Source organism: Solanum lycopersicum, chromosome 6, assembly GCF_036512215.1.
Source record: "Solanum lycopersicum chromosome 6, SLM_r2.1".
NCBI lineage: Eukaryota > Viridiplantae > Streptophyta > Magnoliopsida > Solanales > Solanaceae > Solanum > Solanum lycopersicum.
The window spans coordinates 51,443,409-51,710,753 of NC_090805.1; the positions used below are offsets into that span (position 1 = coordinate 51,443,409).

The following is a 267,345-nucleotide window of genomic DNA, read 5'->3' on the forward strand; positions in this document are numbered from 1 at the left end:
AAATTTATTATTTTATCCTTATTGAATATGAAGAATGAACTAAAAATTTAAGATTATCAAAAAGTTTTACCTTTTTCTAGAATTAATTAATTGAGGATATAATATTTAAAAAAATTATTATTTTTTAATTCGTAAAAATTAATAAGTACAAAGAGACAAATAAAAAAAAATTGGACAAATAATTAAGAACCGAAAGAGTATGAACTATTTAGCAATAAATTTTATAGTTAGTTTCTTGTTTTTTAGTGATATATGAATGTATTTTCGTGCACTAAGATAGGATAATGATGACATTTTTGAAGAATAGAGTTGTTTGGTGAATCACATGGTAGAGAACGTGAATTAATCCATTAATTAATGATAACTATGATATAAGAGGTGGGTAAATTAATTAATTAGTGGTAGTACTACTTATACAAATTAAGTAGGTCAACAATAAAAATTAATGGAGGGGAATAGCATTAATAATTCATAGAAGTTGAATGTTGGAAGGGCACCTTTATTTCATTCATTTATTTACTATAGATTAAAAATTTAACTTACATTAATCAATAGTGTAACAAATAATTATTGGGTTATATAGTTAAATACGTACCATTTTTCGAAGCAATATTGCATCATGGCAGAACACTAGCCATAAATGTAGCACTAGTGTTTATTAAACTACTTATTAATCAATGTAAGTATTATTTAACGCATAATTAGGTGATAGATAAAACCAACTAACTCATTAATTAACTAATTAACCATGCCTTCTCTTTAACCTAGGTGCCACCCCCTTTATCGACTAATTAGAAGTTTGTCGAAGACTAAAATATTGGTAGAAAGTAATGAAATGTCAAAATCCCTTATATATCATTCGTTCAATAATTCAATTGATTTTTAATTTTTTATATTAAATTTTGAATTTTAGATTTTTGTTGGGCAACTTTCACATATAGCAATCAAAAAATTCATATTTGTATGCTATAACAAAGTTTGCATAAGTGCGCTCCATAGCAAACATAAAACTGTATAATTCGCTATACATATACAATTGTATAATTTGCTAGCCTAAATTGTATAATTCGCTATCCTATTTCACTGCAATTGTATAATGCACAATTGTATAATTCACTGCCTATTTCGCTGCAATATTTTTATAAAATTTGTTTTACATACAATTGAATCGAATTAAAATGTATGTATATTGCATAATTATAAGTGTATAGCAAGAAGATATATGTTTTTCTCTTGCTTTGTACAAAAATAGAAACACAATATATAACACTTCTGTTGTATAAAGCTAGAGAAAATTGTATTCCACTGCAATTGTATAATTCGCAATTGTATAATTCGTTGGCCTTTTTCTCTGCAATATTTGAATAAAATTTGCATTTGTCTACAATTGAATTGAATTAAAATGTTAAATTGTATAATTAAGTGTATAACACGAAGATATATATTTTTGCATGTGTATATAGAATTTTCTCTCGCTTTATTACAAAACAGAAACAGAATTATACACTTCTGTGTATAAAGCGAGAGAGGCGAGCAGAGGGAGAGAGGCGAGCGAGAATGGAAGAGTGGCGAGCGAGATTTTTGGGAGAGAGGTTTAAATCAAACCCTACCTACTCCATTTATTTTAGATTATTAATTTGCTATTATATACAATTTTCTTTATTTTTTTTCAATATTCTCCCCCTAAAAACACAAGCATGTTTCAGTTACTCATTTCAAGTGAAGTTTACGAAAATAGTTATGGTAAGTTTTGTTCTATGTAAAATTACATTATATATACTGTTCAATTAAGATCATTTTTAATGTATTATCACAATGTAGATAATGGAAGGTAAAATCCAGAAGTAAAAGAGTTTGAAACCAACAAAAATCAATATTGATTATTTTTATTGGTCTATCTCATAAAAGTGTTGAAAACCTTTCTAAATTTAATTTTTTATAAGAGTTTTATGTTTATACAAGAGTTTGAAAGTATTTACTATGTCATTTGTAAATCTTGTATGTACAATGTGTCAAGGGTGCATCTGAATTTAGTTAGAAAAACATAAGGGTATTATAAATGCTATTATGGATTACAAAGAATAATATATATATATTTTTTAAAAATATTGTAGGAATTATTATTTTATTAAAAAGGGTAAGTATTTGAAAACATCAGTAAATTTAATGTAAATTTTTTATCTCTGAACTTTTTTAAAAAAAATAAATAAATAAATTAGATTATATTTCAATTTACTTGTTTTATGGGATGTCGTTAGTTTTTCACTTACAACTGATAAAATATTTTGTTTAAATTGTGTTATGGCATTTATATTTTTGAATATCAACTCTTTGTCAAATAATCAGTCCATTTTGTTCTCGCGAAATGTACTTTTTAAATATATATATATATATATATATATATATACATATATATATATATATATATATATTCTAATAATATTAATTTAAAATATATTTATTATTTCATATATTCTCAAGAGATAATAATTGAAAATATTTATTTCTTCCACAAACACAAAATCCCAAATTGTTAGGTTCATGCTAGTGATTTACCAAGCAAGTATAAATTCTCATAAAGAGAATTAATTGTGTTTAATTTATATCAAGTCAGTTTACTTGCTAACCACATGGCATGCAGTGGCCGGTCACAACGTTACTTTGCTCATATAATAAATTACTTACTTTTAATTATAATATAATGACTCATGTTCTTTATTTGATTAGGAAGTATGATTAATTAATATTTTCACCGTCCATAAGTTTTCTTTATTCGATACAATTATTCTAACTTATAACTCGACATAGTCCCTTCCACCAAGTAAATAAGACAAATACCGTAGTAAAAAAAATAGGGGTTTATTGTATAACAAATTAAAAATTAAAAATCTCGATAATCCATCTCCACTTCCTAATATGCACGTAAATCAAGCATATGCATATATTTAGCTTAATGTCAATTAGCTCAATCAATAATCATTAGAGGTATTTAAATTAAAGTGTTTGAACGTAAATTTTGTAAAGTAAAAAAAATTCATATAAGTATGAGTGTTCAATTGACTTATTGGTTACTACTTTAAAGGGGAAAGTTGTTCCCTTCTCTAGGAATTTGTACTAAACTTAAGAGAAACAATAATTTAAGCATAAGTAAGATAGTAATTAAATAGATAATTAAACCGACTACAAAGATCTTCTTAGGTTCCAAAATCTCCATTTGATTTGACCAAATTTTTTTTTTCAAGACAAGAGATTCCAAAAAGTAGTTTTTAATTTTGGGTTGATCCCATTATAGAGGATAAGAAGCAAGATTTTTATTTATATAATAACATACTAACTACCTCATAATCATAATAAAATAAAATATGTTTTTTTTTTTAAATACCTCATGCATTATATTCCACAATAAGTGGATTCAAAGTAGTTAAAAACAGTCAAACCTTCATCAATTAGCAACCCTAATTTTTTAATTTTTTTGCTTGTTATTAAAATGTATGAAATTATGTCGGATTGTAATTAAAATTTTACCTTCGTCTCCATAATAGTTAATATATTTAGCACTTTTAAGTGTAACAAATATTTAATTGTACTTTATTTTTCAAATAGCTAGTTCAACATAGACTTGCAAGAAGATCTAAATATGTAATTATTATTTTTTAACACAATAAAAAAAAAATTGGAACATGAAGGGGAGTGTATGAGAAAAGATTACATTGAGAAAGAATAATTAATAAAAATAGAAATAAATATAAAATACCACATGAGACCACATGGAGATAATTTTAGAAACAACACAGAATATTTAGACTTCACTAAGACCAATATTTGAAGTAATAATATGGTTTTTGATAAACCAGGTAACATGTTATAGGAAAGATATAATGATCTTATATGAATTAATCATATAATTATTAATTAATCTATAAGTAGTTACTACTCTATTCAAACTTGTAAATCATGTTCTCTTGACCAACCTCTTTTTTTATTTTATTTTATTATTATTATAAAAAAATCAATCATCATGGAATAATAGGGAACTTGTATAATTATCTACTTATATTCTCCTTCTATAGTTAATTATGTTGTTAATCACAAGATTATTATATTAATTTGTTCATCCTGATTTTGACCAAAAAGTGTTGTTTGGACTGTTGCACCGAATAGGATGCTTATATATATTTCTAAATATTAGTACTATTAATTATGTGTTACTGTGACTAATTAATTTATATTTCAATTTTTTGGAGTTGTTGGCACTTAGCAACCACACAAACTCATAATTAAGCACATATATTAAACAGAATAGAAGAATTCTATAATTAAAAAAAAATGGATCTCATCATAATTAATTTATGATTAGTTGTGTATTTTGCAATCAATTTTTTAACAACTAACCTAACTAACAAATAAATACACACCTATATTAAACAAATTTTCGGAAAATTTGACTATTCATTATGATTTATGACCGATTCTTTCACGATCACCATAACTTGTCATTAAGACATATATATCTTTCTTAATATCAAATAAGAACTCTAGTGACTCAACACAATTTGCGGGATTCCAAAAAAAAAACAATTTTTTTTTACATATTCACTTTTAACAAGACAAATTTTAAATCGCAATACGAAAAAATCATATTTGTGCAAATCACCCTATCTACAATGTGCAATGGTCCATCTCGAAGATTTTAGAGAGAAAAAACACGGTATATATGGTTACACACGAGTGTAATAGTTTTGTATTTATGTGATGATCATGACTGGTTGATTTTATTCATTTTCTTGAATAATTTAGATTTATTAAGCGATAAAATAAAATTGACTGACCTTGGCTTTTTGTATAAAAATCTTAGTGTCATTTTCATCACTCATCCATCAACAATAGTCTCATAGACTTGTATATAAATTGTGAAAAAAATATTATACAATTATCATATTTATATATGAATATTAGCTAATGATTGTAATTATTTTAGGGCAACTTTCACATGTAGCAAACAAAAAAAATTCATATTTGTATGCTATAGCAAACTTTGCATAATTGAGCTCCATAGCAAACATAAAACTATATAATTTGCTATACATATACAATTGTATAATTCGCTGGCCTAAATTGTATAATTCGCTGGCCTGTTTCGCTGTAATTGTATAATTTGTTTTGCATACAGTTGAATCGAATTAAAATGTATGTACATTGCATAATTATAAGTGTATAGCAAGAAGATATATGTTTTTCTCGCTTTATACTAAAACAGAAACACAATATATACACTTCTGTTGTATAAAGCTAGAGAAAATTGTATTTCACTGCAATTGTATAGTTTGCAATTGTATAATTTGTTGGCCTTTTTCTCTGCAATATTTGAACTAAAATGTTTGTAAATTATATAATTAAGTGCATAACACGAAGATATACATTTTTGCATGTGTATATATAATTTTCTCTCGCTTTATACAAAATAGAAACAGAATTATACACTTCTGTGTATAATGCGAGAGAGGCGAGCGAGAATGGAAAGTGGCAAGCGAGATTTTTGGGAGAGAGACGCTGGTAAATTTTAGCTAATATTTGCTATGGAGCACAATTAAATCAAACGCTAGCTATTCCATTTAATTTAGGTTATTAGTTTTGCTATTATATACAATTTTCCCTTATTTTATTTACGATAAGCCGAAAATTTTATTTATAATATATTTGGATTCCTAGACTATAAATTCTCAAGAAGCCCATTTTAACAGTTCAACACCCCAAGCCCATCCTACAGTATCCAAATTACATTCCAAGCCCATTTAGGTTTGTTCTTCATATCTCGCTTATTTACCCGTTTAAGTTTTGTGCATCAATAATTTTCACATTATCAAATGTTACGTTTTTAATCTGAAAAATGAAGTAGATAGTTATTTATGTTCGTAATATTAAAACGTTATATTGTCTACGCTCCATTTTATCATCAATTCTGAAAGGGATGGTACTATTAGATTGGAAAAAGACTGAATGTGTGAACATTGACTCAATATTATACGTGTGTGTGAATAATTTACTGTCACATATCATAAGGAAGAAATTTAGGGTGTGAATATAAGTTTGAGTGAATAGAGTAGGGGACCTTTTTTGCAAATGAAAAGGCAGGACCAGTTAACAGGTGAAATTCACAAGCCTAGCCTATTTCTTGCTCATGAACAAATTCAAATATGGTCCCTCAATTTATCAAATTGGAATATATATATATATATATATATATATATATATATACAAAATTATAATTGGATTCATTTATGGATTGGACTAATTTGTTCAAGCAAATTGCAAAAAAAGAGAAACTGACTTAGAGTTTTTCAAAATGAATTTATTGTCGACTTGAAAAGTTCAAACTTGTAAGCAGAAACGTTTCTTAACATAGTTGTAGAACTTTAGTATGGACTTGAAAAGTTCAAACTTGTAAGCAGAAACGTTTCTTAACATAGTTGTAGAACTTTAGTATGGAGAATTATAATCCGATCCATTTATGGATTGAGACTAATTTGTTATAGTAATTGCAATATTCTTTCTTTGACTAGAGTTTGTCAATATGAACTTATTGCCGACTTGAAAAGTTCAAATTTGTAAGTAAAAAATGTATTGCAACATAATTATTGAATTTCAGTGTAGATTGTTGAAATTTCACCTTTAAGAGTTTTAAACTCAGCATGTGTGTTGAAGTTGTATTTATAGTGGATTTTCAAAATTTAAAATAATGTATTAAATTTTACTTGCAGAGAAAATGAAGTTCATTAGTCATTCCTGAAGTTCTTCCAATTTTTTAATACGAATATTTTCTTTGTTTTAAAAAAAAATTGAATCATAAAAGTTGCTTAAGTGTTACTCTCTCGTGCATTCAGACATATAAAATCCAAACCTTTTGAAAACAAAATAAAAGGTTGAAATAAAATAAAATTTGTTTGACTGTCGAAATTCAAGCAAATTTACATAAATTAATTCCTTAATTAGTTCACCTTTACTTGATCCACCATATTGAAAATATATTTTCACTTTAGCTTATCGAGAGAAATCCCCCCCCCCCCTCACGCAATATTTTTACCATCATCATTAATTACTTATTCTTCACATCATTTTATAAGACCTAAAACTAAATATCAATTACGTATATTATGGTAAAATACTCTAATCGTTATTTTCTAAGGGATGCACAAAGTTCAAATTTTATTGGTAATATTTGATGAACAACTTTTATATACAGCAAGCACAAAAATCATATTTGTATGTTAAAAATATAGTTTGCATAATTGCGCTCCATTGCAAAACATAAATATGTATATTTTGCTATACATATACAAAAGAAATCAGTTGTATAAGTTTTGGTATATAAATACAAAAGATCAACTGCATAATATGTGTTTGTATAAAGCGAGAAGTACAAAAGAAATTTTGGTAGGGGAAGATCGTGTTTGTATAATCATAAGTGTATAGGACGAAAATATTTGTATTTATATTTGTATATACAATCTTCTATCGATTTATACAAATACACTGTGTACATTTGCGTTTGTATAAAGTGAGAGAGGCGAGTTAGTGAGCGAGATCTATGAGAGTGGCGAGCGAGATCCGGAGAGGGGAACAAAAATATATGTATATATACAATTTTCTCTCGCTTTATACAAACACAAACACGTTTTATACATTTGTGTTTTTGTATAAAGTGAGAGACGCGAGTGAGAGAGCGAGATCTGAGAGAGTGACGAGCGAGATCTGGAAGAGGGGAACGAATATATATGTATATATATAATTTTGTCTCATTTTATACAAACACAAACGTATTTTATACATTTGCATTTTTATAAAACGCGAGAGAGAAAATGAGAGCATCAAACAAGATTCACCAAGAGAGAGGAGAAATAACAACAATTTGTTATAGGATATAATTAAATTAAATTATATTATAATATTTAATTTAAATTAATAATTTGCTATTATATACAATTCTTCCATATTCAATTGGCGGGTGTGATATCTATATGGGCTGGCCCAAATCATTGAGACAGCAAGTTATAGCATTCATTGACACTGTAATGTTAGGAGTTGGGCTTGTTCTTCTCTATCTTGGCCCATTTTCATTTTCATTGCCAATTCTATTATCGTAACTCGTAAGCATAAATTACAGAATCTTCTGGATATGATGTTGAGTTTTAAACGAATAAAAAGTGGAGGTTGTGTTTTTTCCGAAGGTTGAACTTTTTTCAAAGTATTATTATATTTTTGAAAGGTTATTTATTTTTTAAAGAGTTGTGACTTATCTGATAGGACACATTAACACATTTTCATACAATCCTTTTGTTAGTTATAAATAGATAGACTTTTCTCTTATTTTTGTGCATCGAGTTCTTCCCTTCTTCTGCATACATTTCTTATAAACAAAAATTGATTGATCGTGTCTGAATGTGTGATTTCGTTGCTAACTTTTTTAGTTGGTTGAAATTATCAAAGTTTGAGGCATCATTATTTCTTTATGGTTAATTCGTTTTATCTTGAGAGTAATTAATTTACAATCTCGTATCTGAGAATTAAATTTCTTAAGAATACACAATAAATTATGTGAACTCAAATAGTTCTTTTCTCTTTCTTTTTTATCTTTTATTTTTTATAAATTGTTAATTTGAATATATGGTGCAATGAATTAGCTATTAGTTAATTTGGAGGAAATGTGAAGAGTAGTTGAAAATAAGAAAGAAAATGTGAAATGCGTTATATAATTTATTATTATTTTTTTAAGTGCAAAAAGTTTATCACTTACGATATTTAACAAAATATTTATCCAAACTCTATCTATTAAAATTTCTGAAAACTACTAAAAAAAAGATTAAACTATAACATCAAGAAAGTTATATTCAATTTTATTTAAACTATGCAACACAAAAAATTATACTAGACCCTCAAATAATATTTAAAAAATCAATAAAAATCTCAAAAAACTATATCAAACTTTATAAATAAATTAGAAACAATAGAAACTTAAAAATAAATCATTATTAAATACAGAAAAAATATAACAGACAAAATTGAAAGTCATTATTTCATTATTAAATAATTAATGATATTTTTAATTTTATTATTTCGTAAATCACCAGATTAATATTCAGTTATTTTCTATCAAAAATATATATTGTTCTCCAATCTTAAAACGTACTTAAAACAACTACATCAATCAATCTGAAACACTATTTTTTAGACATCATAAAATTTGTTATCTTTTTTTTGATTTTGCCCCATTATCAAGAAACTTCCATAGATTGTATCCCATATTATTTGACCCTTTGGAATTGCTTTAAATGTGATGTTTCATTTTTTTTTCACAATCAGTCAAATTTAACCTATAGAATTCGATAAATATTTTATTATTGACTAAAAATATTGTTTTGATTATATTTGATCCTACCTCAAATAGAAACAACCATTTTCATCATCTCCTCACCGGATAATACAACATAGGTTAATACAGTATTAAATCTAACTTATCTCAATTTATGTAATATATATATATATTTTCAATTCGTTTCAATTAAAATATCACTTTCTATAATTAAAAAAAAATTAAATAATAATTCTATTTAATTTCACAAAATACAGAAATCTATATAAATCTTTTACAAAAACAATTCATAAAGCAAACATTATCCAAATAAGATGCAAATAGCAAAATCCCAAACACAAGCAAGCACCCCAAAAACGATTGACTTGTTTTATTGAGGAAACAAATCATTAATCAGTAGCCTTATTTGACGGAAATCTTAACACCTTGCACATTATTATATTTTGGCTTACCATTAATTTATTAAATATTTCTTGATAACTGTTTCACTTTTTTTTTTTTAGTAATATAATATTGGATAAAAATATAAAGAATGGTACAAAACAATTATGAGGCATATTTTCTTCAAAATTTCAACTGTTCAATACACACTTATAAACGTGGAAAAACGACTGCACTAAATGGTAATCGCAATATAACAAAATTAAGAAGTGTTTAAATTATGTATTAAAAATAGAGTTAAAAGAATTATAATAAAACTTCTAACTTTTTTAATTCTTTTTATAAGTCATAAACTAGGAATCTGCTGAAACATGCTCTAATAAGTTTTGTGAAGTACTTGTGCCCTTTCTATGAGCAAAATAATATAATAATAATACAACATACAAGTGTATCCTATGATTTAATTTGTTCTCAATTGTTTTATTCCCTCTTAAATATTTCATTTCGGACTGTTTTTTTTTAAATTGAAAGAATAGGTATGTGAACAACTTGTTGAAGAGTTCATATCGTTATTTATTGTCAGAGTTTTTAAATTTAAAGTTAAATTAAATTATAAAATTATTTTTAATCAAGTGTGTTTTAGTTTTTGGTGTAAAATCTTTTTATATAGTTTTGAATTTAGTTGATTTTCAATATAAATAATATTTTAAATATTGAGTGAAGTCGAAAGAAATAACAATCAAAAATACATTTTAAATATTATTTTTTACGAACTTTGTATTTGAACTATTAAACATTTGCAATTTTTCATATGAACTATCATCAATAATTTATCAAAACATGCTTCGAAGCTTATTAAACTAGGTCCTTAAGTTATTAATAGTTCAAGTAAAAAAAATAACTTGATAAAAAAAAAAAACACAAACATTTCGTAGTTTAATAGATACTCACAAAAAACAATATTTTAAATGTGTTTTTACTTTTATCTGAAAAAAAAAATACAAAATTTTACCATGGTAAAAATTAGTGGTCAGGAATTAGCAAAACAGTTCTCCTGAATAATAACGGTGATCTTCAAAATGAGAAAAACAATGCTCATTCTGCATGCTCCACCCCCTCCACCGCTATTCTCGGCAACTTGCCTCTCATCTCTCCTTTCTACTCCGGCGCCGGCAGCAACCGTTCTCCTCCCCACACCGGCACGACGTAGATAAATCCGGTGACTTCGAGAAACCACATCATACAAACGCAAGAACCAACCACGATCAAATTAATTTCTTCTATACGGGTAATTAATAATCACATTTTTTCTCTTTCTTTTCCGACATGTTTTCCGGAACCCGAGATTATTGCACTAAGTTATTATGATTCAGCCCTCTCAGCGTACTTTGCATTCTCTAATCTTTTTCATTTTCGCCGTTTCGTGTTTTTCCCCTACATTGTATCTGATTTGGGTGTTTTTTCAGATTTTCTATTCGATTAAGTGGCTGTTGTTTTATGAGAAAACAAAAAAGAATTATTTTTGCTGCAGCAATTTGGAGTATAAATTACATGTATATGCGATTCTGAATTTTTCTACTTATTTACCCCTATTATGTATCACAGGGTGCTTCGTAGTTTGCTTAAAGTGGAAGAACTAGTTTTTTAGTCATATTGTAATGTTCATTAAGTGAGTAAAGATTCAAAATTTCTTCAAATTGAGGAAATATATTGTTTGGGTGTATTTTCAAGTATGCATTGGAAATGTTGTGACAGAAGAAGGGTATCATCATGCTCTTGAATAACAAACAGAAGTAATGAGTTTTGAAGAAAAAAAAGGAGATGTAAATTGAAAAATTGTTGTATTGTTATTAAGGAATATGAAAGAAGGCAACGGGCAAGAGGAATTGCCATCATCACCATACAGGGTATTACAGCAAATATCCGAGGAAGCAGTAAGAGTGGCTGGTGAGGCACTGCAAAATGTTTACTCTAGTAGCAGTTCAAAATTTTCCACAACTGGGGTTGGACATAGAAGAAGTCGTAGTGAAACAGTGACTTCTTCTGTTCAAAGAAGTGGCAGTAACTTCACGAAATGGAAGTCTCAAATGCAAAAGACTTTGCGAAATTGGGGTTCTACTTCACAGGAAGACAGCTCGTTTTTATCCTTTAATCCTGAGGTTTTGGCTAACCAAAAGAGACAGTGGTATCAGCTTCATTCCAAAACCTCGGTATGCTTCCTTCATTTTGGAATCTGAACTGCTTGTAGTTTTGTGTATGGCATTTTTTGAAAAGAATATTCTGAAATGAATCATATATCCTGCTTTTTTTCTTGCCTGTGATTTAGCTTTCCAGACATCTTGTTTTTTACCCTTGTCTTCTTTTAGAAGTAAGTTGCTTTTTAAAACTCTTTGAGGCAACATGGAGAATAATTTGTTGAATTTTCACATATACAGTTCTATGTTCCTTTTTCCCTTCAGTTCCTTTTTTTGGTCATCAAGTTCATAATTTTCATAATTATAACACGAATTGAGTATGTTTATACTCGCATATTTGAGAATTTGGTTGTTAGTTTAGGGTGGAAAATCATGAGAGGGTAATACATAAATTACGCTTGCTTGGATATGTAGTTTTTAACATAGGGACAGGCTCCTGTGACACCCCGATGTCCTATCATACAAATTAAAATGATTAAGAGAGAAGAGGTAAAGACTAAAATCATGTTGAGTTTATTAAACACGATAATGAAAAAATTAGACAAGAGATATGAGAGAAAGAAGAGATGCACCATTTTGATAAATCAACTCAAATCACGAAGATAACTTTACTAAATTTCCATATATTTTGATACAAAAACATGAAGTACATATGAACAGCTTATATGTCCTGCACATATTACTTATGGTCATTCCCCTCTAGGGAGTAGTAATAGTTGGATTGAAACTAGCCTTCAGCTCTGACATATTAGATTGCTCATGAAATTTGTAGAATCATATTTTACAAACACACAAAAATTCTGTGCAGGATTATAAGAAATATAAGGAGCTCGACTCGATTTTTGAGCACTTTGTTATCATCGGTCTTCATCCAGATGCTAATCTTGAGGATGTCGAGGATGCATTTGCCAGGAGAAAGAAATGGGAAGTACAGTTAGAAACATCTGACATGGTGGATTTCAGAATGCTTTCAAATTGTGGCCCTTCAGTTCCATCTCTAGAGCCTCAGGTTTGTCTACTTGCATAATTTTGCATATTTATGGTTTAGAAGTCAAATTCTGCTTATTAAACGTGGGGCAGTTATGTGACAAGGGATAGCATAGCAGTAAGGACCCTCAAGCTTCAACCTTAAGGCTGTGGATTCAAGTCATCATGGGAATAAAGTAGTAACTTTTGAGTTTTCTTGGGGGTGGGTGGTGCGGCTACTAGTATCCTGAAAGATGCTCGAATGATTAATATGTTCGGAAAAAAGATAGCTTACTCATAATTAATAAAATTATTCAAATTCAACTTTATTTCACATCCCAAATTGATTCAGTTTTAGACATCGGTGCAGTCCTTCAGCTTGTTAATCATATAATTTTTTTTGTTGAATAAATGGATTTTTCTCTCAAAATATGGTCAAACCTATTTTGTGGTACACATTTATTTTAGATATGATTTCAGATTGCTACCAAGCAAAAATGTTCATGGTTGTTGATTCTCCCTTTTCAAGCTTGTATTTGTGAGTTGCAATTCATAATTTATATTAGTATAAGTTGGTATTTTGCTCAATAGGTTTCCATAGTTTTACGTCATGGGCTTGGGCATTGACATTCCAGTTATACTTTTTATTTCCTCAAATATTATATTGAAGATCAGATTTTTATTTTCTCTTTAAGTTGGCAAGATGCATTTTTCCTTTCATTGCTATTAGGTTAACAGTTGATGCTGTTATTCTGGTAAAAGTGGCACACTTTTCTTTGATTGACTACTACGTTTTGTTTCCAAGTGCACTGTTTTCTTATTTTCTTCTTATTATTCAGTGTCCATTGTATTTTCTTCTTATTATACTTTTCTTCCTCTTAGCTGTGGAATGTAACTCTAAGTAATCCTCAAGATGTTGTGTGTTATTGATCAAGAAGAGTATCATCATGATGTATGATGGATGAAATTTATTGGTCGTACATTCTCACTGTGTATATATATGTAAATTATCCATTTTTGCTTCAATAATTTACTCATATCTAAGTTATATGGTATGATACATTTTCTTGCCTTAGAATTATCCCCCTTTTACTTTCCTCTCTCTCCCAGGTTCTATTTAAGTATCCTCCTGGAAAGAAGCTCGCTATGCGTTTGAAGGATTTGGCAGCATTTTGCTTTCCTGGAGGTGTCAAGGTGTAACTTGAGGCATTCTACTTCTCAACATTATTCCTTATAGTCGAATTAGTTATCTATCTTGCATGCCTGTTCTCTTGTTTACTTGTATCAAATGTATCAGTCAGTAATATTGTGACAGACAGTTGCAAATAGAAAACGTCTTGAGCTAGCGTGAAAACTAACTATAAGCATGCAGGGAACTTAGCATTACATCAATAAAATTGTTATCCCTAAAAGGGTCATAACCAATTTAAAGCCTCCTATCTAGACTTTATACTTGATGATGCCCTTTGGGGTTGTAAATCCCACCCCATCTGCTTTTGCTTGATGGGTTTTCTGGTGTGAATACACAGTTTCTATTATTTTAAAAAAAGGAATGGTATATGTACAAGGAAGGAGATTCCTATATTTGGAGATAAGAAGATAAAATGAAGTCTGAGGGTACATATCTGCTGACTTTGTGTTACAAATTCTAGTGGAAGTATATTGAGTACAGGGCTAAGTTGTTATTTTAGAGTAATGATCTGTATGGTGACAATTCAGCATTTACTTCACCTATATTTGTATGAGATTTACATTGTTTAGGGTCCAGCAAAAAGAGTTCTCTCTCATCACGTGTTTTCTTTGTAATACAGGCACATGTGATGGAAAGGACACCGTCATTTAGTGAATTAAATGAACTGGTCTACGGGCAGGTCCAGTCCAACAATATTTTAGGATCCTTTCTGAAATTATAATGCTTTTTGCTCCATTTTATTTAATTAAGGAGTAAACATGAGTTCTCTTCGTAGAAATAACTTATTTTTCCTTTATCTCAGGAGCATTTAGGCAGAGATGACTCGTCGTTCGTATTTTCTCTTAAGGTAAGCTCAAGTAATTTTCTAAATACACGACCTTTGGATAAACACCTAATTGGTTCAGAACTCTGGTTTTGTGCTCTTCGGTGCTTTATAAGTACATTAATTCTTCATTTTCATTCCTAATGACAGCAATTTTATTCATTTGGTAGTGTCTTTATTGAGTACTTGACATGTATTTTCTTCTGTACTGTACGATTTTCCCGTAGATCATTGTGGAACTTCTACTTTTGGGGTTTTCAATTAATGAGACATAATTTTTTCCCCCTTTCACATGTGATTAAATTCTACCCTCCTAACAGAGCTCTTCAATTCACTTGCTCCCTGAAATCCACTATTGTTATTTTTATCTCCTCCTCCCCCTCAATGACTACCCACCCATTTCCAATGGCTCTATGAAAGTTTCTCCACCTATAAGCCACTGTTATCAGATAAAAGAATGAAGATTTCAAGAAGAAGAAAAGACGTCTTTGTATTTCTTGATGATTTTGCATCCGATGAGAATGAGTACTTACAATAAGTCATATGTCTAAATAAGGGAAGAAAACATTACATAATCAATTACAATCGATATATATTAATCTACTCCTACAATTAAGCTAGGAATCAATCTGTTAACACTCTCCCCTCAAGTTGGTGCAAAGATGTCCCAACATGCCAAACTTTTAATTTAGTGTTTGGGAAGTTCATTTGTTGAGACCTTTGCTAAACACATCAGCTAATTGCTTTTCTGATGATACATGGAACAAACTTAAGACACCACTCATAACTTTTTCTTTGATGAAGTGTCAATCAATTCCAATGTGCTTTGTTTGGTCATGCTGGACTGGATTATGAGTTATACTGATTGACTACTCTAAGTGAAGGGCACGTGACCTGTTTCTTCTACTGTTTGTATTTATTGCTCATCTTGTTTTCTTGAAGATGATTTTCTCAATTTGCTATATGTGGTCAACCTTAGGTTTTTTGCTAGCTTTTGATTTTTGCCTTTATTTCCCTTGTGTTTTATGTTCGGTTGTCTATCTGCCTGTGAGTTCAAATTAGTTCTTGTAAAATATTGAAGTTACAGTACGTCCTTTTCATCAGGTGGCAGACAATGCTACCCTTTATGGTGTATGTTTACATGTACCAGAAATTGTTCAGAGACCACCAGCTATCTATGTTTCTTCATCACCCCCTTCCCAGTCATCAATTGGTCGCAGTCGGTTTTTGGTTTCTGCACCTCGCTGTTATTGTCTTTTGACTAGATTTCCTTTATTTGAATTGCACTACGAGATGCTGAACAGGTTAGCGCTGAATTCTTTTCATCAGCTGTTCACTGGTATGGATAAAGATGAATATTGAATATTCTATGTCATTGACTATATTATATTCATTTGAATGCAGCGTAATTGCACAAGAGCGCCTGAATAGGATAACACATTTTGTTAGTGAAATAAATCTCACCGATTTTATCCCCTCTGCATCGAAAATGAATGATGCATCAAATGCAAGCGTTAATTCCTCTTATAGGGATGATGAAGCAGATTGGACATCTTCTGCAATACCAGTTGACAGTGCAATTGCTCTTACTGCTGCTGCAGCTGGGATAATCTCAGACGATGAGGTTCCCTCATCATCATCAAAGTGGGAAGTTTCTTCACCTGTAAGTGTCACTGCCAGTGAGGCATCAGATCATAGTCAAACAAGAGGATTTGGTAAGGATGGGGGAAGGAACATCCTTTACGTTGATGATTGTGGCTCTGAAGCTTCAGAAATTCGATCTGATACCACTGAAAGGGTTTATGGAATTCAAGACAATTACCGAACCCCTGAGAGTGGGCCTTTTGTCTTCTCAAAAGTCCATTCATTGGAGCGTTTTGGAAGCTTTGAATCCTTATTTAGGTGGTCAAACATTTAATATTCTTTCTTCTATTACAAGGATAGTCGAGTTGACTAAGAGCTTGTTTGGATTGGCTTATTTTAGATGCTTTTAAGCACTTTTGTAGTGTTTGGGTAAAATAAAAAGTGCTTTTAAGTCAAAATAACAAAAATAAGCCCTAATTTATGGCTTGTTGCTTATAAACCATAAGCTATAAGCCCATCCGAACCGGACCTAAATTTCTGGTATGAGGTGCTCCTTATTTCTTTCCTGAATAGTCATATCTTTTATTTTTTTTCTCTTTTCTTGTTGAATGGAGCATTATTGTATACTTCTTGTTTCATCTTTGTATGTTATCCAGCATATATGAACCATAAATAAACATTTCTCCTCATATTGTACCACTCTATTTAAATTAGTCAATAAGCTGTTTTCTTTTGGCAGTTCAGCACGAAGTATGGCATCCGAGGAGGAAGATGATGACTTATTTTTCAGCAATGACAAGGATGCTGGGTGTGAGATGATACTGGAGTGGGCTAGAGTCTGTAGTCTTCTTTTCCACCCACAGATATTCATGTTAGTGTTTTACTCACCTATGAGTTCCCACCTCCTCTAATTACTTAATTGGTCTCTTTTGTAGGAGAATAAGAATGATTTGCTGCAAATAGTTTGTAGTTATCATTCCTTGTCTCTTCCACCACGAGGAAGTAAGATCACTTTTCAGCCACTTGAACATCTGCCGGCTATTCAATACGAGAGAATTTCAGTTTGTGAACTCGGAATTTGTGAGAAACATCTGGGTACAAGTACGAATGATTCAGATGATATTGCAAAGGTTAGATCATTTCTTATTCGTTTCTTGGAATTGAAATTTCTTTCTTTATAAATGATGGCAGCTATTATTTTCTTAGGTAAATTTCCATTTAGCCGCTGCTGAGGAAGCTGTTGGACTATCTCTATGGACAACCGCAACAATATGTCGTTCACTTTCAATTGAGACTGTAAGATTTTCCTGTCTCAGTAGTTCTTAACTGTCGACTACGTGGCTTGCCAATTCCCAACATACTCCCATGACCATCTTCAAGCAAAGTGTTTCTATTTCTTTGAACTTATTTTAACCTGGGTGGTTAAACAGGAAGTGGTGCAACCCTATTTTAAGCTGACCTGACACATCATTTACTAGGCCAACTAAATTCTGTTTCCATCAATTAACTTTAATCAGTTATCAAGCATCACAATCAGTTTTAGTTATGATTTTATTCAACTATTATTTTTCTTAGGAGTGGATGGTTGAAAGCAAGTTTTTAGTGTAAACTCAAGTATCATTAAGTTTTTTTTAGCTAGTAGTATATTTTTCGTTCTATAGTTTAGTTACACTAGATATTATAAGTATCATGTCATGTTTCAGTTGCAGTTGACTCAGCTGTATGACCTTTGAGGACGTCTTCATCTTCTTTTTGGTTTATTACCAGTCTCTTTTTTGCATTAGTAACCATTACTACAAGTTTTTGTTGAACCATGGAGAGTTGTTAATTATTATTCGACAAATATAATCCCCAAGAAAGATTAAATGAAGTAATTGATCCTGCTTTAGTTTCTAAGCTTTATCAATGAAAACACGAACATTCTCTGGTCAAAATATGAGGTAGACACTTCTCTAAAAAATTGCCTACATAAATATGCTTACTTGAACAAACTATGCCTGTATACACAAAAGTGCATGTTTACATACAACCGCAGTATGTATTTATCTATTCATACATGTATTATGTATGTAGATAGGTGTTTGTGTATTATGTCGTATGCACATGGATTCCCATCTTCAATGTACCCAAAAGAGGACACAAGAACGTTTCATTTCCTTGAGGGTGGAAGTTGGAACCTTCGAAAATTGTTTGCTTGGATCTTCAACTGTTATTACGGAAAAAAGCACAATCAAGAAAAGAGAAAAAGGGAGTTGCCTCTTTTAACATCTCCATCTTATAATAAAGAATTCCATATCATATATTCTACATTCCAGTTTGATATATTCTACATGTTTATGATACCATTTCAGTTTAATATCAATTAAAAACTTTGTAATTTGTCTAAACAGAAGTTCCATCTTTTGACAAGTTTGAGACACGATTAGGACATGTGCATGTCTATCATTGCCATGTAGTTAAATAACTAAAACAATTTGGTCACATCTGACTCGTGTGTGTCCTCTATGTGCTCAGCATGGATGCTTGGCCATTTAGAAGTGTCTGCACTTCATAACTTTCATTGCATTTGATTGTGAACTTCAAATGACATTCATTATTCCGTTTAACAAGTAATTCCTCTTTCAGATATTGGCCTTAATCACTGGTGTGCTTCTCGAAAAACAAGTGGTTATTGTGTGCCCCAATTTGGTAATTTGTGATTTATCCATATCCATATGCGTTTGGTATTTCTTGAGTTTCCTGAACATGCAAAATCTGTCCTACGTCAGGGCCTCATTCATTTTCTTATTTTGCAACGAGACAGGGTGTTCTATCTGCTGTGGTGCTGTCTCTGATTCCCATTATTCGCCCATTTCAATGGCAGAGTTTATTCTTACCTGTACGTTCTGTATCATAGCTATTACTTCAGTCTATATTTAATGTCGGTAATCTTTGTTGATATTTACCGTGATGTACCACCATTGTTTCTATTTTAAATGTTCAATATGTTAATCGACGTTTGAATGAGTACCTGTAGTTGTCATTTAATTTTCACTCTGTACAGGAGTGTTGCTTGTTCACAACTATTTGTCTTCCCCTTGGTGATATTGAATTCTTGATTGCATGTTTTTCCTTACGTTATGGAATTCTAGTTGAATAAACTCTTTAAGTTTATATGTATAAAAACCTGCCGGGACTTGTTGACAAGATTATGAGTTGCATTTCTTATTATGGGATTCGCCGGAGTATAAATGAATTAAGTAAATGTGCAGGGAAATGCAAACTTTAGCATATGAAATATGGATTTTGATAGACTAGCTTTTAGAGAGGAGCACTGTAGTCCTACTTGTGAAATTTTAAGCTACTCATTCATGAACTTATGGTAACCCATGCAATACAATAAGAAATTCATCCTCATAGTACATCACTTTTGATTTCTTCTCAACATTATCTGAAATGGAATTGAGTTATGAATTCAAGGGGTAACATGGTTGTCAAAAAAAAAAAAAAGGGATAACATGAAGAACCTGAAAATGAATAAAGAACTTAGGTATGAATCTGAATTTTCTTTAATAGGAAAGTGAATTTTATTGATAAGGAATACAAAGATAAGAGGATGAGTAATTGCCAAAATTAAAGTGGGAACTCTGTAATTAATGAAGCATTCCTACCGTGTTTATTATTTGTTAATGAGATATGATGTCCTAAAATTCAACAGCACATTGAAGATAGGAAGACAACTATATTCCTTAACCTTCAATCATAGAGTTGCCGGTTCCTCTGGCTCTTTTTTGCTACAGCTTTGTACGAAGCTAAAATTTATTCTTAAATCATTAATGATCACGTAAAGAGTTGTCTACCTCTGTTTAGTCATGAGGTTGCATATTTTCACATGCCTCTTTTTCTTTCATGGATGATGTCTTTTTTGTATGTTTGCTCCAACTCTATGCTTTCACGAAAAGATTTTACTGTCTTTAATATGAAGAGAAATATATTGTCATAAAAAAAAATATGAAGAGAAATATATCAAATTTAAAATCTCTCTTGTATGAAACAAGGGACAAGTTTCCAAAATTTATTATGGTAGTAGGTTTCAGCAAGTCAATATGTTTGATTGTACAGAGTAGATCTACTAAAATTTTGTTCAAATATTGGTATTCAAAGAAAACCTCGTAAAGATGTCGTTATCAGGTATGATAATTACTAATATTGGAATTGTTAATACTTTACTTCCATTTCTGATCATTGGAGAACATTATATGTACATGTCTGTGTGTGTGCATGTGCGTGTCTTTACAAATCTGTACTCACATTCAATATGAAAGAAATGCATCTTGGACCTAACTCAACCCAGTAACTTAGCTCATGAGGGGAGAATTGTCCAAGACCATGTAAGGAGACCAAATTTTCCTAGGCCACCAATCTAGGACTCAACAGTCAACACATTACTTGGAAGTTGGAACTCAAATGTGCAATATTTGTATTTGTAGATCTATTAGGATATTTTAAATCTAATTGATCAAGTACACAATATTACCCCTTGAATTTCACACGGCCCTTCAATGATGTGACCATAATAACTTTGATGCAAAACATACATTGAACCATAAACTATTTTTTTTTTTGGAGATTGGTAATGTTGTGTTCTCAGCAGGAGACTGAATCATAAGCCATTTGTGATAGAAAGCTTCTCATGGTAGATTGGTACTGAATTGCACAAGAACTTAGCTATGCAGCAATTTATGTGTTTAGCTATCTTTTTTCATGATTTTAATGGTCATGATACTGAATGCTGTGCTCTCCATATTTCTTCGTCTCCTCAAGTTACAATCATCAATTGACTTTGTTTTTTATCAGATTTTGCCTGGGAAGATGATGGATTTTCTTGATGCTCCCGTACCTTTCATTGTGAGTTTCTTACATGTTTTCTCATGCTTCTTAAGATTGTAAAATATAACTTATGCTATATATTCGGTTTATTGTACTAGACGAGTCAATTAAGTGCCTGAATCAGTCAAATGAATATGCCTGCTCTTTCTCTTCTGATTTTAGTATCTGTTTGACGTATGCGATAATGTTCTTTCACCTGCTTAAAGTGGGAAGTTTAAGAATAGTTTTGTGTTGCCTGACTATTGTCCATGTAAGATAATGTAAGATCTTTCAATTTTAGGTGTACTAGCTGATATATCCTTCCAAATCACATGTGGTTGAAAAAAGGAAAAATTGAGCCTTAGGATTTCTGGTTTGTACTCGGAGGAGAAACTGCAAATCATATTCTAATTCCATCGTCTTCTTTGTGACCAATGATTGACAGGTTGGGCTGCAGCACAAACCAACTGACTTGAAGATGAGAAGTGCTAATCTTGTCCGTGTTAATGTAACCAAAGATCAGGTTGGTTCATAATAGTTATAGTTCATGGAAGTATTTAGTTTATCTGGTAAGTAGATTCAGCAAATTTTCTCTCTAGAACTTCGCAACCCCCCCCCCCCCTCCCCACAATATGTTTCTTCTTTCTCCTTTTTATTAGTCTTTACTACTTTGGTTTCGTCTTTAGTTTAATGATTTCTAAATGATTATATTAAGTGAAGTTCATCAGTTGATCATTTCCATACTATTGTTGTCGGAAACGAAGATACTTTGTATTTTTCTTGTGCTTTCCGAGGGCATACAAGTTATTCTCTATATTTCTGATGTTGTTTAATGTAATTTTTCTCAATATTGCTAAAACTTGGTTGTCTTAGATTTCAAATTTTTCATCTTGTTATTTTTTTGATGGGGCTGCAGATAAAATCTTGTTACTTGCCTCTACTTCCTCGACGTAAGCAGCTTCTATCAGAACTACGGCCAATCCATGCCAGATTGTTACATGAAGAATCTGTTGCTCAACGGCGCCCTATATACAGATGCAATGAAGTACAGGTATCTGTCATTCAACTTTTTTTAATGTAGTGCTTTGCCTGAGATTTGAATACCCTGGAATTTTTTCCTGTTATGTCACTGTGAAGTCATTTAACTTTTTTTCCGATGGTCCAAATCTGAGTATACTTTATAGTGGATCACTTTTCCCATAATTTGTAATAGATTGTTTTTACCTCTGCTAACTCCTTTTTAAAAGATAAGAAATAGCACAAAGTTAGTACTGGAATTTCTGTACAGTGAGCAAAATATGGCCCTCTTCTAATCCTAGAGAGCCTCTATCAAACCAGAATCTGGAACAGAGATTGAATGAAGAATTGCTTTTTCTTTAGCGGGAATGGCGCCAGAGTTCTAGCAAAGATTCTGCCTCATTTACATATTACTTATTACATTAAAAGTGAAATAACATAATACACTCTAACCTGTTCACTCCTTCTTCAACTAGGTGTTAAGCTGCTAATAATCTACTGAAAGGATTCAAATGGCGTGGGAATCAGTTGTCTGTCTTCTGCCTGAATTATAAAAAATGTAGTCAATGAAACACATGCTCGATGTTTACTTATGGTTCCCGGTAGTTCTTCAAGTTCAAAATATTTTGTAGAATGGCCGAGGACTTTTGAAAAGCTGATGCAGTTGAAAAGATTTGAAAGTTATCCCTCAAACATTGTTTAAATCTGCTAAAAGAAATGTCACTTTTTCGAAATCTTATTTTGAATAAATGGAGCTTAACTAGCCAGTCACATATTTAGTTTTGTCTTCTATCTTCACTTGCACCTTTACAAGCCTAAGTCTGAATTAAGATGTGGCAAGCAGCGGTAGAACCAGCATTTTCACCAAGAGGTTCAAAATATGAAGGATTGAACACACCGAGAAGCCAAAGGGGATTCAATAGCGCTACTATATATACATAAAAAATAATTTTTATCACATATAAACAGTGAGATTTTCTGGCCTTTCCTGGCTCTGCCCCTGATGAGAAGGATGAGGAATTTTGAGACCATATGAAGAGTTCAGTCTATTTCAAGCGAGGACAAAAACGGGCAGTGTAACTTAAGTTTTGTAAACATATCAATTTGAACTATATTGGAAGTGTTGCATGTTATATCACTATAATATCGTGATGATTGCTATCCTTTCGCCATGTACAGCCCAAATTATTTCCTTTTTCTTTGGTCGGTTGAAGTAAAAAGTCCTTTATTCACCCTCAAAAAATGTGTTATGATCAGGTCAAAAAATATAATGAGAAAATTGTTTTATGTACGGGCTAGTTGATTGTAAAAATGGTGCATGTGTGACAGCTGCCCTTTCTGAATTGTTTTAATTCTCCCCCTATGCTTTTCTTCTTTTATGTTTTTGGTGTTAAAGTATGACTAATCTCCAGGCTGAAGCTGCAGCACAATTCTTGACTGTTATGCGGCTCTATTTGGAGTCTCTTTGTTCAGATTTGAGGTCTCATACAATAACTAGTGTACAGTCAAACAGTGACCGGGTATGACGGGTTTCCATTTGACCCTCACAATATTTTGGTATGTTGATCTAGAAATGAGTAGTCTGAGTCCATTAAGCTTCTCTTATTATTTTGTAGGTTTCAATACTTCTAAAAGATAGCTTTATTGATTCTTTTCCTGGTAGAGATCAACCTTTTGTGAAGGTAAATATATTTCTCCGTTATCTGTAAGTGTTAGTTATTTAATTGGCTTTTCAGTTACACTTGGCCTGCTTAATATTACATATCACTCCTTTTGAAGTCATTTTGATGTATTCTTAAGTGGCATCAAAAGCTGAATTCTGCTGAATAGCGCAGCCTAATTTTATGTGGCAGTCAAAATCGATGCTCAGCACAGTGTACAGTGTATTGTGGTGTTGGATTGGAACTTTGCTTTTCTGTTTCCACTGACTAATTATTTTAAACAACATACCCAGTAAAATTTCACCAGTGGGGTCTGGGAAGGATACAACACAGACCTTACCACTACCTTGTGGAGGTAGAGATGTTGATTTTGAAAGATCCTCAGCTCAAATGATTTTCACGCAATCAAATTGGATTAACATGTCTCGTTCATAGTTAACATTTCATTTTCTCATGACTGGGGATGTCTCCTTTTTCATTTTTTTTGGCATTATATGGGTTTTCGTTAAATTACCAATAGGAGCTCGTTTCTGCCCCCTTTAGCTATATTGCCTCCAGGATGAGCTTCTACTCTTTAATCTTGACCACGACGCCATCAAAAACCTTCATATATGGTGTTCAAAAGCATGACAGCAGAGCACCCAATTTTTTATATGTAGTTAAGTGTGAGAATTAAGCTATGGTAAATATGGATGACTTTGGCTAGGCTAAATTTTTGCAAGAGACCAACATCACTTCAGTTGGGTGTATATTATAAGTTGATAAAGAATACTAGAAAACAACTCAGATAAGATGCCAGCGATCTCTCTGTAAAAAACAAGAATATCTTTTTTACCTATGCCTTGCATATCAAATTCCACACATGAGGAGTGACTTAATCTAGTTTCAGTTTGGTCCATGTATGTGATGCTTTTTATTCATAAAAGCTTTGAATAGTCAATAACCTAGCAAGTCCTATTTGAGTCGAGATTATTAGTTCATCAATGCGATGTCGCTGATGGCTGTACTTGTCAATCCGTTTCTGCTCATCGACTCCCAAGATTTATTCTCTTCCTTGTTTTTGCAGCATTTTGTGGATACACAACTTTTCACTGTTTTGTCAGATGCTCGTCTTTCAAGCTATGAGAACGAGTAGTACATTTTGAAGAAAAGACGTGCTTGAACTATTTGTTATTTCAGATAAGAAGCGCAAGAGGACATGGCTCATTACTGTCAATATACCAAATGTTGTAGCATAGGAAGGCGCTGTGCTCAGGCGGCAAGGAGCAACTTTATTCAGGCATGATTATGATTACATTGACAGTTCTTTCTTCCAAATGTTGAATGTACCAATAGATACTATCATAGGAAAAGAACTGGCAGTCTGAATAGATCGATGGAGCGAGTTCTTCTGTAGCATGATCGGAGAAGTGAGAAAATAGCCTAAAATCCCCACCTTTTTTGTGGGATTGGCAGTCTTAAGGCTGATAACTTATATGACTTAAATATGCAATTGTAATTAGTGTCATGATTTAGTATGAATCCTTTTTGGTACTATTTGTTTTTCAAACTCAGATTCTTCTAATAGTCTACTAAAGGTTTCTCACTTACTTTACTGTGTGACAGTCGAACTTTTGAAACTCAATCATTCTCACTCTCCCTTTGCTTATCTAATCCCTCATTTTCTGGGAAAGATGGCATGATTTATCAGTGTATTTTAACACGAGATAGCAGATTACTGTATTTCGTTTTTTATGTTAGTTAATTATGCATGTCATGAATAGTTAAATGTAGTAATTTTGGTTACAAAAGGAGCCTCAAATGATGTGCCAATATCTTACATAGAAGCTGGACGTGACTCAATTCAATGCTCAAATGCAGTAACAATTTATAAAAAGCAACGGCAAAGTGGAGCGTTTGACATGAAAAAAAACATTGTAAACAAATAAAATTATTAAATGAACTAAATCTTCACGTTCGAAAAATTTCTTTCCTGTATACTACAAGTTTATTACCAACAAGGCTGATCGTAGTGGATTACTTAGTATTTATACATCTTTAATCAATCAGTAGTGTCGGGAGTTACTCCACGTATTGCTTGACGTAAAACGGATAGTGGATTTGTTTCTGGATGATAAAAGCACCCTATACGAATTTGATAAATTTTTACTCTATGTGAATTTGACAATCTTTACCAGCGTATTCAAATTTGGTTAGACTCTAAACGTGGTATCATTGAAGTTGGAAAACCAGATTATTTTTTAAGAAAAAGAAGTTTGGTATGTTTCTTGACTTTTTGAAATCTTGATCAGCACCTCGTGAAGAGGAGCTCTTAAATTTCACGAGTTTCTTCTTTTGTTTCACAAACATGTCTTAAAATTCTAATTTTGAATTCTCTTCAACCCCTTTAAATACCTCATCAAATTATTTCAACAAACATTCCATTATTCTACTTCAAATATAATTCTATGGAACTCAAATTCCAATTCTATTTTCTCTGTTTTCTACTCTGTTTTATTCCCCTGCTACAAGCTCAAAATTTTCGAACTTATATAGTACAATTACATCCACAACATGCATCAACAAGAACCCCTTTTAGTTCTAAACTTCAATGGCACCTTTCATTTCTTGAAAATTTCATTTCCTCAGGCGAAAACTCGAGTTCTCGCCTTTTATACTCTTACCATTCTGCATTCGAAGGTTTTGCAGCTCTTCTATCTGAAAATGAGCTAAAGGCACTGAAGAAATCGAATGACGTGTTATCGATATATCCGGAGAGGAAGCTTGAGGTTCAAACAACATATTCTTATAAGTTCTTAGGACTTAGTCCTACGAAGGAAGGTATGTACATAGTTTGTAATATATATAAAGTTGAGGAAACAATGAGTCGTAAGGCTTTATTTATTGAAAGACTAGTGTGACGGAGCCAGAAATTTATATAACGAGATTTGAAAAAGAACACTCGAGTGTCACACGTAGGATTTAAACATGTGAATTAAGGCAAATTCTTAAACCCCCTTACAACTGCTCTAGAGTCATTTCTTCTTACTTACTTTTATACTGTCTTTGTATTTTTATTTTTTTTCGAATAAGGTACTTGGTTGAAGTCTGGATTTGGTCGAGGCGCGATCATTGGAGTTCTTGATACTGGAATTTGGCCAGAAAGTCCAAGTTTTGTTGATCATGGAATGTCTCCTATTCCAAAGAAATGGAAAGGTATCTGTCAAGAAGGGAAAAACTTCAATTCTTCAAGTTGCAATCGCAAGCTTATTGGTGCAAGGTTCTTCCAGATAGGACACATGATGGCATCAAAGATATCAAAATCGATAGATTTTGTGGAGGATTATGTATCTCCTAGAGATTCTGAAGGTCATGGTACACATACAGCATCTACTGCAGGGGGAGCTCCCGTTCCAATGGCGAGTGTGCTTGGAAATGGAGCAGGGGAAGCTCGAGGGATGGCCCCTGGTGCTCATATCGCGATATACAAAGTTTGTTGGTCCAGTGGTTGTTATAGTTCTGATATACTTGCAGCTATGGATGTAGCTATCAGAGATGGAGTAGACATATTGTCACTTTCAATTGGTGGTTTCCCTGTTCCGCTTTTTGAGGATACTATTGCTATTGGCAGTTTTAGAGCTATGGAGCGTGGAATTTCAGTTATATGTGCTGCAGGAAATAATGGTCCAATTCGAAGTTCAGTAGCAAATGAGGCTCCTTGGATTGCCACTATTGGTGCTAGCACACTTGACAGGAAATTTCCAGCAATAATTCAGCTAGGTATGTTGCATTTTGTTTTTTAAAATGATATTTCGCCTGTTTCCAGCCTAAATTATATGTGTCCTCCATTCATATTTTCCTACAGGTAATGGCAAGTATGTGTATGGAGAATCCTTGTACCCAGGGAAACAAGTTCATAATTCTCAGAAAGTTCTTGAGATTGTTTATCTCAGCGATGGAGATAATGGAAGTGAATTTTGCTTAAGAGGCTCTCTTCCAAGAGCAAAAGTCCGTGGAAAAATCGTTGTATGTGATCGTGGAGTTAATGGAAGAGCAGAGAAAGGTCAAGTTGTTAAAGAATCAGGTGGTGTTGCCATGATCCTAGCAAATACAGCAGTAAATATGGAGGAAGATTCTGTCGACGTACATGTCCTACCTGCAACATTGATTGGTTTCGACGAATCAATTCAGTTGCAAAGCTATATGAACTCAACACGAAAACCAACAGCTCGAATCATATTTGGAGGAACAGTTATAGGAAAATCCAGTGCACCTGCTGTAGCACAGTTTTCTTCAAGGGGTCCAAGTTTTACTGATCCTTCAATTCTCAAACCTGATATGATTGCTCCAGGTTAGTTTTGATTGAACCTACAATTCTCTATTTAGATCATATATTAAAATGTGAGCTCAGATTAGGGGTTCGAGCTGTGGAGTCGGTCACTGAAGCTTGCATCAGGGTAGACTGCCTACATTCGCACCCTTTGGGGTGCAGCCCTTCACCACACCATGCATGGAACATGGGCTGCTCCTTTTATATACATGTGAAGAAACTTTAATAAATAGTGTAATGTTATGTTTTGAACCTATATCTTTGTAGAACTTAGATTCTTGAATCCGCCTCTGCTCCAGGTGTCAACATTATCGCTGCTTGGCCGCAAAATCTAGGCCCTAGTGGCCTGGCTGAGGATTCAAGAAGAGTAAACTTCACCGTCTTATCAGGAACTTCAATGGCTTGTCCTCATGTTAGTGGCATTGCTGCACTACTCCATTCAATTCATCCTAAATGGTCACCAGCTGCAATCAAATCCGCGCTAATGACAACTGCAGACACAACAAACCATCAAGGAAAATCAATCATGGATGGTGACACACCAGCTGGACTTTTCGCTATAGGAGCTGGACATGTAAATCCTGGAAGATCCGATGATCCCGGATTAATATATGACATTATTGCAAAAGACTATATCACTCACCTTTGCACTATTGGTTACAAAAACTCAGAAATCTTTAGCATTACTCACAAGAACGTTAGCTGCCACGACGTTTTGCAGAAAAAGAGGGGTTTTAGCCTCAATTACCCCTCTATATCCGTAATCTTTAAGGCAGGAAAAACAAGAAAAATGATCACAAGGAGAGTGACAAATGTGGGGAGTCCTAATTCAACCTACTCAGTTGAAATTGTGGAACCAGAAGGAGTTAAAGTGAGAGTTAAACCGCGACGTCTGGTATTTAAACGTGTAAATCAAAGTTTAAGTTACAGAGTTTGGTTTATATCAAGGAAGAGAATTGGGACTCAAAAGAGAAGCTTTGCAGAAGGACAATTGATGTGGATCAACTCCAGAGATAAATACCAGAAAGTTAGAAGTCCTATTTCAGTTGCATGGGCATCAAAGAAGTGAAGGCTGTGCCTATTTCATGAACACGGGAAATAGGCAGGTTACCTGCTATAACATGTTAACATATACTGATAGTATAAAAATTCTTTATACTGTTAAGTATAGAGAGTAAGTTGAATCTATTAGTATATATTTTAGCAGCACCAAAGTTTCATTGTCTTAGTTTCAAACATTTAATTAAAATTCTATTACTATATTATATTAACACCAACGTTTCATTGTCTTAGTTCATTTAATTAGGATTCTATTATTATATTGTATTAGCACCAAAGTTTCATTGCCTTAGTTCTCGAACATTTAATTAGAATTCTATTACTATATATTGCATTAGCACCAAACTTTCATTGTCTTAGTTCTCGAACATTTGATTAAATATGGTTTGATGTACGAAAAAAAAATCTCAGATTTAAATCCTCTTCATTATTTATTTTTTTTATTTCTCCAAGAATCGAATACTTGCGATAATATCGACCAACGGACGGTTCTTAAAATTATGAATACCCAAAAAATAAATATTATTTTTTATGAATTTATTTTCTCATTGATAATATTGAAATTTGTCAAGAAAATAAATGAATTACTAACTAATGGAATAAAAAAGTGAAAAGAAGGAAGAATGTTGACTTACCTTTTAACAACAGAAATTGTTCTAGAACTTTAAGTTAAATTGTTTAAAATTTTATATTAATAATAATGTCTTTTACAATATAATTCGAGGTAATATATTATAAACACACAGTATATCGTATTAACTTGAACTAATTATTGTTAATATAAATATTATATTACTGTATGATATGCTTTGTCTCTCTTCGTATTAACTTGAACTAATTATTATTAATATAAATATTATATTACTGTATGATATGCTTTGTCTCTCTTGAAAAAAGTTAGTACTATAAACAACAAATATGAAATTTTCAACCTTTTTGTCAACTCTTTGAGCTACTAATTTTAATGAGTTTGGCTGGTTGTCAATATTAAAGATTTAAATAAATACGATAAAATAATATGATATATAAAATCTTGATCTCAATATTAAAAGAAAAAAAATGTTATGTTGATATAATATTAAATTTTAAAAGTAAGTTATGATTTTCAATAAAAACAATATTTAGAAAAAAACTCATTTATGATAAAATTATTTGTGGATTGAATCACTAATGAGAAGTGGGTTGGGTAAGAGTATCAAATATATTTTAGGTCAAGATTTTCATAATTAAAAACTTTTTGTGCTTTTATTAGTTCTTACTCATCACATGGGATGTAAACTATCAGCTTTTCAATATATTTTTTAATTAAATTTAAATTTGTGCTATCTAAAAATAAATTAAATTATTATATAAGTGTATATAAATTTTTTATAATTATATATCAACTTCTCTAAACAAATCTTCATATATATATAAAGATTTGTTGTATATTATTGTATTTCGAACACATTATTTACTGGATTGTGTTTTGCACTAAAGATTTGCAGTATAAATTCTTTGAGCTATACTTTTGCAATGGGAATTAGGAAATTATACTCTTCTATTTTTTTCCCAAAAGAAAAATAATCTATCTTACTTGTATAGATAATAACAAAAGAAGTATTAAAAATATCTTGACTTGATGCAAATTATTAATTATATTCTTAAATTGTTAATAGTTTTAAAAACACCTCTATCTTGATAACTAAACTTATATATACATTCAATTTATCACACGACATAACAAGTAATTTCAAATTTTCGTAGAATTATGAAACTCTTAATAAAATTCGCAACAAATGTTAAAAACACCTAACTTGACGAAAATTTAGAAATGTATTTCGCTCATATTACAAAATCAAAAGTGTATTAAATTTATTTATTCAAGGTAAAGAAATAATTTTTAAAGACAGATTATAAATTAAGATGTAACTAATAATTTACTGACAATTTTGAAATGTTGGAAAAAAAAAAGGAATGTTAAATTGAGTAAAATAAACTAGAATGACACAAATGCCACTGATTCATCACTCCGACAAATTTGCTAACTCTCCGTAGATCTATCATACGCTCCTCCATTATTCACTCCCTGTCTCTTCGATTCTTAGAATCTCTTAAACCTTCCGAATCCCTCTTTCCTTTTTTTTTTCCCCAGTTCAATCCTCTGTAACAATTCTACTATTTAATAAAGGAGATTCGGTACTCCTACTCCTATTGTATAAATATATATAATATAAGTTACCTTTATCTAAGAATTGGAACAGTAATTTGCCCCTTCTTTTGTGAACCCCAAAGTTACTGATCTAGGGTTTCTCAGTGTGTACAATAATGGCGAGCTCATACTCTACTCCAATCGGTGCCACTCAGGTTTTTAATTTATGCTTTTTTTTTCTGATTATATGCGATTTAGTTTCTGAGTTCATTTTCTATTGATGTTAAATGGGTATTGTTTTGTGTGTGTGTGTGTTTTTGCAGGTTGGTTCCTACTTTGTTCAACAGTACTATCAGGTTCTTCAGCAGCAACCGGACTATGTTCATCAGTTTTATACTGATGCCAGCTCTATTGTTCGAGTTGATGGTGATTCCAACGAATCGGCTTCTGCCCTTGTGGTCAGAGTCTCCTCTTTGGTTTTTGGTTGCTAAAATGTTTGGATTTTGGATTATGTTTCCAGATATGATCTAATGTAGTTATCTATGACAAATTTAAAACATACCAAAAGTCTATGTGTTCTTTGAATAATTGGATTATGAAGATACTAATCTTTTAGGAAAACACTTGGTGTTTTGCTTTGGCCATTTGTCAAAATCAGAGAAGATCTATCAATAAATGTCGATCACTAAAAAATCAATTAACTATGCATCAATTCTAAACTAGTTAGGGTTGGTTACTATATCGCCAATCCTTAAAAGGGAAGGCTGATGTAGGAAGGGACGTGCTAGTGAGAAGCAGAGCACTTTCATAGATTGTTAATTTTTTACATGGAAAGCCAGGGGAAGGGGGAAGAATGGAAAGCCCTCACATTATTGATGGGAAATAATTATCCTTTCACTCTCATCCTCCATCAGTTTTGGTTCAGGAGAGCGTCAATTCGCAGATCTTGTTTTGATTTATTGTTTGAGGTCATACTATTCCATGGGCACGACCAGTAAATTACTTGTCTGCTTAAGGAAAATTAGGAGCTTTCGGAAACTAGTGGATCTCTAAAACTCACAGAAAATAACGGCTAATATACTTGATCTGGTTTCCAGTTATCTCTGCATTTGCTTGGTTTCTGGTTTGTCATTCAATATATTCTCTACTCTGTATAATTCTATTGACAACTCTTAACTGCACACAAGGCGTAGTGAAGAACGACATGCATTTTGTAGATTGCCAATGATGAAATGATGCACTTCATCTGATTTCCCACCTTGATGTCTAAATCTTGCTTGCTTGAAGGCTTTTATGTTTAAGTTGATGCCTTTTTCAATGGTTGGCTGCCAATGATAAGCAAGAAGAAAGGGAACGAGAGGTCCTATGTTTCAGGATCAATTGAATGAAGTGTTCAAACATTTAGATTTTATCTGATAGCTACCTTTTATCATAGGTGTCTGAAAATGTGTGAACCATTTTCATTGAATACCTCTAGAGAGTGCCACCATCTTATGTATTCTTTATTACTGACATTGTGATGTTGTCTAATTCGATCAATCAACTATGCCTGATCCTGCACTAGTTGGCATCATCTATCTGAAGCCCCTCTCTCCATGACTCTATTGGAGTTTCTCTCTCCAATACAAAATAATTTGTCTTTTAGAGCAAATCAGGGGGTTCTCTAGATCCTTTTACTTACACACACTAACGGCATAAATGTGATTGAATAATAACTTAATAATCTACAGTTCTCCTAATCAATATAGAACTGTCTACAAGCTTTTTTACACCATTCCTTTTGTTTGATGAAGTTTTTTTTACACCATTCTTCTGCTTTAGAAGTTGGAGTATCACTGACAGGTGGATCTCCGGTTTTTTTCCCTAAGAATGCTTGTAGTTTTTACAGAGTTTTACTGTGCATCATCTGTTTTGGTTGAATGCCTTCAAGGATCTGACACAACAAGCCTAATGGGCTGCAGTAGAATTATACATATTTCCTATGAGATTTACTTACTAGAATTGTGAAGAAAGCCATGAGGATTCTGATTCTCTGTATGACAGAGAGCTGCTGCCCTATTTAATTTTATTGTTGAAAGTACCTAATTGTTGCTTATGAGTATTACTCTGTTCTTTTTAGTTAACCTTATTTCCTTGTTTGGAAAAGTGCAACTGGTGTTTTTGTTATTGTGTCTTATCATGTGTATGTATTCGCTGCAGCAAATCCATACTCTAATCATGTCAATGAGTTTCTCTGGAATTAAGATCAAGACGATAAATTCTCTTGAATCTTGGAATGGTGGTGTTCTTGTTGTGGCCTCTGGTTCTGTCAAGTTGAGGGATATCAATGGGTGGAGGGACTTTGTGCAAACATTTTTACTTGCACCTCAGGAGAAGGGTTACTTTGTTCTGAATGATGTCTTTCATTTTGTTAATGAGGAGCAGAGTGAAGTAATTCAAGCACCAGTAGGTTCACAGAACAATCTTGATGCTCAACCAACTTCTTCCAATCCTCTTGCAGAGCCACCAGGTATTGTTACATCCATCTGGCGTGTATAGAATGTTAAACTTGCAAGACTTTTCTGTGACCTTAGTTTCGTATCTGTTGTATTGATAATTGAAGTTGAGGATGGAAAGAGCTTCTTGCTCTTAGTAATGCCCCATTATTGATCCCTTACACTTTACCAAGAGATATATGGAGCCAGCATTACATTCTTTTTCATTGGAAAATGTGGTGCTCTCTTTTCTTTCCCTTTTCTGTATGGTGTGTTAGGGGAGAACTGCATCCTCTATGCTGCTTTAGTTGCATGTCCTTTGTGCATAATTTTCTCTCTCAGATATTTTGCAAAACTTTCTCAAAAGCATATTTGATACATGATGATTTAAGTGTATGACTCATCTCATTATATCTATTTTAGCAGCCCATGACTATGCCTTAGAAGTGGAGGCGACTGAATATGTAAATTCAGTTAATATACAAGGAAGTGATGCTGTTGAAGAGTACAGTTATCCAGAACATGATCAGGAAAACCTATATGAGGCTGAGGCTGAGTATGAGTCTGATGAGTATGAGCATGACGAGGCAGAGCTTGAGGCTGATGTACCAGAGGAGACTCATTTGGGGGAAGAAACTACTCAAGTAAGGTCATTCGAAGAAGAGACTTCTTTTCCAAGTAATGTGGTTGAGGTCGTGCCAGAGCCTGAGCCTGCTGCAGAAGAACCTGTTGGAGAGCCTTCAAAGCTTAGTTATGCTTCTATTGTAAGTACATCCATATTCTGTGCACCTTACGACGTGATGAAGATTCATCCTGTTATGCATGGGTAATAGATGCTGTTATGGTCATTTAACCCTACTAGATAAGTGTGTCATATTAGATGTTAGGAGCTTTAATACATTAGTTTGGACAACAACATGAGGTCTCGGGTTCAAATCCAAGTATAGACAAAACACTAGGTGATTTCTTCCCATTTGTTATAGCCTAGTTACCTGGTACAAGTTGCTGGTAGGAGGTGACATGTATCCCGTGGAATTAGTTGAGTTGTGCACAATCTGGCCCGGACACAAACCTACTACTAATGTATGTAGACCAAGGACTTTCCATTTCAACGGGATTCTCGCCGCAAGGGCATTTCCACCAATCACTTCAACAGTGCCAAAATGTCCTATTCCTTGAGTCACTGGAACCGCTGACCCCACTTACAAGAACCCCCGTACTTCTTATGAGCCGGGATTGATCATATTCGCATTTCCACCATGTATCAGCAGCCATCGAAAGCAAAGAGATCAGGTCGTTATATTCTACCAAATAGATGCCGATGCTCCCGACGGCTATAAAAAATACATGAGTTTGAACAGCAACTTGTCTATTATATGCCCTCTGGATCAGTTTGAAGTATTGGTGTGTCGTGCGTATATTGGCACACATCTTTAGATGAGAACTTCCTTGCATGGACAACAGATGAAGAAAAGTAGATTATGCTTGGTGAAAGAAAAATGTGGTAATAAAGAATAAAGAGTAATATTAGTAGAAGTATTTTGTTCGAACTTTTTCAATTTTGTTTTGTTTTTTGGCCCTTGTCAATTGCTAGAATTTAACTGTAGGCCTCGTATATGTGAGGTGCTTGCAATGATCTTCAGGTTTTGATTTTTATTCATTAAGTTCTTGATTGGCCATGGCTTTACTCTTATCTTTCTTCCTGAACATGGTAGTTAATTGATTGATATGTATTTATAAGCAACTCTCCTGTCCCTTTCCACAACACAACATACCCAGTGAAAATAATAAAGTCACACTTGAAAAAAAAAAGGAAACAGTTTCATAAACAAAACAAGTGAGATCATGTCTTGTCACATCTTCTTTTGTTCACTTGGGAAATGCTGCAACATTGTCCGACTTTGGTTTATGATTTGGAAAATAACTCGTTGCAATTTATAGTTAAGAGCTCCAAAAGGACCTGCACCATCAGTTCGCATCCAGCCATCTTATACCAAGAGCGCACCACCTGTCTCGGAGTGGCAAGCTCCTGTTGAGCAGCCAATCTCCATGCCCCCAGCTGCGCCAGAAGCCAGCCTTGACCTAGCAGATGAAGGATTTTCTCAAGAAGGTAATACATATTAGGGCATCATTATTCTTAATAATTGCTATATCTGAGTTCCAGCAGTGAGAATGTGCTTTAGCATTTATCTTGATTTTGACTTTCTGTCTTTCCCAGGGGAATCAAAGTCTGTCTACGTGAGGAATTTGCCATCTACTGTATCTTCGCTCGATATTTTGCAAGAGTTTAAGAACTTCGGGAAGATCAAGCAAGATGGAGTATTCTTAAGAAACCGCAAGGTCAGTATACTTAATGATCTCCTTATCTTGTTCCTTGTTGTGTATGCATGCTAATGTTTGGATTTCAATGGAGTAGCAGGATGTTGGCATTTGCTATGCCTTTGTTGAGTTTGAAGAAGTCCAAGGTGTCCAAAATGCGATCAAGGTTTGAACCTCATTAAGTTTGAAACAATGATTTGGTCAATTTGTTATTTAAAGTAATTCGGTCAACTTTTTAAATTGCTCGATATGACTTATTTAGTTTTACCTTATTCCTTGATGCGACTCTTCATAATTATTCGCTTTATCTTTTATGTTGGCTTTTATTTAAGCATAAAATTACAGCATGTATCCAATTCATATTTGAAATGTTTTAGGTCATCATGTTTGTTTATATAATGTTCTTGTTTTTCATCGATATGAATTTTGCTGTGAGCCATTAGTTGATTTGGCAAATAATGTGGTAGATGTTCAGTTGAGACATATTGAAGCTGTAGTTTGTTGTCCCAATTTATTGCATCTTCATCTCATTGCATTTGACATGCTTACTATCTGAAGAATTAAAGACACTCTTTTTTCCTCGAACTGCCTTTTGTTATTTGTGAACCGATATTTGTTCCAGATTGTTGCCATAAGTTCACATTCAGGGATTGTTTTACATGTCATGTGAACCTTCTTTATGTCTGCTAGATCATATAATTTTTTGTTTTGCTACTTGCGTAGGCATCACCAATACACTTAGCTGGAAGGCAAGTCTACATTGAGGAAAGGAGACCAACCAGCAGTAGCATTTCTCGTGGAGGAAGTATGTGCCTAAAAACTGATTTCAATTTTAAACGTCTTGATCTTATTCTTATGTTTATAATTTTGTGTTTGGTCCTTCTGATCAAAATCAATGACTATTATTCTTGACAATTTGACATATTTCCTTGCCTCGACATTCAACCTTCATTTGTTTGTCTTTTTTTTGAAGTGAGCCTGGATAAAAATATTTCTACTAATTTTTACTTTTGGATTGGGAGGCCGATTTTTGAACTCTAAAAATGACTGGTCAGTTCTCATTGAGTGGGAATCATGTGAAGGTTAGAATTTCTCATTTGCTTGACATAGGTGTATCTATGTCAAGAAGGACGACGAGTGTGGCTTAGTAGTCCATGAAGTTGCAAACCTTTTTGAGCTGGATTCAAGTTCCAGCACAGACAGAATAGACTAGGTGATTAATTCTCATCTGCGTAACTTCTCCGGACACTATTATTAAAGATAGTATATGTGCTACAAGGAAAACAACGGGTATTATAGGTGAATGTTTGAAAATTGTGGTAGACCCAGAATGGACATAATGGTGTAGAATTGGTGACGGAATATTGTGGATAATATGTTTCAAGAAAGAAACTCGCTCAGTGAAGAGTCAAATAGTATATACAGAGGTGCCCCTCATTGAATATCTTGTTTAAGCCTCCAAAAATAACACAATTTTCTTAGCTTCTTCAAGGTGAAAAGCACTTGCTTACTCTCTTTCGGTAGTGGGAGGAAAATAACACACTGGTCCCAACCAGTGTTACAGATAGTGGTTAGATTGTTAAGGTGTTAAACAAGAGGCGAGCCCACTGAAGGGACAGATTAGGATAGAATTAAACAGGAAGGAACACAAAATTGGCATGCACTATTACTTTGGATTCACTAGTGGAGTGTCCTTGGCCAAATTCCAATATAAGATATGGTGTATTTGACTTGCACCAACCTCAATTATCAGACGGCTTGGTTCTTTTTGTGTCCATACCCCTGTGCTTGGCTGAGTAGTGCGGACTCTTCATTTTTGCTACTGCACCTGTGTCGACATGACACGAATGTGAGTGAAAGAAACATGTGTGGGATTCGATCAACCCACATTTTATACTTTGACCAGAGTCCATGGACAAATTTGGGCCGAATTGAGATTTGCATTTCTCAAAATAAACGATAAAAATAAATGTATGACATGGAAAATGTACCTTCAATATTATGGTCCTTTTGTCTCCTTTTTGTTTTTCCTCTTGGTCAATATTTGTTGCTTCATGTTTCAAGCCTAAGTCCAAAACTATAGAAACTAAGAATTGAAGACTTTCCTTTTCTTTTTTGAGGGGAGAACGAGAGAGCTTGAAAGAAGATTTTGGGGTCTGAGGAAAGACGATCTAGGAGATTTTTCAAAATTCAGAAATATCTTTATAGCTCCTTTTTATATTTTGAATTATGTTAGCTGAATCCCAGCACGTCGTAATACCCGGATCCGTACCCACAAATCTTAAAATTTAGATTTTGCGCACCCATGTCCCATCAACTTATGTCCTTGGTATGAATTTTTATGTATGGTATAGTATAGGGTGCACATCTTATGTGTAGTTTCTGTTGCCGTTTCTTTTTGCTTAATTTACCTACTTTTCGCTAACAGTCTTCTCTGAATGCCTTGTTCAGGATCAGGAAGGGGAAGAGGCAGAGGAGGTCGTTCTGCTGGGCGAACTTTTGGCAGGGGAAGCACTCCTGATGATAGAGTGAAGAGCAATGGCTACCGTGGTATATGATGATACTAGAGTATCAAAGGCCAAACTTGCAAAGTATGTGATTCTGCAGATGAGGATCAATAAGAAGCATGGTTACTAGATAGCCTTTATATTTTTGATGGTATTGTCTTCTTATGGAAGGGATTATAATTGCTGGTTTTATTCCCCCCCCCCCCCCAACCCCTACCCCCGAGTGTTTTCTGAGAGAGATTTTCCCCATCTTTCTCCTGTAGTTAAAGGTGTGTTAGTATGCTGCTTTTACTTCCTTTTTGCCCTGCAATTCTAGAGGCAGTACTTGTAACTTCGGAGAGTGATGCCAAGGGTGAGAATATAGTGATATTTTGCACTCACCTTCTTAAAATCTTACAACTGTCTGACCACTATACAGTGCAATCAACAGCATCAACCTCAGCAACCCCAAGGCCTCGGATGAGGTACATCTCTCCTATATCCTCTGCCACTTTTAACATTAGCTCAACTCCTATATCACTGTGTTATTGTGCAGTGTTATCCTCCTCTTCTTCTTGCTCATTGTTGGGCGTTGAGCTATCAAATGCCATTTGTCTAGTGAAGCGCCTGGACAGTTATAGAGCTTACAGATATTAGATTTAAGTGAAATGCGGAGAGAAGAAATGTATGGGTTAACAGTCGATAAAGAGAGTGAAAATCATGAGAGATCAGGGTTTACTGTTAAAAGAAAATTTTGTAGAACGGAAAAATGTGAATCAAAAGTAGGAAAGAAAGATGCGCTTGGGCGGGAAGAATTAAGTTTGATGAGATGGGAATCAGGACTCATATTATAGATATATGGAGGTGAATATTAATTTGGAAACTAAAATATTTAAATCCAAAATTGCAACAAGGTGCTCTTCGTATCTCATTATTATAAGTTTTGTAGGGATATACGAATTTACATTTGACAAGTTTTGGACTTATGGTTGTATCTCTTCATTTCTTGCTGGTCCTGCTTCCGTGTACTTTTTTTTTTCCTCTTTGGTTCTCCATAAGTTGTTATTTGTTTTGGGGTTTTATTAATCTAAATTTGTTCCTCTTTGGGGATTAAAGGGCTTTCCATCAAAGATGTTGAACTCGAAATTTGATTAAGAATTAAAAAGTGCTGTTACAGATAAGGTGCACTTATTTATTAACGCTCTCTCTCTTTTCTTTTTCCTACGGCCAATATGAACTCCAACTTTTCAGTTTTTATGGCCTTCGGAGTACTCTTCTAGAGCAAGGGAATAAATAATAATAGATCGTTTGCCATTTCAAGGAATAAAAACATTTTAAATATTTCTCAACGCTCGACTATAAATAACACTTAATTAATGCTTTAACAAATGATGAACTTTATCATATTTAAACGTTTTTTTCCTAACTTCATTAAGATATTGTCCAAGCGCGTCTAAATTTGACTCACCGATGCCTCATTATAGTTGAAAGATACTATAATTCTTCAACTTGTATAATACATAAATTAAACTGGTCATCTTCTCTTTACTTAGTTGTGAAGGCAAATAGGTATAAGAAAAAATTCTCTCTTTTGTGGGAAAAGAAGAAAAAGGTTAATCAAAGAGTCACCAATTTAACCCCCCACCCCACCCCCGCACACACACAATCAAACATCTTCACTTTACTCTTAATTTAAAAAAAGACACAACTTACTTGTTTTTTTCCTAATATTTCCTTTTTGTGAAGTCATCACTTTGGTACAAAAAGCTATGGATGCTTACACGTTAATGGAAGCGGTGTCACGGAACACCATTAGTCGAAAAAATAGTAATCAGATTTAGCCTGGACCCAACATCTTCAAGAGGTTTGCAAATCAAGCCCCCAATGTATCCTAATTTTGTAATTTCTTAATCATGACTCAATATTATAAAGAATATAAATGTATGTAGGGATTGAATCCACAATCTTATATGAAGTGACAGATGGTAAACCAATGGACCATAGCTAATTTCTTTTTTAATTATTGTTGTAATTATTTAATCTTATTTTTAAAGTGAAAAAATGTCGAGAAAAGATGTAGGGTTGAATTGTGTTTTATTCAAATAAGATATTGTTAAGTTGATTTGGTCTTTTCTTCGTTTCTATAAATAATAAAACTATCCACTTACAAAAAAAAAAAAATACATCTGACAAAAACAATTGCACTATCCATAACTTTTTTCATAATTCCATTCATATATGGATGTACATTCATAAGATTTCAGGAAAAGAAAAGAAACATTACTACAATGAATGCCTAGTGCTTAGTCTAATAGAGACAAGAGCTCTTTTGAGTTTAATTTACCACTATTACTTCTACTTGCATTCAAAAGTTTAAAGAGAAAAATAGGACCAAAACTTGGTTAAGAAGGAAAATAGTGGGAAACTGGAGCCAAAATAAAGCATAAAAAGCAGATTTTCCTTTCCTTCATCACCACACCTCCTTTACAATATATATATATAAGGCCAATCATTCACCTAACTTTACACTTTTGTCTTTTCTACAAAGCCACCTCAAAATCTCTGCCCATTTTGTCATTCCTTTTAGCTATATGTGACCTACATACATTGCAATAACAAGTCTTGTCAAAATAAACATATTATTAAGTATATCAAACACAAATCTTTCTACTAATGCACATCCAAGGATATAATATAGTGGTCAATGAAATAGGACGAAAGTCGTGTGAAGTTTCCGGATTCAAAATGAAGTTGGGAAAAACAAACTGAGTTCGTTTACAAGGAAATTTGCTTGTTCTGATAGTAAGTCTAACTGATGACATGTAACCAGTAAAATAGTCTAGGTGTGCACAATTGGCTCGAACACCGCCATAAATCATTATCAATAAAAACATAAAACTTTCTAGTATCAACAACTACTATAATTTTGAACATTGAAGTTGAACCATTCTTGGGAACTCAAACAACACTTGAAAATAATCAAATGCAGTGGAATACTAACCTTATCCTCCATACTTAGAATAACCCTTTTTCTTGAATGCTGATCTTGTAAATAGCAAACAAGCAACTCCTAACCCCACACCAACCAGTCCACCCAAGACTATAGCAACAGTCTTTTGAGTATTCTGTCTTGTTCCTACACCATCAAACACAACATATATTTCAAAGATTAAAAATTCGATCAGTTCAAAGAATCTACTATGTCCTACTTCAAAAATGATCTCAGAAACCCATTAAAGAAAAATCTATATATATATATGAATGCTACTTGGTAGCACTAGTCTTAATAGAAGAATGAACATGTATGCAGTATGCAGCCTTCCTTTTGCATTTTCAACTATCTTGTTCGGACTCTAAAATAAAGGTGGGATGCGTGTCGATCCTTTAACACTAGTTTATTCTTGGAGGTTGGGACACTAGTACGACAACATTTTAAAGAGTCCAAACAACATAGATTTTCTCACTATTTTTTACAATAACTTGAATCACTACAACTTTAATCCCACAAAAAAGGGCAGCTGATGTACTAAGCTCCCGCTATGCACCAGTACGGGAAAAGGCCGGATCACAAGGGTCGACTGTATAAAGCCTTATCATGCATTTCTGCAAGAGGTTGTTCATAATGCTCTAACCCGTGAGATCGTGGTAACATGAAAACAACTTTACCAGTTACGACTGTAACCCCAAACTAGTGACTATATGAATCATCTAATTCAAGTTACCAATTGAACTTAATACAGTCCATTATTGATTGCTAATATTAAATTTACCTGAGGGAGATAGTGATTTACTTGGCACACCATTAGGATAATAGGTGTAGCTAATGTAGCACTGTTGCAGATAAATTTGTGCAGAAATCGAGTTCCCACACTCACTTTTAGCTCTGCCAGCACCATTTTTCACACAGTTCACACAGTCCCCACTTCCCAAATCACCTTCACACTGACCCAAAACATACACCGACTGATATCCACCTGCGTAAAACCCATTATTCCCACTCGAAACCCCTTTAGCTATTTCTCCTAGAGCTGTATCAAGCCTATCACCAAACCCAGCTCCACTCGCCTGATTTTCTCCACATACCTTGAACAGCAACTCATTAGCTCCAACCGTCTGAAATCCCACCATTTCATACCTCAAATAACACCCATTAAGCTGAATCCTAGCAGCAATAGATTGACCACACAGCTTCCTAGACATATCGGGGATTTTCTTAACACAATGGTTACAGTCATCGCTTGTAAGATCGCCTCTGCATTGAAAAAGACCGGAAATTGCTGACTGTCCATTACCAGCGGTGGTTTTGTAGAACTTATTGGAAGAAGATTGAGAAACCAAGTTTTCAAAAAGGGTGTTTAGTGTTTGTGAGTAAATCCCAGATGGGTCTTGGAATTTCTGGTTAGCACAACCTTTATACACAAAGTTTGTGAGTTCATTTGATGATAATCCAAGAATGGGGAATGAAGAAACTAGAAATAGGAAAAAGATAGAGAATGTTTTGGGAATTTGAGATGGACCCATTTTCATGATTTGAATGTTGGAATAACCATGAGATATGAGATACTTTCTTGGAAGAATTTTTCAAGTATGGTGGGTAGATTTGTTTTTTTATGGTGGTTTCTAGAGGTAGTATTTATTAGGCTAAGAACAAAGAAGAAAGTTATAAAAAAAAATGGTGACTTTTTTTCTCTTTTTTTTTGGGAATGAAAGGGAAATTTCACATAGCTTTCCTTGTTAAGTATTTTTATTTGGCTAAATAAAATAGTTGGCAATATGTTTAATGCTAATGAATGTTATGACAGGTAAAAAATCATTTTTTTCATAAATATCAGCATTCGAATCAATTTAAATATATCTCAATTACTTTATCAAGCACATCTAATTATTATTTTCAGTATTCAAGTTATTTTGTCTAACATCATAATGCTTGTATTACTTTCTCATAATCATTTTGATTATTGACGATTTAGATTGTTCCCAGTAAAACTGATTGTTGATATAAAGACTGTTTCTTCTTCTTTTTTTTTGTGTGTAGTGAAGGATTCTCAACAATATCTATGTTACATAAGATGGTTTTTTTATTCGATAAAATTAAAAGAAACTTTTTTTAATGGGGATGATTAATTAGGCTTTTAGTCAGTAGTATTAGTTGTCAATAGAGTATTGTGAAAACTTATTTTTCTTTATTTACTCAAAAGTAATCATACTTTGCAAAACTTAAATGATAGACAAGTATTAAACTAAAGCCAATTTTTAATTGGAGTGTTGTATAGTTTGCAAATGAACAAACAGAAGGTTTACATATAAAATAGTGATGATGAGATTGTCTGCTTGTGAGCAGTGAGGGGGGAAAATGTGATTTGAAACTCTCATGTCTGCCTTCTGTTATATAAAAAGTTGTATTAGATCATCTCTGTCTCAACATTAAATTTTATACTTCATTCGTCGTCGGATATCGAATTTAATAAATAAATGAAGACTTTGAAATATTTATTTTTCAAAAGTAAAGTTATTTTCTCTCTCCTCATAAATATGTTTGATTTGAGTACTATTTTTAAAACTAAATAGGACTAACAAGGGTAAAAAAATAATTATAATTTTTATATTTGGTATAAAATTTAATGTTCTGATTTCACAATTCACATCAATTTTCACACCAAATTTGGTGTGTGAATAGTGTTACACCAAATAACTTTTGAATATTATAATATTATTTCATCATATCAAATTTTAATTCAATATTATATAAATGATATGTTTTACTTAAATCTCTTGTATATTTAATTATTTTTATGAATATTTTTATAATATTAATTTTAGATTTAAAATTTAGTTTAAAAATAAATTAATTTTTCTATATATGATTTTTTTTTAAAAATTGAATTTACGATAATTCTACTATAAATTATATAAATTACAATCAGCCTTCACAAAAATTAAAATGCAAACGTATATATCTTTAAACAAATAATACAATGATTTCACTTCGATTATGCAATGTTTAGTTAATTGTATTTTATTAGTGATTTCACTTTTATTTGTATTATTCACTATTATGTATAATATTTGCAACCAATTTATAATATTTAAAAAATTATGGCATAAAATAATTTTATATTAACCGATTATAAAAGGAAATAATATAAATTATATATGATTATTGTTTTAGAAATCATTTATTTTATGACATAAAAAATAATAATATAATAATAAAAAAATTAATGTAAAATTTGATGATTTGGGTTAAAGTTGACTACATGAAATTTAATATTGTTGGAGTTGCCCTTATAAAAAAATAGTAATTTTATTATATTCCAAAAAATAAAAATAATTTTATATACAATTCTTAAAACTTGACTGACCATCTCAAGAATTCACTCTCAGTGTGTGTGTTTCTTTTTTTGTCTAGGCTTAATATTGATAATCTTTTGAACTTATTAATAAATTAGGTAATTCATCCATATTTCGCATGGTCATAAGTAATAATTGTATTGAACTTGTAAATAATATTTTACTAATTTTAATAAAAACATGTCTATAAAAAATATTAATAATATTTCAACATGAATTTGATTATTTGATTCATAATTCAAGAACCTCTAGTGAATGAATTATTCAAAAAAAATTAAATAATAAATAATTGATTCTTTAATCAAATATTTAAACGAAAATAAAGAAAAAAATAAAAATATACATACAAAGACATTTCACAGGTAAAAAAAAAACACATTTAAGTTGTATAGATTATACAATTGTGATATATGTATAGGAAAAAAATCAAAAATTTGTTAATAGATTCAAAAAAGAAATTACACTTGAACATGAAAGCAATTATAACTTTTGAACTTGCCTAATGAATTTTTTCAATTAATAAGTGAGAAATTTCATATATATGTAAAAATTGATAATATGTAAGCTTATATAGTACTTTTAAGTTATAGAATTTTATATAGATTATCCAAACATGATTTCTTGAAACCGATTACAATAATTATTTTCTGCATAAATAATATACGTACTATATGTGTATATGTTCAATATAACCGGAGAAAATAACTTTGCATAAACATAAACAACATAGTTCAAAAATGTACTCAAAAATAACAATTAATGTCATACGCATATCATATATTATTATAAGTGAGAAACTCAAATATTCAAAGTTGGATTACCATTTTGCCCTTTCAGTAAATAAAAATAAAATTAATTAATTTATTAAATACTAATATTTTAATTACATAATGATGGAATATGAAGTTCAACAACTTCACTTTAATAATAAATGACTCTTTGAATTTTGAAGCTAAAACAAATTTTATGTATTATGATTCGATGTGCTCTATTAGTTTGGTATGTGAAAAAACAACTAAATATCAGTAAATTATTTCTGATATCATCATATTCATGTATTTTCCATCATCTAATGGTCTCTTTTCTTCTTCCTAGATAATGATATAGATACATATCGTCAAAAACTAACCAAAAAAAAATAACAGATAGCTTCATTATAAAATTAAAGGGAGAAATTATCTTACAATATAGTTCAAGTGTAAGTTTAGAAGTATAAGATATGACATATATATTTCTTTAGATCTTTTTCATGTTAGCTTATGATTTAAGTTTTTCTTTTTCATTTTGGAGTTGAGGTATGATTGTTCAAAATAAACTTAGTATGCAACTCATCTTTTATATAATTATGTATCGTTTGACATTGTTCTAAAATTTATTTCATCGATTTTTTGGAGTTAAGGTATGGTTATACAAAATAAATTTGGTAGGCCAGGATTATTGTATGTTGTCTTTTCCTTCTATGTTTGTTTTTTATATTTTCTCTCTATCATTCTTCTTTAATTTAATTTTCTATGAAAAGATTATATTATCGTAACATTTTTTTGAGATTGTTGCATTTTTGTACTAATCATTATACACGTCTTCATAAAATTTCAATCATTCTAACGAATTTATTAAAAAAAGATGGAATACACGTGCAAGGCACGTGTCCTAAAACTAGTAAATTAATAAGTGTAAGAGCACATACCAGAATATGTAAAGATCACATATTTTCATGAAAGAGGAATGCTACTTTTGGAAATAAATAAATTTAAAAGGAATTTTTGCTTGTGATGACGTTACATAGACGGGTCTAATATTTTCTTATATATATATATATATATATATATATTAATCATTTAGATTCGAACGTCTCAATATTGATGAAAAGTAAATGAGGCTTAAGAATGTTAACAATGACATAAAGCGAAACCAACAATTTTGCCTATTTCATAGTCACATTATAGTTAAAGATGAAAAAATCTTATATTTGGTCGCGTCCTTCGATAATATAATATTATATGAGACTATACTAATTGGTACATATGATTCGATTAAGGTCTGAATCATTAGAAATTCTATCTTCTTTTTTATCATAAAAAATCGATCTAAACAATGCCTGCCTCGCCTGATCATTGGTTATGCTTATTGAGAGATTAGAAGTATATCTTGGCTTATCCAAAAGAGAATGCACATTCATACTCTCTTTAGTCCGATTTGTGTGGTGGCTTTTCCTTTTTAGTTTATCGTAAAAGTATGTTACCTTTCCATAATTAAAAACAGTTTAATCTTTTTGTCTTCTCTAAAGTATTTTTAGTCGGAAGCATGTCATGTGAATCAGTTTAATTTTTTTTGTCTTCTCTAAAGTATTTTTTGTCGGAAGCATGTCATGTGAATCAGTTTAATCTTTTTGTCTTCTCTAAAATATTTTTTTCCCGAAGCATATCACATAAATTAGTTTAATCTTTTTATCTTCTCTTAAGTATATCTTGGCTTATCAGAAAGAGAATGCATGAGAATGCACATTCATACTCTCTTTAGTCCGATTTGTGTGGTGGCTTTTCCTTTTTAATTTATCGTAAAAGAATGTTACCTTTCAATAATTAAAAACAATTTAATCTTTTTGTCTTTTTTAAAGTATTTTTTGTCGGAAGCATGTCACGTGAATCAGTTTAATCTTTTTGTCTTCTCTAAAGTATTTTTTGTCGGAAGCATGTCACGTGAATCAGTTTAATATTTTTGTCTTCTCTAAAATATTTTTTGTCAGAAGCATATCACATGAATTAGTTTAATCTTTTTATCTTCTCTAAAGTATATCTTTGCTTATCAGAAAGAGAATGGACGAGAATGCACATTCATTCTCCCTTTAGTCGGATTTGTGTGGTAGCTTTTCCTTTTTAATTTATCGTAAAAGAATATTACCTTTCAATAATTAAAAACAGTTTAATCTTTTTGTCTTCTCTAAAATATTTTTTGTCGGAAGCATGTCACGTGAATCAGTTTAATCTTTTCGTCTTCTCTAAAGTATTTTTTGTTGGAAGCATGTCACGTGAATTAGTTTAATCTTTTTGTCTTCTCTAAAATATTTTTTGTCAGAAACATATTACATGAATTAGTTTAATCTTTTTATCTTCTCTAAAGTATTTTTTGTCGAAAGCATGTCACATGAATTGAGACGGACACGGACAGAGTAACCAGTTCTTTCATGTATTTGACAAAACTCTTACGATTTTCAGGTACATTTGAAAAGGCCCAAATCCTTCCTAGCAGGCCCAAATTTATCATGCTCTTTTAGCCTCATTCTCCCCCAATGCTCCTCCTCCTCCTCTCTCGGACTAAAACTGTTCTTCTCCAGTTCTCTCTCTCTGCACAAAATTCACCCTTTTTTTTCTCAAATTCTCAGAAGGAATCGATTTGTAAGTTTCTCTTTTATTTATCTCGCGTTGTTCATCTCATCATTCTTCTTTTCATTCTTTCTTTGATTTTACAAAAATCCCTTTAGTTTTTGCAATGATTTTTATACGGTAGGTAAAACACTAATTTTCGTGTACAGAAATACAATGCCGTGTTTGATACCTACTTTCTGTAAGAGAATTTCAACTTTGATATCCTGTTTTTTTTTTAAATTTTTTTTTACGAGTTAACATTTGGTTTTGAAAATGGCTCTCTCGTAGTTATGGTGTACTAATTTGGGCGTTGCAGTAAAACTCAAAATTTTCTTTTGAAACTGTAGATGATTAGTTACTAAATCTTCATGGGTCATGGGGTCCAGGTGGACCCGTTACGGTGATTAGTTGCATGGCACCTGAAGTTTAATTAATTAGGAATGTTAGTTTGTTAAATTTATTTCTCAAGTTTCTTGATTTTCATGTGTTAAATGTTTTTTAAGCACTCTAAATGCTTTGAATTTATTATATGTTTTTGATTCAGTAACAAGCACTTAAGTATAATTGTTCTTGGTTGATATGACAAATTTAGGATCCTGAAGGTAGGAACATTTACTGTTTTCTGTGGTTCATCTGTATGACTGAGCTGTTGCAGTTCTTCCTTAAATCTTCATCTTGATAGTTTTACACACTCACCACCCCCCACCCCCCACCCCCCCAAAAAAAAGAAAAAAACATTTTCAGGCGAAAAAAGATGACTCTTTGAACAAGTGTGCCTTCACATATTGGTCTAGTTTTATCATTTGAATAAAGAAAGAAAGAAATAAAAAATCATGGCGTATTGCTAGAAAATTTCATAGAGTTATTTGTGTCAATCTTGCAAAATCTAATAATTGGTTGCTGGTGGTGCAGTATATTTAAGAAGTTCTGTGTAAGGCTTGTTTGAAGTGTGCCGAAGCCCTGAAGTTATATACAACACGAAGTGGAGGACGCATTGTTTAGCTAACGCCTAAATGCCAAGCGTTAAGGTGTGTGTTTCAGTGCAATGATTAAATCTTCATGACGTTTTGTCACTTGGTCCAACGTTATGCAGAAAAGGTTTTGTTTTGTTAGTGTTTCTTTCTCATGGAATCCGTCTTGATGAGATAATAAATGTAGCTGGCAAAGTGCCAAATTGATTATTTTGGAGACGTTATGGGTGAATATTTTAGTGATTAGGATTAGGAAATTAGACATCTACTTTAAGAAAGCTAGTCACTTATGTAAATGAAAATTTTAAAGATGCATATTGCTTTTGAATAAGGGATATAGTATGCCTGTTGGACTTGATTGTCATTGTTTTTACTGCATATATTTCACTTTTATTAGAGTTTATTGATGTCTTGGTTCATATAATTCATGAAACTTCCGAGTTGTGCCGTTTCTACAGTTCTCACATATAATAACACTCTGTTTGAATGTAGTCTGGTGGTTCTAGACATGACCCACTACAACCAGAGATAGTAATAACTCTAATTTAGTGGGGTTTAACTTCAGTGCAAAGCAATAACTCTAATTTAGTTGTGACTCAATTTTCTCCATCATAAGTTTTCCTTGATGGTCTCACATTCATTCAAGAAACACCTTTTGCCATTTCCAAGTGAGATTGAACTTTGATTTCGATTTCCAGTTATTTTGATGTGGACCAGGGGAAGAAATACAGAAGTAACGGGACAATCAACTTTCCCCTGTAAAAAAATATACTATTTTGTACCTGGGTGAAGAGAACATGAAATAGGCTTGGAAGAGTCGATACTTTGCTCATCTTCTTCATTCTTTAAGGTGGTCCTTACATCACTCAGATAGGTGAAATATCCTCATTCTCATCGTACGAAATCAATAATCTCAGTAGAAAAGGTTGATGGCACCCAGTAGAGACATGTTTTCTTTCTTTCAGTTGGTTGCAACTAAGGGTTCTCAATCACTACATCAGTCGCAATGATTTGCACCTTTCTTTGGTTTTATCTTTTGTTATCATCTATTGTTTCACACTAACACACTTTGAATTGTTCATTTTGTGTAGTTCGGTGAAGAAGTCACATATTTAATTCCATAATCTATGTTTGGGATATAAAAACAATTTGTTCTAAATGTTCTCTTCAGATAAACAATGTTTCTCTTTTTGGCAAAGCTTCTGCTATACCCACTGTGATTCTCCCAAGTGATATATAAGCAATAAATATTCAGATGTTAAAGCTAATGAGGTTCATAATAGAATTCTAGGATTTTCCTCTTTTATTTATTCTGAGATGGAAGGGTGGTCTTTTGTTGGTTGATTGACTGGTTGATGCTACAACCAGAAAGTGTGTATTCCTTCTTTCCATTGTAACCTAATTGCAGCATTGAAGACTCAATGCACAGGTGTAGTTTATTTCCCTTCCCGTGTTGTATGTATTACCTCCACTTTTATATCCCTGTCTCTGAGTCATGTTTCCTTAGGACCTTTCAAAATAATACTCATTGTTGAGTCATAAACATAAAACAAGAGAGTTTGGGTCTATGTAACTCATATTCTACTCTAATGACAAAGATAAACAAAAAATCTAAACACTATAGAGTAAATTAAGTCTGAGCAGTTATCCTCATCTTTTTGTTTGTACACCAGCCTAGATTATACTTTGAGTTTGAATGCCTTTGTTAGAATTTTGTTAATTTTCTGCTCACATGTAGTCTGGTATGATGTAGGTTCACTGATCGATTTGGCAGTTACTCTTAAATCCACACGCACACTAAAAAACAATGCCGAGCAATCCAAAAGTTGCGAAAGCATTTCGTGCTATGAAAAATATTGGAATCTCCCAAGAAAAGGTGAAACCAGTCTTAAAGGACCTTCTTAAATTGTACGACAAGAACTGGGAGCTTATTGAAGAAGAGAATTACAGAGTACTTGCAGATGCTATATTCGAGAAAGAGGAGGCAGAAGTTCAATTTATCCTCTTTTTCTTATTCCTTTTCTAGACAAAGCAGTTTATTTGGTTGATACGAATTGAAATTTTTTGTTGTTTGCATCATTTTTGCAGGCAACAGAAAGTCAGAAGCCTGAGAATATTGATGTACAAGTTCTATTTTGGTTCCTTGTGGTTTATGTATGTATTCTATCTTACTGGTGTTTTTTCTCATTTCCCTTTACCTTGTCGTGTTTCTAGCAAGAGGAGGTTTTGGAGGAAGAAGCAGCAGATGAGGAGCCTGAAAGACCCTTAAAGAGATTGCGATCAAGGCACCAGGAAGTTCATTCTAGTTCTATTTCAGCTGGGACTTCATTCAAGAAAGTGGAGGAGCAAGCTGAACTACCTGGAACTAATTCCCAGGGTTGCTCACTAGGCCCTGAGCTAAATAATAGAAATGCAGCAGCTGAGTCTCAGTCTGTTCCATGTCTGACATATGTTAGAAAGGAAGGAAAACAACCAGTCTCACCTAATAGTGCTGACAGATTGGAAAATAATGCTAATTCTCGGAAGAATCGTCTCAAGGGGAAGGAAACTCAAACACCTCAAATCATATCCAAGGAGAAAGGTTTAGTCCTTGGGAAAGCTTCTCGTGCTTCAATCCTCAAAAAGCCGAAGACTGAACCTGATGAACCACATACTGTTGATATGCCACAGCTTGAGGTTCCTCTTGCTGTTATTCACCCTGGTATGTAGTATATGAAATAGATGGGCATGGTCCTTATCATATCATAGTTTAAATTTTTCATACTAGTTAAATTTTCTGCAGCAAGTAGAGCTAGTGATTTTTCTCTGTTGAGGAGCTAGGATCATTACATGACATCTCTAGAATGGTTTAGTAATTTATGTTCTGGAATGCTGCTGTTATATTTGGCAAGTTCTCACTATATCAGCTAATGTTTCAGCTCTAGAAGACCACACAGCTCTATATAAGAGAACTCTCAGTCCCAATTTGTTTGGCACCATTTTTTTTTTATAATCAGTCTAAAAATTTTGACACCTTCGTGTATTCTAAAACTCCTTATTCTTATCTTCCTATTTGCTCTTAATGCTCGTAGATGTTGATGCTTGGGACCCTAATACTTGGGTACTTTTGTACTTCATACATATTAAGATTTTGTGTCAAAGGTCCTATATTTCTTAAAACTCCATTTCAGTCAAATTGTAGCAAACAAATTGAAACAGAGGGAATATGGCCTTATATTTGTCTGAAGAAGATGTCTCTAGGGATGTTTCCTGGTAACATCTTAGCTACAGTTCTCCTTTCTAAAGATCATTGTTTGGATTATGTAGAGCCATCAAATGACAAAGGTTCTTCAAATGGTAATGCCTCAAGAAAGCAGCCAGACACTTCTGAAACCTCAGCAGCAGAGCTGAGAGGCGGAAGAGAAGCAGATAAGGACATTCCAACTTTTTCAAATGGACTGGTAACAAGTCATGAACTAGTAAAGCCGCAGAATCAGTGTTATTCTAACATAGATGTTGCCTCCTCAACTTTTGGAGAGGTTAAACTCTCTATAAATTGTGACGCGGCTCTTGGTAGATCAGACTTCCATTTGCCTAGTCTAGAGGCTGTTGTGAAGTTGGTGGAGGATAAATGCCTTAAACCATTCAAAACCCTGGACCCTAACTTTTCTGTGCCGAAGCTAATGAAAGACATGTGTGAGTGCTTTCTGGAACTGGGAACTCAGTACAATCATGAATTGCAAGAGACTGCAAAGGTGGATGCAGAAAATGATATTGGTTATAGAAGTATGGCCCTAGTTTCTTCAAATGGATCTATAAATTTAGAACTTGATTCTGGGGAGGATCAACCAGAGAAATCACAGCTACCCCTTCCTTGTAATGGTCACACCAATAGCGCCCAAACTGATCAAACAACGTCAGTGAGGAATTGTGGCAGTGTTCCAGAGATCGATCAGAATATACTTGAACATCTTATGTCTGAGAGTCCAGTGGCTCTGTGCGGATCTAAAAATTTAGAACTTGATGCAGGGGAGGCTCAACCCGAGAAACCACAGCTCCATCCTTGTAATAGTCACAACAACAGCGCCTCAACTGATCAAATAGCATCTGTGGAGAACTGTGGTAGTGCTCCAGAGATTGATCAGAATATTCTTGACCATGTTACTTTTCAAAGTCCAGTACCTCTGTGTGAATCAACTCAAGATGAAACAGGTTCGTGTGTTGTTACAGATATAACCAGGGGGCAAGAGGAGGTTATGATTTCATTGGTGAATGAAGTTAATGACAAAATTCCTCCATCCTTCAACTACATTGCTCATAATGTGGTTTTCCAGAATGCCTATCTGAACTTCTCTCTGGCACGTATTGGAGATGACAACAGTTGTTCAACTTGCTCTGGTGATTGTTTGTCACTGTCCACACCTTGTGCATGCGCATATGAAACTGGTGGTAATTTTGCATATACAAAAGAAGGTCTTGTTATAGAGGAGCTTCTTAAAGAGAGTATTTCTATGAATCGCGATCCCAAGAAACACTGCCAATTCTTTTGCAAAGAATGCCCATTGGAAAGATCGAAAAATGAGGATATTATTGAACCTTGTAAAGGTCATCTAGTGAGGAACTTCATCAAAGAGTGTTGGTGGAAATGTCGCTGTGATAAACAGTGTGGGAACCGTGTGGTACAGCGAGGTATTAGCCGCAAGTTACAGGTAAGTATATTTGATTGCGGTTGCAATGCCCTTTGGCAATGTGGCTGATGCAGTAGTAACTCATCCATTACTTTTGAGGCTCACTTTTACTTTATTTGCTTTCTTTTTGAGCTTCTTAGGAATCACTTTCTTTTCGTAGCGATTACTTCTACAACAATTCTTGATATCTGGTATTAACTTCATCTAGCTTCTTTTGTTGGTTTACTTATTTCAGGTGTTTATGACTCCTGATGGGAAAGGGTGGGGATTGCGTACCCTTGAGGATCTTCCAAGAGGTGCTTTTATTTGCGAGTATGTTGGTGAAGTTCTTACCAATGCGGAACTCTTTGATCGTGTTTCACAGAGCCACAATAGAGAGGAACATTCTTATCCCGTGCTGCTTGATGCTGACTGGGGTTCAGAGGGTGTCTTAAAGGATGAAGATGCGCTTTGTTTGGATGCGACATTTTTTGGGAATGTAGCCAGGTTTATCAATCACAGGTATGTTTACTTGGTAGGATCACATGTTTTAACTGTTTTTTTGCTGATTTTCTCCCCCAATCTCTTCTTCCTTTTGGGTGTCAGTTTTGCACCAATTTGTATTTATTTACTGGTATTCTTAGGAGCTATAAGAGGTATACTTTGACTAGTGGTTCAGCTTTCAGGTGGTACATACTTAAATTACATTGAATCTTCTATGCATTTTAACTTCTCAACTCCTATGAAGAGCTTTTTTTCTTTTCTTGGTTATTTGATGATTCATATTGCAAGTGGGGCAAAACCCTACTTGAATATCTCGTGTTCAGTAGGCATAAAACATTCACATCATTTGTGATAAATTCTACTCATGTTTTCTTTTTCATATTGCTGCATCTAGTCACTTTTAGCTACTCTGTTTCTAAAGCACTCCTTACATTTTTGTGTGACGAGAAATTTGCATATTAATACAATGTCAGGATCCACTTTGTTTCAATTCCCTGTTGTAAAGTAAAAAAAGAAATTGAGGGAAAAATAAAAGGAAAAAATAGCCAAAAGAAAGCTATGCATTCTATATTAGTATATCTTGCATCATGCATCAATATGTTATTAACCTGAGTCGGTTTAATTTATTTAATTGTTATTCCGGTCCAGATGTTTTGATTCAAATATGGTTGAAATACCAGTTGAAATAGAGACTCCAGATCACCACTACTATCATGTAAGGAACATTGTGCTTCTGAATCTTTATTTCACTTTGTCCTAAATATTCAGTGTTCCTAGCTCTTTATTCTAATGTTTATATCTCTTCTCATGTGTTTCTTCATGCAGCTTGCTTTTTTCACTACAAGGAAGGTTAAGGCATTGGAAGAGCTCACTTGGGTGAGTAGGCTTGATCTGGTTCACACATGCTCCTTGTATTGTGTTGCCTTCTATTTTTTGCTTTAAAGAAATTTGTCTATTCAATACTATCTATATAAAAATTCTCTCTTTATACACACACATACAGAGAGAGAGAGAGAGAGAGAGAGAGAGATGCATAGAAGTTCAATTTGTATGTGGACATGGTTGTTTCTGGAGAATTAATGCTTGCTAATTTCACAAAAATAAAAATGCAATCTCGTGCAAGTTCAATGGATTTCAGCTACATTCTTATGCTGCATTTGGGTGATGAGGTTCTCCATTGTGGGCACCTTACTTACCTAAATAAAAAGTTGTTTGGAAGAACTTGTCATGGTTTGTATTAGAAATAACAAAATGCCTTAGCCAGAACTATGCCCCCCCCAACTCCGCAAGAGAAAACAGAAAATGGAGAATGAAAATCCATATTTTCTTATTAAGAAAAAGCTTGGAAGGTGGATGGATGCTACTCAACTCTTAAGTACTTTTAGTCTAAATAATGTGATTAATCTGTATAGTGCGTCTTCATATAAATAAAATCACCAAAGATTATAGAAAAGAAGGGATATCTGTCAGTTAGGTATTTGGAAGTTTATTAGATTAGTTATAAAGGATCTTCCTTCTTAATTTAAAAAAAACAGAGTTTTGTCCATTAGTAGTACTACAACAAGTACCCCTCAATCCCAAACTGATTGGGGTCTGCTTTATGAATCTTCTCTATTGGACCTTTTATTCTGATACTCTTACCTTCATCACTAAACTGGTAATTTGAGTGTTGGTGCTGAAAGTTGATTATTAATTAGTTTCTTGGATATTGTCTTTCTGTTTTATGTCTTTTTTATTTTAAGAAAATCCCTAATTACTCAACTCTTAAACGAGTCAAGTAATATGAAAGATGGTCAATAGTAATGCTCCTAGCTTGTTTATCAAGATGTTCAATGGATCATACCAATTCAATGAAGTTCAACAGAGAGAAGATGGTAGTAAAGAGGTTGACTCTGTCAAACTCTGCTGATGTGACTTGAAAGATGAACAAGTAATGGTGTCTCAATGTTTATAACATATCTAGTTTTAGAAGGATGATTATGCCTTTATATTCCACAGCTTCTTTTAGATATTTGACAGTATATTTTTTGGACAAACATTGGATTGGTTCTTGCAGGATTATGGTATTGATTTCGATGACCATGAACATCCAGTGAAAGCATTTAAATGCCAGTGTGGTAGCAAGTTCTGCCGAAATATGAAACGTCCAAGAAGTAAGTGCTATTCCAGAGCATAAGGTTATATAGTTGTTTTAACAGTTGGGATTTGTAAATCAAAGTTTCCTTCCATCTTGCTTTGCTAGTAAAAGTTGTTAGCAACTGCTGCATGGATTTGGACATAACTTGGCTGAATTTTCAAAAAGAATATATGCTTTTATATATTCCAATTATTGTTCTCAAATAAAACAAGAAAAAGAGCTTTTAGCATTGATGATTTTCAAATAGGATATTGGTAGTCTTGGCTGGAATTGGTGTAATGACATGTCCAAAGCATGACTGATCATTTAATTCTGACACCATATTTATTTGGCATTTTCATAATTGACTATAACTCAACCAAAAGGTATGATGTTTGATGAAAAAAGTCTGTATAACTTTAGGGAAAACTGTTTGTAAGATGAAACAATGACTAAAATGTAGGGTAGACAGGTAATATTTGCATTTTACATTGAATCCTTAGCACCCCCTGTTGTGTCCCCTGATTCTTCAATAAAGACTTAGCTTTTGTATCACACACTCAATTTATCTTCAATTAGGCACCCAAGGATGCTGCTAATGGTCAATGAAGTGGGTGTAAACTTTGGAGATTAGGGTCCATTCAAATCTTAAGTTATTTTTCCCCTTTGTCTAAGCCTTGGTGGAGTTACCTGGTATCTAAACCAGTGAGAGATAGTAGGTATCCGGTTGTTGAAGTGTGCACTAGCTTCCCCGACATCATTGTTATAAATAAATATTTATCTTCAATCAGCCTAAACTATTATTTTCAATATTCGACCAACTAAGTGGCCATGCATGATAATCATAGTTGAGTTTCATGCTGTTAATCACTCAAGTGTCATGCTATCCTGTAGGAAACAGAGCAAGGAAAGGATGGTGATTATTTCCAAACAACTTGTGGCTGATTACTAGCCTTGGTTGATCAAGATAGCTGCTATGACTGGAAGTTTGAAGACTCCGTGATTATCTAGAATTTTTGTAGGGTTCTGGTGAACTTGGCTTATGTTGTATTTGCAGATCCTATGGCAAATAAGCTTCAGATTTGCGCCCTTATTGTATATAAGAATCTTTTGGTACATTTCACTGGATATACCTTCCCGCACATTGCTAATGTTGTCCCGCACATTGATACCATAGCATAATGTGGTTTAGACCATGCGTTTAGCTTGAAGACTCAGTCCTTAGTTTTTGCTGTCTGATTCTCGTGCCTACATTATTGCACCCTGTCTTGTTATTTCCATTTTGAACTACTATTTCTGCATCTCCCCGACCAAATCCACCTATATTAGGTTACTTGTTGGTGGTTTATCAAAATTCACCCTCGGAAACAAGTTTTGGTCCAGGAGTCACTTTCTCTGTGTTATTTGTCTCTCTATATTGAAATTCATCATGTTACATTTTCATTCTGCTCACCAACAAAACTTCCATACAAAATGGCAACACAAGAACTTCGCTGGGGTTCATCATCCAATAGAAAAGGGCAACATACCTGTATGCAAAGAAAATAAACCTGATTCTTGAATTCTCAACACTTCTGCTACTGGAGCACAAGATACATCTTTCGTAGGAGAAGATACGTATAAACAATTTTGATTTAACGAATAAGCAATTCCTCGGTATATTATTCAGTTAGTACAGAATATTTTCTTTGTGCATCAATAGAAAAGAATTGTATCAATATTTTCGTAGGATTGCCGATTGATGTAGGAGTTACATGCCTCCAGGGCACCTAGTGGAAGATGTAGAATGTTGACAACAAAATGCACTCTAACTCTATATATACAATTGTTGTACATACAAATAAGTATATACACAACACAAAGACAACAAAAAGTTGGACTTGACGATGCCAGAATGTGTGATGTCCTTGCATTTGAATTCAAGAAACAGAGTGTTGCACGACTTTTGTCTCCAATGACAAGCAGTCTCTATTATGAGGTTTAGAGAGCACTTCATCCTCACAACCACTAGGCATAATGGGATTAATGCCCCCTGGATTCAATGGGAACAGAATCTTGTAGTAACCTTCCATTATTTGCCCCATATTGCAAGTTTCTGCAACCTTTGGTATCTGTTCAACAGTAAAACACTTTCTTAAGCATGCATGTGACTTGTCATGGTTAGTTCAAATGATCAAGTACTATCTTTTGATAAATAGTTTTATAGCAAAACAGTGACAATGTTTGGAGCGGCTTGCAAACAACAATTTTAACGGATACCTACCATCTCTCTCCAAGATAAGTACTGAGACTGAATAAATTCGCATACAAGTTACAATGACTTAAAGTCTGATGAAAAAAATCAACTTGCACTTTTTTGTCTTTGTTGGGACCTGAGCCTCTATTCTCCTATCATTGTTATTTACTTCATTGATCATAGGCTACACCCTTGGTTTATCTGGGGTTTTGCTTAAGCCAAATAGTTAAAGGGATAAAGCATTTCAGTAGCGAATATATCACCAAACCATCTGATTGTTTATCACAAACATGTGGCATTTATTTAGATAAAATGTAAAAATTTACTATAAATGGAATACTCCAATTTGTTTAGTCTCTTTCTCTGTCCTATTCTGCTAGTTGATCGAGACACCACGTTCAAAGGGCCCTTTTTCCTATCGGACATATGCAAGAATGGAATTTAAGTACCTGATAAATGTCTCTGAGATATCCATGGAGGTTGGTGAATTCAATGAGCTTCTTCTTGGTACATTTGAAGAGGACATTATAGACCACATCAAACCGAATCAAAGTAGTGAACAAACACACATCTGCAAGTGTCAAAACATCCCCACACAAATACCTCGATCCCGCCAAATGATCCTCCAACATTTCCAGTGTTCTAAACAACCCTTCTGCTGCTTTATTGTATGCTTCTTGACTTTGTGCAAATCCACACCTACCAGAACATAAGAAAGGCACACAAATTACTTTTTGTTCTTCTGAACTTGTACATCAAATTGCGAGTAAATGGCATTGCTTTGATGAGAAAACTATACAACACAGCCGAGTATACTCAGCATTCAATGTGAGTTCATTCAACCAATCTTGGCAGGCAAAGTCAGACACAGAACTTGTACTGAGTAGAATAGTACTCTATATAGATTGATCGAAGTGCATGTAAGCTGACTAAAAACAACTTTTTTTTATCTCTCTATGTCAAACCACATGATGTTCACTCGTCCTAGACTTCCCAAAGTGTGACACCATTTCATTTTTACACCAATTCTATAGTTTGTAATAACACAAAATCATTACATTATTATTTTTAAAAAAACTTTGATATAGTGTCTTGCTCTCTAATTAACATTTAGTAGCTATTATGTTTATAATATTTTTATACTGTCAAAATAAAATCTTCAAATTTACTCCCCGATCACATAAAATGAAACGAAATGACTAACTACAAGGAAAAAAGAAGATCCAAGTATGCTCCTCCTTCCAAAACTACACACTGAACTAACTTCTTATCCATTACACCTCTATTTTGGCCACTATCATTAACATAATATGTAAGCAAGTACATAGACACTATCACAGAAATTGAAAGAAGCAAGTAAAATGGGAAAAATAGTCCAAGTATACTCCTTTCTACAGAATTACACAAAAAACAAAAGGGGATTTACCTGTACACGCCATTATTAACGTTTGGATAAATTATATCGTTCCATTTTCGAATGTCAACTTTCAATGCAGGTGGTGAAAGATCCAATTCAGGATTCCCTGAAATTTCATTCAAACCCGAATTGAAAAACTCAATAATATCATAACTCTCATTACAAAGCACTTCCTTCTTCCCCATGTCCCACAACATTGGAACAGTTGATCGACCACTATAACCACCGCGTCTCAGCTTATAAACTTCTCTTAAGGTTTTACACCCGTTAGCTTTATCCAAACCCGGAACAAGCTTATCCTTATCCGGGTCAGAAAAAACCCGGAATTCCCAAGACCCATCAATACCCGGAGAAGCAATTGAAACGGGTACAGAATCTTCTAGACCCTTAAGAGCTCGAACAATAAGTGTTCTGTGTGCCCACGGACATGGAAGGCCCACGTAAAGGTGGAGGTCTTTCGGGGAGAATTTCAATTCGGGATTGGAGTATAGCCGAAACTGCGACGTGGGTCGGGTGTAGGATCCGGTTGGGTCTGATGGAGCGAGTTGGGACATCATGAGCTGCCACGTGGCGGACCAAGTTGAACGGACGGTGGAGATGAGGAGCTGTGGGGGAAGTGATGGACCCCATAGAAGCTTAGTGATGGTGTTTATGAGGTTAGTGTTTGAGTTTTGGTTAAGTGACATTTTTGGAGTTGAGTTGCATAGCTTAGTGTGAAGAATTTTAGGATATTTTAGTTTGTGAGTTTTTGATTTTGATGGAGGAAATGGAATGGAGATAAAAGAGGAGACCTGAGCAGAGTACATTTTTTTTTTTGGTTTTGCAGAACGTTTTAGGAAATTCGTTGGGGATGAAGACTGAAGAGGAGGAGTATTGGGCTGGGCTGACTATGTTGCATACTTCAAAACATACTCATAATTTTCAATTTTTTTTAAGGGAAAATTACGCATATAAACACAGTTAATACATAACATATTTATAGATAATTATTTAATTCAATTTTTTTAGTTTTGTATAACTTGCATAGTTGTATAATTTGAAATTTGTATAATATAAATTATATAACTTTTTGTAATTCAAAATTTGTATAAATTGTATAACTATTTACACTTCTGATATTGTACACTAAATAATACAAACCTGCGAATCATATAAATGTATCCCAAATAATATAAACTTACAAATTATATTAATCCGTAAATTATACAAATAAGACAGTTTAAACTATTGTTACAATTCGTAAATATACAAACTATAGATATGGAGCAAATTTAAATTTATTATAATGACTCTTTACAAAATTACTCAATATATTTTTCTTTTGTTTACGTAATATAATAGTAAATGGCACGTAAATATTTCACTTTATTCGAAGTACTTAAGGTGTATCAGTTTCATAATTGTTTTCTAATCACGTGGATAGTAAATGGTCAAAGAAGAACCGAAAAAAAATAAAAAATGTTCCTACATTGGGCCAAACAAGCCTGAATTTCAATTAACTAGTGGGCCTAAAAAGCTTAAAACAGCAATGGACCAGAGCCCAGTAAGTTAAGCTGCATATAAAACCCTAACGCATTCGGCTGCCATTCCTCTCATTGTTAGGGTTTTGGAGGTAGAGAGAGAGCAGCTGAGCAAGACCGGCAACAATGTCGAAGAGAGGTATCGCAACGATCGTTTTACTATTATAGCTTCACTTAATCTTAATTTACTTATCTCACTTGTGATTCGATTACTGAAAAATGTATGTTAAGGTCGCGGAGGTTCCGCGGGGAACAAGTTTAGGATGTCGCTGGGTTTGCCCGTGGCAGCCACCGTCAATTGTGCTGATAACACCGGAGCAAAGAACTTGTACATCATTTCGGTGAAGGGTATCAAGGGAAGGCTTAACAGGTTGCCATCAGCTTGTGTGGGTGATATGGTCATGGCTACCGTGAAGAAGGGTAAGCCCGATCTCAGGAAGAAAGTCATGCCTGCCGTCATTGTTCGTCAGCGCAAGCCATGGCGCCGAAAGGACGGTGTCTTCATGTACTTTGAAGGTATATTTGCAAATCATTGATTGATTTTTGTTGTCTATCACTAGAATTTGTATTCTTTTACCCAGTTATGCATCTTTCAATTAAAAAAGAAATTGATATTTTAAAGCAATACTCTACTATGGTGTGTTCCCTATGCGTTTTTTTTTTGTTGAAAATACTTACCATACATGAAGAATGATTATTTAGGAGCATAGTGTTTTGTATTGTATTTCTTAGTGTTGAACCATCAGAACAATGTCTAGCTCTAGGTGGTATTTGAAGCAAATGATGTATAGCAAGAGTTGGTACATTCGCGAGGAAATAATCATTTTGCAGGAAAATATATTCCAGATCATTAACAAATGAAAACAGAGTTGTGTACGGCTTATGAACCTTAAGGATTCGTTTGGTAGGATGTATTATAGAACCTAATACATTTTCTTTACACGGTAGAATTAGCCTTTGTATAACTATTAACTATTCAGCTTTATAGGATGTATAACTATTACATTAAAACCATGGTTATCTTACAACTTACATAAAAAAATAAAAAATAAAACATTTTTTCTGATCCTTTGATTTTTTTTCTTATGCAGATAATGCTGGTGTAATTGTGAACCCCAAGGGAGAAATGAAAGGTAACATATATTACTTAGTCCTTCCTAGACCAGATTACCTTGAATAACTTTCTTTTTGTTTAGCCACTTGCTTTACTTGAACGCCTTGAGCTATTTCTGTTTATGTGCTTGAGCCATTTGTCTTTCACTTCGATAAGTCCTTGTTATCTTTACATAGCTTGCTAGTTGATGGGGTTCGGGGATGGCAAGTTATGGTATGACAATTAGTTCTACCAGAAACAGATTCAGCAAGCTGCTTGAGCCATTTGTTTTCACTTCCACAAGTCCTTTGTTATCTTTACATAGTTTGCTAGTTGATGGGGTTCGGGGATGGTAAGTTTATGGTGTGACAATTAGTTCTACCAGAAACAGATTTAGCAAGCTGCTTGAGCCATTTGTTTTCACTTCCACAAGTCCTTTGGTTATCTTTACATAGTTTGCTAGTTGATTTACCAAGCTGTTGATATTATGCTAATCGTGTGCACTGTTTGTTTTGTAGGATCTGCAATTACAGGGCCAATTGGGAAAGAGTGTGCTGATCTTTGGCCAAGAATTGCAAGTGCTGCTAATGCTATTGTGTAGAAGAGTTCCCTTGAGTAGTTTGAAATTCTTGTTTTTAACAGTTAAATTTATGTTTTTGGATATCAGATTGTTTTCTTATTAAGAGATCAGTTTTTGCCGGTTTGAGAATTTTATATCTAGAATACATGTCTATCGCCTGTTTCTTCTATATTGTGATTTTGCCTTTTCAGACAAATGCTATAATCATTTCTTAATCGTAAAATTTGTACTTGTACAATTCAGCCTGAGCTAATAAACTTAGGCCCGTTTGACCATAAATTTTGCAAGTAAAACTTGACAAATTTTGTTTGTCCATACACTTTTTTATTATTTGGCAAATTTTTTTGACAAATTTTTCAAATTCTCAAATACTAGAAAAAACTAGTATTTGGGTCAAATTTCATTATTTGGAAAGTTTTAGAAATTCAATTTTTACCCTTAACTTTTTATTTTACAAAAATAACATATTTATTGACACCAACCAATAATTTTTTACGTATGAATATGAAAATGATGATATGGTTGTTGGTGAAAGTGACGAACTATTGGTTCAGGGTAACAACATCGCCTTATCTTCTCGATCATCTGATTCGGAAATGCAAGCTCATCGAGAAGAGATTGTTTATAAAATGTGGGAAGATTATATTAAAGAATAGGTTGAACTCTTTCAGATGAGAAAGCATAGGTTCTTCAGTGATTGCAATATTTATTTCCTTTTGTTTTCTTCTTTTTTTTTTCCTCGAATTTATATTAGTTATATTTTCATTATCATGATTTGTACCAAGACCTTTTCACTATACAAATATTTACTTAATGATTCTTGTTGATTTGTTGCGGAAGTCATAAGTCTTGTTACGTGAGATTTCTATTGTGCTATGTAATACAAATTTATGGTTAGTTTGATAGTTTTAAAAACTTATGGGTATAAATCATATTTCTTAAAAAAATGAAATATGTTTCTCAAATTCTATGGTCAAACACATGGTAAAATTTCACCCAAATAATATTTGCCAAAAATATTTGAATATCTATGGCCAAACGCTAGCTTAGTTTTCATTGTATTGCACGTATTCAAGCGTTCCTTTGTTCAAATTTTATCTCAGGTAGTTTTATTGGTGCACTAAATCCACTATATGCATTTTTCATTATGTTTCCTTTTTGATTGGAGAGAATCGAGTATACGACAAAAATTCTTAGAGCAAAATAATCGCCCAGCGTATTTTTTTTCCTCGTCTAAGTCTTTGTTTAAGTAATATGGATTTGCATTGAAATTAAAAACAAGTTGAGCGCTCATTCATGTATCATCTTATTGATATGATTATATTATTTTTTTGAACAAGGGGCACAAATATGAACTTGTTCTCCTTGAAGATATTGCTTGTCGTTGCAAGTTTCGCATATTTACTTACCAAACGTAATTTAACTAGTGAAATTAAATTAAAAGAATTTTTTAACAGAAAGAAGTATATATTCAAAAATTAAGCTTTCATTTTGTAAGAGAGCCACTAATACATAATATTAAATGTATTTTTAGTATTGACACATTTGAGGTTTTTTTAAATACAATCTCATAAAAAGATAGGCGTAATTTTTTAGTTCACACTCTTAATTTGTTTGTTAAGAAAACCATATATTTATAATATACTGGGTACCCGATAGTTGATGTAAATTCCATTTATTTTGGAGGAATACAATATAGAGGGGGAAGAAAGGGAAAAATACAAGTTGGTCAGAAAAAGTAAGCTACGACTTTTATTTTATTTTTTGGTTTCAGACGTTTATTAGGGTTTCAATTTTATTGGATTTCGATCGCAGTTGAGAGGATCTGACAGAAAATGGTGAGAGGAATGCTGCGTAAACTTGCCAATCAGTCTCTTTCAGTCGCCGGAAAATGGCAGCAGCAACAGCTCCGCCGCCTCAACATCCACGAATATCAGGTCGCTCATCGCTTCCCATATCAGTAAAATGAGATGTTTCTGAATCTGTAAATCTTATCAAACTTGTTGATCCTGCTTTGTTTGTACACATCTCATCCTAATTCGTAATAACTTTGATCTTGTAGTACTTTTTTTTTTTTGGATTCGAGATACTGTAGGATAAAAAATTGGTGAAACTTGTTGCTTTTATGGATCATTTCTATCTGAGATCTCTCCCGTACCTTGATAGTTGAGGAGATGCTTGTGAAAATTTGAGTTAGTGGATATTGTGTAATATTGCACTCAATATTGTTTTTAGAGGCGAAGATGGAGATTTAGTACAAATACATTATTTTCTTATAATTGTTCAAACCTAACCAAAGAGTCCCACTAGAACACACTAATCTTTGCTGTACTTCTTAAAATGCTGTGCGTGAAACTTTCTCGTATCAAATAATACTTCAGATTTTTTTCATTATATATTGTTTTGAAGTTTTGTTTGTTATGAAATTAGGGAGCTGAATTGATGAGTAAATATGGAATCAATGTACCGAAAGGTGTTGCTGTTGCTTCCCTTGATGAAGTGAAAAAAGCAATTCAAGACGTGTTCCCTAACCAAAGCGAGGTAGTTTGAGGAAGTAGTATGCTTTGCAGAAGTCTGATATCTTTGCTACAGCTAATGACAGAGTAAATGTTTTCTGCTTTGCTCGTTTGGTGATACAGGTTGTTGTTAAGTCACAAGTCCTTGCTGGTGGTCGTGGCCTTGGAACGTTTAAAAATGGATTTCAGGGTGGAGTTCATATTGTCAAGGCTGATCAGGCTGAAGACATTGCCAGTACTGAACATTCTCCTCTACTAGATTTTTCTAAAAAATTTACTTCATTGTTACAGGGCAAACCTATGCTGTTATCTGCTTTTATGGAAAAGATCTTTTGTTGCCAATGGATATTTTCTTCAACGGGAATAAAATGAAGTTTCTTCTGTGAGTTGTAGGTGTCTTATTAGGTTTCAGCAACTGTCAGAAGAGATATCTAGCTTAGTATTTCTTACTCGAAATGAAAGCACAATTTGCTTGACTTGATAAGATTTTTTACCCAAGAAACCAGCTAGGGACGCTACTTTGGTGATCTAAGAGGTTTTACCTCAGGGCATAAAATTATTTTTCTTTTAGTGGTCAGTTGTATGTCTTAAAACTTTTTTGGTGGCATTTAGTGCTTCAGGTTTTCGTTTATCCTTACATTTGAATATGCTTTTTTGAGTGTGTAGTTCTATCATTGCTGCTCATGTTTCTTCGTGTTTCTAAAATTGTCTCGTGCTTCTTCTTTTTTTATGGTTTTGTGTATATTTTTATAATGAACAACATTGTCAAATGCATTTGGTCTCAGGTAAAATGCTTGGACAGATACTTGTTACTAAACAAACTGGAGCTCAAGGAAAAGTTGTCAGCAAGGTTTGTATTTTATTATTTACATCTGTATTCTTCATCCATAATCAATATTTAGTAGCAATCTTGATTTATCATCCAAAAGATTTAAGATTTTAAAGAGAAAGTTATTTACCTCAAATATTGTGTTTCATGAGATGTCATCCCCATTTTTTAAAAGTATGAAGTGGTTCATAAAGGCCTGTTTGTGAGGCGCTTAAGCCCTGAAGCTCAGTACAGTGATTTTATGCTTTGCCTCGCTTTGGGGGTGCTTTAGTGCTACAAAGGTGATAATGTGCACCTCAGTGTGAGCAGGCTATGCTTCAAATAGGGTAGTGCTAAATGGTATTGATGGATATAGATGGTAGACGATATATCATTGTATCAATTGTGTAAAACATGTTATGGATGAAAAGTTAGTGTGTAGGAAATGAGTTCACTAATCTGTATTAGAACTTCATAAAAAAACTAATCTGTATTAGAAATTAAAAGATCATTGCACTTGTAGCACAGAACTTAATTTGATTTTTTAATTGACACTTTATTTCACGTATTTAGTGTAATTGCTGCTGCTAATTAATTTCTTGGTAAGTATAGTTTCATTTTTGCAGTTACACTCATTTGCGCCTTTTTGGATTAAAGAACATGCCTAATTATTTTCTGTCTTCGATAAAATGGTTATAATGTGAAGTCAACATCCATAGTTAAAACCGTTATAAACTTCTTATTGATTTCATTGGTTGGTGATGATAATAACAAGATCAAACTGTTCATTTAATCAGATTTACTAATTTTGATCAAAAGATGATACTAAAATTCAACTATCAGCATCTTGTTCTCCAAAAAAAAAAAAAAACTACCATCAGTACCTAGTATAATATGCAGATTTTCTGATACACTTAATCTAATTGATTGCAGGTTTATCTATGTGAAAAGATGTCCCTGGTTAATGAAATGTACTTTTCAATTATACTTGATCGTGCAACTGCTGGCCCTGTAAGTTCCATGACTTGCTGTTTCTTAAACTTGCTGAGTCCTTTGTGTCCACTTTATTGTTTTTAATGTATATTCAGAATTTATATCCCAGTCAAATGACTGTTACCAATCAATAAAACAATTAAATCTCTGTTCAATGTCTCTCCAGCTTTCACTTCTTAGTCCTTACTATTATACTTTCTAACACCACTGAGTACCTCCACATGAGATTATAGGGGAAACAGGGAAAATTTAGTGTGAATAGAAGAGGATAATGAAGGAATTTCTCTGTCTAGCTATTTGTTCTGACTGCATGGGTATCTTTCCGGATGTACAGATCAAGTAAAAAGAGAATCTGCATATATTTTTTATTCTATTGAATGAAACCCAATTTAGAAACATGTGCTTCATTGTGTAGCTTCTGTCCTATGAGTGGATAGCTCAATGGTGCTTGAAACTGATGCATGCAGCTAAACATCAGTCATGCTTGTGTCCTAACTTAATGCTGGATTTAGTTACCTTTATGTCTAGAAATGAATGAGTTTGGTTCCATCAAAAAAATTTATTCTTATTTCTGATTGAAGAACAATAAGGTATATTTGCTATCACCTCAGCTATCTGGGTGATCTTCTGAATGTATCTGATTATTAATGAGAGAGCCCAAGTTCTTTCATAATTTTTTATGTCCTACGAAGGTCAGGCAAAAAGTTTGAAGTACTAGGATTTCCTTCAACTTTCAAGAGTAATTTTAATATAGATATTTGAAAATTCAGAAAACAATATTATTCAATTTGAGTTTTCCTATTAATTAAATGTTTGGGAACGGGGGATGTTGGGCCCTTAAACCCTAGCCGTCAATCTTTTGTTTTTAAGTTTTGCTGTTAACTCCTAGTGCAAAATCTTTTTACTTTATTAGAAATCTTGGTCATATAGAGGATGCTTATTATCATTTTTTTTTTGTCGTTGATCTATCGATATGAAGCTGCTTGCTGTTGTCTTTTCTATTGCAGCTCATTATTGCTTGTCGAAAGGGTGGAACCAGCATAGAAGACCTAGCAGAAAAATTCCCCGACATGATTATAAAGGTTACTTTTCTTTCAATTCATCCAAGATTTAGCTGTTTTGTTTTGTTGCTATTGTTGCCAACTAATAAGCTTTCTCTGCACCTGTATTTTCCAGGTTCCAATTGATGTTTTCAAAGGAATCAGTGATGCAGATGCTGCAAAGGTTGTTGATGGTTTGGCTCCAAAAGTAGCTGACAGAAACGATTCAATTGAACAAGTGAAAAAGTTGTATAAACTTTTCTGTGAAACTGACTGCACAATGTTAGAGGTAAATCATTTTCATCATTTCCACAGGTTAAGAAGTTGTAGCAAGAATGCCATTAGGAAAAGGAACCCTATTTATATCTAATTCTAGACATTTGTCTGGGCAGATCAACCCCCTTGCAGAAACTTCTGACAACAAGCTGGTAGCTGCAGATGCAAAGCTCAATTTTGACGATAATGCTGCTTACCGCCAAAAGGAAATATTTTCTCTTCGCGATTCATCACAAGAAGATCCTCGTGAGGTAACTCCTTATGCCGTCTTTATTTGGATATCACTGAAGGCGCTGACTTTTCATCCTTGATGCAACTATATACGAGCTCCCATTTATTTTGTTTACTATGGTTAACTCCTTAGGTTGCTGCTGCAAAAGCCGATTTGAATTATATTGGCTTGGATGGAGAAATTGGTTGCATGGTAAATGGTGCTGGATTGGCAATGGCTACCATGGATATTATTAAGCTTCATGGGGGAACTCCAGCCAATTTTCTAGATGTTGGTGGAAATGCTACTGAAGGCCAGGTATGTGTGTTTTCTGGATGATGCAATGTGAAGAACAGTTGTCTAATGCTCATTTGCATGTTTGCTCTACTTTTTGTGATATTTGAACAAGAGTATTATTATATTGAAGTCTATTATTTGGCTTAATGAGTGGTAAATGTTGAAAAGATAACTTCAGAATCCACAAATGGTTGAATTTCTTTCTTGTGCTTTGGAGTAGGTTGTCGAGGCCTTCAAAATTTTGACTGCAGATGAGAAGGTGAAAGCTATTTTGGTGAACATCTTTGGCGGAATAATGAAGTGTGATGTGATAGCCAGTGGTATTGTTAATGCAGCCAAGCAGGTTAGTTTTGTGTTTTTTGTGATCACGCGTCTGTTGGTTTGTCCAACAATGTTGTCCATTTTAGGATCAATTTTTTGTGCCTGTTTTGTCCCACTTAGCCACACATCAATATTTACACCTGATCTCTGTTGCAATTAAGCTCCATGCATGATGTGCTGATTCTTGTGGGTTTGTGATTTAAGGTTCAACTGAAAGTACCTGTGATTGTTCGTCTGGAAGGAACCAACGTCGAACAAGGGAAGAGAATTCTCAAGGTAAATCTTCAACTTTGGCATCTGGGCATGAACTTTGCCTTGCCATAACAGTTGCTAATTTTGCTGTGCATAGGAAAAGTCAGTTTCAAGTAGTAAATCACCTTGTCTGGTTTTTCATGTGCAGGAAAGTGGCATGAAACTGATTACCGCTGAGGATTTAGATGACGCAGCTGAAAAGGCAGTCAAGGCCTTAGCTTAGTTGAAAGAACAAAAAAGAGAACAAAATTTGTTATAATTTTAATTTGTGTAAGCCTTTTGATTGGCTCCCTTTTTGTCTGGGATAATCTGAATGTGCAATTCTTGATTTTACAATAAAACAATGAGCTACACTTTTTTGTCAACACTTGGAGCAAGCTTGGTGGTGCTTTTTAATCATCATTCATTTATAACATTGTATGTACGCACCTCGGCTGATGCATCTGTGTTAAGAAAGCTTGTTTTGGCTATAACCTAACCTTCTGACTGATGTTTCCCTGCTGTGTGGCTGTGTTTGTGGTCGTGATTCACTGTGCTTACAGCAATAACAAATCTAGTGTAATTCAACGTGTTGAGTTCGAGTAATATGTGTGAAACTATGTTTATAATAGATCTATTAGTGGAAGAATATAAGATTTTGGGTGTTTTTAATTAAAAAAAGATACTTAAGCGGTCATTTTGTTTACTACCTAGTTATCTCGGGATTTTTATAAATTAATCTTATTGGTGAATTTTACGTGTCTTAATCTTGTGTTTAGGGAGGGGATATAAGATTTTGGGTGTTTTTAATTAAAAAAGATACTTAAGAGGTCATTTTGTTTAAGGCTTAGTTATCTCGGGATTTTATAAATTAATTTTATTGGTGAATTTTACGTGTCTTAATCTTGTGTTTAGTGAGGGGGACTACCCAACATATAGGTCATCCGTGAGTGATGAACACAGGAAAAGAAAGTCGTATAAGGATGAGGCGGACTATGCCATCTCTTTCTATTTGCTTCCAGAGGTGCTTAAGTGGTCATTATCCGGATGAAGGGATGGACTGGGGTAGGTAAAGGATTGTGAAAGTTTAATTTTATTTAAACAAACAAATTGACACGGAGGCCGTTCTGAGAATTCATATATTTTCTTTTTTCCCTATTCAGTAAGAAATTTTAAACTAAAAATAAAATTCTGTGTAATGAACAAGGTGTTAAGGTTAAATTTTACATAAAATTCTATAAACATAATATAAAACTTTGGGGGATTTCCAAACATGTATGGAATTTACTAAACTATCAAAAAAAAAAAAGGATAAAATGCATTTGAATACATTTTTATTGTTATTTTTCCTTGTTTTTGTTATGAAACGATGCTTTCACTGTTTATCGAACTCTGTGCTGCACCTTCAGATCCTGGATCCGATGCTGGTGCTGCAGCTGTACTAGAAGAAGTGCCTTTTGACTTGGACGATCGGGATCCGGGGATGGTACCGCTGGGGTCGGCTTCCTTGGACTTCTTCCGCCGTGATTTTTTGGGGATATCCGGCAGGTCTCTTGCCGGAGATTCTGAGCCAGCGGCTGAGTCTAGCGGGATCCTGCCGTGTTTGGAACCGTCAGCAGAGTCCTTCCTGTGGTGTCGCCGGGAACTCCTGGATTTCTTTGGAGAATCAGTCCCTCCGTTTTCCTTAGAAGAAGAATGACGCCTGGTTGACTTTGTTTGTTCTGGTTGATCTCCGGCGGCAGAAGAATCTGCATTTCTGGACCTTCGGTTTGAATCTGAAATGGCATTGCATTCATTTCTGGTATAATTTTTTAAAAATAGGAGCATACAATTAATGCACAGTACTTGTCCTTGATTTCTTGTTATGTTTACCTCTTTTATATTCTGAACCATCTGGCTTCGTTTATGTTGCCTCTGTTGTGAATTTAGAATACACATATAATGCATGCATTCTTTATCGGAAAAAACTTAGTAGGGATTTTCGTGTTTCAAATGAATTTTCATGCTATATGGTGAATTCACAATTCGCTGCTTTGATCTTCTTGGCTAAATATCTTAGTCCATTTCTTACATTAGAAAATGAATCATTCAGGTTTGAAAAGTGAGCAAGCAAACAAACCTTCAGAAACCCATTTAATTTCAGGATTATCTGCTGCTGGTGGAACCAAAGGTGCTGACTGAAATTGTCCAGGTCCATTGAAATCTTTCATCTATAGATATTACCATAATAACAAACATATAGCCATAATGAGGAAAAAAGAAAAGATCAATAAAAATCATCTAAGATAAAAAATAAATAATAATTTTTTACCCAGCTTGGATTATTATCTGTTGATGGTCCATCCCATCCTATATGTGCAACATGCTTTACGTCTGTGGGAAAACCAATCTGTATATCTTTTTCTTTCTCCTCATCTGCATCAACATACATATAATTAAACCTAAATGTATGTGTATGTATAGTTGCTTGACCCGGTTAATTCAATACGGAAGTATATCTATAGAAACTTGAACTTTCATTGAATTAGCCAACTAGAAAAATAAAACGTGATCCCTGTAACATAAATTAGTTTGGATTCCGCTCTATTCATTAAAATATTTTCATAATCAACCCTCCAAACCAAATCGTTTTCTTAAACTCCCACAAAAAAAATAAATGATCATTCCCTCACCAAATATTTGAGAAATGTAACGAAGGCCTTTGAGAAGGCCTTTCACCTTGGTGGCCATCTTCAACTTTCTTTTAGGTCTAGATTTGCAAACCTTTCTTCAGTAGAAAGGAAGAAGATAAATTAAACTCATAAATAAATGAGAATAGTTTTGGTATCAATCTTCCAACTTCGGACACAGAAACTCCAAAGACATAAAAATAGTTTCACCAAATGGACTCAAACCCTCAAAACTTTTAGGTTCGACTCCTCTCTAATTATCACAAAACAAAATGCTGTTAAAGCATTCCTTTCGTCCATTTAATGGCAATGAATTGCTGAACAATACTAACCAGACATATGTCATAAATTTAGGGATGGGAAATTAACTGTTGTTAATTATATTTAAGGAAACTCCTTCGCAAATAATTACATCTGCAAAGCTATTCCTATCCGCTTGTAATAATAAAGCACATAGCTAAAGTAAATAATTAATAAAATAACTTGAACGGAAATATTTTTCTTTGGGCATACAAATTGCTAGGACATCAAAAACTCTACTTAACTAACACGACCTAATATACTAATTATATAATATTCCTTGCTGAAGAATACATTCACTTAAAATTTAAATTCACAAGAGGTTATCATGAGCTATAATGAAATAAAATATTGAGTTACAATCATTAGTCTCCAGAATTACTTATTGACCTCAAACCCAGTCCCTTTCATTATAAGTTACAAACCAGTAGACGAAATAATTCATTGTCTAGTACAGCTACTCATCGTACAACAGGAAAAAGCAGGAAGTATTGTTGTTTCAAAAGTTTCTCACAGTGTCGATGGATCTGAAAAGAGTAGCAAAACTTCCTTTCAGCTTAAGATGCTTTCAGTTCATCCATTCCAACGCTGGCCTGCAATAGCAAACAACCTTTTAACTTCTGCCGTTAATATTCCTGGAATTGAAATGCAAGAAAACATGATCCTAGTGGTCCTTCAGCTATTCCTCTAGTTTCAACTAATCCTTCACCACTGAAATCTTACAAACAGCCAATTAACTTAAAAAAAGGTGTATTCGAGGTACCCAAAATACCAGTTTAATCAGTCATGCAGTAGAAGTGAAGACACATTTGACAAGCAGATCTCCAAAGAACATCTACAAATTCAAGGTGTTGGAAAGGGGACCTAGTAGTTCTTTTTTTCCTTTTGTTCTTTGGGTGGTGGTTGGGACAGAACAACTACAATAGTGTAACCCCAGAAGAAATCCAAACATCTATTTGATAGATATATTCTTTATGAGATATCTTACCAAGAACTTGTGGTTCTCTTCAAGAAGCGGTGAGAAAGTAGTACAGAATTTTTCAATGTCGCTATTTATATCACCAGTCCCACATATTACATCCATAAATTTCTTCCTGTCTGGAGCGAGCTTCATAGCCACCTGTGATTACAATCCACAGTGAAGGAGTTAAGAGAGAAAATTGGACTTCAGAAATAGCAATGCCAGATGTTTGGCTGGTTGGTCCTACCTTCAGTATAAATTTTAACATGGTAGCAAAGGCAACAAAATACACTGCAACTACCTCTCAATTAAAAAATACGAATATTGCTCAAGTTGACGACAAAAAGCATATAAAAAGATATTGAATAAGTAATACCACATGAATATGAGAGAAAAATGGGGGTGGGGATGGCAGAAAAATAACATGAAGTCTTATCCCCTATATATCAATGAACTGGAGATCAAACATTGTTTGTTTCTACAAGGTAATGGTAAAGAACCAAATTCAAACATTCTTGTCAGCAGCAGCATATCAAGTCACAGGACTTAGACTAACAGTCATGTTATAGGAGGCAAAAACGAAACTAAATGAACAGTTAACTGTCTGAGACATTATCTCAACAGAAGGAAATACTACACCAGTTAGGTAGATAATATGGGTCCTAGAAAACCAAAACAAGTCAACAAGGATTCTCTTATTGAAACATCAATAGTAGCGCACACGTTCCAGGACCAAAACTAGGAAGGATCTCTCATACTTTGCATGATGTAAGAATGGGGAAAGATGCAACTGTCCGGATAAATAACATTAAAAGCTAAATTTTCAGGGTATATGAAACAGTTACCGTAAAACTTGAACTCGCTAGCCATCCATGCCACTTTTTCAATGTCTTGCTGTAGGAATCAGAGCAAGCTTGTGACATAGCCCAGTCCTGATGCTCCAGTAAATTTCTAAACAGTGCCACCAGAAAATCCATCGCCCTAAAGACATAATGACAGAATTTTCAAATTATAGTTCAGTTGACCAGAATTCAAATGCATCATAGAGTAACATGCTTTTGGGAATTGCATGCTGCTGAGTGATTTGTATGAGTGAGATCGGGGCATGGGTTAAGACATCGCCTAGAAGATTAACGGTTACCACAAAAAAGATAAAGTAAGAAGAGATGGAGAATAATTTCCAACCTTGTCAACCAAAGAAGACCATTTGTGCAACTGGAAGAGCCTTTTGCTGTCTTTGCCTCAACCTCTTCTTGCACCATACTGTACAAATTTGTATATTTTGTTGGGTTCGACAAGTACTTGTTTTCTAACCTCTGCAGCATCAATATTTATAATAGATTTAGCAAGGAAGCATCCACAAAATTTTGAAAATCGAAAGATCAGACCGTGTTTGCTAGCTGTATGCAGCAACATAAATCAAAAGAAAACATCTGCATGGTGGTTCAAGGAACGAAGTGCCTAAGAATATCTAGCTCCATAACATAGAAAATACTCAACCAGGGTCAGAATAATTCTGTTGCCTGGCTGAATAAACTCAATTTTCTCAATATAATTACTCTATAAACTGTGATAAAGCCCATTTATTTAGATATTCTAGATTACTGGAAACAATTGCTTAACAGGGCTTTTGTGCTCATTCAGGAAAGGTAATTGGTAGAGAAGGCCAGAAGAGAATATTATCCTGTACCCACGAAATTAAATAAATGATGAATTAATTAATGGGAGAGAATGAAATGATAAATCAAATAATTAATGAGGACAAATGAGAGGAAGAAAAGGGACTTTAATAGAACAAATGTTGTGTAATTCCAAAATTTAAAGCATTATTACTGAGTGATAGAAGGTAGAATTTAAGCAATAGAAAATTAAGCAAGCAAAAACCTGAAAAAATTCAGAAAAAAGGCAAAAATGGAAGATTGACCATTATATTTCCACCAATGTCAGACTTGACCAGTGCCATGGCAGCTCCAAACTTTTCTAGATTGGGAAAAAACAAAAAGATAATCAGTTTAAAGTTAACGTGGATCCAGCTTGCTCTTGAGATGTCCAACTTTCTAAAGAGGTAAGGAACATTCCCTTAGAAGCTTTATGCAACATAAGTGAAAATAATTTGACAAATTACTAGAGTACATCCGTATGTAAGAAAGAGCCCTTTGCATAAATTTCTATTTGCAAGACTAAATAGCAACTTTTGTTGCTAGGACTCTATAAAAAATGTTGCCGCCCATGTTGGATTCTTTCAAAATACACTACTTTTGGAGTACACTCACATTTTAGAGTAAAAATGAAGTTTCAAGGCACGTGTTTGCTTCAAAATTCTGGAAAAAAACTTGTTGGCATTTTCAACCATACACCAAAAAAATGAATGTTCTGTTTTCGTAAAAGTTATTCTTTAAAATTCACATTTTTTGGCAAAAACTGAAAATCTAATCTATATTGAAACCAAACACACAGAATTTAACAATTCAGCCTCTTCTCTAAACTTCACTTCGAAAATAAAATTATTATGAATGTGTTTTAAATTAGTTTCTTTTAAAATGATGTAAGTATTAGATTATTTTTTGTCTTTTAAGTGGTATCTACCCAAGAGGATTGCTACCCACAGGACAAACTACGATATTTTTGGAGATTCCGAGCTACATAGGTTTTAAAGGTCAATATTAATCAATTTCATAACTCAATTTGATTAGGAAAATTAAGATCAACCAGCTAAAAAGAGAATAGCTAGAGTGTCTGCACCTTGAGACAGCAACTACTAAGAAGCTTAAGAGAAATTCTTGATAGAAATAAAATAACAGAATAATTTTATTGAAAAAAGTTTTTAACCACTCAAAAAGTAGTCAAAGCAAGGAGGAGACCTAGTTATAGATCCCAAACTAAAACACAAGATATAGTACCTATAATAGGTAAGATGTGTTTGCAGACATCTAAGAAAGGTGTGGTAAGCATTACTCCTTCCTCAGACTTGACATGCTTGATTCCTTCTAAAGCAGGGGCAAAGACAGTGCCTTCCATTCTTGTGCTTTACTGCAGTGCATAGCATAATAAAATTAAAATCATTTCGGAAGTACATTTAAATGACAATGAAAACCTTAATTCACTAACTTAACTCTAGTAGAAAGCTTTGCAAATAATGAAGCTCAAAGACAGAGAGACATAAAATTTGTCTTATTGGTGAAAGTAAAGATGCTTAATATCAACATATAGTCAAAAGTATCTGCAGAAGTTATTACAAACTACACACTTAGGTGTCAAGCCAACCAATCGGGAAAATGACCAATATGTTAAGGTATCTGGATTTCATATGATAAAGGCAACACTGAATTCAATGAATTGCCGTAAAGAACAACCACAATGTACAAAGAATCAAATGCTGATGATCAACTTTTTACTCAAAGTGCTAATGTATATTTTCTAAATATATTCAACGATAGATATAGAGGCCAAGGTGAAAATAGTTGATGCACATATTTATTAACAAATCAAACAAAAAAGGGCTAAGATCAGGTAGATCCCTATCATCAATTTGATTATCTATTATACTTAGCTACTATATGTTGTTGGTCAAATGCAATTGAACTTCAGCATCAGTCTATTCTTAACAGATTTAAACAAAGATATCTGACTATTCAATCCACCGTCAGACAATCATAAACTTCAAATGTACTTCGAACAAAGAATCAGATCGCTAGTTTGCTTACTATTAATAGCTTATAGAGGCGGATCCAACATCAAAAAAGCAGTGAACACAAACAAGTATGAGCCAGTAAATCTCTACACATGCATCCAATTCTTATATGCTGGATCGACCTATCTACACGCAATCAAAGTAAATTTCTAAGCAAACTATCGTCCAATTCAAGGAAAACAGTTTCTTCAGTAAAATAATCAAACTAGATCTTCAAAAAAAATTGAATGATACAGGTAAATCGAAGGAATTGAAGTATAAGATCGCGTATAATCGAGAACTGATATTTGATACTTACAAAAAGATATACCTTATCAATGTGCGCTCTCTAGATTTTTGAGCTTCCGACGAACGCTACTGCCAAGTGTGAGGAACAAATGAAGAAGCTTTTGATATTTATATACAGGCTAAGGACTGTGATCGATTCGGCGGTTACTAAACGCAACCCACGGTATCGTTTTGCCAAGTTTGGACTATGAAGTTACGAGAGTCCATTTATTTATTTTTTGAATTTTAATTAATATATCAAAACTTCTAGATTTTTAAAATAATTACATACTTGCATATACCGTAAATTATAATTTAAGTTTTTTTACGGATAATAGATCGAAAGAGTTAAACAATTTGTGAAAAGAAATTTAGGTGATTCATATAATTTAATTTAAAATTTAAATATCTATCTTAAATAAATTATTTTACAAATTAAATAGTAAAAATGAAGAAATTGGAACCAATAAAGAGGGTAGATAAGACAAGGAGAAAAGGGGAACAAAACAAAAACAACTATGAAAAAAAAATTCAAGATCAAAGCTTCTGTCAATTTTTTCTCTTTAAAAGTTTGGACTTTCAAAAAAAATATCAAGAAAATGAAATGGTTATCTACATAAAACTATTTTATAAGGTGTGATATAAACTTTCGAATAATTGGTAGTTGATTTAAATTAATGTTAGACCTAAAGAATATATGTCCATACATTATACACACAATTTGGTAATATATAAAAATTTATGAATAATTTATAAAAGTTTATATGATCGTGATCATATATGATAGAAATAATGTGTCCATTATTAAAAAACTTGTAGTGCTATATTGGGACTCGAAAATAATTTATACCAAGAACTTGATGGTCGTGACAATGTTTTAAAAGGCGGGGGCATGAGGCGAAACGTTTGATATAATGGAGCGGGGCGTAAATCTCATAAATTTACAGGACGTAATCATATATTCAATTTTATTAATAATAGATTAAGCAAAAGTAAACCTTCAATGATTTTACAAATATTTTTTAATAAATAAGCTATAATATATATAAATTATATTATGATTTTTATTTGAGACAAGTACTTATAACTAAAAATGAAGCAAAAAGTTAATTAAACCAATAATAAAAAAAATATGATTTAAATAAAAAAAGTTTTTAAAAAGAGTTAAAAACGTCCGGCCTAGTTTTTACACCCAGGACTTATGTTATTACGCTCAAGTCTTACACCTCAAATTTTAAAACTTACGTCTTATGAATCTACGTCTTTAATTTACGCTCCAAAGCGTTTTTGACACGCCTCTCTGGGACTTGTCACAAAGAACGTTTTTGAAAACATTGATTGTGACAAAATGGAGGAAATTATATCTTTGTGCATCCACCCTAAAATTATTGTATATTGTTAAAATTTGTGAACGATAAAAATTTCAATATAATTTTATACTAGATTCTTGATGATCTGTTATGACTTGCGGTAAAATTTATCTAGTCATCTAAATTTCAGACAATTCATTAAGACTTTGTGCTAAGTATTGATAAACAAGGTCCAAGTTATGATGCATAATTATATTTTTGTTCAACTTTTTTTTTTTAAATCAGGTTAATATCTAAATTGTAATTATCATTTTGTTGTTGATATTGTTTTCTATATTAATTTGTTTATAATATATTTTACTTGAGTCGACAGTTTATTCAAAATAAAATTTCTACTTTTTTAAGTCTGAAATAATCTGTATACACGCTATTTTTCCTAAACTCGTCATATGAGATGCATTAGATATCGTATTTTCACATCTTGTTGGGTAAGGTCATAATTTAAAGGGAAAATTTCATATATGGCAAACTTATTAGATTAAATAACATTATATGTGTATAGTTTACCTAATTACATAATATGGGTATAGTTAAGTTATTAAAGGTGTCTTTAATTTTGTATATAATTTTTTTTTTATTATTTATACAATTCTATTTTAAAAAGTTGTTTGTAACTGAAGCATTAAATATGGTAACAATAAATCAAGATAATGCCACAATTTTAGGGAAACGTCCCTATTTTCAAGCCATACGTTCAAATTCAAAAAAAAAATCTGTTTATAATAAGTCATGTACAAATTAATTTCTGTATATACATACCTACCTATATATACAAAAAAAAAAAAAAAAAAAAGTCATTCACAGATTATTTTCTGTTTATATATGAACTTACCTTTTTTGTATATAGTATATACCAGCACGTATTCAATGTCTTTTATTGTATATGCACATCCAATTAGATTGCAATAAATATACATATACAATCTTATTGAATAAATATATACATGTACAAAAATGCATTTTACGAATTTGTATAACAAGAGATATATGTTATTCAGGTTTTTAATTGTATACTTATTCAATGTTTTTATTAATTGTATATGCATATTCAATACATTATATTCGATAATTTATATATAACTACTACAATATACAAAATTATAATCACATATGATATTTTCCCATCTATATACAATCCCTACTACCAGCTATTAAAACAGACATGTACATATCAATTTTTGTATATGTATGTAAACTTAATATATACTAACTTCAAAAATTTGTATATAACTAATAGAATATACAAATTCTAATCATATATTCAAATTTTCGATCTGTATAACTAAGTCCAATTACTATTTTGTATATATATACAAAAACCAAAAATAACATAAACATGCAATATACTATATACAATTACTCACATGGAATATACTATGTACAATACTTAACTTAATGGTTTTTGTATATTGACAACTAATTAACAAAAAAAATTCCATGGTTTGTTTTTGTATAAGTTGTTTTGATTTTCCCAAAGACCCTACATTAACCCCAAATTTTTGAGTTAGCCCCATTGAAAAAGATGGTAAAATGTCAACAACATTGACATGCAAAGGACTACCTCTGGTAATCCTCAAAGATGTAGACAATTCGTTCATTGTTTGACGAATTTTAGATCTATCAAGAACAAAAAAACGATTATTTCATCAAAATATATGAAGAAAAAAAAACAGAACACATATACAATTTTTAGATAAGTTAGAAAAAAAGGTAAACAACTAAAATTAAGGATAACTTACGAAATTGACTTCAACTTAGGGAGGGGACTTCAACTTCAGGAGGGATTACTGAAATTTTGGACAAAAATTCGAAATTCAAATCTGATATTGGAGTATTAAATGTAGGAGAAGACGTTAGAATGAGGAAAGGAGAGAGAAAATTAATTGTGAATAGGAGAGAGAAAATTAGATTGTATATAATTAGATACAAAATTAAAAAATAAGGTTTTTATACAATTGGTTACATAATAGGTTGTGGGCCCCCATTAATTATAGCAAAATAAAATAAACTATAATTATATAATGTAAATAAATTAAACTATACCCCTAATATATAATTAGTTATGAATGTTTGCCATTTCATATAATTTTCCCTAATTTAAATAGCTGTGCAGAATGATTTATATCTGTATCCCAGTCCCAAACCATATCAATTCGTAGTGGGCCTAAGCCCATATAAATTTAAAGCAGCGAGTCCAGATCCAGACAGAATAACCTAACACTATATCATCTCCTCGAAAACCCTAGTACTCACTTGACAATCCACACCAGTAGCCTCACTCTTCGCGCCTGATAGCATCACCATCAGATCGCCGAAAATGGTAAGCTTTAACGCAGTTTACGCATTTCCGAGCACTGAGATTTAATGTTGAGATTTGAAGAAATGTGTTGGATTGTTTTCTGCAGCCGTTCAAGAGGTTTGTAGAGATCGGAAGAGTTGCCCTCGTCAACTACGGGAAGGATTACGGGAAACTTGTTGTCATCGTCGATGTCATTGACCAAAATAGGGTACTTTTTCTTCGCTTTTTTTGCTTTCCTGAGCTGCTTTTATACTTTACGTATCAATTTGTTTGTAACTGAGCAACTCCGATAATAGGGCGTTTCAAACGCTCGGCATTATTCCCTGGATAGTATTAGTTTACCGCTTCTTATACACCTCATCCATGCTATCTATGTTTGGATTTATGAATGCTGTGGTTTGGTTTCATTGTCAGTCTATTATTTTCTGATTAAACGAACTTATATGTTGAGTGCCGTGTTGCTTGTGGAACTGCTTAGCCATGTCTTTTGGCAAGAAAGGACGTGTATATAATATGCATCATTTTTCTTAGTTCATGAATGAAAAGTTCAAGGCCTATGATGGATTATGATAACATGCCTACATTGTCTGATCATACAAGTTTGATTGAGCAATATGAACTGAGGCCTTGTTTTAATGATTGACGAATAATAGTTTTCATAATGGTCAAATTTTAAATTAAGCAGCTATGAAAATCATTTGCAATTATTAAGTACTTGCTTGATTGGAAATCTGTTTTTAAAACCATCCCCATTTTCAATGGACTATAATCTTCTATGGTGTGTAGTATAGTACACAAATTATCTCTGTAAAGCCTGGTGAGTTATTTAGTCTGTCTCTATTTGTCCTAGCATCCTCAAATGTGTTGGTACAGAAACCTTTGCAAAATAGACTACATTATAGCTTGAAAGGATACATTACGTTCCCCTAGGATCTGTTGCACATTCTGTCAAGACCTTTACCAATCTGTAATACAGAAGGCAATAAATTAGAGTCTCTGGTGCGCTTTGTCAATAGCGTATTCAGCGCTGTACGTTGCCAAGAATGAAATGGGGCAGAGATTCTAGCACAAGGACTATCTTGAAATTGTCCTTGTGCATTCCGACGCCTCTTCATTGTTTGATAACTTCTTCGAACTTGGGTCATACAAGAAGTACCTAATATCTTTTTTCTAACATATCAAACAACATAATGTCTTGTATAATATTTTGACAAGATCTTTCACGGGTTGAGCAAATAAATAGGCCAGTTGGCGGGATCATGCTTTCATGGGCTAATATTGCCTTTCCTACTTGATAATTTCCTAGTTCAGTTCAGTTTAAGCTAGATAATGGCTAGTTGTTAATTGACTGTTAAATTACTTGTACAAGATGGAGAAATTATAAACTGCTTTAATGAAATACATATCCATCTCGATAATTGACAGGCTCTTGTTGATGCCCCAGACATGGTGAGGAGCCAGATGAACTTTAAGAGACTTTCGCTCACAGATATCAAAATTGACATTAGTAGAATCCCGAAGAAGAAGACCCTCATTGCTGCTATGGAGGCTGCTGGTGAGTATAGTGCTTTGAATTTTTTCCTTTCCTTCTAGAAGATATAGATTACTAATTACTTTAGCAGCTCCCTATGCATTCTACTTTGGTTGAAAGTTTTATGTAGTTTGATCACTCTTTTGATTTGTGCTCCCAGATGTGAAGAACAAATGGGAGAGCAGTTCGTGGGGAAGAAAGTTGATAGTTCAGAAGAGGAGGGCCTCACTTAATGATTTTGACAGGTTCAAGCTTATGTTGGCAAAGATAAAGGTGTGATTTATGTTTTATATTAAAGTTAACTTCATTTTTTGCTGGACTGCTTCAATCTACCCTTGCGCTTCAACTTTATTATGGACCAATTTTTCCTTCCAAACTAAACTTCACAAGTGTTGGGTCCTGAAAATGTAGTTTGTTTGGATCCAGTCAAACATTGTGATTTCTGTGGTATCTGTCTTCTGTCACAAGCTGATACAATTATATTGATTTTGCAGAGGGCTGGAGTCGTGAGACAGGAGCTTGCTAAGCTCAAGAAGGAAGTCGCTTGAGAACTTTTTGATTAGTCAAATTGGAATATTAGATTTTCAAAAGTTGTACTTGTTTAGAGCTTTGAGATTTTGTTGCATTAAGGGAAGAAAAAACATATTTTTGTTTTTACTTCCAACGTCTTTTAATAGTTTTTCTGATCTATGATGATGAATGGTCTCTTTCAAGAATTATCTGCTGTCATTTATATTGTAATGGCTTAATATCTTTTGGTTGTGTGCAATGACTCCCTCTGTTGAAAGTTGGCAAAGGTTGAAGTAGTGGTTTCTAGTTGGGGAAATCAAATCTTTCCTGAGTTTTGAAGGCTGCTAAGGATGTTCTTCCTCCTCCCAAAGTGGTTTCAGTTGAGTTGAATTTTTCGGTTATAAACATGTAGGGCTACCTCAATATCATTTCTGCTGGTTTGGTACTATTAGTATAGATCATTTTAAGCACTTAGGTCTCTACTCAGTAGAAGAGAAATGATGTGACAAGTGTATGAAGTAAAATCAAAATGGAAGGAGAACTAAAACAGAATCCCATAATCAAATACTCTAAAGTAGAGCTAAACAGACGCATTCAGATCGACCCCTAGAACTCCTTTCACTAGGCACTCCAGCAACATCAATTTCGTAGCACAATATATTTATCCATATATAATTAATAAAAAAACTCTCGCACTTTACTCAATATTTCTTTGGATGAGTCTAAGTGCACTATGGTCTAATCTAGAAACAAAAACAAGGAATATGATGAGTTGGATAAGCATCAATTGTCACATATAGAAGGTACAGCACATCAACTAATTTACAGCACTTGGAGACATCCTCCGTAAATCAATCGGGAAATTCCCTCTTTATATGCGCATTCTCTTACTTTCTGATTGAAAGAAATTCAAAGCTCCGAAGAGGGTTATCATGGTTGCCCTTTGTGAGTGAACTTCGCGAGAATGATGATGGTTTTGTTTCAATTCCCTGCTGAATTCTCTGTGTGGTAGATAGACGGCCAGTGCTTGACACTAATCTGCTTGAGCGACTATCCGTTGGTTCAGCAGAAGAGGTCGGTTTGCTGCTTGACATGATAGCTCTTTTAGAAGAGCTTCCATTTCTCGAGCTACGGCCTCTCTCTGAATCAGCTTGCTGCAAAATAGAGAATAAGCTTTACTTACCTAGTAGCTCAATGCGACAAAATTCAGAATAAATATATCTAGAATTCAGATTTCTACCACATAAAATATGTATAACTAAACAGTACATAAATTTTTCTTATGCTGCTTCCAGCTAATATACGAATAGTATATTATTATAAACTGTTGGTTCACTAAATATCCAGTTAGTGCCTTGACCAAAAGCAAGTAAATAGATTACAAAACAAACAGTCCGAGCCGATTGAAAGGGATTGTCTGTTATTTCTCTTCTTTTTTTTTAGAGAAAAAGGAGAGATCAATACCACATCTTTGGATGAAGGAATATCCTCTGAAGTCCTCTGTCTGGAGTGTTCCCCATGCCTACCAGCTGCAGAAGTATTCCTTCTGGAAAATGCTTCAACAGCACCAGTAAATCTATCCCGAATATCTTGCCCCACTAGATTAAAGAATAAACACGCAAGCGTCAACCAGTGATAATTGTCAAACACTGCAATTTCACTAATAAGCAGACACAAGTAGATGCTGGCACACAAATTACCCTTACCACATCTGGAAATTAGAAGGTCAAGAGCGGATACTCATAATCCAGGAATTTAAAGGCACACATTTTTACAAATTATCTGTTACTGAAAATAAAACTCATAGACAAGACGTGATTTTGACGTGTCTTGCTTGAAGAAATTACTAAATGCCTAATGAAACTAGTCACCCCAGCCGAATGAACCCTATAAGGAGCTACTAAAAATAGACATCACACCTTATTTGAGAATATGCACAACTTTTTTTTGGGAGAATATCTACATCTTCAACAAAAAAAATAATACCTGATGCCCTTCCTGGCCTTTCTGCAGATGGCCCAGCATTTAGTCCGGCATTCCCACTAGGATTCTGGAAGAAATACAACGCATACACTTTTGCTCATAAGCAAGTGGAGCAGCAATTTTCAATGATAACATCCAAAACAAGGTTTTCAAATACTAACTCGTCCTCTAGAACTGGCACCAATCTGAGGATACTTCAAAATTGTCCAATCAAATACATAGTCAAATTGATAACCTGCACCAATAAAAGGTCGTGATTCAAATCTTGAAAAGCCAATCAAAGACTAAAAGTGAGATTGCTAACAGCTGGGAAATTTTCGGACCGAAAAAGTAGGCATCAGAAGATCATAAAAAAGAAGAGAAAGTACCTTCACGAATAAACAAGTCTCTAAAAAGCCTCTTCAAATATGAATAGTCAGGTTTATCTTCAAATCTTAATGATCGACAGTAGTGGAAGTATGATATGAACTCAGACGGATAAGATTTGCACAGCACCTGTTATGGACAAAAAAGGGAATCTTCTCTGAGTTACCTCATGCACTACAAATCAGAGGCAAGATGGCCCAAACAAAAGCCAGACTACTTTATTAACCACAACGAGCTCATTTTACATTACATGATCCATACTTGACTCAAAGCAGGGTAAAAGTTTTGTGTTACTATCATACTTCAACAAAAGATTGAGACGAGGTGACTTCCTTGCACATGTACTCATCATTCACAAAAGGTGATGTAGGTTGTACCAAGATGTATTCATACAAGTAATAAGTACCTCTACTGGTGTTAACATCTTTTTCTCACTGATTTTATCGTATTTCTGCTTCTTAGTACCACCTTTCAGTCCCTGCCATGGAAGGCTAAGCCAAAAAGAAACCGTCCCAAGTCAGGAAACAGGAAAACACTCAGAATTTACAATAAGAAGAAACACAACAAAGTCAGAAATATGGTTGCAAACAAAACAAAAGCGCATAAAATTCAACCTTCCTCTAAGAAAATACATAAGCACATAACCAAGAGATTCCAAATCGTCTCTTCTGCTTTGCTCTGCCATAAAAACGAAAAAGGACAACAATTGATCAGTTATAAATGGTACTGAAACTAGCTATGCCCCAAGTAGTTCAAGAATCTAAACAAGATACACCTACCAACTCCAAGATGTGTGTTGACACTCGCATACCGAGCAGTTCCTGTCAGATTCTTGTTTTCCCTGGGGAAGATAATAATAAAGAAGACCATATAGAGGCAATCCAAAATCAAAATACAAATTTGTTAAAACTGAGGAGAAAAGTAATATTCCTCCTTTCTTTCTTTTTTTTCTTTATTAATTTCCTTGTATTTACTAACATAGACTTTTTTGTTTACATTATCAAAAATGAATGAGAGGGATTTAAATAATGAAATAAAATTTTTACCAGCACACTTCCTGGAACTACACTTCCCTTGCATTCTCTTAAAAAACACCTAACTACCTATCCCCCCAAAAATAAAATGACCAGCACAGAGTCATCATCCTTTTTCTTTTGCTGTTCTTTCATGGACGATGAATGAAGTCACGAGGAAGGATAAAAGGAAAAGCTACTCAGTTTCATAATGAAGCAGATTTTGATACTTTATTGAAAAATAATCTAATAATACTAGTCAAGTCAAGCAAATTGATATAATTTTTCACTAGAGAAAAAACGAAGGCCACTGTAAATGGTGATCATGCGCCTTTCTTGCCACTCTCTTACTTAAAACATAGAAAAGAGTTCTAGAAGAAAAAAAAACAAAAGAACAGAAAAAGTGCAAAAAAAAATAGAACCCAGCATACAACGTTCCTGATGATGAAGATTTTCTAAGGATGTGAAAGAGAATCTGAATTCTGCTCTTTTTTTCCATTAATAAAACGATTCTTGAGCATACCGATGTGTGAGCATACACATATTTATCAAGGACCAGATCAAGTCAAGATTGCTGTTACCTGTATGGTATATGCTTGTGAGTCTGGAGATCCCTATACTTTTTGGCAAGCCCAAAGTCAATTGCGTAAACCTGTTATCAGTATTTAGAAATCATTGCATCAGCTACCAACACTTTATTTTCCTTAGAGCTCTTACTTCAACACTAGTATCCGGTAAGCATAAACATCCAATTACATACCTAGAGAACCATAATAGTGGATCGAACAGATAAGTATATCCACTAAAGCTTAAAGAGAAAAGAAACATTAACTTTGACACGAACACCATATGAGAACATCAGGAGCTCAATTTAAGTCATTCCTACACACCCGCAAGACATCACTCTCCATAACAGGATCTAGGGGCTGGCGGTAGTCCGCACGGCCATCCAGATCTAGCTTTGTTCATGACCAAGTTATATTTGAAACGTATTACAGCTTTGTTAAATGTTTTATCCTAAGTTTCGGCTGTATGGTAAACTTTTACTCAAGCATGGAGCTTGCCTTAATATTAATGGATAGCAGTTCTAACAAGGGTTTCAGGCTGCCCCTTTCTTCATCTTTCACGGGGACTTACAATACCACATGCTCGCTATCATTAATATTAGACTTACCACCATCTTGAAACCAAGTCAAAACTTGTGGTAAAAGATTTAAGAACTATAATAAGAGTTCATTATAACTTGATTAGATCCAGATATTAGACAAGAACATCATACAGAGATTATAAAGCTAGCATAGATATGAAAATTACCTTAGCCGGCCATGGAGGCGGCAATCATAAGAGAAAAATAATAAAAGGAATAAAAGAAAATACCTTGAAGAATAATCTTCGAACCAAAGTGATTCTTTATTGCTCACAAGAGAGTTTTTACAAGAGAGACGAGAGAAAACTTAAAACTTAATTCAAGCTTATTGTCTGAACTTATCTATGCCTCTGAATGAGGCTCCTTATATAGAAAAAATAAAAACAAAGTGGGGTCCTCATATGGGCCCTACATACTATTTTAAACACTATTATTGTTCAAAATAAGATTTCTGATAAGATTTCGAATCTTGAATACTGTTTAAGATAAGATTTCTGATAAGATTTTAAATCTTATCCTTTCCTTTCAGATTTTTCATTATTGTGCCATCTTTTTCTTTCATGGATACCAGGAATCTTCCACTTTCTGTAGTTGTCCTTCTGATAGCTCAATATTTTGGTCTACCGATTGTCCATCAGCTGTATCACTCTGTCCTCATAGAAGTGTCTGATTTATCAAACTCTGCGATATTTGTTAATAATTTTTTTTTAGTTTCAGCCAGATAATTGTTTATCATTTCTTCCTTATTTTCATCTTGAATGGAAATTCTTCTGGCGATATTCTTGATTGAACTTCTAGTAGAGATGTCCCTTTGAGTGAAGTCCTGATATATTTTAATAGTGCTGGTGATTTGATCTAGTAGTTCTTGTCCATATAACTGACCTGTTGTTGGATCTTTTCTGTTTAATTTATCCCAAAAATTTGTAAAATATTTTCGGTATAAACAAGGAATATTTTCAATTGGTGTATAACCCACTTCTGGAGTCCACTTATGGATCCAAGGAATAGAAAATTCTATAAAAAAAATACATTTGATCAATTTTCTCAATGCTTGAGACATGATCCTGTAAAAATAGATTTGTTATAAACGGGGAGACTTTTGCCCATTCTTTGTATAAAATAAGAAAATTATTAGGTAAAATTTTTACTGTTGGTCCATGCATAGACCACCAAATTAAAAACCAATTTGGCAAGTTTTTTGCAAAGACTTTAGCACAAATTTTTATAAACCAAAAGTGACTTATAAAACCCTCTAAATCTCCATGGTCTTGTACTGCATTTTATGTTAATAAAGCTGCAGAACAAGAGAGAGGTGTTCCCAGGTTAGTAATAAATTACAAACCTTTGAACAAAGTTTTAAAATGGATAAGGTATCCCATTTCTAATAAGAAAGATCTTCTTTACAAATTATATGATGCCAATATATTTTCAAAATTTGATTTAAAATCAGGTTATTGGCAGATTCAAATTTTTAAAGAACATACTTATAAAACTGCGTTTAATGTTCCTTTTGGTCAATATGAATGGAATGTTATGCCTTTTGGTTTGAAAAACGCACTTCTGAATTTCAAAAAATTATGAATGATATTTTTAATCCTTATATGGATTTCATTATTGTTTATATCGATGATATTCTTGTTTATTCTAAAACATTAGAATCTCATATAAAGCATCTTAATATTTTCAAGAATATTGTTATTCAAAATGGTTTGGTTATATCTAAAACCAAAATGAGTCTCTTTCAAACAGATGTGAGATTTTTGGGTCATCAAATTTGTCGGGGAAAAATTACCCCTATTCAGCGATCCATAGATTTTGCATCAAAATTTCCTGATGAAATAATTGATAAAACTATGCTTCAAAGATTTTTGGGCAGTTTAAATTATATTTCTCCTTTTTATAAAAATCTATCTAAGGATCTTGCTCCTTTGACAAACAGGTTGAAGAAAGGTAGAATGTTACCTTGGAATGATGATCTTACTAATTTGGTCAAATCCATTAAACAAAGAGTTAAATATTTACCTTGTCTTACTCTTGCTAATCCAAATTGGATTAAGATTATTGAGACTGATGCTTCAAATATTGGTTATGGTGGAATCTTAAAGCAATTTAATCCCCATGACAAAATTGAATATCTTGTTCAATTTCATTCAGGCAAATGGTCTGAGTCTCAACGCAAATATGCGACTGTTGCGCATGAAATGCTTTGTATTGTTAAATGCGTTTTAAAATTTCAAGATGATTTATATAATCAGAAATTTATTATTAGAACTGATGCTCAATCAGTCAAATACATGTTTGATAAAGTTTTAAACATGATATTTCGAAGCTAATGTTTGCCAGGTGGCAAGCACAATTAGCTCCTTTCGACTTCGAAATCCATTATAAAAGGGGAACTGATAATTCTCTTCCTGATTTCCTATCAAGAGAATTCTTGAATTGTTAATTTCTTTGTATAAAATGTCCTCTTATCAGTATTTCCTTGGAGAAAAAACTCTTATTACTATTCTAAAGATTCTACCTTTAGATAAAGACTCAAAAGAAAGGATCTTAGACATAATTGTCGACGATCTTGCTATGGATTTCTTTATATTAGGGTCTCGATATTCTGACCTTTCCCTGGCTGATAATGACTGGGAACTTGATATTGAGGGATATTTCTCAGATTTATACTAATCTATTTGTTCTACCTTGGCAGTATGGCAGGCAATGAGCCTCCGCCATGGTCACATGTACGTGGTCGTGGGGGAAGAAGTCGAGGAAGGGGAAGATCATCCTCTTCACACTCTACAAGGTCATCATACGACTCTTTTTTTCCAGTTATACAACATGGGAACAAAACTTTGATTAAATCAAAGATTGAAGAAGCTTCTTCATCAGCTTCATCTTCAATAAATCTTAAGGATATTCCTAAAGATAGTTCATTATATGAACAAATACAAGCATATTTGCAGACAAAAGAGCAAAGTTATACTTATGCTTCTTTAGCCAAAGAAACTGACCCAGTCAGTGTTCCAGAAAAAACGGCGAAAAAAGAAATTATATTTCTTTTAGAAAACTCTAATATTCAGAGAAGTAATGAACCTTGAAATATACTCCAAAGGTATCTTACAAAAGGATTATATTTCCCTGGCGAGGCTTATAAAACTCGGACCTATTATGAATCCATTCTAAGTTATACTGGAAGTGCAGAATTTCAACACTTCTCCGATTTTGATAAGAGTGTTTATAACTTCTCCAAAATCACAATTAATCAGATTATATCTGCTGAAGACTGGGGAATCTCCACTATGCAGGAGAGACATGTTTCAGTGAATGGTGTAAATATGAATTTTACATATTGGGATTATATCCAAGTCTTTCACAAAAATTTTTATTATAATAACAACAAATTAAAGCACACTTGGTTTATAAAAATTTGTGCTAAAGTCTTTGCAAAAAACTTGCCAAATTGGTTTTTAAATTGGTGGTCTATGCATGGACCAACAGTAAAAATTTTACCTAATAATGTTCTTATTTTATACAAATAATGGGCAAAAGTCTCCCCGTTTATAACAAATCTATCTTTACAGGATCATGTCTCAAGCATTGAGAAAATTGATCAAATGTATTTTTTTATAGAATTTTCTATTCCTTGGATCCATAAGTGGACTTCAGAAGTGGGTTATACACCAATTGAAAATATTCCTTGTTTATACCGAAAATATTTTACAAATTTTTGGGATAAATTAAACAGAAAAGATCCAGCAACAGGTCATTTATATGGACAAGAACTACTGGATCAAATCACCAGCACTATTAAAATATATCAGGACTTCCCTCAAAGGGACATCTCTACCGGAAGTTCAATCAAGAATATTGCTAGAAGAATTTCCATTCAAGATGAAAATAAGGAAGAAATGATAAACAATTATCTGGCTGAAACTAAAAAAAAATTATTAACAAATATCGCAGAGTTTGATAAATCAGACACTTCTATGAGGACAGAGTGATACAGCTGATGGACAATCGGTAGACCAAAATATTGAGCTATCAGAAGGACAACTACAGAAAGTGGAAGATTCCTGGTATCCATGAAAGAAAAAGATGGCACAATAATGAAAAATCTGAAAGGAAAGGATAAGATTTAAAATCTTATCAGAAATCTTATCTTAAACAGTATTCAAGATTCGAAATCTTATCAGAAATCTTATTTTGAACAATAATAGTGTTTAAAACAGTATGTAGGGCCCATATAAGGACCCCACTTTGTTTTTATTTTTTCTATATAAGGAGCCTCATTCAGAGGCATAGACAAGTTCAGACAATAAGTTTGAATTAAGTTTTAAGTTTTCTCTCGTCTCTCTTCTGTAAAAACTCTCTTGTGAGCAATAAAGAATCACTTTGGTTCGAAAATTATTCTTCAAGGTATTTTCTTTTATTCCTTTTATTATTTTTCTCTTATGATTGCCGCCTCCATGGCCGGCTAAGGTAATTTTCATATCTATGCTAGCTTCATAATCTCTGTATGATGTTCTTGTCTAATATCTGGATCTAATCAAGTTATAATGAACTTTTATTATAGTTCTTAAATCTTTTATCACAAGTTTTGACTTGGTTTCAAGATGGTGGTCAGTCTGATATTAATGATAGCGAACATGTGGTATTGTAAGTCCCCGTGAAAGGTGAAGAAAGAGGCAGCCTGAAACCCTTGTTAGAACTGCAATCTTTTCAGCAACAATACATGAGGTATCTTACAGTTAAAGTGTAGAACCCATTCATGAAGAAAGCTGGATATAAATGTAGACTTTGTAAGCTGCAACAAGCATTGCTGTATGACATGATTTACACCTAGTAGCTTACAAATTACAAGCCAGTAGTTGGGCAATCAACCATCAACATGCACAGCCTCTAACTTAAGCAAAAGTTGCGCTGCCAATTTAAGCATAGAGATGGCATGCACAGTTAAAAAGAAGCAACTTGCAAGAATAAAAAATCACACTTCAAAAATTGTTTCCTCAACCAAATCTCAGTTATAGACTTTAGCCAACCTGAAGGCTGAACTCAGTAAACCACCAATTATCCAAAACTATGTTATTCTTTTCTTTTACACGGTAAAGATAATAATGATCCCAACTTATAAGGAAGAAAGAGCTGCTGGAAAACAGACATCGACAAGCAACAATTGGCCAGAGCCATGACGGAATACTTAGGATTTCAATTTGATTATGCCAAAATAAGTTTGTACAAGCAGGGCATGAACGCTTACCTGATTTGCCTTCCGACCTAATCCCATTAAAAAGTTGTCTGGCTTTATGTCACGGTGAAGAAATCCTCTGGAGTGCATGTATTCAACTCTATTAATCTAAGAATGGCACAAGATAAGTTATTATTAGCTCAAGTACATAAAAACATGTTAGAATGTTACTCTCTAAAAAGAAATGGCATGTTGATACGTACGAGTTGATCTGCTAGCATTAACACTGTTTTCAAAGTAAACAACCTGTTGCAATAGTTGAAAAGGTCTTCCAAACTTGGTCCAAGAAGGTCAATGACCATTACATTGTATTCGCCCTCCACTCCAAACCATTTGAGGTTAGGAATCCCGGCTTCATTCAAAATGGCAAAGAACAAGAAGATTAATTCACTATTCATAAGAGTGTTACTGGCAAATTTACTTGCTATAACATAAACGACAAAAACATCATATTCAATAGTTAAAAAAAAATGTTACAAGAATTTTGTATTTTGGCATAGGAAAAAAGCATGGTATATGCCTTGACGGAATGCTTTGAGTTTTTGGAATTTCTAGGGATGAAACTATAACAGCTATGCTGCAATGATTTGGAGGTATTCTGCAGTACTTCATTGGTAATTCTTTTAATTATAGTGGTGCTCAGACCAGTTTGTGTAAATCTTGATTGTTCCACCCAATACACGCTACCTCCTACCAACACATGACTGAATAACTCTGTTTATCAAGGCTTAGGCAGATGGGAAAAGATAACCTTGTGGTTTTCTCTTCTTTTTTCTTTTATTACCTTGCTGAGTTTTGAAACTAAGATCTCGTGGTTCTCCTCCCATTTATTGACCACTACGCCACACTCTAGGGTGCTACTTCCATGGTACTTAATTAATGAATCAACCTTGCCAAATAAAGGAGAATTCAAACAAGCCCATACAAAGTAAGTTTCCTTTTCCATTAATATAATAACTTGCCATATGTAAAATAGAAGTTGCATAAAAATGAAAAGCAAAATCTCCAAACAAACAGCTAGATAGATCCATTATTTGAAAATTAAAACAAGGGGCCAGCAAGTGCAACGTTCTGAAAAGCAGACCATATTAATACTTTAGTGGCACTCCACTGTTCTTCTCTCTTTGTTTCATTTTAAGAGCTTTTTTGGAGTTGTTTTTAAGAGTTACTATCCAAGAATAAAAATCACATTTTCAACATATGGTGTAAAGAGATGATATCAAATATCAGTGGGTGGAAGTGAGACATACTTCCTCCTTGGAGTAGCATATAAATTTTCGATTCATAGTGCAGTTGAGGGTGCCTCGTCTTCACAGATTCCTGAAAGTTAAAATTACAAGAGAAAAACCCTAAGAACGGTCCTATCACATCAAACATTAAGAGTCTTGAGACCCATAATACACAACAGATTAAAACATATACTTGTGAAATAAGCATGCCAAACATATTCAGAAAACTAGTCTTGATTCCATAAGCAGCATGATATTAAAAGACCGTAGAAGCCTGTGGAATGAGAAAACATGGCTGCTTTGTAATTAATTTTGACAATTCATATTCTTTTTTTTTTACCAACAAGAAATCATCTAGATCCAACCCTTTAGGCCAACCGCAACCTTCGAAAATCAGGGACAATGGGCCCACCACTCTACCCTTTTCCACATCTTATTTCTTTTCTTCTTCTTTTTTTTTTTTTTGGTGGTAACACTCAGATAAAAAAAATAGATTTAAGTTGCTTTCTATAACTACCTAGTGCAGTTCTACTTAAATTAGGAACCTCTTCCGGAAAATGAAGTATTACAGCAAGTTAGATGCTACTTCAATATCTTAGATGCACATTCGTCCTGTGTTCCACCAACTTACAAAGCTTCTATTGGATACACACCTTAAATTTCAGAATAAACAATCATGCTAAAAAAAGTTTCATCATTTCTTGTTGTTCCTCAGCTGAATAAACCAAGCTAAGCCTGTAAGCGTGATCCTCTATCCTCCCTCTTTCTATCATCAGAGAATCAATCCGTAGATAGGTAAAAAAACTCAAACCACCAGAATAAATATACTGAACAAAAGTTACTAGAGATCTCATAAGATTAATTCAACATGATAATGCCCCACAACTCTTCTGATATTAAATATAATGGCAAAATGGCATGATAGCAAGAGATCAAAGGACAAGAGAAGCAAATGATCTGCCTAAGCCATTAATTATGATCAAACTAATTACCTGTGTATGGATAAGTGTGACATTGTATTACCTTAATTTTCCTTAAAGGTAAATATTGGACTGAAATGTACTGAATAAAGCAGAAATAGACATACAAGATTCACATAGCTGATCCAACCTGATTTCGGATAAGCTAAACTAGATAAATTTAATGTCACAATAACAACATTAGGCATTACACAGAGAAAAATAAATCCAAACAAGCAAACTCCCCCTATGCAGAAAAAATCAGATAAGATTGATGATTGATGGTTAGAGATGAGCTCATACCAGCTTAATAGCAACTTCTTCTCCATTTTGTAAATTCACACCTGAATCAACAAAGACATAAACAGGTAAAAAAAAAATACTAAAAATACAAATGCAGAATGAGGCTAATCCCCAATCATATAATATCAAACAGAATCAATGAACAAAAGTAATAACAGAACATACCTAAATAAAGCTCGCCAAAAGACCCACTTCCAATCTTCCTTCCCAGCTTAAACTTCCCACCCACGACATGATCCATGGTGATTCAATCACCCTCTTCAAATTCACCAAAAACAATACTTCCACAGCAATAATCACCTTTTTCGCCAAGAACAATACTTTCACACCAAAATATCGTTAAACAATTCAATTTTCAATCGAAACCCCACAATGAGGCAAGACCCAACAACAACAACAAATATCTAAAAATTATGCAGCAAACAACTGTCTTATTCAGCTACATCCTTCAACAAAAAACAAAAAAAATCCCGGGTCGATCTTCCAATACCCATAAAGAATTAGAACCCTAAATCACAAATTAAGTCATCGATCCCCATTGATCAATTAAAAACAAAAAAAAAAAAGGCAATGAATGTAGGATACAAAGTAGTAACAAAAACCGCGTATATTTTCTATATAAATGGAAAAGTTTCGGTTTGTTTCGACAGAGGAATCAGAAAAAAGGGGACAAAGAAGCGAAGATCGAGGGGCAAAGTGAGAAATAGAAAGGAAAAAAAAGAGTTTTTTAGAAAAAGAAAGCAAATGATTTTGATGCTGTATGCTGTGAAAAAAGCTATCAAGAGAGAGAGAAAAATGAATATACGTGTGGGGATGGAGATATTGAAGAAAAAGGACAAGGACAAAAAGAAAAGATAAGGAAAATAATATTTTTCTCCAAATTAAATAGATATTTGTATTACTTATATATATAATATAAGTAATACAAATTTTAATGGACTTAGAATTATCTTATTAAGGCTGAAAGAGAAGGTTAGAATATTATTACTAACTATAGAAAAAAATCACTTTTGAAATTTATCCAAAAAAATAAAAAAGTATCACACAATTTAAGACATATAAATAACTAGTAATTAAATTGAGTGCATAAACCATCATTTATTTAATTTATTCAAAGTTTGGTGATATGTATCATTCAAAGTACAAGGTTAATTTTATAAATAAAAATAGTTGTATGCCTAAATTCGTGTGCGATTAATTTTTGCTATATATAAATTGAAATATTGGAAATATATATTCACATTCAACACAGTTATTCAAACACAGTTCAAATATTAGATCAATCATTCTTAAATAATAATCAAATTTTGAATGTATAAAAAAAGATTTCTAGTAAGTAAAAAATTAAAAATATCTTTATAGAAAAGCTATAAAATAGAGAGTAAATTACTCATAAAAGATGGAGAGATCTTAATTCCTCGTTATATTATATTTGGCCCCCATCAAGCTGTAAACTTTCTTTAAAAAAAGAGGAACAAAAAAGTAGATGAAAGGATCAAAATAGTTTATCTATTTTGGATTAAGGTTCAAAGTGATTTTTGAGTTTTCACATAAAGCACTAATAGTTTTTTATCTTGGCAATATTGGGACACTTTTGGTCCTCCGTCAAAATTTTATCTATCTTTTTACATTGATTTATCTATAACCTATGTATAGAATATTCAATCATCATTTTATATATTTAGTAGAAATAACAAATCAATATCAAAAAATGTTAGAAGAAAAATAATTTGTTTTGTTTAGTAGAAATCGTATTGCAGGTAAAGTCGAGAGGTTCATCACGATAATTTCACGTGCAATAATATAATTTTTTCTTTTCCTACAAAATCATATGTTAAGATGTTCTTAGTTTAGCTGCAGTAATATTTTTAGTGAACAAAACAAAGTGTTTTTCTTATCACCTTCTCTCGGATAGAGTTATTATTTCTATTAAATATATAAAAAGATGATTGGACATCCCTCAAATAAAATTTTGGACAAAATTAATATTAAAAATAGGCAAAAAAATTTAGGATATAGGACCAAAAGGGCATCAATATTGCGAACATCAGAAATTATTAGTGCTTCACGTAAAAACTCAAGAATCACTTTGAACCTTAACCTAAAGATGAGGAATTATTTTGAGTCTTTTCTCAAAAAAAAGTATATTGTAGGTGTCGAAAGGAATTAGGAAACATGGAAAGAACAGCTGACCAACCATTTTTATTAACACATTGACTCAATGAAGGATGACCCCTACCTATTCTCATAACTTGTAATGGTTTAATCTGCGTCGTCCCACGTGCATGAATTTAAAAAATAATAATATATTTTTTGATTTTGAATGTTCGATTTTGAATTATTTTTTTTAGAATAAAAGAATCTCGTCTATCTCAGTAGTAATAGGACGGTAGGAATATAATTATTTATGCTACTTCTTTGTTAGTTACAACCTCCTTTGTTATGTTGTAGGCTACAAATGAAGAAGTATCAATCCATTTTAATTACAATATTATATGAAAAGTGTTTACCTTTGTTATGGGTTTAGATAAAATTTGAGTTATAATGTCAAACTTGATTTTTGTAAATAACAGATCAAGTTGTCGTCTTTAGTTAAATAAATTGTAAAAGTCAAAAAAATTATGAATTAAAATCCAGTCAATATCTATTTAGAAGTGTTTCTGTTGATCATTGTAATTTTATATATTCCTAATATATACGAGCTCAGAAGTATGACGTGTGTTTCATCACTGTTTAGAAGAGAACAAACCAAAGTTGTGAAACTGAACTGCATTTGATTCCAAGTGCATTCATATCATGTTCGTGCTAATAATAAATACACACGCGATTAGATTAGATATCTGCTAAAGTATTTACCCGCAATAGTTAATTATATCATTGAATTCTGTAGGTAGCTATTAGTTTTAAAGATAGTTAGAAAAAATGTTAATTGCCTCAAAAACACATATTTAGCAATAATATTAAGCTATTGTCAGTATAAAATATTTTGAAGCTCTTGTTTACGTCTTTTATTGCTGGATTACTGCATATACATAATGAATCTAAGCTAACTCCATAATTATGCTAATCCTTATAACGACCTGCTAAACATCTAGTAAAACTGTACAAATTAGCACTAAATCAATTGTAGTAATAACTACCAGTAACTAATGACTAGCTAATTGATACAACATGCATTTATATATATATATATATATATATATATATATATATATATATAAATATAAATGTTGTGTGTATTCATCTTTAATATAGTTTGTCCATATAGTTCTTTGGGATAATTTTCACATTGAACTTGCATTTCTTGTTTATGTGACTTAGAAAACATTGTTATTTTGAGCCACTTGTTGGTCAATTTGATTGGTAAATAAATCTAATAAAAAATAGTAATTAATTTGGTAAATATAAGTGGTAAAGTAGAAATTGATTTAAAGTAATAATAAACTCTATGCTAGTGAGAATAATCAATTAGAAAGTAATGATATAATTATAAATTTATTTATTTATGAAAAAAATGGTTAGTAGATATAAATTTAATTTTCTTTTTTATAAAATATAAACTTTTAGATCAATTTTTATATTTAAAAAATCTCAAATCATGATTTATTGAGATTTAATTTGATAAAATCAGTTTGATATCGCACGTCCGAATGATGAGTTCATCTTATAATTTCGTATTACGATTTCATATAGCATAAACGCCTATTAAGAAAAAATAATGTTTTTATTATATATATTTACGGTTGAATTTCTTCGATATACAAGATAACTATAAATCTTAGATTTACAGCTAGATTAAAATGTACATACATTATGAAATTGTATAAATAGACGGACACTTCTTATACAAAGTATTACGTAGATTCCTTCCAATGGCAGCTAGTTCAACAGCTTATTTGGAAAAATTCAAAAAAAAGAAAAGAAGTGAAGTATACAACCATAAATATTATTAAACAGCATATAATAATGCATGAATTAAACCAAATAATCCACGTAATGCACTATGCATGTACTACTCTCTCTCTTCAAGCTGTATTATATATATGGAAGAAGGAATAATATTTAATGTTGTAGACTTTGTAGTATATAATTTGTACGTGTTGAAATATATAATGCAACAATATATCTCATTATTACTCTAATAGAGATGTAACAATTATTTTGTTTATTTTATTGTGGTTTTTATAAGTTTTTATTATTTTCAGTTTGATTTGTTTATTTTTTTTATATTGTGACTCCTTTTGTATGAATTAATGTTGACTCCTAGAGGCCGTGAGACTCGAATATTAGACAATTTTTTTATTTGAGTATAATATTAAAACGTGTGATATCATCTTATCTAAAAGATTAAAATTTATTTATTCTTGATAATGTCTATGGACAAGAACGGAAGTAAACTTTAATACAAAAGAAAATTTTGGTCCAAATTGCAAAAAAAAAAGAAAATTAAAAAAAATAAAATATATATATATATATATATATATATATATATATATATATAAAAATTAAGAATCCAAATTGCATGTTTAAACGTAACTGTAACTTCATCTAAAATAATTTCATATAATTATTTTCTCTCAAATGCCCAAGTCTCTTAGTACATAAACACAAATAATTAAATTCTTCAATTAAATAACGGATCAATGATGATTCTATTTTGATTATTTTTTCTCTTACATGTGGTATCTAGCAGACGCCAGTTGTGATAAACAAAAAATTAAGATTGGGTCATTTCTATAAAGATTGATGAGACAAATGAAATAAATTGATCATATGATTATAAGATCTGTCGAGAATAATAGCTGGATTAAATAGCAAGGTCATGTATTTTATCATAATGAAGTTGGTAGATATAAATTATTTTAAATTATAGATTTTCTTTAATGCAATAAATACATGAAAGAGTCTAAACTTTATATATTGAAGATATAATGCATATTTATTTATTGAATTAACTTAAATTGTAATTGAAGATGACTGTATTTTTTCTAAAAGAAAGGCAAAAAGTAAAAGAAAAAAGCAGATAATTTAGTAATATTAGCATTATTTGGTAATGGTAAATTATTTTGTTAATTTAATAACCGAATTAAGATTTTAAATTTACGAATATAAGATTTCAGAAAAGAAAAATGACCATTTTTTAATAAATTATTTATATAATTTAACTGTATTTCTAAACACAAATACAAAATCCAAATCAAATCAAAGTTGCGGAAACTTTATTTAGACAAACTTGTAGCTCCGCTACTATTTGTTATAGCAGATTAAATTAAATAATTGATTTTTTTAAAATAATTATTATAATAAATTTAATTATGCTCTATAATTATAATTCGTGAATATATTTGAATAATTGAGTTATATTTGCATAAATTTGAAAGAACGAATTTATCCAAACACAAACATTTGAACTTTAAATAGTTATACAAATTATATTATACAAATTAAATCATACAAAATTATATTATATAAAAGTTATACAAAATTATATTATACAAATTTCGGATTATACAAACGTGTAAATTATATAAATTCAAAACCTCAACCCATATAATTATCATTAAATATTGATTGTGAATGATAATTAACAAAAACTATAGCAATATAATAATTAATTAACTAATATACTTACTTAACCACGTAATTTCTAGTGATACGAAAAATATATCTCTAAGTAAAAAAAAAAAAGATTTATGTATTTTTCATATTGAGACAAAGCCAACCTTTTTATTACTACTTTCAAATCATGTGATAAAATAAAACAAAACTGCAATAATAACCCTAATGCGAACACAATTTATCCCAACAACAAAACATTATAAATAATCACTTTATTATTATTGAAGTCATTTTTCTTCATTTTCTTTTTTCCCTTTTCCTTATTATTAAAGTCACTATATATTCGTGCAAAGTGAAATTTTCAGGTCCATATATTCTTTGAAATCTTTTAACAAAGACAAGTATGATTAGGGTCCACTAATGTCATCTTCTAATCTTAATTTTTGTGTACATACAAACAATCTTAATTATTTATGATGTGGGATGATTCCATGTAATTACACTTGATAGTTTGTCGTTATTTTTGTAATTATTGATGCTACCTTAACCAACAAGACATTCTTTCATTTAAAATGAAAAATGATGTTTGAGAAAATTCTCCCAAATTTTGAGTGATTAATGTACTTAAATTGCTTTTCTTTGGGTAAATTAAATTTGGGCAAATTACAAAAATCACATACTTTTAAGGTAAAATTACCATCTATCTCTTAAAATTTTATAATTATAAAAAAACCCTCAAAACGGATACGATAATATAAGCGTTGATACATTAATCTAATGCACGAGATACATTAATCGTTAAGTAAGATACATTACATTTTATACATGATACACTAATTTGATGCAAGAGGTACATTTTATACATGATACATTCATCTGATGCGCGAGATACACTAATTTGATGCACGAAATACATTAATTTGATGTACGATATACATTAATGTGATGCACGAAAATAAGGAATTTTGGAAATTTATAAAACTTACGGGGGATAATGGTAATAAGTAAACTAAAAGGTGGAATTTCCATAATTAATCCAAAATTTAAACCATTTTAGTTATTTTTACTTCACTTTATTACCTTCTTCTCTCATATTAGTTCTCCATCATTTTTTTAAAAAAATCATAAATAAAAAAGGATAGTTTACTAGTTTTATTCTTTAATAAACTCTTAACAAACTCCTATAAACTTTCAAAAAGAACTAGTGGTGAGGATAAAATAATTTTTTTATTGATTAATTTTATGATGGCGTGGACGATCAATATGTAATGAAGGAATTATATTACTATGTGTTAGATGAAAGGATGCATCCTCTCGATTGATCTACGCATGTTCTTTTCTTTTTTTAGGTTATTATCTATCTTTTTGAAATTGTTCAATTATAACTTTGAACATTATCCTTTTGAATGTTAGTAGATTCGAATGTAATATTTTATTTTATTTTATCAATCTTATTAACAAAATTTATAATTATTAACGTTTATAATAACTTATATAATTTTACATTATTATCTAATATTTTAATTTATTCAAAATATTTTTTTATATCGTGATTTACAATATTTATAAATTACCAACAATAAACATAGGATTATTTGTTAAATAGTTATTAAAAGAATGAAAAATATGTGATTAGTACATCTATGGGCTAATCTATTATTTCCATCATGTTTGGGGTTACGTGGATGGCATATATTATACTATGATCATTAATTTCTCTAAGCAAAATATTCTAAAAAATAAAAATATTAGTTTCAGAAGTGCACGGAACACTTGCAATGATTTTGGATGACAAATCTATCAAATCACGTTAAAAATAACTATACATATAATGATTCATAATGATAAATAAAAGGGATCCCTAAATAAACTATACAGTAACTCCAAAATAAAAAAAAAATCTGGATTTGAATTTTGAGTGTTTGTAAATGATTGGATTGTAACAGCTTGTATGAGTTGATAGACTCTCACACGATATGAACTTGTTTCTATTTTTGGAAAATTTATCTTAAATTAACTTAGAATTTTTAATTACGTATTTAGAATTTTTTCGAGTTCACGTAAATATATATTTTCCTTGTAAGATTAATAGTAGAATTGTATTTTTAAAAATAATATTTAAATATAGATGTGCCATGTGTGAATCCAACACAAAGTATTATATAATACGATGATGGTTGGATACACCTCTCTCACTGATATAGGAACTTAAATTTTATATATTTATTTTGTTTTTTGTTTTTTTTAAGATAAATAAAAATTGAATAACATATATCTTTTGACTTTTTTTCATTAATTTATATTTTTTTTATAGAAAATTTAAGCCGGTTAAAAATTAATTTTTTTTAGCATTGTAATTTATATATATATATATATATATATATATATACATATTATAATTAAACAAATGTGTATGTTAAAGCTAATAATAATAGATTATATAGCATGAAATCAATAAATTCAATCAATCTTAATACCTTTGATAGAGATCGAAATATATATAACTTATATAATATAAAGAACACAATTTGAATAGATAAAATTTAATTTTTTAACTTCTAATTTTAAAAGTTTAATGAATGCAGTGATAAAAACCTAGAATTCAAATAAAAAATGTAATCTTAAAATTTAAATTTTCATAATAGTCCTTTCAAAATCTTGGATACACTTTGAGAAAGCCCTTCTAGCTAAAAGTAGTATTTTGGTGGTTCTTCCCTACATAATTAATAGTATGATTTGGACTTATTATAGTAATAATTTGCATTAAGTTATTACTATTTTATTCACTTAAAGCCCACAAATAGAACATTTCTTGTGAGATTGGTTTTTTAATGAAAGTTCCAATAATAACAACACTCCTTCTCTGTTTATAAATAATCTCATTTGTCCCTTTGAAATTGATAATTTATCAAACATGAATTGAATACTATTTATATTCTCCTCTCATTTTTTCTCCAAACTCACAAAAAGATAAATTGTTGAACATATTTTCAACTCTTTTCTTTTATTATTATTTATTATCAAAAAATTAAAAAAATGGATTTAAGAGATGTTGGAGCTACACTTCCCCCTGGGTTTAAATTTTGCCCCACTGATGAAGAGTTAATTTGTCATTATCTCTATAATAAAATTGCTAATGAAAAAGGATTGGTTCTTAATTTTAGTTTAGTGGAAATTGATCTTCACACTTGTGAGCCATGGCAGCTTCCTGGTATGTTTATTAATTTTATCTTCTTCTTAATTCTCTGAGTTAATTACTTTTAAAATGCAAATTTGTCTTAAATAGTAGTAATATATTGTGAGTCATGGCAGTCCCAGAATAAATGTTCCCATTAAGAATTCAAGACGAAATATCTAACTGTTTCAAGTTATATATTAATTATATCTTACGAATTTTTATTTATTTTTTCAGTGATCGATTTTCGAGAAACATCTAATAAATAAGATTATGTTAGTAAACTAAAATGCACTACTAGAAAAAGTCAGAAAAACATAGTATTATCAACGGAATTTTTCGATAATTTTCTAGCTAATCATGGTTAAATAACTTTTAGTTAATTAGATTTTTATATAATTTATGTTAATTCTTATCTAAATGGGATTAGTATGACATTTTGTGGTTTAACTACGAATTTTGTCTCCGTAGTTAATTCTTTGACTTTTTTATCGTGATAAACATGAAATGAGTGAAAACAACACTCTAAGGGAATTGAAGTAGTGTTTAAATTTATCTAACTTGTTCTTTAACGTAATCCTTGTCTATTTTTTATTATTTTGTAATAATTTTGATGAAAATGTTGTTGATTTAATTTAGAGGTGGCAAAGCTCAACTCTAGTGAATGGTACTTCTTCAGCTTCCGAGATCGAAAGTATTCTACTGGCTTTCGGGCGAACCGGGCCACAACTTCGGGTTATTGGAAAGCTACGGGTAAAGATCGAATCGTGCTTGATCCTCAAACCAGTAATGTTATTGGGATGAGAAAAACTTTAGTCTTTTACAAGAATAGAGCTCCTAATGGCATTAAAACAGACTGGATCATGCATGAATTTCGACTTGAAATTCCCCATATACCCCTTAAGGTAAGTAAATATCGTTTTTATCCGATTACATACTAATTAATGATTATTCACAAACTATTTATAATTATAAATAAGTTTGCGTTATTTTTCATAATTTTAATATATTTGGAAACATGTGTACAATGTTTAAATCTTGAAAATAAGGTCGTTGAAAGAAGTTTTTCGAAAATATTAAAGAATAATTTTTTTAACAAGTATAATTAATTTTGAAACAGGATAAAGTATTTATGGATTGAATAACGAGCTTCCATATTATTCACATGTTAAATTACTTGAAATAAAAAAAACTTTTGCGGGAAATTTCTTAGAAACCTCCTGGTTAGAAACAAGACAAAAAAAAAAGAATTATTAAAGTAATGTTGTTTAACTTTCTTGTTCTTGTGATAATTGAACAGGAAGATTGGGTATTATGTCGAGTATTTTACAAAAATAAAGGTGAGAACAACAACAATTGTACAAACAAACTTAGCTCACAAAACAAGTGTGAGGCAATTGTCACTTCTTCAAATGTGTCACAATCTCCTATCTATATGAACCAACATTCATTGAATTGTGACATTAAATATCAAAATTCACCCCATCAAATTATCCAAAACTCAAACATAATACATCATCATTTGTTTGATTTATTAGTAAAAGATCATCTTGAAACAACTCGATTGACCGAGTGCAGCCAAGAGGATGATCAGTACGGATTGTTATTCGATATGAATTTTGAAGAATCGTATGTTCAAGATGAACAAATTCATTCTAGCCTCGAAGGCATGAGATTCGATGATGAAAATAGCGCAGTTTTAATTTGAATTATTGATATGATTGGTAGCAATGATTAATTAGTAATTATATTATATATATGTTGAATTTGTGAAAGTTTCTTTCTAGTTTTTCTTTTTATGAATTGAGAATTGTAACAAGTTTGATTGAATTTCTTTTCTTTTTTTTTCCTTCCCTCATTGATATCCTATGCATTCTTTTGCTAAATTCCTACAACATTTGTACAATATTTTAAATCATTTTTTCTAAAACTTTTTTCGGAATTAAAATACTAGTAACTTGTATTTTTTATCCATATTCTGTATTACTCTTTAATGTATGCTAGCTCCTCATAACAAACAATTGTTTTGCTGGACATATTAATATTTTTGTATCATAATGTTCTACTAAGTTATGCCAACTAAACATAATTTCAATTATTAAATAGAAAAAGTTAAAAATCAACCAATTTAAACTTCAATTGTTAAAGAGAAAAGGTTAAAAATCAACCAATTTAACGTGTGATTGAATGTTAAAGGGAAACTTACATAAATATACTATGATAAAAAAAAAAAACTATTTATAGCAATAACTTTTTTTTCACTTGACCATTTTTAATTCATTTATAATACAAGTTTAATACATATTACAAAAATAAATTTATTATTCAAATATAATTCAATTTTTTGTGATGGATAATACATTTATCACACTTTCTAATACACTATAATACAATGTAATAATTTTTTGTCAAACAAACATAATATATTTCAAAAACAATTATAATTCAAATATACTGCATACATAATTCACTTTTAATAAATATTACAAATTTTATCACAATATTGCTATAAATAGTAATAAATAAAAAGTATCCCTAAAATCATTAATTATTTTTAAAAATGTATGTATTCATGTAATTTTTCCAAGTAAAAATTAAGGAATCCCATAGTGTAATTCAATAATTACACTCTGTCCTGACAAATTTAGTATTTACAAAAAATCCCTTAAATTTGTTGTGGCGTGATACTTTAGACTCTAGTGATACTAGGGGTGTGCATCGGTCGGTTTGGTTCAGTTTTACATATAATTGGTTCGGTTTATCGGTTTTCGATTTTAAAATATGCTAACCCAATAATAAACCAATAAGAAACTTTTTATCGGTTTATCGATTTTTGATGTTATCGATTCGTTTTCGGTTAACCCAATAAGAAATGTCGATCAAATAATATATAATAGTACGTATGTTATAATTACATGTTATCAACTTACCGCCAAAACATAATAGAAAACTTTGAATGTTGATCAAATTACTAACATTCACAAACTTGCAAAAGCTATCGCCTACAATTACGAACTAGAATTAAAACTAAAATAAAATATTTCAATGAGACAATCTTGAACAGTTGTTTGATCCACCAGATAATCAACAAAGTTCTCACCAATTTCCTAACAAAAAAATCACATAGCCTGAAAAGCTAATATTGAATCTATTTATGTATTAAATTATGTATATTTAATATTGAGGAAGGGTAAAGTAGTAAATAACTATCGTCTTATTGGGTTATCGGTTTACCCAATAGGAAAAATCAAAACCGACCCAATAACCCAATAGGAAAAATCGAAACCGACCCAATAACCCAATAATTATTTTTTCTAAACCCATTAAAAACCCAATAACCTAATAACCTAATAATAATAACCCAATAACATTTTATCGGTTCGGTTTATTGGTCGGTTCGGTTTTCGCACACCCCTAAGTGATACATGGTAAATGATACATGGTAAGTTTAAATGTTGAGAAAAAAATAGGGAAAAAACGGTAAATTTAATGTTGTTACTAAAACAGCTTTACGGTAACAGATCATTAATCAGCATAAATTCAGCACGTAATTGGATATTAATTTCAAATTTTGAAAATCAAAGATTATATCATCTAGTTTGAATACATTTTTTATGAACAATCTGTTAAATTTCGAACTACAGTAAATTTATTGTTGTTACTGTGGATTTTTCAAGATGAATACTTCAATTTTGATGAGACATTCCGGAATTTAGGTGAACTAATTGCAGTATGAAAGTAACAAAATCGACGGAATCGTTGTTGGAGATTCTATATGTATCATCAAGCACAGTTGATGACGCAGTTATTAAACTTAGTGAATGATACATTATAACAATTTTCAAAACATGTATCAGTACATCAACTAAACAACTAATACCTTACTGATACGTGATATCAGTTTTCAGAAAATTCATACTACATGAAAAACATGTGATACATATATACTACATGTATCAGTGCATTGACTAAACATTATAACATGTGGTACATATCTAATACATGTATCAGTACATCGACTAAACACTATACACACTGATTCTATATGTATCATCAAGCACAGTTGATGACTTAGTTATTAAACTTAGTGAATGATACATTATAACAAATTTTCAGAACTTCATGATACATGATAACAATTTTCATGATTTTTTGATACATATTGGATTCCTTAAAATTTTTACTAATTTCAACAACAGTTTTAAGTACCAAAATACTAACCCGAGACAGTGTAGGCCTAACAACAATGTTTGCTGCTTCTTTTTTCTTTTTTTGTTGTATTTTGACAACCTTTGATTTTGATGTTTCGCTAGAGTCTTTGTTTGAATCCTTCTGAAGATTCATCGGATCATGCAAAGACTTTTTTCTATTTTCTTTCCAATTTTCATCGTCGGAATCATATATCCTTCTATTAATTAATGGATCCATTACTATGATGTAATAGAACAATTAACAAAAACAAAAAAGGGAAGAAAAGAAGAACTTATGATGGAATAAGAAGAAAAAGATGTTGGGTTAAAACGATGATGGATTAAGAAGAAAAATAAGAAACCAATAAAATATGTTGGGTTAAAAAAAAGAAAGACGATTATGGAGAAAGAAGAATTGAAAACGTGATGGAGTAAGAACTGAACGGGAGATAAATTGTCCAAATTTTTGAAATTTCAAATATTTTGAAAATTTCAAAATTGGGTGTTTTAATTAAAATTAATTAAAATTAATAATTCAAAATTCAAAAACTGATTTAAAAGGTTGAGTGTTTTAATGGAGAAAATTCAAAATCCAAAAACTGATTTAAAAGGTTGAGTGTTTTAATGGAGAAAAAACAGGCATTAAAATGGGTAATTGTGTATTATAGGAGAGAGAATGTTATGTATCTATAAACTTATACTAAAATTATAAAAAAGGGAATTATGTAATATTTAAAAAAAGAAGGAAAAATTAGAGAATATAAAACTTATAATTGTGTATTTAAGTTATTTTTTCTTTTTCCAATGTTTTAAATGTCACTTCAAACTCATTGTTCTAAGTTGGGCCTTCCTCACAAAAGCCCAAAATTTTTGTAGATAGATGACCCATTTTGAGAACTTCAAAACTTTCTAGTGTCTATGCTTTATGGACTTTTATTCCTAACAAGTTGCAAAACCCTCCTAATTGTGTAGGATTCTATAAGTTCAACTACTAAATATTTTCGACATATATAATAATATATAAATATATATTTTAAAATAAGATACACATGATACAATCACAGTATTCTAAAATCATTACATTATACTTTGCCTTTGTAACTAATGAAACAAATTTAAAGCACAGTAAACAACAATAAATATCTTTGTTGTGCTGAGATTTAAATTTGGTCAGGATTATAAACACGTGTTTGAAAAAAAAACACAGTAAATATAGTGTACCCTTTGAATATGTAGATTTTCATTCCGAGTACTGTATACATAGAGTTATTGCTATGAAATTGTGGTTGAAATAGTCAGAACACACTAAATTTTTATGAACTATTTCAATGAAAATAGAACAAAAAATGTACTTCCTTAACTACTTTAGTCCTACATCTCAGTATATATATGACAATAGTAACTGGCAAGCAACCAAACACAACCACCATAATAAGTTCATACTCCCCCCGTTCTAATTTATATAATATTATTTAATTTATCTAGAAGTCATTTATTAAAATAAAAAATTTAAAATTAAATTAGTTTTACTTATTAAAATGTGTCATTATTTATTTAATTGATATTACCTTCACATATTCATATTTAAAGTGAATTGGCCAAATTCGTTCAAAGTCAATATATATATAAGTCAAAAAATGCAATTTATAGGTGAGTTAAACGTCAAATCGATATGTATGAAATGTGAAGCTTTAATTTCACATATCTGAAGTTGGATACGAAGTGACTAAACATTAAATATTTTGTAAATTCTAAACTTTATCTTATAAAAAAAAAATTACATATGTGACTTGTCCCACTAATTTATTGTTGTGAGAGCTTTGAAGTTCCCAAAAAATTGAGGACCGCTCAAAGTGGAATGAGGCGAAAATGGAGCCCACGAATCTCAGTATATGACCCGACCCCTCCTTTTGGGCTGGCAACTAACTGTGGGCTTTGCTTTATGTGGGTCTCGTTTTGTACGGTCCAATACTTGTGAATTAGCGGGGATGAGCATTCGATTCTTCGATTTACTTCTTCAATTTTTTCAGTATTGAAGAAGTATGCATCGTATATCAAATTCATTCAGTTTAGTTTTGTTTAATTTTTTCTGTTCTGATTCGATTTGATTTTATATTTTTAAATTAATTTTTTTCGTTGCGAACAAAAAATAAAGTAGGACAAAATCAAAGTATGGATACTTCAATTTTATAAGCATGTTAACGAATGATGTGTTTTGCTATAGAACACTTACTATGTTAATTAAAAAATTATATTTTATCTTTAACAAGAATATTGTGTCTTCAATTACTTTTCGAAAAAAACAAGGATTGAGACGGATTCCTCTTACATAAAGTATTGATAAAAATATGTTTTGGTTTCTCTTGGAAATTGAAACTTGTTGCTAATTTGATTTGGTCATTAATAATTAAATAGTTAGTTGACTTTTTATTTTTAATTGTTGATATATATATTATTATTATTATTTTAAATAAAAGTTTGATTCTTCGATGCGTCAAAGTTTAGAAACTCCTACACCCCATAACGAATAAAAATATAGACTTTTAAAAAATAAAATTGACAACAAATCAAAAAATCAAATTAACTCAGTTCAATTTGATTTTTTTGTTATTTATGTCGACCTTAGTTGGCCGTCAATCTTATAAACAAAATATTACTTTACTTCGTTAAACGTTAGCAATAATTTATAAATTTGTAAATCATGATCAATATTCTCCCAACACATATAAATTTACTTATGAAGTTTAAATCATGATCACACCGCAAATAAATTTATTTCTATCGAATTCTAAATTTTTTAAAATTCGAGACAGATACATAATAATATAAAATATAATGACATTTTGATTGCTCATAAATAAATACTTAATTTCATATTAAATTCATTAGCTAGACATATTCATTATATGTGAGAATATACGTAACAATTTCACGTAGCATATGATATTTTACAGGTTCTATGTTTGAAGTCAAGTTAAATTATTTATACCAAGCAAACAAATTATTTACCTCTAATTAGGGGTGTGCGAAAATTGAATCCACCATAAATCGAATCGATAAAAGTGTTATTAATTTATTGTTATTGATTATTGAATTAATGATTTTTAATGCTTTTGTAAAAAAATTATTGGGTTATCGATTTGATATTGATTTTAATATTGGGTAGACCGATAACCCATTAAAACGAATAATTTACTACTTTTATTTGTACACAAATATTATATATTAATCTTAATACCTGAGTAGTTACTGTCTCTGTCCTTTATCCTTCAAGTCATGTTTCACATTAATTTTGAATTCACAATTTCACATTATAAAAAAATGTTAAAGTCTAAAATAAGAATCATATTCTTCTTAATTACTTTTTTGTGTTATGCTTGTATAGTTTTTTTTCATATTTTGTTATTATTATTTCTATTTTATGAGTTTTTGTAAAATTATATTACAATGTTTTCGCATCAAATTTCTTAGAAAAGTCATATATTTGTTTTATAAGTATATATTTTCTTATTGGTTAAATCAAAATATCAGATTGTTAAGGATCAAAATTGAATAATCGAAAATCGATAAAAAATATCATATTAATTTAACATATTTAAAAATGAATAACGAATAAATCGAATCAATAATACATAAAATCGAATCGAACAGACCAATGTATACATGTATTTCTAATATAAAAAATAAAAATCAACACAAAGTAAGGACAAAAATGGAAATAACCCGAAAAAGTTGCATGAATGATGAATTGGATTGGGTGATGAAAAATCCAAAAAATGTAGGGCCCACTACTCAACAGGATTCGGGTACGGATTTACTGTACCCGACACGAATGACAGGGATGCACGTGGAATCATATACGATGGGTCCCACTCTTTTCGTCAAATGGAACGACCCATTTGAGTTGACTGCTGAATGCACCATTTTCGTACCCACTCTACTCTAACTTGTACAGTATATATTTAGGCACCCTATTATGCATAAGTTATCACCGTAAAAATGGATTAGGTTAATCGTTTTTAATTAGAGATTTCAATTTCAAATTTTTAATAAAAAATTCGTTCTTAATTGATCTTATTCCGTACGATTTTAAATTCTTAGTAAAAAAATCTCACTTTTAATTGATTTTATCCATTATGAATACAATACAGATTAGTTGAAGTGTCAGACTACAAGCCAAAGATATGCAAAAATTCCTACTATTAAATATAATTAGATGAATATCGTGTATATATATATAGGTAATTATAAGTGTTGGCTAAAGGTAAGATCACATGTAAACAAAGCAAAGACCGACAAATCATTGGTGCTAAATCATATACTAGCTAAAGATAAAGATATGATGTATGGAAAACCCTAAACTAACCCTTAATTTAAATGAAGAAGTGATGATAATAATTTATACAGCTAACCTCGTTTTGGTTGAATTTAAGGTGTAATAATTATATATATACTGTATTTTAGTAGCTCTCACCTGACGATTTTTGTTCTGAATCTAATATTAATGAATAGTTAATGATTCTTTTAAAACATAAATATTATTATTGCAATCGGGTATGAATATATTTTTAACTTCACCCTACTTCTTAACCAAAAGATCCTTAAATATAATTTTTTATTTATTTTAATTTATTTATTTGATTTTGACTTGATACTTAAAATTCATAATTCTTTTTTTTTTTACTTTATACTAAATTAAAATGAAACAAAAAAACATCTATAAAGCTAGAGACCCTCTTTTCTTCCTGTAGAAACAGTTGCAAAAATTTATAGTAAAATGCGAGCTTTGATTTTCTGTCCCCTACTACATAAGAGTTGCACAATATATATAATATATTTGTTGTTTTGAATTTATGTGTATTCTCTCTCTCTCTTTCCAATGTGTTTCAATAGACCTTTCTTAAGGATTCAAGTAATTGAAACATTAATGTCATGAAGCACTATTTACTTACCTTTTTTAGCTCACTTGAAAAGAATGTTCTTTTTTTTTAGAAATATTTTTTTTTCAACTTTTCAAATAACAAATTTAACATTACTAAATTAAAAATATTTTAATATATTTAACATATCTTTAATTTTAAACTAAAATATTTAAATGTCTAAATTGTTTTCTTATCCACATATCAAATCAAAATATGTCAAACAGAATAAAATTAAAGATATTTTAAATAAAGCATATATAAGATAAAGTGAAAAGATCGATATATCACCGCACAAGTTTAATTTATTAAAACTTTTGATTTGGTCACTACTTTAATCTCAAGTTAATCCCATGGTTTTGCGCGGCCTGAAGGTATGCTGCTGAGTCGTCATAACTCAAATGGTAATGCACCTTTACCTTTTAGAGGGGAAAAAAAACAAAAACAAAACAAGTGATAGTGAGCTAAATATATGTAAAATATTTTGCGAAAAAAATATTAAGAGTAAATAATTTAGGTATTATGGAGTACTCTATTAAAATTATGATCACGACTATTGTAATATAATAGGATCTCTTGTCAAATAATTAATACTCTATATGGGTAGCTTTACAAGTCAAGTAACTCATTGATATTTATAACATTACTAACATGTTTTTCAATCTCAAACTGGAATTGGCCAAGTTTTTTCCTATTTCAACAAAGAATATTTAACTATTCCAACTTTCACTTCTAACCGAGTAATTAGAGAAATTTCAATTAAAGATACTAGGATTTTGCTTTATAAATGTGACCCTGATTTCTCTTTACTGTCCAGCTTAAATTGCTTGGATTTTTCAAAATTGTTATTATATTTGTGTGACACACTTATAAATATAATTAAAGAATTCGAACAATATATATAGATAAGTGTAACATTATATTGCTATGTAGCAATTTCATTAACTTTTTTTATAAGAAGCATGACAGTGACCTAGAAATCTCTCACACATATAAATATAAATTTAAATTTAAATATATAGGTAAATGAACATGTCTAGTATAAGAGAATGCAACAATTGAAAAGTACATTAAAGCTGTAAAAATTGGAAACCGGAAGAGCTAGCAGAAGAATATATGTTATGAGTTCTTATATTTAAATTTTTTTAGAAATAAAAACATAAAGTAATTCTTTTCATAAAATTAGTTGCGCATAAACTTATGTCAAACACCATGACTATAACTTATTTCTATTATTTTTACATATATTAGCATGAATCTTTATATTGTTTTCATGGTTCCAAACTTCCGGGACATTTGCTACATAGGAATAAGGGTTAATAAGTTATTTATCATGCCTTTGATCAGCGGTATTAGTCCGTAATGAAATTATGTTATCACGTCACTATCAAATTCAATTAATAATATAGTATATATATAAAAATAACTTTATCTATCCCAATAAGCCAATAATACCCATACAAACAACCCCTTACCATCAAATTTTAGCATTAATTAACACATGGTGGAGTGACATTAAATTTTTATATATATAAAATGTTGGATCTTCGTTTAAATTTTTTTGCATATTTATTGTCTAGAGTAACTAACACTTTTGTATCTCATGAATTCATTATACCAAAATCTATTCGATTGATGCAAATAAATGGTAATTAGTTAAAGAGTATACTAATTAAACGTTCAGCTTCACCTGATGGTGGTGGCGATGAGAGTGGCAGTTGTACTGACGTGGACAACAGTTGCGGTGGTGGTATTGGTGGTGGTGGAGTTGGGCGTTTGCGTTTTTTCTTCTTCTCGTAACTAACTCCCCTCGCTTTGGACTGCAAATCACGAACCTCACGAAGATAAAGCCTAACAGCTCGAGCACCAAATGGGTTCGTTTCCGGCTTCCCTCCATTTTCTTCATAAGCCGCTCTAAGTCGTCCTACCAGTGCGTCAAGGCTCCCCCAAGCTTGCTTTAGCGGACACGGACACGGTGCGGGCGGATTCGGATGCCCATAAAACGGACACATCTGGAGAAAAAAAAATCACAAACAGTGAAAAAGTGTAATACTTAACTTTATATATATATGCATTGGAAATTTGAAATTCAAATTTATTAGCTTTAAATTTTTTTATTATATATTCGAAAAATTACTATATTTAAAAGCGAAAAAGTTAGTGAACTTTTGAAATTCACATAAATTGAATTGAGAGAATAAGATCAACAGATGCAGATGTTTATAAGTTTCATCCGTAACAATAGATTAATATACAGTTATAATTGAGTTCGATTCGAATACTTTTAGTTATTTTAGAGATATATAATCTTACCGGAGTATGAACTTTGGTCTTGCCGAATTGATCAAGGTAACGAAGGAATTCAAGTACGTGAGCACCACTGCATCTAGAGAGCGTGAGTGGAGGCCTGTGGTTTCTCAGGTACTGACCGAACGTGTTCCAATCCCGCCGCTTCTGATTTTCGTACCTGCTACTTGAGCTAGCTGGTGCCGGTGTAGCAGCAGATGAAGAAGAAGAAGCAGAAACAGAAATTATCTCGATATTGTTAACTGTTTCGATGTTGATTTTCTCGTGATGATGATGATTCGAACTTTCAACTAATTCCGTAAAAGAAGCCATAAATAGGATCGATCTCTATCTTCCTTGTTCTAGATCGATCGCTTTATTAATTCTGTTACTGTTCATAATCACAGTAACAAAATAAAGAAATATTCGTTTGTTTGAACAATACTAGCAAAAATTGGAAGAGTACTGGTATAGCTAGCTTTGTATTTTATCTGAAAATGATCAATACTTGGTATTTTTTTTTGCTAAAATTGGGGAAGCAAAGGATTTTTTTTGGTATTAACGGGGTAGAGAAGGGGAAGAGTACTGTTTGTTTAGGGTTTATATGGAAATGAAGTGGAAGGGAGTGAAAATATAATGTGATATAAAGGGAGTAGGACATGCTGTTTTCTTCCATTTATCATAAGTACTAAAATGCCCTTGTTACATGTGAGAAATTAAATACTACTGTTTTATAATTAATTACTCCCATCAATAACTACTACTCCTATAAATTTATTATTTATAATAAAACTTGATATTTGGTTGACAATTATGGACATGATGGACTTTTTCTGTGTGTTTAATCACCTTAGCTTATTGAAAATCTTTTGGATCTAACTTGTTTAGGTTGCAACACTTTGAAATAAATAAAAAAAGGGTGTATATTATACATTAGATATTATGGTAAGATGGATATAATTGTTCTACTATTAATACAACTTTTTTGGTTCAAGTTTGGGGATAAAAAGAATTTTAATTAGTAGCATGGTGAGTGTTTTTTTCCATCGAATGAAGAAAAAAAGAGTTATTTGTATAGGTACGCTCTTTATTATCAAATTCACAGATTTGATTAAGAATAGAGAATTCATAAGCATCACACAAGCAAGGAATCCCAAATATTCTGAAGAAAAGGAGTCCTTTTAAGTTGAAACGAAAGTCTCTAGTTCAAACATTAGTATTGATAAAGAAAAACTTAATAGAAAAGAATTTCACACGAATTTATCAAGCACGGATCGTAGTTAATTGTTGATTAGGTTAGTACATTTTGAATGTTAAATGAGTAAATTAAAAAAATATATATATTATTTTCTTTTAATTAACATCTTAAATAACATGAAAAATACAGTGAAGTTGTTCGTAAAATTATTTTAATAAAATATAGATTGTTCGAGACCAATAGTTTTTACAAATTGCTTTATTTTCTGTCGTCCATATTAAAGACCAAACCACAAGTTTTATAGCTGGCTAATTAATTAATTAACTAATTATTGTATCTGAATTTATGCCGAACGAGTCATGCACTGTTACGACTTACGTACGTACTTCTAATCACCTAATTTCCTCTTATATTCTCTCCACCCTTTTAGCTCTACTCATTTTATGTTTAGTGAAATTGTATGACTCAATAGAGTTGAGAGATATTTAAGTGTAAGCAAAATTTGTTATTATATTTGAATTATAGATTTTTATTTAAGGAGGTAATTATTCTCTCGGTAATTTTAAATTATTTAATTTTTATATTAGTATAATATATGTAGGTTAATTGACCAAATTCATATTATATCATACTTAAAGTCTTTTTATTGTTGTAGATTTTTCTATTTCGTTTTATTTACTAGTATTAATATTAACTTATGTATGTTGCAATGAAATGATTCATTTTTTAGACTAGGTAAATACTCCAATTTACTTGAGGTTTGATTAATTTAATTTACTACGTATTATTTTTTCTCATACTTTATAATTTAAGATAATAATAAATTTAATGCAATCCATCCTACAAGTATTATGTGAGATTATGCAAATTTTATCTTTATCTTGTGAGAATATAGATATTGTTTCTGAAATTTTTTAATTCAAATATATTATAATAAAACTCAATCTTAAAATTGCATAACTATATGTTAATAGAGTTTCGTCATCAATCAAATTTCATGGATGTAACAAAAACACGAGTATTGAAATATACATTTGCATCATTATTAGTTCAATAGTTTGGAAATATTAATACTAAGTACAAATAGAGTAATTTTTAATCCATTGTAGTAAATAAATAAAAAGACTAGACCCCTGCTCTAGCCCTAACTCGTTTATTGGTTTCTAACCCACCATTTATAGGTCTGCAATTCACACTTGTTGATCACGTGTACAAGTATTTAATTGATAGCCCAATGTCACTTTCTTAAACAACTGTTATGAATAACACTTTGAGCTACCATTCGTAGTAAAATTTAAAAATTTACCTCCAAATAATTATTTTATTAAAAAATAAAAATCTAAGTTCAAATATCTTACTTCTACATATAAAACTTAAATTAAGTAAATACACACAATTTCAAATTCTGAAAAGCATAACTTCAAAAACTCAAACTTTTAAAGATTCAATTTCAAAAAACATGCATGGCCAAAAGCATATTTTGAATTTATATCAAAGTTTATTGGAAACAACCTAACTCTCTACCTCGTAAGATAGGGATAAAGTTTTCTTTACATTCACTTTTCACAAATACAATGTATAATTTGAAAGATTATAACATTTGAGCATATCATCCGGGGACCGGGTAAGAAAAATCATAAAAAAACATAACATTAAGTTATATGTACAAACAACATATATTTCTAGTGAAATTTCACCAAGTGAGTGATAATTGAATCACAATAAACAACATATGACAAGATTTATAAAGGTACGATCAATACTCGTACGAAAATTTATAGACAACACTCTACCTTTACTAACCCTCCATATATCCTATTATGTGATCCTTATTCACGAAGATGCGTCATGCATGTTCTATCTAATCAATTCTCTCATATACATTTTTAGCCTACATTTACTCTCTAATTAAGTACCCTTGATAACCTTCTCTCTTGGGATTAATAGTTTGTATAGAAAGTTTTACTTGCACATTTACTTTATTCATCGTATGACAATGAAATTATACTTCAAATATTCTATCTTTGATCATATGTACTCAACCTAAACCCTTTGAGTTCATGAGTTTGTCTCTAAGCAACATGCAGGAAGCATTAACTTTATTCAGTGTCTCATTAATCAGTAACATCTCATTAACACATGACATACATCATGAAATCTCATTCTAAACGGTCATCTCAAATGGAAGTACTTTGAGTCTCCTCCTATCATTCTAACTTGAGTCTTGACTCCATCATACATGTCATCTATAGTCTCCCTAATATAGATCATTAGGATATTCAGAGGCGGACCCACACTATGTATATGGGTGTATGCGTGCATCCACTAACTTCCAAAAAATATGTATATATATATATTTCGAAAAACTGATAAAAGTTAAGATATTGTTAAAGTGCACCCATGAAAAACATAGAAGTGCCCTTGCGCTATTGGTACAAGCTAGAGATATCACCCTTGAGACTAGAGTTTGAATCTAACTAAAGCCTTTTTTATTGGTTTTATTTTAAGTTTAGCTTAGAGCTCATATTTAATTTGAGCTATATTTATATTGGTGGACAAAGCCCTTTTTTTTTATTGTTTTTATTTTAAATTTAGCTTAGAGTTTATATTTGAGTTATGTTTATATTGGTGCACCCCAAGTTTTTATTTTAACTTAGCTTAGAGCTCACATTTGAACGACGTTTATATTGGTGCACTTAAAGTTTTCAAATTCTCAATTCTCCCCTGAGGATAATATCGAGACTTTGTCTACACCTTTACTAGATCAATGAACACTATATGTAGGTCCATCTTTCATCTTCAAAATCTTTTAATCATTTTTTTCGTACTTGATGGATGTCTTCAACAATTGATTATCCTAACATGAATATGAATATACTCCTAAGTAATTTATTTTTAATAAGGCTTGCACTATATATATATATATATATATATATATATATATATATATATATATATATATATATATATATATATATATATATATATATATATATATTAGAACAAAAATGTGATATATATAGTAATTATTAAAAGAAAAAATGTAAATTATTTACCATTTTAATTTTGAGAAAATGGCCAAAAGCCCATCCAATCTATAGCCAAATTCCCTCCCAACTACACACCTTAACTTTACGGGTGTCCTATCACCCCTTTGAACTCTCTAAAATTGAAATAGTTACACCCTTGTAAAGCCACAACCACGTCTATATTGATCCGTAAATTTCACGCGTTCGACACGTGGAAATTTAATTAATTTATTATTTTTTTCAATTTTCTTATGATTCCGTTCCCTTTTCCCTATATTCTTCCAATTTCTTCAAATCCCAAAGCAATTTCTTTTCCAATTCCTTCAAATTTCTAAAGTAACTTCACCATTACTTTAAACACCAAAGTCCATCAAAATTGAATTATGAGGAACAAGAGAGAGATGAGAGGAGGTGTGGGAGGGTTTTTACAGGTGTTTTGAGTTTCGCCGGAGGCGACGACAATGGTAGCGTTTCGTCGGAGGCAGTGACAATGGTAGCGTTTCATTGGAGGCAGTGACAATGGTGACGTTTCATCGGAGGCAGCTACAATGGTGACGTTTCGTCGGGGGAAGCAACAATGGTAGCTTTTCACTGGTAGCAGTGGAGAGAGGAAAACTAAAAAAAGTGAGGGGAGCGCAATAGAGAGGAAGAACAGGTGCAAATTCTCTCCAGAAAAATGAGGAAGAAACTTGTAATTGGTTGCTTGAGATTTGAGATTGATAATTAAAGGATCTATAAAATAAATAAAAAATCTTATTTGATAGTTCAATTGGATTTGATGTAAACCTAAATTGTTTTTTTTTTCCAAATATGATCCAAATTCCATTTTTAGGTGATATAAACTGATCTCATTTTACTTTTAATTGATTTGAATGATTTATAAGAAATTCTTACATGAGATTTTAAAAGCTTATGTGAAATTAATGGTGAATCCGGTGAAGATGATGGTGACAATGGTTGTTTAGAGATGGTGAATGGTGGGTGAATTTGATCTTTATTGCTACGGAAAAGACACAATAAATAAATAAAAAAAACATATATTCTTAAAATTAGATATTAAAAATAAAATTTTAATATTAAATTTTTGTGCTCGCTCTTTCAGAAAAAGTGAGATACACTCACTTTACCAACTACGCGTTCAGGTAGATAATAATTTCAATTTTATAAAATTCAAGAAATAATAGAACTAGTAAAATATAAGTATGAAATTGAAAATCCGGCTATAGATTGAAGGATCTTTGATCATTTTCTTATTTATCTTTTGATAAATGGCATTGGATATTTTAGAGGGAAAACGAAAAGAAGCTTTCTATAATTCGATTTTTCCCTCTCATTCGTCTTTTATACTCTTCCAATATGGGAACCCGACTCCAGCTCCGACTCCGACGCTCCATGAGTTAAAACAAGATAAATACCCGCCAAAACAAAAATCCCCTCACTTCAAACCCTAATTTCACTCTCCATCAACTCAATTCAAGTTTCATATTCACCATTTCATCACAAAATTCTCACCCAATACCTAGGGTTTCGACTCAGCAATGCCGTCACAGGCGTCGCCGGGAAAAATCCACCGGCTGGAACTCGAGAATTTCAAGTCCTACAAAGGATTTCAAACAATTGGCCCATTTTACGACTTTACAGCGATTATAGGGCCAAATGGAGCAGGAAAATCTAACCTGATGGATGCAATCAGCTTCGTCCTTGGAGTTCGTACGGGTCAACTTCGAGGTGCACAGTTGAAGGACTTAATTTATGCTTTTGACGACCGTGAAAAGGAGCAGAGAGGTCGAAGAGCTTTCGTGAGGCTAATTTATCAGCTTGCTAATGGTACGGAAATTCAGTTTACGCGTGCTATTACGAGTGCTGGTGCGAGTGAGTATCGGATTGATGGGAAAGCTGTTAATTGGGATGAGTATAATGCCAAATTGAAGTCTCTTGATATTCTGGTTAAAGCACGGAATTTTCTCGTCTTTCAGGTACCGTGGTGGTTAATTGTTTTAAGATTTAACTTCATTGCATTGCTATTATATACTTAGTATGTAAGGACAACTACTATTTCTTGAAAAGAAACAACTACAACTCTCATTCGGAAGCAAGTTGCTGTCATTGACGGTATATTATAGGTCATTCAATAGCCAACTTACCCCATATATCAAGTATAAAAGTGTAACCTGAAGAAGATGGGTAACTTGCCACAGCTATTTAACTACACAAACACACTCTGATAGTGTTTACACAGACATCATATAATGTAAATCCTATTACATTGACACTGTGTCTTGGTTTGCAGCAGAATAAACCATCTTTAAACAGCCAGAGTACCACTTCACCTCATATATATTTTTTGATTAACAACTTTGATGTATTAATCACCAAATGAGTCATTATAAATCCATAGCAAAGCTCACAAAGCTTGCTATCTCAGGCATTAATAATAACAGGAATTACAACTCCAAAGCATATCTCTAGCTCACTCATTATTTAAAGGATTCAAGCTCAATTGTAATTCCAGGCGAGGCTCACACACATGATGCATATGTATCCTTTGCAACAGCACCAGTGTCCTCTCTTTTTCACAAATATCCTTGTGTTTTTTCAATCCAGATGGAATGAATCACTTCACAGCGTATACCAGTAATTAATATCTTAGCACGTTATGATTTTCCTTTTGCATTTTGAATGGACCATTGCGATCATCTGCACCTCATAACATGTGTTCACATCGGCTAGGATAAACCGAGACAATTTAATAAACGATGGTGTAATATAAAAGAATCATGAACTATCTCTACGGATTGAATTGAAGGGAAATATCTTTCATCCATTGTAACTTTATTTCAAAACACATTCCTATCTAATCATAATAAAGCGCAAAGTGTCACTAAAGACAGTATTAAGAATAGCTTGTATTAGCAGAAAGAAGAGGCAAGTTTTATTGTTGCCATCAAATTGAGGTTTCTGGCTAATCTTAGTTCCCCTGTAGGTCACTGCAAAATTTGATTGCCATCATGTGAGTGAGTTGCTAATTGTATTCCTTTGATGTTCTGCAACTGTGGTACACTTATAAGCTGACAAATGAATATAAGTAGAAAAAGGGAAGTTCAAAATATGACATTTAACAACCTATGCTATTATTCTGTAGTTAGTAAACTTAGCGGTTACTTCCTTCTGCATGTGTTAATGGATGTCTCTTTTACCTATGGATCATTGATGCAGGGTGACGTTGAGTCTATTGCATCTAAAAATCCAAAAGAACTCTCTGCACTCCTTGAGCAAATATCTGGATCTGAAGAGTTCAAGAGACGCTATGATGAATTGGAAGAAGAAAAAGCAAGAGCTGAAGAAAAGAAGGCACTTGCTTACCAGAAAAAGAAAACTGTAACTATGGAGCGAAAACAGAAAAAGGAACAGAAAGAAGAAGCTGAGAAGCATCTTCGTTTACAAGATAAACTGGTATGAGTTCAGTGCATCTGTTTTTGAGTGCAGCGTCTTGTTTATGATCTTAATGCAAGATTCACCTGCTTTTATATTTTAAAGCATTCTTCATTTTTATAGTAATGTGCTGAAGTGTTGTTTTTGTCTATATCCTCGTGTATTTCTATTTTTTCCAGCTGTCTACTGTGAGTATTCTCTTCTCATTCTTTGTTCTTAATTAAGTATAAAAACTCTTTTTTATTTTTTTTCAATAATTGTCTTTCATTTTTTTTCTTGGAAATTGGTAACTTAATTGTCTTTTGGATTTATCAAGTTATCATTTCATATCTGCTTCTTCAGTCGCAACATTTTTGCCCACACTTGCTTGCCTATAATTTATAACAAGGAGTTTGATACATCTTTGATTTCCTCTTATCTAAAATACGTGCCTCTGTGTGTATTATATAAATGCAAGGGTTTATTTATCAATTCATAATAAGGTGAGTTTTAAACTACTCCCATTTCCTCCTCCTATTTAGCTATTATCAGTAGTAGGGCCATGAAGCATCTGATATATAGTTTTCCAGTGATTGGGATACTTTCTACTCCGTTTTTGGCCTTGTCCAATAGAAGCAATTTCAGGAGAACAAATTAGTTGCCTGGTAGAGGCAGCGTATGCAGAAATGTCATTTATTCCCTGTTAATGATAAAAGGTTATCTACTCTGAATTTTACTGCAAACAATGTGTATATGGTAACACCCTCAAGTTTTTGTTTTTTTTCCTGGCATATAGTGGATGATATCTTTTTCTTGTTTGTTGCTATTAGTGGAAGGAGAGAATATTTTGTAAAAAACAGTTGCTCGCTTGGTTTAACTTGTTTCTATTATTCCTTTATGGCTATTCCTCTTGTGAGTCCCCATCATTTGTCATCTGTCTTTTTTTTTTTTTGCAGAAATCTTTGAAGCAAGAATATTTTCTGTGGCAATTATTCAACATAGAAAAGGATATTGCTAAGACAAACGAGGAACTTGATGCTGAAGAAGCAAGAGTCAAAGAAATTGTGGAGAAACTTGGGGAATATGAAAGTGAATCTAGCAAAAAGAAGAAAGAACTAAGCGGATACATGAGAGAGATTGCATTGCGCGAGAGGAAGATTGCAGATAGAAAAAACAAACTTGACAAGAATGTAATCTTATTCTCAAATTCATTAGTCTTCCACATTTGTTTTATGAGTGATGTTAATGCTATTTTCTGTCTGCCTATGAAGTGAACCACATTTCGTGCTATTCCAATCTGAGATAAAATCTTCAGCAATTGTTCTAAAGGTTTAGATAACTGAAAAGCTGACAGGACAAAACCAAATAGCCTGTTTCAAGATTAGCTATTGCAGGATAACACTTTTTGCCTCGTATTCCATATTGTTGGTTCCCTGAATTTTGTGCATGAAATTCGTTACTGTTGGCTCGAAGAGATTTCTCTGGCTGAATGCTTAGAAGCTTAATGAGTTAAACTTGTTGGGCGAGTGCTATTGATTGCTTTCCTAAATTTACTTGTTTATTCTGATTGTTACAATGTTCTATTAAAAACTTGCAAATGAATTTGTTTTTTTAATTTCTATTATTGAACTTGATGATGTGCCACATTAAATAACTCAGTTTATGTGGTGTCACACAAGATTTTCACCTTTTTTGCCATCGAAAAACAAAATCTCGGTTGTCATTAAATAGATATACTCTTGTGTCCTTGTTGCTCTGTCATCACTAGAGTTGTGAACTGCACGTATTTTTTATTCACTACATCATTTATATGTGCTCACTCAAGGATTCATTTATCTTTTCACAGCAACCTGATTTAGTAAAGTTAAAGGAAGAAATATCGCGGATTACTTCAAAAATCAGAAGTACAAGTAAAGAGCTTGATAAGAAGAGAGAAGAAAAAAGAAGACATGCAGATGAGGTGAAGAAGCTTCAAAATGACTTGAAGGACATTACAAAGCAGCTGGACGAGTTGCGTCAAAGAAGTCGAGATGCAGGGGGGAAACTTCAATTAGCTGACAGTCAATTGGAGACATATCACCAAATGTGAGTTCTTTTATGTTTGAGAAACTCTTTTATATGAAGGAATATGAGTACTTGTGTAATCTCTTTAACGTTTACTGCTGGTTTATTTGTTAATAAAATAAATGGATGATAATTGACGATCTAGGCAGGAATCATTAATTTTTCCGGTATCTGAATCTGAAGTAGCACCTATACATTAATATATTGGGACCACATTTAATTATCAAAATAATATAATTATTGATAAAGGGAAGCTTCTTCTATGTCGTGTTGTCTGTATCGAAAAATAAATTTGTCCTCTCCTATAAAGAAACCAACCCCCCACCCCGTCCCGCGCACGCGCGTAAAATCTTATCTAATGATTAACTAATTTAACAATCTAAAATCTAGTAATAAGCAATAAAATTTCTATTTCAACACAGAACAAAGAGAACATTACATTTCTCTGAAGTCAAAGACATTTAAACTTTTGCACACCTGTGGTTGTGGGTTTATGGTCCTAAGTTGCTTGGACTCTTCACTTTTGGTGCCGCACCCTTGTCAACACGCCATTGGTGTGGGATCTGTGTCTGATTTGGTCAAGAGATTTTGGGTATTTTTACCAAAATTGATGGGGAAAGTCTGGACAATTTTAACGATTCCTATAATCAATACAAAAGTTGAGGCGAAATTGAAGAAAAAAATTTCTACGTCACTCATTTTCCTATAATCCCTTCCAAGATTCTCCTCAAGTTCTCCACATAATGTCTCATGATTTAGGTTTTAGAATTCTATTTGTAGATATTTTAATTAATTTCAGGAAAATCCCCGCACCCGTATCCATACATGAATCCATATCCCCAAATCTTATCATGAAAGATCCGACCTCTAGATCCGCAGCCGTATCGGACACCCAAACCCGAGCAACTTAATTATGGTCAATTAAATTGGAGGAGAACCATGGAATTTCAGCCTTTCAGGTTCAGAAGCAAGCCTTGGCAGGTGGAGTTACCTTATATTTGTGCGGGAGGGGGGTAGAAGGTACCCAGGAATAGCCGAGGTATATGCAAGCTAGCCTGAATGCCACTGTCATTAACTTTTTGAAACTTTTGCTTGTTTCCGTTGGTTATGTGTTTGTGCCTCTGACCTCAAAATAATATCCTGGGCAGGTTTTGTGTAACAAAACATTTTGTGTTGCTCAGCCCATGACTTGGATGTATCTTATTTGCTTATTATTTGAAGCAGGAACTTCTAAATTGCAAATGTACCACATTTTGTTGTCATGGTACAGACCTTCTTTGGTTCTGATTTGATGTAAGCTTCTATGATGCTCTCTAACATGTTCTTCTAAACCTTAATCTTTAATCTACATGGAATTTTAGATTCTTTTTCTTGTGACGGTGGTGTCCGGGCCAGCTTGAACGACCTTGCCTATTTAACTGGGTACCTGCTACCTCCTACTAGCACGGGTACCTGGTCACACTTTCTTCCAAGGCTTAGGCAGATGGAAAACATCACCAAGTGTTATTATGCATGCTCTGTTTCTGCCCTGTCCTTGTGCCCCCATTGGGGAGGTGGGAAAAACTGCTTCCTTGTGCTGCAGAAGCTCATGTTTTTTATTACCCGTCGCAATGTCGTTACATGGACTGTCATGGGCTCAAAAATTGCTTTTTTCCATTGTCATCTTCTCTCTCAGGCTGCCTAGACAGAGGAGAAGGGTGAAAGCATGGAAATGTTTGCATTGTCACATGATCTGCTTTTTCTATATTCTTTTGAAATAAATGTCTATAGATCAAGTGCTAGTTTTCATTTGATGAAGCTTCGTGGATTTGGTTTTACAGTAAAGAGGAGGCCGGCATGAAAACTGCGAAACTAAGAGATGAGAAAGAGGTCTTGGATAGGCAGCAGCGTGCTGATATTGATGCTCAGAAGAATCTGGAACAAAATCTTCAGCAGCTTGAAAATCGGAAGCATGAGCTTGAGTCTCAGGAGAAACAGATGCAAACAAGGTTGAAGAAAATTCTTGATGCAGTTAAGAAGCATGATGAAGAACTGAAACGGGTGAAAGAAGAACAGCGTGAGATGAAAAATAAACTTCGACGCTCCAGGTTGGTCAGATTGAGCTATGATACATGCTACTGAATACCATGACATATTTCCTTGTTTAATAGGCTCTGGTTGTATGGAAGTTCAAGTAACTGCATTTGCAAAATTACTTGTTTATGTAAATAACTTGTAATATCTGTTCTTTTGACAGAGAAAAACATGACAATCTGCGCAAACGACTTGATGAAGTAGAGGACCAACTACGCGAGTTGAAGGCTGAGAGACATGAGAATGAGAGAGATGCCAGATTGTCTCAAGCAGTTGAAACACTGAAGCGTCTGTTTCCCGGTGTTCATGGTCGAATGACAGATCTCTGCAGGCCAATACAGAAGAAGTATAACCTTGCTGTAACAGTTGCAATGGGCAGATATATGGATGCAGTAGTAGTTGAGGATGAACAAACAGGAAAAGAATGCATCAAGGTGCGAAAGCAACTATGTCATAGTAATGATTCTTCTAGTATCAAGTAGTTAAGCGGTGCTAATCTGGTTTCTCCTGCCACGGTTTATTAAGATTACCTGATTATATTTCTCAACTTCTATCTTGGTTTGATTACTTGTGATGCTGCAACTTGGTGATGCTAACCTAGAAAGAAATTTCTTCTAAAAGTGCCTTCTGTTTTCAGGGACCGTTCCTTCCTTATTCACTTCATTGTTTTCCTTCTTTTTATTTGTTAATTGAAGCATTTTAACTTCATGTGAATATATTAGTGTATTTTATATAGATGTTGCTGTGCTTGCTTTAGAGGTTCAACTTTGGAGTGGGATAGGTCTTATCATTTTTGTCTTTGATGTTATACTCCATTAGAATATCTACCTTTCTCCTTCATAGAGACTGTAATTAACATGCTACCTCTCTGGAAAAAAGCAAATGCTGCAAGTGATATGATTTTCCACATGTTTGCTTTGTAGCCATGTATGCTATCTCTGCTGAAGTTTGTGGTAATAGAATAATGTGCACTTTCTAAAATGCTATGTAACTTCTACTCTACATTTCAATTTAGGGTATGTCACTTAATGTTATTAATTACTGTAGTCTTGTATCCAATTAAATGACAAGTGAAGTGGATTCTTAAGCTGTATATCCCTCTGCCACTCCTACTATAATGCTGGTCGAGGTGGTGCTGTTTTCAGATTTATGTTATCTATACAATGGTTTTTGAAGTGTTGTTATATGGGATCGGTTTTAGAATGTGACATTCCCTTGAAATGCTTTTGTCTACAACTGGACTAGGGAGCATTTCTCTGACCCCAGGACAGTGTGCTTGATTCATTTCCCGTAGATTGAGATGCTCTTTTTGATGTGTTTATTGCCCCTAAATTTTTCCATTGTGTTAATTGTGCCTCTATGTTCTTTGTTATGTGTAGTATCTGAAAGAGCAAAGACTTCCTCCTCAGACATTTATACCTCTTCAGTCGGTCCGTATAAAGCCAGTAGTTGAGCGGTTGCGGACATTGGGTGGGAGTGCTCAGCTGGTTTTTGATGTTATACAGTATCCTGTGCTGTTATACTAATTATTATACCTAATATGTTGATTATCCATATTCCTCAACCATACACCTGTCTATGATGATGGGAAAATCTTATCAAAAACTCTGAGGTTTTATGCTTAACAGTAACACAGATTTGATCAAGCACTGGAGAAGGCTATATTATTTGCTGTTCAGAATACCATTGTTTGCAATGACTTAAAAGAAGCTAAGTATCTTAGCTGGGATGGTGATAGACTTAAAGGTAAGATGGTGCTTTTCACTGATGAACAACAAAGAGTACTTCCCTTCTTACTATACAAGTTAATCTTGGTTTAACAACACCCATATTGCTTGTAGTTGTGACTCTTGATGGGATTTTGTTAACAAAATCTGGTACTATGACTGGTGGTACTAGTGGTGGAATGGAAGCACGATCTCACAAATGGGATGACAAAAAAATTGACGGTCAGTTGAGTTCGTTATCCATGTGTCTGGTTGGTTGCGTAGTCCTGATTCTTTTTTCCCCGGTTTGTAGTGCTTAAGAAGAAAAAAGAAGGTCTCGAGTCAGAGTTGGAGGAGCTTGGATCAATAAGGGAGATGCAGCTTAAGGAGTCTGAAGCATCTGGCAGAATCAGTGGACTTGAGAAAAAGATTCACTATGCTGAGATTGAAAAGGTTTTTGACTATCTATTTTTAAAGTTTTGTGAGCCCTCATATTAGTCATTTGAGATTCATACATTGTCATCTATTTTCGGTTTAAGATGCCTTGTAGCTTCTTATATAGAAACTTCCTTCCTGATAAAGTTTGATATTGTGAAGGGGGAGTATGGTTATTGTATCTCTAAACTTTGTAGTTTGCTGAGGTTCTTGTGTGTTTTCTTGGGTCCAACTCCATGTTTATTGCCTTTGTGCCAGTTTCTACAACACTATTTTGAGATTTCTCAAATACTTGACATGTTTTGCTGATAAAAAAGTACTCAAGACACATTATAGAAATAATATGGTTTAGTTAACTCAATTCTTTCAAGAAATAAAATTTATTTAACAGTTTAAAATCCAAATTTGCTCTGATGTTTCAATTATTCTAATATTTTCTGCTGCTTTTGCTGTTAATACACAAGTCAAGTGGACTGCCAAACTCTCTGTCTGATCATTTCATGTCAACATTAAACAGACTGAAGTAAGCTATTAGTGAGGACCACCAACAATATAGCTTGTTTTGTTTCTTTGAGGAAAGTAACTAGTTTATATATTTTATATATATATATATATATATATAAGGATAAACAATTGCTTAATAATCAATTCCTATGATCATAAACATTGGTATTTTGTTCTTAGGGCCACCCTGAGCATCATATCCTCATGTTGATTGGTTCTTTCAGTCTCAATCTAGTGCTCATCAAGTTGATGGCACTTTGGAAATGAAAGGGTGTTAAAGTTTTGCTTTATACTCGACTGATTTATTGCTGCAACTTATTTGTTGATGGACAATATCTGAAGAAGGAACTCTGCCTATACTCTTCATTTCTTCTTTGATACATTATGGTAAAAAAAGATGGCATACTCACATTTATTTATACTTCCAAATGTTCAAATTCTTTGAAAAATAAACTTTATTTACACTTTGGATCTACTTCTGTTTACATATTTTTGGAGAGTCCGAGCAACGTAGTGGCTCAATAGTCGTGGTGTCTTTTGCCCTAGCTTTTCACTTCTTTCATAGCTTATTAATTCTGTATCCCTGTTAATGTACTGTCGCTTATTGGCCTTTTCATTTGTATATGTTCTGCATCTTGTAATGCTGACAGCTTGAGTTGTCTTGCAGAAAAGTATTGCAGACAAACTTCAAAATTTGGAACGCGAAAAGGGGAGTATTGAAAATGAAATTAGACATATCCAGCCTGAACTTGAGCAGGTGTTTATACTATCTATCTTAGAATCTTTGGTTTTCTCTTTTAACATGGGTCTTACTCGGAGTTTCTGCAGTTGAACAGAAAAATAGATGCAAGGGCACAAGAGATCTTATCACGAGAGAAAAGGATCAATGACATTGTTGACAGAATCTACAAAAAGTTCAGTGAATCTGTTGGGGTGAGAAATATTAGGGAGTATGAAGAAAATCAGCTCAAAGCTGTTCAGGAAATGTCTGAAGAAAGGCTCAATTTACATAATCAACAATCGAAGCTTAAGTCACAGTATGTTTCCTCTCTGATTAATGTTGTCGGTTCCTTAAAACTATTAGAATAAATTCAATGATAAATAGATGCCGACGTCGACCTAATCATCTGACATTCTGATATTGTTTCTCATAATCATATTTTCTGCCCTTAAGCCAAACAAGCGTCCATACTTTTTTTAAAAAAAAAAAAATTGGACTTGATTTTCGTTGAGTATTTTGCTGTCCTCATCAGTTGTTTGAGCTATAAAGCTAATAATAATATTGAAGGCTTGTTATTGTTTTAAAAGTTGCATTGTTAATTTTCAGCCTAGTTGTAGCACATGCCACTTCTTAATTCAAGCATGTTTCAGGTTGGAATATGAGCAGAAGCGGGACATGGATTCACGAATTGTAAAACTGGAATCTACCCTTAATAACTCAAAAGAGAAATTAAAGGAGGTTGAGACCAAGGAGTCGGATCTGAAGTCGTCCATGGAGAAAGCTACAAAGGAGATAGACGATTACAAGGAAGAAGTATTTGGTATGCTTTAAGTTTCAATTTTTTGTAGAGCCCTTTCCCTAGCTTTTCAGCCTTGTTGGACTAGATATTTCTGTATGCTTGTACTTTCTTTGTAGAAGTATTACAAAAGATTCCTTCTCCAATATCTGTAAAAGCCTCATCAGATAAAGTGCATATTATGATAGGGTGAAACTCTACCATGTTATGCTTCTTTTATGATAAATCAGATTGCAGCAACAACTGCCAATTTCTAACTAGTCTAAAACATGGAAAAATAGCATTGCATGATACTTCAAATAATTCTTTTTCCTGCTCACATTTCCGAAACATGAGAAGTTGAATTGGAGCTATTGTTTTGGTGTCGTGCTTTCTTCCTTTCGGTGCACTTTGGAATTAGTTGAAGATGCTGAAATTCTGTCACACTTAACAGAATATCTGTATGAATAGACAGGGTAAACTTCTCTTCTGCAATTTTTGGATGTTGTCACAGCACTTTCTTAGTGCTTTTTTTAAGCATTAATAATTCTTGCCTATTAAAAAAAACATCTTCTGGGACTTCATGAAATGCAAATTGTGTTTGAATAAATTGGTAAAGAGGGAGTATCACTTCCTGATGGTAATTAACTAGTTATACATTCACTTCCCAATTCAATTATATTTCATCTCCTCCTTTGAATATACTTTTTTTGGTCATGTCAGGCAACTGAATGCCCAGTATTAGTCATTCCTTTTCCTATGTTCGTACTTTTGCAATAGGCCCCTTTCTCCCAATATGTTGTACATTAACAGAATTTTATTCCTTTCCTTCTGCAGCATGGAGGTCCAAATCAGAAGAATGTGAAAAGCAGCTGCAGGAGTGGCAGAAAAAGATCTCTGCTGAAACAACTAGCATTAGCAAACATAACCGTCAAATTAAATCAAAGGTTTTTCTGATCAATGATAATTTCTTGGAGAAGTTCTTTCTTATCTAGCTATGGCTTCTGAGAATCCACTCATTTTTACCAATTGCATTCATATATGTTGAAAAGGAGTGCTTTCCTCTTAAAAATATGAGTATATGAGTGCTTTTGTTCTTTGTTTTACAGGAGGCACAGATTGAACAACTGAATTCAAAAAAACAGGAAATATTGGAGAAATGTGAACTGGAGCAAATAGAACTGCCCACTATCTCTGATCCAATGGATACTGGAGAGTCTACACCTGGCCCTGTTTTTGATTTCAGTAAACTGAGTAGAACATATCAGCAGATTACGAAGCCCACTGAAAGGGAGAAACATGAGGTGGATTTTACTCAGAAAATTGCTTCCTTGATGTCGGAGATAGAAAGAACAGCTCCAAATCTGAAGGCCCTTGATCAATACAAAGATTTACTGAAAAAGGAGGAAGATGTTAATAAAGAATTTGAAGTGGCCAAAAATGAGGAGAAGAAAGTTACTGATGAATATAATAGAGTTAAAGGGGGCAGGTATTATTAATCTCAAATGCTGAAATTCACATGTATCTCGATATAATTTCACCATGATATTCCTGAATGTCAGAGTAAGTGAAGTGGTTACTTTACTTGTTGGAGATGAGGTTACAGTAGTATGCTGTCAGGAGATCATTACCCTATAGAATTGTTTGATCTATGTATGCTTGCTTATTTGTGGTTGTTCAGTCCTCTGCTTCAATTAATGTTTTTATACATGGGGTTTTAAGAAGGGAATTCTGCTTTTGGTAAGCCTTGGAGATCCATTTGTTTGAGGCCACGTTTATTGATCTTCTATTAAAACCAATCTCTAATTTATGTATCCTTAAATTATCCTTTGCAAGGATGAAAAAACTACAGGAAAGACACATAAGGCACCAAAAATAAAAAGAAAGAACTAGAGAAATTTATGTATTGCTGAAGCATATATGTATTTTTTTATTTCAATTTTTTTTTGTTGAAGCGAGTTCTTTATTGCACTCTTTCTGGCCATATTCTTGATTAGTTGATATATTCATGAGACAATATGCTCCCTTTTATATTCTATCCTGTAGAAAAAAATAGCAAAAGTTGACTACCATATCTGTTATCGTTACTGTGTGGTATTTTGTTGCTCTGAAGTCTGCGTGTTCCCTTCTTGTGGGATTAAAGAGTATGTTGTTGGTGAAGTCTGCATGTACTGCTTGCAGGTATGAATTGTTTATGAAAGCTTTCAATTATATATCTGGCAAAATCGACCAGATATACAAGCAGCTCACAAAGAGCAATACACATCCTCTCGGTGGGACGGCATATCTTAACTTGGATAATGAAGATGAGCCATTTTTACATGGTATCAAGTATACCGCTATGCCCCCAACAAAACGGTTTCGGGATATGGAACAGCTTTCAGGAGGAGAGAAGACGGTTGCAGCACTTGCATTGCTTTTTGCTATCCACAGGTAATCTGTGTGGCTACTCACAAACTCATTATGCTAGCAGGAAGTAGGGAAATACTTCTTTTAGTCTCAGAAATTACTAATGTTCATTTGGCACAGTTGACATCCACTTGATATGCAAATATCAGTTAGTGTGAGCGAATTGTAGATAGTGTCATAGTGATAATACCTATCTTGTGATAATACCTATCTTGTTTCCTTCCAATTTGAACTTTTTTGTGTGATTTTCAGTTTTAGACCGTCTCCATTCTTCATACTGGATGAAGTTGATGCTGCATTGGATAATCTGAATGTTGCCAAAGTTGCTGGATTCATTCGATCAAAGTCGTGTGGAGGTGCTAGGCTTACTCAGGATCCTGAAGAAGGATGTGGCTTCCAAAGCATTGTTATCTCTCTGAAAGACAGCTTTTATGACAAAGCTGAAGCTTTGGTTGGTGTTTACAGGGATGCTGAGAGAGGGTAAGATTCTGCAGCCTCTCTATCACTCACTTCCCTTCTCTCTTCTTACTTGAGATAATAACATGAACATGGTGTTTTTTTTTTTTTTTCTTTTCTTGTTGCAGTTGCTCGAGCACATTGACATTTGATCTGACCAAGTACAGGGAATCGTGAAAGTCCAATCTCTTAATTCTCTGGAGATGTAGTTCACCGATGTTTAGATTGTATTTAACTGATCTTTGGTGGGTCGTTAATATAACAGTTCAAATGTAGTGTAGATTGGTATATAAGTGATCTTGTTACATTATATACATACAGTTGTTTGAAGTTTCACAACGCTCGTATCTAAATGTATTTTACTTGTGATTTTAAGTAGTACATATTGTGGCTGCTTATTTGCTTTGAAATCTTCACTTAGAGACTCATAATTAAGGGTGTTACGAAAGCAGGAAAGGATGACACATAGTTTAGTCTGAGAATGTTATAATAGCACCCACACGAACACAAGTAGAACTAAAAATGTCCATTGAACCACATAGCTTACAGAAAAAGCTAACACACTTGTAGTAACAATCAATTAGTCGCAGGCTTCATTAGCTTGAGATAACTGTTGAGCCAAAACAGAAGCAGATTTTTCAGAAACCAAAGCTTGAATTAGCATGGTCTTTACTTCCCAAGCACTGTAGGGATAATTCTGTCTGGCATATGAGTTCAACAATGCAGCTGTTGATTGCTTCACTAATCTGGCAAATACGTTATCCCCATCGTCGTTTCTTCCAGCAGCTTCTAACAATGTTAGATCGTACCTGTATCGCTCGTAGGCCCTGGATCCAAATATTTTAGATACTGTCGATGTCTGTGGTACCATTTTTGGCCATGACTCTCTCCTGCTGCTCCAATACCTATTTCATTCACCAATAGCAAAATAACAGTTTTTTATAGCTCATTGCCATAGTGATGATAATGCTAGCAATTTTAGACTAGTAGAAAGAAGGGTTTCTTACTGAGGAGTACATCTTCCTCTGTTTCTGGTGTACACAAATCCAGGTCTAAACTGTTGCGCCGATACATCCAAGTAATAAGTAAATAAGAGCACTAGAAGAGCCAAACGATTCTTCCGTATAAGAGAATTAGCCATTTTCTTTTGAGTTATCTCAAACTCTCTAGTGGAAGTTATGTACATTTGGATCTGAAGAAAAACACATCCATCTTTTGGTCGTCCTCGAAAGTGGTGCAAATTTGAAGTTGCTTGCTTTTATTGAAACTATCACTTTCATTATTTCTCCATTTTTTAACTTTATTTGCTGTATAATGGGTCAGGTGTTTGTTTGTAGCTAATGACATCCCACGTGGCGGATACCTTACCTTGCACGAATAATTTATCCTTTACTTTATATAGGGACCGTTGTGGGTTATATTCCGTCTTATTTTGTTTTGAATTCCATTTTTATATACAATCAATTAAACCTAGTAATCGTGGTAACTAATGATTTGATTTCCCTTGTAGGAAAAAAAAAATGATAGTAATTTACGACAAGCTGTGAGCTGTGGCAGTAGATAATGGTAATTGATAGTGGTTGTTGTGACCAGTGTTACAGAGTGTAAAGAAAACTAAACTTAGTAACTAATGTCTAAATAATTATAATTTGAGAGTTGAAAACAAATTAACTTGGTGAATAAAATTTGAATGATTCAAATTCAAATCTTTATCCAGTATAATGAATAAAATCCCTGATATAAAAAGAAAATGATGGAATCAAAGAGTTCTCACGCTAGATATTTCAAATTTGAGCCACTAAAGAGATAGAGAGTAGTAATAACAAGCTTAAATATGATCTCACAAAACCCAGTGTGCATATGTATGTACAACTGATAAAACAGGACAGATACAACGCTTGACCACAATTATATTGCAATAATAAAAAAATGGGTTTGAAGCAACAATATATACATATTACGCGCAGGAGTGGCAATCATGCAAAGAGTTCCTCACGTGTAAGCCCCTAATAATGGATGGTGTGTTTGGGAGTGTATTTTACTAACAATTCACCTACATGCCAAGTGCTACCTAAAGAGGTGCAAGGACTCCCCCCTTCTGTATATATAACTCAGTGCAAGAAGTCCCTCATGGGATCGTCATGGAGGACCTTTTTCATTCTGTAAGCCTCCATTTCTTCCGGTGTAACCTACACAGAGAAATGTGGTAAGACAGCCCAAAAGAGAAGATACAGAGAAGAAGGGAAAGATAAAAACGAAGAACCAGATGTACCTCGTCATTGTATTTCACGTTGTATTTCCTTTTCCTTTCATCCCTCTCTTCTCTCCTCTTTTCATCCTCCTGCTCAGACAAGGAATACAAATTTAAGATCGTGTTAGAGCATCCAGATATACATGTGAGCTAGAGCCAGCTGAGTATCCACAATATTAAAACATGGATCCATTCAGGCTATCAACCACCACCCACTCTTTTCCACTACCATTCTTTGTGAACATCGGAAAGAAAAAGAAATTAAATTGTTTCCAAAAAGAAGAAGAGGAAACTGAGTTAATTGATCATCATGATGTGTGAGAAATCAAGATGAGTGGCTTCATAATCACCAAGAATAGGTTAAACCGGATATACCTTTTTAAGAGCTTCAGCCAGCTTTTGCTGGTCCAGAACCAAATCGTCAGGAACTTCAGTTCCCCAAGTAGTGAGCCTCTTCTCCTCAACCGGCGCATGTGTATCTAGATTGATCACATATAAGATGAAACGAATATAAATATAAAATTTTGAGATAAACGGCTACACTGCATACAATTATACCTACAAAGTGACAGGTAAGAAAAAAAACCACCTTCAAATATGGGATTCATGCCACATTAGGAAAATATGTACACATCTGAATTACAAGTGCTAGGAAATCAGACAGTTCACTGATAATTCTGTCATCAAATATGCAATTCCCCCAAAATTGCATATTCATAATACAATGAACAACAGAGGGTGGTTGAACCAAAGGAGGAATGTTAACTCCTTTGACTTTTGTCAAATTCTATTACATTGCTGCCCCCAGAAAAACTGTAGAAGGTTGCTAATTCCAGTAATAATCAAATTCTTGACCAAAATTCGAAGAAGATGACGGGCAAAATCTCAGCAGTCTATGAAATAAATGCTCTGTATTTATAGGTAAGAAGACCCTAGACATCCCAAACAAGTTGGGCTCGGCTATATGAATCCTCACTGACTATGTTTCCCTTTCAATTCATCTCAAGCCAACATCAAATGAAGTAATAAATATAAATAATAATAAAAATACCAGCAGTTCTCCATCTTTCCTATTGCGTAAAAATCTCTAATATTGCTAAAAGACTCCTATAAAGCATAAGATCTAAAGTAAACATATTAAGAGTACTCCCAATCAATTGGGCATCATGGAAAATACTTGGATTTGAGAAACTAGAGACTTGAAAAGCATTTCCGTTCTGTGATTTTTTTACTGGTCTGACAACGAGAATGTGCTCTAAGAAAAGAGTTGATGATATCATTGGAATTACGTTGATAATGATCTAGTTCACAATGTGCTTTTTTTCTTTTTTTGCGGAGGAAAGTAGCAGGTAACTTAAAGAAGTAATATGATGGTCTCTCGTAACTTCGGGTCATATGCATCCATAAAATCTAAAATCAAACAAAAAGAATTGTGAAAGTTCCATTATCAGGAAACTGGATTATCGGGGATAGCAACCTGAATTTCAATAGAGAACACTAACCTTCAGCAGACTCCTTGCGAGCAATATTGGCCTTCATAAGATCAGTAGAAGCCTCAGCTGCTTCAATTCCAGCAGCACCTGTACAGTAGCTGTTTCTGATTGTCTGTTTGCAGCATTTGTAACCCCAATGGTGATCCTTCCACCATGAACCCCAAACTGTGGTGTGGTTATTGATAAAAACATCCTCTTCATATTTGCTTCTAGGAATAGACATCTCCTACAGCAAGCAACTCACAAGTTATGCCAAACAAATGAATCTAGAAACATTTTATAAACATTATCCACTCTTAATTTCCTAATAAATGTTATTTCTAGTTCTATCTTATTTCCCCAGAAAATGGAGCAAGTATTTCTTTGCACCGCACAGGCTAGTTGAGAAGGTTTTGGAGACCGTATCTGAAATTTGTCGTGCTGTCCAGATGTTTATGTAAATGAGGATAGTTAAGTCTGGAATCTAATTAGCTGTATGAAAGGCCGATGATAGTTTCTTTGAGGTATCAGTATACATTCATTCTTTAATAATCCTCTCATAGAGTTTAATAAGTAATATTTCTTTATATATCAAGTTATTTCCAGTTTGGATAAACTTGGTTAGGATAAGAATAGAAATACCCGCATCTTCAAAAGAAAAAAGATGTCAAATTGCCTTCAACCGAAGTAAACAGAGCCATATGATTGGAGACTGGATTGCTGGATATGATGGAAGAAGAGGATGATCTCTTGAATTGTTCTGCTCTCAATGCTTGAAGTAGGAAATAGTAATGAAGTTTATTATGTTGCTGGAACTGAAAGGTGAAGGGAACCTAAACCCAGCAGAGATTGGAATTAAGCAGAATGAACCCAAATGATATCAGATACTTTTTTACAATTGCAACAACAATTAAGCTTCAATCTCAGAGTAATTTAATATATACCATTACATTATGCCATTCAACCCCATGTCCTAAAACTTGCAAAGTAATTTATGCAGTTTTTGATGAAAGAATTACCTGGCCCTTCACAATCCTACCAGCACAATCATATTCAACTTCTCTCTCACTCTGACCCAACAGTAGTTCTCTCGGGAGTATTTCTTCACTGGCAGCATTACCATACTTCTCCATGATATCCTCCTTTGTTTGTGACTTCAGTTTCTCCTTGTTAACCTTGTAATTTTTGTGAAGCAGTTCTGCTTGGGATGGAGCTGCTTGCATATGAACATCATGCCCCTTGTCAAAAGCTTCCCAAGCATGAATATTCAGCTGCTTGAACTCCAATGCTTGACCACTAACTCTATTTTGGTTATCACCCTATAAGAGGAAACATAAAAGGATGACTATGTCAAAAAAAATATGAACAATGAAAACCAGTACTTTTTGGTGGATCAAATGTACACTTACAGCATAGAACTTTTCATTGGGATCCATATCTGGAAGAGGGTCTTCTCGCATGGACCGGGTTTTGGGATCATAGTGTGCAGAATTGACGTCAAGATTAAGAAGATATTTTGCTGTATCTTCCCGGATACGTAGATTCCTGGACAATGCAGAAGCATCAGTAGCTTGATAAAGTAGCACGCAGACCAATATGTGTACTATGTACTTTCTACATAGAACAAGTCAACCATTCGCTTAACCCCTCATTCCTTCACCCCCTCTCCCCAAAACCAAACCCAAAAAAAAAAAAAGAACACAGGAGCCCAAAAGTGAATAGGCAGGAAGGGATCAAAAATGAAAAGATGAAAAGGAAGACAGACCTAACAGTTCCTGTGCTTCCACCACCAGTGGTTCGTACACGCTTCTCAACTTTTGCAAAATCCATCTGCTTGCTTTCATCAACCTTGGCTTCATCTACCTTCAAAACATCTTCAAAATCTTCATCTTCGCTATCTCCTCTTTCTTCATCCTCTTTGTTATTTTTCTCCTCCAACTTTTTTAGTTGCTGATCTTTAAGGTATTTCTTTCTTGCTTCATCCCTTGCTTCATATCGTTCAATGATATGAGCATAAGAAGCAGCATCGTAGCCATTCCAACGATCCCTTTTACCATCATAATCCAGCTCAAACTGCTCGATCTTCTCATCAGGAGCAATATGTTTTCCGGTCCATTTTGCTCCTAATTTGCGTGGCCTGTCCATGCATGACTTAGCATCGTGCGTCATTGCTCCACAGCTGTGTCAGTCACATTATATTAAGATTATCACGTAAGAAAGCACATTAAGCAGCAATACTATTTGTCTATTTCAACACCAAAGTACATAGAAGGTTTGCTATTTCTTGAATCCAAAAAAGTTGTTGGCCTTTTTCCAACTTTAGGGTTGGGATCAGATAAGTACACTAATTTTCTATTAACTTCCCAGAGTAAAAAGTATACACCAGAAATTGAAGTTTCGCGATGCACCAACCAGACAATGACTACAAAATTTGAATTTCCAGATCAAAGGATACTCTTTTGATTGAAGTCCTTTTTGACCATGTTAAAGATAAGAGACATAATGTATACATCTAGGAAAGCCAGCAAAAAGAATGTGAATCACCAATACATCGGAAACTACCAAGAAAACCAATGGTTTACTTACTTTTCACAAGCACCCTTTCTATACTCGTCAGCCTGATATATTTTTGCACCTCTGTCATACCATGATTTCGTGTAATTTGGATCAGATTTCCATTTCCTTTGATGTTTCAAACTCTATGGAATAGAACAGCAAGTGAATGTCAAAAGTGCGCCTAGGTAATCAAGAAACGCAACACTGACCGAAACTCTAAACAAGGAGAAAACACATACTGGTCTCTCTGCATTGAGATACCAAGGAGCTGAAGACATATACTGAGGAATGTGAGGATTAATTTCTTTTCCATCCTCATCCAACTCTGCTGGTGCAAGACCAGCCTTTCGCGCTTCTTCTAATTCCAACTGTTTCCTGTGGTCCTCCCTAGACTTAAACGCCACTGCATTTTTACAAAATATTAGAGTTGCATCAGATAAATTAAAGATTTTATCATGGAAGCAACCACTGTCTTATGCAGAAAAGCTTTATGCAGCATGAACTTGATCCCATCAAAGCATCAAACTTTAGGCACAGTTTGTTTCTTAGAAGATTGTTTAAGCTGAGGAAAGATAATATTATTTCCAAAAAAACATGTGTTAAATTTTTTTCAGGAAGTTTCTTCGAAAGACTTTTTCAATATAGAAAGGACATGACTTATGAGGTGTTTCTCATTAAAAAACACTCTTCCACTAACAAACCACCCAAAACCTTTATTTAAAAAATTCTCCAAACACATTTTTCTTCTAAACAAACTTTAACAGCACCTTTACATCAACTGGTTTGCAACTGAATCCATGATAAATCTATTATTCCATCTAAATACAAATTAATCCAATGATAACAATATGCAGCTAGAGCAACAATCCCAAACATATCAATCCAGTGTATATAAAAAAATATTTTTTCCATAAATCCATTCGCTCTATGTTGCGCCCGCTTAGTACAATATACTCAATAATTATACTTTTAAAATGACAGATTAGCAAATTATACCAAGAAAAATTTGCATTCGAGCAAATATTAGCAAATTATATCCAAAAAAACATGCATTCGAGCAAATATTAGCAAATTATATCCAAAAAACGTGCAGTCGAGCTAATATCAGCAAATTATATCCAAAAACTTGCAATCGAGAAAATATTAGCAAATTATATCCAAAAAACTTGCATTCGAGCAAATATTATCCCTATTTGTAATATCGAAAATATGCGTGCCTGAAGCAGTAGCCATGATTGATTCTCCAGATACAAATACCTAAATGAATGAATCAAACACCAAACCTAGAGAGATAACTCTACGAGTGACCAACAATGTGGTGATTCTTTGATTGATTATGGAGTTCCGGGTTTAATCCATTTTATGGGTCGGGTTTAGTTTATTTCATATGAAGCCGGGTTATACCATGTCAATTTCATTGGGCCTCGAATATTTTGGGCTCTCAATTTCATTGGATATACTTTGCATCACATATCCAACTCAGTTGGAGGAAATTTTAGAAAATAGCCATACTTTGAGCTCTAATTATCAATTATAGTGATAGTTAATTATCAAAAGTAGCAATAGTTCCATGTATCAATTCGCTTAGCATTTGTTCATTTTTTTAATCCAATAAGTAACAACAAATACCAACTAGAACAAATCTAATACAATTCCAAGTGAAACAAAATAAATAAAATTTCAATTCTCGCTATATATATCGTAATTTTTAAACTTTCACTATTTTGAGTAAATACATTCACATGTCTTCTCTATTAGGTAATATTCTCCACTTATCAAGATGATGCGAGAGAGCCCAAGACAAGATCAAAAGGCTTGTATTCAAGTGCTCTTATTTTATGTATATGTGAAATAATAAACGTCAAATAAGATTTTGTCTTCTTTTTCTTTGGTTGCGCGGTAAATTCACCCCACTTAGCATGATGTGATGTTTTCAAATTTCAATCCGCTCCGCATAAGCAAATTGTTAGATTTTAAAGGTGTGAATAAAAAGTAAAGAGTTGTGACTTTCTGAAAGATTATTACTTTTGTGAAGATTGTGACTCTTACAAAAGGTTATGTCTTTTCTAAAGAGTTGTTACCATTTAAAAGGTTGTGTTATTTTCTAAAGAATGTGACCTTTTTGAAAGTATGTCTCTTTTCCAAAATGTTGTGACATTTTCGATAAAGAACAATTAACACATTTTTATATACTATCTTTTGTTGGATATAAATAGATATGTTTTCTCTCGTTTTTTGAAATTGAATTCTTCACATTTTCTTCATACATTTCTTTCAAAAAAAGAAAGATGATTGATCGTATTTGTGTGTGATCACCAATACTTGTCATTTTATAGAGGGAAAAGGATAAAAAATGTCCTTAAACTATGTGAAAGAAATAAAAATGTCAGTCATTTATAGTTTGGCTCGAAATGTCCTTACCATCAATATTTTGATCCAAAAATGCCCTTAAACTATGTGAAAGGAACAAATATGTCCCCCGTTTGTAGTTTGGTCCAAAATTATTGTTATTTAATGGGTCAAAAAAGTTCATTTGCCAAATAAATATATTATTATTTTCTTTTTGACACATTTTTTTCAATTAATGTTTTTTAAAAAAATTAGCAAATATTTTTTTTACTTTAATTCAGAAAAAATAATAATAAAAAAATTATTTTATCATCCATATTTTTTATCGTTATATAAATATGAATTAATTAAAGATATACTATGATCTTATATATATGACATATATTATCTATCGAAAGGGTAGATGAAATTATTCTATTTTTAATTGATAAAATGAGATTAAGAAGAAAAAAAATATTTCCTACATTTTTACTTGTTAAAGTGATTTTAAAAGAAAGAAAACAAGAATAGTGTTTCTTAATAGTAATATTTTAATTAGGAAGATGTAACGGGAAAAAATAATATATTTATTCAGTAAAAGGGTATTTTGGTGAATTTTGTAACTATAGGGGTATATTTTGGCCCCCAAACAACGTTTAACAGATTATGATTTTTTTTATCAATTTTCCCAAAAGAACGCTTTCAAAATTAATGACCAAACAATTTCAAAGATATTTTTTATCTTTTTTGGGAAAAATTCTAATCAAAAGTTACATCACCACAAACACTCGTATAAATAAACGATCTTCCTCGTCCCCATATAAATCTTTAAACAAATTTACATGTGACTCTTTTAAACATGTTCCAATGTCATGGAACACGACAAACAGAAAAATATAAAACAACCACACACATAGTGTGGTCCATTGAACAATCAAATTATTTTTTCACCTCAAATTTCATTTCAATTAAATATATTTTCATATATTAAATGTATTTGTCTTATATGTTTTATTAATATTTTTTATACTTCACTCATAAATTTAGATGTACATGTTTTACTAGAATAAAAAATCTATCTTGAAGAATTTCTTATCATATAAAATTCAATAACTAGGTATATATTGAATTTTTTCAAACTTCGCTCGTAAATTTATTTTTATTGTTGAAATTAAAATTAAGGAAGTATCTTTTATTTTCACTTCTTTTAGTTTACAAGAAAATAAAATATTACTCCTTTCATTTCAAAATAATTAAAATTTTAGGGTGTCTCATACTCTTAAAAAAAAATATTTGAACATATATTAAATATTATTCTATACTTTTTTTCTTATTATTTATCATCAAAATAATTTTAAAAATAATTCACATAAAAACTAAAAATAAAAAAATATTTATTATAAAATATTTCTTAAAAATTAAATAATTAAATTAATTTAAAATATAAATAATATTTCAATAATTCAATTATTTTAAATCTGTGAAGGAGTTGGCCAATGGGGCCTATTTGAATTATCAACGTGCTTCATGCGAGGATTTCTGCCAACAACAAAGGAGTATCCACTCGTACGCTGATTGAAATTGATCCATCTTTAATTATAGATTTTCTATTTCAAATATTTTTTTATTAGAAATTATATTTTTCTTAATGAGTCATATCTAGTATAAATTTGAATTAATTTAGATTACCATATGTCACATAATAATTATAATATATAAATAAGTAATCTAATTTTCTTTTATTTTATATTTATGTGTATTTTAACTTTAAATTTATACAAATAAATACTTGAATAGGATATCATGTGAGTTCTGACTGATACATATTACACAAATTGACATACAAAATATCAAGTAAGATGCATCAGTTTATTTATTTATTTATTTTTATATAAATTTTAATACGTAATATTTAATTACTTAATACTTTAAATTAAAAAATATAAATATAAATAGAAAATCAAGTTACATGGTTGAATATTTATATAATATCCCAACCCAAAAAAAAAAAAGTCATCCATAAGCTTCCCTAGTGTCTGTTTCTGTCTTTTTCTTTGTGTCAGAAGATGACAAAACATCGATTATATTTTGTATCAGTAACAATAATAGCTTATTTAAACCAAAGTCGACATCATCCATATATTATACGCAAAGCAAAATCACTATGTTTGTATTGGATTTACGTTATATTACATGTAAATCGAAATCACATATGCCACGTATCTCTACGTATTAATAATATTTTTTTTCGATTATATTTATATGTTATTATTTTAAATTTTATGTATATTAAGAAATTAAGTAAATTATTGTTCTATTCTTATATAATTCTTTTGAGATGAAAAATAAATTAATTCATTTTGATTACTTACATTAATGAACATAAATTATTTATTTAATTCTTTTCATATTAATTAAATATAATTTTTTAAAATTAATAACTCACAAAAAATAAAATAAATAAAATTATAATTTATATATTAATGTTATAAATAATAAATATTATACACCAACTTTTCATAATAAAAATGACCTACAAAAACAAATTAATATAGTACATGCAATCAACATCTGATCACCTCAATTAGTGCTATATTTTTCTTTTTTGAAATCGAGAATGGACCACGTGAATATATCAGTAATTAATATTGGTCCATTTTTTATCGCCGCTATCTATAAATAGTTGGTTTATAATAATTTTTTAAAAATTACTTTTCGAATTTTTAGTTTTTATAAATCAAGAAAAGATAATATACTTATTTTTACTTATAATTTTCTAATTAATTAATTTTTTAAAAAAGAAGATAAAAAAACTTTAAATCTTAAATTTTTAATTCATATCATTCATAATTAATAGGGATAAAACGATAAAAATTTGTGTTAATTATTATTTTCTTAGTAGATATATCAATTTAAAAGTGAATAAGTAATTAGGATTCCAAAAAATACTTATCATTTCATAAGATCAATACATAAATTACAATATTTTCACATTATACTCTTCGCAGTTTACTAATCTTGAAAATAAATATTTATCCAATCTAGAAAAACTATTAAGCAATTAATGTTCATTGTAGTTATATTATATTTTAATTAATTGCTCTTATCATTATATTATTCTATAAAATTTGATTTTTAGGAGAATTCTCAAAAAATAAATTTAAAATAATTTTATTTATCACTCATTGAAAGATTAACTTTAAAATACAACACATTGAAATATTAAAACATGACATATAAAAAAAACAGCAAAATATTTTAATAATAAAATAAACAATGTTCAAAATTATTCTTTAATTATGAACATTACTTTATTTATATAGTTTGATCAAGTTTTAAATACAATTATGCATATACACACTTATTCAATGAATGTGGCTATATACTAAAAGATGTATAGTCACCATCAAAGGGGGTACGACCGAGCTGTTGTTTTCTTAATCATAAATCTAAAATATGAGTTCTGAATAACAAAATATTTTTAGTAGAATTTTTTTCTCTTAATGAAATTCAATATCGATTTTTATAAAAAAAAAAAAAAATTATAGTCAGTTTCACCACAGCTAATTAATTGCTTAACACATTTTTTTCTCTACCTTTGCTTTGTATGTATATTTACTTTAGGCCAAATTTATCGGCAGCCGTTTAAATTTGGAATTTTAACTTAGACACCTCAATTAGGCGATATTTCTTTTAGACACCTTATATGGGGTTCTGTTATGTTATTTTGACACTAATCTAACAATAAACAAAAAATTAAAGGAGAATGCAATACACTGATGACGTGACAAACAATCAATAAAATAATTATGTGTTATTTTCAATTAAAATAATTATGAAATCTATTTAGTAAATAAATTTAAAATATTATTCTAAGAAAATCTCTTATTTTTCATTACACTCAAAATCTCTTTTGTGTTTTTTCAAAAAAAATATTCTTTTCTTTTATTATTTTTCATATTTATTCATCTTCTTTCTTTTTAGTATTGTTTTTTGGAAAGAAAAGATGGAGAGGAAGAAAGAAGAAGAAATAAATATGAAATATGTGTGTTGGTATTCATTTTTCCATAAAAAAAAAATAGGGAAGTGATGTTAGATTTAGATAAGCAGTACAATAAAGAAGAAGAAAAAAACATAAAAATAAATTTGAATAAAAAATTTGACCTCCGTTGAAGGAATTTAAGCTTGAAAAAAAGATTAGGGTGATGACTTGAAAAATGGAGAAGAAGAAGAGAAAATAAAATTAAAAATAGCTAAATTAAGTCTTTCACGCATTATTATTGAATGTTTCACACTTTATTTGACACGTCAACAAAAATTGTCAAAATGATAACAAAATCATACATGAGGTATCTAAAATGACTATCGCCTAATTAAGAGCCTGTTTGGCTCAGCTTAAAAGCTGGTCAAACTGACTTAAAAGCTGGTTTTTGACTTATTTAGCTGTTTGGCAATACTCAAAACAGCTTATTTTAAGTTTAAAAAAAACTTATTTTAAGCCAAAAGTTAAAAGCTGAGGTAGGGGTGCTTTTTTATTTTTAGCTTATAAGCTGTTTTAAGTTGACCACATTTTTATCTTTTTGTGCTGAATATTTTTATACAATCTCCAAATTACCCATATAACCCTAACATTTCTTTCTTCCATTTATCCCTTTTCACATTTGACATAACAACTTCAGCACTTTTATCCAAACACATAAATGCTTATTTTAAAAATAAGTTTCAGCACTTTTAAAAGTACTTTTTTAAAGCTGCTTTTATTAAGCCCATCCAAACGGGCCCTAAATTATCTAAATAAAAATTGGTATCAAATTTAAGACACCACCAATAGATTTGACCTTTACTTTATCAGCCAACTGGAAAGTTTGTTTCATGTCATAACTAAAAAGGAATTAAATTTTGTTTTAAATTTGTTATCCTCTGTCTTTAATTAATTGTTTTTTATAGTTGTTTTTTTACTTGTTTAGTTAAAGAAAAATTAAAAAATGATAAAAATAAATTATTATACTATCAATTAATTATATTTTAAAAACTAAGAACCTACGAAAAGTTATAAATTTTAATTCATTCACTTCATACTTAATATGATAAAATAATAAATTTAATATATTAATAATTATTTTTTTAATACGTATATCAATTTAAAAGTGGACAAATAATTATGACATGGAATATTTAGATATACACTTTTTGGTCTACTTTTATTTATTTATTATTACATTAATATATATATATATATATATATATATATATATATATATATATAATGTATTTGTTAAGTTTAATAATTAAAAGATATCCTTATTTATTTTCCAATATTTAGACAGTTTATTTTATTTTAATTAATAGAGGTTATATACTAAAATTTAATTTTTTATTTTATTACTTTTTAAAAGGTATGTAAAGTCCATAAATGGGTAAGTAAAGCTCGATGGAGAGAGTGATTTTCTACTAAACTGAAGAAATCATACTATATTTTTTGTCCATTTTTATTTGTTCGCTATATTACCTTCTAAATATAATATATTTAATAATTTGTGAAATGATATAGTTTAGAATAAAATACTTAGAAACTAAGTGATAAATTATTTTTTGATTTTATAAAATTAATAAGTTAAAATGGACACCTATTTTGCTATAGTGAATAAGTATAGTGAATAAGTAAAAAGGAATTAAAACATACTAATAAAGGTTAATTTTGTGAAAAAACCTTTTAAATTATTAGAATTCGGTATTTCGTGGAGGCGAGTGTCTAAGCTAAAAACACATATATAATATGAATCCAAAAGGTATACACGTATGTTTAATTTGTAAAATACAAAGAAATACGTTAATTTCATTGATAACCCTTTTATTTATTATTTAATTTCGTTTAAATATTCGACACAAATAATATGTTTCAGTTGAACACCTAAACATATAGATGATAAATTATTTATATTACTCGCTCCCGACCCCAACCTGTAGTTTAAAGTGTAAAAAAATGTGCACTTTATATATTTATAAAGTCACGTATATAAAATTAAATATTTACGAGTCTATTTAACCTTTTGTATTTAATTGCAATAGTACTCATATTTGAAGTCAAAGCCATCCAAATCTCGTGAGCAGATATGGTTAAAATTTCAATCACACGTTTTCCACGTCCAAAAATTTGCAAAATGGATTGATCTCTTAATTAAATGATTTCTTGTTTGTTTGTATATATTTCTCCAATAATAATGCAAATGGTACTAAGCATTAAAAGCTGAAATTTACTATTCAATTAATGTACTGTAGAGACATTTAATTTAGTTGAAATTGTTGGTTACGCATTTAAGGTGTAATGTAAAAGAATATTAAAATATTTTAAATCTAAGTAGTCCATCGACATGAACTAAGTTTTGAGTTCAAAATAATTATGGGAGTAGTATCTCTGAAAAAAGAAAAGAAAAAACTAATAATTAAATTGTGCAATTATTGAAGAAAAGCTATAAAGAGATTGTTCAAATTTTAGAATCCTATTTTTATGATTATTATATAACCGTAAAGTTGAATTATGTGATTTCAAATAGTAATAAATTTACATAGTCATGATTCACGTGACATGTTGATTCATTGAAATATTATTACTAAAGAGGGGTAGTTTTTCTTGATAATTAGTTATGTTTGGCGTAACTTGACTTTTATTAATTATTATTAGTACTAATAAGAAGATTAAAGTATGAAACAATTAGGTAGACATTTTTGTGTCTCTACAAATCCCGGAAGCTTCTAAATTTAATTAATATACAACTTCTTAATTGTTTATAGGTTACATTAAAATAAAATTATTAATAAACAAAAAGATTTGTATATGTAAATTTCTACAATGATTTACTTCCTCTAATTTATTTTTTTTAATATACTTCCTCTCTTCTTTCCTTTTTCTTTTTCAAATAAAATTTTATATAGTTGCTTTCTATAAAATAAAATAGTGAGCACATTAGGAATATTATAATCGACAGTATTCATATATTAAAAATGTACAATAGATTTTGTGCGTGTAATATCATCGAAATTTTATCAATCATCCAACTAATAATGATTTATTATCACTAATCTGTCGGCCATTAACATTAAAAAAAAAAAACCCCTCCACACTATTTATTAATAATTCTACGCCGAAAAAAAAAAGAGAAAAAAAGAACTCAACATTTTTTTCCTTTTTTTTTTTTGTTGCTCATAATTCAGGCAATTCTAACATCAACTCATTAGATCTTGTAAAAAGATCATCCCAAAACCAATTATCATCAAAGCTAGAATTAATGTGGTAATTATCCTCCATTAATGACAAATCAACATAATTGTCATCGACTTGTGCCCATACTACCTCGGACCAAATATCGTCATCAATTTCTAACAAATTATCGGACATTATTTGATTTCTCGACTCTGAACTCGTTGCAGTTGTATTTGAACATGAATCTTCACTTGATGATGATACTGACGATGATGGACTTGGTTGTTGTTGGATTTCGATGTTTATTTTAAGATTCGATATTTCGGAATGTTTATCATTAGAATTGTTGGCCTCCTCCAAATGTACATCTACATTAGTATTTTCAGGCTCCGATTGGGTTTCTTTAAGTTGAGATTCATTCCTTTTTTTCTTCAGACGAGTATGCCAAATGTTTTTTATTTCGTTATCTGTTCTTCCGGGTAATCTTGCTGCAATAGCAGACCAACTGTAACAATTTTTTTAAAAAAATCAATGTCAAAATCAAATATTTTTATCGAGCCGTTATATTAAAACATAACAAAATATTATATTAATTAAATGTCTCCGAATGGAACATTACGCTGCACAAATCTAAATCTAAGTTAGTCAATGAAGTAAAAATATACCTGTTTCCAAGAACTTGATGCAACTTGATAATTGTATCTTCTTCTTGATGAGTAAAATTGCCTCGCTTAATATCAGGTCTCAAGTAATTAGTCCATCGAAGCCTACAACTTTTTCCGCACCTTAATAGACCTGAAAATAATATAATGTTGAAGAAAAATTCAAAATTTAAACATTATGAGTAACAAAACACCTGCATTATTCGCTTTCGTCCTTATTTGGTGGACGAAAGCGAATAATGCACACTAAAATTAGTAGTACCTGCAAGTTTTGGAAGTGCACGCCAATTAGGATGACCATTCTTTTTAATGTAATTGATGAGTAAATCATCTTCTTCTTTGCTCCATGGACCTCTTTTCAACCCCAATTTCTCACAGCAAGGAGATCTCCCCATTTTATTTTTTCTCTCTCTATACTTTGTTTTGATTTTTCACTTGGAACTTGGAGCTGATATAGCATAAAGCTAGGATGCTCTATTGGGGTATTAATACTACTCAGTGGATGTCGGTAAAATTGTACCGCACTATTCTTTCGTTTCAATTTATATGATATATGTCATATTTCGATATTTAAATAAATTTATGTTTGTTTATAAGTTTTTCTTTTTTGAATTGTGATTTATAGTTAATTTTATTTTTACGTAATTTATAAATATATAAATTTCATTTGAAAAAAATAAAAATTTCATGTGTAAATTTCTGATCGAACTTAAACTTATTTGACTTTCGAAAAAAATATATGCCACATAAATATAGACAAAAGTAATATATATTTCCTCCTTTTCATATTACTTGTCCACATTAAACAAAAGTTATTTGAATTATGTGTCAATTTACAAAATAAAGAGAAAATTAATTATTATTTTTCCATAGTTAGTTCTTTTTTTTTTTTTGTAAACGTAACAATTTTGAACAGTATATTTTTAAAAAATAAAAATAGGGTATAAAATTATTTAAAAAAATTATGTTTTTTCTAAAAGACGTGTGAATGTATAATCAATTCATTTTACTTGTCACTTTTAACATATAAAAAAATTATTTTTTATGTTTTACATATAGTATTAACTATTTATCATCCAAATTATTTTCCAAGACTTAACATTAAACATCAATTTAAAAAGATAATGTGATTATCAAGCACTAGTTATTTGAATATTATTTTTTACTGAACGTCATTAATTTAATTGTGAAAAGGCGAATGGAGAAAGTTGTAACATTCCATTTTAAATGAAGACATGATTTTTTCGTGCGTTTCCGACGTAACAATTATTCATGTAGTTAAAGTTGATTTGTACGGATAAATACTCGATCAGTTCACAATTATTGTTATTATATTAAAAATAATTATTTAAAATCGACTATCAATTTAAATAATTAAGAAATAATTAATCATTTTTTTAAATTTTGTCTTTAATGTGAAAAGAAATGTTTTTTTAAGTTATAAAATTGTTTTAATGTGATAACGTTATTTTTATCGTTTTCAAAAAGTACATATCATTTTAATAATGATTAATAGCAGAATTATATTAGTTAATTTTTATATTATATTAAATTTTTCTTAAAAATTGTGCATAATATTATCGTAACAAATAATAGTGAGTTGAGGAAGTACAATAAACAACATAATGGATTCAACCAACTTTTATAAATATTATCTTAATATATAATAAAACTTGACTAAATTATTATTTGTTTAATTAATAATTTACTTAAGATAATATATTCATCGGTTCCGGCCAATAAAAAAGAATATTCATTTCTATATGTTAATATATTTTGAGAGACATATATGAGTATATGGTCTCATTAGTATTATAAATTAATAATTTTTTAAATATATCTAAGACAATTTAGTTAAATATAATTATATTGTGTTTTGTCTTTAATTAAAATTAAAATTTAGTTGAAACTCAACTTTAACTTATCTTTTTGCATTCAAAAATTTTGAGATTGTCTTTTCAAACTGCACCATAAAATTTTAAAAAGATTTAGAAACAATAAGTGTTTCCTTACGGCTTACGTGTAACTAGTTCCAAAGATGTTGTATCATCTTCAAGTCTATCATCAATATTATTTTTTCCAATGGTATCCGGCCACAATTTATCCTAAGCTCTTGATTTCCGAACATTTATTATTTTTACTGGGGTAATCCAACATGTTTGCTTACAATTTTATTTTGATAATCGAAATTATTAATTATAGTCTCCAGCTCATGAATGATGTTTTCGCTAATGAGTTAATTAAGATAAATTCTTTGATATTTGATCTACGAACGAATCTGCAGTATCAAAATACTCTTTAAATTAATTTATTAAAAAAATAATATATTTATAAAATAATAATAATTTAGCCAACCTATATTAATTTATTGAGTTTTACGATATGATAATAGAATCATTACTCCATTATTTAGTATCCCTGGTCCCTGGACGACAACAAAATCTGATTAGGAGTCGCAATTTTTTTATTTAAAAAGAAACGTAATTATTCTTGAAATTAAGTATTTATGAACACTATTTATCGTTGTAGTAATTTATTGCAACTACTAGTCGTGAAATGACTTGTTTCTCATTACTAAGAATAAATGAGAATATTTCGTCTATATAATTTTGATCAATCTATGAATAAAGAATAATTGAAACTTAAATTATGCATACTCTTAACTTTCAATGCTATTATATCTGTATAAAGAATAAATATGTGAGTGTTGAATAATTCATCACGTCATTAACATACTTTTTAGAGACTTACATCTTAAAGAGAAATACTAAATAGTTTGTTTTTAAAGTCATCAGATAATTCGAATTAGTATAATCAATTTAGTAGTTACATAACGTTAACCTGTTTATTTGTCACATTGTAATTAGAGTATAATTACAAATGCACTGTTTGATTGCATAATTATAACCATATGATTATTTTAAATTTTAAAAATAAAATTTTTTATTAGACAAGTAAGGACGTTTACAAATAATACTCAAATTACCAAGATGGACTTTTCAAACAGCCCCTAAGAGACATTAGACATTAATATCGGAAAAAGGGTTTTAAATACCTTTGAATTATTGAAAATGATATAAAATTACCATTTATTTATCTATTGGCTCCAAAATGCTCTTTTCATCCACCTATTGACTCTAAAATACCATATCATCCATCTTTGAGTTCTAAATTGATGACTTCTTTAATTATTTTAAAATTAAACTCTTTAAATATTTTTTAAAATACTTGGCGTTCAACTATTGATTATAATTTAATTTATTAATATAATTATAAACCAACCCACTACTCATTCATTACTAACTAAACCCCGCCCAGTTAATAATCCAATTATAATATCAAAACCGTCATAAACACTACTAAAACAGAATGAAATTATAGATTCCTGAAAATAATATCCAAATTATTCGATTCCGAATCGAAATCTCAATTAAATTTAGGTTGAGCCGCTAATTTAGGAGGAAACTTTCAATAAGATCTTCTTTCAAGATTGAATTAGAAATTTATGATTAAAGGAAAAGAAGTAATACATTGCGAATTAATTCATGCACTTTTTTAAAATATAATTTTACGAATATTTCTGATTTGTTTTAAAAACTTTAATATATTATTTTGAAAAGAAGTTACCTGTGAAATAACATTACATAATTGAGACGTAAGAATAATTAAGATGAATATAATCAAACTTTTAAGTTTATTGGTAATTTTTATTTAGACACTTGAATGTATGATAATTTACTTCTATATATATTTTTTGCCTCAAATTTTTAAAAATACTCAATTGACCTTAGCTTTTCCGTTGTTGCATTAATAATGTAACGAATTTATTAATTTGGAGGAGTTTAATTAGTAATGGGTGGGTATTGGATTGATTTATAAATTATATTAATAAGTTCAATTATAAACCGTTAAATAAGTGATCAATTTTGAACCAAAAGATGGATGACAAGAGCATTTTGGACCCAATAGGTGGGTAGGGAATGATATTTTGGAGCCAATACGTGGATGAAGAGTAATTTTATACCATTTTCATTACTTTAAGGATATTTTAGGCCTTTTTTCCGCATTAATAATCATAGTAACTATTATTAATGAGAAAATTGAGGACTGTGTTATTTAACTAGTGATGATGATACTCATCTATTTCTAATTACTTATCTACTTTTATGGTTGTTCGTAATTACTATTTCATTTTGATAAATTAAGAAAGAAGAAAATAATTTTTAATTATAATTAATTACTTCGAAGAAAATATAATATTTTTAAAATATTAAATTTTTAATTTTTCAATTAATAAAAATAAAATAATTTCTCCGTACAATGATTTCTATATTTTCGGATTGTGGTCCCATATTACGAGCTCACACGATGAAATATGAACCCCTACACCATATCACTTGTGTCTACTTTTGTTTTATATTTTATTAAACAAACGAAAATAAGGAATGGGTTACTACTTACTAGTCTCAAGGGACAAAGCTGTCTTTTTGTTCTGAATTAAAGAATTAAATCAATTTTTTATGAATAGGGTTCTAACCTATGAGGTTACGATCAATTGATCGACTCTATCTATTTACCTCTGGGCTATAGGGAACAACAAAGAGTTATCCAGTCAGCACAACGAGTCTTTACTCGGATAGATAATGTCGATTTTTGATAACTTGCTAAATTTTACCATGTAAATAGTTATTTGATTTTATACGTTATTAAAAAAAATTAAATAATTTTTTTAATTAAGTTATTTTTTTAACATATTTCATATATATAGATTTTATTTATTAACATCAAGATGAATAATGAATACTTTTTTAAACTTAATAATCTTTATGTATACTTTTTTTAAAATGACAATTTTATTTTTGTTTCTCCTTAGTAATTTGAAATAATTTTTTTAAAGTAATTTAGATAATAACATAAGATGGAGAAAATATATTAAACAAATGATACAAATGTTTGGAGATATTACAAAGAGTGTACACGTAGGGTAATGGAAAGCAGGACAAGTTATAATAACAAATCATGGTCATGATATAATATAAAACAAGTATATTTCACCTCAATTATTGTGTTAACTTTGTTTATTTATTTATTTAATTTTATATAATACATAAATATATTTATTAGTACAATTGAAGTTCAAGAATATAAATTTTATTTTTTTCTACTCTATTCATCTCAATTTATTTCTATATATGTACTATATTTGTATGTCATACTTTTATAAAATTGAGGTGTTTATAATATTAAGAATAATACTATATTACTACTAAATGAGAAAGATAATTAAATTTATTTTAAATTTCTTAATATGATGACATAATTTGAAATACTAATCAAGACAAATCATTTGAGACAGCTAGAAATAGTGTACGGGTTAATTTCTACCGCAAAAATGGCAACGTTTCATTGGTTTATACTACTCCGCCAATGGCTTTACTGTACTTTCCTGACAAATTTTTAAAATCCAAAGTATATTCCTTTGTTATTTTTAGAATTTCAATAATCTTAAATTGTTTTTAATAAATTTTATATGGAGTAATTTTGTGAGAATATTCGTGAGTATAATTTTTCTCTTTTTTGTGATTAAAGAACGGTTAATAGCATATTTTACGGAAAGAAATAATTTGGACTCTCTGGTGATGAATTTTATCGCCATGACTATCCATCAACATTTTGTTTTAACATTAAGATGTCTTTATGAGTATCTATGATTTTATGATATAAAAATATTTTTTTTTTACCAAAGATCACCTCGAATTTAGAAAATATAGTCTCCAAGAAACCTTAATAATATTAAAATTTTAATATGTTTTAAACTTTGCCGGTAAATCATACATTAAAGGGCAACTTTCACATATAACAAACAAAAAATTCATATTTGTATGCTCTAACAAAGTTTGCATAATTGCGCTCCATAGCAAACATAGAAACTGTATAATTCGCTATACATATACAATTATATAATTCGCTGGACTAAATTGTATAATTCGTTGGCCTATTTCGCTGCAATTTATAATTCGCTATCCTATTTCACTGCAATTGAATGCACAATTGTATAATTCACTGCCTATTTCGCTGCATATTTATATAAAATTTGTTTTGCATACAATTGAAATGAAGTAAAATTTATGTATATAGCATAATTATAAGTGTATAGGAATAAGATATATGTTTCTCTCTCGCTTTATACAAAAATAGAAACACCACTTCTGTTGTATAAAGAGAGAAATAATTGTATTTCACTGCAATTGTATAATTCGCAATTGTATAATGTGTTGGCATTTTTCTGTGCAATATTTGTATAAAATTTGCATTTGTCTACAATTGAATTGAAGTAAAATGTTTGTAAATTGTTTAATTAAGTGTATAGCACGAAGCTATATATTTTTGCATGTATACAATTTTCTCTTGCTTTATATAAAACAAAAACACAATTTATACACTTCTGTGTATAAAGCGAGAGAGGCAAGCAGAGGGAGAGTGGCGAGCGAGAATGGAAGAGTGGCGATCGAGATTTTTGGGAGAGAGGCGGCTGACAAACTTTAGTTTACGTTTGCTATGGAGCACAATTAAATCAAACTGTAGCTACTCTATTTTTTTTAGGTTATTAATTTACTATTATATACAACCATCCCTACATTAAATACATTTAATGATAAAATATTAAATCTCTAGAGCTACAAGTTTTGCTTAGATAAAAAAAAGTTAGAAGAATTTCTTTATATATATATATATATATATATATATATATATAAAAGAGTGTTTAAGCCAACAATTGAAATTTGATGTGTTTAGTAACAACAATTAAATAAGTTTAATTCGTTTCTGACTTACAAACACTTCGCATATTTTTCAAATTTAAAAAAATATATATATAAATTAATTTGATATACTCATAAGCTTAATCAAACATCATCCAATTTTAATATCCAAAATCCTATTAAGAACTTATTTTAGTTTAATATAAAATATATATTTACATATTGATTCTCCGAATCAATTTATATCCAAAATCCTTAGTTTGATCTATTTAGAACTTATTTTAGTTTAGTATAATTACATGTTGATTTCCGTATCAATTTATCTTTCTTATGTTGAATTTACTTTTTAAAAAGTATCCTCTATTTTTTTATATTTGATTTTCTAATTCTAAAAGTTACACATGAATATTTAAAATAATAAAATTTAAAAAATATTTTGATATACTTTATATTTTTTATATCCATAGTAGGTTTTCATTGAATATATATGTTTTCAATTTAAAATTATAAAAACATTTAAAAATAATTTTTAAAATTCATGTAAAATCAAATTTCAATAAATTAATTAAAATTGATGTGTGGTGGGGTTAATTATCAAGTTGGGAGAAATACACACTAGGAATTCCGACATGTGCAAAAATGTTATGGCCATACACGTGGCTAGTAGATAATGTAGATCACAAATCTAAGGACCATTTGTAAGAGAACCACGGAATATAATACGACAAACATCAATATTTATTTAAAATAAATAGCTATAGTTTTTCTTAATGTTATATGAATATAAATAGTAAAGTTTATTGTACGCAAATAAGTGTGTCATAATTCAATCTATTTCTGCCAAGTACACATTTGATCATTTAGATTTGTTTTTAACTCAACTGAGTTCGTTCATTAGACACCCTAAAAAAGAACAATAAAAAATTTCAAATAAAATATGAATTATTTAAGTATTAAATAAAATTCTTAACAATTTTATCATAAAAAAAATTTAAATTGTGGCTGCCAGCCTACTAACTTAAAGCCAATTAGTGAAAACTATGACAAAATAAAAATGTAATTAATGCATATTGTTTCTTTTATATGTCTTCCAAGTACACTATAAAGCAACCCCACTATATATTTAGGACCATTTTGATATTTTCTGTTAATAACTAAAGTACATTTCATCAGTCTATACTGATCTATACCATAACGTTATAAATGGGTGCCATTAAATTTTAGCATAATAGCCAATAACAGTAGGTGATCAATTTTTCTTTTGGGTTCTATTTTTAAAATTATATTTTAATATAGTGTATTCAATATTGAATTAAATTTAATTTTTACAAGTTTGATCGGGGTTTTAATTCAATATTTATGAAGTGTATCAATTATGAGAACAATAAGAATAAGCCACAATTAAGTAAAAAGTGGTAAAAAATGGTGAATACATAACAAGAGAAAAACTGAGAAATCAGTCATTTTTTTTCTCTTTATTTGATAAATTAGATATAAGCAAAACAATTATCGTTTAATATAGGTTATTAAGCTTCGATGATAAAGTATCATTGTAGTTGGATTCGGGAATTAAGAATCGAATTAAATAATTGAAGGTTTTTTCTTTTTTTTTTTTTTTTTGAAAAAAAACTGAATTATTTTAAGTTAGTATACTTTTTCAATATTTACAGTCAATCATATAAGCAGAGACCATTCATATTTTCTAGAAGTGTTACCATACTACTTCATACAATAACTAATAATGCATAAATATGTAATTTTTGTTGTAGACCAAATACAAAAATACAATTTAAAACACTGATTTAACGGAAAGAAGACATCCCAAACTATTTTTTAAAAAAAAGTGAACGAAGGACAATTAACACATAACATGATTTGTTCACGCGTAAGGGTCGTTTGGTACAAAAATGAATAATGCAACGACTAATAATGTAGGGATTTGCAGTGCAGGGATTAGCAATGCAATAATTAGTAATGCATGGATTATTTTTATCAAGTGTTTGGTTCATTGTTTCTTATCTAATTTTGTGTGTGGTTTAAAAGTTTTTTTTAAAAAACTTTCTAATTATACCCCAGAGTTATTATGAGATTTTGTATTTCATGTAATTGAGTCAAAATAGATAATTAGCGGAGAATATTATTTTTTTGTAACATTTTAACTGGTTAGGAGAATAAATTTTTTATTGTCATGTTCACTGTTTTCTCACTTAAATTATTTGAGAGTAAATAATTGTCATCTTAATAAATTAGAGTTAATAACTCAAAAGGTCACACAACTATAATGATTATAGAGAAAATTATTAAACTTTGTTTTGTATCAATAAATTTTTAAAAACTCTCTATCATAAAATAAAATAAAAATATAAAATAAATATAGAAAAATAAATTAAACTATTTTTTTACTTGAGATGTGTGTGTATATATATACACACACACTCTTGTTTTAGACTACTTGTGTAATGTTTAATGAATTTTCATTAAGAGACAATATTTTACTTAATAATTGATTCATACATCAACATTAACATATTAGTCGGATTATAATATTTTATATTAATAATAAATAGATTAAGTAATTCATATTTTAGAAACAAAAAATTATATCTAAATAATAAATTTTGTAAGCTAATTTATTTAAATAACTTTATTAGTATAAATATAAAATATAAAATAAAAAAAAACACAAAATTTTAAAAGGATTTAAGGGGTATTTTTATCTTTACCTAGAATAGTCCATGATATTAGAGTTGATACCACCAAATGGAAGGTATTAGTTATACACCCTCTAATGCCATGTAGGGTGCATAACTAATCCCTAGATTGATAATACATAGACCCAAATTTTTTATCAAATATAATATTAAATAATACCATACATAATACTTGGACTATGTCTCCTAATACTCCCTACCAAACAACCCCTTAAAAGTCAGTGACCTTGTTGGTGATATTGTACCAACTTGCTTCAATTGATATTTCTCTTTGATTTCAGACTTAACTTTGAATCACAACTTCACATAAATTTATCTGACCTATAAACTCATTAGATAAGAGATAATTAATATATCTAATTTTTTCAAAGATAATAGAAAATATTTATCAATACCAGAGAAAATGAATGGACAATAACTTGTAGACAAAACTGGTCCAGGTTCTCTAACCACTTGTTTTAATTTTTATTTTCCACTCTTTTAGGCATCGATAATTACAACTGAATGAGAGTTGAAAAAGGACAAACAAATTAATGCAGAAAAAGAAACTCTGCAAACACATTCATAATGTGAACGACATACTGACATTTTTTTCCTTCTATTTTCTGAAATCAAGTCTATTTAACGAATTCGAGATTTACAACGTTAAATTTTTTTATAATAATATTATTGGAGTAATATTTTTTTTGATTGTTATGATAAAAAATATATTAACACATCCAATATAGCAAAATTAGTCTCAAATCTTTTTTTATAATCATATTCAAATATTTTTATACAGAAACGATGTATATTTTTAGAAATACCTGAATTACATATATGATTCCAATATTTAAGATTATTAGCGCAAACTTGTAATAATTCTTAAAATATAGGTTTAACTCAAATGTTATTGTGTTTTTAATATCTCTCGTATTTATATTTGATATCGAACGATACTAACTTTCTATAAATCTTCGTAATAAGAGTTACATCCTCTCCCTGTTTGTGTATATGCTATTAATTACAATCCATATTTTTTTCTTCAAACTTTTATTTGTCTTCCTTTAAAAATTTATTTTTCTAGTTGAATTATGTACCATTTTTAAAAGATATTTTTTCTATTACAATACTTATATAGGGAAAAAATTTAGAAAATAAATGATTAATATTGAGAATAAAAGATAAAAATAGAATTTTATTTTCATTTGATATGTTATTTATACATATATATAATTTTTTTTTAATATTGAACAAAGTAATAAATTTTCCATCACTTGTAGCATATGTGGTCACTACTATGTTGAGACATGCCAAAAACATGCTCCGCTATACCTTAAAATATTTATTTTTAAAAATATTGTATAGAATTATAAAATGTCACAAATTTAATATCATTTTTACTTTTATTTTTTGTGTCTAATCAAATAAGAAATCATAAATTAAGACGGGTCGTGTTTCATGTGACTAATTGTACGAGCAGCAGCTCATGTAACTGGCTGACTTTCAATTTCGTGTTGCCGCGTGTATATGTAATAAGAAAAATTATCTTCCATTTTAAAATATTATCTTGAGATAAAAGTATTGAAAATTTTAGCATGAATTATTACTTTAATTCTTAAATTATTGATAAGTGATAATTGTTAGGATCGTAAATAAGTAGGTGTAACACGGAAGCTAGTAATGCAAACCTCGAAAGACCACGAGTAAGAAGACAACGAGAAATATATCAAAAGACACAAAAATTTAACGTGGTTCGGTCAATCGACCTACGTCCACAAAGGAGATGAGATATAAATATGAGAGTACAAAATACAGAGGGAAACAACCTCAACCAATTCACTCGGAATATATGGGAGGTTCACACAAGTGATAACGTATCAAGTTTGTGACCCACAAATTCTCCCTCTAACCAAAACTCTCAAGGCCCTTAAGACTACATTGTGAATGCTGATTAAGTTAGAAGGAACATGCCTCTATTTATAGAGTCCTAAACCTTTTTCTACGAGAAAAGGATTAGTCAATCTAAAACCTTTTCCTACAAGGAAAACCTATTTATGGTAAGAAATTTAACACAAATAAAACTCAATAATAATCTTAAAAATACTCGTTTATTTGTCTAAGTGAATTCAATAACACCCTCTCATGCCATTGTGTATATATATAAAATTTTCTAATTAGTGACATATTGTACATATAAATATATTTAATAGAAAAAGTATTTAAAGAACATCTACTAATTGAATATTAAGAATTTAGCAATTTAAGAAGATAAAAAAACGTTTTTTTCTTTTCAAAAGATTTATCTTTTCTTATTACCCCACCTCATCCTCTACGCATTACTCCTGGCCTCACACCTCACTATTCATCCTTTTTCAAAGAAAATCTTTTAATTTTGTTTTTTTAGGAGAGAAGGGTATGATAAAAATTTAAAAATATTTTTGGAGGTTGCGGGGGGTGGGGATACTCAATGGTGTTGGATAATTTATTTATTTTTAAAAATAATTTTAAGAATTTTGGGGTGAGGTTGGGTTATGAGAAAATAATTTTATTTTTTTATAAAAGAAATATTTTTTTAAAACTAAATTTTAGCATTTAATTATTGTAATGTATGTTTTATTCTATATAGGTAAGTGCACACCACATTAACTGAAAATGTCACATATAAGCATAGGTGAATGACGTATGACATAATACGGGTGTTTACTTATTGCTTGTCATTTTCTTTTATCTCGCTAGCGTATTTGATATGCGAGATATATGTTAATTATATTAATTTTTAGTTAGTGTTATTAAAATAACACATTGTTAGTTATATTTGATTTGAATTTTTTTTTTCATTTTCTTGATATTATAAAATTATAAGTTTGAAAAGAAAAAAATGAAAAAAAAAGAAAAGGAAGGGCTATCGCACCATTCTAAGGTTGGGTTAGATTGAACATTTTCAAGTCATTCTAATTCCTACCCCTTCAAATTTCTTGGCCTGTGAGACTTGGACGGATCGGGACTGAGCTGATCCTTTTTGACAGCTCTAATTGTTCCACAGGAACAATTACTTATCTCAATAGTTGATTTTAAACTTTCCTCTTTTATTTATAATGTTAATATATACATCTCTTCATTAAAATCTTAGCTTACGTTATGGGTATCATATACCTCCATAACTATTTAATTTCATGGGACTTAGCGCCTTTAATTCGTAGGTTCTCCCATTTGCTCTAATAGTATTTGTAGGTCTTGTGTACTGTCTACTTTAACATACACCTAAATACTTAGGTTTGTCACTTAACTTTTAATTCAAACTGTATCTCAACATTAATTCGGAGATAATTACAAGAATTTTTGAATCCACACTATAGCTAAACCATAATCTTCGTGGAAAAGATCACAACTTTTATTAGATTTATTTTTTCAAACGATCATACTACCATTAAAGAAATATTCTTTTGGTAAAAATATTTAGCCAAAATAGTAAAATAATATATTTTACATTGTGTTATTTTATCTTTTTAACTTTAAGTCGAGAGTAAAGATTGGGTAACCCATAATTAATCAAACATCATTGAATGTTTTTTTTTTTTGTAGTGGACCAAAAACAAATGCAATTTTTTTTAATTGCAGAAAAAAGATCTTATAATATAAATAAAATTTTAAAAGATCTTATAATATAAGCACGGATACTAATATTTGGTCATGCATATTCATCCCTATAAATTAATAATCTTTTCTTCTTCCTATATTAATCGTTTATTTTCTCATTTACCTGCTTTCTAAGAAATCATAAATGAATAGTTTTCTTAACCTATTTTTATGGAATTGTTTTTCTTAAGGTAAAATAACCATGCATGTAACGTGGAATTTTTCTTTTTAAATTTGGATAGGCGATCGAAAGAAGAGAGAAAAATTATAGGCTAAAAAATCAAATCTTCATCGACAAATTGAGTGCTCAAAATCGTCCAACTGACTTATTAAAATTTCTCATGTTATGTGAGTTGACTTTACATTTTAAGAGCAATTACATTTCACGTGAAGCACAAAAGAATTGAATTTTTTTTTAATTTACTTACAGTTTAAATGAAAAAGATTATCACGTGAACATGGCTGAAACCATATTATATAATGAAGCAGCTCAATAATTGTTACTACGAAATGATATATGTCTGCTTTTTCATTACCTTTACAACAACTAAAGCCATATCTATAATCTTTAGTACGATATTTGTCCCACCAATTAAAAAGCAACTCAACTTTCAAAGTTTTTCGTTGACAATTTAGCAATGTATATAAATATATTATCGCATTTTGAATTCACTGATTTTATAAGTTCGTATTAATCATGAAATTTATTAATTTTCAAAATTTTTACGTGTAAGGTTGCATTGATATAGCAAAAGATAAGAAGTATTTGATCAGTATCACTCTTGTTTAGAAATATCTTTTTGAGAAATTGATTCAACTATAAAAAGAACCGCTCAATTTACTAAATTTTCATTAAATATAATTTTATCTTGCATTTTTTGCAAAAATTCCTGGTTTCATATATACCCTAAAATATGTTCACATAGCTTTTAGAAATTAAGGCAGAAACTAATACTAAGTTGTTCATCAAAATAGCTATCATTAGTATAACATTGTTGAACATTTTGGATTTATATTCCTCTAGTTTTTAATGTTTTATTTGTTAGAACGGACCATATAAGAACAGATATTAAATTTAGAGTCTAATATTGTACCTAAAGGTATATTTACACAATTTTTTTAACATAAGCGTGAAAACAAATAAATATCTAAACACGTATGCTTAATTTGATTTTTTTTCACAAGCCAAACATGTGACGATGAAATTTCAAACACAGGATCTTATAGATTCTCATGATAGATTTTTGTAACAATGTGAGTTAAATATATATTCTGTCTGAACATAGACTAGCAACACTAATTTTGAAAAATTGATCAGTTTCATTTCACTCGTGTTATGAGCATTTAATAGTATATTATAAAAAAACACCAGAGTCTAAATTACTATGCGATTCTTCTACAGAATCGACAAAAGAATTAAAATAAAGAAATGCGCAAAAGATATTTGAGGACAATTGTTGAATTAGATGGAAATTATTCATATAATAGTCCAAAGCAAACTGAAAAAAAATGTGTAATTGATCTTTTGGAATTATTTAATAGAAAATCGTCAAATGCCTCCAAAACTAACAATATTCTATTACCCAATTTCGTACACACCTATACTTAACGCTTATTACCCTCTGACTTACTTTAAAATGGATGAGTATAATTTTATTTTGAATTGTAATAAAAATTTCCTTCTCACTCTTTTGAATCTCATGATTTGCTTCAGGGAAAGAGGCCAGTCCCCTGAAAAAGCCAATCTTCATCGATATCATTCAACTACGAATGTAGGCCTGATTAAAGCATAAAAACGATATAATAATAATAAGAGGTTTTTATCCGTTGATGGTCATCTTACCTTATGTGTTTACTTAGTTAATTTTTAAGTGACTATGCTTGCATAACATAAATATCAATTTAGTTGGAGTTAAAATATGTTTATTTATTATATTATATACATTGTGTAGAAATATATTTTATTGCAAACGATATATATAGTCACACACATACATAATTAAGCTTTTTAATTAGAGCTTGTAAGACTGAAGTACAGCTTCAAAATCTCCATGGTTTGTTGCATAGGTGTGCAAGAACTCTTTGTACTGATATGGCTTGTATGCTGGAATATTTGTTGTTCCATTAACCAAATCACTTGCAGGTTCAATGTGACAATCTGAAGAAGGAATCACAAAATTACCAACACAAATTCGAGTTTCTTTTGAATTTGTCACTGCTCGATGAATCACACTTTTTAGCTTATTGTTACTGATAATCTGGAAAATAAGACAAGTTATCGATCTACAGTTAGAAATAAATTTAAAAGCTAACGATACCAACGTATATAATAACTTGAATATTTACCTGTAATTGACAACCAATGATGACCACAAATGCATTAGGAATTGGTTCCACAGCAATCCATTTTCCATCCTTGAAAATTTGTAAGCCACAAACATTGTCTTGAAGCAAAATTGTGAACAAATTTGGGTCACAATGGCTATGCATTCCAAGTGCCAAATTTGGATCAGGACATGGAGGATAACAGTTCACTAATAGCATTTGAACTTTGCTTAATTCACCTCCAAAATACCCCTTTTCAAGTCCTAATCCTTCACTAATCACATCTGAAATCTTTGTGATTAGCTTCCTTGTTTCAATTGAATATGCACTAATCACTTCTCTGGAATTTGTTTTTAGGAAACAAATTAGGTATAATGGAAAAAATTACACTATATTAATTGTCACATAAAATTGGTCAATCAAAAAAAACTAGGTGAAATTTGTCCCTCTATTTGAACTATTGCTTTAAAATTACCCTATGTTTATGTTATCTCGTGTCACCAAGGGTTGTGATAGGGCAAATAAAATTCATTGGAGCTCTTATTTGACACGAATCTAGATTAGTTGGAGCCCCAAAAGAGGCAACATTAATATGTAATTTTAAACTGTAATCTAAGGTAAAGAGACCATAAACTTTGACCTTTATTTCACACGACCAAAAAAAAAAAAAAGAGGATAGAGGAAATTACCGATAACGAGTTGGTTTTTCTGGCCAAAAAGGCAAGAAATGTTGAATAGGATGACAATGATGTGCTAAAGCATCTCTCCAATAATGTTTATCTTCATTGGAGTAATTCATAGTGCTTGTGTAGAGTTTGCATTTGCTATTTGGGTCAACTGAGTAGTACTTTGCTTTCTCTTTAGCTGGCATCTCAAAAAATTCTTTCAACACATCTACTGTCTCTTCCAATAATGTTTCTGAAATCCCATGGTTGATTACCTGTTTTTCACAAAATCAAATTAAATGTTGTTATATAAGTAACATTTACGATATCAGTATAATTTAACTCGAGAGAAAGATCGAAGAGAGGAAATTATAAAACCTGAAAATAGCCAAAATCCTGACTGGCTTTAATTATTTGTTGAGCTTGGTCATGTTGATGAGTAGTCAAGTCTATAATTGGACTGCTACCACTTAAAGGAACAATAGGTTCTCCAGGTCTTTCATCTTCTGGGAATATGTAACTTTCAGGCAAAGTTTGTACATTTTTGCACCAGTTTGACACTAAATTATTTTCCATTGGATCAATCAGATATTGTTGTACCTACACTTTCTAATAGTTCACATAAGTCTATGATCATATTTATTCGATTATTAAAGGATTTGATGTTTGGATTTTTCTAGCCAAATTGCTTTATTTCAATTAATAAAAAATTAATGCTGTTGAAACGAATCAGATTCCATTACAAGGAATACACAACAAGTTTGTTTCTACTTGCCACCCCAATAATTTTTTTCTTATTTTTTTTGTCAAGCGAGACATATTATTTATTAAATCCATGACGTACACCTAGCCCACTCATCACTCGTTGTGGTCTTTACCACTAGGCCAAAGCCTCTGAAGGTCGGAGAAATATTAAAAAAGGATATATAGTACTGATTCATTCCCAGATCAAGAAAATCTAGTAATTACGGTCTCACAATTAAGGTGCTAAGCTATATGTGAAGCCAAATTGTGTCAATAGTATCCGTCCATCTCTGCAAGGTTTCTGAAAGTAAGTCCAGCAGGATTTTTCTGACCTTGGTCATATTTTCCTTTCTGCAAGCAAGAGCCTTGGCAGTCATATCGTCATGAATATTCATAATTTAGTCTACTAAAAGAGGGGTCTGACTCGCTCACCTCTAACGGATACATATCAGTCACTTCTAGTCATATGATCAAATGAGATGACGGATAGGGCGAAGTATGTATGTATGACAGTATCATCTGGCCATTCTGGTGTCAAGAGACCAAAGTCAAGATAAAAGATCTCAGTCTCAATTGTTTTAGTTTCTACTATAAGAATCCTCACTACTCCTAGTACTCTAAGCTAGCGTTTGGTCATAGATTCTCAAATATTTTTGGTAAATATTATTTGAGTGAAAATTTGTGTACCATGTGTTTGGCCATAAAATTTGGGAAATATATTTCACCTTTTTAGAAAAATATGATTTATACACACAAGTTTTAAAAACTATCAAAACTAACTAAAAGTTTGTATTACAAGTCAATTGAATGTTAGTTACAACAATAACAAATAATGTCCATGACACTGAAGCAATGTGGTAATTTGGAGTGAGTGCAACAAGAATTATTCCATACATCGTGAAGTAGATAAAGTACATGACTTCGTTACCTAAAACCAATTTTTAATAATTTTCATCAACAATCATATCATTATTTAATATTCACTAAATATTTCATCACTATTTTGGTGTTCACGTAAAAAATGATGTAATACAACGCAAGCAAATACTAGAGAGGGTGTTTTTGTAAGATTGGGATAAAATTTTAATTTTTAAAATATCCCAAATAATGATATTTGGCCCAAATACTAGAAAAAACTAGTATTTGGAAATTTGAGATATTTGCCAAATAATGACAAATTGTATGGACAAACATTATTTGCCAAATTTTTTCCAAATATTATTTGGAAATTTATGGCCAAACGGGCCCTAAATAAACTCATCTCAAATTATACCTAGTGTTCGGAAAATCACACGATGACAATAAAAAGTACCACTCCTGAAAACATAGGAACTAGTGTATGCTATGTAAAATTCAAATTTGCTTGGGTCAAATTCGTTCTAATGCTAAAACAAAAGGCAGCCCGATAAAGTCTTCACTCCCTGCAAATCTACGATTTGAACATTGTCATATCTGGAAGAGGAGTGAATTAAGGGTAAATGAAGAATCTTTAATTTTAAACATATCATTATATAATTGAAAATTTCTCTAAAACATATTTAAATACGTTATTAATATTAAACGAGAAATTACAAAATGAAATAGGTTTTTCTTATTAGCTATGTGATTTAGTGGAGTGTTCCAACCTTCATTATTCGAGTTTTGAATACCAATTTTTGACGATCCGCCCCAATTTGCTGCACCCAGTGCAGCGTCGAAACTCCACCGCCTATGATTCTCAATTATATATATATATAAAAAAAATTACTCTCATATTCTTACAAACAATTTTATTCCATTCTAGAGTACAAAGATATCTTCTTTTTCTTCATTCTCGCACTTTTGGGTGAGGCTGTTATTGTGGGTGCATTGAAATTGATGGCTAATCGATCTCTGAAGCGTTTTCTCAACAACATAGGTCAGTTTAACTACCCCTTATGTTCCCAATTTTTGTTTTTCTTTGGGTTTCTGAAGTTTAGCTCTCTGCATTTCTTCCTCTCCAAAACCTAACATCTAATGGCAGCTGCGTCAATTTATGGGATTGAGCATGACTAGAAAAAAAAATCTTTTTTTGGTTCATTTTCTGCATTCTATGATCTTCGACAGATGAAATAGAGCTGAAGATATATAGGGTTCACATATCTGACACTAGCTACAGGTAGTGGTGTAATTATTGATTGATTACTTGTTTGGTTGATAAATCAGCTGATAAAGGTATTGGGGAAGAAAGACAGTTGGGAGTTCGTCCCAACACACTTTGCCCAGTGCAATTTACCTCTTCTGTGTGGTTTGCGACCAGATAACAACAATATACCCAGTGTAATCTCACAAAGTGGGGTTTAGGGAGGGTAGTGTGTATGTAGACCTTACTTCTACAAGGTAGAGAGGCTGTTTCGGATAGAATGGGTACCCCTGTTAACCAAAACAAAATGAATTACGGAAAAAAGATTGACATTTCTACTGTTATGCATAAGAATAAAATCCACGGTCCGAAGCAAAATTTTGATTAGATACATATCTGCCTTTTTTTTTCCATCGTTAGAAACAGAAAATTACACTTATATAGTATGTACACAGTTGAATGGGGAGGCTTGTGGGTAAGTGAAAAGGTTACAGAAGTGAAAACTAGTTAGATGTGCTGGATAAATGATCTGTTGGTATTTTATTGTTTGTTCCATTAATTTAAAATATCTAATCTTTCGAATCATTTTAAAGATAATTGTAATTGTATCTGGCAGAATTCAGTAGTGGTATCTCAAGGAAACATGTCTCCAACCAGAGATCTGTCTACAACATTCTTAACCGGTGCCAGTCAAATTATTCAAACACAGATGGTCATAAGCCTGAAGAGAAGAGCATAAGCAATGGTCGAGAGCGCAGTAAATATGATATTGATGATGGCGATTTTCATGATAATAAGTGGAAACTTGAGCTTGATTGGCTCTCTAAAGCTGTTGAACCTGCGGTCCAACTCTGCAGATGGGCTTTGTCAACAGGTTTGTGTAACCTCCACTATTACAAGGCATTGATGTTTCTCTATGATGCTCCATTCCTATAGTAGCTTCGAGAGTTTGGACCTATAGAGCAATGTCATGTTGCAAAGGGGGAACCGCCTATGTCATACATTTAGAATGAACTAGGACATACCTCAACTAGTTTGTTGCTGTGGATATTTAATATAAATCAATTTTTGCTGTGGTTTCTACTTGTTGTTTGACCTCCTTACAACTACGTATAGGATGTTTAGAATTCATCTGTCGCTTTTAACACGCTGGTTGCAATTGTATTTATCGATCTAAAACAAATGGATTCAATCAACTTGGCATGGATACTTGATTAATTGAATTCACATCTTGCTTTAAGTTCTGGAACCAGTCGGCTGACATGCAGATCCTTCTTAAAAATCATTATCACATATTGGTGTTTTGGGGGTGGGGGGTGGGGTGGGGTGATTCCAGGTCCTTAGGATCATATTGTTAATCTGAGAAAAGATTCAAAGTTCAAGATAGATTTCAAGTAATTGGTTTAATCTGTACTCTAGTTCAAGTTCGATCTCTAGTTTTGGAGGGATGCTTTTGCGTCTTACCAAAACTAGCTCCAGTTGTGAAGGCTGATTTAACGAAAAGTAATTCCAGGTCCTTAGGATCATATTTGATAATCTGCAAAATGATTTAAAAAGTGCAGGATAGATTTTAAGTAATTGGTTTGATCTGTACTGTAGTTCAAATTCGATCTCAAGTTTAGGAGGAATGCTTTTGCGTCTTACCAAAACTATTACCAGTTGTGAAGGCTGAATCAATTCTTTGCAGGAAATGGAAATGGAGACAAACTTCCACCGACCAATAAATCTCTTGCAGAGATATTTGCCAGCATTCAACGTAGTAAATTGGGACTTCAGGATTGGAGTCTCACTGATCTTACCATAGGCCTATATCTAATATATCTTCAGCAAGCATCCACCAGTCCTATTGAGGATGTTAAGGGTGAACAGATATACTCTGATTTGATTGTAAATACTAGAACCTTATTAAGCGTTTGGATTCTGAATAAGCCTGCCTTCTCAAAGTTTAACTCTTTCGTATTGCTATTCGTGACTCTAACAAGATAAGCTTTTCTGATTAGGTTCAAGATCTCATCTACCACACTGAACTGGCTAAGGGTTCTTATAAAGATTGCACTGCAGCACTTTCAAGGAATTGTATGCTCCGGGAAAGTAATGTCGTCAAATTCATAAAAAATTCCAGTGTGTTAAGGCCTGGATATTATATAGGAATTGACAAGCGGAAAAAACTTGTAGTTCTTGGGATACGTGGAACTCATACAGTATATGATCTTATAACTGATATTGTTTCTTCAAGTCATGAAGAAATCACACTCGAGGGTTACTCCACTCACTTCGGAACTTCTGAGGCTGCTCGTTGGTTCCTTACTCATGAGATGGGCACCATAAGGAACTGCCTTGAAAAACACAAGGTGGACATCTTTTCATTCGCAATTTGTTTTCTTCACTCTGACTCACCAAGGAGGAAAGAAAAACAAGAAATAAAAATCATGGAGTAGTTTTCATGTGTATGTAAACCACTTTTATATCTCCATTCAGCACGACTAATTCATCCACAGGGATTTAGGTTAAGGCTTGTTGGTCATTCCCTTGGAGGTGCAACAGCTTCGTTGCTGGCTATCATGCTTCGAAATATGTCGGCCCGAGAACTTGGTTTTAGTCCTGATATTGTTTCTGCAGTTGGATATGCTACGCCACCATGTGTTTCTAGAGAACTCGCCGAAAGTTGCTCTGAATATGTCACAACAGTGGTAATGCAGGTCAGTAACTAATCCATACAGACCCTTTTTTTTCTTTTTTTTTCCTTCTCAAGATATTTTAATAATGAATCAACAGCAGAGTACTTTCCTCAGATTTTTGTTTTTATCAACTTTTGCTATGTTTTCCAACTAGGTTCTTATTGAAGTGCATATTGATTGACTGCTGGAATTCCACTGTGTTTTGTGGTGCAGGATGATATAATACCTAGGTTAAGTATCGCCTCTCTCACAAGGCTTAGGAATGAAATTCTTCAAACTAACTGGTAAGCAAATGTAATGTTAAGAGTGGTCCTTGGTTCTTTCTCAATTATTGTGCTGGTGTTGCATTAAACCTGATATCTGTGGCCCTAGATTGCATATAAATGTACTTGCATATCATGCAATTAATAGGTTATATTTCAGTAACTCATTCCTGCTGCTATTTCTTCTCTCTTTCCTTTCAGCATTTATAATTCTAAAAGTTCTAGAACCAACTACTTCTTGCTAGTTGCTATAGTATATGGAAGTCAGAATGACTTTGACTTAAGTATGAACTTCGAGAAACAATTGATGGGGTCTGCAAAATGGTGTTTTGCCTTTTTCCCACCCCTTACAACTCCTTTCTTAGCTTACATAAGGATCTCTAGTTTCCGGATAACCTTAGTCTTCTTTGCAACACCAGCAATTTACTCTCTTGTTCGTTGTAATTTGTCCAGAATTTTTCATGAAAACTGCGATGCAGTAGCTTTTGTTCTCTTTCCTTCTAGTGCTTTGAGGGGTGGATAGTGTGTGTGTTGTGTCAAGTAGTTCAGTGCGTTACATGATGTTAATTGTGAATTATTATTAACCTTACCTTTTAGAAGTTCAAATTGGCACAACTGTCCCATTGTCCATTGATTCTGATATTGCTTCTGCAGTGAATTCTAGCAGCCTAAGTCAATAGGACATGAGGTGGCAGATCTTGGTTGGGGAAGGAAGTGAAGGAGGCTAGGAAATGGAATGAAGAAGCAATAGTGATTTAGTCATCTGAAGTTATAGTTAATGGTATAAGTTTGTGAGATGTAGCTTGCTTGGTTTCGAAATTCACATGTGATGTTACCGGCCAATACCGGAAGTTCTTAAAACCATAGCGAGGTAACATGAACCTTATTTATTATTATAAGCTAGAGAGAGAATGAGAATGAGAATGCTTTGCTACAAAGAGTAGAAAGAAATCAAGGCACAAGGAAGGGCGTAGTAATCGACGAAATGCTCTGGGGAAAGTGCAGAGAGACTTTAAGACCTAGCTTTGCCGTGTGTTGAAATGACAAGTTCTGTTTCTTCTTTCTCTTTTCCTCTTTGTTGGGTTTTATCTTGTACCACCTGTAGGATTTTTGGGGGTCAAAAGTTCACATAGATTAAAAATAAGCATTTTGATGTACGTAACTGAAGAGATATGGAAGGAAAAGTATAAAAATGGATAAACTATTGCAGGGAGATCATATTCACTAACATTTTGTTTTCTTCTTTATCTTGTCTAGGGTGAGTGTTCTTCAGAAGGAAGACTGGAGAGGTGTCGTAGACTTGTTTACAAATGCAAAGCAGGTTGTATCTTCTGTGCAAGATGTAGCTCGGAGACTTGCTGATTATGCTAAATTACGAAGCCAAACTAAGCACTCTGGTATGTTCATGAGCATTGGAATGGCTTGTACTAATTCTACATTTCATTACACTCACAAATCTTTCCTATTTGTCAATTGTCGGGGCCTCTGGGGTATGTGATTCAAGACATCCTTACTTCAATATTTTCAACATACTCAGATGTTAACGTTACCTGTACAGAGTCTACAGTTCCACGTGTTCCTGATACCTCCAACTCCAAAGTCAATACATCATCTCTTGTGAGACAGGAAGGCGAAGCTGAGTTGTTTGTCCCCGGAACTCTTTATATTTTGAAGAGGAATGCAAATGCAAGAAAGGAAGGTAACAGTGTGGAATGTTTCACACTTTGGAAGAGACACTCGGGGGAGCATTTTCAGAGGATACTGCTCTCAAATAACATAATTTCTGCCCACAAGTGTGATAGCCATTATTATGCGTTGAGGGATGTTCTTAAAGGTTTGCCTGGTTCTACCGATGAAGCTGTTTTCTGATGAATAAATTTCACATATTTGCTCTTTTTGTGTAAAACAATGATCTCATCATTCCACGGCTTGTGGGAGGTAGCTAGCTGGTCCCCTTGAGAGTAGTTGAGGTACGTGCAAGCTGACCTTTATCAAAACAAAGAAATAAATAATGGCAATGTTAGTTGATTTACAGGTAGAAACCATTGTCCTTAGAGATAAAAATAGTTGTAATTTTCAGCTTATACTTTTATGTTTTCCTGTAGTACCAGGAAATCTTCCTGTATTTTCATTAGTACTTCTTTTAGAACATGTACTGCTGCTATACAAGCATAGCCAAATGGACAATCAAGCTAATTTTTTTGATGTTTCCTTTCTTATATTTGAAACTGATTGTATTTCTTGTACTGCTATGGATAATGTTAAGATTCAAGTTTAATACTTCTGTTGTATATTTTTCAATTTTATATATTTGTCTAGTGTTTGCAATAGCTACGAAATTTTACACTAGTTTGATATTTGTTCATTATCTTTAGATTCACGGAATATTTCAATATTATTATCTTTATTCCACTAATCAAATGATGCTATGATACCATGATTTCTTGAACATAGAATATTAAGGTTACTTTTTCTGTGTTGTACTGCAAGAGTGGAAGACCAACTAGATGATAAAGTGATGATGTCCTTTATTCTCTTCTAAACTAGTCTGCTAATAGACAAATTTGTCTCCCTGTTTTAATTCACTTTCATCAAAGTGCACTTTTGTATCCCTCTATTTTTTTATTCTTTTTTTTGTTCTTTATTCTTGGTCATTATTGCAACTTTTAGCAAGACCTTTGCCTTTTTAAACTTCAAATTTAATCAACATCATGTACTTAAATGTCGTTTTAGTTTAAGAAATTGTTTTAAAATAATTTCCATTTTAGAAATTTAAAATTAAAGTTGACAACTGTTAACATTAATAAATATGAACAATGTATAAGAGGAAAAATTAATCTACCTTTATCAAACAGTGTACTTTTTATTATTGTTAATGAAAGTGAAAAAAAGCTAAAACGACAATTAAGATGATTTTATTTGATGGTGTGTATAGTACTTGTACTTTTAGAAATCCGTCTTTATCATCTCTAAACTTGTTTAAGAAACTTAATTTGTGTTTTGTAGGAAAAGCAAAAACTTAATCATGTTCCACAGGAGATTGATTTGACGTTTACCAAAAATTTGCTGAGTATTGTTCAGTTTTCATTTGTTTATTACGTTTACCAAAATATATGGCCAATTCAATTCAATTTCTCATTTTTTCGTTTCAATGGTCAAAGCTCTCTCCTATGAAACTAAAGTAATTCTTGAAGAAATCAATGTCTTAAAACGTGTTATATTATATCATCACTATATATAAAAATACGTACATTAATAGAGCTTCTTAGTTCTTGTAATAGATCATATTCATAACCAAACTATAATTTCTTCATTCAAATTTTTTTACAATAAAATCAAGCATGATGTTAACTCAAAGTAATAATTTTTCTTTTCATAATGATCGTATGATGATCATATTATTACAATTTTTTTGCACAATTTGTAGTTGGCTTAGTGGCCAATTCAAAATATCATATCATTATATATTGTAGTTGGCTTATTGGCCGCTCATTGAAAATATCATATCATTATATAAGCAACAGTGTTGTAAATTCTAATAATTATTTTTTAAAATTTATTTCTACATCATTTCATTTATTTTAATTAACATGCATATTATGTAGGGAAATTGTATAAAATAGCAAACTAATAATCTAAATTAAATGGAATAGCTAGGGTTTGATTTAATTGTGCTCTATAGCAAACATTATCTAAAAATTTGCCAGCGTCCAGGAATCTCGCTCGCCACTCTCCATTCTCTCTCGCTTTATATACAGAAGTGTATAATTCTGTTTCTGTTTTGTATAAAGCGAGAGAAAATTGTATATACACATGCAAAAATGTATATCTTCGTGTTATACACTTAATTATACAATTTACAAACATTTTACTTCAAAAATTGCAGAGAAAAAGGCCAACGAATTATATAATTGCGAAGTGTATATATTGTGTTTACATATATCTTCTTGCTATACACTTATAATTATGTAATATACATACATTTTAATTCGATTTAACTATATGCAAAGCAAATTATACAATTGCAGCGAAATAGGCCAGCGAATATACAATTTAGGCCAGCGAATTATACACTTGTATATGTATAGCGAATTATACAGTTTTTATGTTTGCTATGGAGCGCAATTATGCAAAGTTTGCTATATTATACAAATATGAACTTTTTGTTTGATATATGTGAAAGTTAACAAGATGCTAATCTATATGAGCTTTGATAGTCAATATATGTTGACAAGTATAAACTGAATTATCTTTAACACGATATATATAGTACTCTTTTAATGTTTCTCTTCTTATCTTTTTGGATGAGGCAATGACTTTTTTATATAGTCATGACTTTTCTATTTATTATATAGATTAACTTGGACCTTACAATCTAATATTACTAATATAACTCCTTTATTTGCAGTTATTATGTCAATATTTAATTATCAATTATACGTTAATTAGGCTCTACTATATATATGCATTCTTTATCGATTTAATTTCAAAATAAATATAACATATAAAAAGTAGTTACAAATTTAAGGCGTAACTTAAGTCGTGACTTTAAAATTGAATTTCGTCCACTTCAAGGTAATTAATCAATTCTTGATAAGTTTAGACAATTTATATAAAGGCGAGTAATGACTTTCATTTTATGAATTTATTGTTTTTCAATTTTTAAGTTGATCAGACATAAGCAAATACAATTACAATTAATCATAATTGTATTTGCTTATCATTTGTAATAATCTAATATTCTTATTCACAACGATATATCAAAAGGACATCATGAAGCTTATAATAAATTTGTTGATATTCTGGATAACAGAAACAATATTGACTAATCATCGCTTTATTTTATGATATTTGAAATATATATTTACATGATGAGACATTTTCTTGCTGCAAATTTTCAGATATTGTGCAACCAATTATTAACCTTATAGATGATATATACTTAATATGTTAAAACTATTTAAAGTATAACCAATGCGAATTTAATTACAAGAAAGGCCTCATTCGTAAAAATTAATCCGTAAGGTTTCACTTTTTTATTTTATGTAAATTAAATATTTACATTAATTAAGAAAATAGAAAAGATTGATTTTTCCTTTCATAGATTTTATTGATAATGAGTAAAAGTTTTCCTTTAAAAAAACTTTGACTTAAGCTAGCCTAGAGCTAATTAAATTTGTTGATGATCATTTTACAAAAGTTGCAGGCGATCAAGGGGACATTTTGTCTGAGAATTCGAGTACATGGGCTTATCATGATTACGAGTTATTAAACTTGTAAATACTACTTAAATTAATCACAACTTTCACCCTAGGTAACTAGTGGAAAAATTGATTTAGTAGGCAGGGGCGAACCCACGTTGGGTCCAGGGTATTCATCTGAACACCCTTGGCAAAAAGATATATGATATATATAAGGTAAATTTTCTATATTTCTGTAGATGTATATATTTTGAACGCTTTCAATAACAAATAAAAATAGATGGTTCAATGGTAAGACTCTTGAATATTAAGTTGCACGCCCAATGTTCAAATCTTTGCAACAACATTTATTTGTTTTCCTTTATAGTTTTAGTCTATTTTTATTTAAAAAAATCAGTTACGTTTTTCAAGCATTTTTTAATTTAAAAATGTGCCAAAAGTGTGGTTTTAAATCCAAAAAAATTCAAAGAGCCCATATTTACATATTTATATTTTTATTTTTCGAACCTCCTGAACAAAAATCTTGAATCCGCCACTGGTAGTAGACACTTCTCACCTCCAATGTGTGCTTGCCTTCAAAATCATAATCATGAAGTGTTGCTAAATGATATTATTGTCCACGTTTTCTTGAGTGTCCATTACATCTTAGCTTAAAATATGTCTATTATAATAAGTGATTAGCTGATGTACGCAATGGATATTTAACAATATATATGCATAAAAGATTTTTGAAAATTTGATTTTGAGAGTATTTAATAGAAATTTTGTTATGTGCTCTAGTAATTAAAAAACTAACGATATTCAGCTTGCAAAATCCAGATCATTACTAATTAGGCCTCGCTTTCACATTTTGAGTCAAATCTTTCAAAGTGGAAAATGCCTATTTTAGGCTTTGGTAACATCAAACATGAGATAGAAGAACAAATGTCTTCTTCTCTTTGTTTTGCCTTACACCCTACACCTATATGTCTATATACAAATGAAATAACTAATATAAGAGAGAAATCGCCCTAAGTAACTTTACTATTCAGATTAACGACTTCATTAAACATCTATTATTCAATTTGTCATGAGTACAATTAGTACTGTTATCGAGTAACTTTATCCATTAAACAAAAAAAAAGGCTCAATTAAACCATATACTAAAAAGCCAATGCTTGAAGTTTACCCAAGCTTGTTTACTAACTAGCTACTAGTATTATAAGGTTGATACAAAAAATGGTCTAGGCTTTGTATATCTTGCATATTCATTATCCCATGGCCATCACTATAATGATCAACAGATTCCATTGAGCTACTTTGTGGTGATGAGTTGGACTTGAGATTAATATAATTTGGATAATTAGCTGGAAAGGATGAACTTGTCATTTGTCCACTTGATGATGTCATATTAATATTGTTGTTAATCCATTGAGGATTATAACAATTGTTTGAATTCATTAAGCTTTGTGCTAACTGCCCTTTCACTTGCATCAATTGAGATTGTAAATAAGCTACCTGACAAATATATCCAAAACAATAAAAATCATTTTCACAAATCATAATTGGAGCATTTTGTGTTTATCCATGCAGGCATTTTTGTTTATGTAAATGATGGTAAAAAGTTAAAAATAAAAGCAAACCACATGAACTAGTTGTCATATATATACTTTTAAGGTGTATTGTTTTAGCTGGTAATTAAAATATTTTTACAGATTAGAGTGTTTTTTAACTTATTATAGCATGTAATAAATAAGTTGACTAGATTACTAATTCCTAACTTTTTTTAATACACTATTAAACATTAGTTGAAGTTAATTAAGCTACTTCCTAATTAGTTACTCATTCCATTTTTTACGGTTGTTAATGTTACATCTTTTAGGTGCCATAATAATGTCAAAAGTTCTTTCAATTTTTGAACTATCATTTTTAAAAAATCCAAATTATTACCATTTATGTACTAAAAAGCACACCTCAACCATCATTTTTTTTTTGCTTTCCCTACATAAATTATGGTGATAGTTCAAGGAAAGACAAACGATAGTAGTTTTAATGCATCGATGATGATAATCCATCATTCAGGTTAAAAAAAATTAAAGAAAAGAAAACAACTGATTGTGTAATCATCATAGATGTGATAATTGAGGTAGGAAGTGAAACTCGTGAAAAAGTAATTTAAAGTAGATATATACCTGTTGTTGTAAAGCAAAGATGTTGGCAACACAACCATAGACAGGATCTTTAATCCTAGCTTGTGCTTCATAAGAAATAGTTACAACAGCATCACAACGATCATCTGTAGGTACATTATGCAATAATTTAGACACATTACTTGCTCCAAACACTTTATGAATTGCAGCAAATTTTGAAGGTCCTTCTTCTGAGTTAAAATAAGGTGCAAATATACAATCCACAGCACATTTTCTCCTTAGAAATTTACATGCACCACATGGTGATCCACTACTTGCCATACCCAAATTAAATGTGAAAATTAGAACCTTATTATAAAGTTGAAAAAATATTAATGGGGTGCACGAATACACTAGGAAATGATGGAGAAATGAAATGTAAAGTGAAGAAAGTTTTTAATTTATACAAGTGTGAAAGAGGAGACATGGAAGGTCTATGTGTAGGGATTTAAGGGGACAATTATTAATGGCTTATGCCATAGTCAACAATGTCTATTTTTATATTCTTCTATTTTTGTACTTACTATATACATATATACATATATGATTGCTTTTTTAACTCCTTAGTATATTACTTCCAACTAGTGAAGAAGATAAAGCCTTTTTAAAATATTTCCTATAAAGAATTTTTTTTACACGAAAATTCTGATCAAATATTATACTTCTTGTTGTTTGTTTACCAAATTTGTTAAAACTATGCAATAATCATCCTTGATTTATAACGATTTTTATTATAATATAAAAGTATTTACACTGTCGCTATTATTAATTTCTTAGTTATATCTAATTTTAAAAATTTATTTTGAAAAATATTTCATTTTAAATTTAGTTGAAGGGTGGCGGGGCCAAAGTAATTTGTCATATTGTATAATTGAACGGTTACGTTTTATTTTAAAAGGACTCCAAATAATTTGTCCATCTCTATTTCTTAAATATTTTCCCCGCCGATCGCCGCACCTGGGAACTGCTGCTTCTTTTTTTCTTTCCCATATTATATACTATATACTTTCTCGAATTTTATTGTTATTATTTTATTTGTTTTGTATTATTTGATTTCATGATATTTTAAAATAAAAATTTAATTACAACTATCTTACGTAGTTGTTCAATAGTAAAAGTGATATAGACGAGAAAAATCCTCTTAATTTAGTAGAACAAAATATTCATTTTTAATATAAGCTAGTGTTTGATTATAGATTTTTAAATATTTTTAGCAAATATTATTTGAATGAAATTTCACTATGTGTTTGGTCATAACATTTGGAAAATATATTTCATTCTTTTAGAAAAATATGATTTATATCCATTAGTTTAGAAAATATCAAAACTAACCATAAATTTGTATTATACAAGTCAATTGGATCTATGTTATAACATAACAAATAATGTCCATGACACTGAGCAATGTGATAATTTGGAGTGATTGCAACAAATATCATATCATACATCGTGAAATAGACAAAACACATGGCTTTGTTATCTTGAGCCGATTATTAATCATTTTCATCAATAACCATATTATTATTTAACATTCACAAAATATTTCATCACCACTTTGGAATTAATGTAAAAAATTATGTTATACAACGTAAGCAACAATTATAAAGGGTGTTTTTTAAAAAAAATAAAAGTTTAGGGTAGAATTTTAATTTTTAAAAGATCCCAAATAATGAGATTTGATTCAAATACTAAAAAATTTAATATTTAAAAATTTAGAATATTTGCCAAAAATATTTGTCAAATAATGACAAAATATATGAACAAACACTATTTATCAAACTTTTTCTCAAATATTATTTGAAAAATCTATGACCAGCGGGCCCTAAGAATCAATTAAAATGACATTGAGGGAGTACTACTCTTTTTGTAGCTAATGAAACGTGGAAATAAACTTACCGACAACTTTATTTGACTTTAAATATTCTCATTTTGTTCATATGATAGTTTTAATTATTTTAAATATATGGTTTAGAGGTCAAATATGGAGTAACGTATTATTTTTAATCTCTTCATTCCTTCGAGAAGAAGAGAAGCAATATTATATATAGTCTCCTCATTAAATTGAAGTTTGATATAAAAAGGGAACACATGGTCCTTTTTGGCGATACATTTATTTACTACTACTCCATCAACCATTACTACTACTATAAATTGTATGTTTTTTTTAATTTTATACTAGCAGCTCAATAAATTAGTATGTAATATATAAATGCAAAAATTACATGAATTAGTATATTTTAATAAATAAATATTTTTTAACGATATTTTTTATTTATTACTATTTATAGCAATACTATATTAAATTTGCAACATAAATTAAAAGTAAATTGTGTATGCAATATATGTGAATTATAATTGTTTTTTTTGAAATATATTATGTTTGTTTGGTAAAAATTTGACACATTGTATTGTAAGTGTATAAAAATGTGTAATAAATGTATTATCCATCATTAAAACTTGTATTATATGTGAATAATAAATTGTTCTTTGTAATATGTATTAAACTTGTATTCTAAATGAATTAAAAGTAATCAAGTGAACCTTTTTTTTAGTTATAAATGATATTTTTATTATAGTATATTCATGTAAGTTTCCCCAATATAAATTGTGTATAATCTAATCAGTGCGATAGATCATATTTACACTGATTATGTAGGCGCAACAATTACAATACGGGTTAATTTAGATGGGCCTATTGTTGGACAGATTCAGGACCGGCCCATTAATTTGGGGATATTGTCGGAAAGATCCAGGATCGGCCCATTAACATATTGGGCCTATTGGGCTTGGTTTTAAAAAGCAAAAAAAATTGTGCACCAGCCGGGAATCGAACCCGGGTCTGTACCGTGGCAGGGTACTATTCTACCACTAGACCACTGGTGCTAGTTGTTTAGGTTCCTCAGTTAATGAATTATTAACTTAAATAACAATTATAAGTGTGTATCCTTTCGTGTTTTATGTAAGTTTTTCGAAATAATTATACTTTCTCCGTTCCAAAAAGAATGACCTCCTTTCCTTTTTAGTTTGTTTAAAAAAGAATGACCTCTTTTTTTTTTTTTTTGTAACAACTTTCCACGTCGCATGTTTAAAGCCATAAGATTAAAGGACAATTTTGTACGATTGATATAACTTTAATTTAGGACCATATGATTAAAAGTCCTCTTTATTTTTTTAAACTTCGTGCCAAGTCAAACTAGATGACGGAGAGACTAGTAATTTTCTTTAGTAAGTAATTGTAGATCAAAAGAAGGTACTTCTCGATCAGATATAGAAAACTTATTACTAGAGAAGATAGAGAGAGTGAAGAAGAAGTCAGGAAAGTATAACAATTTTGTGTGTATGTGCTATACAAAAATGTAGATCAACAAACGTTATCTAAACTAATTAATTAGTTTGCAAGCGTACGTTCAACCTCATCTATATATTCACTCATTATCTTTAGAGTTACTATATGAAAAAGAAAATATCACACTCCAAATTCACTAATTATAGTATAACATATATAGATTAATAGTTTAGTTAGGTCAGAAGAATATATGAAATGGCTTAAATTTGATAGTTAAGATATTGATCACATTTTGATGTTATTTTTTTGAACCACTACAACATTTTAAGGGTCTCACAGTTCATTCCCTCAAATTTTAAACCAAAAAGGTGCCAAATAATTGATTAATCTTGAAATTATATTAGGACCTTTTAACTTTCTATTTCATTTTATGCAATAATGAAAGCACCATAAAAATACGAAAATGATGCTTTTGCTCAAGACCATACTACTAAAACAATAACTCAACCTCAAATCCTCGACTATATGAATCTTCATTGGTTCCATTCAATTAAGCCAGTCTCCGTTTAATTTGGGAATATTATTGAGAAATAATAAAAACAATTATCCCCTTTTTGAATCTATATACATATTAGTACATACTATTATTTCAAAGGATGATGACCAAGTCTAAGTTCCAAATCCAAATCATTTTCTTGACTCTTCTTTTGATCCATAGTTTCTATCACATGATCATGTGTAGCTGCAGTACCAAAATGTTGAAAGCCCCAATCATCTCCAAATAAATTTAGGCATTGAATATTGTTATAATCATCATGATGAGAACTATTAATACTTCTATTTTGATTCAAACAAATCTCATGTCCATTTGTGGAGGTAGATGTAGATGCTGGAAAATATATTACATAATTTGATTGTGACTCTGTCACATTGTAACATCTAAGATTAGCACCTGCAGAGGCGGATTTATAGTGTTAGAAGGTACGTAGATTCAATTGAACTCATCAATTTTAACTTAATTAGACCACGTCCACATTATAATACAAGGGCAAATGTAATTCAAAGACAATAGGTTCAACTGAATCAGTATTTTAAAAAACATATATATATATATATATATATATATATATATAAGCAAAAAATACTGAAATTCCAAACAAATATTACTTGATCTTTTGTTGCATAGGTGAACCTATATAGTGTTGATAAAAGTAGATTCAATTGACTCATCATTTGTTCAAACTGAACCAATATTTTCAAAAACATAAATATATACAAGTTGGAAATTCCAACAAGTATATATATATATATATATATATAGATACTTGATTTTTGAATAATAACTTAGAAAAGTATAGTATGTTCGGTACTAAGAACTTTTAGGGTTGAATCTTAATATATACACACACATATAAAATTGTATCAACTAAACACTCTTCATCAGAAAATTATAAATATATTTACAGGTCAATAATTACTCTATATATACATTTCTATTGACGTTCCTTCGTAGATCTCCGGATTTCACCCCTACACACGAAATTCGATGCTAATTGTATGTTTGTGTGTGAGAGAGAGGGAGAAAAAACCCTAATACGACACAAATTAAATAATACTTGCTTGAATCCATATATTTGAAGGAAAATGTTTAAATCTTATACCTGATGATAAGTTGTGGTGGGTTTCATGCTTATTAGTAGTAGTGGAGGTGAGCAAATTGTGAGTAGTAGTATTAGGTTTGTTCCTGCTACTGGATAATTTGTCTTTCCTATGAATATTCATATGACCACCTAAAGCTTGAGCTGTGTTGAATCCTCCTTTGCAATACACACACTCATAAGATTTGCCAACACCTCCCATGTAGTACTCTTGTTCTTGTTCTACCTCTTGCTGGCCAACTTGTTGATCGATCGATGAGTTTAACGAGTAATCATGTTGATTAGAGGACTCCATTAGTTAAATCAAGCTTAATTATATGTGTAGATCATCGATGTTGTTTGATCTCATATATATTGACTTTGGAATATTGAGTGTAAAGAAATTATATGGAAGATGGGGATCATGTATATGAGTCGGGAATACAATCTCTTTACCTTGTAAAAGTAAGGGTAAGATCTATGTTTGTTTTATAAACTTTAAACTCTATTTGTGAAATTACGCCGCATATGTCGGCGATGGTGTTATTGGGGAAGTATATGATACAAAATATTTAAGGTATTAAAATCATTTAGACGAGAGAAGTCATACTATAGCTAATTTGTAATTCCACGCCGGCCGTTTAGTAAAGACTAATATATATAATATGTAAATTTTACTTATAGACATTCATGATGACAATTTTCTATATTATGTTACCTATCGATGCATTTTAACTTGTTACAATTAGTAACCTACTTATTTTCGGTTAATAATTTATACGATATAATTATTTTATTGAGTTGAAATTTTTTTGACATTGTCAACATCCATGAAGTTAATTAATATTGAGAGTAATAGCTTGAAAGTAAGATGTTATATATAATTACAAATTATAGCAAATATTAGTAGTGTAAAAGAATAATTATATGGTCTGGTAAACACTAATTTAAGTTATAGTAAGAGACAGGAAGCTTCCTCCATGACCAAGAGAGACTGTAAAACGACTTGATCAAATGTTACAGCTTTTTTTTTTTAGTTTTCTTTTTGTCTTTTAATATGCGTTTCATTTTCTTATTAACAATATAATATAATATATATATATATATATATATATATAGGTTAAATATAAACAAATACAAACACCCTTTAAATTATTCAAATAATTTTCCTCAGAGTACTTGTTTAACTATTGGTACTGGCTGCTTTCTGAAAAATAACGTAACAATATATTCAGTGTAATCTCATGATATGATTATATGACATGCTCTTAGATGCCCCCAAACCCAAATCTCTTGCAGGCCAGGATTGTTTATGAACATTATATTATTCATAATTAGCAAGTGCCTAAACAAAATATGATATCTATTCTTAGCCAATGATTATGACTTTAATTATAATCATATATTATTTCAAATCAAGGATGTGTATTCCAATAGTTAGTTTGTTATAAAACCTTTTAGTTGGAAATTCGAAAAATTTATCGTATAAACGACACTTAAATACGTAAGAATATGTTACTCTATTGATTGAATTAGGTCGAAGCTCTTTGTTCTTATTCATCTGAATTTAAACGCTTTGACTTGGTCCTATATATATTTGTGTCTGAAGTTTGTGGATTAACATTTCATCGTATGATGTGTCTTCTCTTGAAAAAAAGAATTGTAGTAGTTGAAAAGAATGAAAAAACAAGACAACAAAACCAAAAGAATAAAGTCGTGGTTCTTAGTTTTCCAATGACATTTTTTTTGAGTCAAAAATCTATCAAAAATAACCTCTCGATTCTCAATTCTATTACTCTAGGAGAATGGTTTACATCCTATACTACCCTTTTCAAACCCCACTTATATGATCAAGTTATTTAGAATGTAATTGTTTGTATAGTTGGTGAACAACATATTAATTTAACATGATGTTTGTAGCATTTCTTTTTACTCGACATGATGACACTAATATCTTTTTAAGGTATTGTTCAAGGTTTATTTTTTGACCTAGTCTTGCCATATACAGAGGTTATTGTCAGTGTGACAGATCTTAACTGCTGCACTCTACCAAACTGTAATTTGGTACAAACAACGTCATTTTTTTTCATAAGCTAGAGATAAAGGTGATGAATGTGGTTGGTTTCGGGGCGAATAATTTGTGTACGATTTACAGGAATCAATAACTTTTGCACGAATAATGTATTTGTATCAGTATTGAAAAATCTAATAAATATATAGAAATACGACTTGGTCCAATGGAAGAAAAGGAACAATTTAACCTTTGTTGCCCTCTTACAAACTTCAAATCCTAGATCCGCCTAGGGGTTGATAGCTAGGGCAAAATAATTAACTTGTGGCAAATCCTCTAAACAGACACATGATAATTGACATCAACGAGTTTTGTATACAGATGTAGCTGATTGATTGTTTATTGAACCTTTTGATTTGATTATGCTACAAAAGTGTGCTCAAAACCATTGTAAAAAATTTCTGTAGCAAAATTGTGCTTAGAGTATTCTCTCTCAAGTCTACAAGCATTCCAAGGTTGACATATGTTTATTGACACATCTGGTCTCTCCCCAGTTTGCAATTTATCAGCAACAATCCTGAAAAAGAATTTGATGCATAAACAAGGATTTCGTATGACTCAAAGATTGTCGTTATATTGATGCACATTGGGCAAAGGTCGCCTTCAGGATGTTAATCTGTCACTAGCATGTTGCTTACCTCCCACCTGCGTGAAAGATAACTTTTCTAGTTGGGAAAGGGAAGGAAAAAAATGCAACATAAAGGAGCTGAGTATGCAAGTTTATGTGTGAAGATAAAAAGAGTTCATTAGAGAAGATAATGATATTGTAGTAAATGATTGCAGGGCACGATGTATTAGTAAGTTCATAATGTAGTTAAACAATAAATAATCTACAATGTCAAATCAGCATGTAATTATGAAGCAAGAAACAAGAAAAGGAAAGAAAATAAATTAAGCGAACCTCTTACATGGTTGGATTTCAGTATGTTCAGATAGATAGGAAGGCTCTTGACATGTTGCTAATGAGCACTTGAAATTCCTGAGTAGCAGCATTGGTGAGTGTGTTAGCAGTCTCGTTTAGTATGCCTGGTTTGGATAATGTCGAAGCCTAAATCAGTCGTTGAAGTACATCAAAATGCATCAGGTAACTTCACATCTTATGTCCTCCTTTACGTTTGTATAGTCGTATTGAACAATGTTGATATGCAGAACCCCAGAAGCAGAATCATCACAGATTAGTCCATAAATCTTTTCTACTTAGCTGCTAATCGAACAGAGAATCTGGATCTTTGCCTTCAGCATGCCAGCTGAATCCACTGATGGGAGAAAGATTAACTCCTTGAGGGGTTCCCTGATAGCTGCAGAGTTTTTTTTTTGGTTATCAAAGAGAGTTATATATATGCTAAATGATATAACAACCAATGTTCAAACTTGAGCAAATTTTACCCGTGTCATTCTATGGAATAGAGTAGCCAATGTGACTGCCTGTACGTTATTATTCAAAAGTACACCAGCTTGCAATGTATGTTCGAGCAGCACCAACAGAGTGGATGTATCAGCTAGCCAATAGGATATTATCATCATTTTCTTGGGGCTTTAATAACACTACATTTTACAATGAAAAGCTACCAGCTTTTATTAAATCTGATCAATTCTTCGACATCCAAAAGTCTAACAAACTTTAGTACCTACCTCAATAGCTTGAGTCCTCTTAACTTCAAATGGCTGCCACTGCATAAGGCACTTGTAGATAGTGCAAGCATGGCCATATCTGTCCTCAGAACAGTCAAGAAGCAGTGTAATACAGTGTATGAACAAGTTCTGGTACTCCATTTTCTTATCAAGTGATTTTTGCGGTCTTCCCTCGACCTCTTAATTTACACTAGAATTCAGTGATGTGCTATGTTGATCCTATTATAAATTCCAGTTCTTAGTTAAATGATAGAATAAGTTAGCAAAATACTCGAATGACGATGTAATCTACAAGCCTTTGAATTACTATGATACCGTTTTGGCTTCAGACCTCTAACAATATCACATAATGGGTAAGAGTAAGCAAAGATAAAGATTCTAAAGTCAAATACGAGAAAGATTTTGCCCAGGATTACCTGAATAATTGATCTGGAGCCATCCAAACAGCATGTATTGCTATGAGCCATTGACAGAGCCTGCTGTTTCTTTTCCGAATCTATGTTGGTCAGCTTTTCACCAACCTATTGGAAAAGGTTAAATAGTTTTCTCATAACTAAATCCAGAAATTTCAACTATTCCAAGATGTCCATTTTTGTAGTTCAAGGATATAAATAATAAACATGATTTTGGTGCATTGACAATTTTCATTATGAGTTACCAAACTAAAGGTTCAAACAAAGAAGAAAATGAGACTTGTTTCGGGTAAGAACACAATGTGATAACAAGTCTATGGATCAAAATTTTATTACCCTACTTGATCCTGGCAGCACCATTCGTTGGAGCCATACAACGAAAGGGTGTTTAAGAGTTCTGCATGCAAAAGGAGTGGCTATAACTCATAGAGAGCAGCAGGCTTGCAAAACAGCTCTTGCAAGTGTACGTTATATTGACCATTTTACTTAAATTACCACTTAATTTCACATAGGTTCTGGACATAAGAGAGTAGTTCATGGAGAAACTAGAATACCAGAATAATTTTTTGTTTGAGAGAAACTGTACCTGATCATGCTGCTGTTCAAAGGTGGTTGTTTGATCTGGTTGAGATGCCTGCTAAAAGCCAAATAGGCTAACCATCTAAGGCTAGCATGTATAGAGATATACCAAATTGAAGAACATTTTCCATCAGAAGAAGTCATCAAATATCCCGTCCCGGTCATTTTCCCAATTTCCAGAACCTGCACAATGCAACCAACCAAAAGAAAGAAAGGATGTATAATACAGTTTTCTGATGCAGGTTCAGTTTAAGAAATAACTAAGAGAAAATGAAGAATGTAGCTACAACTAATCTATCAATATCTACGGATAAAAGGGAGACTTCTGCTATATGGAGAAAGAATCTTCTTCCTCACATGAGAATAACTGGAATTCAGCATAGTCATTTTGCTCATGGAGAACTGGTGCATGTTCCCCTACTCTTTGTTTTTTTTTTATCTCAGTAAATGTTGCCATACTTTAGAACTAGTAAAATTGCTCAAGCTACCCTAAGGGACACTATACTGACCTGAGATATCAGCTGCTGCCAGATCCTGAACTATAAGCTGAAAAGCACGAGAATCTGGAGAAGAAAATTGGGTTGGAGTTGAACCAGGAGCTGGAAATGTAAAGTCAGAGTTGGTACACGTAGCATCAGCTGAAGCAGATGTAGCATCATCAGGATAACCTCTAGAAATGAGTCCCGAAGCTGAACTCTGGCCGGAAGAAGGATGTAATATCATTTTCAGCTCTGAGAATTGATCTGATATACTGTAAATCATCCTGAGGCACACTAGATCATATCTAGTATTAGTCATATGACACGAGATTCTAATGTTAAAAAGGAAGCTATAAGATGTAACTCCAACTTATAGTAAAAATCTTAAAGAAGTCTTCAAGGTGTAGAAAGTTTAATGATGACCCTACTTATCATTACTTATCCTTAGTCCCGTTTGTCTACTACGCTTGTTCTCAGTCCAGTCTCTTCTCCAGGTGCAGCCTAAAAAGTCGCTAATTAAAAGATCTAGGTGATTATATCCCATTTCACGAAAGACTCAAAGATTGCTTTACTCGATAAAAGAAACATGCACACAAGGTTTCCAAATTAATTCAACAAAAAAGCAGGAACAGGATACCACTCGACAAAACTGGAACTTCATAAGAAAAGGAGCTAATAGATATCAAGTTGTCTAAGTATTTTATTTAGAACCTAGAAAGAAAAAGCCTTTCCCAAGATAAACAGTTCTCCTTTCTTTCCTCAGTAGGAGGGAAAATGCTGCCTTTTATGATATTACTAGCCATACAAAAACACAACATATATAAAAGTAAAACAGGAGAATGCAAAACAAGGAAATTTTAATATGCCATGGATATTGTTATTGCTACTCCATTCTGGTCTGAGCCAAGACTTGAAGAGAATCTTCTTCTTTATTACTAAGAAGAAAGTAGATAAAAGTGAGAGGGAAACAAGGAGATCTTTTTTCTTGTCTTTACTAGGAAGATGAAAGAGGACAGAAAAGACCAGCTTGAAGCTGTCAATGATTTGAGGCAATCTTATCCATTAAATTCTGGACAGAGATCAATTATATTAAAGGCAATTCTGAAATGAAATTCCATGGATGCCTTTGCACCAATGAAAAAGCTTGAAAGCTTCATATAACTCAGCAACTAAAAAAAACATCAACATTATGGAATGCATGTAGAACTCCAGATCAGTTATAACATAAAGAATCAGCACACATCTGTCTTAGTAAGATTGTTGCCGATAACAATCTTCAAAATTATATGTTGCCAACAACCAACATATGGATCCCCGACTATATTAGGATATAACATTTTCAGAGTTACATGATTAATGCAAAACTACTGAAGATGAAAACTTTTGTTTCAATTCTCGAATCAAGATGCAGCACATAACTTCTCAAGGGGTCAACAGTCATATTCTGCTCTTGCTAAAGAATGTTTAGATTTGGAGTTCTGGTGGAATCAAATGCATTAGTGATACTATGATAACATCCAATGATCCAAACTTTCAGTGAAAACAAAAGGGACAATACAAAGGAGACCCCCAAAATAAATATAAAAGGTTATAGAGGATGACAGCACTTCATTTAATTTTAAAAAAACAGAAGAGAAATATGCATTTATACCAAGCTATGAGACAACCAGTCGACATCTATGCGGCAAGAAGAAGATAAAAGATAAAATCTATTCGAAAATTTCCAGAGACCTACCGGGAGAACTTGACAAATTCTAGAAACTTCCCTGACATAATTGCCAATGTACCCTTAGATAACCCCAGCCCAATCTTGCAAAACAGGAAGTTTATCATGTATAAATTATCTTTTCCATCAAGTAGTCCACAATGATTCGACCAGTTCTATATGGCCAATTCAGTTCGTTAAAAGAAGATAATCGTCCAGGCCAAGTGGTTCAGTAATTCTTTTTTCTTTCTTTTTGTTTGATGAATCAAATAAATCATTTCATTAATAAGCACCAAGGTGATGCCGAAGTTACAACAATTTCGAAGGTGTTTGAAAAATCCATTCCATTGTCTATACATAATGGAATGCTTTCTTTACACCGACAGTATAGATACAATAAACTCATGACCATCCATGTGATTTTCAACTCTCCCAAGCATCCCTTTTTCCATTCTCTTCATATTTACCAAAAGATGTATAGGTTGCTAACCTCCATATTTTCCTCCCGTCTCTCCCCACTTTCATCCTCCAAGATGCTAGTTTCTGCATTAGTTCTAGGGAGTACCCAAGAGATATTGGACAAAGAATACACCTTACTCCAAGGTTCTGTTGCATAGTTGGAGTGAAGGAGCAAATGATTGGTGTCTTCTCAATTCTTCTTGCACATACAAACTGGTTATAATGATGCATCCCCTCTTCCTCAGGTTATGCGCCGTGAGTATAGCATCCCAAGCAGCACTCCTTGTAAAAGATATCTAGAAAATATGATATTAAGACTAATTTGTTTATGCTATCTTATATGTGTATATTATAAGCCAATATAAAGAGATGCCAATTATTTGTCTTGGCTGAGCATTTTGCCATGACGAGCAGTTCCAAAGCAAACGAAGTTAAGCAATCTGAAGTTACTGAACTGCTTACAGAAATCTATAAATGATTGAATTCAAATAGTATCATGTCATTTAGAATCTAAAAAATTGTACACAAATAGCATCATGTCTTTAGAATCTTCCTGAAGGACACATATCACATTTCTTCAGAGGGACACTAACTTAAGGACCCTTTCAGGGACATTTTGAGCAATTTACCTATTAATCTTATGAAGAAATTCATATGAGGTTTGTACAATTAAAAACAGAAGATGATGTTAGAGTTAGGTAAAAGAGTCCTGATTAGTTTCTGCAGTTAATTTCTGAAATCTAACCCCCTCACATGAAATGGTTAGAAAGAACAGCTGGTAATTTCACTCAGAAATATAACTCTTAAGTTTGTATTTCAATTTTAAATGGTTCAGAAAGAACAAGAAAAAAGATATATCCCCCTCACCCCACCCCACCCCAAAAAAGTATATTTTAAAGAGCATTTTCACAGTTGATAAGTTTATTGACTCAAGAGTTCGTGATTTATATTGTTACAGGATGAAAGGACTAAATCTGGTACCAATTATTCGAGTAAAGGTACCTGTTAACTGAATCCTGAAGTTGTTGAACTTTTCTTTCAGTTTCTTCCAACTTCCGGCACTTCTCTTTACTTGATTCTTGAACTTCAGCACATTTCCTCTCAGAATCATCAGCGCGTTGCTTTTCTTTTTGATATAACACCTATCAATAGGTATAAGCATGAGACCATCAACATTAACTAGAAAAAAGATGATAGCTTTCATCTATTTTTCTCTATCTTCTCTACTCATTTTAGGGTTAGGGCGAGGAATGTGAAGCTGAAAAGTTGTGGGGATCATCCTCAGCTGACTGTTCATACCTTTAAAGTTTTCAACTCTGCAGTTAAAGATTCAATGATTTCTTCATCCTCCACAAGAATTGGTTTCTTATCAACAATCAAAGAGTCTTCTTCAACTGCTTTTGGAGCAGCCTCATATTCCCTGATGGGTAGTGTATCTGTTTCGCTCAGTTTGCTTTGCATGTCTCGCATTGAATTCTGCAATTTTGCTATTTCCTGATCCTTTGCCTTTTCCAAGTCCATCTGCAAGTTATTTTCCTATTTGTGAGTTGCCGAATGTTTCATATAGTTCAGCTTTCTCAAAATGGAGAAGTCGTAGTAACCCACAATCCTAAGATTGGCAAGACTGATATATACATGGTAATATCTTATTTTATCAATGCTCTCCAATTAAAATCCTCAAAAATGTATTATAAATATAGTGCAAGGAAAAAGAAAGATTTTATCTTCTTAGGACAAGTATATCACCCTTAGACGTTTCTCCATCTGCAACTGCAATCTAAGTTCTTCCACCTGTTTTTCAAGCTTATCCTTTGCCTCTATAAGTGCACCTGTTTCTTTTGAAGCCTGAAGTATTTGAAATGTATATTAGCAAAATCCATAGAATTTTAAGGAATATATTTGTAACATTCAACAGATAAGCCTATCAAATTGCAAGCAACAGTTTTGATGAACTCTACAGTATTGCACGTGCAAAAAGCCAATCCCGATCCCACAGCAGGAAATTTAGGGGAATCATGTTACCAAAAATGGAACTAGAAAAGAACTGAGAGTCTGCACTAGCTAAGACCAATGACTTACGCCTGGTTCTTTTTCAAAAGCATGTTTTACGCCTGGTATTTTTCAAAAGCATGTTTTACAATGTGCATAGCTGTGTTAACCCGATGTGACCACTTACACTAATAACTACTTGCACTTAAATATCTAACTATTAGCATGTGACTTATATATCCAAAGTAAGTGACACATACATATGTTCTTCCATTTGTACAGTTCCTATATTAAAAGGATATCAGTACTTCTGATCTGTTTTTAAAATTCTAACTACTTGTCTACAGAGTTTAATAACAAGAATCTTCACAGATACTTCTTACTTTCCACTAAAAGCTTCAGAGAAAAAATTAAGCAACCCCTTCATCTACTCTTGTTATGTAAATAATAGTGACAAACAAGTGAACCATATACCATTTCAGTAATCAAGCTCTATCTAACAATAGATCATCCAGGCCATTCATATCATCACCCCATTTCTATGCAAAGGAAATCGGAAACATATGACACAGGTTATAGAAGAGTATAGTAATCCAGAACTTGCCATTTTTAGTTTGCGAAGCTCTCTCCTTGCAACAATTCCCCTCCATCTGCATTGTGTAAAAATTGATGCCCATATGAGTTTCTTGTAGTATGAATGGACTTTGTGACGACGCTCATAGGCCTGCAAAAATCTTATCTTGTCAACACTTGAGAACAAACTTTATAAGACCTCTGAATCTATACATAATACCCAATAAACTAACCTGTATAATCAGAGCTCCCTTGGTTCGTTTTTCATATCTGAATTTAGCTCGTGCTGCTGCCACTCGAATTCCAGTCTGAAGAGCAATGACTGCTAATTTAAGTTTGGTGTAGGATTTTCTGGCTAAGTGTCCACGCAACTTTGTCTGGATTTTGAGAGAAGCGGCCTCTCTTTTCAAGGCAACATATGATTTGACAGCAATCCTTGCTGAAGAATATGGCAGAGTGAGCACATAAATTTATTGAAGGCAGAAAAATGAGCAGCCTATTGGAATGGTAGACTGATGTTTTCCAAATGTCATTCAGTGCAAAGAGGGTGAGAAAATATAACTATTATTTCCATGGTGCTATTTTTTACAACAACAAAACATGCACAAGTGATCTGAGTTTAAGCACCTAACGAGGAGGATGTCTGAGTGATGGTATTACTTTACTATCATATAGTTCAGACAATATACACAGGCAATTGTGTTAGATGCTAATACGTTTGAAAGAGCCCTTAGACCATGGTGATGGAAGGAGATTATGGAAAATATAATTTACGGTTAGAAACTCCGTGAAAGGCAAAACCAATAAGTATTCTGAGAACAAGAAGTATCTAAGGAGTTCCAATTAATAATTTTATTAGGCTCGTCTAGAGAAGAATTTGATGATAGTACAGATATGAAAGCAAAGTTGATTTGTTTCGTGGTCTTTTACTATCTGTAATAAGACAATCAAACATACATCAATATACACAATGGTATATTGATAATCCCCTCCCCCTTCCCACATAAAAATAAAATTCAAAAAATGAGATGGTTACTTTTTCTTGGATGTAAATCTCTACAAAATATGACTCCCGTTATTTTCTTTAAAGTTTTAATTTCCACTTTCCCCAAACCTTTGCCGGAATTCCTTTCATTTAGCTGGATAGTAAAGGAATTGAAGGGAGCAACAGATTACATGATTAAGCTACCAAAATGCCTCAGCAAGTACAAAAAATGAAACTTAGTACATGAGTAAAACACCAACTTTCAAAACAAAGTCCATAATATGCAATAGGAAAGGCAAAGAGATAATGATAGACAAACCTCGACACAAGGATTGTAAGCAAATTGCCACCTTCTGCAAAGAAGCATAATCTCTCCTAGAAATATGACATCTAGTTTCCTTTTGTATTGTCTTAACTGCAGAGGTTAGCTTTAGTGCTCTGTGTGCATCTAGCTCTGCCATCTGCCCTGATCTCAAAAAAATCTTTGTTTGTCCAATCTGCAAAACAATTGTAGCAACCCTAACTGAAGTATAACTTGACGCGTAAATTGGGACGTTATTTTGAATGAAAGAAAAGAATATCAGCAGCTAGTAACGGGAGAAAGAATTTCACACAGTATTGTGGAGAAATTTTCAAACATCAACTTCAATTACAGATATCAACGGTGCCTAGTACCGGGAGAAAAGCTCTCAGTGTCTCAGATTAGGAAATTTCACTAGCAATGCTCAACTATATGTAACCATCTAGCAGATAAGATAACATACAATGCAAGTAAAACACAAAGTATCAGTATTCTTGAAACTGAGAGCAATTTAACACGTGCTTGAAGTGCAAGAGAATGATTTCCTTTTTTGCATCCCCCCACCCCACCCCACTCACACAAACAAAAACAAAGAACTTAAGTAAAATATCGGAACTTGCTGCTTGATAGATGTGATTTGTTAACTGAGGCAGGCCTTGCAAGGTAGGTAAATTTTGATATAAGCTTTAAGGATTGGCTTACATTCATCAAGATGATAGTAAAGGAAATATAAATTTCCCCCTAAACTACAAAGAGGCACTGGATGAATGAGCGTGCACACATAAATGTGTACCCATAAGAGTGAATGATTTGATACTACTGATCTCAACTTTCAACAAATAAAATAGATTTCCAAAATAGCAAGAGAAACATCAAATAACCTGATAACCAGCAAGCCCTATCTTTTCTAATATCTTTTTGCACACAACTTTTTCATCATCCCTGCCCACAAACAAGTTAAAAGGAAAGATAAGAAAATCAACTTCTAATAATCAAAGAAATAGAGGAAACCACAAGATCCTTTCCTTTTTCTTGGGGAAGGGGGGGATCAAGAACAAGACCAGTACTTACTGCTCTTGGAACACCTCTGGAGCAAGAACACCAAATCGATTGATAAACTCAGAGAATGTCTTATGCGTGGGATAGCCCGCACAACTAATTCTAATTGCCTCTAAAACACCCTTCAAACAACAAAATATAAGCACATAATTCAAGACTTAACAAGAATTTTATACATAAGAACCTGTGAAATTTACTCACACCACAACGTAGCTGCTGCATAATGTTAATGTTCTCAAATATTGCCGGTTTCAGAAGACTGTTAGGCTTCACACATCTAATGTAATGAGGTTCTGTAGAATTCAGAGTTTCCATCAATGATTGGAGTTGTAACTGCAACAATGAAATTGGAACATTAGAATCTTTCACATACTTAAAGTAAAGACTTGGAACTAGTTTGTTAGTTCTTTGGTGAAACATATTCTTAGATCACAAAAATCTAAAGAGGACATAATGGATAAAATAATATATAGAATTAAACTTGTGGTTGAAATGGAGAATGATATGAAACTGATGATACCTATCAAATATAAGGCAAGATTTATATTATGGTTATTGATCAGCAATGTTAATGAGAGTGGGAGTCGGACCTCTAAAGTGTATCATATCCACTGGATGAGTGTCAAAAATCACAGAAGTAAGGTGGATTGCAATGATACAATAATAGACAAGATTAGAACGATCATATCCCTGCACTTTGACATCTGATGTAGACATGTCTCTACGTGATGTACAAATCTAGTCATGATGTAAAAAAAAAAAAGAACTGAAATAATGAGATGAGTGTCAAAAGTCTTTTTAGTGTGTTTAAAAAAACTCTGATTTGGATAAAACTACAAATTATTTAGTATTGGTATGAAATAAAATGGAACTGAAAGGATATTAGTGGACTCATTTGGGCAATCAAACTCATTTTCTATAGATGCTTAGTAGATTGATAGATCACCAAAATTCATAAGTATATAAGTTCGTAACTACCTTGAAGCGAGAACCAATAGATGAGAACTTGGAAGATTTGGATGAAGATTTAGTTGACTCCTCAGCAACAGGAGGAAAAAGGCCCACTACAAATGGGCATTTAGAAGCACTTAACAAATCCTGATGCTCAGGAACGACATAGTCTTTGTTCTTATCTAAAAACTGATCAGACTGGTATTGAACCTGGTGGGGAATAAAAAGGAAACATTTAAAACAAGTAGTAATAATACTCCATATCCACTGTAGAAGCAATTGTCTAGAGTTCAAGGGAAATACACACATCATATTACCTCTCCAGCATAATGAGAAATGGTAAAATCAGTGCGGGACAATTTTGGTTTGACAAAGCGTTTGTTGGTCTTGAATATCTGATAAAGCTTCTGTGAGAATGTTTCATGAGTTGACTTGGGGAACATACTGGAAATTCCATTTCAAAGAAAACATCAATTAGAACATTTGTCTCTATCACTGAAGCTCAGATGAATTGTTACATAACTTACCAGGCTTCATCAAGAAGAGCAATGATGCCTCCAGGTTTCTGTAAACAACAATACAAATCAACTCAGCATATGCAACTTCACATGATACGGTGATTTGAAAAAAGTGTTACGATTCTAAAGCAGTATTGATAATGGATGAACCCAAGCTAATCAATTCTCGCTAACAAATGTGTGGTGCTTTTAATGAATATGAACTCACATTAAACATCAGAGGTACTCCTAAGAATCTGAGCTCACTTAGATGTTCTAGTTTCAGATTCTTAATTGCCTATCTTAAAGGATATGATAAAGATGCTCTGTTCTGAATTCCGGGCGAGTTCCAAACAATATTAAGGAAGAATAAAGCAAAGAGAAAGCATGTATATCTGGAAGATGTGAAATGGCCATGGACATGAATTTAGATAAAGAAATGTCAACTAGAGGGCTCTTAGACTGTATTAATAATAAAAGCATGAATAAGGTCCTTGGGTCTAAGTGGACTGGCCAAACAAACAGCAGATCTTCAATTGGTAGAACTTTTCAGATCTCTATAATTAGTTTTTGGTTTCACAATTAGTGTTGATAACATTTTGGAGGTGTCCTGCATAGAGGAATACAAATTACCAGTTTTCGAAAAAAATGTGAAACCCCAAAAAGTAGCACACTCACAATAGTTAAATGATACTTAGAAGTTCAACATGTAACTTAACTTAAGCTATTAAACAAATAATCAACTATAAGTGTAGATGTTACTTTGATTGATATTTATAATTAATTTGACAATTATTTAACCGGAAATCTTTCCATTTAAACTGCTGCATGAATATTATATGCATCAACACAAATTTTATTCTAACATTAACCAACTACTTGGAGTTCTAGCTATAATAGGATTATAATGAAATATTATCATATTCAACTTCTAACATTTAAACATAAGAAACTTATTCTCAAGGCTATGACTTATGAGTTAGTACCCAGGCGTGTCCAATAGTATTCAGAAGCTAGAATCCAAGAAGAATCTGACGAAACAAGTATCCATGGCAACTATTAGTAATAGCATTAGTTGCACTTCGCTGCTCAATGCAGCAATGGAATAACATACATATGACAACTACACTACACAACATGATATATTTGTATATATGAGGAGAAAAAGATTTACTATACCTTTTCAATAAGATCTAAAACATCCTGGTTGTCCACGAATTCTATATAGCTCCAGTCTATCTCTTCCTTAGTGTATTCCTCCTGCTCCGTCTTGAACATGTGCTGGAAAGAGATGATTTCACATTAGTTGAATTGTACTTAGCAAAATGGAAAGAACTGCTTCTATAAAATTTCAACTAGCATACCTGGTTAAAATGTTGCTGCAGCTTCTCATTAGTATAATTAATGCAGAATTGTTCAAAACTGGAAATAGAAGTCAGAAGAGTCAGATGCAAGACACCGAATTCACTAGTTGTTTTGTTTTTCCACCAGTGCCTACCTATTACTTTTGAAACTTTCAAACCCATAAATGTCAAGAACACCAATTAGAGATTTTGAGTGAGGATCTTGTCCAATCGAGTTATTTATTTTGTCTACCAACCTGTGAACAGTAGGAAGGATGTGTTTTTAGTGACAATGTAAGCGATCAGAACCACAGTAGTCTGCCTGTGACAGTCGAAGCATACCAGTCAAATAAGCGAGAATATAGTGTTTTAGCTAATCCATCTCTGCTTACTGCTGCAGCTTCAGGATCAAGACTTCTCTTTATAACTTCTTCAGGAGTGACCATTACACGTCTTAATAGGGCATCCTCCAGTGAAGTAACATCACACCTGATAGAAGTACTAATCAAATAAAAAAACTCAAGCAAGATAGAGCAAAGGAAGATAGATAAATATAAACGGCAGAACATACATCAGAAGCTCTGCAGTAGTTTGAAGATGAAACCTAGATTTGTCATCTTTGACAACTGATGAATCAACTTCATTGCCCTTTTCGAATTCTATATTACCAAGATGAAGAACAGAAGCCACAACACTAAAAATTGCTTCCTGAAGAAGAAACAGCGTAGCTTATTCGAATCAGAAAGGGTAATTGCAGGACAGAGAAAAACAACTAGAGAATTACCTGCTCTTTCTCGCTAATTCCAACAATATCCATTGCCCTCCTTATCTCAAGATAGTCATGGGCATCATTAACACCTACTAGTTCATAGCAATTTGATTGGTTGAGATAGCGAAATGATTTGGGATCCCCCAACTTGTACCTTTTGATCTCCTGTTAAGGTTAGGAAAATCTCAAAAGGATATGGTGACAATCAAATTAACTCGGACTGATGAAAGATGTAAAAAGCAATAACACTGGTGAAAATTACCTCCTGTGGTGCTGCACATAGAAGGTAGAAACAGTGATAGTTCCGTTCAGGGTCTGAAACTTGGCAAACTCGAGATCTTTCAAGAAGATACGTTCTAATAGCTGCTCCAGATATTCTTCCATTCTTGTCAAACTGAATCTCCACAAATTTACCGAAACGACTGTAAACAACAGATTCTAAGTAGATTTAGGATGGGAAAAATCTCAACTGAGTGTTGAAGCAATTATGAGTCTATTTTCTTATTGAAGCATGCATAGAGCAGTATTACCTTGAATTGTTATTTCTAACTGTTTTGGCATTGCCAAATGCTTCAAGTACTGGATTTGACTGGAAATATAACAATAATGAGTTAAAAGAATAATATAGGCCATAGCCAATAGAAAAGACTTTAAAAGAATAATATAGGCTATAGCAAATAGAGAAGGCTCTAAGAGAAATAGACAAAGGAACTATCAGTTTGAGGCCCTGTCCACTTGATTTAGTCTGTATAGACATGAAACATAGCCTTTAGGAAATTATTTGATTCAAACGGATGTGAAAGCCTTCCAAATACTATGAAATTTTCACATACACATTGACCCCTCTACGAACTTCCAATCAAGGAAACTACCATAAATATCATCAAAACCAAATGTACATTTATTGACGAATCAACTCCGCAGATTCTTTTTTATACTCTATAAGCTTTTTTATAAGTATTCTATATACTTTTCATTTAAGTAATAGAATCGTTAAATTTCCTTTGAAAAATTACAGTACCAATTTTTGAACCACATCCTTTTTTTAAATTTAATACCACATTAAACTCCACTTTAATGTAGTTTGCGAGCTATTGCATAGTAGCTGGGGATTTACCCTGTGCTCACCCAAAGGTAGCGGCTGCAGGTTTCCATTGTCATAAAAAAAAAAAAAAGTTAAACTCCACTTTTTATGTGAATATGATACTTCATTTCTTTTCCACGCATACATATCTCCAACAATCAATCAAGTGATCAACCCTAACTAGTAAGTGTTAGTCATATGAATCCTTTGTATCTATTCCATTCTGTTTGGGTTCCATCACTGACATGAACACTACTAAGTCTGTATAGCTGAAATTGTGCAGAATTTAAGCATACAAGTTCCTAAGTACTTTCCATGTAAAAAAAGGAAGTACAAGAATTTAATGCAGTAACCCAAGCATTTAGCTTACCTCCAGTACTTGCTGTTCCACAGTCCGTTTCTGAGTGCCCTTATGGCCGCCTAAATAGGCAAGATATCGCATAAGCATTTTCGTAGTTTCAGTCTTACCAGCACCACTTTCACCACTAACCAGTATAGAATTGCTTTTACCCTCGTTGATCATCGCCCTGATTCATCCTCAAGATTTTGGTAACAAAGCATTATTTATCATGAGAAAAATGATGTGGAGGAGAAATGGTATACAGGAGTACCTGTAAGCAGCGTCAGCTATAGCAAAGACATGAGGACTTAGTTTGCCGAGTTGTACTCCTTTGTATTTTGCCATCATGCGACCATCATATAAATCAGGCAACTTTTGGAACGGATTAATGGCTATAAGAATACTTCCAGTATAAGTCTGCCAAGATTTCAGGGTATGATTAATATGATGACAAAGCAATCTGTAGCTGCAATTTCAGTCCTTTCATTCACCAAACTGAACATAAATTAAATAAAGTTTTGAGGATTGGACTATAAGCTTACATAGATTTCGTTGAGTTGATATCTTGTTGCCAAATTATGTAAGACTCCAGGCTCATGCAAATATGAAAGTTCAGTCATGTCATCCACTCCTCCATCTGGAGCATCTTCATCCTTGGGGTGAGTTTTTGATAAAGTTGCTACAACCTAGACGAAATTAAAGATGTCTATTTTCAATTGGGGATGGCATCAATGTGGCTTAGCAGAAAATATAGTTAGATAGCAGTAAATTAGAAAAAATGCAGTGAATCTTTCTTTTACCATTAGAATATGATAAGAATAGTTACAATAACGTGCCAAGATTCGTTGAAAGAAGGATAAATGAAAATACTGTTAAAATGCAGAAGGAAGACTAAGTCGCTCGGACTCTCCAAAATTGTTGCCGCACCCGAATCGGATCCTCCAAAAATGCACTACTTTAGAAGGATCCGACGCGCACACGTCAACATTTTTGAAGAGTCCAAGCAACATAGAAGGAAGATAATGGATACATATAGGTATGATAGCCACAAAAACTATTCAGTTGCAAACTACATAACGTGCATAAAAAAAGACCAGGTGAGTATTATATAAATATAAAACTAACAACTCAAATGAGAATAGAAATTAGATCCATTATATTCTTAGTATTTGAAAGACATTGTGAATTTTCATCATCAGAATACTGTAATTCAAGTCATTTTAGAATCTAATCAATTAGGCTATAGGAAACCAGTTTTTACGTTAAGCTAGAGCTTGATCACACAACTGAGTCCAGCGTAAATACTAAATGTTATTATGGGAAAATGAATAAAGCAGCAGTAATTTAATGAATGAATACTTTTCAATGTAAAAGAGTTTGTCGTACCGTCCTCCCATCAGATGTCTGAACCTGAACTTCCTGTCCATTAACCTCCGATACTTGTGCATCAATCCAAGCAACTGATGGGTCCTCAATCCACACATGAGAACCTACAGTAATATTTACTGGAATGCCCTGCATAGATAATTAAGATTCTTTTTAACTGTAGGGAAAAAAATATATAATTCACATCCTCATAATAAAAGAATATAATTCGCACGATCTAAAAAAATATAGGACGATGCCACATGTAAACTGATATGCAGACATAAAATCAGTAAGTGTCGTAAAATGCTAAATGTTAAGGGTTCAATAACTACTTTGTAGCTCCAGAATGTTTCAAGTTATGCTCCTATGTATTAAGTAACATGATGCGAACTTTACAATAGTATTTGTAAACATTCACTTGCATTCCATTCACACAAAAAGTCTAAAAAACAGTACAGGAACATAAGATATGCAGTACATCACTAGATGTCCTGCTTTAAATTCTCTACATCTAACTTAGCAAAAGCCTGAGCACCTTCTCACCCCTTACTCAACATAGGCCCCTTTCCGCACCCAACAGAACTTCATTGGTTAATAATTCTCCATCAACTTTTCAGGGTTCACATTTTCTGACATCAAACAAGTTAATATTACTCTTTCTGTAGTATAATTGTTCTGTTGATCAGTCACCGGGGCGATGCTACTGCAGCATTCTAACATAATGTAACATGCCTATATTAGTTTCCTAGACAAACATAAATTAGTCTTCTACAGAGGGGAGAAGGATGCTCCCTTCTCCCGAGCAACCACATGATATTCACTGATTTATGGCTCTCCCTCTATCTCTCTCTTGTGCACACATACAAACACACGCCTTTCATTGCAGTTGAGACTTTCGACTCATAGACTTCAAACTACTTCAAATAATTGGTTTAAGTTATTGTCCACATACATAATCACTATAACCTGTTGTCAACAAATAACTACTGTCTCTCAATCCAAAAGTAGCTGGGATTCAGTATATATACAATCCAACAAAATATCCACTTAATCTAAAACCATACAGAAAAGATTACATTCTCAGATGCTGAATTCAAATGAATATTATACAATTACTACATCTTAATCCGGGGCAGAGCTAGAACCCAACTAGCTTTGTGTCAAGCCCTTTATAAATAAGCTGTGTTTTCTAGATTCCAGAACCCATAAAACTCAAAATATCAGCTCTGCCATCTGATCAATGGATCCTACAAACCTCTAATTTAATTCATTAATCTATGAATATTTTTTCCAATAAAAGGATGATGACAAACAAAATGTAACATAAAATAAAGTTAGACTCACCATTTATATCCGAGAAAGAGCTAATTAATTTTGCATTTCCATTGAGCAAAAAAGGAAATGAAGTTATGTGGTCGCATAAATTGTGAAAATTCCAGAAAATCGAAAATCGCCGGTGTCGGAACGGTAATAATAAAGTGATGGACGGAGAAGGTATTTAATTAATTGATCGGCGTAAGAGATATTGATTTTGATTTCATGGAATGATCGATGAATCGATGCGACAATCATCGTGACGAGAAACTGTACGCTGAGAAATGGGAATTTTCGAAATCTTCGCCTATTTTCGAGTGCTTTTTGTGGCTCTCTCTTCCTTCTCCTTGTGCGTGCATGGAGTCGTCACTTGTTTAATTTGCATAAATACAATACTTTTTACAACCTTTTTGTGATACAATTACGTATATATTCTCATATTTACTAATTCTTTTTTTAGGAAAAAATTATATAAATATAGCAAATTATTAATTTAAATTAAATGTTATAATCACAGTTTTATTTAATTATAATTCTTACAAACACTTGTCATTAATTCGTCACTTTCTCTCTCCCTTTATACAAACACATGTATAAATTATGTTTTTGTTTGAATAAAGCGAGAGAAAATATATGTACTAATACAGATCTTTCCCTACCAGTTCTCTTTTGTCTTTCTCGCTTTATACAAACACATATCATACAAAATACAATATATAATTTGTGTTTGTATAAACCGACAGAGAAATTTGTATTGTATACAAAAATACTGTTACATATATACATACATACACGACTGGGAATCACAACAAAAAATTATATATACAAAAATACTGTTACATATACATATATAGGTTTTTATGTATAAGTATATCGAAATATATAAATACAAATTTTTATGTATATGTGTAGCAAAATATATAGATTAATATTTATAGCAAATATATAATTTGTTATGGAGCGCAATTATGCAAACTGTAGTTATTACATACAAATATAATTTTTATGTTTGTTAAACCTATAATATACTCTTTTTTTAATAATTTAAAATAATTATTTAATTAATAGTTTCATATCAAATTTCAAGTCTTATACACTTAAATATATGTATTTTTTGGTACTAGATACACTCGAATAGAGAGAAACAAGCAAGAGAAGGAGAGACTCCAGCGAGATAGTCTATGTATCTCATATACATCTAAATCACAACTAAGACATATATGTATAAGATACTACATACATTTTGAAAGACAAATATATAGGGAGAGAGACCAGCAAAAAATTCAAATACATGTGAAACTACTTGAACACTATGTATATTTAAAGCAATTACACATAATTCACACCCATACATATGAGATATATGTATCTAGACGTACATATACATATATTAAATTCCATTTCTGATAAAATTCATAATATTAAAAACTCACGTGAAGAAAAGTTACTTGCATAGACTAATGAAATTTGTAGGAGTACTAATTAGTTTTCCTAACCTTTTCCCTTTCGCTTAAAAATGTGTTCTTCGAGAAAAAAACCGTAACAACCAAAACAAACACAAATACTACATGTTTTGATTGGCATGAGAAGAACACGGTTTTTCTAAAAAATCGATTGATTGGTTAAAATATATTTTTTTTTAAAAAAATAGAAACAAAAAATGATTTTCATGGTAAATGAGGATTTTTTTTTTTATAAAAAAAAATTAATTTAATCAGTTGGATATAGACTACAATCTAGGTTAATCCTTCAGAGTTTTATGCCTAAAATTTACAAAAATTGCAACATTAATAGACATGAAATTCATAACATTAAAACTATGATGGCTACAATCATAATGAAGAACCTTGAAAGTCAAAAATATTGAACTAAAATTCTAAATCCAACTAAACGTTCAGCTCACCCCTACCCCTATATACCACCTCCACTTCTACCTGACTAGTGTTTGTGTTGATTTTATATACACTTACCTCTTGAGTTTAATATTTTCCATACTTGATTATATTAAAGTTTTAAGTAAAAAAATCTTTTTATTTAATTATAAATAAATAAATTCGTTAGTATGAAACACACCTTTTTTGAAAAATAAAATTCCTTGTCATGTTCTAATGGTCTGAATTAATTTTCTCCGTTATAAAGGGGTCATGACTGGTTCAATTCTAAAACTCTCAACAGTCAAGCTTCCTTTCCATGACTGAAAAAGTATGCACAGCTCGTCAAAATAGAAACATATATAAAAGTTTATACGTATACCAATTTCATGCATATAAATATATGTATATTTTTGCAAAAACTCTATCCATTTTCTCTCATCTGCAATTTCTTTTTTCCTTTGTCCACTATCATCGATCAACATGAAACCCCAAATTTATGCTATTTTTTTCTTATTAATCATTTCTGTGCCACATGGAGAAGGCACTAGGAATATTCTTTTAGAAAAAAGAGATGACAACAAATATATTTGGTTATCGTCTTTGTATAATCCTGTTCCTAATCCAACACCGGACCCCGGTACCGGAAGTAGAGGCACCGCCAGTAAAACAATGGTCATGGAGAAGAATTTTGTTGGTCGGAGCAGGGTTCATTCTCCTCCCAGTCAGGATACTCGTACTACTACAGATCACCAGTATTATTCACAAACAATATAGGTTGGAGACGTGAATATTCAAATAGTCGATCTTTAACTTAATTTTTTAGTAGATGTTGTCGATAATACAAGATCATTCATTCTTTTCTTTTTGTTTCCCCATTGTTTTATCCTGATCATGCTTCATAATAGAAGCAAAGTCAGATAGTAACCAAATTGTTTTAATTTATATATAGATTTTACTCATGTTATAGTATAAAGTACTGTTACTCCAATATTGTCCGGCCAGTTTTGCATTGCTATAATGTTTTGTGATGATAAATGGAATTTTTAACCAAACTAAGTCATTATATAAAACAATTTACCAAAGTAATACATTTTTCTAAAATTTTACAAAACTAGTATAAACGTATTTCACGGTAACGTTTTAGGGTATATTTTATTTTTTAAAAACTAACAGCATTAGGTTGATATACGTTACTGTAAGTAACGCTTTACTTTTAAAACGTTATTTTCAGTAACGTTTTACTCCTAAAACGTTACTGTGAGTAACGTATATCAATCTGACGCCATCAACTTTTAAAAAAGAAAATATATCATAAAACGTTACTGTGAAATACGTTTATATTAGTTTTGTAAAATTTTAGAAAAACATATTATTTTGGTGAATGACTTTATATAATGACTTACTTTGATTAAAACCTCTCATAAATGTGTACTCTCTTTTCATTTGACAAAACAGCCATAAGGATATTAATCTGTCCATATGTTTTACTTTTACAATGTGGGGCCTATCCACGTGCTAAGTATTACTGGTATCGAAATATTTGTCATGTTATACTTATCAAAAATTAATTTAATTAATTTTCAAAGGTAAATTTAATCATATTAATTTAATATGTTAAATAATATAATTAGATATTTTAAAACTATATGAAAAGTACAATAAATTATAATTTTTTACATATTAATATGATAAAAAATACATCTTAAAATATTAATCAAGATTTTTATAATTTAACTCTAAAAATTAACAAATAACATCAAACGAACAAATTACTTTAGATTACTTCAATCTATTCTTCCAAAGTAAAGGAGGAAAAAAAATTAAATTTATTTATAGTGTATTTAACTTATAATTGTATATACAATATAATATAAGGCCAATTTACATTATTTTAGTACTAAGATACTTCAATCTATTCTTCCAAAGTAAAGAAAAAGAAAACAATTAATCCACCAATTTATTAATAGCATATTTAATTAATAACTGTATACAATATAATATAAGGTCAAATTACATTATTTTAGTACTATTACATGCCAGGGGCATTTATGGTATTTTCAATTTTCCAAGCTTGAAAAAGAATTGTACTTGGATTGGTTTTTCAATTGTACCTTTTTTTTTCATGGACATTTTTATACATGTGGGCTATACATTGGAAACCTACACCAATATACCATATTAAAAATCATTTACTCACATTTATGCTAATAACAATTTTTTTACTTAATCACTTTTAATTTATTTAAAATATAATTTTATTACATATTATAAAGATCAATTTATTATTCACATATAACGTTAGTTTTATTGGTGAATAATACATTTATCATATATTTTAATATATTATAATACATTGTGTCAATTTCTTACCAGACAAACATAATATATTTTTAAAAAATAATTATAATATATATATATTGCATACATAATTCACTTTTAATACATATTGAAGAGTTGACATTATATTGTTATATATTTTATAAGTGGTAATAAAAAAAAATATCACTAAGATCGATAATTATTTATTAAAAGGTATCAATCCAAGTAATTTTTTCGTAACATATATTATTTGAAAATGACATAAAAAGTACTATAAATTAAGATGAATTTACAACTTAAATATCTTTTTAAATAATACCTACAAAAAATTTAATCGGCTCTCTAAATTTTATTCGTGTCACATAAATTAAGATAAAAATTGCATATATTCGATGCGAACACCTTATCTAGTATATATATATATATACATACACAGTTAGTACCAATTCTATAAACCTTAAATCAACTACTTCTTATTGCGTTGGCTGTTATATGAGGTCAAAAAAGGAGGTTATGGAATATAAATTTGAAATAATATTTTCTTAAATCTTTGTTTATGTAATTGATTGTAATTACGACCGGAGGATTTAAACCGTTTAATTAATGTTTTTCTGACATTTGCATGCAAACTCAACGGGACCAAGTGTTTCAATATCTCTGATTTTAAAAAAAAAGGTTTGAGTGTATAAAATTCTTTCATTTATAAGATTACATTAAATATATTTTTTTTTTCTTTGTGGATTAAGTTATTGTAAGTGTAAAAAGAAAGTTTATTTTTCAAAGTTGAAAACAGTAGTATCAAAAACAAAAAACAAAGTGTGATAAGACTTTTTCATGTTTGGTAGCAAAAAAGATGTTCGACAAAGTAGACTTTGTACATATATACTGTGAATTAATCCAATACACATGCAAATGCAAGCCTTTTCAGATGGGCTTAGTAAGCTACTACTACATGTGATAAAGCTTAAGAGAGTATTAAGAAGATGGAGTATAAGGTTATAATTGGATAAACATATTAACTATTGTCATATATTTTTAAAATAACACTTATTTTAAATTAAATAAACACTTATTTTGAAACTGAAAATTAATTGTTTGTGATCTTTCGAACTCTTGTAAGTCATTTGAATCTTGATTCCACTAAGAACACATATGAGTATGGTTCAGTTTTCTTTTGTTTATTACGTTTACCAAAATATATGACCAATTCAGTTCAATTTCTTGATTTTTCATTCTTAAGCCCAGCAGTCAATGGTCAAAACTCTCTCCTATGAAACCAAAATAATTCTTGAAGAAATCAAAGTCTTAAAACACGTTACATTAGATCATCAGTATATATAAATACTTACATTAATAGAGCTTCTTAGTTATTATATATACGTATGTATTAAAATCATATTCATAACCAAACTATAATTTCTTTCATTCAAGCTTTTTTTACAACAAAATCAAGAATGATGTTAACTCAAAGTAACAATTTTTCTTCTCATAATGTTGGTACGATGATCATATTATTACTAGTTGTTTTCACAATTTGCATGAGTCAAACAAGTGAAGCAGGAAGAGTTCTAAAGGAAAAAAATGAATATCTTTTATTTTCAAATCTGCAGAAAACTCCGATCTCTACTCCTACACCCAATCCAGGTATTGGTGCTCGTACGACTAGTGTCATGAGCCAAATTACAGAACGGAATTTTGCAGGTTATAAAGAGACGGAAACTCCTCTTCCTCTTCCTCCTTCCAGTAATATTACACGACATAAAGTCACAGATATTGCAATTGGCTTATTGGCTACTCATTGAAAATATCATTATATAAGCAACAACGTTTATAAATTCTTAAAATTGTTTTTATTTAATTTGTTTCTATCTCATTTCATTTATTCTAATTAACATGTGTATTATGTACAATGAGATGCTAATCTATATACGGGCTTCGATAATCAATATATGTTGATGAGTACAAATTAAATTGTCTTTAATACGATATATATATATATATATATTACTCTGTTAATGTTTCTCTTCTTATCTTTTTGCATCAGGCAATTACTTTATTATATAGTCATGACTTTTCTATTTATTATATGATTAAATCGGACCTTACAATCTAATATTAATTATATAATCTCTTTGTTCGAAGTTATTTTAATATTTAATATGTATGTGTTCTCTATCGGTTTAATTTCAAAATGAATAAAGTAGTCACATATTTAAGGCATAACTTAAGTCGAGGCTTGAAAATCAGATATTCGTCCACTTTAAGGTAATTCATCGGTCCTTAGACAATTTATATAAAGGCGCGAGTGATTACTTTCATTATTATGAATTTGTTGTTCATCAATTTTTAAGTTGCTCGGACATAAGCAAATACAAACACACATATGTAAAAGTATTTGCTTATCGTTAGTACTAATATAATATTATTGTTCAAAACAATATATAAAAAGGACAACATGAGGATTATTATAGCACCATTTTTCGTCCTTGTTCTTCTTCTTTCGAGGATTGAAACAAATGAAGCAGCAAATCTAAAAAAGTTTCCAGCACCCAGCCCACTTCCAGGACGGTCTCCAGCACCCCATTCGGGAGTCAGCCCCAGCCCACAACCAGGAGGTGGAGTTACTGGAAAGAATGTTGTTGGTGCTCCTTCTCCTCTTCCTTCAACATCTAAAAAAGTTTCTCCTCTTCCTTCAACATCTAAACAGAATAATGTTCCTTCCGTTTCCAAGAAGTCTACTACTCGTGCATAAATATCTACGATAAATGTCTGGACAACATGATATATAAATGAAATCATTTTTGTAACATTTTTTAATAAAATCATATACTTTTTTGAGAATAATTAATGTGGAATATCTGCAAATGAATATGTTGGTATTCTGGATAACATGACTAATCATCGCTTTTTTTTTTAATGATGTTTGAAATATATATTTACATGATGAGTGCTGTAAATTTTCAGATATTTCGCAATGAATTATTAACTTTACAGATGATATATATTTTATATGTTAAAACCATTCAAAGTATAATCAAAGCAAATTTAATTACAAGAAAGGCCTCATTCACAAGAATTAATTTGTAACGTTTCACTTTTTTATTTCATGTGTCTTAATTTCATTAGATATTTACATTAATTAAGAAAATAGAAAAGGTTGAATTTTTTTTATAGGATTTATTGATAATGAGTATAAGTTTTCCTTTAAAACAAATTTGACTCCTAAAAGACTGATTTGCAATAAAAATTTTGATTAAAGAATATTGTTGACCCAAAAAAAGTGATAGGCGATTATTCTTGATTGATCGCTATATTATAATTTGAGATATTATTTAAAAGCTATAAATTCATGATTTGTACAAACTTATACATACAAATAATAATAAACAAGAATTGTATATGCTCTTACATATCATGAAAGTATAATGAATAAAAAAAATTATTAACTCAATAAAAAGTACAAAGATAGAGAATTTTAAATTTTTAAATTATGAATAATTATTTATATATATTCAGACTTCAAAGATTTCTTAATACGGATAAAGAAATTTGACAAAATTTAATACTATATTGTGATTTTTGAGTGATATATGTGTGAAAAGTGAAAACAAAATGTGAAAGGTGCCAAGTGAATATGTGTTGTGATTATCATAAGAAAAATCGAGTGTAGTGTGGGATGTGAATGTCTTGCTTTTTTTTTTCAAAAAGTTTTTGTGAATAAATAATTGTCGATAATGTTTGGTACTCGATACTATTCGCATATAAGTCTAAATATGTCTAATTAATTTTAAAATGCATAACATAAAACTTATTTTAACGAATGATGTGCTCGTAATATTAATTTTTCCATTCATAGAAACACGAACGAGACCCTCAATTAAGAAGGTATAGATTTCTTTCAACCATCTCACCACAACTAATGTTAAATCTATCGGTATGTGTCTAATTGTTCTTTTATATTATTTGTCATTTCTTTTATTTGTTTTCTTAAATACGTACTAGATAATTTATATTAAGAAAGTCAAATAGTCAGACTCGAGTTTGAATTCCATTAAGTAAAAAAATATAAGTCGTTAGCTTATTTAGAAAAATTTAATAATCTATAACTTTTATATTAAAAATAACAAAATCTTTTGAAAATGTGAATAAAACTTATATCCTAAAACATAATACAATTTTTCCTTTCAATTTTCACAAATAAAACTTACTAAAAATAATATTAGAATTAAAATGTCGAAATTAAACCTAAGAGAAATATCTAAATACCACAACGACGTTAAAATTAAGAACTACTTTTAAAACCTATGTGTTTATAATCTTAAAAGATGAAGATAATGGATTAAAATACACTTTAAAATTTGTGATCTTAGAAATAACATTTGAAATATGGAAATTAAAAAGTTACGTGCATAAAATAATTTTCTCATATTTATTTACGTATGACATGAGTAATTCAGTTTCTCAAATTTTATTTGTTCAACAAGTCAAAATCTTTTAAAAGAAAAAAGGTTGAAGTCTATTAACATATAAAAAAGTTCAAATCCTATTATAACAAAATCCTATTAATTAACAAAAACATATTAATTAAAAAGATATGATATAAACTTCCATTACTTAATCTGGACAAAAAAAATATGATATAAACGCTCAAAAGATTAAGCAAATTGACAAGCTAAACATTGACATTCATGCACAAATAATCAACGGAAGTATAATAGTCTGACCACTCTCATAATAATCTTTTTTACTTTGAAAAATCTTTCAATAACATGGTAGAGATTTTTAATTTATGTGTATTAAATAAATTATTTTTATATATTAATCCGGCTTTAAAGATTCTCTATAATAAATTTTTAAAAATTGTGCAATTATTTAGTGATAATAATATAATTGCTTTTATATTATATTATATTTAGCAGCAATGACATTATAAGGTTATTAATAACCAATAGTCCTACAAAATGTCACTAGCTAGGTTTTAGCGACTCTAAATATAATGATATTAACTCAACTGTCATTAAATGTTTTTACAACAATACTAAAATGAAAATTTATTATTACGAAATATCTCTTTTGTTATAGTAATTCCTTAATGAGCATGTATAATTTAGGCCTAAATTATCGAATTCTATAGGATCTATTGCAAGAACTCGCACTATAAATATATATCTTTTATAAAAAAAAATTTCAATTATTTATTTGGCTCGTTTTTCTTGTTATTCGAATCTCAAAGTTAGCGCGTAATTCCATATAAGTCGCTTTACTTATTATTCTCCTACCTTCAATTTCTAAATTATTTTTTCTTTGTACAAGTCAAAATATTTTTAAAGTAGAAAAAAATTCAAGTCTTAATAACATCTAAAAAGGTTCAAGTTCAACATCTAAAAAGGTTCAATTCAATTTCTATGCAATTCAAAAATGTCCATGGTCAGAGCCCTAAACAAAGATTTGATTGTTTGTAGAAGTCATAAAATGGTTGTTTAGTTTCATGTGTATAAATGCACATATTTTTGTTCTTACAATGCATTAATCTTTCTCATCACCCTTTTAATTGTGCAATATGTCTAATTAATAATAGTATCATGAAAGTCCTATTTCATGTTGTTCTTGTTCTTTCAAGGATTGAAACAAATGAAGCTACACGAATTCTTGACGATACTCATCTTCTATTGCCATCTTTGCAAACCCGTCCTCCAGTTAAGACTCCAACACCCAATCCAGGAACCGAGACCAGTGTGGCAAGCACACTAACTGAAAGAAACTTTGTTGGTCGTAAACAAGTTTTCCCCCCTGCTCTTCCTTCTACCATATTCATGAACCTCTTTTAGTACCATCCCTACAAACCCAATCCAGGAACTGGCAACAGTGTGAATATAAAGAAACTTTGTTGATCGTAAACAAGTTGTTTCTGCACCTCCTCTCCCTTATACTACTAATGCAAACCCTCAAAATAACGTCCTCTTTAATGTCTCCATTGATACTAATCAGAATAGGTTTAGCATATTTGACAACAAAAACTCCTTATTTGTAATAGTATTACATTCATTCACTTAACAAAAGAATAAATCAAGGCTTAAATTCTAATACTACCAGGGAGAATTTCTCACACATTCAAATTCAATTCTTACCATTGTTTTTTTTTTTTTGTACATGCTACCATACACCATATTTTTATATAGTTTCTCGTCTCAAATGCCAATACTGCGCATTATTATCGGTCGTCATCCTTCAAAATGCAATTGAATTCTTCTAAAATGTCATTGTATGTGTGTCGAATCCTCCTCCAAAAGTAGTGCAGCTTTGGAGGATCCGACATGGTTGAGTGTGACTACAGAAAAAAAAAATTGAATGGATAATGGTCTAGAATGGACCGATTCCAAATTCATTCCCCCAATCATCAGTAAAGCAGCTAAAAGATATAATATAAACTCTCAAAACATTATGCGACGTTCATACGTAAATACTAGACGGAAGTATGATAGTCTGACCACTCACATAAGAATCACCAGTAAACAAGAACTAACTTGCATCAACTACAAACAACATACATAGCATGATTGACTTCATGTTGAGCAGCTGCAGGTTTTCATTCTAATTCTAAAAGCAGATACCATTCTCGGCCAAAACTTACATTTAGATTGTATAGTCAACAAAATATAATGCAAACTTACCAGCTAGACATTGATGCTCATACACGAATAATCGAGCAAAGCATAACAATCTGATCACTGATACTGACCACCGGGTCTTTAAAGCAAAACGGCTAGCATTTAACTACAGTCAACATACATTGCATGATTAGACCTTATTCTCTGAACATCTAAATCATTTAGACAGAGCAGCTGTCAGCTTTTCCTTCAAATCCTCAGCAGCAGGGCCAGGAGCTCGTATAGAGAACATGTGTACAAGTTCGCCGTTTTCTGTTAATGAGACATTGGATTCTTGTGCCACCACTTGATGTTCCTGAAATGTCTTCAAAACTCTAGAAACAGGGTGAGCATTCAAAGGGCAGCCTACTCTTACAACTGCATCATCTTGTCTTTGATGAAAATCAATCTCCAGGATAACCTGCTGCTTTTGCTTGTCGCCTACCATCTCCTTCTCAGCATCTAAAACCCTAATTCTTGCCTGGAGATCTGTGATATAAGCAATTGCATCTCCAAGCAGCGATGCTTTATCCATCTTTGAGATATTCGGAACAACTGCTCTTAAAGCATAAAACCTCTGGTTTAGCTTCTCACGCCTTTGCCTCTCTGCTTCAACATGATTCAATGCTTCTTCCCTCCCATTGGCAGGCTTTCTGCCCCTCTTTCTTGGTTTCCGTTCATCTAATTCTTCCTTGTAAAGTTTCCCTTCACCTTCATCACTTCGATACCCGTTTGATGAGTTCCCATAAACCTGAGAACTACCTAGCGCTGCTTGTACTTCGTACGAATCTGAAGCAAAACTCAGCTCTTCTTCCACCTTCGGAGAAAAATTTATGCTGATGGGACCTGACTTAGCGCCACCTAGACTGAGTTCCCGACCAAATATCTTTGTATTTGCTTTGGGCTGCGGAGGATTAGATACCACCACCGATGTTTTCACCATCTGAATCAAATTCTGATCTTCCGGAATAGACTTCACAGAACCAAGCTCCACAACCCCTGATTTCAGCGGAACAAACACTAGTGTCTCGAATCGAGCCAACTTTGCTAGATAAGATCTTGATTGGAAATGCTCTAAGCAACCTTTTAAATCAGAACCCCATATTGATCTAGCAGAATTAAATGATTGAGAAGGACTAGAAGGCTTATCGAATGGGAAGATATAATACATTGATGTGAGATAAAACACCTCCACGTCCGAAACAGATTCCAACTTGGCAGCAATATTATCATCTTCTGACCCTCCAAAGCAAGTGTGAATCTTTTGAAGAACCATCTTTTTCTTGTTTCCGTCCATCATTTTCTGATGCGCGGAATCATTTGCACCTTCACCTTGCCCTATCTTTGTTTCTCTGCAATGTCCATCGCCCCATATTAAAGCTGATTTTCCAGATTTCGACTTTGCAACTTGCCAATAGATTGCATAAGTCCAATCAGACCCCTCAACAATCTTGCAGAGCGCCTGCTGCACTCCCAAATCCCCCCTTGATGAAGTAAATTCTGTCAGCATGTGATTTGAAGCTGACCAAGAGAAAAATTCTACTGCTTCGCTGCCTAATACCCCCTCCATATTAACCTTATCCTCTCCCTTCAGAAAAAATTTCTCTGCCATGTCAAGCCAATCAAAGATTTCCAATTCGAAAGAACTTGAACACCACTCTTTTCTTGGACCACTACTTGGAGAAAATTTATCCCTAAGAAATCAATTCCTGATTCAAATCCAATGCTGGAATACTATGACATAGCACTCCCAGAATCATGAAATACCCTAGAAAAAACCATTCTCAAAAAGATCAAATTTTTACCCCAACAAATTCAAGAATTTGACTATCAATTGAACCACAGGATAAGACCCACAAAGAGAAAAACAGACAACTCTTGAACAAAAGGCCCCCTTTTATCAATAAAGAGTAAAACATTCAAAAAAAATAGGGACTTTAGTCGTCCAATAGCAAGATTCATCTCTAAAGTTCAAAGCTTTATTTCACCAATTACAAGTCTGACCAAAAAAACTACATCCAGAGCTGATTTATACAGTTTTTATACCCTTCCAGCTCACACAAAAACCCTAGAAAAAATCCCTTCTCAAAAAGATCAAATTTTTAACACTAAACACACCATAACTTCAAGAATTTTGAACACCAGTTGACCCACCAAAGAGAAAAAATATATAATTCTTGAACAAAAGGGCAATTTTATCATCACAAAGAAAAACAGAAAATCCCAGAAAAATTGTGACTTTGGTAATCAAAGAGCAAGATTGACTCACCTCTAAAGCTCGAACCTTCAATACATCACTTCAGCAATTACAAGTCTGAAAAAACAAAACCCCTGCATCCAAAAGGCAAATTCATGTAATACCCTTGAAATAGGGAAATATAAACAAAAACAAGTAGAAGTAATCAATTTGGACATGAAAGTAAAGAGTTACCTGGAAGATGAAATGAAGATGGGATAGGTGCATGTATCATGTATTTGTATAATAAAAGATTGCTCGTTTTTCATGTGGACTTCATCAGACACTTGTCTTCAAAGTTTAGAATTTTAGATCTGAATCCACACACACAAGTAGCAGTACATAATACGTGAATTTTTTATATTTATGGGTGGAATACGTGCTCCTTTTTTTTCTTTTTAGGAGACAAAATAATACTTTAATTTTATTCTTATTTTTTGTTATCATTTAACAAAAATGGTAGAAATATATTTTAGGTTATTATTTTGAATTTCTCACTAAGATGAAACTTATGATATCCATTAGGCTAATGTTCTGAATGTAGATTATATAATAGATTTTAAAATATGGATCTTCTAAGTACTTTTTAATAAATAACTAGAAAAGTTTTATATTCATTCACAAAATTTTACAATTTATTAAATAAATAAAAAGAAAAGTTTTATATTCATTCACAAAATTTTACATTTTTATTAAATAAATAAAAGAATACATTTTCAAATTTCTCTTAGGGGTAAAAATGAAATTAGGAAAAAAGAAACAATATAGTAATATTTAGCATTAAGGGCCAAAATAATCACACTGGTATTAAGGGCTATATTTACCAAACCTTTATATATGAAGGATCAAAATAGCCTAGCTTTCATACATTAAGTACCATTTTTATCATTTTCTTTTGTCGAACCAAATCAGCTTACACTGTTAGCAAAGTTTCAGTCAAATTTTCTCCTTTGTGCTGCAAAATCTTGGGTTTGACGTTGTTCCAATTTTCTGTCCTAGGTTGTCCTCGAACAAGTTTTCATTATGAAGCGTTTCTTGAAAAAATTCACCGTAAGTGATTTATGAATTTGTGTAAAGTTCTCATTTTTAACCCCAGAAATTGATGGTTTCGTTCGACTCTCTCTTGCAGATTGGAGGGGTTAGGGAGTTTTCTATGCAAAATTCAAGAAATCCAAAAACCCAAAGCCTCAAAATTGAAGGGATTAAAGATATTATAGCAGTTGCTTCTGGGAAAGGTGGTGTTGGCAAGTCCACTACTGCTGGTACTATTTCACTTCACTCTGTTCTGTTTACTAAAATGTATAATACTTTAATTGCTTCGAGTTTATCTGAACCTAATACTTTTGACGCAAATTATGTCTAAAAGCTCATTACAGTTGTCAACAAACAGTAGGTATGAACCCATAATTTCAAAAATGCAATAGGTTCAATGTTCTACGAGGTAGGTGTAAGGTCTGTGTATTCTCTATCATTTCCAGATCCCACCTGTGCGATTACATTGCGTATGTTGTTCATTGTTAAATTATTTGCTGATAACTTAAATCCAAGATCCGCCATTGGTATAGTTGATTGATTGATAAAATAGTTGAATCATGTCTTTTCTTATTTTGAGAAGGAATCGTGTCTTTTTGTTGTGGCTGTTGTTAGTATACTTAGTATTGTGGTGCCAAAACTTTAGGAGTGGCTGATTGAACTCAAGAAGATGATGATTCAGTTGAGGATATCAGAAACTTTGAAATACTGAAGTGAATTGAGAGAGAACGGAAGAAGGAAAAAGAAGTAATGAGCTAAAATTTGACTGTGTTCGTACAGGTCTTAGCAGACACATTTGAGTGTATTTATACAAAGCATCAAAGCGAGCAGTGGATAACCACCAGAAGAAGTTACCAACTAACTATCAGAAGCACGTACTATCGCTAACAAATTGAGCTAGTTGAAAACAAAAACTAGATATTTAATGCAATGAACTTGATGCTTGAGATATTTAAGGTGGAATTGTTGATCATTCTTTTCTTTCCTACAGTTTCTGATACTGAATTTAACTATGCGTGAAGATTTTGAGCATTTAATAAAGCTTCATATATATGATGCACCAATAGTATGTTTAGCATTGTATAATGATTTTAATTTGATTCCCAGTAATTGTTTCCTGATCAATGATCGTATTTTGTTTGCAGTTAATTTGGCTGTTTCACTTGCCAAAAGGTGTCAACTTAAAGTTGGGTTGCTGGATGCGGATATTTATGGGCCTTCAATTCCTTTGATGATGCACCTCAAGGGAAAGCCAGAACTGAGCAATGGTGATGCTTTAACTACCTTCATTTTTGTATCAGCTGATTCTATACTCTGAAATAGTAATGTTATTGGTGCTGTGATTGTTGTTATTCTTTCTAGTTTTGCTTGCTTATCATGTTATTTGGGCAGATAGGAAGATGATTCCGATTGAAAGTTATGGAGTTAAATGTATATCAATTGGATCTCTTGTAGACGAAAGGGAAGCAATTGTGTGGAGAGGGCCTATGGTATGGTTTTGCCTACAAACGATGACTTATATTATAGAATTTAGCACATTTATGGTTATAAGTTCAGCTAAAGATTTTACTGCTTATGAGACGCATTGAGGAGGTAGAATTCAATTGTCTAAATCCAATTAGAATCAAATGTACACTTGCAGGTAATGAAAGCCCTTGAACAGTTGACAAGGGGAGTGGATTGGGGGATCCTAGATGTTCTTGTGATAGATATGCCTCCCGGTACTGGTGATACTCAGATATCAATTTCCCAAAGGCTACAATTATCAGGTATCTCAAGAACTTTTGGAAGTACTTCTAAAAGAATTTGACCAAGGAACTATGCCACAAGGATGAAGCTATTGCATCCTGTTTAATTTGAAGTCAAAAAGCACAACAAACTTTCTTTTAATCTGCACCCATGAATAGAAAATTGAATATGTCCATCATTTCAGCCCGTAAGTAAATATATATATTGTTAAATGACTGATGGTGTAATCAGAACAACCCTCCACTTTCACAACCATTAGGTTTCAAATGTTGAGTATGGCAACTGAGGATTTTCGACGCTCGGTGGCCCTTTGATTGGATTGAGTGAAATTTAGGCTCATATAATGCATTATCATATTTGTTCATTAAGATTGAGTTTTAGCATTTTATACAACAAAAGGCCAAATGATGATTTACTTCTGTTTTAGTTTCTTGTTTGAGTAAAATCCAGCTGCAAATCATCTTTTTTCTTATTCTGTTTGAAAGTTCAGGTTCTGTTAGCATCATTGTTCATCTAATTGAGAGGATTAAATAAAACACGGGCTGTAATTAAACATATTCAACAGTCTGTACTTATGTACCCGTGCTCTTCTAATGAACATTCGCTTAACGTTTCAATTCATTATAGCATAACAGTATTGTGCTATCAAATTAAGTATGTTCTCACCCCTGGACTGTCAAGGAATATTCATGTTGAGTTCTCTTTTGTGCTACTTTTCTGTGCATTATTATTCAAATTACTTGACTATGCTGGCAGGAGGGTTGATTGTTTCGACTCCTCAAGATGTTGCTTTACTGGATGCTCGCAGAGGAGTTAAAATGTTCTCCAAGGTTAATGTTCCGGTATGATCCATACTGAGCTTGCTGTGTACGAGCTTATAACAACAATGAGAGAGTAGGATTAAAATATGGGGCGGAGAAGCAATATTTGTGACTTGCATTGGGTTAGTTGTGAAGTATAAATATGAACTCCTGGATAAAACTTAAAAAAGTATGTGCCTTATTTGATTTATCACTCATAAATAGTGACTTAATGATTGAAATAGCCATCAAACCCCATTACTGGGCCTATGTACTTTTAGTGCTTTACACTCCTCTTCATCTTGTTGATGTGGAATCTAGTAGAGAGCTAAGAAATGTTACCTAGATATCAGATGAATGTTCGATGTTTTAAGAAGTCAGTTTTCATGTTTTTTTATGTTCCATGGGTAATCCCCACACACACACACTAGAATCTAGATCCAAGGATATGACATTGATAACTAGATGCAGAGATATGCAATTTCATCTGTTTGGAACTCCACCTCTTCCATGAAAAAAAGGGAACACTTAAGTGAAACTATGTTGCATGGATAGACTGATATTATGTACCTAAACACAAGACTAAGAACAAAAGGGTAAGGACTCTTATAAAATCGAGCAGAGTCATAACAATGTTGACACTGTTACGTCTTTGAACTGGAACAGTTTGGATACTGACATACTGTTACTCTGAGACGAATTTCAGGCTAACAATATTAATTGAAGTTGGATTGAGAAAATGCTGTTTCCTTACTGCTACCAACCTAATGTATAAATAGAGAAGGCTTAGAATAGATATACATTGAGATATCATGCAGACGCATGCTATAGCTTAATGCATCTATGATATAGTTATAATTAAACAGTTGTTCTTAACACAGATACTGGGAATTTTGGAGAATATGAGCTACTTTAAATGCCCAAAATGCAATGAATCGTCCTTTATCTTTGGTCAAGGAGGAGCTAGGAAAACAGCTGAGGAGATGGGTCTGAAATTTCTTGGTGAGGTATGTCACTGATTATCTTCTCTCTTTTGAATACAAACACTCATGAGCCCCCCTCGATTGGATGCCTAGAAAAGCTTACTGCAGGCACTTCTAGGAAATCTATAATGAAAGGATCCTTAAAATGGTCCCATCACATTCTCATGATGCTTCTTTGTTTCCCTTTTTTGTGGCCATTTCTTTTCTGCTGTCACACTCTTTAACTATTTTGTTTAAGATACAATTAGATTGCTGATACCTTTTCTCAACTTTAATTTTCATCATAAATGTTGTGTTAATTGATGTGTGTCCCCTAGTAGATACCACTTGAAGTGGAGATCAGAAGCGGTTCCGACGAAGGTGTTCCCATTGTTATGTCAAACCCTGATTCTGTAATCTCTCAAGTATATGGCAATGTGGCTGAAAAAGTTGTCATGAGGCTTGAAGAGGTAGATAAGGAGCAACACTTCAGGCCAGATGTATCTCTTTAAATGCGTTGATCAAGCTCTCCACCAACTTGAGTGTAGTAGTAACTACTAGAATCCAACCCTTCTAACAAAATCAGAGAAAAATCTAGTTGGCTCTGGATATAGAGTTAAAGGAAGTCCATTATCAGGAGAAGTTGTGACGCCGATGTGCTTGCTGGGAGGGAGCAATCTTGTTGACTTACTGAGTTATCACTCAACAATTAACACTAACTGAAAGTTGCAGGAATAATGATGTATCCTTTTAGCTAATTGAACCCATCTTTTCAACATGAAAAGATAATATTTACAAATGATGAACATAGCGTGGATTGAGAAGGTTTAGTCATTCTCATCTTTCTAGGAAAAAAAGGAGAAATCAAAGATTTTTCATGTATTGGATTTCTTATCTTTTATTCTTCCAAATTTGGATGCTGCTTGTATTTGTTAGTTGGATTGGATAGTTCAATTTTGTGTTGGTTTTAGTATGGGAAACTTGACTCCTTTTTGGTCAAATGACATGGGATCACATTTTCTTATATTTCTTCCCCTTGTACTGAGAATTTACAATCTGGCCTGAAGTGTTGCTCCTTATCTACCTACCTCTTCAAGCCTCAATTGGCAAGAAAGGAGATTTTCAAGTAGGATTAAAATTACTTCAAACCTCACTGTAGAATTACGAAGCATCAAACAAGATTAGCAAAAGAAATTGGACATAAGGAGGAGATGACGTCAAGCTTATCAAAGAGGAGATACAATATCTCTCTTGCAGAAAAATAGCATTAGTTTTCCAATTTGATTTCACTAGTTATATTGGTAAAAATAAAAGATGTGATAGAGACAGTTGAGAATGCAGAAGACAAGAAACTAAACAGGGCAAATCAGATTCACTTCTCAACTACTAGAAATCATGATACAGCTTTACTAAAGAGCTAAAATTTCCCAACAGCTGAAGACTCGTAGTTCTAGTGCTGGTTTGAACGGGATATCCTTTAATAACCGTAGCTACCTCCATAAACAGAACCATAATCTGCAGATGGCGCATGACCAGCGTGACCAGTGGATGAAGAGTACACAGGACCCTGAGAAGGGTAGGGATTATAACCTTGGGAAGGTGGTCCAGCTGCAGTGTTCTGCATTGAGCTGGTAGCATCAGCGATTGAATTCTGCAACATAAGAAATAAGGGTAGTCAGAATTAACATGCATCTAGACATCTCAGTAGTAAGACAGACGGAATTTCAATAATAATTAGATTTTTGTCACTTTAATTGTTTTCATAATTAGATAGTGCATCGCAAACAAGATCACCCTTTCCTAAGACAACCACAAACAGAATATTTTCAGAGACAGATTCCTACTAATAACTGCTGAATCTCATCAATCCAGACACCCTTATATCAAAATTAATATGTTCAATATTTTACTGCTACTCTGCAGACACATTGAACGTGTCTTGTGAATTGGCTGAGCATTTGGGCAAGAACTACTCTCTTTTCAGGGAATACTTCCATTTTTTAGTCAGAAACATGAATTAACTGGCTTTCATAAAAAATAAGGGGAAAGTTGCTGGTGATCGTTAACATCTTGTTTCATTTGTTTGAAAGTGGCAGCATGAAATTGTTTAATACTAGAGAAGTGGACATAGTGAAGGCCACTGCACCAACAAAGACCACTCTAGTTACATTGTGCTTCCATGAAGGAAAACAGAATTCGTGGGGCAAAAGCAAGCATCCTCTTATATGCCCCAGTGCTTAGGTATAGTGGTAAGAGAACGTGTGATGTGTGGGTTACGCACATGTCACATACTTGAATCCTGTTGTGGACAAAAACCTTGTTAAGTAAAGAAGGGTAAAGGAGAAGACTCATTACCCACCAACTTTGGAATAATGCGCCACTGAGTTTTAGCACCGTTTTAGTCTACCAACAGTTTTAATCAGGAAGTTCATTAAATCAGTAGCTATTAATTATATTTTTCTGTTCTCTGTAATAGGTCCTCTGTAACAGTGTAGTTATTAGCAGGTTATTCCTCCACTTTCTCATTTCAGTAGTAGTAGGAAATCACCAATGTTGTATTTAAGTTATTTAAACTCAATGGAAAGCTAAGCAGAAAATTAATCAAGTTTGGAGTACTTCAAACTCAAGATATCGCAGGTTCTCTCTTAACAAACCAGCACCATGGGTAGAAAAAAGAAAACTTCGAATTTTATCTTGCGGCGTCCCATAACTGAATCCATAGCAGGGGACCATAACACTGAGCCACAGAGATTTCTTAGTTAAGCAACCCAAAAAACCACTATTGGGGGAAGGGGGGAAAGTGCCAGCAAAAGCGAACTTACAATAAAAAATGCAAAATCCCACCACAGAAGGGCATCAAAATGGTAAATCAAGGAGCAAACTACACCCAATGGTTTTTGCACTAATCAACCACATCAAACATGTCAGCTTTCTAATGCAGAAAAGTAACTTTCTACCTTGAGGAATACAAATATAGTAATAGGAATGTTTGCAATTCTTCAAACTGCAAAACTTCAGTGTATGGATGTTAATCAATAAGTTTCTTCATAAGAATACAGTGAGTTATATCTATATCATGTAGCCGGAAACAGTAATACTACTAGATTCAATGAAAGAGAGCAAGCAGAAATGCAATAACCAATTTGTTAGTCACTACCACACATGCAGACACAATCACGAGAACATTGACTAATTTAAATGTCAATTGAAGCTCAATAATAAAAATGATCAGAAACATTTACAATACTGTACGAGATAATACCTGAACTAATTGTTGTGCTGTTTGGACTTGTGATGCAGACCCATTTATCTCAACAGTCATCTCACCAGGAACACCCCTCGTTTCCTGTACTGCAATAGTTGCACCACTGGCCCGACGAATATAACTAATATTTGAACCAGAAGCCCCAATAACAGCATCGGCATATGACAAGGGGATTTGTATGTTCTGTGTGACCTTTATAGAGAAAAAGTTAAAATTAAAAAAACAAGGAGCAAAAGTAGGATTTTTTTTTTGTGGGAGGACAGTAAATGAATAAAAAGAAAACAAATCTTTTAATCAGCAAAACACACTACTAAAGGGCGCAAGATTATAGTGACATGCCAATATATCTGAGCTGAACAGGTTAAAGAAGGAGAAAGTGCACCTTTGAAACTATTGATTGTTGTGGTTGTGCATTTCCATGAGCTCCCATTGAAGCATCTCTGCCATAAACAGGGGGACCCTGATGAGGCTGCTTATCTTGATGCATGTCTACTCGGGGAAAATAATTGTCAAATTGACGCGGTGGCGGCATATACTGATGGTTGGCTCCGTATCCAGGGCCCCCAGCACTCATGGGAAAGCTAGACGGCGGTGGACCCCAAGGTTGGTTAGGTCCAGGCGGGGGCATATTCTGGTGTGCATGAGCATTTGGCATTTGCATCTGAGCAAAAGAAAATATGAAATGTGTTCTCTAGATAATTGTCACATAAGATTGTAAATTCTTTAAAATCAATAGTATGCTTACTAATTTCTCAAATAATCCAATTACACTGCGATCTACTAAAAATTTCCTTAGATGACCTGCAATCATTTCAACTGCTTTATGCACGCCTGCTGGCTCTCCTTGTATCTCAACAATACTATCATCAGGCAGGGCAAAAACAGGGAGATGCTCTGTAGAAAAAATCGCAATCAAACTCCAAATAACAATTCCAGGAGGACAAAAAGGATAGCAGCAGATCAAAATAAAGACAACAAAAACTTAAGAACAGACAACTCTTGCTACCATTTTGAAGTCACAACACAGCAGTATATTCAGCTTCTGAGCCTTTTTTTAAAAGTCCAAACTGGTTCTTCCGTTGATTGTTATATGTTTCAAAGGGGAAAAACATAATTCAAAGAGGAAACTAAACCAACTGATGCAGAACTTAGTGATTAGTTACACCTGCTTCCAGAGTGCTTACATTCCTTGAAAGAAAATACAATATAAGTAGAGGGAAATATTACTAACATTGTCTCTCCTTATTGGAAGGGTAAACATGCAGAAGAATTTTGATCTGTAACAACTTCCTATTTTATTTGAGATAGTTGGAATGGAGGGGGTATACTACTACAGAGAGTTATGATATGCTGGTTCCAAGACACAAATTTTTAGATATTTTGAATCAGTGGTGGATTTATATGCTTAATGACCATACATGCAATTGAAAAGGAGCAGTGAAAGCCAGTAAAAGCCCCATGTATCGTAAAATTCAAGTTAATATCATTACAATTAACATGGTTGTTTAGAACAGCAAGCATCAGAACCAGCAAATTCTCAAGAAAACAACACAAGAAAAGACATTGAAATTAAGGTATCACCTCCTCCAAGTACTCGAATAGTGCAATGAGATTCATCTTGAATAGACTTAACAGTTGCACCTTGCTTTCCAATCAGGATTGCAGCCTGTGTAGCAGCAACAAGTAGTCTAGTCGAAGCTGGTTTCCCAGCACCACCAGGAGCATTGGAGTCATAATCCACATCAATTATCCGCTTATGGACCTTTAAAAGTCCATCCATAGCAGGCGGAATGGAGAGGTTAGGCTCTTCTCTCGCAGATATCATCACCTTCGATGAAAAAGAATAAACAATTCAAGGTCAGCACAAAAGAGAGTTATAGATAAACACTATATCTTCCAACAACTTACATCGCGTCAAACATAAAAGCCAGTGCCTAGAATGTTTTCGCGTAGATTAGAATCATAGTAAATAAAACAGAATGCAGAATCAGTGCATATACTCTGTCAAGTGTCAATGGATATGCACATAAGTAGATTCGACGTGTGAAACACAAAGTACAAAGACAGACAAGTGAATTAGCACACACTCACAGATATAAGCAAGTATGAGTATTGATTAAAATGGAACAGCAGTTACAAATAATCTATCATTCCTTGACAAAGAATGTAGTGACAATGTCTACACTAAAAAAAAGTAGAATATAAGAAATAAAAGCAACTCTAAATTTCTCTTTTTGTGTGTATATGTATTTATTTAAGAACTCTTAGTAAAAGTAGGAAGTATTACTTTCTCACTTTTTACTAGCAAAGCCTGAAAAATTTGATCTGGAACAAAATTTTTACACCAAAATTCTCTTGGAATTTTCTATAAATAGCAGTCTATGCATCTAGCTAATTATTTTTTTTTTCTTTAGTAAGGACAGGGCGGAGAAGGAAAACATAATCCATTACATTGTCTGAACAATTTGCGCTAGTAAATAGCTCTTGATTTGCTTAGTGGTATATTAACTTCTATTTCATATTTTAGAAATTTTTGTCTATCAATATCTCTTCACTAGATTTTTATGTTTTTATGAGCAACTATCCACATTTATAACAATGAAGAAATGTGAACTCATTAGGATACACTTTTAAGCCTTTCAAGTATTATGTGCAAGACTACTCTTTAAAAGATGTCAAAAGATTTAACTGTCATATTTTATTGGTAGAGAACAGAGAAGCAAATGCAGTCTGTTTTCAAGACCATTTAATCTTTGCAGTAGCTCAGTGGACATAATCAGTTAGAAGATAACACTAATAGTAGATTTCAGGCATTGTTAATTTATATTATTTTTTATTCTAGTTTGTTGTTAATGACCCAGTCACCCAACATGTAGACACTAGTTTAAAAGTACCGAACTGTTTCATTGTGGAATTTATGTAATAAAGATTGTCTGCTATACAAACTTTCCTCTTTTATGGAACTTATTAAGGAGCTTTTTACGGAGCTTAACACCTTCTAGCAAGATACCAACCGACCAAGTTTTGAAGTTACCAGACACGGTGCAATCTTCTGGATATTGATGGCCAGATAAGGTAATTTTGACAGATTGTCAGAAGGACTTCCAGCACTTGTAATGCTCAATGTTGATGGCAGCAGTCTGGATCTTTGGTTCTTCTAGAGTAAGCCACTTTTATATGGACAAACCTGCACACACTAATGCTGGTTATGATGATAAAGAAACTCCCCCGATTGTTTTGGTTGTTTGATGGACTGATTTTTTCCCACATTCAAGAAGTTAGTTATACTTAGATTCGTTAGTTTATCGTTTACCGATGTATTTATTTTATTTTAGAAGTTAGCTATACTTACAGATTCATTAGTTAATCGTTTATCAATGTATTTATTTTATATTAGAATTAGAATGAATGTTTATCAACTTATTTCTAATAGCTATATTTCAATTTCACAGCAATAATTATTGCTAACCTTAAAGTGAATATTTCATTAAGTTCGAACACTATTAGAAGATGTTTTATTTGACATATAAGTTGCCCAAAGTAACATCTAAGAATATTGAATTACATAAGATGTACCAATGGAATTAGCTAAATATAGCATGCTTTGAGCAGGTTTGCTAGAACCATAAAACTAAGAAAAAAAGACACTACTCTCAATAAGAGAGAGCTGCTTCAACTTTGGACATTTTTATGAACATTTGACCATCAACTTGCGCATCAAGCCAAGACCAACTTAAGTGGGGGCATTTAGCAACTCCAAACAATAAAATAATCATCATTCTGCTGCAAGATTTAAGGGATTAAAACTGGATTTAGGATGTACTTAAATACTATTCTATGTCTGAATGGATAGAATATATGGAAGTATCCAAGAAGATTTAACAAGGGAAGCACAACGACAAATTGAGAACTTTAGTTTTCTGATCAGCTTTTTTAATATAAAATAATAGTGGTACTCGGACATCTTTCCCAAACTTTGTCTAATCCACAGGTCCCTGCTATCTTTATCCACCATGGCTTATATAAATAAAAAGAAATCACCTAGCCTTCATTGACTGGTAAACCACACCTTTGGGTGTTGATTCATCTCCATCAGTTGAAATATTAAAGGCAATTTTCACATTATCATAAGTACATAACATGATACGAAGACAATCGCACTCCACATAACATGTAATCATAAAGGCTTCAAATAACAAGATATAGCAGGAACTCACAGCTCTTTCTTTAGTACCATGAGGACCATCAAGGACCTTAATGCGAGCTTTTGTCTCTTCACATGTCTTTTTAATATACTCTCCTTTGCGACCAATAATACCACCAACCTTCTGAGAAGGAACTAACATCCTGAAAACATTTTCTCCGGGCCAACCAGGCCATCTTTTTTCCTCACCACCACCTGAACCGTTTTCAGCAACTTGCATCTCTTCTGGTTCCGATTTTATCACATGTTCCTGAAGGGACTCAACTTGTGCCTCCTCTTGTTCCAGTTTTACTGGATGTTCCTGAAGAAACGCAACTTGTACCTCCTCTGGTTCCAATTTTACCTCTTCTGGAAGCAAGTTCTCATGTGCATTGTCCATTTCCTGAATGTTTTCCAGGGTATGTGCATTGTCCACTTCCCCCGTATGTCCATCCGCTGCGCTGTGCACATTCTCTGCGTTGTAGACATTACCAAGGTCATGTTCCTGGTAGCTTTCTTCTGCCATTTGCTGGAAGAAAAAAAAAATCAGCTTTGACAACGTAAACAAAGAATGTCAAATAAATCAAACCACTGTCAAACATTCAAATTTCCCTATGTGTCCAAAAACTAACACGATATAGCAGTTTGTCTTTGTGTTCCAAAAGATCATAACTGCAGAATTAGAAGCTTCTCGAAACGGAAAAGTTGGCCCAACAATTGAAAAAGTCCCCATTAGCTTGATGGGTAAACTACAATACATACATATTTAATTTTTTTTAAAAAAAAAAAGTAAAAACTGTGAAATTTGACCTCAAAGAGTTCCGACATCAACTATATATACATAAAAAAAAAAAATATACTTCCAGATATAAACAGTGTAATTTTACACCATTTGGGATTTCAATGGACGTCTTTGCCCTACCCCTGAATTTACCCATACAAATTTTAAACACCATACAGATTGACGAAACAATTAAGGGAAAAATATCAATGGATATGAAAACTTAATCATCAAATTAAACTTACATGAATTGAAGAGATATCGAATGAGGCTGTGGAAGCAAGGCGGGACATAAGTGTAACAATTCTAGGTTTTATTGAGGCCATCTTCGGATAATTTCCCCCTAGTACCTACCACTTGTTCTATTCATATTTTAGCCAACAAAGACATGAAAACTATACAATTACAGTCTTCTACTTTCAAAAACTATCAATTACACCTTCATTTATGTATGTGATGTCAAAATTAGTTCTCAATTCTTCACTTTTTACAACATAAATATCTCTGTATCAGAATAATTACACAAAAAATCTGAATAAGTTATTTTTTATTCAAACAGTAAGTAGTTTTCTATTTAATTGGAGTTTTGTATGTAATAATTAATCATTTAAAGAATAATTCTTTTAGATATTATTCAAAATATTTATTTAATTCACTTCTACTTGAAACAATTCTTATTTTTATTTTTGCTTTCACTCTCGTAGGATCACTTTTATTCAATTTGACAATGAATGTGTAACTCAATAAAAAATAAATTTATAATCATATAAAATACTTTCCATCCTAATAAGATTTATCTTATTCATATTAGATCATATGTATGTTCTAGTTTTACTCCACGCAACACAATATTACTTTTTCTTGTGATAATTATATTTTAAAATATTAAAATTTAATATATTACAAATTCTAAAACTTAAAAATATGATCTATGTATCTTCAAAAATCTCTTGACAAGATCTATAAAAATTCTAATATTTTTTTGTAAAAAATAAATAGTCACAAAAATGATACAAAAATATTAAAATAAAAAGTCGATGTTAAAAATCTATATTAAAAAAATATTTAATTTGCATAGCAATCATGTATTCATGTTAATTATCAAAACACAAATGAATAGCTCTGATACTGATGTGGTAATTGAATAGGCATATATTGATTCAGAAGATTTTCGAATTTCTCATAGCGAAATCAGATCAGAAGTTATCATGATATATGCCATCGATTGTGAAAATCCTAACAAAAAGGGTGATCTTTTTGAAAAATCATAGTACTTTAGCTTGTTATCAAACTAAATTCCTCACTCATGTTGATAATGTTCGACTTTTTGTATTATAATTTCTTCTTCATTTTTTTTTCTTACCCTCTTAAAAACGTCCTAGATACTTGCGCACTTTTTCTCATAATGAACCTCAGTTGTCACTTTGATATGAGAAACTTGAATTTTCAATACTCATAATAATGTATTTATAAGTGAATTATAGGGTTTATGAGTATGATAAGTTAATGGGCTTATGGGCTAATGGACTTATGGACATATCTTATAAATATACTCAGCCCACTTAATTAACATTTCCCTTAATAGGGAAAATTATATGAAATGACAAACATTCATAACTAATTATGTCATAGGGGTATAGTTTAATTTATTTACCTCATATAATTATAGTTTTTTTTTTTTTGCTATAATTAATGGGATCCACAACCTATTATGTAACCAATTGTATAAAAAACTTATTTTCTAATTTTGTATATAATTATACAAAAAACAATTTTCTCTCTCCTTTTCACAAACATTTTTCTCTCTCCTTTTAACATTCCAACGTTTTCTCCTACATTTAATACTCCAACTAGCCGATTTGAAATTCAAATTGTTGTCCAAAATTAGATTTCTCCCTCCCGAAGTCGAAGTTCCCTCCCCAAGTTGAAGTCAATTTCGTAAGTACTCCTTAATTTTAGTTGTTTACCTTTTTTTTTTACTTATTTAAAATTTGTATATGTGTTCTGTTTATTATTATTTTTCATATATTTTGATGAAATAATCGATTTTTTGTTCTTGATAGATTTAAAATTGGTCAAACAATGAATGAATCATCTTCATCATTGAGGATTACAAGAGATAGTCCTTTGCATGTCAATGACATTTTACCATCCTTTTCAATGGGGCTAACTCAAGATTTTGGGGCTAATGTAGGGTCTTTGGGGAAATCAAATCAAGTTATACAAGAACAAACCATGGAAGAGCTGAGATCAAAGAAAAAAACGACCCTATGGCAGTACAACAAGTTATTAAAAATGTCAAAGCTAGATGCATTAAAATTGTACAAGGAAGAAGAAAGAGGAAAGCTGTAAACATTGAATCAGACGAAAATGCTTCTGAAGTAGTCGGATCTGAAGAACTTCATAATCAAGAGGTAGGGTCTTAAAACACAATGTTATATACAATTTTTTGTAATTAATTGTCAATATACAAAAAATATTAAATTAAGTATTGTATATAGTATATTCCATGTTTAGTAATTGTATATAGTATATTTAAGTAATGTATACGGGAATATATGATTAGAATTTGTATATAATATTAGTTATATACAAATTATTGAAGTTAGTACACAAAGTAATTGGATTTAGTTATATAAATGGGAAAATATCATATGTGAGTATAATTTGTATATTGTAGTATTTATATACAAATTATTGAATATAATGTCATGTTTAACTAATATATTCATGTACACATATCAATATAACTTATTTTTGTATATATATATATATAAAAAAGTAATTGAACTTAGTTATACAGATTAAAAATTTGAATATATGATTAAAATTTGTATATTATATTAGTTATATACAATTATTAAAGTTCGTATATATTGAGTATATATACATATACAATAATTAATATGTATATGTCTGTTTTAATAGCTGGTAGTAGGGGATTGTATATTAAAGGCTCATATGTGATTATATTTTGTAATTGGATTTATTTATACAGATGGGAAAATATCATATGTGATTATATTTTGTATATTGTAGTAGTTATATACAAATTATTGAATATAATGTCATGTTTAACTAATATATTCATGTACACATATCAATCGTTACAAATGCAACATTTGTATGCTCCGGTTCAACAACAATCATATCATGACAATCATTTTCTGCAACAGTTGCCAACAGCCCCATCTCTTTACACTGAGAAATCTGTCTATCACATGAATCCAAAATAGTTATACAAATAGGAAATTTGTTAAAATCAATGTTGGCCTTTTTTAGCATTACGTACACTCTGACACCCATGTCATTGTGTATAACCATTCGTTATTGCTTTCTTCAACCTTGTACTCAATCGTCAAAGTCTTATTATTCATATCAACACCAATCTGTTTGGCAATAGTAGTATAAAAATCAAGAAACGTTGACTGTTCCTTAAAAATTACTCCCTCTATAGTATAATCAACGTAACTATTTGTATCGTCCCATTTTCCAGAATGCATAACCAAAATAGCTAATGAGCCCATTATTTGTACATTTATGAAAAGAATATTTATATATATTTCAAATAATTCAAAGAGATCATATATACAATTAATAAAACAATTTTTATACGATCAAATTTTATACTGTTATTCTTTTTAATATACAAACACTACATCTACAATAGTGTATACTTCTTCCAAAAATAAATCATATGACATAGAAATTTTATACTATTATTCTAATATACAAACACTACATCTACAATAGTATATAATTCTATAAAAAAATAAAATACATGATTTATGAATATATACAATTATGAACACTGATAAAATATTGTTGCTTACAAAATATACAAATACTGCGAATAACATATACAATTACATGCACAGTATATAATTGTATATTGCAAAATTTCAGCTTAACAGAAACATATTTTGAATTTTTTTTTAATAAAACCACATCACACTAACGAATACACACAAATTCAGCTTAACAAAATCATATTTTGATTTTTTTTTAAAAAAACAACGATCAAAAAAAATTCACAATTTCTAAATCCAATTTAACATTGTATAGTTATTGCAATAATAAACAAGAAATTTCATCGAATAAAAACTTACCTGTATTCGATTGCAAAAATTGCTGAACTTCAGTTTCACAAAGAGCAAAAAAAATAATTATAGTTTTGTTTCAATGGCTGTATGAATTTTTTTTTTTGAATTTGAACGTTTAGCTTAAAAAAGGGGACGTTTCCCTAAAATTGTGGCATTATCTTAATTTATTGTTACCATATTTAATGCTTCAGTTACAAACAACTTTTTAAAATAGAATTGTAAAAAAAAATTATATACAAAATTAAAGACACCTTTAATAATTAAACTATACCCATATAATGTAATTAGCTAAACTATACCCATATAATGTTATTTAATCAAATAAGTTTGTCATATATGAAATTTTCCTTTCTTAATATGAAGAGAGAAATTTAAGTTTTCAATATTCTTGTATTTAAAAGTAAATAATTAGGATTTATGAGTACGATAAGTTAATGGACAACTTACTATTTAACACATCTTATAAATGGACCCACCCCAACTAATTAACACCTTTTAATATGAAAAAATTTAGGTTTACAATATGAAAAATTACGTGAGATTACAAATATTACTAAGTAATTAGTTAATAAGGGTATAATTTAATTTATTTACTGTCAGTAAATAAAGTTTCAGTTTTTTGCCATAAATAATATGACCCACTATCTATTTGTATACGGAATAAAAATAGTCAAATTTTATATATAATTTCATACAAAATCAAATTTATCTCTTCTATTCTCATTTCATATCTTTCTCCTAAAATCACTCTTCCCTTCTAATTTGAATTGAGAAAATTTTGAACTTCTCCCTCCAATTGTACCTTCACTTTTTGCAGGTAACTGTCAAATTCGTGTCTTTCATTATTTTATTTTTTTGAATCCTTCTTCAACAATTGTATATGTAGTATGCTTGTTAGTTTTTCATATTTTTTTTTTAAAATTAGTTACTTATCAGATACAAGTCTTTCAAAATCAGAATAGATGACATTGCATGTCAATGTTGTTGATAATCCACCGTCCAACGCATGTTGACTTTTTTTTCAAGCTAGTGTCACGTATGCCGAAAAGAGAAGAAAATTATTTATAAAATAAGTTCAGGCGGATAATAGGACCTTAGTATAATATAAGTGTGTCTCTCGGATTTCACCCATATGTTAAGGGGGTACTTATATATTTTTCCTTAATTTTTTTAAAAAACACGAAATTACAGATGCACATATACAAATATAATACATATACCAAAATTATTATACATTATACAAATTCCTAGTTATATACAAAAAAAGTAGAAATATAATAAAATATTGTATACAAACAGACTACACAAAAAAAATTAAAAACAAATACATATTATGATAGTAACATATACCGTTAATAACACATAATCAATACACACAAATATTGTATAAAAAATCATATACAATTTCTCAAATATATTCAATATAATCAATTTATATATATATATATATATATATATATATATATATATTTAAAACATCTGAGTGTTTCATAGATTTAACGCCTGAGTGTTTCATAGATTTATTTAAAAAAAAATAAAAAATGAAAAAATATTTGAATGCTTCAATCGTGTGCTTTAGAATTGGTATTATCTTTCTATTGCTTTAGAATTATCTTTTTAGGAAAATATTTGATTTTGAACGTTTTGCTTAAATTTTGAAATTATGTGAATTTATTGTTACCATCTTTTGTGCTATTATATCCATTTACTGAAAAAGTAAATTTTTTGTATAAACTTAAATTTAAAATAAATGTTTTATACAAATTTAAAGTCACATAACAAATTAAACTATATCCATGGAATGTAATTATGTAAATTATACCCATGGAATGTTATTTCATAAAATATGTTTGTCATATATGAAATTTTCCCTATATACTCATAATAATATGTTTATAAGTAAATAATTAGGGCTCATGAGTTGGATAAGTTAAAATAATTGCCTAACGGGTTAATTAACACATTTTATGACTGGACTTAACCCAACTAATTAACACCCCTTATTAGTGGGTACAACTCAATACCTGTAAACACTTAAAAAGAATTGTTTGATAATTAGACAAGAAAAAAAATTATTTATATATTAATTTTCGTATAGCGTATATAATGTTTGGTAAATAGATAATAAATATGATATTTGATTGACATTTTTAAAGTTGCATATTAGTAGAGTCCGAAGCCTAAAGAGTACAAAATATTAACAAAAATTCCAAAACAGTATATAAAATTTTATATTAACCAAAACAGCAAAATCGCAGCATCAACAGTGATTTACTTCCCCGGAAAAAACAAAATCGCTGTTGAGGCAGCGATTTTGCAAAATGTGATTTTTTTTTTTTTAAAAAAATGAAATTGCTACCTAGGCAGCGATTTTAATTTTTTTAAAAAAAAGTTCTAAGCAACGATTTATAATTTTTAATTTTTTTTAATAAGGAAAATCGCTGCCTAGGCAGCGATTTTTAAATTTTTTTTTTTTTTTTGAAATGTGGAAGTCGCTGCCAAGGCAGCGACTTTTATACAAAATTCGTTTTTGAAATGTGCAAGTCGCTGCCCAGGCACCGACTTTTATAATTTTTTTTTAATTTTTAAATTTTTTTCTTAAAAAATATGGAGACAATATGGATTTTTTTTTAAAAAAAATAAAAATTTAAAGCAGAAATTTTATAAAATAAAAAAATTTAATAATATTTTTTTACAAAATCGTTGCTTTAAATTTTATTTTTAAAAAAAATTATTTTTGGAAAATTGCAGTGATTTCCATATTTTAAAAAAAAATTATAAATTCGGTAAGCGATTTACATATTTTAAAAAAAATAAATTTATAAATCGCTGTGTAGGTAGCGATTTAAAAAAATTTATAAGTTTTTTTTTTAAAAAAAACCACTGCCTAGGCAGCGATTTATAAATTTTATAATTTTTTTAAAAAAAAAAATCTTAAAAATTAAAACAAAAAATAAAAATTATAAAAGTCGCTGCCTGGGCAGCGACTTCCACATTTCAACTTTTTTTTAAAAAAAATCGCTGCCTAGGCAGCGATTTTCCTTATTTTTTTTAAAAAAAATTTAAATTGCTGCCTAGGTAGCGATTTCATTTTTTTAAAAAAAAAATTCACATTTTGTAAAATCACTGCCTCTGCAGCGATTTTGCTTTTTCCGGTGGAGTAAATCGCTGTTGATGCAGCGACTTTGCCGTTTTGATTAATATAAAATTTTATATACCATTTTAAAATTTTTGTTAATATTTTGTAACCTTTAGGCTCCGAACTTCATATTAGTAAGTGTTTAAGTTATGAGGAAATACATATATAAAATAATAAGTAGATTCATTCATATTTAATAGGGCAATGTTCACTTGAAATTCAAGCTTAATTTTTAACTAGATTTTGTCATGTGAATGTTTTATTGATTTCAATGAGGTTATAAATTATATCTGTACTAAGTGTATTATATTTTTTAATCCGCATTAAGTAAATTTGTGAAAATAATGCACACTTAATAAGAGAACATTATTAGAATAATATTTTGCACTATTACTTTTTTGTGAAATTATTAATATAATTATGTTGAATTGTGTAATTTATGTAGAGGTGACAATTAAACGAATTGTGTCAAATTTGAACAAATTATAATGGGTCAAGACAATAATAAGTTAAAATCCAACTCAATTCAATTTTACTTGGGTTAAAAGGGGTCGGGTTAAAAAATGGGTTACAAAATGAATCAAGATCCAAATCAGCTCATTTACTAAGTTTAATTGTTCGTTTAGAAGTTTTTTTGTACCAATAAAAAAATATTTTTTCTTTACTATTGGCTATAAATAATATATCAAACTAGAAAAAAAAAACAATTTATAAAACTTCTGATGAGTTAATTTGAGTTGCAAATCAACACAATTATTAATAGGTTGAGATGGATTGAAATACACAATTATAATTTTTTTTAAGGACACCTTACTGATGTATAATGTCTCGTCCAATTTAGGTTTTGAATTTTCAGTTTAGCCTCTTCAATTTAATTTAGCTCAATTTATTACGTTATCTTTTGAATATAATACACATTTATACTGCGTTTCAATGCGCCGAGAAATTAGATTTTTGTTATAATGTAAAAGTTAAAACCAATTATGTGCATCATAAAAGGAAAATTAACGATGATGCATTTCAGTATTTGACCGACTATACTTTAAAATTGGTATAATAATAATAATAATAATTAAGAGAAGATAATTAGAGCATAAACTCAACTAAAATGGATTATTATATAAAATAAAAAAAACGAAAATTACAACTGGAATTTAAAATACTATTTTCTATATTGGGCCGCAGATACAAACCACCCACAAAGATCCAAGAAATTTACAATGCTACCCTTCCTCCTACATTCGATCACTTCTTTGCCTTCCTGGCGGATGCTTTCTTCGCCGGCGACTTCACGGTCTTAGATTTCACACTCTTCACCGGTGCCTTTTTCACAGCTGGCTTCGGTGCAGCTTTCCTCGACGGAGTCGACCTAGTAGATGTCCTTGCTACCTTAGCTGGCTTCTCATTAGCCGCTTTTGGCTTTACAGCAGCCTTAGCTTTTACAGGGGCTTTAGGCTTTACAGCTGCTTTCGGCTTTGCTACAACTGCCTTAGGCTTTGCAGCTGGTTTAGCTTTGGCAGCAACAACAGGCTTTGGCTTAGCTTTTGATTTGGTAGCAGTTTTGGCCTTTGGAGCAGCAACCTTTGGTTTTGGCTTCGGCTTTGCCTTGGTGGCCTTCTTTGCCTGTGCTGCTTTTGGCTTAGCTATGGACTTTTTCTTAGCAAGAGCAGGAGCAGCTGCCTTTGGAGCTGGAAGCTTGTAGGAGCTCTTCACCTTGACAAGTTTACCAGAAGCCACAAGCTTCTTCAATTGAGCAAGCAACATTTTCCTGAAATTTGATGGAAGATTTTTCTGCTTATCTTCAATGAACTTTGTGATCGCATACTGACTCGATCCAGTTTTATCCTTCAATGTTACAATCGCTTCCTTAATCATCTGCATAGCATTTCAAGTTAGCTGATCGGCAAATTAAACAACAACTTCGACTAATAACAAATCTATAACCAATTTTACCTCAAAGTAGGAAGGATGAGTCGGAGGATTTCTCTTCCTCGGAGCAGATGATTTTTTCGCCTTGATCTCCTTCTCTTTCTTTGGTTCATCAGTCTCCGCCGGTGGATTTTCTTCCGTCGCAGGTTCAGCTACGACCATCGGTTCATTCACAGGCTCGATTGCTACAACCGGCTCTTCAGTCGCCATCTTTACAGAATATAATAATTAGGGTTTCTAAGATCTGTAGAACTACTAGAATTTCTATTTTGCTCGTATGATTTCGTTGTGAAATTGAGAAGACCATATATAGTAAGCTAAAATAAATTCGTATCCAGAATTCTGAAAGCTGATTGGTTAATAGCCTTTTGACGCGGATTAATACTTCACAAACGAATTTTGAATATAAGCCGTTGGATGAAACTTCATCCACGGTTCATAAGGGTAGGTGACTTAGACGGAGATTGAGATTGTAACAAGAAAAGCTTGTTTTACTTCTTTGAGCTGTGTTTTTATGCTCAATTAATATAGGCATAACACGAGTTATACTAAATGGAATTTAACAAAATAAAATTACATAGATAGATAATTTTGTAAGCTTTCTAAAGAGTATCTTTTTGGAATTTTTGAATGATAAATCTCGGAGATTTTTAATTTTGAACAGCAAGTGGTCTGATCAATGAGTTTCTTGGAGTCTATTGTAGTTTTGGGTGATTTTAGGTCAATGCTTTGAGTAAAATGCTGTTTTTTTCTTTTGATATGATAGTAAACAAAATAAGGAGTCTGTCAAATCAAGAATCACAAAAATCCAATAAGATTTGGTTATGGAATTGTTGGTTCAAAGGTCATTGAAGATGAACACATACATGAACAAACTATTTCTTCTTCTTGGAGCATAAAGCAAATGTATATTGTATTTTCTTAATAAATATTATTTACCTCAACTAATTTCTTTTACAAATCATAGTTACATTCTTGAATCGTTTCTTCAAAATTATAATTTAAAATTTTATTTTACTATTACCACATAATATGTATATATTTAAGTGTAGTCATGTGTAACGGATTTCGTTCTTGATTGTTCTTTCATAGTTACTGCGCGCTCTGGCTTAATGCGCTATGACATTATACACATCGATCATTGTTTTTAAACATTAAATCATCATGTTAACATAAAGCAACTAGTTTCATTTGTTACTTGCTATATATACATATAGCTCTTTCTTTGTATGCCTCTCTTTATACTTTGTACTGATGCATTTATCATCTAGGACGGTTTGTTGTGCCAACTAACATTCTAATGCTTCATTGCTAAAAAAAAAGAGTCTCTCAACCTTTAAGCTCAAAAAGACTTGCTTTTGCAACATAATCACCATGGCTAAATAGAAGCAAGTAAATTTTGGTCTAATTCGGGACACCATAGTTACTTAATCGTCTTTCATAAAATGTATTATGATCTTGTCTTTTTGCATGGTACCTTTGGATGAAGTCTAAATAACTTTAGCTGAAAACTAACTTAGTAAGAGATGGATAAGAATTTTTGAACTCTAAAACATGTTCACTTGTGCCATTAGATATCATATGACAATTAGATGGAACCAACTTTCCTGGGTATAATTCTGTGTACTCAAATGTCCTATATCTAGTGAATTTAACTTGAGTTCGATAATATCATGTTCTATATTATTGTTGTTGAATCAAAAGTCAAAATGTAAGAAAATCATGTAATAAATGGGCATTCACTCAACTCAGAAACATATCAAGAAACATTCTTGAATTTGTTCTTGCAAGTATTTGAACCTTAAATATACATTTCTGATATGCACAAAGCATAGATTATGAACAAAGTGCAGTGCAATCTGATGTTTTCACTCAAGACACTATCAAACAAGTAAAGATAACTCCAGCCAAGAACAAGACTGATCTCTTTGAAGGAACAATAAAACAACAATAACTACTACAACACCTCAATCCCGAACAAGTTGGAGTTGGCTATATAAATCCTCACCGACTATGTCACTCTTTTTAATCAAGCCAATGTTATTATACAAAATAAGAATAAAAACTCATCTCTTTACTTGTAAATGATGATGCATAATTGTACTGTAGCTGTTGTGCCCTTGTTGTTCGGAGGCAATATAACTAGCCGGTTGAAATATGTTGTGGAGAAGCTTCAAGATCATGAGCTAAAGATTCGCAAAGACACCATTGAAAATACTTGGATATATATGTATCTAGTTGCGAGCTATGCCAATGATATGAGGATTTATCAGAGAGGCAGTTGATAATACTACTTGACGACTATCTACATTTGAGAAACCGGCTTCAGATATATTCTTTCCTGTTTTCCTGGTAAAATGACAACCATCTGCAACAGCCTGCTGCAACGGATCGAGCAATCCCTGAACAAATCTGAGAGCTGTACCATCTTTCCCCAATTGCAACCGGAAAAAAGTATAATTTTTACTTGATGCAGAAAACACATTTGGGAACGTTTAATACAACGAGTGTAACTATAATCTTTACCTGCTGCAGCCACATGTTCAACAAAGAGGTAAATACCACCAGGCTTGAGCACCCTTCTGACCTCTAAGAGAAAAATGATAAATCATTATATCAGGACTTAAACCATTTTCAACCACCTTATCGAAGAAAAGAAAGTAAACACAGAATTGCAGATCAGGGAAAGAGTATACAGGCAACAAGAAGGAAATACACATACATCAACATCCTGGCTAATAGTCAATACTTTTTAAATGAAGACGACGTGGTCACCATAACATTTTGGACTAATAGCTCGGCTACTTCAGGAACCAATGGAGATAATTATTAAAAGAAAGTCGAGGTTCTATAGACTAACATGATTAGGATTATGTGTTAATACTTTTGACAGTACAAGAACTATTCTGCATTTACCCGAATATCAGACTGACATTTTTAGAAGTTTTAGGGTCACTGTAAGTTTAGATGAGCAAGAGCATTTTAGCAGAAAAGCAGATATATAAGATGCAGCATAAATAGAAACGGGGCATAATTCTTCTTCGTCTTTGGTAACTTTGTGCATTTGTAGGGTTAACATTTTAAGATAAGGTCATTGAAGTCCTATGCCGAAATCACTTTTGCTCTCTGAACAGCAAAAAATCAAATGTTCAAAAAGAGTGGATTCTACAGGCAAATGAGCAAGTTTAGTGAAGGGCCAAAGAAATGAGCCTGTTTTGCTATATCTTTATAGTGGGAAACTCAAACATGTGACAAGTACATCAAACTTCATCAAAGAAGGACATCACTTAGGATAAGATTGTAAATATACAAAAAATATTTACAAGATAATACATGTTACATAAGATACATGAAAAGAATCTAAAAAAGAATCTAAATACAAAGGCGCACTGATGGTTAAACGACATAGGTTTATGTTTGATATGAAGGTTACTGAACTACTTCAATGAAATTCGTGAGCAGGATAAGCCTATGAATTGAACTGCAATATGAAAGCATAAAACTAAAAGAGATTATATACCCTGCAGTGTCAGATTAACATCTGAGACAGAACATAATACAAGAGTGCCAATGACAGCATCAACTGAAGCATCACGTAATGGCAAGGACTCAGAAACCTGCATGAAACCATCAAGTTCACCTTTATAGTTTCCTATTATGTTTTAGATACATCTCCTGTTAATGACGGGTAAGTAACTAGGTGCCAGCTCATATAAAGTATGTCATTGTGCCAGCTAAAGAAAATACAACAATCACACTGTTGAGGTATTTGCATTACATTAATCAGCCAAAAATACACACAATGAAGAGCCCTGATAAAAAGTGTAAGCAAAGCAACAAAAAGAAGAGGGAAGAATGACTAAAGTGAAATACACGAAGAAAAGTAGGGTCTCGAACAAACAAGAGAAGAACACCTAAAAAGTATCCGAGTAGAAAAAGGATATAGCACATGACGAAAAGCCATAAGAGGAAAAAGGGAAGAATTAATGAAAATTACTTAAAATTTATCATATCCATAACCGAAAAGAAAAGAAAGAAATTATGCCTAGCAAATAACCAAAAAGAAAAATGGAATGGTTACAAACAGCATAGTTTGATTACCATACACTAGTTTATGCTGATGCTGTTACATAGAAGCATTAAACTGATTACTGAAATAGCAAAAGCACATCATAGGGAAAGCCATAAAAAGATATGTTTTATCCTAAAAGGTCTTTTATGCCTACAAGTTAAAATCTGTAGCTGAAAAAAGTATGTAGGCTTAACAATAAAGCCATTCTGTTATAACTTTGCAATGCATTCTCCAAAAAAGCTACCCCCTCAGTTTATTTATGTGTCTTAATTTCTTTGAGTCCATTTCAAAAAGAATCCCTCTTTCCTTTATTGACAACTCTTTAATTCTAACTTTCCACATGTTAGATTTAAGACAACAAAATTAAAGAGTACTTTTATACATTCTACAAATCATTAGTTTAGGACCACAAGATTCAAAAGTCTCCTTTATTTTCTTAAACTCAGTGCCAAGTCAAAACCAAACAAACAAATTGAAATGCACGGATTATCTAACTTAAACACCATGATGATATATATTTATTGAGTCTTGTTAAAGCTACGTACTGCATGCAGGAATTTGAAATTCGCAGCTGGAAGGCCTGCAGTCTCTGCTGCTGCTTGTGCATATTTCTCCATCTTTCTGTTTGGATCGACGCCATAAACGGAAGTGCCCCCCTCACTGGCATAATATTTCAAATTTGGGCCTGTCCCAATGCCAATTTCGAGGATTTGTTTGGCCTGACCTCTTAGATTAGCAAAAAGCTCTGACTTGTAACCTTCAATCTTACAGAAAAAGGTATAACTTCAGAAAATCTTATGTATTTCCATTATTTACTAATTAAAAATAATCTCTGCAGCTCTCAAGTGGACAATATGAGCTAACCTCAGCTTCGTAAGATTTCATACTTGTGTTCATGGCTGTTGCATAAAACTCCTCGTACCAATCTGGCCTTGGAGGATGCAACCTATTCAACATAGCCTACATGTAAGATCAGTGATTGATAAAGTCATTTATAAAGCAAATTGATGTTGAAACTGCAACATTTGTTGAATTAAAATTGAGCAACTACAATATGAACAAATCGCTCTCACTGCAAAATTTGTCACGTTGTTATTACCTAACCAGTTCTGATAACTCTAAGGATAGAGCAGCCTAAATCTTATCAAAACTGCAACATTTGTTGAATTGCGATTGAGCAACTACGATCTGAACAAATCTGGCTCACTGCAAAGTTTGCCACATTGTTCTTGCTTAACCAGTTTGGATAACTCTTAGGAAAGAGCAGCCTAAATCTTATAATACTTTGCCCCCATAGAACGTTTTCATGCAACAACATGAACTAATTGTATGTAAATCGTGCTTCGGTTTCCTGACTGTTAAAACTTCCCTGTAATGATTAATTCCAGATTGGGAAAATAACTAGCAAAGACCTTTTAAACTCACAACTTTAACAGCCAGCATTCGACATTTTCAACTTAAAAACTAAATTCTGTGACTGTCTACTTACATATGTGGGAAAATTACCAATTTTATATCAGACAAGTCAACCAGTTTAAATTTTTTTTTTCTTGTAAGAAAACCCAAAAGCTAGCTCTCCCCTTGCCCAAGTCAATATAAGGAAACCATCTGGTCATTCCCGAATCAATGTGATACTCTAAAGTCTAACCCACTCTAACACCCTTAATTGGAGCATGGACAATGTAACATGGGGCTTAAACAAGAACTAACTCTGCTCTAATATCATGAAAGATATGACCTTTTGGCCAACACGGCTGCATAAGCTAGCTCACGACAGGAGGATTGCCCACCAGTACATTCCCCAATCAATATAAGATTCTATCCCATTTCAATAGTTCTTAAACTCTATGCCCAATCAAACACAACGTATAAATGGTAAAAGAGTAAAAGTGAAGCATTATATATTTTACCATGGGATTAGCAGGAGATGAAACATCAGAAGCATGTGAAGGATGAATAGGCAATAGAGCAGCTGCTCCTAGTGCAGCCATAAAGTGTCTTCTAGTGCAGCAAAAGCAAAATTTGTTACTACTACACAAAGGGTCTTTAACCCTTTTCTTCAACTCATTTTGCATTTGAGAATGAAAGGGGACATCTTTTGGAGTTGTGCTTTCAGAAACAGATGAATTCACTTTGTGGGTACAGTGAAACTTGGGATACAAAGTTGTATGTATCAACATATTCTTTCAATTTCTATAATTTTGACCTCTGGGATTTGTATTACAGTTAAAAGAGACTGGAATTGGCACTAATGTTCAATTTATTATGGATCACTCATTTTAACTAACTCTCTAATCTAAATATTAAAAAAGTTTGTTTACTCGTGAAAGCTATTAACATTATGTTTGGATCATTGTTACTATACTTGCAATGTTTGTTTTGATTGTTACTTAAATTGTATTGTATTGTTAAATTTCATTGTTATGTAACAATGGAAACTCCTATTTTATTGAACAACCAATTTGGTGGGTTCGTATTGTTACTTAATTTATTTTTTCAATTATATATTTACATATTATTTCAAAATACTATTTTACCTTTTATCTTAATTATTTGAATCCAAACCTCCTACCATATTTAGGATATTTTAGTAAATTTGTAAATTAAAATACAATATGATACGATCAAACCAAACAATTAAATGTTGTTAAACAACAATAAACAATACAGTCTAGTCAAACATTGTATCTACCATACAATAGAATAAAATACAATACAATACATTATGAAACAATGGGTAACAATGATCCAAACAAAGTATAATATTCAATTCTTAATATTTTTATATTGAGGAAAAATGTACAAATACTTAGACCATGACACACCTTAATTATATGAAGTTCTTATTACCCCTTAAATTTATTTATTTTTGTAATTTTGTGCACTTTCTGTCTTAGGTGACACACTCTGTGACTTCACACAATTGAGGCACGTGAGAGATAATTGGATGTCACATAAGCCATAAAGGTGCATAAAATTTCAAAAAAAATAATAAGTAAGTTCAGAGATAATAGTAGGATATTAATTTAGTTAAGATGTGTTTCTGTGATTTTGGTCATAGTATAGGGAGATACTGCATTTTTTTATGAGATACTAGTTTCTAGACATGTGCAACGTACGTGTGTCTCATGCAATATGTTATAAATTCGTTGTAACGATTAAAATTCAATGAGAACATGTGTAATTAATAGTAAAATGCAACAATTTCAAATAAATCTTACGACGATAATTTATAGAAAATTAAATTAAAGCAGGACAATAGACAAATATAAAAAAAATAAACATAGAAGAAAAAAATAACATGAGCATCATTCTTAAGACTTTAATCATAACATTATATAAATGAAAAAAGTAACACAAAATCAATGCAGAAATTTCAAAGTTTTTGTTGATACCTTATTTCATATTCAATCAAAATTCAAAAGTCTTTTCTATTGAGCCAAACCAAAGCATGAATCAAATATAAAAAATTACTTTATTTTCGTAAAATGATATACACTTAGACTAAAGTAGATATAACATACTTTATATGTTGATGACTCCACTACTTTAACTATAAAATGAAAAAGATAATTTTGGATGTGAGTTTCATGAAACAAAAAAGATGAATTTGTATAGATAAAAATAGAGGAATACCAAATGACGTCTTAAAGTTTTAAATTAAATACAATTTGAAGGTTTCAAAGGGCTAAAATAGATAAAAGAGAACAATTTTAATAATATTAAATTTATGCTATGAACCTCCATTAAAATCTGAAAGAGTAAACAATCCATATGAACTCTCCATTCACTCAATGTAATAATGGATTATCATTACTACTTAAACATGTAATTAATTCTATTTATAATATTTTAACATGTGAAGTGTTTGCACATGAATTTTAATGGATTGAAAAAGTTTTTTGTTGGTACAATTTTTCGAAAATTACTCTTTTATTGATTACTTTTTTCTTTGAAATATAACATACATAATATATTGCGACTAATTAAGCTTGAAATGATTAAGTAAATTGATACCATGACAGGAAATTTGTTGAAGCCAAAAGGAGTAGAGTTAAAAACACAAAAATGTATCGTTAACCAAATGAAGGAAATTTCCACTCGCCATCAGACCATTCTTGATGAAACCTTAGCTTATCAGCAGAAAACACAATCTCCTCCTTTGAAGTAGGAAAATAGACACGATACTCTTGTTCAACTTTGCCAGTTATGACCCCTATCCACCAGCCTTCCTTGTCATACGCATCAACGATGTCGTAGGTTTCCATTGGCTTTGTTTCACTTGAAATTTCAGGTGGAACTGGACGGAGCTCAGAGGCACGTACATACCACTCCAGTGGCGTGATTTGATCATCATTCACAAGAGTCTTGTACTTGACTCTGTAATCACTACAATTGCCAACAGGGTAAAGAATAGTTGCCCTGTAGTAAGAACCCAAATACCCTTTTTCTTCACTCACAGCTTCAACCTCATCATTCCTTTGAAATATTCTTGATGCTTCTTGTCTCTTGTATACTAGTTTTCTTATGTTCATTGAGATCACATTAACTCTTCTTTTGTGATTTTTTTCGACATCATTTCGATTTGCCATTGAAGTTGTTCTATCAAATTGATTGAAAAGAAAAATATGAGATTGTTTAAGACTAAAGACAGTTTTTATAAAAAAAATTTACTCCATGGTCAAAAACACATTTAAAGAAAAACTTTTTGATTTAATATTTTATTCAATCAAATTTATTTCACGGTCAAATAAATATTTAAATAGTAATCCAAAATCTGTAATTGAAGATCAATTTTTTTTTCTTTTGACCAGATTTTACTTGATGGTCAAAATGATAATTTAAAGGAAAAACTTTATAAAATACTCTCAAAATCAATGGCTTAAGATCAATTTTAATTATCAAATTTGACTTCATGATCAAATATATATATATATACATTTGAGATCAATATTTTAATAACTTCTTCTAAAATCTGTCACTGGATCATCTTCTTTTGATCAAAATCTTATTTCATGTCTAAAAATAGATATTTGAAAGGAAAAAATTGAAAAATTACTTCCAAAATTTATGATTATATATTAATTTTTGTTAATCAATTTTATATTTTTTTCCTTGGTCAAACAAATATTTAAGATTCTTTTTGAAAAAAATAACGCCCAAAATTTATGAGCGAAGAATAATTGATATTTAAGTGGAAAAAAAATTAAAAACTTCTGCAAAATCTATGACGGATGATTAGAACTTTAAAATTGAATTTTACTTCATGGACAAATAAATATTTAAGAAATTTATGACCAAAAAAGTATTTGAAAATTACTTTTAAAATCCATGGTCAAATAAATGTTTACTTATAAAATAAATATTTATGATTTCTTTAAAATAATTAACTCCCAAAATTTTTATGAGTTGAAAATTATTTTTATGATCAATTTTTACTTGAGGCTACTTCCAAAAGAACTACTCTAAATTTATCAATGAAGATCAAAACTTTAAGATTGAATTTTAATTTATGGACAAATAGATATTTAAGAAACGTTTTTACAAATCACTTCCAAGATTTTTGATTAAATATCAAAAAAGTTAAAATTATGATCAAATAGATATTTAGGGAAAGAAATTTAGAAACAACTTTTAAAATCAAGATTAACTTTGAAATATGTCCTCATTTTACGAAAAAGCTAAGATAACATCATATCGTATAAGCGATTATTTTCAGATGTATTTAATGTAAAAAAAAATGAAATATCAAAACCAAAAACGAGTACACTAAATAGGAAAATTACAATTAAGTTTTGTATGGCACTCAACTCATTATGATTTCCACATTCTTGTTTATTGCATACATGACAACTCACTACTATTATTGCATAATTGTTAATAATTATCGGCACTTTTTATTGAACACCAGCAAAGTAAGAGTTTATTTCTAGATAATTTTTTTTTTGTTGAAATATATTGGATCAGCATACATAATATGTTGCGACAAATTAAACTTGAAGTAAAAATTCATACCACACTACAATGACATAAAATTTGTTGAAGCGAAAATGTGTATCGTTAACCAAGTAAAGGAAATTTCCACTGTCCATTCTTGATGAAACCTTAACTTATCAGCTGAATACACCATTTCCTCCTTTGAAGTAGGAACGATACTCTTGTTCAACTTTGCCAGATCCACCAGCCTTCATTGGCATACACATTCGTAGGTTTCCATTGGCATTGTTTCACGTGAAATTTCAGGTGGAACGGGGCGGAGCTCAGAGGCACCTACATACCACTCTGATCGTCATTCACGAGAGTCTTGTACTTGACTCTGTAATCACTACAATTGCCAACAGGGTAAAGAATAGTTGCCCTGTAGTAAGAACCTAAATACCCTTTTTCTTCACTCACAACTTCAACCTCATTATTCCTTTGAAATATTCTTGTATACTAGTTTTCTTATGTTCATTGAGATCACATTAACTCTTCTTTTGTGATTTTTCTCGACACTATTTCGTTGTGCCATTGAAACTGTTTTATCAAATTGATTGAAAATAAATTTAAGACTAAAGTTAAGTTTTTATAATGAAATGATACTTGATGGTCAAAAAAAACATTTAAGAACTTTTTCTCAAAATCTTTGACTAAAATTAACACGGTCAAATAAATATTTTTTTGACCAATTTTTACTTATGGTCAAAATTTAAGGAAAAACTCACAAAATCTTTGACTGAAGATCAATTTTTAATTATCAAATTTAACTTCATGATCAAATATATATATTTTAATAACTTCTCCCAAAATGTATGAATAGACCAGATTTTTTTAATCAAATTTTGTTGAAAAAATACTTCCAAAATTTATAACAAAAAATTATTTTTTATTAATCAATTTTTTATTATTTTTTGGTGAAATAAATATCTAAGATTCTTTTTTGAAAAAATATAACTCCAAAAGTTTATGAGCGAAGACTAATTGATATAAATTGAAAATTACTTCAAAATCTATGTGATGATTAGAACTTTAAAATTAAATTTTACTTCACGCACAAATAAATATTTAAGAAATTTATGTTCAAAAATGAATTTGAAAACTACTTTTAAGATCTATGAAACTACTTTTAAGATCTATGATCAAACAAATATTTACTTATAAAATCTATTGGGAGATGAATATATTCAAAAAAATTTAAAAAATAAATAACTCCCTAAATTTATGAGTGAAGAATAGCTTTTATCATCAAATTTTACTTGAGGCAATTTCCGAAAAACTACTCCAAATCTATGAATGGAGATCAGAACTTTAAGATTGAATTTACTTCATGGACAAATAGATGTTTAAGGAACATTTTTAAACATCACTCCCAAAATTTGTGATTAAATATAAAAATAAATAAAATTATGATTAAATATATATTTAGGAAAAAAATCTAGAAGTAACTTTCAAAATCTATAATTGACCATTAATTTTGAAATATGACCTCATTATAAGAAAAAAAAAACTATGATGAAATCATATGGTGTAGCAATTATTTTCGAAGTGTATTTAATGTGGAAAAAAAAACAATCAAATATTAGGAAAATTACTATTAAGTTTTGTATCCCACTTAAATCATAATGATCCCCACATTCTTGTTTATTCCATAGATAACAACTCACCTACTTGTTCAATAGTATTTTAATATCAAACACCATTTAATATCAGCCTTGATATACTATTTTACTTTCATTAATCCTGGTCTTAGTTGAGACAACAAAAAGATATAGGTAAAGTACTTGAAATCCAAAAGTATATAGCAAAAAGGTAATACTTGTAAAGTTGTAAAATTTTCACTTGAAATAAATCTATTACAGTTGCACTTTCTAAATTGTGAAATCCACAACCTATTTCTTCAGCATGCAACAGATAAGCCCCAAACACACATGATAATTTGACCTAAGAACATGCTACCATGAATCTTGGTAGTATAAAAAGACGAATGAAAATTCTCTCAAAATTCATCCCTTATGAAAGTACAAGGTAGTGTACAATCATACAACATCAGAGAAACGCAAAGTAACTCGATGAAAGCAAGAAGAGCCAAGCTCCAGTTGTTCAGCACCCTGTCAAAGGGCATTTTGCTCATTTGCTGCTGATTTGTGACAATTCCAGCAGCAGCAGTTGTAAAATAACTTATGATCTTATGGGACACATTATCAACTTATGCCAGATATTACATGGATTGTTGAAGGCAGAAAGGATAACTCAAGAAGCTGGATGGATGGGGACCTTACGAGCATATGACAGCACCATCACAAATTCCTTTGCTGATGAACCAGTAATAACTGGCACGCTTTCTGGTGTAGTAGTTTCAAGCCACATATCTACCAAAGTATTTACTTGCAAACTGGGGGCTATCAACTGGCCCATACATCTAATTTCAACCTACAAAACAACATAAACAGTCAGCAGAGTATAAAACTGGAACCATCATGATATGTTTTTTACGTTGGAATTACTCAAAGATAACAGTCTCTCTTATTTCTTTCTTTCTTTTTTGGATGTCGTCAGTGTCTGCCTCGACTATTCCACCGAGTACCTGCTACCTCCCACCTGCACAGGTACCAGGTAATTCTGCCCACTAAAGCTTAGGCAGATGTGAAGAAATCACCTAGTATTTTGCCTCCGCTAGGATTTGAACCTCATGGTTCTCCTTCCACTTCGTGGACATTTAGGCCACACCCTTGGGTGCAACTATCTCTCTCTCCCTCCTTTGAAGGATGCAAGGTGAAACAGTTAGTTTACTTCCAAGAAAGACAAATGCTATCAGTCACAGTTGTCACTTACAGATGCTTCCCAGGATAACACCCACATCGTAAAAACACAACACCCTGAAACTCACCTGCTTGACTTCATGTTCACTTGTGCTGAAATACAATAAACCTTTAGAAAAACCAGTCATGATAGAGCCTAGAACCAAAACAAGTTATAGCCGCGCAGCTCTTTTCTAGTACAAGGTCATTAACGACTTGATATAGTCCAGCTTCATTTGTATAAATATTTTTGTATAAATCGCTTGAACTGCTACCTTCTTCCAACATTAAAACTAACACGGACTACTAATTTTGATATGTATGGTGTAACACAAAATGCTGTTTTTCACCAACTTCTACACTTCTTTCCAGTTTTTTTCGCTTCTGAATTCGAAAGAAAATATATAGTAAATCTGAAAATAACTTACTTGCAGATGCTACATATTCCCTTTGGACATCACGTAAGACATGTTACCAAACATGATGCAAGGTGATTTAGTTCATCTTGAAATTGGGGTTTCAGCACTAAAGCAATTTGTACACCTTCCATTCCCAAAATTTTCTCAGTTGGACCAATTTTCTTTATACTCCCTACTTCCTAAAGGACCAAAACCAACTAGACCAAAATCACACCCAACAGGACTAAGAATTTTAAAAAAATCACCCCTCTCCATATTAAATTTGAACTTTAACCAGAATAATGTTGGATTGTTTAGTGCATAAATATTGAGAACATTCTTTAAGTGCTAAATGACAGCCAAAGAGCAATAAAATACCTCATCTTCACTGATAAGATCTAACTTCTTCATCAGATACTTTTGGATGTAATAAACAGGAACATTGCCATCCCTGCAACAGAATGAAACAGAACATGAGTACCATTATCAATACTATTAAGGAAAATGTGGAAACACTAGCGAAACGCTAAACTAGTGGCTGTATCCTTCTATTAGCAGACAAATTAATCTTAATTTTAGTGCACCGCTTTTTATAGGACCAAAAATTCTTTTCACAAAATAATCCATTTTTTCCGATTAATTAGTTTTTCTATTTTTCCATTGACCTTCCTATAGCCCTTCTCAATCTCAACAAAGACCAACCAAACAATAGAAAATCAGAGTGGATTGATGGTGGTACTCGTAATACCAGAAGAAATTGGTAAAAGGTGGATTATTAGTATTACATCCCATTCAATAATTTTCAAATTCAAAAACTGAGCCAATAATATGTTGAGAAGATTACCAATACATGGCAACATTGGTTAGATAGCATAAGTAAGAAATTATATGTGAGATATTTCTAAAGAGGCAATACTTTAGTTGCTATACAAGAAGTGAAGGGGGAAAAAGGATCGCCAAAGCCAAAAGCTCAATGGCTAAAAATGTTTGCAAAACAGCATGCAATATATATATATATATATATGTATGTATAATAAAAATCTTCAAGTCTGTCCAAGGAGCCTCAGAGACACAGATATGCCATCTCAGCTTATCCCTAACGGAACAAAGAGGAGAAGCTTATGGTGTAAGGTGAGTGGCTCAGTATCCCTTGATCAATTCTACCAAGAAGCCCCATTGTAGTCACATCTATGTTTATTTTACCTTGCACTCAAGCATGTTTTGTAGGTAGAACGACAGGAATTTAACTTAACTAGTTGCATTATTACAGAACACTGTCCTAAACCACTTATGCTGAAAGGATAAACCAGCTTCTTAATGGTTCAAAAAAATCCTTCAAATAAGGGAAAGATATTACGAGTTAACTTCAAATAGACAAACACGATCAAACAATGGAATGAAGAAGCTGTCTAACTCATTGGAGAGAATCATCCTTGACAGGATGAGAAATTCCCTCATATGATATCATGCTACAAGAAAGGGTCAACCAACCAATAGCAAATGAAGATGCACTGAAGAATACATCAAACAGCAGTGGTAAAAGACCACAAATGAGCACAATTAGACAATAATCAATTATCAGAGACCATGATAAAAAGAAATAGAAAGCTTGGAAGACATGTACAAATATTTACTAGCAACTAAATGTGTACTGGTTTATAAGGTAGAAGATTCCAGGAACCTAAATATGACACAGGATTTTACTTCTCTAGACAACTTTAATCCCAACTCATCTCAAGAGAACAGATGAGACTGGATCACGACGCCTCTTATTATCAGAACTCGTTAGTCCAATATTTAGCTTTGGACAACGAGAAGTTAGCAACTTATCATCAATTTTCAATTAAAATGCTGGCAACTTTAATCTAAGTTATATCTTTCTTTCCTAGTCATTGTGGTATACCTGTAATTTGGTCCCACCTGATGCATGCCTACCATTCCAAAAAGAAGTGTGTAGATCAGCTTGTTAAATGCTCAAATTTAATGGATTAAATCAAATGCTAACCTAGTCCTCATGGCATATAAATATACTCAATTTTAAAGCTTTACCAATATAAATCTAATCTCGGTACCCTTGGAACAAGACTACGTGTAGTTATTAGTTCTTATCCCTTTCTTGGGACTAGAAGAAATTGCTGATGTCATGGTTACAACCAAAGAGACCAGTAGTGTCTACATTCGAAAGAAGAAACGGTACGTGACCCCCTCTCCACCCTCTTAACACATAGTTGGTCAAAAGATATCAAGGCTTTAAGTATCTACTCCTGCAGCTATAGATATACTTTGTGCAATTCATTCTAATAATTAGAGCATAACGAAGAATGCTAAACCTAGACAGAAACAGCATCTCAATATAAACTGTTTCACAACAAGTCTGGAATGATATCACAATTAAGCTTACTTTATTCTCAAGTAACCTGCAGAAATCTGGGGCAAGGGTGCATCTCCCTCTCTGAAAAAAAATCGGAGTAGAAACATTTAGAAATACAACTTCTTTCTCAGAAAAGATATTATTTTATAACAAAATCTACAAGATAAGGCAGATTCTTACTGATCTTCAGAGGCCACTAACGAAAACCAAATTGAATTATTCCTCCTTTCAAATTTGGTAGCAATTGCATCCAGCACAGTTTGTGGTGAAATACTAAATCCTCCAGATTCTGATGCTTTCTTTTGGCTATTTCTCCGCATCTTTTTAGGTTTATCTGACCCCAAATGAGCAGGTCCACTGTTATTCTTGTTATCCTGGACTTTGGTTTCCAGTCCATGTTTTTTCACTTTAGTTTTACGGACATGAGCCTCATTGTCAAGGGAATGCAGATATTCAGATTTGGCAGTAGAACCTGGGGAAGGAAACTTCGCAGACTTGCTCCGGTTTGCTGCTTCCACCAAACAATTCAAAGGTTTCCACAAATCAGCTTTACCTTCCCACAGATTCATGCCATTCTCTGTTTCGTTATCAGGTGTGGGTTGGCCAAATAGCTCAGCACTGGAAGAATTCTGCAAAAGAGGCATAATTAAGTGTAACAAGAATACCAACATATATACACTTAACATCAACCGCAAAAAAGATTTCAAAGAAGCCTAAGATGAGGCGCCACACCACCATCAAAGAATATGACTTTACCTGCCTAATGTTCTGAGTGAACTTGTTCAAAGTCTCAGGTGAACTAGCGCTATCCAGCTGATCTTCTCCAGAACTTCCCTCTTTTCTGACAGGTTTCTCAACAGAAAATGTGGAGCCTCGTAATGCTTTTCTTGCCACTGATTTTGATCTTCTTCCTGTTGTTCCAGTCTGTGTTGATACTCTTGGAGTACTGACCACTAGTGATGATAATGATCTCTCTTTTCTCCTGATTGGAGGGGTAACTGAAGGCACAACTTCAGGTGCCTGCACCTTTTGCCTCTTGTAAGGGAATATCTTTGCTCTTATATCTTGCAGATTATGATCTGGCCTGAAATGAGAAGAAACAAGAAAGATAGATTAACATGTGGGGTATGTCAGATAATAAAATTATCACATATCAACTTTTAAAGTGAATACAAAATTTTGCCTTGTGTTCAGTTATGACCTGCTAGTAAATCTTAGCTACATAGCACAAACATGGAAGAGTACTGTGATTTCTATTTTCTACTCAGTATTCTTAGTGAAATACTAGCTCAATTGTGACAATCCTGCTTTAGCACTGCACTGTGATCTCTGCTCAGCATTCTTAAGATCCTAACTCATATATGTGAAATATCGATGACCGACTTGCAGTTCTTGCTTATTTGGAGATGGACCATGTTAAGCAATTGTGGTGGGAAAAAGTGGGAAAATCTCAATACTTCATAGAAATTTCAACCTCCAATGAGCATAACGTGTTGCTCTCAGATTCATCATTGATTGATGTTAGGTCAATAAGAAGTAAGAAGCAGGAAAGTAAGAAGGTATTACATGCATAGCCAGGCATTTAGCCTCTCTAAGTAAATAATCATTAAGAATCTATACAGCTTAAATTGCAATCTGATATCTTTCACACAAGACGCCTCTAACTTCTTGTTGCATATCAAACTTCAGTGGGACAACAGAACAAGGCAGTCTGGAGCTGAACATGCAGTACACTCCATGTTGTTAAATTTAATAGGCTAACAGAAGGAAGTTAATGAAAAGTGTAATATGTTGCTAGAGATTCCATCTGGTTGAACAAAACGCAAAAGAAAAACTAGAACTATCTACATCAATATGTCAATTGACACTTAAGCACACCTTTGGACGTTCGGATTAACAGAAAAAGTGAAACGAGCGATAGTAAAAATAATGACCTCAATTTCTCTAATGGCACACATCCCAAGTCAATATTGCATATTGGACAGCATTCAGTTTCTTCATCAGAGAGTTTCTTATAGATGCATTTCCTGCAAACTGGATGAATTCCAGAAACAATATTAGCACAGAAGGAAAGCTCATCTTTTCTTGAAACAACAGAAGCTAGTGTCAGTATTAACCAAAACCAAAATGCAGAGATTTTCTTCTTAAGAGCAATGAAAAAATGTATCGAAGTTTAATTCATTTATGAAAACATGTGGTTTCATACGACAATATACACTGTTTAGGGAAATCAAAGCATGCTCCTCGCAATATGATCAAAAAAAAACTTGTAATGATTCCGTAAATAACACATACATTTCATTAGAACTTCCCAAATGAACCCTTTCAAGAGATATATATAGCATGAAAATTAAGTCATGTGCCACTTGACTACATCTCATTGCAGCTCAATTATACATGATGAACCAAGCATCTGCCTCTTCTGTGAGAAGAGCATCTAGCTTGAACAGGAAATTTCCATATAAATCAGAAACGGCTGATTTTAATTCATCCTTCACTGAGTAAATACGCGAAACTCATTAAAATGAAATCAATCAAACAGAAGACTCGTTCCACTACCAAGATATTGACCAAATGTGCAAAAAAGGATAAAATCATTCAAATACTTTATAGACAAAGAATAAACAATTTTCTTAGGCACATAGAAAACACCCAGATGTTGTAACGCATTAATCCAGCTAAACTGATTCCAAATAAAGCAAACCCAGATCGAAAATTCGAAATTCGAATAGCTGACATTGACCAAAACCCATAGAAACAGATATAGAGAAAGGGACTTACACGTATGAAGACATTCAGAAATAGTAGTAGCATCTCTGAATAGCTTATGACAAAGAGGGCATGTAATGCATGCCGCAATTCTTTCCCTCTTCACTTTCACCACTTGATTCGGCATTTCCAGTTTCCAACTGTCGAGTTCGAATGAAACCCAATTCAGCCCTCTTTATACCTTCAAACCCAACGTAACTCAATCAGTGCATGTTACAAACACCTCATGAACAGAACGAAATTTACGTCCATTGATTTCCCCCCTTTGTTTATTTGCATTAAACCCAAAAACAGAACCAACAATCATCAAACACCAGTCCCTCTGTAATTAATACAGCACAACCGAAAAAGGACAAGTGTGAATCTGGGTCAAAAAGATTGAAATTTGAGAAAATGGGTCGATTTGATTTGGGAAAAGGGAACGTGGGTCGGTGATAGATTGGGGGTAGAACAGGTAGGGTGGGTGGGGTGGCGGATTAAGGTCGCCGATGATCTTCTTCTTCTTCTTCTGGGTTTTTTTTGGGAGTTGAAATCGAGAGGAACTTCACAATGGCGTGAACTAAACAGAATACTCTTTTTCCCTACTTCTTTAATATGAGTATGCTTATTACTCTTCTGTTCTATTTCTATTTTTACCGTTTTTACTTTTATAGTATTCTTTAGGAAATTATATTTTCTTCTAAAAAATAATAGGGTGCATCGATTGTGAATACAGATTAAATTTGGGTATTTTTTTTTTTAACATGTGACGGCATATTAAATGAAAAATCTAATTATACATGAACTAATGGAACTTAAATTATATATTAAGATACTTATATATTTTGTTTGTAAGAAACAAAATTAAAGTTCTCTGAACATGAAAATTGAAGATAGATTTTTATATCTAACTAAAAAAAATTATCCTTGTTTAAGAAAAAAATATATAGTTATATTTTATTTGTTAATATAACTTTTATTTGAAGGTATTTGAGAATATACATTTATATACCTTGCTCTTAATTGAGTAAGATAAAATTATTTCAATATTTTAATTAATCAAGAAAGATATATGATCTAATGAATTTTTTTTTGTTAGAATACGATTGTAATACATGTGAAAAATATATATATATATATATGAGATATATCAAGGTAACATGGTATTTTTTAGAAAAAATATTGAAATATTTTTTATAAAAAAAGAAGCTTGAACAAATATATTTCTTGAAAATCTTTTATAACATTTTAAAAAGAATGTAATAAAACGCCAAAAATTTACTCATTCAAAATGTAGAAAGATAAAATAAAATTATAACACAAGCAATTAATGATTTTAATAGGTTATATAATGTAGATAATTTTTAAATATTTTTTAATTAAAATTTAAAGGGGATATTTAATATTTTTATATAAGTATTGAGATCCACAATATAAATGAATCATACTTGAAATAAGAGTGTTCACAATTGGATAAAAATTGATTCGAATAGAAAATCAAACTAAGTCGATTAAATAAATTTATTTTATTTGGATTTACTTTAGTTTTATTGTTACATTTTTTGAAAACATTAAATTTTGATTTGATTTTGTTTCAAAAATTAAAGAAGATCGAACGATATTGATAAATTATACGCGTATATTTTATAATTATACATAATTTATATTTTTATAAAGAATTTAAAATATCTTATATATGTTTTTGTCAAAATTTACTTATGTGGCAAAAAAGAATATTTGTCTTGTTAATTTTATGTAATTATTGTCTATAACAGTTTTTGATGGATAAGATAAAAACAAAGACATTCCTAGTTCCGCTAAAAATTATCATACACTACATGAAACAACATCATTATTAATATAAAATTACTCTATATTATAAATATAAGAAGAAAAATATATGATTGAAGGAGAATTTTTTATTTGAATAGAGGTACATACATATATATATAAAATGTAAAAAAGAAAATTATTAATGAATTTGAAGAAGTTGTTTCTTTATACTTAAAATGGACATTTTTTAAATATTTTTTTGTTTATACTTCAACAAACATGAATATCTACAATTTTTCTACAAGTATCATTATATTATATCAATAAATGAATCATCCTTAATATTTACATTTTTTTTTTTAAAAAAAGAACTAAAAAGTGATTAATCATCACAAAAGCATTCCTCTTTAAAAAAAATGATAGATAAAAAATAAGTACTAGTAAATATTGATTTGAATGGTGTGATATCAGATAAAATTAAGTGACAAAAAGTATATATGCACCAATAACTAACTAACAATGCTCTATAAGTGTTTAAAAGGATAAATCAATTATTTAAATTTCATATCAAATGGTTAAAATAAATTTAATTTGCTAAAATAAGTTATATTGAAATTTGAGTTAGATCGTATTTCATTAATTAATTGTATTGGAGTATGATCTTGTGACTAGATTGATCAATAGTGCACTTTAACAATGATTTTTCTTAAGAGTCATCGGAGAAGTCTGTTTGATTAGAAAAAAAAATAACTGTTAATTTTGATATGAGAAAAACTTTCATTAGAATTTTTATCCAGAAGAATGTCATATAAAAAATTCTTTATCTTCAATTAAATTTCAGATGCTTTTTAAAGAACATATACTTCAAGCACAAACATATAAATTATTACATATATTCAATATACAAATCAACACTTTAAACGTGATAATCTCATATAGAATTCTTCATAGAAAGCATACCTAGTGAAAAAATTGGTCAACTCATTGCCCTAGCGGCCGTTAGTGATGAAAAAGTGAAAAGAATATGATGTAACCTCAATGAAGAAGTAAAGATCAATCTATAGAAGTTTAGGTTTAGCTGATGTTTGTTTTTCACTAAAAATTAATTATGGGCTTTGTAAAAATTCATTAGCTTGGGAGCTAATTAACTATAAGGTACACATTAGTTTGCAATTTACGGATCTTAAAGGAATTTTGTACATGCAAACAAATGTATCTCAAAGTATGAGGTCAAAATTTTTAGGTGTACTATATCCAAATGAAATCGCATATATTTAGATGCAAACGTTTTTCACCTTCTTTCCATCTCGTTCGCGTATTTAGCATCTCAGATACATATGAATCACACCAGATTTATATGTAAATGGAATACATAGACAAATATCGCTCATCTCCTTTTCTATTTTTGTTTTTCTCTCTATTTCAGTGTATTTGATAGCAAAATATGTGTATATCTGCTATAAAATTATTAACTAGTGAGATAAAATGTATTTATTCAAATTATAGAATGATTTAATAAGTATGATATTAACGTTCGTGTAATTAGATAGTTCATCAATCTAATAGTACATGCATTACAAAATCAATCATCAAAGAATTCGTGAATTTTTTTTTGTTAATTGTGTTTAAAAAAAAGAAGAGAAATCACGCGAATTGACAAACATTACTAGTTTATTATTCAACGAGGGTATAATTTCATTTAATTATCGTGCGTGTCTATAGATTAATATATTTTTCTATAAAATATGCGACTCACACCTACTTTGTATACCAAAACAAAAATAGTCTTCTCGACTTTTGTATATCATTTATGCAAACCAAATTTACGCTCTCCCCGTTCCTTAATTATCTCCTAAAACCACTCATACACATCCAATTTGAATTTCAAATTTACTCTCTCACTTATAATCGTTATTTCATTATTGAGATAGCCGTCCTAATTTTCGTTGGGTTAAACACAAGGTTTTGCATATAATCTTTCAAATTGTTGTTGGTTTAACATAAGTTTTTGGAGTCAATGCAATGTGATCTATTGCAAAATTTATAGAATTCAAAGAGGAAAAATATGTTCAAGAGTTGAAATCCAAGAAAAAGGACGACCCAATGGTAGTGCGACAAGTTGTCAATAGTGTTAAAGGCAAGCAACATCAAAATAGCTGAAGGAGGAAACAAGAGGTCATTCATTAGATCTTTACAAATCTAGAGAATCACATATATTCATATAAACCCTAAATATATAGCAATCTGTATATTTATTAGTTATTATTTATACACATACAAAATTGTAATCTAATACCACGCATACATAGTTATATTAAGGAGTGTATATATATATATATATATAATTTTTTTAATTTTCTTTTAATTATATACAAATACTAATATTTATACTAATAGTTCAATATTTTTTACAAATATTTGTATATTTAAACACATGCATATACTTGTATATAGTAATTAATTTGTATAAATATTAATATTAGTATCATGGCAGAACTCGGTTTGAACAATATATTATTAAAAAATAATAAGTGTGAATCATGGGAATATGTAAGTTTTGTGTTACCTTATTTAGCGTCCATGATTGCGTTTATTGATTTTTTTTAATCAATAAATTAAAACAAAAAAATTGAGATAGACAAATCTAAGGTTTGATAGCAAATTAAACTATAATCATAAAATATAATTAAATAATATTAACAACTCATAATTAAATAGTGTACATTACTAGTTTCAAGTTAGTTAGTTAGTTGTATTTCCATTTTATAGTTGCTTGTTGTGATGGTTAGTTACATAACAAACTAGTTGGTTAGTTAGTTATTATCTTCCACTTGCTTGATTCATTTAATCACATGTGTATATATACATCTCATGAGTGATGAATGAAAGTAATCAAAAACTTCCACATTTCAATCACAAAGCCTTGTATTGTTAGTCTTGGTTTTCATTCTCGTTCAGGGAAGTTTGCAGGGAAGTTTGCAGCTTCATCAATGGCTGCACACACTTCAGTTTGAAGGTCTTTACATGGTATCAGAGCACACGCTTAATTGCTCTTTTCTTAATTCTTTGGTTACTCATTTTTTGATTGATTCTCGATCGATAAACGGAGTTGGAAGTCGCTGTGTTAATACATTTTGATTTCTTTCTGAAAGTTCATCTTTGCTCTCTTTCTTTTTCCTTATCGAATAGTTCATAATAGTCATAGTTGTAATGGCTATCGAAACTACTACATCCACGTCTGCATCAGAGGGATCTGTGGTATCTGGAAGTGATGCAAATGGTGTTTTGTATGTGCATCCTTCAGACAATCCAGGAATGATACTTGTTCCTGTTCAGTTTGATGGAACAGGATATAGGACCTGGAGAAGGGGTGTTATGAGAGCATTATCAGTAAAGAACAAGTTATGTTTCATTGATGGAAGTTGTGAGAAACCAAGCACCAATTCACCTCAATTACGTCAATGGCAGAGGTGTGATGATATGGTGACATCTTGGATTCTAAACTCTTTAGTCAAAGAAGTTTCAGACAGTGTGGAGTATGTAAGCAATTCTGCTGAGTTGTGGAAGGAGTTGGAAGATAGGTATGATCAAACCAATGGAGCAAAATTGTATCAAATTCAAAAGGAGATCAATGATCTCACACAAGGAGTTTTGGACATTACTGTCTATTACACAAGAATGAAGAAGTTATGGGAAGAGTTGAATACTTTGAATGTGAAGAATCACTGCAGTTGTGTCTGTATGTGTGGTGCAAAGGATAGTATATTCAAGGCTGAGCAAGATAGGCGCCTAATTCATTTTCTTATGGGGTTAAATGAAGTGTACACAGTGATAAGAGGAAATATTCTCATGATGAATCCTCTTCCTTCTATGGGCCAGGCTTTCTCATTGTTAATCCAAGAGGAAAAACAAAGAGAGTTCAAGCCTGTTGGTAGAATGTCTACAGATTCTGTGTCTTTGAATGTTAAAGTTGTTGATAACAAAGGTCATGGAGGAAGATCTTTTAGAACAAATTTTCAAGGAAACAATTATGGAAATGGCTATGGAAATCTTGGTGATACCAACAGTAGTTCAGGAGGAAATCACTATCCAAGTAACAACAGTAACGGGAATGTCATAGTGTGTGACTATTGTAAAAGACCTGGACACATCAAGGATAAGTGTTACAAGCTACATGGGTATCCTCAAAACAATAACAGACCAGGTAGTCACAATGGTGGTCAGGGCTTTAGACAACAAGGCTCAAATTACAAAGGAAGGAGAGTGGTAGCAAATGTACATGGTTCTGTAGGTGATATGGTACCTGCTAATGGAGAAGAACAATCACAATTTCAAGGTGATGTTCTAAAGAATATTAACTTCACAAAGGAACAATATGGACAGATCATGAATCTACTGCAACATTTCAAAAATGAGAATGTGGGAGAAGATACTAGTGCCAACAATAATGCTTCTGGTGTGGCTGCTGGATCAATGAACTTTGCAGGTAGTGTGGTTTGTTCTTCCTCTACTGTTTTTGACAACCTATCATGCAAATGTTTTGAATCAAGTGCAAATCTATGGATCATTGACTCAGGAGCATCAAACCACATAACCTTTAGTAAAAACTCTCTAATCAATATCAAAACTCTGCCTATTCCTATACTAGTTTCTCTTCCAAATGGATACAAAGTCAAAGTAACAGAGTTTGGAGATGTACCATTCACATCTAGTATTACTTTACATCAAGTCTTATATGTGCCTTCTTTTAAGTATAATCTAGTTTCAGTTCATTCACTAACTAGTAAAATGAAATGCATAGTCTTGTTCACTAATGCATTGTGTCTATTGCAGGCCCCTTTAGTGAAGAGGCCACAGGTTCTTGGTAATTGTAGAGATGGACTTTACTTCTTATGCACAAAATGCTTGAAGACTTCTGATAAAGTCAATACATGTCAAATATGCTGTTGTTTTCCCAATAATAGTCTTCTTTCTAGTTCCATTAGAAGTGAAACATGTAATTCTAGTTCCTATTCTCATGACCAATACAAAGTGTTAGCTTCTAATCCTGTTACTTTCAAGTGTAACTCTTCTTTTAATATGAATGTTATGGCTGATCACAACTCTGGAGATAATGTAGATTTGTTGTGGCACAACAGACTTGGCCATGTACCTTTTGTTAAGATGAAAAGTATCACTGGATTACCAGTCAATTTTTCTCCCAAACAACCTTTCTGCTGCAATATTTGTCCAATGTCAAGACAACAAAGACTACCTTTTAGTCATAGCACAAGCCAAACCAAGTCTATTTTTGAACTGTTACATATTGACTTATGGGGACCTTATCATATATCCACTTATGACAACTACAAATATTTCATTACTTTGGTAGATGATTACAGCAGAACAACTTGGACACATCTTTTAAGTACTAAGAGCAATGCTCTACAAGTTTTGAAAAATTTTATAGTCATGATAGAGAATCAGCTTAGTACCACTCTTAAAAGCATTAGAATAGATAATGAGCTGGAATTTACTAATAATGAAACACACCAGTTTCTTATATCCAAAGGGATAGTTCACCAGAAGACCTGTCCATACACACCTCAACAAAATAGTATAGTGGAAAGAAAACATAAATATTTACTGGAAACAGCTAGAGCTCTTTTATTCCAATCTAAACTACCTATAAGGTACTGGGGAGAGTGTGTTCTAACAGCTACACACATTATTAACAGACTACCATCAAGTTACTTGAAAAATAAGTGTCCATATGAGGTATTATACAATAAGAAACCAAACTACAGCCAGCTTAGATCCTTTGGTTGTCTTTGTTACCCTACTGTCCCAAAGGTACTTAGAGATAAGTTTGAGCCAAGGACCACTCCACATGTTTTCTTAGGATATATTTTTGGAACTAAAGGCTACAAGGTATTGAATCTAGCTACAAAGAAGATACATATCTCCAGGGATGTAATTTTCCATGAACATGTCTTTCCTTTTACTTTGTCAACTGAAAGTTCTTCTTTTCTTTCTGTTTTGAAGTCTTTTTCTTCTCCAGACTATACTGTTTTAGATTCATATAAGAACTGTGTAAATGATTATGACAATGTGACTGATACAACTCCTTCTCATCTACCTACTCACATTACTCAAAATTTTGATATACCTTCTACTACTTCTATTACTTCTTCAACTCCTTCTCAACATAATACTTACACAATAGTACAGAGAAGATCTCATAGGGAAAATAAAATACCATCACATTTAAAAGATTATGTTGTCAATATCCCAAAATTGAAATCAGTTAACTCTAACACATCCAACACAACTCTCAACAACAATTTATCACTTACTGCATTGTTTACCAAACATCATCACATATCTCCTGAAGTCATTGCATCTAATAGTCAGTCACTTGTTGAAAATATTTGTCATGATAGTGAGCCATCATCATATGAGGAGGCATCACTAAATCCTGCATGGCAAAAGGCTATGATACAAGAATTTGAAGCACTGTATGCTAATGATACTTGGGATCTTGTTACTTTACCACCCAACAAACAAGCAGTTGGATGTAGGTGGGTATATAAAGTAAAACACAAAGCAGATGGAAGCATA

The 267,345-nt window shown here is 31.6% G+C and overlaps 28 protein-coding genes, 1 long non-coding RNA gene and 2 other non-coding genes across 55 annotated transcripts; 12 read left to right on the top strand and 19 right to left on the bottom strand.

The window, feature by feature from the left end:
• The first annotated feature begins 10,793 nt into the window (after positions 1-10,793).
• LOC101261930 (uncharacterized) lies at positions 10,794-25,623 on the top strand. 4 transcript variants are annotated; one of them, XR_742138.4, is made up of 19 exons: positions 10,794-11,036; positions 11,354-11,958; positions 12,752-12,952; positions 14,020-14,103; positions 14,721-14,780; positions 14,904-14,948; positions 16,029-16,228; positions 16,329-16,826; positions 17,248-17,344; positions 17,444-17,638; positions 17,715-17,804; positions 18,582-19,196; positions 19,312-19,386; positions 21,345-21,395; positions 21,802-21,879; positions 22,273-22,407; positions 23,786-23,893; positions 23,990-24,055; positions 25,101-25,623. XR_742138.4 is itself a non-coding variant. In XM_019214598.3 (19 exons), the coding sequence occupies exons 2-19, from the start codon at positions 11,608-11,610 to the stop codon at positions 25,265-25,267; spliced, it is 2,451 nt and encodes an 816-aa protein (XP_019070143.1). In that variant the 5' UTR covers positions 10,798-11,036; positions 11,354-11,607; the 3' UTR covers positions 25,268-25,623. The 4 variants fall into 4 exon arrangements, 3 of the variants coding, with proteins under 3 accessions (XP_019070143.1, XP_010323069.1, XP_004242536.1); XM_019214598.3 differs by having other exon boundaries at positions 10,798-11,036; positions 19,134-19,196; positions 25,214-25,623; XM_010324767.4 differs by having other exon boundaries at positions 10,799-11,036; positions 19,134-19,196.
• An 828-nt stretch (positions 25,624-26,451) lies between these two features.
• On the top strand, positions 26,452-29,755 carry LOC101261631 (subtilisin-like protease SBT1.2). The gene is made up of 4 exons (XM_004242487.4): positions 26,452-26,854; positions 27,107-27,793; positions 27,879-28,364; positions 28,643-29,755. The coding sequence occupies exons 1-4, from the start codon at positions 26,482-26,484 to the stop codon at positions 29,410-29,412; spliced, it is 2,316 nt and encodes a 771-aa protein (XP_004242535.1). The 5' UTR covers positions 26,452-26,481; the 3' UTR covers positions 29,413-29,755.
• LOC138349017 (uncharacterized) lies at positions 28,370-29,123 on the bottom strand. The gene is made up of 2 exons (XR_011221545.1): positions 28,987-29,123; positions 28,370-28,834 (listed from the first exon to the last, which is right to left on the bottom strand). It is a non-coding gene; the product is annotated as an uncharacterized lncRNA (long non-coding RNA).
• Positions 29,756-31,392: 1,637 nt separating the features above from the next.
• Positions 31,393-39,224, top strand: LOC101265248 (nuclear transport factor 2). Of its 4 annotated transcripts, none has more exons than XM_004242327.4 (9): positions 31,393-31,748; positions 31,857-31,991; positions 33,733-34,042; positions 34,431-34,771; positions 35,949-36,117; positions 36,226-36,347; positions 36,427-36,492; positions 37,050-37,131; positions 38,778-39,224. In XM_004242327.4, exons 1-9 carry the CDS (start codon positions 31,710-31,712, stop codon positions 38,882-38,884), a joined length of 1,371 nt encoding a protein of 456 aa, XP_004242375.2. In that variant the 5' UTR covers positions 31,393-31,709; the 3' UTR covers positions 38,885-39,224. The 4 variants fall into 4 exon arrangements, with proteins under 4 accessions (XP_004242375.2, XP_019069980.2, XP_019069981.2 ...); XM_019214435.3 differs by having other exon boundaries at positions 31,403-31,748; positions 36,424-36,492; XM_019214436.3 differs by having other exon boundaries at positions 31,403-31,748; positions 34,434-34,771; positions 36,424-36,492.
• Positions 39,225-40,999: 1,775 nt separating this feature from the next.
• Positions 41,000-45,499, bottom strand: LOC101264942 (plasmodesmata-located protein 3). The gene is made up of 3 exons (XM_004242326.5): positions 42,583-45,499; positions 41,814-41,948; positions 41,000-41,410 (listed from the first exon to the last, which is right to left on the bottom strand). Exons 1-2 carry the CDS (start codon positions 43,337-43,339, stop codon positions 41,815-41,817), a joined length of 891 nt encoding a protein of 296 aa, XP_004242374.1. The 5' UTR covers positions 43,340-45,499; the 3' UTR covers positions 41,000-41,410; position 41,814.
• A 2,694-nt stretch (positions 45,500-48,193) lies between these two features.
• LOC101264639 (probable inactive histone-lysine N-methyltransferase SUVR2) lies at positions 48,194-57,976 on the top strand. 3 transcript variants are annotated; one of them, XM_004242325.5, is made up of 11 exons: positions 48,194-48,558; positions 49,441-49,556; positions 51,253-51,483; positions 51,588-51,620; positions 51,714-52,200; positions 52,806-54,187; positions 54,402-54,667; positions 55,298-55,364; positions 55,475-55,525; positions 56,706-56,802; positions 57,660-57,976. In XM_004242325.5, the coding sequence occupies exons 3-11, from the start codon at positions 51,307-51,309 to the stop codon at positions 57,683-57,685; spliced, it is 2,586 nt and encodes an 861-aa protein (XP_004242373.1). In that variant the 5' UTR covers positions 48,194-48,558; positions 49,441-49,556; positions 51,253-51,306; the 3' UTR covers positions 57,686-57,976. The 3 variants fall into 3 exon arrangements, with proteins under 3 accessions (XP_004242373.1, XP_010323065.1, XP_010323066.1); XM_010324763.4 differs by having other exon boundaries at positions 48,381-48,558; positions 51,253-51,489; XM_010324764.4 differs by having other exon boundaries at positions 48,381-48,558; positions 51,253-51,450.
• A 403-nt stretch (positions 57,977-58,379) lies between these two features.
• LOC101264336 (uncharacterized) lies at positions 58,380-61,616 on the bottom strand. Its single transcript, XM_004242324.5, has 3 exons — positions 60,428-61,616; positions 59,451-59,700; positions 58,380-58,876 (listed from the first exon to the last, which is right to left on the bottom strand). The coding sequence occupies exons 1-3, from the start codon at positions 61,222-61,224 to the stop codon at positions 58,685-58,687; spliced, it is 1,239 nt and encodes a 412-aa protein (XP_004242372.1). The 5' UTR covers positions 61,225-61,616; the 3' UTR covers positions 58,380-58,684.
• A 392-nt stretch (positions 61,617-62,008) lies between these two features.
• Positions 62,009-63,734, top strand: L23 (60S ribosomal protein L23). The gene is made up of 4 exons (NM_001309885.1): positions 62,009-62,077; positions 62,170-62,454; positions 63,030-63,071; positions 63,550-63,734. Exons 1-4 carry the CDS (start codon positions 62,065-62,067, stop codon positions 63,630-63,632), a joined length of 423 nt encoding a protein of 140 aa, NP_001296814.1. The 5' UTR covers positions 62,009-62,064; the 3' UTR covers positions 63,633-63,734.
• Positions 63,735-65,268: 1,534 nt separating this feature from the next.
• On the top strand, positions 65,269-70,686 carry LOC543863 (succinyl CoA ligase beta subunit). Of its 2 annotated transcripts, NM_001317038.1 has the most exons (13): positions 65,269-65,349; positions 65,427-65,548; positions 66,042-66,152; positions 66,251-66,362; positions 66,913-66,977; positions 67,869-67,946; positions 68,936-69,010; positions 69,105-69,257; positions 69,361-69,495; positions 69,609-69,773; positions 69,973-70,095; positions 70,278-70,349; positions 70,474-70,686. In NM_001317038.1, the coding sequence occupies exons 2-13, from the start codon at positions 65,447-65,449 to the stop codon at positions 70,546-70,548; spliced, it is 1,266 nt and encodes a 421-aa protein (NP_001303967.1). In that variant the 5' UTR covers positions 65,269-65,349; positions 65,427-65,446; the 3' UTR covers positions 70,549-70,686. The 2 variants fall into 2 exon arrangements, with proteins under 2 accessions (NP_001303967.1, NP_001234293.2); NM_001247364.2 differs by having other exon boundaries at positions 65,335-65,548.
• An 828-nt stretch (positions 70,687-71,514) lies between these two features.
• On the bottom strand, positions 71,515-73,253 carry LOC101263719 (CRIB domain-containing protein RIC6). Its single transcript, XM_004242322.5, has 4 exons — positions 72,977-73,253; positions 72,616-72,719; positions 72,424-72,514; positions 71,515-72,079 (listed from the first exon to the last, which is right to left on the bottom strand). The coding sequence occupies exons 1-4, from the start codon at positions 73,032-73,034 to the stop codon at positions 71,664-71,666; spliced, it is 669 nt and encodes a 222-aa protein (XP_004242370.1). The 5' UTR covers positions 73,035-73,253; the 3' UTR covers positions 71,515-71,663.
• A 296-nt stretch (positions 73,254-73,549) lies between these two features.
• LOC101263423 (glycolipid transfer protein 1) lies at positions 73,550-78,418 on the bottom strand. Of its 4 annotated transcripts, none has more exons than XM_019214452.3 (8): positions 78,236-78,373; positions 77,939-78,051; positions 77,135-77,264; positions 76,159-76,214; positions 75,420-75,550; positions 75,080-75,215; positions 74,262-74,393; positions 73,550-73,866 (listed from the first exon to the last, which is right to left on the bottom strand). In XM_019214452.3, exons 3-8 carry the CDS (start codon positions 77,250-77,252, stop codon positions 73,831-73,833), a joined length of 609 nt encoding a protein of 202 aa, XP_019069997.1. In that variant the 5' UTR covers positions 77,253-77,264; positions 77,939-78,051; positions 78,236-78,373; the 3' UTR covers positions 73,550-73,830. The 4 variants fall into 4 exon arrangements, with proteins under 4 accessions (XP_019069997.1, XP_069154975.1, XP_004242369.1 ...); XM_069298874.1 differs by having other exon boundaries at positions 78,224-78,293; XM_004242321.5 differs by lacking the exon at positions 77,939-78,051 and having other exon boundaries at positions 78,236-78,418.
• A 3,273-nt stretch (positions 78,419-81,691) lies between these two features.
• Positions 81,692-84,108, top strand: LOC101262929 (large ribosomal subunit protein eL14z). The gene is made up of 5 exons (XM_004242319.5): positions 81,692-81,882; positions 81,968-82,069; positions 83,287-83,416; positions 83,553-83,665; positions 83,887-84,108. The coding sequence occupies exons 1-5, from the start codon at positions 81,880-81,882 to the stop codon at positions 83,938-83,940; spliced, it is 402 nt and encodes a 133-aa protein (XP_004242367.1). The 5' UTR covers positions 81,692-81,879; the 3' UTR covers positions 83,941-84,108.
• On the top strand, positions 82,410-82,491 carry LOC112941776 (small nucleolar RNA SNORD34). Its single transcript, XR_003247345.1, has one exon. It is a non-coding gene; the product is annotated as a small nucleolar RNA SNORD34 (small nucleolar RNA).
• Positions 84,109-84,545: 437 nt separating the features above from the next.
• LOC101262628 (casein kinase 1-like protein 11) lies at positions 84,546-97,029 on the bottom strand. The gene is made up of 14 exons (XM_004242318.5): positions 96,304-97,029; positions 96,139-96,179; positions 94,898-94,967; positions 93,851-93,999; positions 93,660-93,755; positions 87,846-87,916; positions 87,031-87,092; positions 86,866-86,929; positions 86,658-86,742; positions 86,254-86,380; positions 86,047-86,120; positions 85,889-85,952; positions 85,367-85,500; positions 84,546-85,056 (listed from the first exon to the last, which is right to left on the bottom strand). Exons 1-14 carry the CDS (start codon positions 96,377-96,379, stop codon positions 84,790-84,792), a joined length of 1,380 nt encoding a protein of 459 aa, XP_004242366.1. The 5' UTR covers positions 96,380-97,029; the 3' UTR covers positions 84,546-84,789.
• Positions 97,030-104,502: 7,473 nt separating this feature from the next.
• LOC101262323 (protein CUP-SHAPED COTYLEDON 3) lies at positions 104,503-106,758 on the top strand. Its single transcript, XM_004242317.5, has 3 exons — positions 104,503-104,908; positions 105,512-105,777; positions 106,173-106,758. The coding sequence occupies exons 1-3, from the start codon at positions 104,734-104,736 to the stop codon at positions 106,578-106,580; spliced, it is 849 nt and encodes a 282-aa protein (XP_004242365.1). The 5' UTR covers positions 104,503-104,733; the 3' UTR covers positions 106,581-106,758.
• Positions 106,759-114,196: 7,438 nt separating this feature from the next.
• Positions 114,197-116,885, bottom strand: LOC101261831 (protein LIGHT-DEPENDENT SHORT HYPOCOTYLS 4-like). Its single transcript, XM_004242316.5, has 3 exons — positions 116,295-116,885; positions 115,672-115,993; positions 114,197-114,400 (listed from the first exon to the last, which is right to left on the bottom strand). Exons 1-3 carry the CDS (start codon positions 116,598-116,600, stop codon positions 114,372-114,374), a joined length of 657 nt encoding a protein of 218 aa, XP_004242364.1. The 5' UTR covers positions 116,601-116,885; the 3' UTR covers positions 114,197-114,371.
• A 4,838-nt stretch (positions 116,886-121,723) lies between these two features.
• Positions 121,724-135,429, top strand: LOC100134876 (structural maintenance of chromosomes protein 1). Its single transcript, XM_010324759.4, has 18 exons — positions 121,724-122,470; positions 123,711-123,947; positions 124,862-125,095; positions 125,752-125,990; positions 127,790-128,056; positions 128,206-128,476; positions 129,422-129,546; positions 129,679-129,788; positions 129,884-129,991; positions 130,062-130,201; positions 131,355-131,444; positions 131,516-131,724; positions 132,059-132,228; positions 133,021-133,130; positions 133,293-133,672; positions 134,365-134,616; positions 134,845-135,072; positions 135,177-135,429. The coding sequence occupies exons 1-18, from the start codon at positions 122,033-122,035 to the stop codon at positions 135,223-135,225; spliced, it is 3,657 nt and encodes a 1,218-aa protein (XP_010323061.1). The 5' UTR covers positions 121,724-122,032; the 3' UTR covers positions 135,226-135,429.
• An 88-nt stretch (positions 135,430-135,517) lies between these two features.
• Positions 135,518-136,332, bottom strand: LOC101261243 (uncharacterized). Its single transcript, XM_004242313.5, has 2 exons — positions 136,056-136,332; positions 135,518-135,953 (listed from the first exon to the last, which is right to left on the bottom strand). Exons 1-2 carry the CDS (start codon positions 136,232-136,234, stop codon positions 135,629-135,631), a joined length of 504 nt encoding a protein of 167 aa, XP_004242361.1. The 5' UTR covers positions 136,235-136,332; the 3' UTR covers positions 135,518-135,628.
• Positions 136,333-136,862: 530 nt separating this feature from the next.
• Positions 136,863-142,707, bottom strand: LOC101260949 (pre-mRNA-splicing factor SLU7). The gene is made up of 10 exons (XM_004242312.5): positions 142,545-142,707; positions 141,567-141,730; positions 141,358-141,470; positions 140,537-140,950; positions 140,181-140,316; positions 139,791-140,090; positions 138,802-139,018; positions 137,675-137,778; positions 137,321-137,389; positions 136,863-137,237 (listed from the first exon to the last, which is right to left on the bottom strand). The coding sequence occupies exons 1-10, from the start codon at positions 142,558-142,560 to the stop codon at positions 137,160-137,162; spliced, it is 1,611 nt and encodes a 536-aa protein (XP_004242360.1). The 5' UTR covers positions 142,561-142,707; the 3' UTR covers positions 136,863-137,159.
• Positions 142,708-150,683: 7,976 nt separating this feature from the next.
• Positions 150,684-151,983, bottom strand: LOC101260654 (transcription factor MYB13-like). Its single transcript, XM_004242311.5, has 3 exons — positions 151,781-151,983; positions 151,522-151,651; positions 150,684-151,361 (listed from the first exon to the last, which is right to left on the bottom strand). Exons 1-3 carry the CDS (start codon positions 151,911-151,913, stop codon positions 150,857-150,859), a joined length of 768 nt encoding a protein of 255 aa, XP_004242359.2. The 5' UTR covers positions 151,914-151,983; the 3' UTR covers positions 150,684-150,856.
• A 14,531-nt stretch (positions 151,984-166,514) lies between these two features.
• On the bottom strand, positions 166,515-168,907 carry LOC101260354 (hyoscyamine 6-dioxygenase). Its single transcript, XM_004242310.4, has 4 exons — positions 167,977-168,907; positions 167,623-167,873; positions 166,955-167,273; positions 166,515-166,866 (listed from the first exon to the last, which is right to left on the bottom strand). Exons 1-4 carry the CDS (start codon positions 168,172-168,174, stop codon positions 166,621-166,623), a joined length of 1,014 nt encoding a protein of 337 aa, XP_004242358.1. The 5' UTR covers positions 168,175-168,907; the 3' UTR covers positions 166,515-166,620.
• An 880-nt stretch (positions 168,908-169,787) lies between these two features.
• On the top strand, positions 169,788-175,664 carry LOC101260059 (uncharacterized). Of its 3 annotated transcripts, none has more exons than XM_004242309.5 (8): positions 169,788-170,239; positions 171,060-171,317; positions 172,131-172,330; positions 172,444-172,794; positions 172,942-173,142; positions 173,335-173,405; positions 174,642-174,781; positions 174,943-175,664. In XM_004242309.5, the coding sequence occupies exons 1-8, from the start codon at positions 170,200-170,202 to the stop codon at positions 175,251-175,253; spliced, it is 1,572 nt and encodes a 523-aa protein (XP_004242357.1). In that variant the 5' UTR covers positions 169,788-170,199; the 3' UTR covers positions 175,254-175,664. The 3 variants fall into 3 exon arrangements, with proteins under 3 accessions (XP_004242357.1, XP_010323059.1, XP_010323060.1); XM_010324757.4 differs by having other exon boundaries at positions 169,889-170,239; positions 174,889-175,664; XM_010324758.4 differs by having other exon boundaries at positions 169,916-170,239; positions 174,922-175,664.
• A 7,901-nt stretch (positions 175,665-183,565) lies between these two features.
• Positions 183,566-183,636, bottom strand: TRNAG-GCC (transfer RNA glycine (anticodon GCC)). Its single transcript has one exon. It is a non-coding gene; the product is annotated as a tRNA-Gly (tRNA).
• Positions 183,637-187,860: 4,224 nt separating this feature from the next.
• On the bottom strand, positions 187,861-205,923 carry LOC101259450 (myosin-9-like). 8 transcript variants are annotated; one of them, XM_069298877.1, is made up of 32 exons: positions 205,618-205,923; positions 204,292-204,420; positions 203,448-203,591; positions 203,177-203,322; positions 202,936-203,092; positions 202,012-202,070; positions 201,744-201,903; positions 201,497-201,646; positions 201,284-201,420; positions 201,055-201,201; positions 200,868-200,969; positions 200,734-200,791; positions 200,549-200,650; positions 199,400-199,437; positions 199,190-199,316; positions 198,900-199,082; positions 198,123-198,254; positions 197,934-198,043; positions 197,744-197,804; positions 196,881-197,058; positions 195,810-196,015; positions 195,608-195,727; positions 194,761-194,859; positions 194,314-194,535; positions 194,017-194,156; positions 190,881-191,134; positions 190,379-190,554; positions 189,796-189,900; positions 189,380-189,598; positions 189,134-189,292; positions 188,656-189,045; positions 187,861-188,392 (listed from the first exon to the last, which is right to left on the bottom strand). In XM_069298877.1, exons 1-27 carry the CDS (start codon positions 205,618-205,620, stop codon positions 190,502-190,504), a joined length of 3,417 nt encoding a protein of 1,138 aa, XP_069154978.1. In that variant the 5' UTR covers positions 205,621-205,923; the 3' UTR covers positions 187,861-188,392; positions 188,656-189,045; positions 189,134-189,292; positions 189,380-189,598; positions 189,796-189,900; positions 190,379-190,501. The 8 variants fall into 8 exon arrangements, with proteins under 8 accessions (XP_069154978.1, XP_069154977.1, XP_019069735.1 ...); XM_069298876.1 differs by lacking the exon at positions 205,618-205,923 and having other exon boundaries at positions 189,380-189,458; positions 204,292-204,426; XM_019214190.2 differs by lacking the exon at positions 205,618-205,923 and having other exon boundaries at positions 187,861-188,264; positions 204,292-204,426.
• Positions 205,924-216,289: 10,366 nt separating this feature from the next.
• Positions 216,290-219,210, bottom strand: LOC101259164 (transcription factor MTB3). The gene is made up of 3 exons (XM_004242307.5): positions 218,859-219,210; positions 218,697-218,758; positions 216,290-218,195 (listed from the first exon to the last, which is right to left on the bottom strand). Exon 3 carries the CDS (start codon positions 218,037-218,039, stop codon positions 216,606-216,608), a length of 1,434 nt encoding a protein of 477 aa, XP_004242355.1. The 5' UTR covers positions 218,040-218,195; positions 218,697-218,758; positions 218,859-219,210; the 3' UTR covers positions 216,290-216,605.
• A 263-nt stretch (positions 219,211-219,473) lies between these two features.
• LOC101258869 (iron-sulfur protein required for NADH dehydrogenase, mitochondrial) lies at positions 219,474-224,230 on the top strand. Of its 2 annotated transcripts, none has more exons than XM_010324755.4 (8): positions 219,474-219,713; positions 219,793-219,925; positions 220,841-220,963; positions 221,088-221,185; positions 221,338-221,464; positions 222,201-222,286; positions 223,126-223,251; positions 223,545-224,230. In XM_010324755.4, the coding sequence occupies exons 1-8, from the start codon at positions 219,687-219,689 to the stop codon at positions 223,545-223,547; spliced, it is 723 nt and encodes a 240-aa protein (XP_010323057.1). In that variant the 5' UTR covers positions 219,474-219,686; the 3' UTR covers positions 223,548-224,230. The 2 variants fall into 2 exon arrangements, with proteins under 2 accessions (XP_010323057.1, XP_004242354.1); XM_004242306.4 differs by having other exon boundaries at positions 223,548-224,230.
• A 199-nt stretch (positions 224,231-224,429) lies between these two features.
• LOC101258566 (flowering locus K homology domain-like) lies at positions 224,430-231,853 on the bottom strand. The gene is made up of 7 exons (XM_004242305.5): positions 231,681-231,853; positions 230,689-231,183; positions 228,053-228,299; positions 227,217-227,365; positions 226,854-227,132; positions 226,469-226,663; positions 224,430-224,857 (listed from the first exon to the last, which is right to left on the bottom strand). Exons 1-7 carry the CDS (start codon positions 231,759-231,761, stop codon positions 224,684-224,686), a joined length of 1,620 nt encoding a protein of 539 aa, XP_004242353.1. The 5' UTR covers positions 231,762-231,853; the 3' UTR covers positions 224,430-224,683.
• A 7,910-nt stretch (positions 231,854-239,763) lies between these two features.
• On the bottom strand, positions 239,764-240,884 carry H1 (histone H1). Its single transcript, NM_001247056.2, has 2 exons — positions 240,631-240,884; positions 239,764-240,552 (listed from the first exon to the last, which is right to left on the bottom strand). The coding sequence occupies exons 1-2, from the start codon at positions 240,814-240,816 to the stop codon at positions 239,923-239,925; spliced, it is 816 nt and encodes a 271-aa protein (NP_001233985.1). The 5' UTR covers positions 240,817-240,884; the 3' UTR covers positions 239,764-239,922.
• A 1,465-nt stretch (positions 240,885-242,349) lies between these two features.
• LOC101258273 (uncharacterized) lies at positions 242,350-246,926 on the bottom strand. Of its 3 annotated transcripts, none has more exons than XM_004242304.5 (6): positions 246,589-246,922; positions 245,543-245,638; positions 245,224-245,442; positions 244,127-244,223; positions 243,133-243,195; positions 242,350-243,034 (listed from the first exon to the last, which is right to left on the bottom strand). In XM_004242304.5, exons 1-6 carry the CDS (start codon positions 246,856-246,858, stop codon positions 242,841-242,843), a joined length of 939 nt encoding a protein of 312 aa, XP_004242352.1. In that variant the 5' UTR covers positions 246,859-246,922; the 3' UTR covers positions 242,350-242,840. The 3 variants fall into 3 exon arrangements, with proteins under 3 accessions (XP_004242352.1, XP_025887574.1, XP_010323056.1); XM_026031789.2 differs by having other exon boundaries at positions 245,543-245,624; positions 246,589-246,756; XM_010324754.4 differs by having other exon boundaries at positions 242,499-243,025; positions 246,589-246,926.
• Positions 246,927-248,754: 1,828 nt separating this feature from the next.
• On the bottom strand, positions 248,755-249,270 carry LOC101261039 (protein AGENET DOMAIN (AGD)-CONTAINING P1-like). Its single transcript, XM_004242485.2, has one exon. It carries the CDS (start codon positions 249,268-249,270, stop codon positions 248,755-248,757), a length of 516 nt encoding a protein of 171 aa, XP_004242533.2.
• Positions 249,271-252,470: 3,200 nt separating this feature from the next.
• LOC101257975 (E3 ubiquitin protein ligase DRIP2-like) lies at positions 252,471-259,615 on the bottom strand. The gene is made up of 7 exons (XM_004242303.5): positions 259,006-259,615; positions 258,159-258,258; positions 256,981-257,308; positions 256,405-256,853; positions 256,255-256,305; positions 254,232-254,304; positions 252,471-253,087 (listed from the first exon to the last, which is right to left on the bottom strand). The coding sequence occupies exons 1-7, from the start codon at positions 259,118-259,120 to the stop codon at positions 252,908-252,910; spliced, it is 1,296 nt and encodes a 431-aa protein (XP_004242351.1). The 5' UTR covers positions 259,121-259,615; the 3' UTR covers positions 252,471-252,907.
• Between the last annotated feature and the right edge of the window lie 7,730 nt (positions 259,616-267,345).

Excerpts from the sequence above, each read along its gene's own strand:
- LOC101260654 (XM_004242311.5), bottom strand. The coding sequence starts at position 151,913 with ATGGGGAGATCTCCTTGCTGTGAGAAATTGGGGTTGAAAAGAGGTCCA. Across the intron at positions 151,652-151,780 it reads TGCACTTCCAAAACTTGCAG|GTCTATTAAGGTGCGGAAAA; the intron begins GTACTACTAATT and ends TATTATTTTCAG. Across the intron at positions 151,362-151,521 it reads CATCAAGTTCTTGGAAACAG|TTGGTCTGCTATTGCAGCAA; the intron begins GTATATTTTTAC and ends AAATTGTTACAG.
- LOC101262628 (XM_004242318.5), bottom strand. The coding sequence starts at position 96,379 with ATGGATCATGTCGTGGGTGGGAAGTTTAAGCTGGGAAGGAAGATTGGA. Across the intron at positions 94,000-94,897 it reads TATGCTACTCCAAGGAGGAA|CCGGGATTCCTAACCTCAAA; the intron begins GTATGTCTCACT and ends TTTTGAATGAAG. Across the intron at positions 86,743-86,865 it reads ATGTATTTTCTTAGAGGAAG|CCTTCCATGGCAGGGACTGA; the intron begins GTTGAATTTTAT and ends TTTTTGGCTTAG.
- LOC101261930 (XM_010324767.4), top strand. The coding sequence starts at position 11,608 with ATGAAAGAAGGCAACGGGCAAGAGGAATTGCCATCATCACCATACAGG. Across the intron at positions 11,959-12,751 it reads AGCTTCATTCCAAAACCTCG|GATTATAAGAAATATAAGGA; the intron begins GTATGCTTCCTT and ends AATTCTGTGCAG. Across the intron at positions 17,345-17,443 it reads TGATACTGGAGTGGGCTAGA|GAGAATAAGAATGATTTGCT; the intron begins GTCTGTAGTCTT and ends TCTCTTTTGTAG.
- LOC100134876 (XM_010324759.4), top strand. The coding sequence starts at position 122,033 with ATGCCGTCACAGGCGTCGCCGGGAAAAATCCACCGGCTGGAACTCGAG. Across the intron at positions 133,131-133,292 it reads ACCGTCAAATTAAATCAAAG|GAGGCACAGATTGAACAACT; the intron begins GTTTTTCTGATC and ends TTTGTTTTACAG. Across the intron at positions 135,073-135,176 it reads TACAGGGATGCTGAGAGAGG|TTGCTCGAGCACATTGACAT; the intron begins GTAAGATTCTGC and ends TTCTTGTTGCAG.
- LOC101264942 (XM_004242326.5), bottom strand. The coding sequence starts at position 43,339 with ATGAAAATGGGTCCATCTCAAATTCCCAAAACATTCTCTATCTTTTTC. Across the intron at positions 41,949-42,582 it reads TAAATCACTATCTCCCTCAG|GAACAAGACAGAATACTCAA; the intron begins GTAAATTTAATA and ends TTGATGGTGTAG.
- LOC101263719 (XM_004242322.5), bottom strand. The coding sequence starts at position 73,034 with ATGGCCACCAAGGTGAAAGGCCTTCTCAAAGGCCTTCGTTACATTTCT. Across the intron at positions 72,720-72,976 it reads TTACATTTCTCAAATATTTG|ATGAGGAGAAAGAAAAAGAT; the intron begins GTGAGGGAATGA and ends ATGTTGATGCAG. Across the intron at positions 72,080-72,423 it reads AATTAAATGGGTTTCTGAAG|ATTCAAACCGAAGGTCCAGA; the intron begins GTTTGTTTGCTT and ends ATGCCATTTCAG.
- LOC101264639 (XM_010324763.4), top strand. The coding sequence starts at position 51,307 with ATGCCGAGCAATCCAAAAGTTGCGAAAGCATTTCGTGCTATGAAAAAT. Across the intron at positions 52,201-52,805 it reads TCTTGCTGTTATTCACCCTG|AGCCATCAAATGACAAAGGT; the intron begins GTATGTAGTATA and ends TGGATTATGTAG. Across the intron at positions 55,365-55,474 it reads CAGATCACCACTACTATCAT|CTTGCTTTTTTCACTACAAG; the intron begins GTAAGGAACATT and ends TTCTTCATGCAG.
- L23 (NM_001309885.1), top strand. Across the intron at positions 62,455-63,029 it reads TGTCTTCATGTACTTTGAAG|ATAATGCTGGTGTAATTGTG; the intron begins GTATATTTGCAA and ends TTTCTTATGCAG. Across the intron at positions 63,072-63,549 it reads CCCCAAGGGAGAAATGAAAG|GATCTGCAATTACAGGGCCA; the intron begins GTAACATATATT and ends TTTGTTTTGTAG.
- LOC101265248 (XM_019214435.3), top strand. The coding sequence starts at position 31,710 with ATGGCGAGCTCATACTCTACTCCAATCGGTGCCACTCAG. Across the intron at positions 34,043-34,430 it reads TCCTCTTGCAGAGCCACCAG|CAGCCCATGACTATGCCTTA; the intron begins GTATTGTTACAT and ends TATCTATTTTAG. Across the intron at positions 36,118-36,225 it reads TGAAGGATTTTCTCAAGAAG|GGGAATCAAAGTCTGTCTAC; the intron begins GTAATACATATT and ends TGTCTTTCCCAG.
- LOC101262323 (XM_004242317.5), top strand. The coding sequence starts at position 104,734 with ATGGATTTAAGAGATGTTGGAGCTACACTTCCCCCTGGGTTTAAATTT. Across the intron at positions 104,909-105,511 it reads TGAGCCATGGCAGCTTCCTG|AGGTGGCAAAGCTCAACTCT; the intron begins GTATGTTTATTA and ends GATTTAATTTAG. Across the intron at positions 105,778-106,172 it reads TTCCCCATATACCCCTTAAG|GAAGATTGGGTATTATGTCG; the intron begins GTAAGTAAATAT and ends ATAATTGAACAG.
- LOC101261243 (XM_004242313.5), bottom strand. The coding sequence starts at position 136,234 with ATGTACATAACTTCCACTAGAGAGTTTGAGATAACTCAAAAGAAAATG. Across the intron at positions 135,954-136,055 it reads AGAGGAAGATGTACTCCTCA|GTATTGGAGCAGCAGGAGAG; the intron begins GTAAGAAACCCT and ends TGAATGAAATAG.
- LOC101261039 (XM_004242485.2), bottom strand. The coding sequence starts at position 249,270 with ATGGCAAATCGAAATGATGTCGAAAAAAATCACAAAAGAAGAGTTAAT.
- LOC101258869 (XM_004242306.4), top strand. The coding sequence starts at position 219,687 with ATGAAGCGTTTCTTGAAAAAATTCACC. Across the intron at positions 219,714-219,792 it reads GTTTCTTGAAAAAATTCACC|ATTGGAGGGGTTAGGGAGTT; the intron begins GTAAGTGATTTA and ends TCTCTCTTGCAG. Across the intron at positions 222,287-223,125 it reads TCTCCAAGGTTAATGTTCCG|ATACTGGGAATTTTGGAGAA; the intron begins GTATGATCCATA and ends TTCTTAACACAG.
- LOC101259450 (XM_069298876.1), bottom strand. The coding sequence starts at position 204,426 with ATGCAGGGCATTCCAGTAAATATTACTGTAGGTTCTCATGTGTGGATT. Across the intron at positions 203,323-203,447 it reads ATCAACTCAACGAAATCTAT|ACTTATACTGGAAGTATTCT; the intron begins GTAAGCTTATAG and ends AAATCTTGGCAG. Across the intron at positions 194,157-194,313 it reads CAGAGTTGAAAACTTTAAAG|GTGTTATATCAAAAAGAAAA; the intron begins GTATGAACAGTC and ends ACCTATTGATAG.
- LOC101259164 (XM_004242307.5), bottom strand. The coding sequence starts at position 218,039 with ATGGCAGAGAAATTTTTTCTGAAGGGAGAGGATAAGGTTAATATGGAG.
- LOC101262929 (XM_004242319.5), top strand. Across the intron at positions 83,417-83,552 it reads TGCTGCTATGGAGGCTGCTG|ATGTGAAGAACAAATGGGAG; the intron begins GTGAGTATAGTG and ends TTGTGCTCCCAG. Across the intron at positions 83,666-83,886 it reads TTATGTTGGCAAAGATAAAG|AGGGCTGGAGTCGTGAGACA; the intron begins GTGTGATTTATG and ends TTGATTTTGCAG.
- LOC101261631 (XM_004242487.4), top strand. The coding sequence starts at position 26,482 with ATGGAACTCAAATTCCAATTCTATTTTCTCTGTTTTCTACTCTGTTTT. Across the intron at positions 27,794-27,878 it reads TCCAGCAATAATTCAGCTAG|GTAATGGCAAGTATGTGTAT; the intron begins GTATGTTGCATT and ends ATTTTCCTACAG. Across the intron at positions 28,365-28,642 it reads ACCTGATATGATTGCTCCAG|GTGTCAACATTATCGCTGCT; the intron begins GTTAGTTTTGAT and ends CCTCTGCTCCAG.
- LOC101258273 (XM_004242304.5), bottom strand. The coding sequence starts at position 246,858 with ATGTTGATACATACAACTTTGTATCCCAAGTTTCACTGTACCCACAAA. Across the intron at positions 245,443-245,542 it reads TGAAATCTTACGAAGCTGAG|ATTGAAGGTTACAAGTCAGA; the intron begins GTTAGCTCATAT and ends TTTTTCTGTAAG. Across the intron at positions 243,035-243,132 it reads TGAACATGTGGCTGCAGCAG|ATGGTACAGCTCTCAGATTT; the intron begins GTAAAGATTATA and ends AATTGGGGAAAG.
- LOC101260059 (XM_010324757.4), top strand. The coding sequence starts at position 170,200 with ATGGCTAATCGATCTCTGAAGCGTTTTCTCAACAACATAG. Across the intron at positions 170,240-171,059 it reads GCGTTTTCTCAACAACATAG|AATTCAGTAGTGGTATCTCA; the intron begins GTCAGTTTAACT and ends TGTATCTGGCAG. Across the intron at positions 172,795-172,941 it reads ACTGCCTTGAAAAACACAAG|GGATTTAGGTTAAGGCTTGT; the intron begins GTGGACATCTTT and ends ATTCATCCACAG.
- LOC543863 (NM_001317038.1), top strand. The coding sequence starts at position 65,447 with ATGGTGAGAGGAATGCTGCGTAAACTTGCCAATCAGTCTCTTTCAGTC. Across the intron at positions 65,549-66,041 it reads TCAACATCCACGAATATCAG|GGAGCTGAATTGATGAGTAA; the intron begins GTCGCTCATCGC and ends TTATGAAATTAG. Across the intron at positions 66,978-67,868 it reads AAGGAAAAGTTGTCAGCAAG|GTTTATCTATGTGAAAAGAT; the intron begins GTTTGTATTTTA and ends AATTGATTGCAG.
- LOC101264336 (XM_004242324.5), bottom strand. The coding sequence starts at position 61,224 with ATGTACTCTGCTCAGGTCTCCTCTTTTATCTCCATTCCATTTCCTCCA. Across the intron at positions 59,701-60,427 it reads GTTAATAATGGCGTGTACAG|GTGTGGATTTGCACAAAGTC; the intron begins GTAAATCCCCTT and ends ATGTTCTGGTAG. Across the intron at positions 58,877-59,450 it reads ATCTCAGAGACATTTATCAG|ATACCAAAGGTTGCAGAAAC; the intron begins GTACTTAAATTC and ends ACTGTTGAACAG.
- LOC101263423 (XM_004242321.5), bottom strand. The coding sequence starts at position 77,252 with ATGGAAGGCACTGTCTTTGCCCCTGCTTTAGAAGGAATCAAGCATGTC. Across the intron at positions 76,215-77,134 it reads ACACATCTTACCTATTATAG|AAAAGTTTGGAGCTGCCATG; the intron begins GTACTATATCTT and ends TTCCCAATCTAG. Across the intron at positions 75,551-76,158 it reads ACATTGGTGGAAATATAATG|AGGTTAGAAAACAAGTACTT; the intron begins GTCAATCTTCCA and ends TTGATGCTGCAG.
- LOC101261831 (XM_004242316.5), bottom strand. The coding sequence starts at position 116,600 with ATGGCTTCTTTTACGGAATTAGTTGAAAGTTCGAATCATCATCATCAC. Across the intron at positions 115,994-116,294 it reads AGACCAAAGTTCATACTCCG|ATGTGTCCGTTTTATGGGCA; the intron begins GTAAGATTATAT and ends TTTTTTCTCCAG. Across the intron at positions 114,401-115,671 it reads CTCATCGCCACCACCATCAG|GTAAAGGTGCATTACCATTT; the intron begins GTGAAGCTGAAC and ends CCCCTCTAAAAG.
- H1 (NM_001247056.2), bottom strand. The coding sequence starts at position 240,816 with ATGGCGACTGAAGAGCCGGTTGTAGCAATCGAGCCTGTGAATGAACCG. Across the intron at positions 240,553-240,630 it reads CTCATCCTTCCTACTTTGAG|ATGATTAAGGAAGCGATTGT; the intron begins GTAAAATTGGTT and ends AATGCTATGCAG.
- LOC101260949 (XM_004242312.5), bottom strand. Across the intron at positions 140,951-141,357 it reads AGAAAGGGTGCTTGTGAAAA|CTGTGGAGCAATGACGCACG; the intron begins GTAAGTAAACCA and ends TGACTGACACAG. Across the intron at positions 137,390-137,674 it reads TGGCTGAAGCTCTTAAAAAG|GAGGATGAAAAGAGGAGAGA; the intron begins GTATATCCGGTT and ends TTGTCTGAGCAG.
- LOC101258566 (XM_004242305.5), bottom strand. The coding sequence starts at position 231,761 with ATGGCCTCAATAAAACCTAGAATTGTTACACTTATGTCCCGCCTTGCT. Across the intron at positions 227,133-227,216 it reads TTGGATTATTTGAGAAATTA|ATGCAAATGCCAAATGCTCA; the intron begins GTAAGCATACTA and ends TCTTTTGCTCAG. Across the intron at positions 226,664-226,853 it reads AACAATCAATAGTTTCAAAG|GTCACACAGAACATACAAAT; the intron begins GTGCACTTTCTC and ends TTCTCTATAAAG.
- LOC101257975 (XM_004242303.5), bottom strand. The coding sequence starts at position 259,120 with ATGCCGAATCAAGTGGTGAAAGTGAAGAGGGAAAGAATTGCGGCATGC. Across the intron at positions 257,309-258,158 it reads GTGCCATTAGAGAAATTGAG|GCCAGATCATAATCTGCAAG; the intron begins GTCATTATTTTT and ends TTCTCATTTCAG. Across the intron at positions 256,854-256,980 it reads TCACTCAGAACATTAGGCAG|AATTCTTCCAGTGCTGAGCT; the intron begins GTAAAGTCATAT and ends CCTCTTTTGCAG.
- LOC101260354 (XM_004242310.4), bottom strand. The coding sequence starts at position 168,174 with ATGGAAAATAATTTAGTGTCAAACTGGTGCAAAAATGTACAAACTTTG. Across the intron at positions 167,874-167,976 it reads AGGATTTTGGCTATTTTCAG|GTAATCAACCATGGGATTTC; the intron begins GTTTTATAATTT and ends TGTGAAAAACAG. Across the intron at positions 167,274-167,622 it reads GAAAAACCAACTCGTTATCG|AGAAGTGATTAGTGCATATT; the intron begins GTAATTTCCTCT and ends AACAAATTCCAG.